The following is a 283,698-nucleotide window of genomic DNA, read 5'->3' as shown; positions in this document are numbered from 1 at the left end:
GTCTTAAGAATCAGATCTTACCTTACTGCAGAGGAGGGCAAAGTGCAGTGATTTCTGCCAGTTGTATGTGGGCACCAGTACTGGTTCAGCATGTTTGTTTTCCATTCTCTCTAGAAGGTTTTGAGTTTTAATTTTAGTGGGGATGAATGGAAAACAAATAAATAGAAATAGTGGGCAGAAGCCCAAGCCCATTCAGATGCAGCTGATACATTGAAATTAATAACTGGACAGCTGCCACGAGGAAGAGCTGTGCTCTATGTTAATTTTCTTAACAGAGCTGTGATGTGGAAGGCACTGAATTGGCTCTCAGTTCCTTTCTTGGAGAGTTAACTGGTGGAACAATCCATTAAGTATTTGCTAGGGCACTTGTATGTGTCTGTTGAGTTACATATTGTTCTGCACAGCCCTGCTGTTAGTTTCAGGCCGTGCCCATAACAAGAGAGGTGCCCTACAACCACGAGAGTGGAGGGGCTGGGGGGCAGTCACCAAGCGCTCCAGGGGATGGAAGCTACCGCCCAGCAGCTGCCAGGTTCTGGTGCTGGAAAAGGCCCAGTGTCTGTGGATGAATTGCTGCAAGCCAGCTGTTCCCTCGCAAATACATGAGTCCTCTGTGCACATCATAGTCCCCTCTGCCGTACAGCCACTGACCCAAACTATTTTGAGACAGCAGCCTCTGCTGTTATGTTTATCCCTAATCACCGTCATTATAACAGCTCTTTAGCACAGGGGGATGTTCACAAAGGTGCTTTGCTTAATGTAGTTTATGTAAAGAGATGAGCCCCCCGGCCAGTGTTAAATACCAAGTGCGTTATAGAGCCACCTTACCAAAAAGCCATTTATTGTAATGGCCTCTGCCACTCACTGCCATTGGAGTGGATAATGAACTCCCCCTTTGGAACATGCAATTTGCTGGATAATGGGGTTTTTTAAGTGAACAGAGAGCCTGGTGGAAGATGCAGTCTTGCTGGAGGAATTCAAGTTGCTGGGTTGTTTATTACCAGCTGTCGCAGAAACACCAGACAGATACTGATATATTTCAAAAGTCAATTTTCTTTAATGACATCAAAATATAACAGTCAAATTGAACAGGAATGTTATGTTGTGTTGAGATATGACAGCCAGATTGGACTGGAATATTAGGTCGTAGACGCTGTGACAAACACAACTTATTTACAGGTTCAGGATGTGAGCTGGGAACTATCACTACATGAAATATAACCAGATTTAAGCTTAGAATGATGACTCAAAATGCACACTTACTCACCAATAAGGCGAGACACTCAATCCCAGGGAGTTTCTTTAGATGGTGTCCCAATCTAACGGGAGAGCCTCTGACTGCAGACCCGCTGCTCCGAGGAAGACTGGCTCAAAGGGGTCTTCCGGTGGGCTCCATTTATACCCTAGGTCAGATCAGGGCTCGTGGTCATGTATGGTCAGCGGTCTGGAAACTTCTCTTAACCGAGGGGTTTCACTGGTTGAGGTGTCTCTGGTGGGCTCGGGTAGCTGGGGTACGTGACTTGGGGCACTCTGGATACCTGACCACAGTCACCATGTGGCTGGCCAGGTTGACCCCCAAACCATGGCTTCTTGTTTTAACTTTTTCCTTTCAGCAGTCGAGAAGTTTCAGTCTTTATCGAGGCGGGTACACCTGCCACACCAGCCCAGCAGCGCAAATTCCCCTGCCGCACCACTGCCCTGATAAGTAAAAATGCCTCTTCTTACTTTGTGCTTGTCACCAGGAGATCTCAGTCATCTCCATTTTACAGACCAGGGAAACGGAGGCAGGAGAGCCATGAGGGAACATGCCTATGGCCATATATAACCGTATAACCTGTCACTTGTTCCTGTTACTGTCCCAGGCAGAGCAAGCCAGAAAGGAGCCACTGCAGCATGCCGGGGCGGAGCTGGGAGATGCTCTCGGATGCCAGTTGCTGTGGCCAGCTTGGAGCCTGGGCCCAGCAAAAGAGATCCCCGAGCTCCCCTGCTGCCCCCCTTTGCTCACGGGTGGGAGGGATTTGGCATAGCTTGGCTCATCCTCTTTTCAGGTCCTCCTGTGCCACGTGCAGGACAAGTTGCTGGCGATTTGTTTCACTGCAGCTCCTTCAGGGATAAAATACTCCTGCCTGAATAATGGGAACAGACGTAGACAGCTGAACAGAAGCCACTTCCAGCCTGCTACCAGGTGAACAGTCCTGCCTGGGTTATACGATCACCCAAAAAAAGACTGTAGGAGAGGCCGTGAACTGAGATAGGTCCAGTCCTGCTCCCACTCGTCTGCTTGCCACAGACCACAGGCATGCCCAGAAAGCTGGGAGCTGTTACTGGGGCATAAAGGTGCAGCACAGGTGGTCCAGCCAGGTAGGAAAAGGGGCAGAATTTGGTTGTGCCCAGCAGGTCTGGGCTGTGCCACTTTGGATAGCAAGCAGGCCTGCCCTGGCAGCCTGGAGACAGACCCTGCTCACCCCAGAGGAAGCGTGGGGGTGCCCTCCCCCAGTGGTGGGGTGACAAACCTGGGGGGGCACGCTGTGACGTGAGGAGGGCCAGAGGTGAAGCCGGAGCTGCGAAGGCAGCGGTGCTCAGGTCATTAAATATTGACGCCGTCTAAGCTGGCCTGTGGGGGCGATTTAGCTGAATTGCAGGTTTCTGTTGCTGTGATAAATTGGACCAATTTGTCATGTGGTTTTGTTTCTTCCCTCCCTTTTAAGTAAAGCTATACAGGAGCGTTACTGCTACAGCTTCAGCAGCAGCAAACAATCTGGAAAACAAAATCCTCTGATGGATATGGATAAAAAAGAAGGGACAGCAACTGTTCTTCTGCCGAAGGTGCCACCAGAGGAAGAAGGCAGCAAAAGGAACAACAACAAAAAAATCAGCCCTTTCAGAGCCGGAGACAAAGCAGTGTCCTCTGCTGGCTCCTGCAATTGAGGAAAATTCCTGTTTATGCAGACAGATACTTTTTTTTTTTCAGCTTAGCTGTAACTGGACTCTGCAAACAACAGGATGCTCATCTCCAGCAGAGACACAGGCATGCGCTTCAGACTACACTGCTAAGTCCAAGGGTGTCTCCTGGGCTTTCAGACTGGCTGTAACAGGAGCTCTGAGCTGAGGACAGGAGAGAACCCTGATGCTGTTTCACCTCTCGCCTCCGAGTCCTCTACTGCTGATTTCCATGGGAGCAGAATCTGGTACAAACATCTGCTCTCCACTGCAGAGTATCAGCACGTACATCAAGTACAAGGAGAAATGAAAGCTTTCTCCAAGTAGCGGAATCGGGGCTATTTATACATTAGCATGCATCAGAAAAGGAGGCAGCTCTTTGCAGGGGGATCTGCAAAGGTCATTGCAATAAGTGTCCAAGTTCTCCTTATCATCCTTCTTTATAGCACAGTAACACTGGATCATCCTCCAGGCATCCTTGCGTACAGTGAAAAGCTGTAATAAAGAGATTGTTTACTAAATGAGCGATATACGGGCCCAGATTTACCACGGGGAACTAAAGGATGGGTGCCTCCCATCCCCTCTCCCCTGCCCTCCCAGCTCACTCTGGCTGCCTTCTTAGGACAGAAGGGCAAAGTCTGGCAGGTGAGGACCAAGGTCAGGACACCGCTCTGGCAATTCTGCCCAGCTGTGCCGGAGAACTCCTCTGTGACCTTGAGCACGTTCTCTCTCTGCCTCTGTCTTTTCCTCTCTCAGATGAGGCTTACTGAGGAGGTTTCGTAATGTTGCATTTGTAATTTAAGAGCCTTCAGTGGAGGATGCTGTGGGAGCCCAGTGCCACTGAAATCCCTTTCTACTAAGGTGAAATGGGAGTTTGACAGGCCTCAGAAAGAAAAAAAAATTGTATAATCAGATGTTGAACACACAGAGCTCAGGGTTGCCATGCTATTTATTTCTCTCCAAATTCAGCTTTTCTCTGCAGGATTTAGTTCTTCTCTATTTAATTACATCCTCAAACAGAAACAATGTCTTTACCTATGCTTGATCACTTAATAAAACCCATGAAAGCAAGCAATTCTGATCAGGGAAACTTCATTTAACACATCTCACCTCATCCAGAACCTGCCTGTTCGGAACAAGAGGAACATACACACATACAAGATGGATAATAAGACCCAGCTCAATCTAGCATTACATGATAGAGCCAGTGAACTGCAACACTTAATCCTAGAAACAATCAAAGCAACCATTAAGTTTGCCAAGTCCTTACTGTCTGAAAGGGAAGAGGCGTTCAAGCTGGCACTGCTACCCCTAAAATGAACAGCGAATTAAAATCGCTGCAAATGCAGGATACAACTCATTTCTATGCTCAGGAACAGGCTAAAACGCAGGCGTTACCATTGCCTTGGCTTTATTCTCTGAGCAGCTCCACTGGTTCCAGCGAGACTGCCCATCACGTGTAAAAGCCCGTGAAGGCTGATACAGAAGACAGTCACGAAAGTCACCAGAGCCATGCTTGCTTTAGGACAAAAGGACGTGCAATCTGTGACCAGATACTAGGGACTTCCGAGGTGGTCAATCTCGAGAAAAGCTACTGGATATGGAAAACGAGGGATCCCAAGCACCGTAAGAGGAAGCCGAGAGCTAACCCAAGCCCAGCTCGCAAACTGCCAGGCACGCTAGGCAAGGAGGGGAGCAGGGCAGGGGAGAGGGGCGGGCGACTGCCGAGCCGAGCCGCCTCCTGCTCTCCGTCCTGGCCGTGGCGGGTCGGGGCGGTGCCGCCGGGTCCGGCGAGGCTGCCACCCTCTCCCCTTCCAGCAGCGCAAGCGCTCCCCAAGCCCTCACCAAAGTCAAGCGCCCATAAAGCCGAGGCTGCGGGGCCGCCTCCTCCCGGTCACCCGCCTCACGCCCCGCGGGGACACCCAGCTCTCTTCCCCTCAGCCGCCGCCCGCCTCCCCTCACCGCCCCCCCGCCCCTTCTCCCCCCCGGGCGCGCGGCGGGCGGGGCCCCGCGGCCGTTACCCCACCCGCGCCGCACGCGCCGCCGCGCGCCCGCCGTTGCCGTGGCGACGGGCTAAGCCGGGGCCTGGCTGCGGCTCGGCGGGCGCAGAGGGGGCGGACGGGCGGCGGCGGCGGGCCGGCGGCTCGGCGCTGCCGGGGCATGCACAACAAAGGCGGGAGGCGACGCGTCCCGGGCGGGCTCCGCAGGTAGGTAGGTGCGGGCGGGCGCGGGCAGGTCGCTCTCGGCAGCCGCTCCTACAGGACGTCTCCCCTCCGCCGCGCTGCGAGGGCCGTTCTCCTCAGGGGAGAGCGACCCGGGGCGCGGGCTCCAGCCTCAGCCCCGGCCCGGCGCCGCACCGTGCGGGCGCGGGGCTGCAACAAAGGCAAATGGCTGCGCGCTGGGGAGGGCTGCGGGGCTCGCGGTGGCCTCCCCGCCTCTGCCTGGCTTCTGCCCCTCTCTCGGGGCGGCACACGGAGCGGAACCGGGGGCAGCCTTTTATGCATTTATCTGTTCTTTGGGTCTCGCTCCCCAGGTCCTTCTGCCTGCCCCGGCGGGGCCCTTCGGGTACAACCGCTAGCTCCGCGCCCAGCCCGGGGAGCGCTGCGGGAGCGGGGGGGGGGACACACGACACACACAGGCTTCCCAAACCCTTCCACGCCTTTCCCGGCTGACACCTGCTCGTTGCCCGCATGCCCCCCAGCCCCTGCATTTGCTAGCTCCTCGCTCGCAGCTCTTCGCGATGGCTCCTGTTGGCGCAGAAGAGCGGGCTGAAACGCTCTGCTCCGCGCAAATTGTTCGCCCAGGCTGCAGGCTGCTGCCCTCGCTGCGTAGGGCTTCGGATGAGCCCCCCGGCTTTTTCTCTCCGGGCCCTGAAACAGCAGCCGCAGAGGCAACTTTGCGAATGGGCAGGTTGGAGCCTTTTAGATGCCTGGGGGCTTTTGTCCTATGCAAGGTGGAATATTGTGTGCTGGTATGGTATTAGCCTGAGTTTAATTATTGTAACGGGGGGCTGAGCAGCATCTAGCTCTTTAAATCTGCGGGGTGCAAGTGAGTCATTTCTTAATTTGTTTCCATGTGATTCATAACGTTTTCAACTCCAGGATGCATTTTCCCAAATTCATAATAGGTTTTGATACCTGAGCAAGGGCATCTGTTTGAATCCATACAGGTAGAAGTTTTACTGCATTATTGAAAATAGTAGCTATGACAGAATTCCCCGGAGGGAAATCCATAAAACCTGCTCCTACCATTTTTATTTACACTGCAGCAAAGCAGCGCTGGGTGCATCTACACTTTTGCCTTCCCTCATTTCCTAGTCATTGTGGCACTGAAAAGCATTATAAACAACTCTGCATTGTTTGTTGGTGTTATAGTAAAGCCTGAGGGCTTGGTAATGGTGTCTTTCAGTCATGGCTCTCAAAATGCTTCACAGACATCAATTAAGACTGGGAGCCCTGCTGCAAGTCGGGTAGGTTTTATTGATCCCATTTTACAGATGGAGGAGCAGATCAGAGACCTAGAAAGATTTAAATCAAATCCAGAATCTAAGCCATCATTTCACAGATCCTAAATCTTTAGAGTTTAGAGTGCTCTTCCCCACCTCCTCTAACAAAATTCTCTCTTAATTTCACTGGCTGCTCCAGGAGCTGTTTTGGGCACTGACAGGCCAAGTATGCTTTGGGATTTTGAGATGCTGCTCTTGCATATTGCCAAAAATTATGTGCCTTTAGTGCCATACTGTTGAGAAGAATGGTTTCTGATTAAAACAAGTCTCTGATTGTTCTTTGGTTTGTACTGGGGTAGAACTCAAGAGCTCCATCATGGATGAGGCTGCATTAGGCAAGGCATTGTACAGCCAGACAGCAAAGCATGCACAGAGCTGACGAACCACATACAGAAAGCCTAGATATCTGCTATGACTTCTTTGACAGCCTCCCTCACAAAAGAGAGAGGGTCTCGCCTCACTAAGACTCTCTTTGAAGGGCATATTTTCAAAAGCAAAATAAGTGGTTCCTATTGTGGCTGTAACCCAGAAGACTCCTGATCCTAGCCTGTTTTTGAGTCTGTCCACTTGCTTTCATGGCCCAGACAGGAGATGGGCTGTGTTTGAGATCTGGTTCCCATCCTTGGACATTGCTTATGTTAATCTCCTTTAAGGCCTTTAACCAGAGAACCCCAGCTGCAGTCTCAGATTTAAGTCTTGCTGCCCTGTCTGTAGAGCACTGCACAAGACAACAGTAGCCCCAAAGCATTTACAAAGTTTTAAGCTTCTTAAGCTTCATCTGTGTAAGAAAAGCCTACTGCGGACTAGGTGACGATGTACAGCTCCCAGTAGTCACAGAGGGAAGGGGAAGGAGCAGACTGAATGCGTTTATAGCTTTTCTGGGTTTAATATCCATTGGATGCTTGCCGAGTCTGATCTAGTCTTACAAGGTGTTCTGGAAATCCTGATTTCTTAATATTTAAGTTTGTAGGAGATCAAGTTCCACTTTAAATACACTACCCCCCAAAACAAACAATCCCCCCAACCCCAAACACCTTCGTGCTGCAGTTGCAAGAAGCGTTGTTCATTGCTGGCAGGCAAGATACGGTATCACAGTTTGTTTCCTTTCCAGTGTTTCAGAGGACAGTTCTCGTAGAGAAGAGAGAGCAAGCGTAGCTCCAGGGCCTCCATGGCTGGGCATCAGCCAATTACTGTCATATCAGATTAGCTCTATGGCACGTTAGCACTCATTTATGTTAATACAAATGCAGCATGACTGTTCCATAGTATTGATGGAATTATTGTATTTACAGCCCTGTAATATGACTAATTGAAAGGGAGGTTCTGGTTGCAAAACCATGGACTTCCAAGGTGATTCCTTCTGCGGCTTCTGTATGGGCCAGTTTTGAACCATGAAGAAATGAACTACTAGAAGACATAATCCAGTTTTTATTTACCATTGACGCAGCTACCCTTTTGGCAAACTCTAGGGAAAAAAATCTGTATCACAAAAGAAACAGGAAGAACTCGGAGGTTTTTTCCACCTTGCCATGATCCTGACTCAGTAACCTGTGCTACTGTAGCTACTTCTTGGCCTCTGAGAAGAGCTCTTACCTGCCTATGCTCTGCAGGAATCTAGCCCTTGAAACTAGCATTAAGATTTCCTCAGCTGCTACTGCAGCTCATGAGCACATTCTCCTTGTCCAGAGCAGCTTGGCAGCAGCAGTCGTGAGTGTTTTTGAGATGAGGAGGCATCACATGCAGCACTCCAAAGCCAGGATCATAAACCTGTCCACAGCTTGGTGACTTTCCGGCTCACGTCACCTGCTAACATTCAAAGGATGCGCCCATTTGTCTCTGGGAATACACTAGGCACCTCTGGCCAGAATCTCCACAAGTTTCGCAGTCCCTGCTTTATAATTAGCTCAGCCTCAGCTTCCAGCTGCTGTTGCGGTTCGCAGGCAGCCCTAACAGCTGGTTCCTGGCAGCCATTATCACCTTCCAGCACAGGAACAGCTTTAGCTCTGAGTCTTGGGAGGATGGACAGGGCTGGCAGGCTCAGTGATATTAGGAAAAAGAATGAAGGAGCAGAAAACAGGTGCATGGGCACAGGGAGGGAAGGTAGACTGAGAACGTACGTGACAATGAGGGGAAAATGAAGCGACAAGTGCGAGGCACTGCAAATCCCTGGACTTCGTGGGAGTCGCAGATGAGGTATGACACAGAAGGAGGCAGGGAGCTCCGCGGCTTGTAGGAACAGGGTGAGGGATCTGTGCTGCCAGAAATGGATCGTGTTACTGCTGCCAGCCTGCTAGCCCGCTACCCAGGCTTCAGAGCTGTTCAGCCAGCCCTGAGCCACTGCAGAGTGCCATGCAGCATTTGTTTTTCAGAACACCCGGGTGTCAGTTACAGCAACAAAGGGTGAGTAGCTCTAGGAACTGCACAGGAGTGCTGGGGTCAGTAGCTTTGTCCACAGTGCCATTCCTGCTCAGGGAGGGCCCTGGGAAAACCTGTCACCATAGCAGACACTGCATCAGTTATATGAGGAGCAGCAATTTGCTGCTCAAGGACAGCAAGGACAGTGGAAAGTCTGTGATTTCAGGAATTAGTTATGGAAAGCTGGGACCCTCAGGCTGAGGTAATAAGAATAGCTGGAGAATTAGGCAATTCCCATATTCATGAGATGACAGACTTCAGTCCCTTTGCCAAGGCTGTATTAAATACACTGAGGGGCAGAGGAGTTTTCTGGCTTTGCTAACAGCTGCTTCAAGGTGAAGCACAAGGGGAAAAAGAAAAAAAAAAAATTCTCCACTGTGTGCTGATACTCATTTTGCCATGTAACAACCTAGGGCCTGGAACAACTCGGGGCCCTCTGCAGACCTTCTGGAACCTGGGTTTGAGACAGTCCCCTCATCTTCTAGAAATAACCTGATCGGGAATTAAACAGTACCTGTCGTAAAGACTTCTTTCCAGGAAGAAACTAAAGCTTTTGAAATCCTTCTCCATCTCCTGTCCTAGACAGGAAGTCAAGGAGCAGCAGTAAATTTTTTCTTATAAAGAAAAAACATGGCTTTGTGTTTTTAGCTAGAGAGACTGTCTATGCCCTTGCCTTCTCTGCTGCTGAAATGCTTAAAGATACATGTAAGCAAAAATCCATTTTTCCTTTGGGATACGAAGCTTCAGCAGATGCTAGTGGGAGTTTACAGGCTTGGTTCTTTGTCAGTGCTTGCAGAAGCAGCCAGACACTGCACTAGCTATGGATGCAGTGCTAGAGCTGCTCCAGTCAGACACTGTGCAGCCCATCTTGTGGCTTCCCCGGCGTCTGGGAGCAGTGCTGGCAGTATCCTGTCAAAACTCATTTGTTTGCAACACAGCAATCTGACTGTTTCTGCAGGCATGTTTAGGAAGCCAGTTAGTGACTGAAAGATGACAGTGGCTTTGACCACAAGCGAGTGATTCACCAGACTTGGAGTACATACAGCTGAACTTTTCATGCAAGGTTCTTCCCCCAGGAAGAAGAGCATTAAAGACCCTCAGACACTGAGGAGAGACAGCTCCATTCAGGCCTAGCACAGAAGTGATACACATTCGTTCCTAGTGTCACAGCCAGTCAGAGCTGCTGTGACAGATTTATCTGCTGGCTTCGTAGCTTGTCTCAAGGACAACTCACCTACCATTCCCTCTAATCAAGTCCTTGCTGATCTTAAGGATCTTTGCATCTCGGGCACCTTACTCAATAAACCCACCCTGCAGAGAGGTCTAGATGCAAAGCAGTGGTTCAGAGTTTGACTGGAGCAGAATTAGCACCAGCCATGGCTGGTACTGGATTGAAGCTGAGCCTTCTGGACTAACACAACATCAGTGCCTGGGGATATCGATCAGCTCTGTGCTGAAGTGCTCCTGTCACTCATGGTGGTGTGGTTGATCCTTCCAGCCTGCTTCTAGGAGTAGACAGAAGCAACCCCTTTCAAGAGGAGGTCCGTCTTGAAAGACCCCTTTCAGGAAGGGAGGTAACTGCTTCTCATAAAGGATCAATACAGTTTCACTGCTCATCCGTGCTGTGGTAGTTTAACCTGGAAAAACCTCAGGCCTCAACTGAACTGAGACCTCTCAATTACAAGAAGATCTGAGAACACTCCCTCAGGAGTCTTGGTTTGCGGTACTTAACTGTTTTGCACTGATGTGCCCCATTTTTTACCACAGCTGTTGCAACAGCTCTGTTCTCTGTGGACAGTCAGGGTTCAGGTTTCCGCAACACAAGATAAGCTGTCTGTGAGCCCCAATGCAGCAGGCCCCTTCCTAGTTTCAGGGCGAGATGTGGTTTTGGAAATTGGTGCTTTATGCTTGCAGAAGCCATATCTGCAGTGGAGAGATCTCACAAGGCAGTAGTTCAGCTTCTCTGAAAGCTCAGTATTGAGAACAAACATCAGCCAAAGTCACAGGAGGAAAAAGAAAATCTGTTTTTGAAAGAGGAAGGAGTAGACCATGGAAGCCTTCCTTACTGATAAGCAGCCCCTGAGCTGATCAGCTTTTTAAGATTAAGGTGCATAGCTTGCTTGTTTGATCTGCCACTTGAGTCTCAGGACACCTTCCAGCAGGTATGGGAAGAGCTGACATCCCGTTCCTGGCTCTGAGAACCAGGTCTGCTAGTACAAAAGTGCCTCCACAGCCAGTAGTGTGTTTCAGGGAGGATCTTCTGCCCTTTATTCCATGTTCTGTCCAACCTGGTTGCCACATAGCCACGTCCCCAAGGGACAGTCATTGCTTGTCTACACAGCGCTGCACTATTTCTGGTCACATGCAAACAGTAGAGCAGTAACTCTGCAACACTTTTTGTTCTGGCTCTCAGCACGTTCCTCAGGCTTTTCTTCATTACAGCAGTAGCATGAAGTAAATCCATATGTCCTAGTTTCAGCTGGGATAGAGTTAATTTTCTTCCTAGTAGCTGGTATAGTGTTATGTTTTGGATTTAGTATGAGAATAATGTTGATAACACACTGATGTTTTCAGTTGTTGCTAAGTAGTGTTTATACTAAGTCAAGGATTTTTCAGCTTCTCATGCCCAGCTAGCAGTAGGCTGGAGGGGCACAAGAAGCTGGCAGGGGACACAGCCAGGACAGCTGACCCAAACTGGTCAAAGGGATATTCCATACCATATGATGTCATGCCCCCATGCTCCATGGGGGAGCTGGCTGGGAGGGGCAGATCGCTGCTCGGTAACTGACTGGGCATTGGTGGGCGAGTGGTGAGCAATTGCATTGTGCATCACTTGTTTTGTATATTCTAATTCTTTTAGTAGTATTATTGTCATTTTATTATTATTATTTTTCTTCCTTTCTGTCCTATTAAACTGTCTTTATCTCAACCCATGAGGTTTTTTTTTTTTTTCCAATTCTCTCCCCCATCCCACTGTGTGGGGAGGAGTGAGCGAGTGGCTGCGTGGTACTTAGTTGCTGGCTAGGGTTAAACGATGACACCATAAAACAGAGCTAGCCCAGCACAGAAGCCACTGCAGGCACTAGCATAGCCCACAGCCACGTCAGCCATCCCCTCCATGCTTACGACAGTGCAGTATGCATTAGTGCATAGCTTGGATTTTTTTGTACAGGATGGCTTTTGACCTTCATGGGAAGAAGCTCCCTACTCCCTCTGGCCTGTCCAGAGGGATGAGAGTCAGCAACTTTATTTCCTTATTGCATTAGGAGCCATGCTTTTACCTATATCTTCACCTTGTATAAAGACTGTGTCAAAACACAGTCCTTTTTGAGTAAAGTCGTATTCAGAACAAAACTCCAGTTATGCCTCAAGCTGACGCTACCATAAAGAGTAATCCCTTTGTGAATGTCTAAATGTTATACAAATCAAGTCAAAGTTGTTGTAATAGGAAAGGCAAATGATATGTATATGCTAAGTAGTACATCATTAAAAATAATGTTCCTAGCCCACCATAAAGAGAAAAATTTAGACATACTTTCCCTTCTTAGGATCTGTGGAAGAAAAACTTCCCTTTACCTGGTCATGCCTTCTGCTTTCCTCCCAGAACAAGACCCAGCCTTTCCCTCCCACAGTAGACAAGGTGAATGCACCTGCTTGCATGACACAGCAGAAGCCCATGCTGCTCATTTTCAGTGAGCTAGCTAAGAAGGTGTCCTAGTGGAGAAGTACTGGCTTTCTGGACCAGGAGAGATGGTTTGCTATTTTCAGATCGAGATTAGAGAAATGAGGGAGGTTGGCCCCTAGATAGGCACTTATTTAAGGGGCAGATTTCCAGAGGGTCTCTGCAGTCCCTGCTGAATTGTTTTGAAAGATGCGAGCACTTATTTTTGGTGAAATGATGTAGCACATTCTATGATAATATGGCTATGAATATAGGTGCTGAACACTTTTAAGAATGAGGCTTTTTTGCTGTTCATTGGTGGATCTGAACGTGGTTACAGAGGTAGATATGTGTTAGTAGAGTGACTGAACTGTTGAAAGGCATACTGAGGCAAAGCTCAGTCAAGTGAGATGTCCACCTTTGCAGACAGTGAACAAGAGCATGGTATTTCTGGAAATACAACTCTCAGTCCATGGTTCCACCTGCAGGACCATACTACATCAATTTATAAAATAGCATTAACAATCCACTTTGGATTATCTCTGTAGATTATCATAATTATTGCATAGTAAATGTGTCCATGTGTAAAAGTCCTCAGCAGTAACGTCCATGTGCAGACTGGATTTTGCCACACATGGTATTTAGTAGCTGCATAATCCTGCTGATGTCAGCATAGCTTCCACAGGTGGAAGCCATGCACAGGGTGTGGTAACAGGAGATAAGAGGTTCATAAACTTGAAGGCTGGACAAGAATGCTGAGATTTAATCTTTTGCTAGACACGGGTATAGGACTTCCCCAAACTGATTACTTCTGTCTTGTGCCTCTCTCCTTTAATGGCTGTTTCCAACCCCTGAGCCCTGTGATCCAAACTTTGGCATTCACATCCCCAGTCCCACTGGCTGTCAGCAGCTGGTGTCACCATCAGCTGCCTCTCTGGGTGCCTGTGCGGTGGCTGCGCTCTCACCTTGTGCTGCAGTGCTGATTAGTTGGACACAGTGCTGTGTGCGGTGATGAGGGATGTGCTTTCTGTGCCCCAAACATTCTCCTTCCACTCAATGGGAATCAGCCACTGGACTGAGCTGAGACAGAGCCACGTGGGACAGTGGGGGCTCACAGAGGGGCAGGGTACCGAGGTGTGGGCAGCGGATGCTGCTTCAAGTTGAATCCCTGCTTCTTAGCACAGCTTCAGCTCGTAATTCATGCAGGGCTTGACCAAAGCTGTAATGGGAGGGCAAGTGGCTATGGCTTTCGGGGCAGGTGATAGTCCTCCTTCAGCTGCTTCTTCAGGGACATGGGAGGGCCAAAGGACAAGGAGTTTATAGGAAAGCACAGAAAAATGGGTTGAGAGCCTCTTCAGGCAACAGGATAGCAGAGGGTGCTCTGTGGCAGGGAAAGGAATTCCTGTAGCAAAGAAGACAGTGTAGCAGGGGTGGCTGTGCTGAGGAGTGGGGAGGAGAGAGGAGCTCGGAGGGAGCAGGGTAAGGCAGGGGAGCAGGGAAGAGGCAGGACAGGGGTGTTAGCCAGGGCTGATGAATGGCAGTTGTGTATTGGCTTGGGAAGGCCTTGTAATCGGAGCAGGAGCCCCACATACAAATGCCTGGAGCTTTTGAGATTCAGCCCCATCAAGCACCAAAGCTGCAGGCAGGCAGCTTGACTGCAGGTGAGGAAGAGCAAGCAGCAGAATGCCTGGCTCCTAAATACGTTCCCCTCTTACCCTGCCCTATCCTCTCTGCCCATTTTGCCATTCCTACTGCTGTTTGAAACACATAGCATCTGGAAAAAGCAATGCCCTTGTACAGTGCCTCTGGCTTCAGGAGAGTTCTTCCAGCATTGAATTTGGCCCATAGATTTTAATTACTCTCCACTGTGATAGTAATGAGAGCCAGTGGAATTGTACTGATTTTATTTCCTTTTAATTTGTTATGATGCTCTGGATGCAGATTAACTTTGCCAGCTCGATACATATTATTGATTCATCCTGCCTCATGATGTGGTAAATGGCTCGAAGAGATGGCTGATTTCACTGTAGCTTCCCTTGGTAGCTCTGTACCCCATGCAGTGTCCTCCTCACTCTGGCAGTAGTCAAAATCAGGTACCTTTGCTTGCATCTGATCAGGTTATTTACATCCATGTAACTGAGGATAAACTCAAGCCTATGGTACTGTTTCTTTATATGCAATAGTCCAGGTCTCCCAGCTTCCTTTCTGTTCGATGTACTGAGTGTGAGGACAGGTTTGTGGTCATTTGAGGGAGATGAACCTGCTTCTAGGCCCAGCACACAGGGGTGGTCCTCACTGAGGGGAATTGTCCTGCAAGGAGGGAGGAAAGCTGCAGTCAGAGGTGTCTTCTAGCAGTGTTCCTGCAAGCACACGCCTGTCCAGGAAGCCCCTTCGCAAGGCAGTGGCCAGCCTCTTGCCCCTGTCCCCATGTGCTGAGCTTGGCTGATGGGCACATGGTAGACTGACCACTGCGTAGTTGTCCATGGTGGTGGAGCAGCAGGGAGACTCTTAGCCTCAGGGCCTCCCTCCCACTGAGGGACCCTGACAGCAAAGCTTGTGGTGCGAGACTACACCCTACTGAGGGATCCTCCTCCACTTTCTGTAGTGAAAGACCCTGTACTCCTTGATGCAGAGTAATTCATGTCTTTTTTCCTCTGTTTTTACGTCATTGAAGCTGTAATGGGGGTGGGGGACAGAGCCTGCATTCTCTCAATACAAAGCCCTACCAGAGGTTGAGACAAGGAGGCTGAGACAATGTCTTGCTGGTAGTAACAGGGGTAACTGCAAGATAACCTGCAGCCACATTAGCAGGAATTTGCTCCACAGGCTCAGAGACACCCCAGTGGAGTCAGGCTGGGTGTGTCAGTATATTGGTGCAAGTGCATGGCCAGCCCTAGCCTGGAATCACATGCTGGCTCTGCACCACACAGCCTGCTGCTCCTGGCTGCTGGTGGCTTGCTGGGCCTGGCTGCAAACCTGGTGTTCCACCTAATCAAATTAGCTCACGGAGCAGTGCAGGGCTCAGAAACAGTGGGGGTGTTTTCTGTCCCCCATGGTGTTCCTATCCTACGTCATCTTGGATAGCAAAGAGCCAAAGGAGAAAGGGAGGACGAAGGCAGCAGTTGGACTCAGGAGCCCTGCATCCCTCCGCATGACAGCCCCTTGGCACAGACTGCAGCAGGAAACCCAGTGTGCCAGCACCCATCTTAGAAAGCTACCTTGTCCTCAGCCATGTTCGTAACCTCCCAGCTCAAAACACTGCTTTATGGCAACTGATCCTCTAGCTCCGTGTGTTGTTACAGCACGAGACCAGTGTGTCCCTCAGCAAGTCCAGAGGGACACTGACTGCATTGCATGAGTGATGCAAGTGTCACATCGTCAGAGGCCATCGGGTATCCAAGTGCAGTCATTGCACTGCTGATGAGCAGCCCTGCAGCTCAGTGATTATTATCTGGTTGCTGATGATGGTTATGGGTGCCCTGGAGGCATTCCCTGGAGCAGAAACTGAACTTAGGCTAGAGTAGCTTTGCCTCAACTCAGAGTCCGAACAGTCACTTCAGATGTAAAATGTTACTTGTTCCTCTTGCAAAAACATCCATCAGCTCTGTGGACAGTTCTAATGCATGGGAACATATGTACTGACCATGCAGCACTGGGCAAGCCAAGATAAAGGAGAAAAGAGGTAAGTATCAGTCTGTCTTGTCACGCAGCTGACTTTAGGACTTAGAAGCCTATATCCAATTAAAGCAGCCAGGCAATTAACATCAAAACAGTTGAGCCTGATCTTCATCTAGTGCATGTTAACATAGCTGCTGTAGCTGCAAGGAAGCCTCAGATTTATCTAAGTGGGTTTGCCCCTCCCCCCCTTATCTCCATCTCACAGAAGTTTTGTTTCCAAACCTTGCCGTGTGTGACTTGTCCGTAGCATCATGGTGGCAGCAATCTTCTGTCCATCTCTGTCTTCCTTCACCTCCAAAGCTATCCTGTGCATCTACCTGCCAACATCCTGCTCATGCTGGCCCCTGAACAGTGAGGAACTGCTGTCACCTGCTTCCTGAGAGATACTGGGCAACAGATTGGGAAAATGCTTTTTGGAAGATTAGAAAATAGCACTAGACAGAAAAACTGAGGTAAATTGGGGCACAGTGAAAAGTCAGATACTGGGGATTAGATCCCAAACGTCATCATCCTAGGGAGCTTGGAGCAGAATCCTGCAGACACTCAGCTACGGACACCCATCATGCATTAGCCCAGCAGTGTCACAGTGTCCTTGTACCTGGCAGCATTTCCCCAGGATACTTGGCATTCATTTAGGAGGAGCAAAAGCTTTGGGGACTTAGTGATTCACCAGAGAAGGTGCTTATGCTGCCTTAGGCGAAGCAATACAAATACACACTTTTGGCTTAGTTCCACCATATCCTTAGAGAAAATAAAATAGCATTTAACTTCCCCCCCCCCCCCCGTTTAGACTAAGCCAAGTTTAACAGTTGGCTGGGCTCCCCTGTCAGCGGCACTCAGTGTGCCTTCAGCACACCACCACTGAGGGCAGAACTGGGAGAACCGGGAGAAGGGCCCTTCTGTTCCTTCACCGTTGCACCCTGGGGAAACAAGTGTGTCTCTTCAAGCAACTTACAGACTTTTTTGTGAGCCCAGCCCAGCCACACCAGTGTCCCCAAAGTCCTAGCCAGCTCAGTTACATCCATTTTATGTCTTTTAGGTTAAAAACAAGCCCCAACAAACTTACCAGAAGCATCTAAATTGTGCTACTCTTGATTTACACAAAGTTTGCCTTCCTTTCTGCCTGGAATAAGAACTAGGCTGCTCTGTGCCCTTCTCTAACTTTTTTTCGCTGTTTAGGCTGAGAAAGTGGAAACCAGGTGAATGTTTGAACAGGCTCCAGCCTCCACCCTTCCCCAAAATGGTTTGCATTGAAATGGACTTTTAATATCTTCCTGAAAAAAAAGAGATTGTAATGGAACTGGTAAAACTCTTGCTTCCCTACTTCTCTTACAGTCCCTACTTCACAGAATCACTTGGAAGGAAACAGCATTTCCTCCAGGATTTCTTTGGGGTTTTGTGGGTTTTTTTGTGGTGTAGTGTTTTGTTTTTTTAATGATGAAATCCTTTGCTCTCACCTCCCAGCTGGAATTCCCTGAAGCACTCTCACGTAAGCATATCTCGGGGATGATGCCTTGCCTAGAGAAAATGCTGTAAATACCAGCTGGTCTCCTGAAGGAACAAAGCAAAGGAAGCCACATAGCAACTGCTGTTGTCTGGCAAGTCAGAGGGGCACCGTGCCTCCTAAACCAGCTCCCAGAGCGATTGTACGTCATCACTAGTCAGGTGCCCTTTCCAGAAGATAACAGATGACTGTTGAAAAAAAAAAAGAAAAGAGGGAGAAAGAGAAAGAAGGAAAAGGGGAAGAAACAATGGTGAAAGGCCAAAAGCAGCTGCAAAGACACAACCACACACGCGGTTACCCTGGTGGTGTACGAAGAGAGGCATGTATGCTTCATGGACTAGTCCTTTGATACCACAGTCCTGTCCTTGCCCACATACCTGCATTTACTTACAGCTTGAGAGGGGAAGGCACCCGTGTCCTTCAAGGTAGCTATGGCCATGCCAGCTTGTGCTCAGACAGTGGCTTGGAGCTGTTACACTTGAACACAGGTCCTAGAGTTCAGTTAGTTCCAAATAATTACACTTCAGTTTTAGGAAACCTTACCCAACTTGCCTTGGTGCTCAAAGACTGTAAGGAGAGGAAAGGTCGAGTTCTCGCAGATGCTGGAAGATAGTTTTATTATCTCCTTTTACAGCTATCAGAGCTGAATCACAGGAATTGGAGTGTCTTGTCTGGGAGGACCCCAGGAGATCAGGGACCAGACGTCAGTCTCACATGTTACCAGGTTACAGCCTGTTCACAGCATCTCCCACTCTGCAGCTGTGAGTTACAATATTTGCCTCATTCACACACTTCAGAGTGAGAAGTCATAACGTCAGTTTGTGGCTTCTCCAAACTATCTTAACCTATGTCCACAAAAAGCTCAGGAGCGTAAATCAATGTCCTGTGACCTGCCGCAGAGAGGCTGTTAACAGACAGCAAGAGGAGAAAGTGCTGCCTTCATTTCAAGGCAAGGGGAGTTGGCTTTAATTTTTAAAACACTCTCACAAGTGATTGATGAAGCAGTATTTTTGGAGAGGAGAGGAAACTGGCAGTCTCCTGGGGCTAGGTCAAATGTCTCGTGATGCCAATTGCCTACATCAGAGTACTTCTACCAAAATACTTCAGATGCTGAGGCCTGGCCAAAATCATCTGCTCTGGCTGAAGCAGGAATGGCATCTGGAAATAAAATCTGGCTTGAGGCAATCAGCAAGGCATCAGAATCTCTCCCTGTTCATCAGAATCTTGAGTCAAAGGCTATCTTGTCCAACTGGCTTAATACAATCCAGAGCTGCTGTACCACCAGGGCATCACAAATTCCTAGGTGCCTGGTGGGGGACAAAGGAAGGCAATGCAAACCAGAGCTGGAGCTGAGAACAGTACCATCACTGGGCACAGCGCTGCCCTGTGGGGCCAGTTCCCGTCATCACCAGCTGGAAAGAGAGAAAGTGATGGACTTCAGGGAGGGTCTTTAGCTGTTGCTAGTGGAGAGTTTTGTGATTGCATTAGGAGACCCTGTACCAGCAGCTGGGAGGCAGGAGGGTGTTCATTGCATTTCTCGTTTTTTCCTCTTTCTTTATTAACTACAATTCCTCTGACTGCTGCAGGAGGACGTACAGGAAGAGAATTAGCAGACATCTAATTACAGTGCCTGATTTTGCTGCTGCTTTTACACATTTATCAAAGGTTTTACCATTGACTTCAGCAGAGTTGAAAAAGAGCCCTTGTTTCATCAAGTGGCACCAGATTAAGTTAGCAAGATTCTGTTTCAGGGCTTCTGACACGCTTCCAAAATCCAGCCCTGACACTGCCCAGGCTGTGGGTAATTTGATTCTGCTGGCGCTGACGAAAGCCCTGAGCAGCAGCAGAGATTGCATCTTAAGATCTGCATACTCAGATGGTAGTGCCTACTTCTTTGCACATCCGGCTGATTTATTTTCATACATAATGATCAGAAAAGCAAGCCAGCACCCTCAGACATCCCTAGCTTATGGTAAATATCGAAATCTATACTTGATTTCAGTAAGAATCGTGAAAAATGGAGCCATTATATTCTGCAGAAGTTGATGGCTGAGGCAGAATGCTTCGTGCCCTGGCAAGAGTTGGTGATGTTAGCCAGCTGGCTTCCATTTGAGAGACCTCGTCAATTTTCACAGATGGCAGCTGGGTGACCTCAGCGACAGGAATCAGGGCCTCCCACTTCACATGGAGAAAGCCCTTCAATCTTTAACTAGCCAATCTTTGACTTCATTTTATTTAAAGATTTTAGGCACTGTGCAGTGCTAAAGAGGATCTTGCTGAGCTCCTGTTACCTCAGCAGCAGCTGATATGTAATGAATTATTCAAGACTAGCCAGTTCCTTCATTAATTTTAATAAATCAAGTTTTCCACCATGTTCTAGGCAGTGCTGCCAGCTGGGATATGATGAGGTAAGCCCATTATTTCCTGGGGCCTTTTTCATTTGGTCCAGGTTTACATACCTGAGGGCTTTTATAGTTAACAAGAGATTAGTAGCAGACAGTGCTAATTTGGGGTAGATCTACAGTGGGCAGAAGAGGCAACAGAACTCCCCTGTCTCTCAGGAGGTGGCAAAGCCCTGTCTTTACACAGGGAAGATGACTTTGCATGTACAGAAACGGACTCAGCTGCTACATGCTGACCTTCAAGGCGGAGTGTAACCCTTCAGACAGATGGCCTGGACGCCACAGCAGCTGAGAGAGGCACTTCCCATCTTTCACACAGACTCACTCTCATGAAATTGTTCATAGGTCTCTAATATTTCTCCAGAGCAGGCAGACTGTGGTGTTCATGAACCAATCCCATTTAGTAAGCATCTGTGTGGATCAATCTTATATGTAACACATGCACGCATTGCCATGCACAACTGTTAATACATATGCAAGCAGCGTCTCTTGGTACACTGCATACATCCTGTCCAGGCTGCTGATAAACTTCTTCACAGCGCAGTAACTGCCACAGCAAATGCAAAGTTGATGTGGTGACTCTTGTAATCTATCTTTCCCTCAGCTTCTGCTCAAACTCAACAACAGAAAATACTTTCTGACACTGAAACACTATTAGCACTTTCTGTACAAGTCTTGAGTAGGCAGGAACACACTTGGCTCTGTTCATTCGCTATCAACCTTAAAATTGCTCAGTCCGTTCTTTGCTTCCACTCTTCTGGCCAAATAAGAACCAATCTCATAATGGAGTCAAAGGCAAAAAGATTAATTTATTTTTACCATATTATGCTGTGGTGCATGGAGAAATCAGATTGACCTATTTCCTCCTTTCTCTCCTCCTCTGTAAACTGCAGGTTACTCAGGGTGGGGGATTTCTCCAGCTCAGGTCTTGTAGAGAGTTTAGTGCTTATAGCCCTTATCCTTCCTGTACATAGGATGTGCAGTTTTTACTGGAGAGAAGCAGAGTGTTCAGCCCAAACCCATTTCTACTGTGGCTGCATCCAGCCCCGACTGTCCCTATCTTCAGAGAGCTGAAATTGTCATAAGGACATGATCAGATATAACATAGCTGCACTTTACAGCACGTGCAAGGAAGGCAGAAATCTCTGTAGCTGCTTTTGTTATCATGTATTTTAGGAGAGGGAAGATGAACTGCTGAGGAGAAGAGAGGCTGGACGCCAGCAACTCTGAGCATGAATTGTTTACAGCTATGGTGATAAATGCAGTGCGCAGGTTAGCCCATGAGTATCTAACCTGCCAGCACCGATGTTGTGCATGCTCTCATGAACGTGCTGCTGGTAAGGCATCCAAGTACAGCAGCTTATCCACAGATCTGGCACCAAGGCTCGGTTTGATAGATGAAAGACAGACCTTGCTAAAGGAAGGTCACAGTTATAGGAGATTTAATGATTTGATCTTTGGGGATGGAATGTGAAAGAATAGCACCTAATTGTGAGAAATAAGAGTGTGGCTCCTCACAGTGTATTAAATAGCAATATCCATATATTTGTGTTTCAAGAAGTGGGAGGGACATTCGCAGATCCCTGCAACCATTTCACCTGCTGGCTCTTCTAGTCTGCCTCACACAGACGTAGGGCTGTTTCCCGTGCCCGAGCCATTCCCACTAATCATCACAGCCCCCAGAAAATTGTTCTAGAGGTTAAATATCTTCACTATGAAATCATGCACCTTTCTGTAGTCTGCTTTAGTTTAGCTTCTGTTCCCAACCAACAGGAATGTGCTGCTCTTACGAAATGTATTTTCCAAACTGACCTAAATCTAAGGTTACTCTTATCTCATGTTTTGGTATTCAAATGAAAAAAATTATATGAATCATCTCAGATTAATGTTGCAGCCAAGGGAACGGGCTTGGTGGAATCAGCGGGGAAAGAAGACCCTGTTGAGCTTGACTCCCAAGACAGTTATTGCTGAGCAGCTGACAGAGGTAGCTTTCTACTTACTCTACATTCATGGCACTGCTACTGACTGTAGTTCCACTTCAGTTTTGGAATGACAACTGTGCTGTTTTTAGCACCCAACGTATTTCAGCTCCTTCATGCCATCATTAATCCTGAAGCTCTTTAATTCTTCCTGTGTCTTTTTTCCCTTATCAGTTTTGTGCAATTCTTAGCTTGTCATTTTTATTTACTACTTTCTGTTTTGCCAGTGTTTATACACATAACATGCTTGCTTTCACTTTCTCAATAAACGAGAATCCTGTTTTTTTTCCAAAGCAATAGATTTACTTTCCTCAGCCACAGGATTGTGGCTATTTCAACATTTAGCAAAAAAAATAGTCTCCCAATTATCATTTGTATTTTTCTACTCAAATTTCCTTTATTACCTGGCTCACAGTTGTTTTCAGCTCTCTGAAACTGACAGTCATAATGATGGATAATTGGGTTGCACTGGGCTCTGTTTGCACACAGCGAATACAACTGTGTAGTGATCATTGGTAACTAAGCAACCAGTTATGTTTTTAATTCTGTGATCAATTCCTTGCTATCTGTCAAGATTAAGTCTAACACAGCATGTGCCCACAAGGGATACAACAATTTTTGGAGTTAAGAACCCATCATCTATAAGATCGGGAGTAATAGCAACATGAGGCCCCTGATTTACCACTCTGACTGCAGTCTCTTACAGGCATGTAGCCTTTTTCTCTTTCACTGGATGTGAATGGTCTTGTAGTCTTGATGGTTAAGGTAAGCATTATCCAGAAGTAGTTAATTGGCTGCCACATTTTTTTCTGTGATTTAGGCAGTGACAGCAAACACATTTTTACCCTTTGTCTGTTAAAGCAAATCGTTAACATTCAGAGGCTCTCATTTGGGTGGTTTGCCATTCAGAAGTCAGAAGGCGACTTGTGACAGGCTTGAGTTGCTTTGCTCGTACATCCTGGAAGGTCTCCTGGCAGTGGTTGCTGCAGGGGACATTTGAAAACTCTTGATTTTCTACTCTCTTGTTCCATGTGAACATTCTTTCTTCTGTTTAACCTGGGGAAGTAATACTCGCCAAATGCAAGGGCTCGGAAAACTCCTTGTCAAGGAGCAAGTAAGGGTGGATGTCTGTGGAAAGGAAGGTGAGGTGGAAGCCAGGCAGCAGGGCAGGTTGAGACAGCAACCTTGGACAAGGGGTACAGTCCCACTGCGCCCAATTGGGAAGAGCAGAGTAGGCCCCATGACTATATCTTGGTTCAGCCAACAGTCCAACAAGCCCCAGAGAAAGCCATAGTTCCAACACAGCTCTAATGTCACCCAAGAAGTCAAGTTGGCCGGGCCAGAATACATATACATACAGCCTAGCTCAGATAAGGACCAGGGCAAGGACTTAAATGCAGCTCCGAGGCCAACGGGTGGCAGGAGCAAGGATGGAAGTCCTAGATGAGGCTGGTCAAGGTAATTACAGGCTGTCGTACTAGGGGCTCTGACAGTCCTCAGCCTAGGCCTGGATCTGCTCTGCTACCGAACTTCTGTTCCAGAGGGATCACTAGTAGACACTTCATATAAAAGAAATCAATTTTAGCTTCATGCAAAAAAGAAAACATGGCCCATCTGGAGCAGGTCGTAACAACTCTTCCATCACTGTCTATCTGCAATAAGTGTTATGTGGTGCTTAGAAAGAAATCTTTACAAGCTCCATCTCCAGACTCTCTTTGCAACTCACCCTTCTTGCTGTTGCTGCTTGCTGAAAGGAGCCATATGGATTTTGTACTGAACGTTGAGTAAATGCTAATATGTAAGTATATTTAGAGGTGGCATATGGGCAATAGTAAATGGAAATGAGTGCTTTTTTTGTTCAGATTACACAGGCAAGTTCAGTGAAGCCAGATGCTGCAGTGGGTTAGTCAGGAAGCTTCATTCACCTGGAGTCCCAGGTTCAGATCTTGATTGGTGTTATTTCTGCACTTGGCTGTACTGGCTGACTTTTTGTCAACAATACTGATGTTTGCCAGCAGACGTAGAAAATCCTGAAGACGTCAGCCGTTGTAAAAAAACCCTACAACATACAGTCTGATCTGGGTGATACTGTAGACCAGTCAGAGACAGATCTCTGTCCTTTGGGGTACTATAGGCACAAAGATACATGTTAGAGTTATTTGTGTCAATTTAGAAAAGTCATGTTGTAGTCTAGTAGCTGACAGAACAGTCTGCTATAGCTAATAGATGAAGGAAATTATTTTACTTTTGAATCCTCACTAAGTACCAAAAAGTCCTGGCATATGTGGGAGTCTGCAGGCTTCAGTGCCCTCTCTGTTGGAGAGGGCAACGTGATTCATACTGGTACAGTGCATCACAGCCCCAGTTGTGCCTGCCCCGCTCAGGGAGCAGGAGTGTTCTCTGTGCTCCGGCAACAGGTATTTGAGCTGGATCTGAAAGCTCTGGACTGAGTCCCGTCTGGCATCAGGGGAGCTGATGTCCGCACAGTAACTGGCTGTGTTAAGAAATCTCCTGTGAAATGGACTTTACTCTTTTCTATTTTTCAGTGTTTGGGGAATTTACTTGTAGAGCCCCAAGCAAAAAAAAAAAAAAAAAAAAAATCCAACTTGAGCAGAGATGGAAAATTTTCATGAAACTATAGATAGAGCATCCCCTTTGATAATACCATAATTTTATCTGCTCTGATTAAAACGTTAATTAGATTTAGAGCATTTATACACAAAGAAAAAATGACAGTATCCCAACAGTTTTTTACAGCTCGCTCAGGGGTTGGCTTACAGCAAATCCACTGTGGTCACTACATTCCCCACTTCTGTCACAGCCTGATGCCTCTTGTTTACAGCCTCGCCTGCAACATTAAATAGCAGCCTGCAACATTAAATAGCAGCCATAAAGCATTTTGCCACTGGTCCTGCCAGCTGATGAGTCCATTTTAAAGCCTGCTCATTGCATTGCGTGCATTTCTCTTTGCATACGGAAGTAGTTAGTTGTGAATGTCACCCAGTCCTACAGAGGCATGTGGGAAGATGGATTATGCTGGCAGCAATCCATCCATCTGTTCATCTGCCAACACTAATGTTTAGCTTTTCAGGCTCCCAGTTGTCTTAAATAATGCTGACCTACAGGATCTGGGGTGGGAAAGGTCACGTAGCTCATTTTGTCTTCCATTTCTTAAGTGGTAATTAAACTTTCTGAGGTGTTATAGCTACATGCAGGAATTGTTGATGGGCAGTATTTATGAAGTTGAGGTTAAATCCTTTTCTGAGATGCTGTGTTGCATGAGAGTCTTACCATCACATTGGCTGCAGCATCCCCACTGTATCTTCTTAGAGTACTCCTTAAAAAAGGTGTTTACAAAGGATTCATGTTTCCCATGAGTGATTGGGTGTCTGCATAGACAATATTTCCTCTCTTTTGATTGATATTACCAAGTTGTATCTATACGGTGGTTTTGTGTCTCGTTGCTGTAGAGCGTTCAGCTTTGGGTAGGTGTGGGTACTTTGAGACAACCACAAAGGCTGCAGACTTTCAGTGCTGTGCAGGAGCCAAGTTATTAGAAGAAAGCTGGTTGTTTGCCTGCAGCTCAGCTGTGATGCTCTTGGTTCAGCTCTTAGCACTGCCTTGGTAATATAAATGTGCATGCAAGGGCTCTCATCAGCTATTATGATCTGTGTCTCATTTTTTCCCAGCTGCAAAAAAAATAAAGGTTAACAAGAATGTAGCAACCTTCAGGAGAGACTTCGCATGTTTTGCAAAATGGCATGAAAGTAATGATACCTAACTTTGATTGCGAGGGAAATATAGAGCCCAGAGCTGGTTGGGAGCAGCCAGCTTCAGACCCTGCAGCAAGTTAGTGGCGTAGGAAGGGGCATGGGGTATCTTGTGACTCTGGATCCTGGGTGGGTCTTCCTCACACTTAATGTCATGGGGACTATGTGATGTAGCTAATAACTGAGATCCAGAGCACAGGGAGAAGGGATCTGGTTTACTGTCCTCTTCTCCCTCACTCGCTTAGAAAGAGCTACAGAACTGCTGCATTTATTCTTACTTTTCTTCACAATCTTACATGTGCAATGGCTAACTGCACCGCAAGAAGATGCAGCTTACTTGCACAAAGTATCCAGTGCATTTCAGCAAACAAAACCATTTTCTTACAGGTGGCTCTCAACAGAGGGGCATATCCTGCCTCCTCCTCCATCACCGTTCACTATAGAGCAGGAACTGGGGGAGCACCAAAATGAAAGAGTCCCTTGGCAATATTGATAAGTTAACATATATAGACGTGGTTAGGAGCATCCCAAGAGCATATGCATTGGTATTAATCAGTCTTAGAATTTGTTTCTTAATGGCAACTTTAAAAACATTGCCAGTAAACCACGCATGACGTGATGGGTGTGGGGGCAGGTGAGGCCAGGTTTGTGTGTGGTGAGAAATCCCATGGATCTGTATTGCCTCCAGTCTGATCTCTCCAAATCCCATTCCTGTGGGGTCACCTGAGAGTTAATGCCCAGCTGGGGTCAAAGACAGCCCAGAGAGATTCTTCTATCTTAAATGCATCTGATATCTTTTTAAGTTAAATATCTTGATATAAGGGATCTACTTTGAGAAACCTTTGGTGACCAGCTGTTTAGGGCAGACCACACTTAGAAAGTTGCCCTCTGGAATATGTGCTCTTCCCAGTGTGCTGGGATTTGTGCCTTAAAGGCATTTACCCTGGTGTCTCCAAGTGGAGGAACCCAGAGCTCCAGCCCAGTCCAAACTGGCCACTTCTGCTCAGCCCTGAGCTGCTCTGGGCAGTCCACCACCTGCCATGTCTCTGCAGTCACAGAGTTGTTAGCAGAAAAATAATAGCTGCGTACGCAGTAGAACAACAGTTCCCCACAGGCAGAGATCCAATTTCAAGAAGCTATTATGTTCCTATAGCCGCCTCTGTGTCCCAGTGCAATCAACCAGTTCCTCCCTGTCTGGCCCCACCTGTTTGTGGTGATACCTCCTTTCTTCCACCCATAGCACTCACAGCCCCCACGTCCCGTCGCTCCTAGCTGGGGGAAAGGCAGGACACTGCGGCTGGTTCTGTGCTCTCCACCCTGGCCAGCAGCAGGTCAAGCAGAGCAATTAGGCGTGCTAATTGCAAGCGGTAACACTTCCTACAGGGAAGACACCAACTGGAGTCTTCTCCAGCCACGGGTATTCCTAAAGCTTGTAATACAGACAGGCAGGCAAAAGGAGCTAGGAAAAAAAACCAACCCAAATAATTTCCATAGCTAATTGAAACGGAGGGGAAGGGAAGATGTGCAAATCCAACTTGAAAGAGCAGCCTTTGCCTCTGATAGTCAACTGGGAAAAATAACTTACTGGAGCATTCAAGAACATGAAACACAAGCAAATAAATGATGCTGACAGTTTGATCAAAGGGTTGCTATACAAGAGAGAGCCTCTGTCAGTGCTGGTCCGGCCTCCACGTGCTTAGGAACCTTGCCCAATAAATTTGATGAACAGCTACATGTAACGTAGGCGAAACTAACTAAATTTTGCTCTTGGGATCTGTTCCTGATGTAGAGTGCTTTCAGACTCCATAGTCCATTAAAACTACATTTATCAAGAGATGCAAAAGAGAGGGACAGGGCAATTTTGTCTCCAGTTCCTGAGTTCACATGGAGGCGAAGGATCTGAACACAAAAGTAGATGGAAAAGCTGACACATTGGATCTGATCTACACCGGGGCATTTACTGGCAAAACTGTCTGCGTAATGATAGTGTATAGATACTGCTCCCCTGTGGATGTACTTCTTCCGTAATAACAGATCCAAACCAGTAACAACTTTCTGGAGTAAGAGTGCCCATCAGGTGATGGAGTAATACATGCCTGGAGCGGTACCACTGTTCAGAGTAAAAACTTGTCTAGTAAGTTTCTATGTGTGTAGGGCAACTCCTAGACATAAAACACAGCAGAATAGATAAGAGTCTTTGCTAGGACAAAAAGCATACTGTGAAATTTACTAATTGTACTAAAATCCCCCCCAAAACAAGGCATCTTGCAGTTTGTACACCCCTTGGTGGGTTTAGATAAATAGCATGTGCAGAGGAAGAGGAAGTTCCACTGGGACTGTATCACTTCTTCAGTAATATGTCACCAACCTGAATTAGGAATGTTTTTCCCAGAGAAAGCAAGGCCAAAGAGAGAACTGGTATTTTAGGAAGGCAGTTCCTGTGCCCCAAATCCCTAGAACACTTGTGCAGGTGAGAGGGCCCAGTTGTGACTGGAGCACAGCCTGTCCTTGCCAGCAGTAATTACTCAGGTAGGATGAAGGGTAAAAGATTACTCTAAACTGCATATTGCAGAGTAGGAAGCTGTGAGAGAGCCCACACCACCACCTTTGGAGAGTGCACAGCACTGAGCCTCAGGAAAATAGAGCAAAAAAACTATGCAACAGCGGCTTTTCCACGCTTGAAACAGCTCTGGAGAGGCAGGGGGTTCCCAGTGGCTATCGTGGCAGCTGAATGAAATTGTCACTTGTGATAAGGCATCCTGAGAGCTGGGGAAAATCCTGGCTCTGTGCCTACTGGCACAGGTCCAAGGGATTTCACTGAAGCCAAGATTTTTACTCTGTATGTGAAATGAATTGCCAGGGTGAAGCTGCAAAAATAACGCCTGGTAATGAAATCTGCTTGCAGCAGTGTGCCTATGCGCCAGAGCCCTGCTGCGAGCAGGAGTGTTTGCACTGGCTCTGAAGAACACCATGATGTTCTTGTAAGAGGGAGGATGAGTCAGGAAGTGTGAAGTGCCACTGAATTAGTCTAGGATGTCACACAACTGCCCATTTGTAGGCAAACTCACATTTTCCTGGGGGATTTTTTTGACCCACTTTTTTTTTTTTCTAGCTTTCCCTGAATTCCCACCAACCCCAGGGACTATCCATCGATATCACCATAGCAACAAGAAGTCATTAATAGTATCCTGCCTATTGACAGTCAGAATCTACACAGCGCTGAGCTGGGTGGTGAGCCATCACCATCAGCTTCAAGGAGAAAGGCGAGAGGTCAGGGTCTTTGTGGGATCACTCCTCTTGTTCTCCCTCCCCTAGTCCTCCCCAGAGAGGTCCTGCATTGCGTAGTGGCAGTAAGGGACATATTTCTTCCTTTAGCAAGTCATGTGCAGTGTGTATTGTAGGGAACTGCTGCCAGGAAAAGATGGGGCTGGATTTGCTGCACAAGTAAGGATAAATGTGCCTCTCTTGGGTTTCTTTGCACGGGGCTGTGGCACTGAGAGACACTTTACATTGCAAATAAGCAACTTATCCTGCAAACCTACAGGGAGTTCAGAGCAAAGCAGGAGGCTCAGGGGCCAGGAGAGGGGAACGGCAAGCTAAACTGTGAGGAGAGATAAAAGACATGTCATATAATTCTGCTAAATGGTGAAGGAAGGGAAATTCTCAGCGGGTGTAAATTAGCATTGACAAGCTATGCTGATTTACACCCAGCTCATGGTCTGGCCCATAGTCTAATCAGCTGAAAAGCATCAGCATCTGAAAGGGAGGGGGTTGTTCAGAGAGGCTTGTGGGAGGAGTTGGGGATTGAGGAGTTGAAAATCTGCAAAAAAGAAGAAAAGAAATTCTCCTAGGTAGGGAAAAGCTTGTGATGTTCCCCAGGGCTGATGCAGAGGCAGAGCCTGGCCAGCTGCAGTTCTCTGTCAGGACTCTCACTGCCTGGTAGCAGGCAACATGCAGCGCTGGACCTTCTGAGGACAAATCCCTCAACTGAGACAGCTGATGGGTACAGTCCTCCCAGGTTTTCTGTAGAAGCATTGCTAAGTACTTCCACACTCAGAGGAATGGGAAGTGTGACTGCCTGTGGCCATCGCGCCCCGGCCAGGACTGCTGACACTACTGCCATCCACATTTCCTCACGCTAACCTGCCTCGGCCAGCAATATGCCAAAGTGCCTGACAGCTTTGGGATGTGACCAAACAAGGCGTAGGATGAGATCATCCATCTCCTTCACCCTCCTGAACACCTCCTTCCTCCCCCAGGCCTCTCTCTGAGCTCACAGATGAGGTGTGCGTTGCTGGCTTGGAAGGACTCTGCTCATCCACCTTCCATCAGCTTTGGGGGGTGCTGGACTAGGTTCCAGTGTAAAGTTAATGAACTGAGATTAGTAGAGTTAGGTTGGGGGATTTTTTTCCCCACTAGTGAGATGAGAGTCAGAGTTCATATTGCCTTGCTGGAAAGACCAATGCAGTAAGCCACTAGTGCATTCCAAGTTTGAGGTTTATGGCTGTGCTGCAAAATACATCTTTCTGGTTGCAAGGAAGGGAGCAGAAACTTTGGACGTACAGCTTATTCTTAGAATTAATGTGTGATTTCTTTCCTCTGCCCTGTGCATTTTAAGGATTGGGCTGAGACTCTTGGGGCAGTCTTAGAACAAGGAATTAGGAGTCCCTTCAGCAACCCTGATGGATCCAACTGTATAGGACTGGTTTTCTGTTGTTTTCCTGGGACTGGTGGAGGCAATGTAACAGGACATGGGAAAAGCTGTGTTTCTGTGTTCACTGTTGGTCATGTATTGCTAGTCCAGCCAGGAGTATTTCCACCTTGAAAAAATCCAGCATCATGATTCAGGCCCTGCACATCATGAGATTAAATCATAGGTTAAATAATGATGTTAAAAAAAGACTGATCCCCCCCCCCCCTTTAGTGTGACTTGGCTTTTTACCTCTTTCTTGCCAGGGAGTGAGTGAAACTTGTGAGTTGAAAAGCCAGTCTTCAGTGCACACAAGAAGAAAACACTCAGCTGAGTGCTTAGGTGAAGGCTCTGTTGATCCTCATCACATGCTGCAAGGGGAAGGGAGTGGCCAGCTACTGGCTTGATTTACTTCTCTCAGTTCTCCTGTTCACCTTACCCAACATGTCCCCTGCATTTTTTGCACTGTTCCCTCTGCCTTCATAAAACACATGCAGACGATCAAGATGGTTTTAGATGATCTGAGATACAGTTCCCCACCTCATCAGCTACCTGCTGCAGATATGCTCTATCTGTGTCTGCTCTTTCCAAAATTATCTGCCGCTGATCACTGCTGGAGACAGGCCTCTAGGCTGGCAGTACTGGGCTGGCTCACAAAGGCATGTCTAGCAATCGACTGAGCGTTGGTGGGGTTGTGCTGGGGGTGCACCTCTATCAGCTGGAAGCCAGAGGAGAACGGTCTGGAGCTGGCACTGGGAAGTTATAATTGATGTTGGACCCTTTGCTGGGGCTGAGCTTCAAGTCACAGCCTTGACCTTTTCTGCCTGCCCCCCCACCCCCCGAGGAATAATAAATTCTCTTGTAGCCATATTGTAACCATTTTCTGCAGTTAGTGCTGATGTTATATCTATGCAGAGTAGGAATTTGAAGGAGGAGTGGATGTGCCAGGCTGTAAAGTGGGCTGACATTTGGCTTTGTACTTCCCAGATCTCACAGGCGGCTAGATAGGTTTTCCTGGCTCAGGTTTGCCTCCGAGAAGTGCATGTGTCTGAGCCAGGGAGCTTGGAGCCAGATACGGAGCAGGGTTGGAGGCTATGCTCAGCTCATGTCTGTTCCTTGCGAGGCTAATAGTGAAGACCAAGGTGGATGGTGGGCAAGATCTGCTCTGCATGGCCAAAAGGCATGGGAATGCTTGGTTCATGGTGCGTACACAGGACAGGGGAAACCACCTGGGTCCTGAACATCAGCTAACTCAAGCCTAAGCATTGGCTCTGCTTGGTTATAACCCCATGGGCTCTTTCTCCAGTTGTAAGAGGGGAGCAGAGTGGCTCATGGTGTTACAGACAAGTGCAGGATCCATTGATCGGATGCACCCTGCAGGTTGATACGTGCTGTGGGTGACCTGTCCCAGGAGAGGACTTTATTGCAAATAGGACTTTCTTCCTCCTGAGAAGGAGTCATCCAAAGAAGCTTTGTGGCCAGCCAGGGTGTTGATTCACTGAAAGCTTGGTAGATGATGGGTGATGCCATCTCCTGGGGTGCTTCATAGCCAATGCTGCCAAGCAGCTCCAGCGGGGGGTGTCACACTGGTGTCTCCAGGAGCATTTGTTACAGTAACCAACATACTCAGCCTTCCTTTGCTGCAAGGTGAATGCTGATCCTCTCAAGCTCCATTCCCTCTGCTGCATTGTCAGCAGGACTGTTGGAGCAATAATGTCCAAGAGATTGAATGGTGCATTGGTGAAACAAAATGGGGTACCCTTTCCCAAAGCAAGGAATCAAGAGGGAACGCAGGTCACCTTGAAAGTATGCAGCCTGAAATCAGTGTGCTAGAATACCTGCCCTTAGAGGTAGGCTGGAAGTATCATGTCATCACAGCCTTTCTGAAGAAGGAACACAAGGAGAAAACCATGCTGTGACATGAGAAGGAGAAGCTGCTCAGACTTAGAGAGCAGCCAGAAAAATTCATCAAAGGCACTGCTGCCAAGTGCACAGATGTGTGGAGCAGTAGAGCTTCTCAGGTGAAATCTTTCATGTCAATAAAGCAAAGTTCCCAAACAGCTTAAAAACCCCACAGAAAGGGAGCCGAGAATGCTTAAGACCTTACGTGATTCCATAAAATTTTGAGATTAGCTTTTCCACTGCCTTGAGATGATTTAGGAGCCAATCTGACCAAAATAGAAGTTCACATGAAGTTATGGTGATTCCTACACTCTCCCTGGTGGAACTGTGTATACCATAGCAGGATGTTCCCATGATGATCAACAGATAATGTGAACAGATTCTTCTCTGGCATATCTGGCTGGCACGTGTATACCTTTGGGCTGCTCTGATCAGCCAGCCCTGACCGTGGCCAAGACCAGTTCTTTTTCTCGAGGCGATGGTAATGGTGGTGATGCTTCAGAAGTGGTACCTATTGAGCAGCAGCCACAGATGGGCTGTGTAAACTTGTGTTGAATGCGGTGGGATGGAGGAAGAGTTGGGGAAGCAGGAAAAAAAATCCAAAAAGAATGAGGAGAAGAGATGTGAAAGGAGGAAAATGGTTAGACAGTATCATGTGACAAGGTAAGCAGCTCAATGCACAGCAGAAAGTTAGTGCTGTTGCCTGTGCTCTCAGCAACCCCCTAGACCCTGGGCTGCACTGGATCTTCAGAGGTTCAAGAGAGACTTTGTTCCTCATGCCAAGCTGCCTCTGAGATGACATGGTCCATGCTTATGATTAAGCTGAGAATACAAGGACTATAAATACAGTGAGCAGACCATAGAGGTCATGGTTTTCGCTATGTTACCTAGTTTTGAAACCAGATGGCAGTTGTTCCTCTTGTTAGCAACCCTGATTTGTGTCATGGAACAGACAATGAAAGCAGTGATAATACTGTAAACTCAAGGAAAGTTACACTCAGCTGTTTACCCTAGGAAGGAAAAGAAACCCAGGAAATTGTACTGGTTTAGATAACTACTGTGGCTGTACCTCTCCTGCTGCAGTTAACAGACACTACATAAGCCCTGTTCCTGTTTCAGCAGCTAGAACAGACAAAAAACCCCAAGAAATATAACTGCAGTCACCTAATCATCCTACTGCGTCAACTAGTTCCTGCAGCACAGCTCTGGTTAAGTGAACAGTTAAGAAAGCAAATACAGCCAAGGCACCTTTATTTTTCTTGTTAACCTTTAATTTGAAAAAAAATAGATGTATCTGGCATTCTTTCCCTTGAGATTGCTGGTGTTCTGCTAAGCAGCTGAAGTGATGTGCATGACACGGCAGTAGACAGATCATGCTGTGTCCATGAGGTTTGCTGTATCAGATAGCAAAAAAACTCACAGCAGTATCATAGCTTGCTAAAATCCTTTGTACGGCTCTTTGAAATGTGCCTTTTGCACCCCTCTAGGTGGTTAGATCTCTGAAATAAAAGGGAGACTGTACTCCAGAATAAACCAATCTCTGTTCGGTGGTGCAATTTGCAAAACTCAATGCAGAGAAATTAGAATAAGACCTGAAGGTTAGTTTAATCTCTTATTTCAAGGTGGAGTAAGGTGACTCCGGTTACTCCCCTCCCCTGGAAACAGGAGTTTGACTCAGAAGTTAATTTGCTTGTGACTGAGATGTTGTAAATGTGGAAAGTGGAACATGTACCAGACTCACTTGATGTCTCTGATCAAGGCAGGAGAGGCCAGACAACAGCAAACTGCTCTCCACCATCTTATGGAACAAGCTTCCCTGTTTGACAAGTTTATCGAGCAAATCTTGCTGCAATGAACTCTGCAAAGCAGCACTGGCAAACCTACTCAGCCCTGCCAGATTTGGTGGCCTCTTTTCCTGAGGCCTTGTGAGGCTCTGTGGTCCCCTGTCCTGATGTCCCTGGAGTCCTTGGACATGACTGGTCTGCTCCACAGTGCTTTTCACCAGCACTGAACAACTTACCCTGTGCCTGCCTGCTTCATCCTCCTGACACTTTGTCTGGTGCTTTGCTGGGAAGGTCAGGCAGGCAGAACAGTTCTTATGTGTATGGGAAGGAATAATTTATCCTTTAAGCTTTAATCCTTGAGAAATAAGTTCTTTGGGGGGATTTTGCAGGAAAACGAAGGTTAGTGGCAAGTCTCCAAGCAGGCACTTATCAGAGTAGTGGAGGAGAAGTTGATTAAACAGAATCACATGGCAGAAAATAAGCTGACCACACGATGCCTTTAGTCTTACGCTTACTTAAGGCATGAGGCTCATAACCACCAGGAGCTTTTCAGTCCCTGAGCCAGGGAACAGGCAAATGTTGCACAGACAACGTGATCAAAGAGCAATGATGTGCCATTCCCACAGCGGCAGCCAACACTAAGCTCCTTTTTGGTATTTGGCCTGGAATAAGTCAGCATTGGCCTGGAGGATCGCTGGACTAGAATAAAGCCCTGGCTTTGGGGAAGTGTGGACAGGACTGCCTGGAAGTACCCAGGTGGGTAGACGAAGGAGTGCAGCACCAACCCACAGTGCTCTCGTACAGCAGGGAGCAACAAAGAACTGGCAAGTCACTGCTTGGTTTAACTGGAAGAGAACACAGGATGCATTAGGACTGCTGTGTACCTTTAGAAGAGGGTGAATTAGGACCCAGAGTTGAGTCACCATGTGAGAGATCAGCATTTACTTCTCTCCATTGCCTCACACTTATGTGGTATTTGCTAGTTTCCATACCTAGGATTACCTGCTGTAGCTATAGACTGTAGTTATAGCTGTGAGGTGGTGGGAGAACAAACTCTTTCATGTTGCTGTAGTTCCCAGTGTTTCTTCGATGGTGACTGTGTAAGACTGCAGCTAAATATTCTGTATGTACAGTGAGCCTGCAAGGATGTGCTGAAAGATCATCTTTAGCATATCACCCATAAGCATATTAACTCAGATGGGTTTTTTTCTGTCTCCATCTCGTGCTCTCCTCCAGCAGAGTGCCTAGACCATGCTTGTGGTCATGTTAGTTTAGAGCTGAGTGTGTAGACACATGCTTTATATTATAGCAGTGTCACTGACCTGACAAATGCAGGCATCTGAGCTGAAACTGTGATGCTGTTGCTGTGTGCCATGAGGAATGGAGCACAAGAACAGGGGAAGGAGGGAGAAGGGCTCAGTGTTTCCTGGTTACAGGCCAGGTCAGAATTATCTGGTGTTTTAGAGACCTCTGCTTTCTTCCTGCTCCAAGCATCCCTGGGCAGCGGGGGAAGCAGGCTGTGCCTCAGCACAGCCGATCGCCCTTCACAAGTCCTGAGTCGGGCAGCAGTTGGCCTGGGTGCTCAGTGAAATTAAGCTTGGCTACCTGACGTGCTGTGTACAGCCCTCAGGGTAGTGACATGGGGGGAATGGGCAAGATTAGAAGAGTTCAGTAGGAAAGAGATGGTCCTTTCAAGGATGGAGTGACAGGGAAGAAAGGTACTCCTGTCCGAGCTGGCTGTTACGAGATCTCCACAGCTACCTTGCAGGTGTGAGGCAAAACAGAGCTCACCGGTTTCTGAGGCTCCCTCTCACTCCAGCCAGGGCACCAAACCCCCTTGCACGCCCACCTGTGAGCTACATCCATGTGCACCTTTGCTCTGAGCTCTCCTGAAAGTATCAAAGGGACTTCCCATGTCTGAAGTGTTTTCTTAGAGCAAAAAGTCACTTTTTAGAGAAAGGAAAATGAGCTCTGATAGGTGACAAAGATTAAAGTAAATTATTTGGAAACAAAATTCCCCTCTTCCTCCACTTAATCCAGTAATTTTTGGTGCCTACCTATGTGTCAGCAAACTCTGCACAGCCTCCTCTGGAAAGTCTCTGTCTCTTGCCATCTCTCACAGCCGGCTCTGGCTGTTCTCTGTCTTCTCTGGGTCCTCCATTCTGCAAACCTGCCTCTGGCTCCCCCTCTCTGTCCCTCACTCTCTGCCTGCCCCACTCTGCCCGCAGGCGGTTTCTCCCAGCTGCTCCTTCCCTGAAAGCAACTTTTGCTGCCCCATGCATATCTTCTGGAAAATCCTGCCCTGGCAAAGCAGCAGCAGGTCCCTGCTGCCTGGCAGTGCTCATGAGCACTGGCACCTTCCACACCCGCTGGGGTAATGGGCCTCTGCTCTCCTGCGGGGCAAAGGGGTACCCTCTCCAGCCGGTGGGTTTGAGGCATTCGCCCGTGTAATGGAGGGACGCAAACCCCCGCCGCGTGGTCTGTGCCATGCCCTGAGCAGGCAGGGGCAGAGTGGCACCCATGCCTGGTGTCACTGCAGCTGTCCTGCAGCCCAAAGAGGGGTCAGCACTACGGGCCCCAGCAGTGAACCTCCACCTGAAGAGGGGCCATGAGGACACAAGTCAATTTTGTTTTCAGTGCTGCCCCATCTGTTGGTGAAGGGAGCAGCCACAGACAGATCCCACCCCATCGTTTCTGTGCCTCTGTTTCCTTGCTCTTCTTGTGACTGCTTCTCCCCCTGCCTATGCACTTTCTTCCTCAGCTCCCTTGCTCTCATGTGTACACGCAGAGCTTGCCGAGCAAGCATGTAACCCAGGAACCTGCTTCACATGGGCCTTGATTTCTCTTCAGGCCTTACTGTGTGTAGCTCCCTGCCTTGGGCAAGGACTGCTTTGCTTTCAGCTCTCACTACAGTAAGGATTGTTTTCTCTTTCTACTTGGTCTGAAAGCAGAGTGCAGAAAGTACACAGTGGCTTTTAGTCCCGTGGCTGTGACCTGATCACAGACCAACCTGACAGGCCATGGCATCTCTCATTAACAGCACTTTCTCACAGGAGCCCTTCAGCACTACCAGGAGCCCTGTTCCCTACTCAGTGACTGGCTCTCACATCGTCTCATTCTCTCTTTCTTGACAGATCATGTTATAACCTATGATCACAGAAAGTCCTGATCCTCACGTTTCTCTGCTGTCACCTGTGGGCTCCTCCAGAGCCGTGAAGAAGGGGGAACTCCAGCCCCACCATGAGAAGACTGGGTGAGAAGTGCCTGTGACATCTTGGGGAACAGCCACACTTTGAGAGCTAGTTTTAATTTTTATTTTTAGCAATTATAAAGGACAGAAATAATGTTCTCCATTCAGCGGTGATCCACAGGAGCCACTCTGCCTTCCCTCTCTGGGATTAGATTAGAGATAGTTTCATTAATGCAGGGAAAATATGCTAATTTGAACCACGCTAAGGAAGGGGTGAATCAAGCTACCAGCGAGTTACCGAGATTGGCTTCCAGGCAATACGCTGCCTCAGACTTCTCCTCAGATGGAAGATGTCTGTTGGTGCCTCACATGGTTAGATGCCTGAGGTGTCTTAGCCTTCAGGGAGTAACAAGCCTCTTCATTCCCCTCCTGGTCAAGGTGGCTGTGCTGCCTGAATGGTTGGCAGCATGTGGAGAATCCAGCTGCACTACAAAGCAAACAGTCTGGGCTCTAACTTGCATGGTCCTGTCTTGCTTTACCAAGACCTCTTCCTGGGTGTTCAACCTGGTTGGTTCTTGCCTGGCTTATTACTAGAGACCGATGCCCCACTATCCCAGCTCTATGTTGCCCTCGTGAATCTCAGGCTAACCACATATCCCCTGCCCAATCTTATTCTCCTTTACGTATGGCACTCATTCCCTTTCCCTCTGGTTGCCAAGGGAGGGAGTGGACAGGGCTGTCGGAGACACTGATGTCTTTCTTGTGTGACTGCTGCCAAGTCCGTGAGGCCTAAATCCTTGAGAGAAATTTGGAGTCTCTTCATTCAAGGTAAGGAGGCTCCTTACACTTCCAAGGATGACTTAGACACTTAGCCTTCATCCTGCTGGCCCAAACTGAGGTTTTGGGATTTAATTCTCTGCATTGCTCTGAACATGTGATTTAGTCACTTAGATTCCCTGGGCCTTACAATGCTGAACACAGATCATAGGAACAGCCTTGAAAATCACAGCTTCTCTTTCTGGGCCTCCGCTGAGCTGTCATGGGGGGTGATCATTTGGGCCTGTTGCTAAGGGGTCAGGAGGGTGCATTTGTGAAAGTCTGTGAGGTACCTTTGCTTCTGCGCTGGAAAGGCCTTGGAAATGCTTGGCTAGCAGTCACTAAACCATATGCATCTTCCCTGTGAAGGGTAAATCAGAGCATTAAGGGGCTGCAGTGTGACTCTCAGGGACAAAACCACCACCAGTCAGCCTTCTTCTTCCTCCTTGCTACTTGAGGCTTCCAGGAGACCACACTGTCATGTCATCCTTTCCCACCCCCAGCCTCCTCCTTAACCCACACACTCTTGTCTCCACCCCATTTGAGGGAAAGAACCTCACTGTCTCTTGTAAACTTCCCATCTCCTTAGTGCTGCTGTGTGAGTAAGCTGAGCCTGCAGTAAGCACTTCTGAGCATTCGTCACTAGAGTTGAGCAGTGTTATTGTGAGGGAATTGCTGAGGGTAGGTAGGATAAACTTCTCCTAATTCAGATGGGTAGTGTAAGGCCACTGTTGGCTTGGCTAGAGATGGAAAAGATTCCCTGCCCCAAGCCCCGTGGCTCATCTCCTAGTTATGCTGCTCTGTTTCTGCCCAAGCTGTTGGTGTTTGGCTTCTGCACTCCCTGGAAGCAGACCTGCTGTTGCATCCTGCAAGTCATCACCAGGCTGCTTCAGTAACTCATCTTTCCTTCCATTCACAGGTCTTCTACGCATGGCGACTCAACCCATGTGAGAGCTCTCTTATGTGAGTACCCAGCAGCACACTTTGCTGTCTGTGGTCTGTGGACATTGACTGGCATCTAAGCGACACCCCAGCTCCCTCCTCTCCCCCTAGACGCCACTGTCTTAGAGCCTCCATGTGCATTTGCTATGACATACATCAGTGTTGATGAGAGACAGGAACACTGCCGGGTGATCTTGAGCTGCCAAAATAATCAGCTCTATGCACAACATGGCTTAAAGGATTTTTCGGTTAGCAGCATGCATCCACTAAAGAACCTAGACACTCATATTTTTTCTGGGGACTTCCACACTCTAGACTACTGCCACACAGGCAAGGCACCTTTGGCCAGTCCTGTGGAAAACCGGATGTTTCGGAGCGTGGAGAACCTTCACTGGGCAACAGTTGCTGACTCTGGGCTGTATTCTCACTGCCGGAGCCTGGATAACGAGATCATCTTTCGCTATAGTGGCACCAGTCAGTGGACAGAAGGCTGTGTGGATGTGGCCCCAGTACAGAGCACATCGAACTCTCTGAGAAACCCTTCTCTCCGTGCTAAACAGATGTCTCGATCGGCACAGAATGTGCTCCTCCCTCCCTTTGCCAAAGTGCCTCAGTGGCTTTTCCCTTCTGCAGAGGAAAGAGCCCTACACGGGGATGCCAAAAAAGAGCTGAAGGAGAAGCTGAGGCTGCACAGCAGTAAGGTGACAGAGCCCTGTAAGCCAGTGCGTCCACAAGTGGCCCTGCCTGACCTGATGGCCCGGGAGTTTTTTGAATGCCAGATGTGCCGGCAGTACAAGAACGGTTGTGCTGTCAACTGCTGCACGGTTTTGGTGGAACACACTGCTCTCAGGCACAGCCCCACAGGGAGGCAGAGACTGTGTTTTGCGCACAGGATCATCAGTCCAGAAGACATCAAGCAGGAGGCTCAGAGGAGGCTTCAGCTCCGAAGGCAGAATAGCTCCCCCAATTTGCCCCTTCAGCATGCCGGGGAAAGCCGTGAGATGGCCAAATCCAGAACAGCAGAAACCCTGGAACAATATAGTGGGGAAACAGATGTCAAAGCCACATTGGGACAGAGCAAGAAAGGCAAAGGGAGGCTCTACATACCCACCTTTGAGGAATTCAAGCAAATGAGATGTAAGGAGGCAAATTCATCTGCCAGCAGCAGTGGGCCAACAGATTGCTTGAATAAGGGTCTGCCTGCAAACCAGACCCTGGAGGAGGAGAACAATAAGAACGTCTGTCCAGAAGCTCTGGGGACCAAAGCTGTGAGTGAAGCCGCTGTCACAGCGGAGGATGACGATGATGTATTCCATGAAAACCACACCTCTGCTGGCTTTTCCCAATATCCAGCCACATGGGATGGTTTCAGGATGAACAGCCCTGAGGTGAAGGACAGAACCTTCCAGATCTCCAGCCCAGATAGATCGCCGGTCCCCATTTGCTCTAGCCCTATTCCACGATCACCTTTACAGGCAGTAGCAATACACAGAGCTGGGCAGGAGATCTTCAGTGGTGAGCAGCAGAAAGGAGAGACAAGACAATTAAATGATGTCCTCCACCTTGCAGGGCAGTCGCTGGCTTCTGAAGCCCAGTCCTCTTGCTGTTCATCGCTGCTGTTAGAAGCCACAGACTTATCCAGCTATGGAGCTAAGCTACAAAAAATGAAGGATGAATTCATAGGTTCAGCCCTGGAACTTATTAAGAAAAGGTAACATGCTCTGTGGGGTCACCTGAAAGCAGTTCCCTTGTTAATGATCTGATCTCTCTCCTGATTTGTACATTTAACTCCCGTAGCATAAATACGCTGTTGGCAGAGCTTTTCATCTTAGGGTCTCTGATAGCCACATGGACGTGTCTTTAAGCTGTTGAGCTTAAACTCCATCTTTGCGTGGGATTAAACATCAAAAAGCATTTTCATCTAGACTTTGCCTTTTTGTACACCTTAATTCTGTCAAGACAGCAGCCATTAGTAGTCCTGACACCCAATTTCCCACCCATTTTATTTCTGTAATAAAACGTTGAAATGTCTCTTTTTTTTTTTTTAACATCTATTAAAAGTAGAGGACAGCTGAGAGACACAAAGTACTAATATGGTTCCTTTGAAAAAAGATGTAGAGTCTGTCCCACCAGTGAAGGACATGAATATAGGTAGTGTGACATGCAGCAACAAGTGCTTTCACTTGCTGCCTGTATGTAGTGAACTGGCAAACAAATAAGAGCAAGATGGCTGCTACGAGTCTTTAATCACCCTCTGGAGACCAGCACAGGCAGCAAGTGAAAGTACTTGCAAATACTGTCCTTCTGCCAACTCAGCGTAAGCAGTGAGAGAAAATACTTGTGGAAAGCCTTCCTCCCTCTTCTCCAGCCAGGGTTTTCCCCTTCTCTGGGTAAGATGTTCACAAGGACTGCTTTCTCTATCCTGGTTTTAGACACTGCAGTCCTGTTACCTGCCTCCTGCCAAAGAAATGAGGATCCCTTTCTATGCAGGCAGGTGGCCCAACAGGAATCAGCAAAGTTCTGGAAGCTAGGAATTTGGGGCAGTTATCGCTGTCTTATCACTAGATAAGGCTGATGGGAAAAGGAGAGTAAATATTGGTGGAGTGGTTTGTTTCCATATGCCTGGCTTTCAGGACTGGCTTTGCCAAGAATTACATTTGACTTGGTTCCTGGCTGCTTCCGACATCCACAGATGTGGCGTGTGCAATGCCAGGGCATCAACCTTGTGCACTGGCTTGGTATTTCTGGAATGCTAGAGCTCTGAGACTGCACTCAGGTTTTAGAGGAGATGATAGTGACTTCTGCACAGGAATGAGAGTCGTCTGAAAGAACTTCGTGGAGCTGAAGCTCCCCATGTAGACAGAGCCACAGTGACAAGCAGAAACACTTCTGCAACTTTATAATCCAAAGGGAAGTAGGTGGTGTCAGAGCCCTAAATGCTTCCTTCAGCTGTCCAGCCCAGCCTTTGTGCTTTTGTTCTGGAGTATGAAAACCCAATGAAGAAACAGATGAGAAAGTTACGATATGCAGCCATTTTCACTGAGTAGGCTATTTTTATCGTTGATGTGAAATTAAATACACAGAATGGCACAAGCCATGAGTAAGAGCATAAGAACAGCTGTCTCTGGGCAGATCAAAGGTTTGACTAGTATCTGGAGCCCAAGGTGCATGCATAGCAAAGTATACAGAAATGGGTAGTGCATATGATCTTTCTTCCCACTATTCTCCCAGCCTCCAAACACTTTCTGCCCAGGGCCTTTATGGTTTCAGTGTGGTTTCTGTGCTTTTAATATCCACAGTGGTTTTTGTTTCTGTGAATGTGTTCAGTCTCCCTAGTTGGATTTGTTGAAATATATGAGGTGATTTTATTAACACCAAAATGATAATTGATCTAAAAATGTGAATGACAGTGGTTCCAGTATTAGAGAGGTTGTTTCATGTGAAGGAACCACCCTGGCCTGTTTTATTTTCCATAGTAATAACAATTAATGGTAAAGATTGTCATTTCTTCAGGATAGCAGGAGGAAAACAAATCTGTTGGCAGTGCCAAAGTACTGGTTAGTGGGAAACTCCAGTTTCCTTTGTCTGGAAATTTCTCAGTTTTCCATCATTTTCACCTGAGACTGTAATGTGACTGAATATTCATTTATAACTCAAGCTGAATCTCACTGCAGAGGTGGGAGACTTTTTGTCTGGATGTTTTGTGTCCTAAATTATGATCACTGACATCCAGGCCACATTTTTTCTAAGTCTCAAATGAAATGAGCCGAAAGCTGGGGATTTGGTCCCATTTCCACAGATACTGAGCTCAGCAAGCCTTTGATAGAGATGTTGTGATGGACCATCACAGAATAAGATAGCTGAAATTGTCTTCTCTTTCTAGTGGTTCTGTGTAAGTGTTACAGTTTTACAAAGCAGTTTTGTCTGGTAAGTTAATTGCCTCCCCAGTGATTGATAGTTAATTACTTAAAACTCATTCAAATGGCTTAATATTTCATCAGTGAAGATTTGCTTTTCAGCTTCATAATTATGGCAGCTTTAGCCCCCTCATAGGTCACCAGATACCTTTGACTTAGGTTGTAGTCCTGGCTGGGAATGGGTGCTGAGATCTAGGTGGAAATCCTGTAGGCATTTCAATATATAGTCCACTTTCTGAGATTGTTTAAGCAGCGAATTGCTCAGGATAAGGACATGCAAGAACCTGGGGTTCCTGCCTATGAAGTGGGGGACAAGGTGACAACAAAAACCTGCACAAGGAAGCAAAGGACATGACTAAGAAAGAAGGCTTCCTGAAAAGAGTGATGGGGTGTATTTGGGATGACACCAGGATGGTGGGTACAATAACAGCTTCCCATAGCAGAGGAGTCCAACTCTGGAAGGCAGGTGCCAGCAGGGAAGGAGTGGACAAAAATGTTTCCATTAGTCAGAAGGAGCCAGGAACATGTGGAAAGGGCTGAGAACTGCTGGCCTGGACAATGATACAACCATGAAGAGGCCCATAGAGACCGTGAAGGAAAGCAGGTGCATTTCCAGTTGTACACCACACACCCAGTGCCTCTGCTTCCATGAGATTCAGAGATGATGGCCCAGAGGTTTAAAAGGACATTCAGAAAGAACCTGTCCTCCCTGTGCTGGGCGAAGCACATCATCTGTCTTGGGGAGAACAGGGAAAGCTGACACCAACCCCAGGCACAAAACTCCTATCCCAGTAAGTGATTTGATCCCACAGAAGGAAACACGCCAGAGTCCTCCCTTCTGCTGCTCTGTGTGAGAGCAGAGGGGACTGCTTGAGCAGGCATTGGTGTGGACCTGTTGGCAGCCCAGATCTCTGCCAGGGGGAGGGTACTGGAGGAAGGGGCAATATCACATTTTCTTGGCAATGTCCCCTCTTCCTCCTAAGCCAGGGGCAAAGGTTAAAGGAGCAGCCCTAAGATATGGTTCTACAAAACTGCTTGTATCCTCCCTGTTTTGCCTACATCCCTCTGATCACACTGGTGGTGTGGTACACAGCAACTGCTCTGTGGAGCAGCACTTGCCCCAACACCGCATGGCCAGTACATCATGCAGGAGGGATCTAATCACAACTAGAAGTAGAGCAGTCAAACCAGGGGTGAAGAAATCTCCTTTCACACAGTGTGGGCTCTGCATCATTGCCTTTCTTACCTCTAGGTGACCAACCATGGGGTGGGTTGAATTTCTCAGTCTCCAGTCACACTTCCTTAGCTCAGCTCTCTGGGTAGTACCACTGCAGGTCACATCTGGAGGTTTTTTAGAAATATCCCTATTGGGTTGTGGAAACCACAATAAGCGGTGGCATCTGGTCCGCAGACCTTATCAGCAGAGAGCTGCTGTCAGCTCCACTTAGAGGAGCAGTAATACTCTGGAGTACTTTCCATGTTTAAGTGGATGATCTTGAAGTACTGTAAAAATGGCAAATGAAAGCTCAGCTTCTCTCTGAGAGTATGGTCTGTATGGTGGGAGGTGGTGTGATCAAGAAGAGAAGATAATATTCCAGTTCTGAGCTCTGCTGTTGACCTTGGACACATCCCGTTGCCTCTCTGTGCCTCAGCATGGTCCCTTCTTTCTGCATGTTTCAACCAGATGCTGTTTGAGCTGGAGCAGCTTTTGGAAATGGTGGTTTTCCGGCAGTGGCAGATCCTCTTCAAGAGCTTTCTTGCTCCTTAACCTCTGCCTTCCCTCCCACAGGTGTGCCCCCAGCTGAACTGTTCATACTTTACCCAACTCAAGGAAACATTGATGAAATGATCTGGCTGGGAATACATGAGGGAGGATATTTTTTTATACCCAGGTCATTTCAAGACTGATTTTAGATCGTGGCCACACAGACAGTTACACTGGACCGGCTGAAGGAGTGATACCCCAAATGTGGCTGGGGACAGAAGGGAGGAAGGAGACAGGAACCTCTTAAGCCGGACCAAGCCAGGCCAGTACCATGGTGGGACCACAGCCTTGCTGTGTGCCTGCACTGCTCTTACTGCAAGCCTGTAAGGGGGCTAATGCAGTCTGTACTACAGGCTGCTCCGTGGCAGCAGTGATGTTGGTATCCCCTTTCTACAGGCTGGGGAGAAGAGGCCTGGAAGGGTGAAGTGACACTTCCAAATCCATGTGACAGGGCGTTAGGACAGCAAACAGTAAAAGCCAGGAGCCTGCTCTTAGCACTGTGCTGTTGCTGCGCAGCCGCAGCTAAACCCTTTTTAAGTTGGTAAATCCTCTGGTAGTGTCAGCTGGGACCTGGAAGCATAAATGGATGAAGATGAAAAAGCATCAGCTGGAAAGTTGCAAACCAACTTTTCTGGCCTGATAACGGAGCCAGTGTGTGTTCTGGGAGATTTGTTCGCTCTTCAGCAATTTCAGTATTGGCCGATGGTTTGTTATTGGAGCTAGCTGTCATTCATTGTAAGGAAAATGTCCATCTGTCTCATGTGTTTTCTTGTAGTTGGCAGTGTTGGAGTTGCACATTAGCAGTATGACCTACCAGCATAAGTTCACAAGTGAAGCCTTTAAGAAGAAGCAGATTTTTGTCATAGAAGACTTTAGTTAAGCATAAAATACATGTATAACCTGAAATATGTTCTAGACACTGGCTTCCTGTACGTACAAGCATCCATATCCAGTCCTCACAACCTTTCTTTTTAAAGGAATCCAAGTCCATCAAAATTATGTAAACCCAAAATGAAAAAAATAATATTCTTTCAAGCAGGCTTCATTATGCATGGAAATAAGGTGTCTTAGAGAGTCTGTTAAAAAAAATGTATCACAAGTAGTATCACAAACTACAGCCTGTCAACTACTCTGTCAAGTCAGTGGTTTTGCACCAGACTGTGACTGTCTAGAGAGGTGGTGGTGTCTACAGAGAGGGGAAGGTGGGGTTGGAACAGGCTGCCTGTATCAGGCAGGCCAGGCGCTTGTTAGCACCAGACAGCCATGAATAAGAGCATCCCAGAATTGCCAAGTGAGAACAACAGACTCTACCAATCTTTTCAGGACTCTTAAGTGCACCAAAAGGCCTGATCTGGAGTTCACTGAAAGCAGAGGGAATCTTTCCAGTGGTTTCAGCGGGCTTGGGATCATATGAGATGAAAAACAGAGGGAAAGCTCCTTTAATCCTCTAATCTCTTCAAAGTATTATGGTTTTTAGCAGGTGATTTTCTTCCAGATGAGCAATATGGTTCCTGTGTTGACAACATCTCTTTAAATAGCAGCAAATATGGATATGGCCTACTTAGAAAGAGGTTTTTCTGGTCCCTGTGGGAGAACCTCATGTTTTATATGAGGTTAGTTGCTTAGTTGCTGGCTGGGGTTAAACCACGACAGACACAAAAATGCCTTGTGAGCACTCGAGACTTGATATCCCAGACTGATGCTGGCATGAGTGCAGTTACCCAATTTGCACTGCTATAATTGAGCTGTGTTTAGAGCCCCTGAAACACACATACAGCCATCCATGCTGACCAGTCTAGATTCCTGCCTGCACTTTCCCTGAACTGTTGCGGCTGGTTGTTCAAACCTGGGCTTGCTGCTTAGTCTCATTTGTGTCAGGAATGGCAAGTGAACTGCATACGTGATGTTCATCAGAGTCTGCTTCTTCCCCTGCAGCTGCAATGCTGAGACTGCTGCCAAATCCCCCTCCAAGGGACAGTGTGATCTGAGGGAAGCTGATCTCCCACCTCCGGAGGACAGCCAGCAGCCCACAGCGATGTCCATGGCAACAGAGACCTGGGAGGACAAGCCAAACAATGAGACATCCAGCGACACTCCACCTGCAGGGAATGTAAGGGAGAGGAATTCCCCTCTCATCTTGAGCGTGTGTTTAGGACTTTTTTCTTCTCAGAAGCTCTAAAGGATCCCTTTGTTGTAGGAACTGGGCAGACTGGGAGCCTGGGATCTGAAATCACACCAACTCCCACAAGCGATTAAACTGTTAGAAGCATTTCTAGTGCCTTTTTTGTTACAGTTAATGAAACAGGAGTCAGTTTTGTGCCTCTGCCTATCTGCCGCTGCGTCTCTTGCAGGGAGTTCAGCAATAACTCCTTTATGGCTTTTGCTGTGCCACCAGCCCCTCATTGCTGGACTGCCTGGGAGATCAGACAGACTCAATCCTAGTCCCCACTTGGTCAAACCGCTAATGTAGGTAAGGCATAGAGGCTGGCATTCCTGACCCTGCAGCGCTGAAACATTCACAGAACAGAGTCGAGCTAGCTCAGATCCCTGGAGGACAGGCTTAGCCCCCCCTTTAGGCCCTTAGCCAGGACTATGCTGTTTGACATGGTTATTTGACAGCCATGATCCAGCCACCACGAAGCCACTGTACTCAGAGCTACACAACAGCAGAGGGAGAGAGGTCCTTGCTGTTAGGACTAAGCAAGACAGAGGGACCGCGGGGGACAGATTTCCTAATGATCATGTAGCAGAGCTGCATTTACAATTCCACCACTGATGAGTTGCCTTTTCCCTCCTTTGGCAACTGAAGTCCAATGGCTGCAAACCAGGCGCTGCTTTGACCACCTCCCTGCTCCAAACCCACTTGCTTTTCTTGCAGACCCCCAGTCCCGGCTGCCGCCGATCCAGCTCTGACATTGTCCATGAGAGCGCGGATGGTGCCAAGGCCCAGCGGGAGTGCCGGCTGCGGCCGCACTTCAGTGACCCTATGCCGACAGACTCGGTGAAGAGGAAGCAGCTGGAGCTGAAGATTGCAGCTGCAGCACGGCAGCACGCACAGAAGCGCCGGCAGGAGCGAGACTATGGTACCCACATTCTGCACACTCAGAGGGGGTTGATGGGCCAGATGCTGAGCCCTGCTACGCTGGTGTAAATATAGAGTAGCTCTACTGACCTGGGGGAGGGAAGCATTCTGGGTTTAACCCAGGCGTGCGAGAAATGAGGATCTACTCTGCTGTGTCTCTGTCTCTGCCTGGCAGATGGCAGGGGAAGAGAGAGCCCAAATGAGTTCACAGGTAGGGGCAGTGCAGGGATGACAGGCCCCAGGCTTCACCTGGGAGCCATTTACTTCTGACCCCTGCCCTTCCCAGCAGCAAAACAGGAGGGGAGGAGGGCTAACAGCCCTGCTTTCACCAGATCTCCCCCCCTACAGAGCTCCTACCACTCATGGCTGTGCCAGCTTGAGCTCCCCAGGTGCGCTCTGTGCAGCTGGCAGTGCCTGTAATGATTTGTGTCTGTTCTCAGGTCCAGTGGTAGCAAAAGCCAACCTTGGCCATGGTGGCAGCTTCGATGAGACCCACCGTGCCCCACGTGGCTCCTTCCGCTCCAGACATCATTGGAGCAATGTCAGCAGCCTGAGCACGGACAGCGGGATTGTTGGTGTGAATGATGTCCGGGATGACCTGGATCCCAGCGAGGCCACACGGACCAAGTCAGCGGATGTGGAGAGGGCAGATAGTGGCATTGGCCAGATGCCAGCCAGAAAGTGGAGGAACAGGGCATCTGAAACGGGGCTGAGCTCCCTGCAGGCCTGGGAAGCCCACCGTCCCTGCACTGACTGTGGAGAACGGGACCTCCCGGTGGAGACAGACGTGCAGAACTGCAATCAGAGGCGGGCTGACCTCTGTGAGAAGTGCCGCAAGCGCAGGACAGAGCGCAAGGAGTCTGTGCTGGAGTTTGTCAACACAGAGGCCAGCTATGGAGAGGACCTGCGCATCATCAAAGAGGAGTTCTACCTCCCCATGCAGGCGGCTGGGCTGCTGAGCCAGGAGCAACTCCTGGGCATCTTCAGCAACATCCAGGAGCTCATCGACCTCAACGAGAACTTCCTGGAGATACTCCAGGAAGAGATTGATCAGGCCTTTGACCAGGTATGATGCTGTGTGCTCTAAAGGGGCCAGACCAGACTAGGCAGACAGGAATAGGTTCTGTATTAGTGAGACAGCATAGGTGGAGCAGGGGATCAGGAGGTAAGACTCCTGGGTTCTGGTCATCTACCTAGTCCTTTGCTCCCTCAGCTATTGTAAACCAGTGATTTCAGTAGGCATGTGCCAGGTCACAGCTGCTTGGGTGTATTTGCCTTGGGTTGCAGTTTATTGCAGCTTGCCTCTAGGCTGGCTGCGGGGCCAGGCAGCGCAGGCTGCTCCCCGCTCTGGTGACAATTGTCCCTTACAGTTCTGTGCACCAGTTGCTTCTACTGATGGACCCTGCCTTGCACAAGGAACTTTCCTGCCCCACCACCATGGTGGTCAGAGGGCAGAGAAATAGAAATAAGACTCTAGAGCAGCAGACAATCACTGCAAAGGACATATAAACAGCTCCACACCCTCCTTTCTTCAAGAAACCAAAACCCACTTGTTGCTTTATCAGTTTCACCAGAATGTTTTGTTCTCTAGGAAACTCATCCCTCCTTTCCCTCTCTGAAACCCTGCGTGTCAGACTGAGCGACACGTCTCAAAAACTGGCAACTTTGACAACCACTCTCATGCACCTGGCACAGTGCAGACAGATGTGCACTGCGGGTGTGATGTCCCCTGTGAATAATTTATTGAGACAATGGCTTCTACAAACAGCCGTGGGTTTCCTTATCTTTGCCTCCATGTTGCCCTTTGCAGTCAGAGCTCAGTACTGCACCAAAAAGCTGCCAGCAGCCAGAGAACTGCTCCCTCTCTTGCTGCTCGAATGAGTAGTGATTGCAGAGCATGTCAGCATACACCTAGACAAAGCTAAGAGCATTATGTGGCACCAGGTTCTTACTATTCCCTTATTTTATTACACATCCAGAAATCAGAGAACAATTTACCATGAAATTTATTTTTCATTTAGGCATCAAAGTAGCCAGTGAGAGCGCAACTGAAGGAGACTGCTTCCCAGCCAGGCCAGTTGTTGAGACCAACTGCAGAAGTTGTTAAGTGCCATGTTTGTTACTTGAGTTACACGCCTCTCCTGCCCATTTGCTCCTAAACACTCACTGTTAATTTATACGCTGTTGCATTAGCCTTAGGGCAGACCTGCCGGCAAGAAGGGCCCCAGTACACCCTCCTGACTAGCAGGCTCTGGCCTCTGGCTTTTGAGCCCCTGCTCTGGTAAGCTGGCCGAGCCCTCAGAAGCAGAGAAGACATCTCTGTATGTGTAGAAAAGCAAGCAGTTAGACCAGCTTTCCTTCCTCTCCCCACGCACTGCTTCCCGCCGGACCTGCAGGGACTGCCTTTCCACCAGGAAGGGTGAGCCCAGTTCCACCTTTGGTCTGGTGTTCACCAGATCCTACAGCAGGTTCATGCTGATAGGACTGAACGCAGGCCCCGTGCTTGTGCCTCTCCTGAGCTAACCCGGCAGGGGCTGTATTGCATGCTTGCAGGGTGATGATGACCTGATGACCGTGTGCATCGGCGAAATATTTCTAGAGTTCGTCAACATGCTGCCAGCCTTTCAGACCTACTGTCTTCAGCAGTCCTCCTCTGTGAATATGCTCAACGCACTGGAGAAGGAGAAAGAGTTGCTCAGGTGAGAAAAGGGCTGAGCGTATTCTTCCAGGCTTTGGGGACAGGAAGGTACCAGGCTGAGGGTGAAGCCTCTGTCAGCTCAACTAGATCAAAGTTTTGATGCTAATGTTCTTCAGCAATGCGCTGCTCTCTCTTGGGGTGAGGAGAGTGATTTATTCTCCAAAAGATATTCAGTCCTTGATATTGCCACTGAGGCAGCCAGTTGGTCCCCAGCTGTATACTGTATTTTGTGGTAGCAGTGTTTGCCCACTGACCACTGTGCTGAACTGTCACCAAGTAACGCTCAGCTGAGAACAGCTCTCAGTCCCTGTGCCAGAACACAGTTTGGATTTCTACTGGGGAAAGCCACTGTGTGAAGCATGCATGACTTGAATTTGTTTCCCATTCCTAGCCCTGGCCTATTGGGCAACGTCAGGCGAGTCACTTCTCTTTCCACTGCAACAGCTTAAAATGATGACGGTACCAAATTCTTGTTTGGAGTGCTTTGTAATCTAATGATGAAAGGAGCTACAAATTAATCTGATACAAGCTGATGTATCTGCCTCAGGCCTACATCACTGTGTACCAGAGAAAGATCACACCCTTGTTGTTTTACAGCGATTTAATAGAAGACTGCTAGGGTGTTACGTGCTAGTGTCCCAGGCACCTCATCGCTGTTCTGCAGCTGAGCACAGCTGCAGAAATTGTTGTTAGTTTTTGAGAGGACAGAATTCACAAGGCTGTTAAAACCAGAGGGGGGGCTGCAGCGCCTAGCAGCTGTCAGCACCACACTGTTCATTTGCATTTAGGATTGCAGCATCTGCTGGCAGAACAGCCACCATTTCATTCTCTCTTCTTAAATCCCTGCAGAATATTCCTCAACGTCTCCCAGAATGACAACACAGCGCTGCGGCGGATGAACTTGAGGTCCTTCCTGATGGCCCCTTTGCAAAGAGTCACCAAGTACCCACTGCTGCTCAGCAGAATCATCAAGGCCACCACCGAGTACCACCCAGATCATGGCAGCCTGCGGGAGGCCAAGAGCCGCATCGAGTCCCACCTGGAGCACATCAACATGAAAACCAAGCAGGAGGGGAACACGTGGACCCTCCGATCCTTTCGCCAGGACAGCAAGAAGAAGAGGGAAGTCATCAACATCGAGATGAGAGAAACTGCTCTCAAAACTGTAGGTTGGCTGCGGGAGGAAACGCGATTTGTGATGGAGGGGTCTCTGCAGCTGGCCCAGCCCCCTGACGGCCAGTGGGTGAAGAAAGGCAGCAAGACCCTGAAGTTCCAGAACATGCAGGTCCTCCTCCTGGTGAACATGAAGCGTGTGTCCGAGTCCAGCCTGGAGTCAGCTGAGCCAGGGCCCGTGAAGGACGCCGTGCTGGTGCTCATCAGGGACAAAAATAACGGGAAGTTCCATTTGCTCAGGGAGCCCTTGAGGCTGAGTAATTGCATCGTCTCCACTGATCCCGACTGCGACGACACTTTTGAACTCATTGAGATCAGGCGGGAGGCGTTTGTGTTCCGGGACAGCGACCGGGCACGGACTCACCACTGGTTCAGGCAGATCAGGCGGTACTCGAGGGAGCTGGGCTCCTGGAAGAAGCGGCGGAACGCGCTGCCCAACATCATGATCAGCACCCCTCACACCAGGCCCTGAGTCCTGCACGGGCAGCACGCAGGGAGACTTGGCTTGACCAGTGCCACCTGCAAAGGACCATCAAGAGCCTCAGTGGCTTGAACTTGCTCTGCTCCATGGACAACACAGGGAGGAGCCTGGCCCACGAAGACTCTTTGCAGCACTGGAGCGAGCATCACAGCCTAATTCTGGTCTCCAGCCTCAGGACTCACAACTTGTTTGTGGCTGATGTACATACAGAGATGGGCTTCCCTCGAGGAGCAGATCTCTGGAGGAAAATACTGAGTTTAACTTGTTAATATTGCACTGCAGGAGAATGATGTATGATGCTTGCCATTGCATGGATTGTGTTGAAAGCCAGTCTTGACAACATGAGAGAGGTTTCCACCATTGATTATATTTCATCAGCATTAGGTAAAGTCAGGGTCAAACTTAGGTGCAGTATTATGCAACAGAGGATGAAAATTGGAGAAAATTATGTTTTCCACCGCTACTCCTAAGGACTGTATTCCATTATTCACCTCTGTGTATTCAGTCAAATACTTCTTCAAAAAGAAGGGTCTTTCATCTTTAATCCAAATCAAGTAGGTATCAATTTGCTCAGATTCAGCTGCATGCACACAGCAAAAAAAAAAAAGCAAACAAGAATAAAAGGAGTTCTTGCTCTCTGACACATACACCCCAAATATGTGTAGAACCTGTGGAAGTGCAGTATATCCCCACTGAAAGTCTGTTATTTAACTGACTTGGGGACTGGAACATAACACTGCATCTGAAATATCTCAGAAGTGTATGTAAATATAGCTCCGCTACCACTAATAGTGAACTTAAAAGTTTGCGATTATTTAAATGATGTAATCTAGTGTATTTCAAAATTTAATTGAAAGGAACAATTTACATTGTACTGTAGAGTAACATAAAAGGTTTTAATAATTATGTTTCAATGACTTTAGGTGGGTATTTTTTAAAATACTTGTATTCTGGAGTAGATATTTCATTTAGCGTGGGTGGCATTCAGGTGAACAATGTGCCTACGTCTGTTCTTTGGATCCCCTGAACAGAATTCAGGGGCTACTCCTAATGAGACTGGGAGAAAGGTACAAGCCTGCTACCCTAATTCTCACTAGACAACAACAGACTGGCACAAAATCTTACGCTTTGGCCGCAGTCCTGCCTGGGCAGGTCAGGCCCTCAGCGCGCCAGACGTGAGAGCCGAAACTGAGGCCACAAAGCACTCCCCCATAAGGTCCGGCCTCTCTCAGTTCCTCAGCAGGGAAATGACTCGAAGCTGAACAATGGTAAAAAAGCAAACAGGGTTTAACCTTTTCAGCCTGACATTACCACTGACGGCAGCCTTGCGATTACAAGATCAGCAAAATGTCACGCTGTGACTTACACAGCAAAGGCCAGATTACAGCCCTAGAGGCTAAATTAAAGGAGCCTGAATGTTGGTTGGTGGATCTCAGAGGACAGCCTGTAAATGTTCTTTCAGCCCCCCCAGGGTAAAGACAAAGCCAGTCAGTATTATATTCACTACCAACAAAATATTTCTCTTACAGGCATTTATTTTACAGGAGGATTCACACAAGCATATTTGTGTATTCCTCCAGAGATCAACCAGCATCAGTGAGTGCACATATGAAGACGGACAGAGGCTACCTTCACGCAGGTAGCCTTAGTCTTGTAAAGTCACCACTGACCCAACGCCAGAGCAGGCCTCCAAACCGTACCCAGTGCGGTACAGTGCCGGGGCTGCTACACTGCTCCGGGCACTGAGGCAGACACCAGCAGTGAGACGTGTGCGTACTGGCTGTATTTTCTCTTCGTCTGCACCATCCAGCGTTTTAGTGCTTCATTTTGTCCTTGAGGAAATGGGAGGTTTTGCATCATCTGGAGGCTTTACAAACACGTACCCAAGACATGAGGGTGGCAGCACACAGCCGAGCGCTGTAGCGAGCGATAGCTGGCAAAACGGTTGTCGGGGCAGCAGCCTGACTCCCTCAGGTGAGTTGGAGTTCCCTCCAGCTGTTTCTAGTCATTAGACAATAAATTGCTTGTTCCCCCAAAATACGCACTGAACAGCCAGTGAAGAGCACAAGGCATTGCTTTTAGTTTGTTTTTTGTTTTTCAAATAGATGGATGCCTAAGCAGAGCAGCTGCTGGAGGAAGATTTCTCTTACGCTGTCGGGACAGATCTGCATCTATGAGCCTTCAAGCCCCATTCACCTCACATGCAAAAAGCAACAGCTTGTAGCACGTTTCTTTTCTCTCCCAAGATCAAAATGGCGCAGCTACCTTCTCTTCATTACCTCCAGTGGCAGTTTTGATAAGGGAAGGCATAAGTACAGTAAGCCTAATAGCTTTATTTATCCAAACAGCGAGTGGCTTTCACAGCCACAGAAAGCTGCTGCTTTCTGGAAAGTTTTCAATTACTTTGCAGCACAGTGATTTTCTCCACATCGATTCATGCTCAAAACCAGCCGTGGACTGTTTGTACAGTCATATCTTTAAATCAAGATACCTTCAGTCACCCTGGCTGTTCAAAAAGGTTAGAGAACAATAAGTATATGTAACAGGTCTGATATTTAGCATCAATCTTGCATTTGGGTGATTGTTCAATTTGTCGGATTCAGGGTTTTTCTGGGTATCACAGGAAACACCTGCTTGCCAGGCTCCTAGTAATCATGGCCTGTTTCCTCTGAACCAGGCAAACTCTCCCCAAAAGAAGGTCCATAAATAATCGCTGGGTGTTGAGTTACGAGCGGGACGTGTACTTGGTGCTGTAGCCCTGTCCTAGAAAACCTGCGGCCAGGGAACAGTACAAGCTCTTTGATCTGGGACAGCCTGCTACGGGAAGCGACAGCCTGATGGTTGAACCTGTCAGACTAGACAGAGGTTGTGCTTCCAATGTTATTTATCTTTTTTGTATCCGGTGTGTACTCAGCTGCTCACCTGCCTTTAAATTACAGGTGTTGAAAGGGAACACGAGCACAGACCAAGCTCTGTGGCCCCGCGAGCACTCACGCTGCAAGGTGAGCCTGCACAGGAAGGGCGTGGAGTGTCAGCACACTGACAAGGCAGTAGGTTTCCATAATCCTCAGGCACCTTTCTGAACTGGATGATCCCTCCTGGGAAGTTCCAGGTCTTTCAGTATCACATGTGCACATCTTGGCAGCCCTGGAGATTAGCTGTGCTGTATTTTTCCATTTCTGATTAACAAACCTGACAAAATGCTATTATAACCCAGGGTACTTGGGAACAGGGCTGTCTGCAAGCCAAGAAAGCAATTATTTGTTCCAAACAGCCGTCCTAGGGCTCCGTAATATTTTTATGCCTCTCATTGTCATGGCAGACAATACTAAGATTACTTTTCAACACTCCTGCCCACTGAACTTACCCAGCTAGTACAAGCAGACCTCTCTGGAAGTACCATGTTGGGGGGAAAAAAAGAGAAAGTCGATCACTCCCTTGATTTATCAGAACTCATAAATGACCTTTAACAAGAATTTAGGATGAGTCTTACTGGTCATTTACCGGGAAAACAGCAACAAAAGGCAGTCTTTATCATAGAGTCCATGTAGTTTTGAGCTCAGAAGGCAGACACACAAGAAGACAAAACCCTAGATTAAGGGTTTTGAGAGATCAGGTCCCAAGGAAAGAAGGAATAGCTACTGTAAGAGTTAGCAGGCTGGGTGGGAAAGCCTGAAAAAAACACGGGGAGATGAAGAGCAGATACTTAAGAGGGCAGAGACTTCTGCTTTAGTGAACAGCGATCTTCTCTTTTATGGTGTTCTTGTACATTCCTGGTTGTCCCTGAGGATGGGGAAGGGGGGTTCAGTGTGGGTCTCTACTGTATGATCAAGAACACATCTGAAAGGGGGCACTAGCTTTGGTCTGGCAGGAAGAAGCTATTGTAGCTGTCATTGGAGACTGAGAGATTGACCTCAGCATATCCCAAATCCTGAAAAAAAGCTCCGAGATCATCTCAGATCTCCTGCCTTGGGGAACTTCAGTCATTCAATGCACGTTATGCACTATTATGGAGCTAAAGTCCCAGGAAGGCAGATCTCCAGCAGGAGATTCTGGTGAATCCTGCACTCTCTTGCTTGTCCCTGACATCCTCGAAGGGAAGATAATTCAAATCTTCTAGCACCACGTCAAAGATATCCCTTCAGGGCTCATGGATGAGGCAGCTGTAGTAACTCTCGTTTCATCATGTCAGCCGTGTCTCCGCTTAAATGTATGCTGGGGAACCAGGTGAGATTCAGCTGGAATTAGTCTGACATTCTCTGACTTGAAATTGGAAAAACCTGGAACCAAAAGCAATGGGGGGAACTGTCCTCCTACCGGAGATCAGGTAAATATTCAAAGATCTCGCTGTCATCATTGAGTGACCTTCTGTCACTACAGTGGAATATGACGGAGCAAAAAGTCTTACTGATCAGGCAGACAAAGGAACTGCCTTGTTTCTCACAGAGGCTGCTGCAGAATATCAATATGACTGGACACAGGTACAAGCAATTAAAAAAAAAAAATCAAAGTTTTGACACCACCACACAGTCCAAAAACTCCAAGCAAGTCCCAAGGACACACATTAGAAAAGACAACATCTCCCTCAGGAAGCTGAAGGTGGTCCCCTAAGGGAAACCTTTCTACAATGTGGATGGAAAAGTTGAGCGATAGGAACATAGAGGGTCCTCTTCAACAGAGAGTGAAGAACCCTAACGAGGAATCGGAACACAGGCAGAGCATCCTCCAGCACTGGTCTCTGCCCAGGCTTGACTGGGAGCAGTTACACAGCTGGAAAAAATTGAAAAGCTGGCAGTAGGCTCTCGGTCCATTAGCAGGGATGGATGTAACGATAATTTACAACTCTCCAGCTCAAGCCCTGCCCCAGTGTGATCTCCACTAGCACAGGTTTTGCATCCCTGAGAAACAATCTCAGCTGCGGGTGAGAAGACACAGACTGCAAACAGCCCTCCCAGGGAAGGTGCCCTGCATAGGAGCAGGCAAAGGAACCCTTTCTTTCAGTGGCGGTGGAGCACCAGGGGGTTCTGAACCCTTCCCTCCTAGTGCGGGAACCTCGCTTGTGGTGCCAGAGTCGCATCCTTGGGAGCACCCACCTCAAATGTCTCTGGGTGTTGTGGGGAGGGCTGGCAGATGAGAGTGGGAAGCCTGGAGGTCACAAGAAAGTCACAAAGCAGATCCCAAGACTGATGCCTGGGGTAACTGAAACATGCAAAGAGCACAAGGCCTTTATAGCCCTGGACCCTTTCACAGGGGCTGAAATCTCAGGGTTTTTCTTCCCTTTAGGCTTTCTGCAATCCCTGTTGAGTCTCCAACAGGCTGTGGTGGTCATCAGACCTCACAAAAGTCTGAGAGCGCTGCACAGGGCCCCGGTGCAGACCCAGAGGCAGCCAGACAGCTCTCTCTACTGGGATGGGAGCCAGCAGGCTTCCTGGGGAGCAGGCAGCACCCTTGCAGGGCTCCAGCTCTTACATTTTCCCCAACAGAAGCAGGTTAGACATTTGTACACCCAGAGCGTGAACGTGCAGATGAACAAGCATTCAGACAAGGAGTGCATTCCCCCTTCTTTCAAGAAAGGGCTGGTTTTCGGACAGCCATTTTCCCCTTGGGCAGGGCAATCCTCCAGTGATGGCTCACCAGCGCGAGCCAGAAGTGCCACAGTTTGAAGTGACAATAAACAGGCAGAGAAACCTGCAAGGAGATACCCATCTTCAAGTAATTCATGCCTGACCCGCAGCACGTGTACGGGAGATACATACCGTAAAGGACTATTCCTTTCAAAATCAAACATTTGTTTAATGACACTCCATGAATTCAGCAGGCCGGAGGCTCTCTGAACAGCCCCTACACACACTTCAGTACAGCTGCACCGCAGCATCCAGCAACAGACAGTACTTTAACAAGGGAAGATGGACTGCTGATGAGCCGGGTCAATATCCACACGCAGACCCCAGGAGTCATCCGTGTTCACTTTCTGCTCTCCTTAATTGCCTTGGCGTGTAATGACCTCACCAGCTGAAAAATGCGAGTGAGGCTCTATAGCACCCAAGTCATCACTTTGCAGTAAAGTGAAGGCAAATTATTTACCCAAAGAGAAAATCCTTGGCAATCCTAACAAAATGGGAAGCAGTTAAATTACTGCAGGAAAAAATCAGACAGTTTACCACATAGCATTACAGCTCAGTGAACACTTAAAAGCTGGCACTGCAGGGAGAGGAAGAAGCCTGCCTCCACACACTGGCATAGCATGTGCGGGACTGTGCAGTGAACGGAATTGGAAGCAAACACTGCTGAAAAATAAAGACTGTTTCAACTAGATCAGTTCCTGGATCCAGTTCCCTGCGCAAAGACGCGTGCTGGCACCAGAAAAGGGCAGTCTGGAGGTGATAACATGTCCTTTAACAAGTGCCAGTTTAAAGAGGTGGCTGGACTCCGGCTGCAGTTAATCAATTCCAGCAGACAAAGCCCAGTTCAACAGCCAGCGCCAAGGTCTACTCCGCATCCTGTGCCACCGAGTGCTGTTCACCCCTGTTTCCCCAACGGTTTCAGGTCAGCACTTTCATTGATCTGCAGGGGTTGAACAGGCAGTGCTATAAATAAAGAGTAGTTAATCAACTGTTTAAGTGCCCTTTTTACTGAAATAAAGAAAACCCACAGAAATGACGTCAAGATGGGGGGAAAAAACCTAAACCAGTGAGTGAATACAAAGATGATCCAAGAGAGCGCTCCCTGGAACACACTTCAGGCTGAAGTGGCTCAGAGAATAGCCGTGCTGCCTGTTGAGTCAGACTCTCCAGTGCTTCTGCGCTGACTCACTCCCCTCCCAGCTGTGAGCACACGCTGCGCAGTCCATTTAGTACCAACAGGAGTTACTTGCTCAGAGCTCAAGTACATCTGATTCATCATGAGCCATCAAGCTTCTGCAGTCCTCAGAGCTCCGTCTCTCACTGCCATTCCCTCCTGGCTAACCTGCTCCCGTTACCCCAGGGAAAGGGAAGGGTCAGAGAAGAGACACCCCCCTACTCAAGTCCTTCTGGGTCTTCCCTTCTTCCCTCTGCTCCCAGCTCTGGGACAGAAACACAGCTTATCATTTAGGACAAGAGTAATGTGCAGATTCACAATCAAGGCCACAAGGTCCTACAGGCTACCTCTGCACAGGGGAAGCTACAAAAAGCATGTCCCCGCCTTTCGCTGCTGCAGCCTAGGGAGAAAGTTTGCAGTTTTCTTTTCCCTTCCCCAGACCTGGCTTGGGAACGCATTATGCAGCCCGGCTCTCGCAAATGATGCTTTTCCAGAGGAAGATGCTAGGCTGTCCAAAACCTAGGAACAGGAAAGAACGAGGCGTTTGCTAAACGCCCTCCAGAAACACAGCACTGGAGGGTCTCTTTCTCAGGCACTTGCTCTTCACAGAGCCTCAGACAGAAGGATCCCACACCTTGCAGACGTTGTAAGCCCTAAGTAAGCAACTTGCTCTTCTAGTTGTCCCTCCCACAGTACGTGCACCTGTGGCGTAGCACTGTTGTATCTCCACCAGCTCTTGGAAACAGTGTAAGATGCAAGAGCTGGCAGATCTAGGATTGACTGAAAAGCTGCGTTCGGCACATAGGACCCCATGTCAGGAAGCAGACCTGTTGCGTGATCAAATGCAACCGGAGCACCTGGGACACAAGCCAGTGCAAAGCCTTAACGCACACCTGCCCTGCAACCAGAGACCTGCCCCGGCACGTGGCCTCACATCCCGGTCCCGCGTGCCAGGAAGTCCTCCAACCTGAGAGACACCAGACTGATGCTCAGGAAACCTTTCTCTAATTCCCCTGCTCCCACACATTTCCTGCGAGACCTTGGTCTGCACAGCTGTGTCTCGGAGCCTTAGGGTGTTGTTTCATGAGTCTCGAGTCTCCAGTTTTGGCAGTAGAACTGGCTTAAGCTCCTTCCTTCCTCCCGCCTCCACAGGGTTAAAGTGAGAAAGAAGCAAAGAGTGGCACAGGGCAAGAACAAAGAACTACTTTGAAAGCCGGTCTCATTGCTATGGGGCTCAGGAAGTTACACCCTCATTTTCTTCAGCTGTGAAAGAGGGATATTACCATCTCCCTATGTCAGGTGATACAAAGGATGAGGATAAACATGAAAGATTATGAGATGCTCTGAAGATGAACCTTGCCACATCTTGGATTTGGTAATGATCAACTCCTCCATACCTCTCCTGTTTACTAGGTCAAAATTAAAAATAAAAAAAAGCGCCTATGAAATCTGTTTGCAGCTTGACTTCGGCTCCACTCGCCAGCAGGTAAGAGTGCGCCATTGAACAGCGTACAGCCAAAGGGAGGAATTCTCTTATTGTCCAAGTACAGCTGAAGGCTGAACTTAAATTACGGTATTTCAGAGTAGGCTCCCAGGAAGGGAAGCAAGTAACAACAGATAATCAGACATCAGGCAGAGTTACCAAATGGCCAAAATCAAAGAACAGCTTTTATTGGCCAAAATAACCAAGAAACCATTTTCTTCCAATAAACAAAACAAAAACCTAACTGAAACAGCAGGAAATCTTTGCTAACAAAATGAAACACTAACAAACCCCACATAAACTTGACTGTTCGTATTCTTCCTCTGGAAATATTCCTCCTCCTCAGTAACTTAGCTTTTCTCCTTAACCCTACTGCACCACCAGAAGTAGGAGAACTCAGAAAACTCAAAGTCATTTAGGACAAGAGAACACACACACTGGGAGGTATGAGTCTGTCCATTTACACAAATGAAAGAGGCTGTTGGTATTTGCAAACATCTTACATGCAAAGTACCTGAAACTAGTAGTTTCCCCTTTTCTGATGATACAAACACTTTACTACATGAACTATAGTTTTGGTGTGGTTTTTTTTTTTTTAATCCCAGAACACAGGTACAGTTGTGGCCTATGTAGGTTGTTAAAACTCAGACGCTACCTGCAGTTTATCAGTTAACACTTCTCTATTCGGAAACCTTGGTAGTTAATAAAAATAGGTTACACCGAGTTCTCAAGGCAAATGATCATATTAAAACTCAACATTTACTCATGTCAGTAAAACAAATACTGGCCAGTGAAAGCAGATGTTTGAGAAAACCTTGCTCTCCCTGGCAACAGAAATCTTGGAGGAAAGGAAAAAACAAGAGAGAGAGATGTGCCCGGGTGCAATACGCCAGTTCCAATGGAGAAATTCTCAGCAATAGTTTCACTAATTTCTCAATTAAGGGGGATACATTAACAGAAGCCATTTAAAAAGATCTGATTAATAAACAGTTATGCAAATCTGTTCAACTTACTGACGTAGGTGAAAATTTTAAGAAACAAAAAGGCCAACAAAAATCAGTGTCTTAAAAAAATGTATAGCTATTTACACACTGTATTTTCTAAAACATCACATGTATCTGCACTGAGCTGCGTGCTGTGCACACGTCTTTAAAGCTGTGTGAGCAGAGACAGCCGAAGCACATCACTGCCAGAGCAGTGAAGCAACACTACAGAACTAACGAGAATTTCAGCTCATGGGAGTTACTGACTACTATTGCTGCTGTGCACAGAACGGCACCGTGTGTTTTGACAGAGGAATTCCACTGGAAACAGGGAGCCTCCTGCCCTAATCTAGACATGATTTTACAAAACATTTTGAGATCTAACACCCGTACTACACCTTTTGTAAGAAAATAGAGAGCAGCTTTCAGCTGCAGTTCTTCTAAACTACTGTAGGAAGGCTTTGCTAGCATGCTTCCTAAATTGGCAACCATCTGAGGTAATCAATGATGCTGTTAAAATAAGCATCCTTCATTTCTCTCCGCCCGCACCAACTGTTGCCTCCTTATTGAGTCCTCTGATCGACAAGTCGTAAACCACTTCCTCAATTTTCTTGACATCGTATTTCAGGCCATCGTAACGTTTCCTCAGGGAGTCATTCTTCAGGTTGAGGAGACGGAAGCCAGAATCCAGCTCGTTGATAAAAGTTGAGATGCGGAGAGGGCGAGAATAGTCACCAGCCGTGACGCTGTTCACTGCCAGTCTGGCCTACGAGAGGAAGACACACAGGAGCACACCAGCAGAGGAACCCACCCACATCGCGTCACTATTCCCACCAGTTACTTTACCAAAAGAAGCAGTTTTGTTCCAGGCAGTCAGATTATTTATACTTGTATCTACTTTTTTGTTGACAACAATCCTGGATTTTCAATCAAGTGACTAGTTTAAATCTTAAAATATCAATGAGGAACAACTCTGGCATACAGAGAGGCAGTTTGCTGGAAGTTCAGATCATGGTGTTGCGTACCATAACTTCCAGGAACAACTTGGGAAAGTCAGAAAACACAGTACTTCTTTTTAGGTCAGTTTCAATCCAAATATACGCATGAATATCTTCCTTACCAGCTCACTGGCGAGAGTTAATACACCAGAAAGATAGTCTTCAATGTCCAGGTGAAAGCCTCGCTCTCGATCGGCTTCAACTAAGATGAAAAACGGAGCAGTAATCAGGTGGTACTGAACATGAGCAAAACCAGGGAGTTGAAATTGCATTTGTTTACTGGAGCTAATTTGAAATATCAAATTTATGAAATATTATTACAAAATGAAAGTCAGCCTTTTCCTGTATGTGATGTAATTACTGCCTCTTCTCAGCGTTTTGATTTAGCAACTCGTACATCCCTAACTGGACGTGCAACAGGTTATAATTGATCCAACAGAATAACCGAATTTACATTAATATATAGGAGAGGGATCTGTAGTCATTTTTTAGAAAAATATTTTCCTGGTTTTTTTCAAATCCTTTGCTCTGGGACGACACAATTCTCTTACAGCATAAGAATTTAATCTTTTTCCCACAGTTTTTAAACACCGAAAGCAAAAAGTGAGAAAAATAAGCTCTCATCTTTGTATTATTCTTTTGGTAGATTTACACAATTTGAATGAATAATCTTCATTGATGAAGAACTTATTAATGAATAAATACTTTTGTTTGCATTAGGTTTGCTGATTGCCACCTTCTAAAAGAATTTGTTGTTTATATAATGAAATCAAATACCAGATAAATTTTGGAACCTATTTCTTGGGAAGAAATGAAGTCCCGCTGTTTCCCTGTACCTCTGAAAGCTACAACGTCTAAAAACATCACAAGCCTTTTCTCTTCAGTTACATTAACTTACTCCCAAGTATTTCTGCAACAGCTTCTCGGGTCACTAACATTTCTGACTCCAAGTAGACTACAAATGCTGCCAGAAACACCAACCGCTGAAGCACAAACCTCCAGTGCTCATGAAATCTGTTAAAGAAAACACCAAGTCAAGGTATAAATAAGTAACATCTATTACTGGAGAGTTAGGCACCAAGCATACGTTATGCATATGTTATGTTTTCCACCTTTACACACAACACTTTGCAATATTTTTGGTGTATCAAAATGACACCAGCTTAAAGTCATCTCCTTGGTACTCCAGAACTTCACCCCCAGGACACTACGCTGGCCACTAGCATTGATCGCACCTCTCACACACCTACTCAGTTCGCGGATTTTTTCAGTGCCCACAAGACAACCAGGGCTTTCCCTCCCATCTTCCCTCAGCAGATTTGAGCTGACAAGATTCTTGTTCTTTGAAATGTTCTTGCTAGTCACTGTCCCCTTCTGGCAGCAACAAAACACAAAGGTGACAACTTCATTTAGTATCTGCAGTATCAAACAGCCATTTCATGACAGATTTAGAGCTCTGTTTTCAGAAATGCCCCAAAGCTAACAACTTAACTGGAATTAATGGAGCAACAAATACTCTGCTCCCAGAAACAAGGACAGCTCCAACAGAACATCAGTTTCTTAAACTTTCCTTTTTCTTTTTTAAAAAAGTTTCCAGAAAAAGAATACTGGATATTTTTATATCCAGACTGTTTGAGCAAAAGCATTTTTTTATCTATGCTGATAAAAAACCTCACACTTCTCTACTATGATTTACTTTTCAAACAGAAAGAAGCATTCACCCCATAAACCTTTAAATCATTCTTCCAAAGTAACGATGCCATATATGCCCAGGCAATTCCCATATCCATGTCTAGCTGTGTGTGATCCCGCACACCTGTAATACTGATCAGCAGGAAACTTGGTCTTCAGAGATTCCAGCTGTGTTCTCACTGTACCAAAGTGTTCGCGAGCCTTCTGACATTTCTTTGGTACTGAAAAAGAAACAGCACAACATTCAGTTCTTGACAGAGGACAGGGTTTTGCGAACAGAGAGTTTTCTAGGGCAGACAGCGCTGTTTATGCTCCTTTGTTGTCCAAGATAGTCTACTGACATTCGAATTAATCTGAGAAATATTCATTGCCGCACCATGAGTCACACAGGTAGAGGAGAAATACTCCTGAGTTTTGGGCTGTCTAATCTGCTCTAGTCCTTAGTTTCGAACTTGAGCCAAGATGCCCCAGTGATATTTAAGAATCACTGCTAATCATGAATAATTACTGTTGCTATAAAACTCATGTCATGGATGAAGAACCCATTCTGTAATGGGCACTGACAGAAGAACACACTGGAAAGGTCACACAGCCTACAGACCAAGAGGTAACGGGGGATACAAACTGACGGAGGCAGGAATGGAGCAACACAGAGTCAGTGTGGTTTTTGTCTGTGGAATGAGCCAACTGACAAAGGAGCCTGGTGACACGCTGAGCAGGGCGACAAACAAGCCATGCTGAAGGAGAGACGACAAGTAGAGAGGGAGAAAGGCTGAAAAAGGCATCGAGTGTAAGACCTCATCTGAGGTAGCAGAGGGGCAATTTCGTTCGAGGGTCTGTAAAGAAGAAGAGCTGAGGCTATGGCAACAGATACTGGGGGGCAAGGGAGGGAGCCAGCAAGAGCAGTGACACGCTTAAAGCCCCATGCTACAAGCCCACCCACGCAGCAGCGCTCTGGAGTGGCAGGGCTACGGGTGACACTGCAGGAGGAAGGTCGCAGCAGAGATCCGGCGTGAGCTGATAACGGGACGTTTTTAGTTTTAGCTGTGTGGACGGAGTAAGAGAAAGGGGCGGCTAGTTGGGTTGTACGGGCGTTATAAAGAGAGAAACAAGATGTTCTGGAGAGCACCCTAATGCAGTGGTTTAGAAAAAACAGCAACAACCAGATCACAAGCAACAGCACAGCACTGCACACAGTCGGCCCCAAAGAAAGCACACACACCAAGCGGTGCCGCCAAACGACTCGTCCAGTCAAAGGAAAAGCAATTTTTCTTTCTCCATTTTAGAATCTTATAATATTTTTTTCTTATCGATCAGAGTTAGGTTAGATGAGGTGGAACATCCCTTCAGGAAACTGCATTTCCTGCTTTCAAGCGATGTATTTGAAGAAACTGGGTTTCAGCCTGTCCAATGTATGTTATACCGCTGCAGAGAAATGGTCTCTTGTTTACATACCACCCACTGCCACCTCCTGTTTATTGATACAGGTTACAGCCACACTGCACCCGCAGTACCAAGGCCCGACAGAACCAATCAAACCAGTCCTTCTTAACTGCAGCCTTCTCAGAAATCCTGGTCATGACCCAACAAAGGCAGAAGATCAACCTGACAGGCTCTCCTGCATCTTGACGTATAGAAGCTAGGATTATTAAAACAAGATCCATAGAAGCTAAATCTGAAAGCTGTGATGAATGATTTTTATCAAACAAGCCCTGCTAGGAGTCACTTCAGTGTGTTTAAAAACTTCTTTCAATTAATAAAACATCAATTCCATGTAAAAAAAAAAAGGAGCACTTAAAAATAAAAGCTTCAGGAAGCAGAAGGTGAAAGTGCTCTGTGTGGCAGCCAGAATGAAGGAAACGTGTGAAGCTCACTGATAGCTGCCCTTTGAACGCCATCCTCAAACTATGGTCTCTGCCTCAGTTGTGTAAGCTGTCACGTGGCAGCTAGGGACAGAGTAAGGCATAAATTTGCATTTTGGCTTCTGCCAAAGGAACCTGTGACAAAAATAAACAATCTTTACTGTAAAGTTTCAGACAACAGTGCCCAATGATACACACATAACCTTCCAACTTCAAACTATCCTCATGCATCCTTGCATATCACCACTGATGTTTTGACAAACTTAACACGACGTGTTTCATGAGCAAAGACATACTAAGTTGACTTTCAGCCTCTGAAGACCCTACCTGTCGCTCAGACTCGTGTCAGCTAACAGCAGGCTGCAGCACGCGCTGGCCTGAACAGCCTTCTGAGCAGTTCTCAAACTCCATTTTGGACAGGGAGCAGAGGGAGCTGAAAGAGAGATCCTCTAATCCTGTTCCAGAGGCTGCCGGCCTGAGGCTCTGCTGTTTTCCTTCCCTTCCCCACAGCTGCATAAAGGCTACGACTGAAAGTGCTTATCCCACAGCTAAACACAGTCTCATGCTCGGTGCAGGGAGAGACCACAGAGAAGCCGGCACCGTGAAACAGCTGTTGTGCGGCAGCCACCTACCCACACACAGTAAAAGAGGTTAGATGAAAAACTCAATGAAAACAGGTTTAGCCAAGAGGTATTTTAAGTCTCTGGAGAACAGAGGAAAGGCATTGTGCACGATAACGTTTTAAATACCACTGACTGGTACAGGAAACTGCCCTCCATCAAACTTCCAACTATCCCGTAGTTCCATTAACAGAGCTCATGCCACCCCTTATCCTTCTCTTTGGTAGGACAGATTCCTCAGCCTGGTGCAAATCCTTTCCCTGTTTTCACTAGCTCTCTGTTGTCTCCTTGAGTTTTCATCACTTCACCTCAATTGATGATGCAAGAATAATTACAAAGGATCAACCAGCAGGCTGTGGGAGAAAGAAAGTCATCTCCCACTTACACTGGCACAAGGGAGGTGGCACAACAAGCAATACAGCTTCTGTTGGCAGCACCACCAGCTTAAACCATCCATAGCAATACAGCTGCGGTCAAAGATCATTAGTTACTCTCTCACCTGTGAAACTGTAGTAATTAATAGTATTTTTGCTTTTTTATTAATTAGTTATTAGTTTATATAGTTTATCTATCATTTAATATTTTTATAGTTCAATAGAGTTTGTTAATAGTTTTTATTTATTCCAAGATGTAACAAATACAAGGCTAAAAATCTTGATGCTACAAAGCCTAGCCAGAACTACATTGCAATGAATAATCCTCTCTTTCATAGTTACAAGAGTCATCATTTATCCCTTTTTAGTCTACTAAGGATCATTCTAGTTCCTTAGTAAAAACGTGGCACTGACTCAACAAAAGAGATGCTGTAGTAAGCCTAACAGCCGTTTAAGCACACAACACTGCGTAACTACAACCATTATCAAATAAAACTGTAGTCTAAATGTGTGACATCTGACAAGTGCTATTTATCCCCCTAACAATCCTTCTGTTAATTGGCATTCTATTTTTCTGCTGTAAACCTTTATTAACTTTCTTTATTATGCCTGGAATTGATGACAAACTGACAGGTCTATTATCATGAGTTAACTCCTAACCTATTAAGCATGCATTCATTATCTTTGATATTACAAGAGTTATAAGCTGAGCTTCCCCCCCCCCCTTTTTTTTTTTTAACTTTAACAATTCCAAATCTCTTCTCAGACTCTGCAAGTTCCGACAAGCTCTCTCCCACAATTAAAAATCAAGTGAAAATACACTGAGGCAGACACAGGTCTCTACTATTAAATGCTGGAAAGCAACACCTGAAGTTGATACCCATGCAAAACAACTGTCACAACATCCACAGGTTTACTCAGCTTAGAAAAATGAGTGTATGCTTGTGTAAATTAACCAATTAGCAGTTCTAATTTTTAGCACTGCCAGATTTCCTAAGTAGGTGGAAGTTGCACTTGCCAGCAGAGGTCAAACCTCAGGTGTTGCACGTTGCTGAACACGTACCCCCTCAGAGGCCAGAGAAATCCCCGGCCTCCAGCTCCAGCACAAGTGTGCTGGTGAACGTCATCAGGCTGGTAACGGTCAGCTCTGCAGGTGAATAAAACAGCACCTGGTGAGGTTTCTTCTCCTATTCACCTTCAGAGGGTGGCCTGCCAGATTTCTCCCCTTCCCAAATTCCTCTCAAGAGTTTCCAGGAAAGTCAGAATGGTTGCTTCTTCTCAAGAGATATTCATTGACTTGAAAAAAAAAGCTTTTAGGTCACATATTTAAGGGAAAAATCTGTTTATCCCAATAGTTTCACCAGTAAGTTGAAAAATGGGGATGGGGGAAGGGAAAGTTCACGTCTGACATCTAGGTCTGTAGTGCTGTTCTCATGCCCTGGAGGAAACAGGTCGGCCCAGAAACATTATGTTAAACGTTTTAAACAAATTCGGATTGAAAGCAAGGAATCAGGCTAGCTACAACCCAAACCTCAAAAATAGCAGAACAATTCCATTTGCCACTCAAACATACATCAAGGACAGCTCCTGCTTTATCAGCCTTTGCAAATTCCCTTTATATTTTGCAATGTTAAGCAGATTTTATATAAACACACACAGAGTCAGTCTTGTACAAAGCAGACTAGTCCCCCCTTCCCACACCATCCTGAACACCCCCCAGAGCGTTCAGGATCACAGCTTTTTGGGTGGTGGGATGAAGAGCTGAGGAAGGGGATACAGATATAAAAGCCCAACAGGTGATGGTCAAATTAGCAGAATATAAAAATCTACGTGCGAGGGAAACCTATGAGCCAATTCAACAACCCAGAAAGTGAACACCTGTGAAAAGAACACACTTCTGCACTGAGACAGTGAAACACCAAGCTAGGGAGGGGAGAAAGGGAAAGAACGGTGTTTCCAGAGGATGAATAGCAGCTTTTCTACTTATCTGGCTTGAAACCTCCCAGCCGCTCCCCCCCCGCCCCCAGCAGCCTCTGAGAAGCCCACGCAGGACACCCCAGGAGCTCCCACGTGCGACTTAAACCTGGAAAAGGGGCGCCCGTGACAGAGGGAGCCGCGTACCCCGGGGGGCACTTCCCCTTCCCCCCAGAGGGCTTTTCCCCGCTCGCCCGGGGAAGGCGGAGCGCGGTGCTACCGCCGGCTGCAGGCGGCCGGGCGGGACTCACTGTCCTGGAAGCCGGCTCCCTGGTGCACGCCCTGCAGCAGCGTGAGGATCTCCCGGGCCGTCTGCTCCAGCGCCTGCACCACCTTCCGGATCTCCTGCGGACACAGGGCGCCGTCAGGCGAAGCGGCGAGGCACCGAGGCGCCGCGCCGCGCCCCCCCGCCCGGCCCCGGCCCCGGCCCCGGCCCCGCGCCCACCTCGCGGATGTCCTGGTCGGCGGTGAGGACGCCCTGCAGCGCGATGAACATGTCGCTCACCGACATGGTGCCCGCCGCCGCCTCCCGCCTCTGGGGCCTCCCGCGCCCACAGAGGGCCTTCTGTGCCGCCGGCGCGGCGGTTGCCCCGCGCACTGCCTGACCGCGCCGCGCCGGCCTGCCCCGCGCACTGCCTGAGCGGCCGGAGGAGCCAGGAGACGGCGGAGGGGGCGGCGCGGGCGGGTGCCCGCGGGGAGCTGCTCGCCCCGGGGCCGGGGGGGTGTCCGTGTTTCAGGGCCCCCCTCCCGGTGCGGCGGGGCTGGGCCCAGGGAGGCCGCCGGGCCGCGCGAGGGCCCCGCTGCCTGGTGACGGCGCCGCGTTGCTACGCGACGTCGTGCGGGTGGGGGATCGGTCGGCGGCGCCGTGCCCCGTTGCTAGGAGACAGCGCCCCGCTGCTCTGCGCCTGCGCGCCTTTGGCCGCCGCGCGACACCGCGTGCGAGGGCAGTGACGCGCTTCCGGCGGCGGCGGCGGCGGGGAGCGCAGCATGGCGGCGGGAGCTGAGGCCGTGTCGGCGGCCGTGCCCGCACCGGCGGCGGCGTCGTTCCTGGCCTTGGAGCCGCGGCTGCAGCGCGAGTTCCAGCAGAAGGTGCAGCGGGTCCGCAACAACCGGGCGGCCAAGGTGAGCGGGGCCCTGTCGCGGGGCGGGGGCGGCCTGGCCTGGCCTGGCCTTTCCTTTCCTTTCCGTTCCGTTCCGTTCCTGACGCGGCTGCCTTGTGCCCCGCAGGAGGAGCTGACGCCGGGCGTGGTGTACGTGGGGCACCTCCCGCGGGGGCTCTGCGAGCCGCAGATCTACCAGTACTTTGAGCAGTTCGGGACGGTGACGCGGCTCCGGCTGTCGAGGAGTAAGAAGGTAAATCCCCGCGCCGGCCCGGCCGCTTGGTCTGCGCCCCTGGCTGAGAGACCCGGACGCTTCTGAAGTTGCCGGTGTGCCTTCCTGCTGCTGCTGCTGCTCGTCAAGTGCCTGAGAGGCAGCGGTGCGTTCGCAACCGACTGCCGTAGGCTGGGCCGTGCAGTCCGTGTGTGTCTCAGAGAGACTTCTCCCTTGCACGAGCTGCCGGTTTGGGGAACGAACGGAGTTAACTCCTTTCGGAGGTGTCTTCAGCAGCCCCCTGTGTCCTGGAGCTCTGCCCTCGGTGCGCACCACGTGGAAAACTTTGTTGCAGTTTCATGAGTGGGCAGAGGGGGGCACCGTGCTTGATTGCTTGTCTTAAAAATAATACTTCCAAAACGAGTGTTAGGCTGATAGACAGCATAGGAGGCATTGCCTCTGGACTGCAAATAGGCGGTTTCAGCGACAGTTAATGTAGCCCCTTTTTTGCATAAGTAAATACACTTATGTGAGTAGTGTTGCCAGAATGCACTAATTCAAGGTAGAATGTGAAATGTTATAGAAAAGACTCTGGTTTAGCTTTCTTGCTGCTTTGTGCTCAATAAATTTAACTTTTTCTCATTTCTGGATTTATCATCGCATTATAATATTGCTATATAAGCTTGGTAACAACAACAGAACAACAGCAATGCAGGGCAGCTTTTTTTTAACAAATAGGTATTGGTGAGCAGTTTGTTTCATATGCAAATATATGTTTTGGAATAATGTCATACCAATTTAGGACTAAATCTGGTGCTTTTCATGATTTCACTGAACTTTATAAAATTACTCGTGTTTAGCTGAGAATGGGCTATGACTTCGGAAGCATAACATAATTTTAATATAGTTCTTCATGTATCGAAGCATTGTTTCAGTTTTCTTTGTGTCATTGCTTGCAGACTGGAGCTAGCAAAGGCTACGGATTTGTAGAGTTTGCGTCCGATGACGTGGCTAAGATTGTTGCAGACACAATGAACAACTACCTGTTTTCTGAAAGACTGCTAAAGTGTAAGTATAAGTTGAAGTGTAAGTCCACTAACGTGCAAAGGAAATTCGTAGTTATTTGTGTCATTTTTTTGGACTGTTTGGAGAATCTTGGGTTTTTTTTTTTTTTTCTAAATGAAGTTTTGTCCCAAAAGGATTTTCTGTGGGGCTGAGCTTTTCTTGCTTTTTTTCACATGTGAAGAACATCCCCAACACCCTTGTGTTCACTACTACTTTTTTTTTTGCTTTAGGCTGATAATGCTCGTTGTGTAATCGCGTAACATGAAATCTCAGGGAGCGGTGGGGTTTGCTGTGGAGACGGTTCCTTTAATGTGGAAATTCTTTGTCATTTGTAACTGTTGCAGCTGCTTTCTGTGTAGTTAGACGTAACGGGGTTTTTTAATTAAAAGATTAATGAAATTAGCAAGTTTCTCAGACATGGTGATAGCAACACTTGCTTTGTAAAGGATTAGGAGCTATATATGCATCAACTTTTGAAAAACAAATTTCTCTGACTGTTTTCTGGGTGAAACTGAAAAACTGTTCTTTTCTTCCATCCATCCATCCATTAACAGTTCTCTTACTAATGAGTATTTCGTTGCTTTCCATTTTCTCTGTTCATAAAATGCTGTACTAGTGCTCTGCCGTAGCAGTGGATAATGTTACAATGAGAACTGAATAGCGTTATGTGAGTACATTTCGGTGAGAAGAGTAGCTCTGCTATAACTTGATGTCATGTGTTTATGCTACAGGTCAGTTTCTACCTCCTGAAAGGGTCCATGAAAACCTTTTCAAAAACAGTAACAAAATATTTCGGAAGCCTTCCCAGCCAGCGGTCAGGCGGTACAATAAGATACGTTCACTCGTTCAGAAGGCAAAGATGACAAAGCGACTGCTACGAAAGGAGAAGCTTTTACGGAAGAGGCTGGCTGAAAAGGGGCTCGATTATGACTTCCCAGGATTTGTAAGTTTGGGATCATTTCAATGAGTGTTTTATGTAAAGCATGTTTCTAAGGTTGTGCTAAATACAAGAAAATAATTTGTTTTGTGTGGAACTGGAGCACCAGGGAGACTTACTAGCGTTAAGAACTGTATAGAAGCTCCTGGAAATTAGTGTAGTGCTGTTGCTGGGTTGTACTGTATGGACGTGTGGGTTTGCTTTTAGACAAGTAAATAAATAACAGCAAAGTGAAGATGTTCCTTTTCTTCCATTAGTATAAATAGTTGGATATTCTGTGGTTTTCATATTTGTCTGCAGATCGCAGAAGAGCGACAGGGCTTTCCCCAAGCCCTGTGGGAGGCTTTGGCAGGGTAGGTATTTGAAGGCAGGTCTCAAGACTAGAGCTTCCGTCCCTAGACCTTGCCTAAGCTAACCAAGCGTATTGCTCGTTTGCAGAGTGCTTGGGTGAAGTACTTGAATTTTAAGCAATACTGTTCAACATGGTATTTTTTTGGAAATGCACAGTAGCAGCTTTTCTTACGTTGCTTTGGGTGTTTTTATTCAAACCAGATCACCTCTGTGGCACCGTAAGTAATTTTATTAATTCAAACCTAATTGCTGTAGCAAAGATTTTGTAGTTATGAAGCAAAGAAACCTATAGACTGTTAAGTGACTGTTTGCATCTTCACACAAGGAAGTTTGTAGTGATCCACCTCATCTGTCTTGCTTCCTAGGCTGCACAGGAGCTTTCCATGAAGAGAAAAAAAGTTAAAACATCCAAGAAGTCAAAACTGAACCTTTCTTTGAGCAGCCAGGTAAGACCGAACAGTCCTGGTGGTGCCCAGCACCATGCCCCGCCGTTCACACTGGGGCAGATGTTTCAGGTCTGCAGCTGGTTTCTTCATATTAATTTCAACACCTGGAAACTTGGATAGTATTTGCTTGAGAGATTTTTGTGCCAAAAGTAGCTCCTTTAAGATGGATTAACACTCTCGAACGGGGGAGGGTGGTTGGATCCTCTCAGTTCTTTCTCCTGTGGGAGTATTTAGCAGCAAAGGCTTCTGCTCGGCATGTAACTAGCAGTGCTTGTCCCAAGGTGCGTCCAGGTGGCCATGTGTCTGCTGTCAGCCTCTGCTATTCAGCACTCACTTGAGGCTGGAGAAACACAGGGTGCTGGGGACAGTCACCTGTACACCACCTACATCTGTGCTTTAAACTGGTACAAAATGATCTCCTTGCTGGCATCCTTCTGTTGGTCTGCGCTACATGATAATACCAGCCTCTTTTGACAAAAAGGAAGTTGAACCGTTAATACAGTCTAGTGCTGTCTGTCCCCATTTACGTACTATACTGTCCCACGTGCTCTCCAGGCATGGTATTCCAATTTTTTGAAAAATAATCCCAGCTAAGAGTAGCAGGAGGATGAAAGGAAAGCTCAGGTCATCAGGACTGAGATCTGGGATACTGACAGTCTAAAAAGTCTGTAAGGTATTAACATTTCTGTTTTGTTTCATCACTGTTGTGAGTTTGGTTTTGTTTTGTTTTGTTTTTTTAATGTTACTGGATTTACGTGTGATAATTGGGACAGGGCTGGTTGTGAGGAAGACAGGATAACTCATACATTCAGTCAACTGAGTTCTGAGAACGTACTGAGATAATGAAGCTGGGATGTTTCAGCTCTGCTGTGGGCTTGAATGTGGCATTTCTGTATGCCAGTCTCAAATATACTTTTTTTTTTTTTCCCCCCTTGATTCTTTTCCTCTTGGCTTTCTTGGTGCTTTGAGTCAGGAAATATAATTTAGAAAGCAAATGTGCATAATGATGTGTTAGAAAATGTGAATTAATGTACATTTGCCTTTCACATACATTTTTGAAGATGACGCTTTTGTCTGAAGAAATACTGTCTGCAAAAATAGCTAGTTATAAAAAGAAAACAATTTTCCCTAATGTGTGGAAGTTCTGAAGGAGAGCTGGGCTGAGGTGCCTTGTACCACAGAGGCAGTGACAACTTTCTCTGGCAGATGCTTTGCAATGAATCGTGTTTTTCTGATCTCTTCAGGATCCTACTCCAGTCTGTACTCCAACAGTGCTCGAGCGCCGGAAAGCTTCCCAGGCGGATGATGACGCAGAGGACAATGAAATAACTCTCAGATTGCCCCCTGCAAGTGTTAAGAATGCTGTGCAGAGACCAAAGAAGCAGCCAAGAAAAAGACCAAACCTGAAGAAACAGAAATAGACTTAAAATTTTGATGGCTGTAGCCATGTTTTTCCTCAACTCAAAAACTGGCGAGGTGGAGCTTCTAGTGGTTCTGCTGCCCTGGCTCGGTTCATCTTGACTAGACTGTTTCAGTCTTTCCTAGGCAAGGAATCTTTTCACAAATCCTCCCCCTCCTGTTTAGCCATTAGGGGACCTACAGTCTTCTCTGCCTTTGAAGATATTCTTGACTTTGTGCTCACAACTGCCCGTGCTGTGACACACCTACAGTCGTGCCAGAACCTTCAGTTAATTCTGTAACTTGTCTCTAGTTCTCACTGTTTTGAAAGAAAATGTGAGGCTGTCCATTCAGAACTTGCTGATGCGGGCTGTATCTTACCTTTATAATTAATGATGGGTTATAAAAAAAAAAATTAACCATTTTTCAACTATGTTGGCTCTTGATAGTGGTTCTTCTGTTTAACTGAACGACTGTGTTTCCTGCAAGTTCTCACATAGTTACACAAGTAGAGGGTGAGGGATTTTTTCCCTGAGGAAGACATACCTTGAACTTCATTTCCTGTTTGTGATCAGCCAAGATCTGCCTGTACTGTCCAGGGCAGAGGCAGAATAGCACGCTGCCTGAGCAAGCCAGTGCCTGGGAAACTCAGCCTTTGCCAGGATGTGGAGTGGTTGCAGAGGGCTTGGAAAGGACTGGGATTAGGAAGGTGATGAGAAGAGACAGAGGAAGATGGCTGAAGTGACTCGCATTCAAGATTCCCATTCCTTTCCCTATGTAGGCAAAAGATTTGTGTTTGAGAGTGTACCCTGCTGTGGAGGACATAGGGTGACTGTTCTGTTGGCTGGTGGCTTAGCCAGAGTCACAGCTACGCTTTCCTTCCTCGCACACTTGTGTAAAAGGCATTTCATGCTGCGGAGGTCCCAGGCGTACACGTACTGACGTACTGTTTTACCTCTGGGCTGACCAGGCAAAGGTAGCTTGCTAATTCTCTGGGGTTTTGTGTGCCGTAAACGTGCTGTTGCCTGGTTCAGAAAATGTTCAAGGACCTGCAAAGTGTGGCTGCTTTTAGAGGGACTTCTTGCTGAACTGTGGAGAGGAGCACGTGGTGACAACTAGCTTATGTCTTTTTGAGAAGATGCATCAGTAATCAGAGCGGTCTGGGTTATATTAGGAGTTCTGTTGTCCTTTGGGCCCTGCAGCATCTTGTCACTGTATTTTAGTTTCACTGCCTGCGTGAAACAAGGATGTCTTCTGCTTCAGGAGATGATAAGCAGATCACAACATTGTAGTAAGCCTCTGGGTGGGCGAACCAGGAATGGGAAGGCAGGGTTTTGTCACCAGTAGTATGAGTTCAGAGAATTGAGTAGCTTTTTGTTGTGCATCAAGATTTATTCTTGTTCCAACATAACCTGTCATAGCTGATTGCAGATACCCAGTCCTGTTTGAAGATGCAGTTTGACTGTGCAATTAGAATTTGGATTTTATTGCAAATCTGAGACCTGCGGAAATTCCAGTTTGGGTTTTGTGGCACGTATTTAGCCTTGATCTTTTATTGTCTGAGATGAAACACTCTCTACTGCTGTTGGCTGTAGGTCAGGCTTGGCAGAAGATTTCAGAGGAAAGCCCAGGTGATAATAACCGGCTGCTCAGGTAGGTGGCTGGCACTAATTCCTCGGCTATTTTAAGACTCGGACTCCTGGCAGAGGAGAAGAAATCTGAACCATTGGCCTGGCTAATTCTGTCCTGTCTGGCCTGATCACTTGAATAATCATGTGATCGTAATGACATTCTCTTAGTGACTCAAATTAGATCATTCTCCTTTGTCGCTCTAAAGTGTTGGGGAAGCCACTTGGATGAATGTGTCTTTATATCAAATGCTTGTCATCTTAGGCATGCTAGGGAAATCTGTTGACCAGCCCGGTGGTCACTGACAGTCCTTGCCTTTTAGTAGCAGTGTTGCTGCGTACTTCTGCAGGCTTTCTTCTCTGTGCATTGTTTGATGTGAAACAGGTAGTGTGTACGCCTGAAAGCCGTGGAAAATACATCCTCAGCTAAGGTTTGAGATAAACGTGATCAGAGTGGTTGGCAGAAATTGCTTATCTGCTAGTAACTGACGCGCAGCTCTGAAAAAACTTTTCTATCTCAACTTCATACAGCAGAGAGCAGCAGAAGAAAAGCAAAATGCATCTGCCCAGAGTGGACAGTTTTCTTTCAAAGTCCGTATTCCTAACTTTGTGTTGTGCAAATAAAGATGCTTGTTGGGTCAAGATGAACTAGAAATGTGGCTGCACTTTCTCCTGTCTGGAGCTGAGTCTCTTGGGCGCAGTCTGACACCGGGGGGCAGCAGGCTTCAGTGGTGCGGGGACACGCTGCCCTCTGACAAAGGCAGCACAAAGTTGCTGGGAAATGACCTCCCGGATTTTTAAAGAAACCTGTCTAGTCCAGGCAGTTTGGAGTGACTGGCTGCATTGGTGTGACTAACGCATCTCTAACACAATTTAAGAATACGGGAGAAACCTGGCATGGATCTTAATCAAATATGCCCATTTATTTGATGCTGCCACAAATACTCCTTCCAATGCTGATGAGTTAAAGCTGCTCTTAAGAAAATGTAGTTTATCTAGAGTAACCTCTCCAGTACAGTTCCACGTTCGCTGAAGCCTGAGCAGCTCCCTTCCTGTGCTTCCCATTCCAGCCCCTTGGCCTGCATTTTGAACCTGGTATTGCTTTCTTCCTACTCTGCTTCTGTTACCGTGCTCCTCCGTGTGCCCGGTGTTCTGCCCCTGCCTGGAAGCCTGTGTCTGCTTGCTGCTTTCTTCTGTGTTTGACTCTGTGGCTTCTCTTCATGCTGCTTTCCGCGCCTGGGCTATCCTGTCGAGCTGCATGAGCTTCCAGGGACTTATGTTTCTGCAGACCTCTTGAAGAGGTTTGTGCCTTTACGCTTGCTGCTCTGTCTCTCTGCGTGGCAGTGCAAGCCTTGATGCGAAGATGTTCAAGAAAGCTGTGCTTAAAATAAGGTTTGCTTCCTGCTGTAATTTTCCTTTCCCTTCCTTTTGTTTATTAGTCTTCCTTCAATTGAGATCAGCTTAGATGGCAAATCTGAAAAGCAAGGAAACAAAATTCTGTGCTGTTTGAGTAAAGCACAACAATACCCAGGCTACAGCAAGGAACTCTCAGCAGAAGGGTAGCTTTTCTTGGTGATGGTTTCTGTTTTTAGGCTGCCTGTGTTATTAATATACTGCTGTCCTGGGAGATGTACATAAGCAGAAATTCAGACACCTGATACTTGCCAAACATAGTTTCCGTAGCAAATGGACAGACGTGCTGTGTCATGCGTTATGCCTCAGTCCTTGCACTGATTTTTATTTCTCAGCTCTCCAGTCGTTTGTGCATTATTCTTGGGCAAACACAAACCTCTTGGCCACTGATTTGAGGGCAGGCTGTAAGTTGTTTTTACTGGGATGCTAGGAGTGTTGGGGCTTTGGTTTCAAGGCATAACTTGCAAGTTCTCTGTCTTTCTGTAATGAGTGACTTTGTGGAGCAGGTTTGCTGAACACTTATGTATGTAGTACTGTTTTCAAGCTTCAGAAACACTTAGGTGCAAGCAAAGTCTCCTAATTTACACTCGTTTATTCTGATTTCTCTGTTTTGCAGGAAGGGGAGCTGGGCTTAGGAATGCACAGCATTTCCCAGCACACGAAGCCCTGGAAGTAAAAGAGGAATGGGATAGGGGGCGAGGCAGGGAGGAGAAAGGCAGAATTGGCTGCAAAATAGAGGGGAGAAAGGAATGATGAAGCCAATGCTCACCTCTAGAGAAAAAGGCGCTGGTGAATTTGTCAGTGTTAGACTGCTTGAAATTAAAGATGCAGTTTGATGTTTTTCTTATGTGTTTTGCCTGCTAGATTTGCTGTGGGATGCCCAGGCTGCACAGTGTGTCGGGAGTGTGCTGCAGACTGTGGTCCAAGTGTCAGTGCTTGCTCCTGAGCCCTGAGTGGAGGAGGAGAGCAGGCTGGGCGAGTGACACTTGCTCTTGCCAGTAACAAGCCTGTTTGCTTGCATACCTGGCTTTTAAAATGGCTGCAGCCCCAAGGAACAAGGCTAAAACCTGTCTGCAAATAGCTCATGGTGCAAGGGAGGATTTGTGCATGGCTCTGAGGGGTGACATCCTCTCCTCCAAGTAAAGCACCGGAGAGGTAGAGGGTAGCTCTAGCAAATTCCTCCTCTCCCAACTTTCCTTTCAGAGTGCTGGGGTGTTTGGTTCTCACTTTGCCTGTGCCACGCAGCCGGCCAGGGTAGGGCTGTGTTGCCTGAGGTGCTGTGCACGTCCCTGCTCTGGGCAGGGTGTTGCAGGTGAAAGCCAGGCAAGCGGGTAACAGGAGTGCGGTGGATGTGATCACTGTTAGGTGTTTTCCAGAAATACCCACAAGTCCTCCTCTTGAACCAGACTCCTTCATTGTCCAAGATGCTGTTCAAACACATCCTGTTTTCCAGAGTTTACAATCTAACCCACAAAGCCTTGAAATGTCCAACTCGAGGCAGCAATAATCTGCACCTTCTTGGCCAGGGATACACGGGAGATGGTGGGGAGGGCTGTTCTGTGCGTCAGGCTGCTGCCTGGCACCGCTAATCCAGGCACATTCCTCCCTGCCCAAGGCCAGCAGCTGTCAGAGCAAGCTGAGGAAATGGTTAACTGCATGAGTGAGAATTGCTAAAGTGAAACATTTTCTCCCATGCAGGGTACAGCGAGGCCTCTCATCGCTTCTCCCACCCAGCATTAATTAAGCATATGGCAGGGACAGAGATGCTGGCTGCCGTCGGAGGCTTGGACTAGTTACACACCTGAGTGTCTGTGGCCAATAACTATGTGGATCTCCTGTGCTGGGAAAGGATAATCGGAGGCAGGATTGTGAGGATGAATGCTGCAGGACTTTGAGACATCAAGATGGGTCTGCAGTGGGCCGCAGGCACTGGGGTCACCTCCTTTCTGTGGCTGCACATTCAGCCCTGCGCTTGACCCATCACGTGGAGTCTAGGGCCTGGCCTGGATTTGAAACTTGTTGTTTTACAGAACAGGGAGGAGAAAACCAAACAAAACTGGTTGTTAGGATAGTGATTCTGGAAAGTCCTAGTTTTTTTCAGTGCATTTTTCCAGTGCTGACTGAGAGGAGGGCTTGGTGAGCAGGTACAGACCTGGAAATCAGGCTGCTTGCTCCACAGGGTGGCATTGCTGCCAGTTTCCCACGAGTGCTTGCACAAACCCCCAGCTTGCATGTCTTGGTTTCTTTAAAATGAGTGGGGAAGTAGAGTTACTTCTGTCAGGGTGGCTTCGCAAGGCTGAAAGTGTTGCACCATTTTGAGAGTGAAGGCAGTACCTCGCCTCTCCGTCTTGCTTGCTGGGTGTACTCAGAGTGACTGTTTCTCGCCAGCATGCCCTGCAGAAGGCAGTCGCGCGGTGGGGAGCAAGCAGGGGTCTGTGCCAGTTGCGCAGCAGCAGCACAGCTGCTTTGTCGCCTGCGGGATTTTTATTTCTGTTGATGTGAGAGCCGGAAGGGATCCGGTATGACTTTCAGGTGCTGGGCTGCATTTGCAGGTCTGCCTGTTAGAAGGGCTGGGTTCATCTGCCCAGAAGCGATGGGCAGAGGAAATGTAAGACAAATCTGTAAGGCTTTTCCCTCAGCTATCCCACACAAAGACAGGATGTTTGTGGTGTATTAGCTGGGCAATGCTTAAAGTGCATTCTGTTGAATTGTGTCCTGAAAAAGAAACCATCTAGGTTTGGAGCTGCTGGAGCTGCCAGAGCTTTGTGACTGGGCTGGCGGGAGCTATGCAAGTGCAAAGGACTAGTTTCAGAGGCAGTATGGATTCTCCTAAGGCAAACCTGTCTGTTGGTGTAACATCAATGCAGCCACATCAGATGAATCACAGCCCAAGTTTTTATCCTGAGAACTACTAGCTCAGCTTTTTTTCTCCATCAGCTCATAATTTTACAAGATGAAATCCTGCCATGTTAATACGTAGTATAGATTCAATCAGTCGATTGTTAAGAACCATTTGGAGTCTGTGATTTGGACAATCGGTTTTGAGTGGGCTGCCGGTATATGTTTGCTGTGTTGCTGTTCAGTGTCAGCCCTCCTGTTGCATTTTGTAAGAGCTTCCATTAATTTCAGTAGAAATCTGCATTTGGGGTGAAGCGTGACCTAATCTTTAAAAAGGATCTTAATCCACTTAGCCTCTCTTGCAAAGCTCAGCGTTTTTTCCTTGTCAGGAGCAGACTGCATTCCTAACCTTGATGTGTCACTTTCCAGTTGGCTTAGTATTTGGGTGAGGATAAAAAGGAAATGTTTTTCAAAGATTAAAAGAATCCATGCTGCTAAGGTATGTGCATGTGTGATGTGCAAGTATAAAAAAAAAAAAAAGAGATGTGAGCATAGTTGTAAGTGTTTGGGTGGTGGAAAAAAAGATAAAATAACACAGATAACTATGTAAAATAACAGCATATGACTATGGAGAACAAGCACAGGAAGAGGTAAATCCATTTGGAAGAGTGTAAATGGGGAATTATGAGGGAAGAGGAAATGGGGCTGAAATGTTGTTTCATGTAAATTTAAGTGCAAGACAAAAATAGGACTTCTGTTAGTTTGACCTGTAAATGCCTCTTCCCAGAGGCCTGGGGGCAGCCAGGAAAAAATATGGTCTCTGATGCAAATACAAGACCTAGTTCCCATGCCTTGTTAAGACTAGAGATCTTCTAGGCTACTGCATTAAACCTAGCTTGGGTCAGAAAGGGTGGAAAGCTGTTGCCAGTAGCCTGTGTTCAGGGTTGGGGGATTTCTGCTCAGGCTCCAGTCACAAAACAAAGAACACCACAATTAACACTAATTGGTACCTTCCTTGGTACCTTGTTTTGGCCAGGGAGAATGAACCGTCCCTGCCACCCTGGAGGCAGTCGCTCCAGGTCAGAGGAAGAGGCCCGTGGGGATGTCGCGTGGCTCACAGGACCTTCATGCCAACCGGAAATCTTGAATCGAACCCAGTTCACGCTGCATGAGGGCTACCTGCTTTGTATGGGACGTTTCTCCCTGGGTGGCCACATTTCTGCAAGGAGTGAATGCAGGCAGACGTGCCCATGTGCACACGATGAGCCTTGAAGCCATTTGCTCACTTCCCTTTAATCAAAACCTTCTGCTCTCACATTTTCTTTTCTGTTTGGTGACCGAAGCGAAGCTTCATGTGCCTTCACGTGGGATTTAAGTGGGTCAGCGGGCTGCTTTGTTTGTGGCAGCTCTCACGTGGAAAAAGCCCGCTGCAAAACGCTGCGGCTTGGCAGGAAAGTGCCAATTAAAGATAGCAGTGCAGGAGCATATTGTCTGAGCTGAAAGTGCTCGAATCTGGGGCCGTGACAACTGTCATGTGCAAAGGAAAAAACGAGGAATTATTAAATTTAATGTTGATCTGAAGTAGCTAGTGCTTTCCCTGTTTCAAGTGTGTGTTCTCACACAGTATGGACAAGGAGTTCGTTCCCTGTTTCACAGGTAAGGTAAGTGAGGGGTAGAGGAGGTGAGTCACACAGGGAGCCTGTGCCAGAGCGGGATCAACAGCACTCAGAAGCTGGGTACTTGGGCTTCACCCCGTGTTGGCCCATGTTGTTTATCTTTGGGCCAGCAGCAATCCAGCCTTCTCCTTAGCACTGCACAAGTCTGTTGAGGTGATGTGTGCGGGAGATGTAAGTGCCAGGAGACGGCAAAGGGAGAGATGCAGTGCTACATCAAGTCACGTGAAGTTGTTCTCCCCCTTAGCCATGCAAGTAGTCAAGTTGGGATAGCACATAAAGGACATGTGGCTTTCTAAGTCTGCATGGCAGTGTGCTCAACTCTAGGGAAGCAACCCAGGGACAGCCAGGCTTTGAAGCTGTTACTTCTGCTGTCATGGGCAGCTACATCATCATGCTGTCATTCATAAATGAATACATTTCTCCTTGGAGCACTCGGCCATCGGATTCCTGAGCAGACGTTGTGCAAAAGGGCCCTGAAGGAAAGAGGAAGAGCAGGTCGCTCTGGTATAGTCAGTGTTTCTACAGAAATAGAGCCTCTCTCTCTCCCAATCCATCCCTCTGCTTCCCACTAGTTCTGTTTTATTGATGTGTTTTTGTTTGAAACAGCAGTGTTGGTAAATGAAAGCTAGAACATCCATACGTTCCTTTATTTTAAAAAAGCTTTCTGGCTTTACTTTGCCCTTCCTTACAGCTTTCTGTGCCCTCACTGTAGATGACGATAAGCTGATCTCCTGTTTCTGATCTCCTGTTTCATCTTGCAAATGGACTGTGCTTTATTTTGCACGTGTATAGGCACACACCTCCTACTCATGACAAGCCAGACCTTTCTCAACGAGCAGGGAACAGTGTACTTTGCAGGTGGACTGATTAGAGAGATAACGTGCTGCTTCACTGGGAACAGTATCCTCTCAGGAGACAGATGTTCCTGCGTTTCTGCTGCACTGGTCCTGCCTGTGCTGGAGATCCACGTGTGAGATACGTAAGTAAACGCAGATCTTTCAGAAATGAGAGCATAGTAAGAAGTACCTTTATTTAGGTACTTTATTTATAAGGGTAATGCGAAATGCCTGCTGTTAAACGACTGGTAGTGAAGTCCTTGTCAAGCACTCGTGTGTGATGGTAGCAGCTCCTCCCGTTTCCTTCATTTAGAGAGTCCTTTCTGCACCCCAGGATGAATCCCTAAGGACTAGTTAGAAGTAGCGTGGTCGTTACCTAACAATAACTTTGGAGAAGCTGAGGTATCCCTGCAGATTAGATTCCATCTGGAAACTTAGATCTGGTTGCCCTTGGGGTATCCCGACATGCCTTCGGGTTTGTGGTGGGTTTCCATTGTGAACTGTCACAGGCAATGGACGCACCGGTCTGTCGTAGACGCTGCTAGATGTCCCTGTGAAAGCTGATGGACTGCGCAATGATGTGAGACTCTAAAAGAAAGTTAAAAAATAAAAAATCCATGAAAGGACAGTGTTCTATTAGAGAAAGCAGGATGAAGTGTGCAATATAGTGATAATAGTGCAATACTATATGCAGTAGCGATTAATTTTAAGAAACCTAAAGGGCAAGAATCAGAACAGTGCCTTCACTGCCTACTTTTAAAAAGTTTGAAGAAAACCCGCAGGTTACAATGTATTTTAGACTGCTGTTCCTAATGAAAATGAGGCTTATGTGATCAGTCTGTCTGTCTGCGTCTATTCAGCTGTCAGGCTAGCCCCCTCCTTTTCTCCTTCCCAACATTGAGGCAGGAGGAAAGAATCTCAAGTTTCCTGAGGACTGGAGGAGAGAAATAATCATTGCCAGCCTCAGGGAAAGGCAGGAGGGAGCTCGGGCATGCTGTGGTTCCTTTGGCAGCAGCCTGCCAGTCGATCTGCACATGTATACAGCCTTGGACTAACCACACCTCGTGCTGCCTGTGTCTCCTTAGAGGGGAGTGTCACAGGACACACAAAGGAAGGTAGGGCTGCTGAGAGAGCAGGGCGGATTAGAGGGACAAAGAACACGGATCTGTAGGAAACCAGGCATCATTAGTGCTGCTTGCTCATGGAGCCATTTGGTTATCTTAAAAATATAGGCATAAACTGTTCTGAAAGTCTCTGCAGGGAGCCAAGGAAATGGTCATGTAATAACAGACACCCCCCCCCCCCCCAAACATTAGAGCTGATTAAATGACAGAGAAATGTATTTCTGTGCAGAGACTCTACATGTTTTATAATAAAAATGTGAAGAAGACACATAGAGAAAGACCGTGTCCACGGTCTATCTGTTAATTTCACAGTGAGGGAGCTTCTGGGTTTTGTGCAGTTGTCACCTGAAGTCTTGCAACAAAAGAGAAAATAAAAAATTTTATTTTCTGTGCAAGTTTTATCTAGGAGGGGGGGAAAAAGTACCTAAACCCCAAGCCAACTGCATCTCCCAGCATTTCTTTATGAAGCTTTAGACTGCCAAAGAGTGACCCTAAAATCATCAGAAGTAAGAATCTATGAAAAAAAGGGCAAACACCCAATTATATCAGAAGGCAGTATTGAGACATTTCCAAGGTAAATGCCTCTTTATTGTAACACTGAAGAGAATGAATTCACAGCAAATGTGTGATACACAATTATTGATTTCTTAGTAAAGCTAAATGAAATATTCCTTATCTAATTCAGCTAACTTAGAACTATTTGTTCAATTTTTATCTCATTTTCTTGCTCAAAATGGAATGTGATGGTATTTTAGGTAGCGGAGAGGGAACTATCTAGACTCTGAGAAAACTTTGCTTATAGTTCTAACAGATTCAGCTGAAGTGGAACGATCGGTGCTTTATTAATGTACTGATGATCCTACCCTGTCATCAGCTGCTGTTAGGAGACTGCAAAATGAGAGGAGGGTGAACGACTGGAGTCCTGGTTGCAGAACTGCCCAACTAGGGAGGGAGAGCACTCAGCGCAGGGGCTGTCCCTCCTCTGAGCGCACACGGATGGTAACGTGGGGACTGGAAGGCCACAGTAGGTGAAGCAGAGCTGTTGTGTCTCTACCGTGGGTAGTACTTAGCCAGTTAGGGCTCTCAGGAGATTAGCTACTGCCTGGGGGGTGAGAACCACAGTAATTTCTAAAGCTGGTTTGTAATCACCTGCTTTCAGTTTACACAGAGCTGGCATCCTTTTAAGCACTAATATCCCCAGCTTTCTCTTGACATCTGTGCAGCCTGTTCCACTTTTTATGTTCGACCTATGCTGATTTCTTCATGCAAAGCAGCAGTTAGAATTGCTCTGGAACCTGATGGTGGAAAAGAACAAATTAGCAAATTTAGTGTTATTTGGAGGGGGCTTGCCAATTCCTGTGCCAAACCTGTGAGCCACAAAGAAGGGCATTATTCTTTCAAGAAGTTATGACTGAAAAGGAACCATTTCTTCCACATACAGTTCTTCCAAATGAACTGTTGTGATGGCTCAGACTACTTACTTGTTGGAAACTGCAATGTTACACCACCTTATGGGGGTCAGCTGCTTTCTGCAGCGCAGAGGATGAGGACAGCTGGGGGTGCTTGAGGTGAAATGAAGGTTCCCTACAACCAACATGAGAGAAGCAGTCATAAGCCTAGGGAAGATGGTCAAACATGTCTTGGTAAAGAGCCTATGCACAGGGAGTTTGTTTCCTGTTTTCACCTCGGTCATATAGTAGGAGGGCTGCAACTCATTCCGTTTAGGAGAAAGAATTAGTTGCTTTTAAATGCAGCTTTTTAACTAAGGCTGCACAAAACAGTTTCCCTCAATAGGAGGGGCTGTGCACTGACACGCAGCTTCAGGCTTCTTCCCACGCGGCAGCTTGGCCCCCAAGCTCTCCTTGCCCAGTACCAGGAATTCCTCTCAAAACATTTAGGCTTCTCACGAGTTGGGCCCACCTGCCAGGAGCACTGTACTCCCGGAAGCCCTTCTGTGGAGGCAAATCAATCGGGACTCGGTTTTGAGCCTCCCCTTGCCCCCGCTATGCCTGGAAAAACGTTTGTCTGCCTTCTCACAGCAAACCGCCCGGCGGCCCTGTCAGCCCCAACGACTCCCGCCGCGCGGGCGGCGTCGCCATGGCGACCGAGCCCGCCCGTAACGGCCGCGGCGGGGCGGTGCCGCCCTTGCGCATGCGCACCGCGCACACTGACCTCACCGCCGCCGTGCTGGGGGGCTTACACCACCTACCATAGAGAACCGCAGGAGGCGTGTTTTCTCTAGCCTTCGCCTCACACTCTATGGTCGGGGGGGGGGGGGGTGTATGCGCACCCCTGCGCGCATGCGTCCTGCTGGCCCGGGAGCTTTCTAGAGGCGCGGGGCGGTGACGCGCCGGCGCGCAGGGGGTGCGGGTGGCGCATGCGCGCTGGCTCCCATTCTTCCCGTGGCAGCGGGGCGGGCGCAGCCATGCAGCGCAGCGGGCGCCGCCGCCGGCACTGAGCGCCGTCCGGCCCCCGCCCCGCCGCCGCCTCCCGCGCCGTGCCCGGCAGGTAACGCCTGCGCCGGCACCGCGCCGGGCGGGGAGGGCCGCCGCGCCGGGGGGTGGGGGGGCGTTGGTTGGGGGGGGGGGGGGGGGGGAAGCGCGGCCGGGGGCTTTGTGTGGTGCCGCCGCTGGGTGACGGCGGGGAGCAGCGCGGCCGTGAGGGGGGCGGGGCGGGGTGGGCGGCACCGGGCGGGAGCGCGGCCCCGGGTCGCCCAGCGGTGTGGTTTGTTGGAGAGGAGTGGGAGGGCGGTCCGGCGGCGTAACGGCCGCAGCGGGAGCCGGGGGGTGCGGGGGCTGCCGGGGCCTAACGGCTGGCGCGGAGGCGCCCCTCGGCCTCCCCCGTCCCTGGGGGCCGCTGGGCGCGGGCAGCCCGCTGGGGCTGCGGGGGTCAGCGAGCGGCGGGGGCGGCCGGCCTCGGCTCCCCTCGGGTGCAGCAGCGGTGCGGGCTTCTCTGCGGGCACGGCTTGGGGCCGTGCCGCCCGGTGAGAGCGGGGCCGCCGAGCACCGCCCGTGCGGGAGCAGCAGCAGCAGCAGCGCGGGGCCAGCCCTGCGGCGGGAGAGGCGGCGGTGCTCGGGCCGTCGCAGGGCAGGGGCCCCTTGCGAGGGTCTCTAGTACTAGCGAACTAGTACGAACGCTTGCTTAGTGTAGGGAGATGAAGTGCAGCCGTGTTGCGTTCACTCAGCAGTGCAGGATTATGATAATGTCTTGAGGCTGCTGTATTTTTAAAACCATCTTGTGACTTGGGTGGATCCAGCTCGTGCGTTTGGCCCTTTTGTGCATGTGTTGTGCTTTACTTCGTTTATTTCTATCAAAATTTTTAATGCAAGTTGGATGAGGACTGGAAGTTTGTGCCTGTACAAAGAAGTGGATTGATCATTAGACAAGTCCTGCAAAAATACTTCAGAGAGATGCTGAGTCTGAGTAAATAAAATGTAGTTATTTGTCAGTGTGTTTATACAGGCCTGTGTGGGCTACACTTAAGGTATTTTCAATGTATGTGTCTTCAGATGTCTGTGAGGAAGGGAAAAGCTGCCCCCTTCCCTGCCCCCTTCCCTACCCCCCTGCACAGCTTCTTGAGAAAGAGGTGGGAAACTGAGGCAGGGTGACAAGCTCAAGGTTGTATGGTAAGCCTGTGCTGGAGTAGAGCAGAGACTTCCCAGGTGTGAGGGTTGTTCTGACCAGTAGATCTCTGTCCCTTGCAGACTTATTTCATAAGTCAGTGTTTAGTAAAGGAGACAAGGGTTAAGCAAAGAAGCATGTGCCAAGCCGGTGTTGGTAGGGCAGAGATGTGGTCTCCACCCCAGTGCTTGTGCCAGCATCTCTGGCAAATACATTGGAGTCCATTTTGCTGCTGAGCAGTGCAGACTGTTTCTCTACATCTTTTGAGCAGATGCATCTCCATCACGTGCTCCTCTTGATGCCACCTGGGTGCTGTTGAAGACAAACCAAAGTATTGTTGCTTGATACCTGATGACACGAATCCACCATTCACATCAGTAGTTCTCAAATTAGATCTTGCAAAGGCATTAGAATTGCAAGTGTTTGCTTCTGTGTGGGATTCTGAACTGGATTTAAAAGGGGTTTGCAACTGGAGAGGGGGCTGCAGCTGGATATGTTTGAGAACTTCCAATGGTGGTGAGCTTTCGCTAAAGCAAAGGACTACACTAAGTGCAGCATGAAACCACAGTACTGTCGTATTCAGGATCTTCTTTACCGTGGCAGCGTAGCTCGCTGTGTGGAACAAGCCTTTGTGCTGCAGTCCTGGGCTTGGCAAGGTCCAGCTTTTGCTTGTTTCTCTGTTGAACTCTGTCAGTGGGACTGAAGCCTGGAAGTTGCGAGAGGGACAGAGTAATGACTAACTGTGTCACCATGGGTGGTTCTCTCTGTATTTCATAGTCACGCTTGTTTCATTTTTTAAAAAAAGTTGCTGCCAACATAAATGGATTTTTTTTTTCACACTGATGCCTGCAACATTCCTGTGAAGTCCTTGGAATTGATCAGACAGCTTCAAAAGTTTCTGTTTCAAGAAGAAAAATGCCATGAAGTTAAACACTTTGGCCTTGCTTCACTTGGCTGATAGCGTACAGTGCTAAAAGTGAGACAGCAGCATGTTTGTGAGATGGAAATGTTTCTCTAGTTCATGTGACGTTCCCTAGAGGGCAAATTGCAGAGAGCACCTACGATCAAATGAGCTAGTCCTGCAGTCATCTTTGAAGTTCTGGAGGAATCTTGAATCTGAGCTGCAACTTAAGTGTTACGAAAACCAGATATTTAAAGAGCAAAACTCAGACTGAAATTATTTATCTGTTTCTCCCATATGTTAGTCAATCCTTCCCTATCCATCAGGCAATTTGATCAGGGCTGGTGGTTGTTAGAGGATGAGAGCTGACAGCAAGTCTGGCCGCTTCTGTAATGATTTACAACATGAGGAGCTAGATCTTGCCCTCAACAACCTTTGTATTAGGGGCAGGTCATGCTGTGTTAGAAGAAGTGTGAAAGAGGCTGGATATGAAATGTTCAGATGGATAAAGTAATGACCTCCCCTGCCTGTACCTCCCCATTTCAACATACATGCAGATTTTTGTGAGAGTAATGTGGCTTTGAAGCTTGTGGACTGCCATTATGGGTACCCTTCTGGCCTCAGATGACTTTGGATCAGGCTCATGTGTCACCCTGAGTCTCTCATTATCTCCAGCCTTGCCTAGGCTAGGGCTGGAAATCTTGTTGGCGTGCCTCTGGACCGGGCTTGCTGCTGTTAACGCCTCCTCGGCTGGCAGTTGTAATTGAAGCTTCCTCCTGCATTCTGACAGTGCCAGTGCACCTTCGAACAGCGCTTGCCAGTGCATTAAAAAAAAATGCTGGCAAGTATATAAAGGTCTCTCAACTGTTATTGAATAAAATGTTTATGAATAAAGTAGACTGTTTTTGTCTATTAATTTCTTCAGACTGTGACTTCAGTAAATTGTAAGCAGTCTGACTATGTGGAAAGGGGTTTGCTTCTTTCCGTGATGAAGGGTTGATGTTTGTGGCAGTCTTGTGTGGAACAGCCTTAGCTTTACCCTGCTGTTTAATGGCGTACACTTCATGTTGCTCTTTGCTCAGTTTCTTCATTTTCATCAACCTATACAGCGTTGAAGTTTGTATTGTCTGTTTCTTTAGAGCTCACTCGGTGTTTTGGATATTGTCAATTGGACCAACCTGTTATCAGTCCTCAGAACTGTCTGAAAGCCTGATGTGAGCTAGTTAAGAGCTTTGCGCAGCAGGATACTGAAGAGCTAAACATACACAAGTTCCTTGGCATTCTGTGCTGCACTAGTGTCTGGCTCTGTCATAAACATGAGAGATCACTTCTCCCTTTGGCAGCACTAGCACTCTTGCACAAAAAACCCCAAAACCCAAACAAACTGGATGGAGTTGTAACTGTTCAGGTTATAGGAGGCCAACAAATGGATTTTGTGGTCTGAGAGGCTGCAGGTGCTCTCCAAGAGGTTTGATCTCAATTCATGGTTAGTGTTTGAGTTCATCTGTTTTCCTGTTCTGTCACTTAATCAAATCCCTCCATGTCTGGCACCGCAAGGAGGGAGTTGTCCATTCTGCATCTAGAAACGGTATGCCAAGTGAGAGCAGCAAAATTAATTGTTAGAAAAGCATCATCGTTAGTTTATTGGGAGTGGGCAAATTTAAAAAACTAATTTGTTTCCCCCACCAGCAAAATAATAGGCTAAACAGCCTAACCAGGCCAGTCCCTGGTGCAGTGTTTCTGTGTTTCAGGTTTAAGCTGGGGCCCTCTCTTTGCACTTTGCTTTAGGTGTAGGTGCTTTAGATTCCAAGATATTTCAGAAAGCCAAATTGAACCAACAGTGATTTGCTGGGGCAAAGATTGATCAAAATGGAGTCAGATTCTGACCTGTGTTTCAAAGTGATGCTGAGCAGAAGGGAGGAATTGCAGGTATGTCTCTCTGCCTGTTACATTGCAGGTGGTTTCTTAGCCCAGCGGTTTCTTAACTGCTACTAGAGTTCAGCCCAATTCATGGCATTGTCAAAACCCCTTTCTGCTCCTCATTGTCCTGTGCTCCTTCCACCCACTGTTTTATAAATCTTAAGCGTAGTGGTGGCTTTCTGCAGTCCCTTGCTGCCTGTGTTGGGGGATTTCTTCAGCCATCCACTTATGTGTGGTTGCAAATGCCAGGCTGAATAGAATCTGCTTATGCCTGAGCATAGAGGGTAACCCTCCTTCCCCTCCCTGGAGCTGAACTGGTCCTGGGTGCCGGTTTCTGCTGGCCCCTGTCAGCAGTTGCAATCTAGCTGCTGCTGAGAGTTCTCCTGTCCTTAGCTAACAGGTTCCATGAGGGCTGGCAGCCCTGGAAAACAGGGGTAGGCAAAGAGCCCTATTTTGTCATGCGGACAAGTTTGTATTTAGAGTCACAGGGGAAGAGATGGGCATCAGCTGGGAAGCCTGAAGAGAGACCAAGAAAAACTTTTTCCAAAACTGTTGACTTACAAACTGCTGCTGTTGCATCCCACAGCCAGTCTGTTATAGGCTCCTATCTGAGTTCTTGTCTTGTTCGGTTTTGGGTGTCTGATTGGTTTTCATATCAGCAGCATCTTGGCATGACTTCTTGTCACAAGTATGCATGTAAGTCATTGTCTTAGAATTGGAGGTGCTTTTGTCTGTGGCTGTAGTATCTGCTTACCTGCCTGAGGTTCTTCTGTGAGGGAGCTTATTTGAGGTGTAGACTGCATGGAGTGGTTTTTTTTTTTCTCCTTCTTTACTCCTACATCGCACACATTAAGATTGTCTAAAATACACAAATATGTTTTGAGAAAATGATGTGGGGTGCAGAGGGAAGAAATCTTACTGAAAGGTACTTAGTTGGACACTCAGTGTCCCTTGAGGGCTTTTACCCAAGGTATGATCTTGTGTATTATTTTTCCATTCCAACCTGTCATTTTACTACTAGCACTTGTCTCTCAAGTACTTCCTTCCAGGGTAGTTCTGGCTTGGACTTGTACACAAAAAACTTACCTACTACTTCTGTGTCACTAGCCAGTTATACATCAGTAGGGATAACAAGGTCCTGGAGGATTTGTCTATGGAATTTATATCAAACCCACTGATCTCTTTAAAACTAGATTATCCTGATCTTGTACCAGCATGTGGTGGTATGGGTTCTTTCTTTCCCCAAGGTGTTATCTTGCCCTCAGTTCCCACTGCCACTGGAGACTTGCTTTGCAGTGGCTCTGGGAAAAGCCCTGAATTTCTACCCTATTCCTGCCTGTACAATAGGAGGTTCTTGGTATTCTCCCACCTTTTTCTTCAACTGATGTACAGTAAAAGGTACTTTCCATCTTCAGGACCAGCTAAATTAGTGATCTTAGCCTAAGGGACTTCATCTATTGCAATATCAATAGAGATTACAAGATTCAGATGTGTGCTGTGAAGCCGCTCATCCTGCTAGCAGTCTGGCAAGTAATGGGCCACCCTGCTCTAATTCTCAGTAGTAATCTACTTCCAAAGTTTGCGAAGCATTTTACCCACATGAGGTTACAGGTGAAAGTCTCTTCCTTTTCTTCCTGTTTTCCCAGATGATCCAGTATTGCTGCTGGATTGTGGAGGAGAGGGTTAGGATGTGACTCTGGAAAATTTTGTCCTGCGCTCATAGTTGCAATAGGAAGGGGGCTGGATGCCACCTCTCTTCTTCTGGGATGCATCATCACAGCCCATCGGGGGACCTTGTGCACCCTTGGCTCTGACACCTTGCAGAGGTGGAAGTCATAGAGAGCCAGTGCTGTATGGTTTGTTGGCCAGGGTCCCACAGGTGTCAGAGCTGGAGTCTGTAGGCTCTAAGGTAAGGTTAGATCTCTAGAATGAGGGAGAGAAAGGGTATTTTTGTACACACGAGCCTACAACTGAGGTACTATTCACGAAGTATCATGAGGATAGCTTTTTGTTTTTGGTGTGTCCGTGTCCCCCCGCTGTGGTCCAGTAGGCCCCTAATAAGTTGCTTGTAGTGTGATACCTTGGAACCAGGAACTGAGATGCCTACAAGAGGGAATCACACAGAGCAGCTCCTAAAATTATAGGATTTTGATCTGCATCTCAGCGCTCCAACTGTTAAAAAGGAAGGGGACCTTGAAAGCTTATTCTAGACTTGTCCTTGGTCTCAGACAAAGTTAAAACCAAACTAATTTCAGAGAGGGGTTGTATTAGGAAAACAAAGGGTGTTAAAGCTCATCTAATTTTCTACCCTACTCTTGAAGGGTTACTCCCACTCTGCAAAGTGGTTCCATTAGTGTAGGGTATTGGGGTCATGTTGAGGTGACCTGTAAGTTGTCTTGATTTGCTGCAGCTTCATTACTGTGGAGATTTTTTTGAAGATTGATGCCTTGCTGAAATCAGTGGCTCTGTATGAGGTGTTCAGTTACCGAGGCAGCAATGCAAACCTTTAGCGGAGGCATAAGAATTCCTGTTATCTGAAGCTTATCTCTCATCTTACCCAGGGTAGGGTAATGCAACTTTCACAGCTAGCATCTGTCCTAGAAGGATTGTGTGGGGGCCAAAAGGCCTTAGTTAGCTTAAGCCCTGGAAATCTTTCAGCCATCTTCATTCTGGAAATCTGCCTCAGTTTTTCTCATGGCAGTGAAGTTGTGTGCTGGTGTAGGTTGGTTACTGTCTGTACTTTAAACATGAACCCCTTAATAGACTCCAAGCAAATTTGAAGAACAGCTAGTATTTAGCAGAGTCCAAGCAAGCCTTCGGCCAGACGTGGTTCTTCTGAACTGCCCGTAACAGTAGGGAGTTTTACAAAGGCTTCCTTAGTGTGGCCGGTGCTGTGGGAGGAGGAAGAAACCTCTGATGAAGACCTAATCACACTTCCAGCAAGGAAGCTGCATCCACATGGGTGGTGCTTTGCTTATCAGTAAGGCTGTACTGGCGAGTACTAGAGGTGTGGTGGCTACTCTGTCTGAAGACAGTTAAACTTAGTGTACAGGGGGTGTGGAAGGAGTCTCTGCATGAAGTGCAGTCAGAGACACTTAGTACATTGAGATAAGCACGAGGCTGTCCCATCAGTTAATTAGAAAAGCATGAGTTGTCAGGCTGGAAATCTAAGATACCATCTTTGGATTAGGGGGAGGCTCAGCTACAAGGCAACACTAATTACTGATTTAAAACAATCACAGTGATTGTGCAATATTCCCGGGCACTGAAGAAACATTATTGCCTACTTATGGAGACAGGTGAACAAAAGGGAGAGCCCATCTGTCGGTTGCTGGGTGGGTGTCTCCTGCAAACTGCCCTTGACTCCAGAAAAAAGTTACTTTCTTTCTTCAAGTAGGACACTTGATGTTTCACTTGCTACCTCATTCTCTCAGAGGGTTTGAACAACTAAGAATACTTTGAGCTTGGAGACTGTCAGTACAGCTGCTTTGTCCACTGCTACTTGCACATCGAGGGAAGAGTAGGTTTGAGTGCTTAGTGAGTGTCATACTTTGTAAAGGCCTGATACCAAGGCACGTTTATCCTTATATATGTATAAGATAAGGTGATATATGTGGTATCTCTGGGCAGGGGATAGCTGTACTGGTTGAAGCAAAAATAGAGGAGAACAAGTGGACAGAGGGCTGAGAGCTTCCACCCTTCGTGCAGGGCTGCAGTTTGACACTGCCTACTGATGAGATCTGTTTAGTCTTTGCAGTACATGATGTGATTTCTAGGTGCTGTTCTAATTGCTCTGAACTTCTTGCCCCAAGGGAGCTTGGCTGGCAAACCCAATAGTTAAGTATTTACACTGCCCACCTTCCACTAGCGGTGAGCTACTGCAGGTTTGATGCCTGGTGACTTTTATACTTGAAAAATTGCTGCATTTGGCTAGGGTGGAGATCTGAAGGAGGAGAGGAGTTCTTTGTTGTGGAAAATCAAGGTTCAAGGAAATGTCTGTCTAATGTACCTTGAACTAATTTGAAACTGGTTTTGTATGCAGTTGGGTCCTGAGACCTGTGAAGAAGGAGGCTTGTTGGTACAACTGTGTTGCTGTGTTATTTCTACAACTGCTGGGATACAGCTAACCAAGTACCAAAAAAAAAAAAAAAAAAAAGACACCAAAGAAGTGTTGTCATGTTTACAAGTTAAGCTTACTGGCTGGAAGTAGGTACAGAGATACCTCCAGGACAGTGACTAGAAAGGCCTGATTATTGAGTGGCACTGGTTCTTGCCTACAGATCGTGAGTGGCAGCAATATTTTGTTTCTCTGCAAGCTTGTGTCTTGAGTTAGCTGTGTTAGAGCAGTTGACTGGGGAGGTTGTGGACTGCACTTTTTTGTTGGCATATGAAGATGACGGTGAAACGTGAAAAAGATGATAACCTGATGACTGGAGCAGAAGAGAGTGGGGCATAATTTTTAAAGTTGAATAGCTATGTTGGAAGAGCTCCCAAGTATAGACAAGCCCCCAGGAGAATAGTATTGCATTCTTTACATGCTTCAGGTTTCCTTATTGCAAGAGGAAGAAGACTTAAAATTTCCTGTAAAGTTATCCTAAGATAAAGTCTTACTTGAGAACTGCAAATAATGCAGTTTCACTTAGTCTGGGGTCAGTGGAGTTCTCCTAAGCACTGAAAAAATTCATTGGCTTACGTACGCAGTTTAATGTTGCCAAGCATCTTAGGTAACAAGTATTTCCTTTTTAGTATTTGGATTGACTTATTCTACGTGCTGAGCCAGTTGCTTTGTTGTGAATTGTACCAGCTTTTAGGGTGTTATGGTGGTAGTATCTAGGCTGAGTAACTTTGGGCTGTTCAGTCTTTGTCAACTTTCTCCTTTAAATTCATCACTTTGAGCTCCAAGCTGGCATTAAACTTAAACCTCTCTAGTGGCTTTCTGCTGGATAGCTCTTGATGGAAAATTTGGGTGTTACTGGCAGAGGCTTTGACTAAGCACATAGTTTTGATGGCTTATTAGTGAAAGAGGGAACTTTATTTTTGCAGTGACAGAGTTGGGCTGGTGGGAAGAATAGTTTTTTTTCTTGGATTATCTTGTCTACATGTTGACATTATGTCAGACGTAACCTAGCTTGTCTCCCTGAGTGCAAACTGCAAGCCTAGTAGGAGGATTGGAGAAAACCCTTGATTTGGAGCCTATATTTGCAACCCTCCTCAAAACTTGGAGGAGCTCCAAACACAGGACCTGTGCCACTGAGTTGTTAGTTTTGACTTCTTTATGACTGTGCTTCTGTGGGAGGAGGTCGTACTCAAAATCCCAGTCCTAAATTGTTTGTATCTTGTAACATTGGCTACCTGAAAACTATGGCATTTAAATTCTGTAGGAACAGAAGTGGACCACTGGGGTTGAGACTGTGGCTTTGTGTTTTCCCAAGCTTGTTATGTGGGGAGCATCTGCCCAATTGATGTCAAACTTGATGGGATATAGCAGCCATATGCTTCATTGCCTCGCAGGTTCATTTTTTTTGTCAGCTTGGGTCTTGGTTTTCTCAGGTGGTATTTTTTCCACTTCCTCCTGTGAGGAAGAGGGGGAGTCAACACACTTCCGAACATGTGTGGAAAAGCTGCCTTTTTTTTTTTTTTTTTTTTAGTTAAAAAAAGTGCAATTTAAACACCTGTTGGCTGGTAGATACAAGCCAGCTTGAGCCTTTCCTCTTGGTTTACTATGACTGTTTTCCCCAGGATTCAAAGGTATTTCTGGCTTTTCTCCCCTGTATTCATTTGATGGTGTTGCCATAATGTATAGTGGATCTTCTCTAGACTACAGTCCTTCAAGATTATGGCACAAATCTGTTCTATAGCGCACCATAATTTTTATCCTATGCCTTCCTTCATGTGTTTAAAAAATGAGGAGCTCTGAGAGAAATTTGTTTATATTCGTTTGCTTAAAAGATTGTTTCTGTGCTTCTAGGCAGAGACTTACAAACTCTTAAATGAAAACCACATAGAAGAAAGACTTGAAACTTTGAATGTTCCTTTCTCATGGCAGTATGGCCAGCTAATGGTTTCTTGGATGTGTTGGGACTTGTCTGTGTGTGTAGTTAATAAAAAATGGCTATTCTGTGGTAGCTAACAGTCATTCACACCCTCCTGTAATCTGAATTTTCAAGTTTAAGCAAGTTCCACATTTCCATTTTAAAAGCAATTAGGGGACTTTCTTCATCGCGTTCTATCCAGTTTAACAGAAGAGTCCCCTTTTGAACATGTGGGCAGCTTCTGGAGTCCAGAAGCAAACCACACAGCTAACTTGAAACGTTTCAGCTAGAACATAGTAGCTGCTAAATACCACTTACTTGCCCCTTCTCCAGTAGCTCTCTGCTAGCGAGGTATCCAGTGAAATGCTGCCCTACTGTGTGAAAACCCTTCTGTTAGGTGCTTTGAGACCCCTGTGTGTAATACTGTCTTGCATAACCGGGGTGCCTGCAGCAAGGAGCAAGACCAGCCCATGCTAGAGGGTAGGGCAGGGGCCAATATTCAAAGGTACAGACAGGGAGACTCAGAGGAAAACGTCTGCTGCACTTTTACGATTGCTTGAAGTGGCCCTGGTTTTTTTGCCTGTGCTGCCGTGGGTAGTCGGAGCCACGTCGTCAACCATTTTGGTTGAGGATGGGAAAGCTCAGAGCACTGCTTTCTGAGTTGGTGCTAAACTGACACAAGTGAGAAACTGTAGCTTCAGCAGTAAGAAAAGGCATGGCTTTCCTCTAGTTTGGAACCAATGTCTCTTTTAGGAAGAAAAAAGGCATTGCTCTAAGAGTATTGATTGGGGTGTTGTTGACAATTTTAGAATTTGAAGTCAAATCACTCTTAAAGTGACTTGAGGCCAAATGGTGAGAGTTTGGTATGTTCTTTGGACAGTTCAGGTAGTGGTCACAAGCAGTAAGCTGTCGTGGCACTAACTTAAAACCCTAGGTGCTGTGTGTGCAGTTGCAGCTAATGCTTCCTTGCTGCTCTGGGGGATGAGGTTTTGCTGGTGAGGAGGGAGTTTAGTCTGCAGGCACAAACAATCCCTTCTGGCTGATGGTAGGATTTGCCAGGCAGTTGGCTGAGGTGAGTCTCTGGATGTACAGAACCAGTTTTGATCGCTGTCAGCCGGCGGGGATTTGAACTGGCTGCCTGGTACAGAGGTTGCTGCTCTCTGGTGACTCCTCCTGCCTGATGAATAAGCAGTGCAGCCAGTGCGGGCAGCTGGGACATGGCTGGCAACACTTGTAGGGTTAGGGAAGCTCAAGACCACAAGCCTCTGTGCTGCATCTAGATGCTGTGCTTGGTGTTGGTAAGATGTGACAGTTTGTAAGTCTGGCCAAGGAGGATGGCGGTGAGATAATGAACTGAAATAGTCTGCTGTGCAAGGTGTGCTTTCGTTTCCAGGCTAGGGTTCTTGTGTGCATCTCATCTGCTGTCAGATCCCCTTTGTTTTATTAAGACTTTAGTGAAGGCCTTATTTGCTCAAACAGAAGGTATTTAGATTTGCTGCCCCAGTGCTTCCAATTAGTGAACTTGTGCCTCCAGCTTCCTTCCAGTTGTTTATTGAACCAGGTGTCTGCTCCACAGCCTCTTCCCTTGCTCTGAGCTTGACCTGCTTTCCTCATGCTGGTGGAAAAAGTAGGGCAGATTTCTAGCTTTGGGTATTATTAGATGGGAAACAAAAAGACACTCTGGATTTTTATCACCCCCTCCTAAAAGAGCTAACCTGTGATGAGAGAGTGCTTCAGGAATCAGTATGGTGATGCTGGGAGCCCTGGTCTGTGGGAGGATGGAGGACAGGCCTGGGGTCTGTTCCCTGGCTGCCTGGAGGGATTTGTTTGGCTGAGATGGAGGGACAAAAAAAAAAAGCTGCAGCTGGGTCCCTAATGAAGTCCTTGGACAGGACAGTTTCTAGGGTTAAGGAACATAACCAAACCCCAGACATATAGCCTTTTTTTTTTTTTTTTTTTTTTTTACACATGAGCCAAAAGCTTACTTCAGAGATGATGCTGTGCCTCTGAGTGGCAGCAAAGTTTGGCCTGGCCTTTCTTGTGTATGGCCTTGGTTCTCGGGACACCATGGACACTGTTGGTTGAACTGCATTTAGACTGTGCCAGTGCTGTTTCCTGGACATGTGTAGTTGGGATGTAACAGAATTCAGCCTGGAAACAGCTTGAGCACCTAGTTTTTGAAAACTGCTCGTTTTACATTCTGGGAGCCCAGTGTTAGTGCTATATCTCGCCGACCAGCTGATGGCATTGATTGCTGAAGGCCAACAGTCAAAACAGGATCCAGACCTCTTCCTGCTTTCACTTCTTAAAGCAGATGTGTTTTCCTGGTGACCTGCTTAAGGATTTTGTCTCCACCTTTGTGGGTGGATGGTCATGGTGGTAGTTGAAATAATATTGATTACTAATCAGCTGTTACTTAAGCCCCAGATTTACTGTCTGTCAGTAAAACTTCTAGGGAACTGATGGGTAACTGCTGTTGTAAAGAATAACCAAAGGTTTTTGTCCTGACCTACCTTGTCTGATTCCTTAAAATAGAACAATGCCGCTCGTATCCAGCTTATCACAGCTTCGCAGCTGTATATGAATAACCTATTTTGTGACATGCTTTCGATCTTTTTTTGCTCCAGTCTTAATTTAACCTATAATACTGTTCTTTTTCATTTCTTTCAGAATGGACTGCTGAATTGGGAATTATTGCAGACTCAACAGTACAGCACTGCTCGTTGCTTTGTCTATTACTAGTTATTTAAATTGGACTTTTAATATCCTGCCAGCTGCTGTTCACACACACATGGTGCATTGTTGCCATTCTCAGAATTGCATCTTTGAAACCCAGACCCTCAGTAACCTTCATCGAACAAAGAGGCGACCTCCTGCGTACGTTTATAGAGGGATTTTTCGAACCTACTGCCCTCTAGCTTTCTTGCTGGTGCTGTATTTCTAAGACACTATGGAGCCCAGTATGGAGTACTGCTTAGCGCAGGTGCTGCAGAAGGATGTTGGAAAGAGACTTCAGGTTGGCCAGGAATTGATAGATTACTTCTCAGATAAACAGAAGTCAGCTGATCTTGAACATGATCAGACTATGCTGGATAAAATGGTTGATGGACTGGCCACTTCTTGGGTAAATTCCAGCAATTATAAGGTAAGACTTGTCAGATGGAATGTGATTACAGTCAGTTTCAATGTCAAGTGCTAATTGATGTAAGTGAAAGTTATATAGTAGACTTTCTAATATACTGTTCTGTAAGCTGATAATTGTGTTGAATCAACCATTCTTGTCCCATTTCTTGGTGTTTGATAGCCGATATGATATTGAGGACTCAAGGCAGTAAGAATTCAGTAAATGGGGTTTTAATAAATGGATTTACATTTGATTTTCATACTTTGTGATATCCTGGTTTCTTTGTGTACCTCGTTAGCTGGTGGCATGCTTTGATCATCCCAGTAGTTAGCAATGTTGATGATTTCCTGCCATATTAAAAAAGTTTATAAAACTGCGAAAAGCATGTATAAACAGCAGTATTTTTCACTGTCATTAAATCTTGCAAGACACTCTTTCCTGTTTTCTGTGGGCAACTGAAGTACAATTGATCTACTGCACTTACCTCAGGAAAGGTTGCGTGTGTGTATATATGTTCTGTTGAATTTGACAGTGTTGCAATGAGTTGGTAGGTCGTGGAACTTCACTGCTTTGTTATCCCTGTCATGTTGCTTCATCTCCATACAGGCCTTAGTGAGGAAGTCCTACCGCTCCCATGTGCTTCGGGAGTGGGGAGGGGTTCTCAGCTGTGGCTTGGTAAACTTCTGTCCTGGTCCCTTCATGAGGCACTCTGACAAGTCTAATAGGGTACTTAAGCTGTTGTATGGGATGTAATACGAGACTTTGTTCCTTTCTGATAAGTCCAGAAAAATCTGAGATTTAAAGTTCCTACAGAGCTGAGCCTGAAGATAATTAACTGAGAGTTGTACTGGAATTCTTTCCTGTAGAAGTGAAGGAGAGACTAGCCATATAGGTTGCAAATGCTCTGGAGCTCAACATGCTCAGATTAATTTGAACTGTTTTAACAGAAATTTTGGTTGAGAAGTGGTTGTGAGATTGCAGTGTATTGGTCAATGTGTTCTGCACAGCTGCATTTTTTTTCTCTTCATTTTTGTCAACAAGCAGCTGTGGTAGAAGCTGTTTGGCATGTAAGAACAAAAAAACCCCAACCAACCAACAAATCACCAAAGCCAATACAGTCTCAATAGAGGATCCATTCTGGCAGAGCACATGAAGAAATCTTAGTTTGCTGTCATGAACAAGCAGTGTACATATAATTTTCTGAGATCATTGCGTGTTCTTATTCCCCCTTTTTTTGCTAACTGGCTTTCTCTTACAGACTTCCATGAGTCTCAGTGGAAAGGTAACCCAAGCACAGTAAACTTGGAAATTGTTAAAAATGTGCTGTTTGCATGGATTTTATGAAGTAATGTGGATCACAGAGCTATGCAGTACTTTGCAATTCTAGCATCACACTTAGCTTGCAGAATTTCTTTTAGGATAACTTGTTCTCTCTCTCCTCCACCCCCCTTTCTCAGTCGTTAGTCTGTTGAACTGCACACTTACAATGTTCACTGTGGTATTCATTCTCCAGAAACAAACTGGTGGCACTTCTGTACTGCAGTGACTCTGTTCCAGAACTCATGCTGCTGAGCTGGCTGTTCATTAACGTGCATGTTCTATAGATAGCATTTGCTGTGTTTAATAAGTTCTGGTAAGCATAACAGAGACACGTTTTGGATGTCTGGAGGGTGTTTTCTCAGTGAATGAGCATAATAGAGGATGTGAAACCTTTGAGTGGGGCAGGCCGACTACCTGGAGGTTGGCGATGTAGTGAGGTCTGCTTCAGTATCCAGCGAAGGCTTAGTGCATCATCATATACCAATCTCTTCCTTTTGTTTTACTGACTGCATCTGCATTATTGTCACCTTTCTTCTTGACTGCTTGTGGGGTGAGGATTTGGAAGCTCAGCTCTGTCTGGTGTGAGAGAAAATAAGGTAGCTGGTGTCATCTGATCCAGTTCATGGATTAGTGTAACAACCTTGAGAGTGAAAGGCCAAGCATCACTGCCCTAGAATAGCCATCTGGAGAGCTAAACTGCAGTCGTTTGGTCAGGGTTGAAAAAGCCATTGTATTTGCAGTCTGTTTCTCTGCTCACCTCACTCCCTTCATTTGAAAAAATATCAGCTTAAAACAAAGATTGAGATCATCTGCATGATCTGAAATTTCCTAACACTTCAGTGGTAAAGTGTGTGCTCTCAGAATTAGACTGGGTTTGGATAACACCCATTATCTTGGGACAGCATCCAGTTGATTCATGGCTCCTGCCTGTCTAAGAACTCTTCTAACTAAACACTTGTGCTTATATGTTATCACTGAGGAAACATCAGCGAACCAGAGAAGTGACATTTCTGAGGCAATCCAGTTCAGTTTGGATTAAGAGGAGCATCAACTGATGATGAAATTACTATGCCTTTACAGGGAGGGCTCAAGCTGTCTCCCTTATTGGCATACAAGTCTGAGCTATGTAAGTCATGACCATCATTGACATTTTTAGGCTTTGGTGGTTTTTTGTACATTGTTTCTATTTTAACCTGACACTATTTTGCGAAGTCCTTGACCTCAGCACCGCGACTGGAGACAATGCAATCTTCTCTTTCAAGTGATGCAGCAAAAAAGCAGTGATGGAGGGGGAAGAGGTGCTTCTCTTTCCTTGGTGCTGTCCAAGTCTGTAAAAGCACCGTGTGTGAAACAGTGAGACCTAACACGCTTCTGATAGCACTCAGCACTCTGAAACTCTTCTAACAAATGGCCTTGTGACCTGTTCACTGATCCCTGCTTCGTAACAGGCAGCTGCCTTAGGTGCAGAAAGCACTTGGATAGTTCAGGATGCTTTTCAAGTCAAGGAAACATGAGGGTTGTTATATGAAGCAAGGCACTGAGGTCCAGTGCAAGGCCATTTGCGTACCTATGCCTGTCAGGATTGTGCTTGAACTGTACCCAACAGGCATTGCCTGGCCTGCATTTTCCCAGTGGTTCTTATAGGTAGGTGGAAGGCAGATGAATGGTACAGAGGGAAAAGATGAATTCTCTGAGAGCTCTTACTCTTCTCTGGAGCTCAGTTACTTAGAGCAGACAGCCTGTGTTTGCATGGGCACTAGGAGTTGTGGGGTATACTAGCGAGGCTGGGCTGGGGAGGGTATTGCAGGATGCTGCAGACCAAAGAGGGACCCTGCCTCTGTTCCGTTTCTTCACATGCTTTGTTTGGTCTGGGCTGTTTCGGATGGTGGTTCTGCTTGGCTCCATTTCTTCCCCTGCTAAGCAAAAAAAGAGGGAGTTATTTTGCAGAGCTTTGAGTCCCTGAACAATAACTAAGGCCTGCACTGAGCTGTCTGTCTTGAGACATGAAGCAAAACAATGCAGCAGTGTCAGGGGCTTCAGCATGTCCTCTCAGCTTCACAATCCTATAGCAAGGGGAGAGAGCTGAAATCGTCAGTAATTCCTTGGTGAACAATCTCACTTTGAGCTGCTTGTGGCAGTATTTAGTAATGCTGTTGTTAAGTATGCAGGGTCTCCTGACTCATCTGTGGCCGATGTGCCTTTCTCAGTACCCAGACTATGATGTGCCAATGATGTTTCATTTTTAGTTGTAGCGTAAAGGAATATGTCCAGGATCTTAAAGTAGTTTTCCACTGGCCTGATATTCCCAGAGGTGAACTCAGGGTGTTTGGCAGTGACCTTCTCTTGCCTGCTTCTCCACAACAGGTGAGTATTGTATGGTTGCCCCATCTAGCAATGGGGATGAGGTTTCTTGCACCTTTCTCTTCCCTGTGATGTGGCCTGTGCTGTTGGAGTTGAGGTTTACACTGCAAGTAGCCCTTGGTATTTCTGGTTTGTTTTTGAATAGCAACACCCAAGGCTGAACTCAGCTTAGAGATTTGGTGGTGACAGAGCCTTCAAGCAGGTCAGGGTCCATCAAATTGAAGAGAGGTTCTACTCATTTTCTCATATTGCGGAGTGGTAGGAGAGGCCAGTTTGAAGTGAAACTGGGTGGGGGAACTGCAGTAAGGAGCTGGATGAAACTTTTTGGTGTTTTCCTGCGCTTTGGCAAGTAATGATTTTTTTTGATGCTGCACTACTCTCACTGCACAGGCTATGCTTGCCAAGGAGAATATCTCACCCTTGCATGGGATGATCCCTTTGCCCCAGTGAAGCTTGATCTGTGTGAGGTTCTGTGCCCAGCAGCTCGCAGGACTGGGCTTTGCCTGTGAAAGGGGCTTTAGGAACTGACATGGTTAACAGGCCCTGGTGGCTGAGAGGACACTTCCACTTGTGAAGGTCTCCTGGCTGAACAAGCAACGGCTGTGCTGGTAGACCCAGTCTGTCAGGGTGAAAGCTGTGCAGGGCTGTGTTGTGAGCTTCGTTTGTGTTCATGTATGCAGGACTTCAGATTTGATTTGTTTAGCTCCTAGCTGATTTTGTTACTTACAGAGACATCACACTCTTTAAAGTAAAATGTATGGTGAGATGTTAGAGAATTTTTTTTATATGGTGAAATATTGCAGGGAAATTTTATTTCCCCTGACAAAACTCCTAATAGTGTTAGAGAAGGCAGCCTTCCATTCTGATCTGTTTCTGAATATCAAGCTTTACAAGAGCATGCTTCACTGGGCTGAAGAGAAATAAAACTTACATACATAAATTAGCTGGCTTTCTTAAACTGTGTATTGAATAATTTTTTTTGGCTTTGCTAATTGAGGGGTAGAACAGATGGTGCAGGCTTAGTTTAAAGTGGCATCCATTAGAGTTACTTAAGCTGATGAATGGTTGTTCACTGTAAGCATACATTTGTTCTCTATACCATGTTTATTTTGGTTGAAATTCGGTGGAAGAAATCCCGATTTAAGAAATAATTATCATGCATGGTTATGGGTTGATATGATAATTTGGTAAGTGTGTTTTGTTGAGTATTTAATGCACATGGGAAACAAGACTTCACCATCTGCAGAAGAAAGAGAGACTTGTAAAGGGTTTCCAAGCAGCTGCTGTTAGCTGGTGAGTATTGGGATGCTAGGGGTACATGAGGATCAGTAATATATACATTTATTTAGCAGTTTCATCCCTGAAAACCTCTTTACCATGAAGCTGTAATTGCTAATAAAAATGAATTAGTTTTGGTGCCCAAAAGATATGAGAAATGAACTATGGAGGAAGAGTGATCTTGAGATCTGGATTAGCAAGTAGAGCCTATACCTTGCACATGCCCATAGTGCAAAAGATACCATGGCAAAAACTGCTTCTGACAACTCCTCTCATGGGAAGGAGAGCTATCTTAGGAAGGGCTAAAGACTCATTGGGCTTGAACTGCATTTGCAGAGTGTGCCTAGTCCTTGATTTTTAGGCTCCTGTGCTGGCATGCTCCTAATAGGTGGGTTTTTCTGCCTTAAACTTCTGAAAGAGCAGAGTTTTGGCTCCGGGATGTCCAGTTTCCTGTAGGCACTGATGTTCATTCCCAGTCCAGCTGATCAGTTGTTTTTTCTCTGGCTCTTGTAGCTGGGCCTGCCTTTCCAACACTTACTGCTCTGTGTGGTGATTTGATCGGATTATGATGCAGCTTTTACCTGTCTGGTGTCAGCAGTATGAGGAGTGCCATAGAGGGTGCAATGCAGACTAGGAGATTTGTAGCAGCTGGGCTAGATCAAATTTAATGCTAGCTTCAGTCCGTTGTATTCAGGACAGGAAAAAAATTAACTGCTGTAGCAAGTCGGCATTTAGAGTTTTTCTGTGGCTTTTTCTTAACACTTAAAAGGTAATAATGACTGGTTGTAGCAGGAAGGGTTGTCCTTTTTCCAGCTGGGGTGGGAAGAAGTGTAGTGGAGTAGTAATACTTTCTGGTTGTTTTATATGCAATGTGGATGTGCTACTGGTTGCATAAAACAAAAAGTTTGTGAGCCTGAGTGTACCAGACAACAGTATCTTTCAGTTGTTTACCAAGGTATTACGAAATCAAATATAAATAATGAGAACCTGCAGGATCCCAAGGGAGCGTGATGAGCGGAGACCCAATGTTGAATTAAATAGGACAGAAGTTTGTTTCCGTAGTGGCACACGCAAGGTCTGTCTAACTTGGTATCGTGTCTCTTGGTGGCCAGTAGCGGATGGTGGAGATGAGTAGAAAAATGGGATACAAAGTAAATGTCTCCCTTGTATATCCTTCTGGCTTGTAGAGATTTGAGCCCCTGATTTTGCTTTCTGACCAAATTTATATTACATTCCTATAGGATTTTAGTGCTGGGACTGCCTCAGGGCAAGAGTATTGTTTATGGCTTTTTTTTTAGAGCCATTTTCTCTTGGGTGCTTGGTAGTGTGGCTGCCTCAGCATTGGCAAGGCCAAACAGGCTCTCGTCTGGGACGTCTGGTCAACGCACAACAGACTGAACCGTTGTGGTTACTAAATTGAGAGAGTAAAGCTATTCCTTTAATGCTGGTGTAGTGTTTCAGTTGCAGCACTTTAGTGCTTGTCACTAGGGTTTATTGAGAGGTCTAACACAGTTCTCTGGCTCTTGGGAAACATTGGGTGTATTGCTTGACTGCAGGCTGAGGGTCACAGCTGATGCATTGGTGGAAAAGGTAGATTATTGGGGATTTATTTCCGTGGGGATAAGGGTGTACTAATGCTATTGTACAGTGCCTTGTTGGGACCTTCTGTGGCACGTATTGTACAGTTCTAGTCGCCCGTCTGTAAGGAAGGAATTCAAGCTGGAACAGGTGCAGGGAAGCGCTAGTGTGGTGTTTAGGGGATTGGAGAGCCAGCCTAACCAGAGGAGACTAAAAGTTTGGCTTGTTTAGTTTACAGTATGAAGGCTGAGAGGGAATATGACTGCTGTCTGCTGTCTATAAATACATCAGAAGAGTGAACACCAGGGAGGGGAAAGAACTATTAGATCTAAAGGGCAAGGTTAGCACAAGAACGAATGGGTATAAACTGGCTGTGAGTAAATTTAGGCTGGATGTGAGATGAAAGTTGTCTGCAGCAAGAACATTGGAAAACTCTTGGAGAGGAATAGATAAGGACAAGACATCTATTTGGTTTTAGGGTAGATCTTGTGATGATTTTGAATAGTTTATATACAGTATAGAATAACAGGAGTATGCACAGGGATAGGAAAAGCTCATTTCAGTCCTTCGTCTGTATGGTAGAACAGGTATGATACTGTGCCTGAAACTGCTCTAACACCGTGAGTGAACACAAATATTTTAAAAAGTGTACTTGTTTTGGTCTTCAGAAATCCCGAAGTGACTTATAGAGACTGTTCATGCTGTGCCTGAGGGTTATGTGCCTGTTACCTCTGGATTAGAATTAGCAGTCGGTCATATGCATGTGTGATCCAGCTCCCCTTGTGTTTAGTAGGTAGCAGGGTGAGTAGGGCAGAATCCTCATTTTCCCTGACATGGTAGCTCCTGCCTGAGGATCGTTGTCTGAACTGGAGGTTAGTTGCAGTGGTGGGTTTACAGGCATCTTGATTTTTTGCTAGTCTCTAAATAGCTCAGTGGAGTTCTGTTGTCCTCTTGATGCTGAAAGAAATACTCATCAGCCTCCAGGGTTGCCTCACCAACACCAGCCTGTTAGCTTCTCAGCTAAAAGTCTGCACACTCTTCCCTGTCTTCTTTGTGGGATACTCCTTGAAGTTGTCTTGAAAGCTGTTCTTGTCTCACCCTTTGAACTTCAGCATGAAAAATCACTTACTGACAATCCCACTGGCAGTGGGGTCTAGTTGCCTCTGACTTTGTCTAGTTTTAATTAAGTAATTTTGTAAACAGAAAAGTTTTATGAAGCTTCATTTCCTTTGACTTTTTCTATGTAGATTTGCTGGTGTCTAATGCTGTGGTTTTCCTCATGCTGAAGTCTGTCTTTTAATGGAACCTCGTTTGCTTGGTTACTATATTTGCAAGAGCATAATATCTTTGAGATCTTTGTTTTCTCTACCACGTTAGGTTGAAGTTTGCTAAGATTGGTTAAAGAATTCAGAAGTTAAGGGGAGAGGGAAGAATATATGAATGACAGATGAACAATTTAACAATCTCATCCTTAAAAATAAAACTGAAAAATACCTGATATATAGTAATAAAAATACATAGGTTTTTTTTAACCTTCCAGTGTGTTCTTAGCATTAAGTGCACCTGTTTTTGGAGGACCAGCCCACTAGACTAGGCAGTCTGGTGCAGGGATGCTTTTTGCTTCACGTCTGTGATTCTGGCCCTGGTAGCCCTCCTTTTGCAGGAGTTGCATTTTGAGGCTGAAAGGTGAGATTTCCTGTATGGTAGTAGGATCAGCTCATAGGATCACAGGGTAGTTCAGGTTGCAGGGGCCCTTGGGCTCATCTAGTTCCATCCACCATATCATTGTTCACAGTCAAGGCCTTAAAACTTGTTTCTTATTTGTTTTCTAACAAAATTCATTAGAATGTAAGGGGTAAGTGTCCCAGTGTCAGAAGCGCCTGTGAGAATCAACTCCCATATAAATGCTTTTGGGATGCCAGTGGCGGTTTGGGTTTGTCTTAAAGATGTGAGCTGACTCTAAGATGAGCCACCCAAGGTACCAGTGACAATCTAGTTGAGGCTCAATGCAGTTGCATTTGTCCTGCTGCTTGGCTTGCTCAGAGCTCCAGGTTTCTGATGGCTGGACTGTGCTATGTGTGAGTTTGTATAAAGCTACCTCATATTTGTATCCCATGTGTTGTCTGCTCTGTTGCCATATCATTAAATGCAGGAGAGAAGGTGTGGAACACAGTGGAGACATGTAGTCTCTGATTTTCTCCAAGTGAATGTTACCTCCCACAAATTGTTCATTACTTTCTTCCTAGATCAGATCTCTTTTTTTTTTTTTTTTTTTTTAACTAGACAAAACCTGCTGTGTTCCTCATTTGGTATTGCTTTTGTGCCAAATATGAAACTTTAAAACAAAGCAACATTTGAGTATTCAAGAATCAGAGCAAAGAGTCCCAGTTATCAGAGCGTGGAAAGCAAGACAATTTTTTATAGCATGTCTGGGAGTTTAACCAGAGGAAAGAATGTGTAGGATTGGGCCCTGCATTAAGTATGAGAGAGAAAATTTTCATGCCTAGTAATGTTTTTTCATCTCTAGAAGTAGCTTTCTGTAGAGAAGTTTGTGGAAACAATGAAAAATTAGGTAGTAGAGCCCCATCCTGCCATACCCTTCTTGTGGCTGGCTCTGCTCATACAGGCAGGACACGCGCACAAGTGCGAGGGCTGGCAGGATCTCTCTTGGGACGTGGAAGCATTGCAAGGTTAACTGTGGTGTTACCACCTTGCCAGGGTAAGAGTGTTCGTGCCAGTCAGCTGGTGGTGGAGAACCTAATAATAGCAGATGGAAAACCTAAAGTTGCTTCTACTCAGTGTATTTTGAAATTATACTGTTTGAGTAATATCTGCATTTACTGTGTATTTTATGTTAGAAATCAGCTCTTTCTGCTGATTGTCTTAGTTCTTTCTGTGTCTGTTAGAACTATATTCCATTAAAAGACAATATTTTTGCCTTATTGCCATGACTCTCCTTTTGACTAATACCAAATGACATAGTCATGTTGGGTCTAATTGGAAATCTTCCCGCAAATGGAGGCATCACTGCTTATGCAGTGACGTGGAACAAATGTCTGTTTTTAACAGTTTAGAAGGACTTAATGTCTCACTAATGGGAGCTTAAATAAAGGGGATGCCACTTGTTCAGTACTGTTTAAAGCTGAATGTTACAGGCTTTTATTGACGTACGCCCATCACCAGAGTTGTCTGATGGAGCCAGACCTGTTAAGAACCCAATTTCTGTAATACCTGTATAAATATAGACAACTCTAGCTTTCACATTGGAATAAAAAAGTGTACCTGAGTTTTGGAGGGAATCCCGTTTGCTCATAGCTGATGGAGTCAGTCCTGCTGCACCAAGTTACTTAAACCGATACTCCTCAATAGACAATGTATCTGTGCTTGTTCTTATCTATTTAATTAGAGTGCTCTGGACAGAATGATTCTTGGGCAGATGCTGGGGTACACTCATAGCTTTTTTAAATTAAGACCCTGGAGAAGATAGTTTTGTACCTTGTTTAACTGAGACATTCAGAGGAGCACTGCAGTGTTGTGTCCTGAGGAATGAAGGGTGCCATGGACGTGCTGCTGTTACGTGCATGGCTGAACTGCTTGACCTCCAAAAGGAATTTCTCTTGCAATGATTGGATGTTGTATGGAAAGCTGAAACTGCACACAGATTTTAGGAGGTACCTGCTCTTACAGATTGGAATATTTGTTTTTCTTTTGTCTGTCTGGCTAAAGCTTTTCTTCCAGGCCTGCATAGGTGGCTTTCCTGGTAGTCTACTGTCTGCCTCTTCTACCTTCTGTCCCTTTAGGTCTTTGGAAGGTTGTTACCTGTATAATGTTGCTGGACTGTGAATAAGTTACGTGAATAAGTCTGCTTGTGAAAGACTCCACCGGTTCCAGTCCCCGTCAAGATCTGAGCTTTCTTGTTGCCTTTGAAGAGCTCTGCTTCTTTCTTCATGTTGCTCGGGTCCCATTCTCTCCATGCAATTCCATCTGTTTCTTCTGGAATTTCCTGTTCTAGTAAGCTAGCTTACAATTAATGAGAAGTTTTTCCCAAGCAGGAGAGCATGTGTGGAGAAAAGTGCAGTGGTTCTTGTTTAAAAACTTGCACCTAGAGGTGGTGTGATGGGAACTGGCACTACAGATGAATGGGAAGGCAGGAGCTGACATCTCAGGCCAAATGACAATGCTTTGAAGGTAGAGAGATGAAAACTTCAATGTGCAGAACTGCTAGAGAGGGATGGGGGTGTAAAAAGAAGGACCATCCTAGCCAAGGTACCAGGGTAAGCCAATTCCCTCTACAGCAGTGGTGATATAAATGGGGCAGAGCTGGAATATTTGGGAAAGCTGGAAGGGAAAGGATATGTAATAGCAGAAAGGTTGAGCTACTGAGAACCATGTGAGAACTTCTAGCTGTTTAGGACAAATAGGAAAGGCTGGATTTTAGGTCTGCATGAAATAGTGCAAGGTTAGAGACTTAATAAACTTGAAAAGTATTCGTCAAGTTCCTAGGCAGGGAGAGGTTTTAATTGAGTATTAGGTACTAACATGGTCTTTTCTTAGCTGTTTACCCTTCATTGTGCTATCACTGAGGTATCTGGGGCAGATGGTAATTGATGGCTATCTTACAGGCATCTTTCAGAGAGTTTTCTGGTGGCCATTTTCAAGAGGAAGTAGTGCATGGGAATTGTAGCAGAAGAGTGTGCTGTAGCTGGACAAACACTTAAGAAGGGGAGTTGGTTACTTTTCTAGGTGGTAGCTCTGTTACATAGCTAAGTCACGTGAAAGGTGGTGTGAGAGTGGTTTGCTGACTTTTTCATCTATGGAAAGCAGGTTTCTCATGACGTAGTAGTGAAGTCATCTAGGTCGTGTGGGTCTCCTGGGTTCCCCAGTCCTTTCAGCTAACATGAAGGAGGGAAATGAGATGAAGGAGAAGTTGATTTAGAGAGGAGAGCCAGGATGAATTGCTGGAATATGTACTAGATACTCTGTGTGGGTACTCCAGACTTCCATATGTTATGTGTTTTCTGTTTTTAACTAGAATCCAAATTTATCACAGTTGTTTTGCAGGAGTGCGTTTTATGATGATCCCAAGATTGTTGGTCCAACATCAATACAATTCTGTTGGACTAGGCATGAAGGGGTGGCTGGGGTGGTCCTGGTGTTCTCATGCTCCCAGCCAAAGGTGCTCATTTGGTGCAGCTGCAGCCCTCAGACATGACTGAGCACAGGCTGTGCTTTGGATGTTTGAGATGTTTACTGAGAAAGCATGGGGAGCTGTGTAAGTGGCTGTGTCTCAAAGAACTATTGATGTGCAGACGGGGTAATGCTGGCAGTTCAAGAGGCCTGGATAAAGCCCTCTGGGGAATCTGAGCAGGTGTGCATGAGCCAGGAGCTTGGAGGAGAAGGGAGCTGCTGATCTGAGGAAAGATGGGACTGCGGGAAACGATGAGGGTGGGATAGAGTCTGCTTTCCCTGTGAGGAAATATCCAGTGGTGACTGTCATGTTACAATCTGAGAGGAAGAGAGCAGGAGGACAGGTTCTGGTGTACCTTATTAAATTGGGGTGAGGTAAGCACAGGCAAAAAGAAGAGGCTGAGGGCAGGGCTTTGAGATGGTGTTCATCAGGGTGGGAGGTGAGCCAGGAAGAACTTCTGGGAGGTCAAGGAGATGACTTGAGCCTGTTTACCTTCCTTCTGTTTGCATCACGGCTATCAGCAGTTGTAGGTGACTGGCATCTTCAAGCTGGGAGGATGGAAATGAAATGTGTTATTGGGGGTTGCTTTCTGGGGATCAGAAAGGCACTTGTGGTAAGTGAGAGCAGCAGTTCTGATAAGTGAATGTATGCCAGAAAACGGCTCTGTAGCCAAACTTGGCTGAGCATCAACTAAAAAAAAAATGCTCTAAAAGCTGCCTTTTTTTAATCAGGAAAGGTGTGGTAGGGTTGGGACAATGGGAAATCTGGTACTTAATTAACAGCCAGATCCTGCTGCCATTAAAATCAGACAAACTCAAATTGACCCCACCTGCTGCAATGTGCTGCTGAAAGCATGCCCATGTGCAGGCTCTCTAGAGATGGGATGTAATTTTGGATGAACACCACAGCTAATGTGGGAAAGATCTGTCTTATTTTTTTAGTTTTAACTCTTTAAATGCTTTTAATAACATCTATGCCCGTGTTACTTGTGTGCATGCTAATAAGGATTGATTTACATTTGAATTTTGTTTCTTATGGAAATTTTTTTCTGGGAGACATTCCTTTGAGGCTCACCTTTAATAATAGGTAATTGGGGGGTAACTAATCTTGTTTACTCTTTTGTTACAGAAGTCAGAGTATGTGATTGAAATTTATGATTTTCCCACTCCCCCTATTTGAAGCTTTTGAATCTGTATTTCCTTGTGATAGTTTTGGTGGTTTTAAAGTAAAAACACATTAATAGTCTTTTGTAGTCGATTAAACGTGAATTTATATCAGAAACTTTGGCTTCCATGCCAGTTACTGTGGCATTGTGTGAATGTGGCATCTTTGAAAGATGCTGTTTTGTATAAAGCTTTTACAAAATAGAAAATGGAAAAAAAAAAATCTTGGGCTATTACTGTTTTTTGTACTGACATAGGAATTGATACGAGAACAACCCAAGCCTTCTCTCGTTGTTTGCACTCTGGCCGGAGTGCACCAGTTTCCAACCTGTGATCTCTGTCCCATGTGGAGCTGGGGTTATTGTTTAGGGAGCTATAAAAGGTAACTCAAAGGCAGTGAGGCTGTTGCCTGTGGGCTTACATTTGCTCTCTAGAGATCCACATCCTTACTAGAAAACATGTAGATCCCTGTACATTTCAGAAGCTTGAAAACTATTGCATGTGAATCTTGGGGTGGGAGGGTCCTTTTTTGGCAGCTGAGAAAAATGCTTATGCCTTTCTGCGTTTTACTGTGGTATATGCAATGTTTGTATCTGTAACAAAAAATAAATCGTTGGTCAGAATTCTTAGTTCTGATCTTCTTCCTTTATTCGATTTGAAGATCTTAAATCAGATTAAGCCCTAATGCTGTTCCAGAAGAAATGCTTTATTCATAGAAAGTAATTGGTTTCAGTGCAGGAGGAACTGGTTGGGATTTCATGAACTGTATTACACAGGATATCAGATTAACTGACCTAATGAGCCCCTTCTGCCTCTAAAAATCTGTTATTGGTGCAAATAATGTAGGGTAAAGAGATCGTGATCTTTGCTGGCTGTGTTCTTTAAAATAATGCAGCCTGATGGTAGACAGAGAATGCTGTTTTCAAGCAGTTTTTTCTTCTCTTCTCCTTGCTGTTTCCTTTGCCCTTCCCAGATCAGTGGTGTGAGAAGGATGTTCCCTCTGCTTCCAGCTAATGCTTGTTTTGACATCCTGTATTCTGCTCTTGGTTATTTTGGAGGAAATTTGGAGTCTCATTTGACTTGAATAGAATCATTATAGGTATCAATGTCTCTGAGGAGAGCAGCTGACTAACCAACATTACAAGCTGGATTGTGATTTGGAATTAAGGCTTCAGTCATGAAGGGGTGTCCTTGTGCAGAACGTTATTTGCTTGGGTTGATGCTGGGTGATCAGTCAGCGGGGTTGTGTCATCATATTTGAAAGGGTTACTGTTCTGTAGCAAATAGAAGAGCTGAGAATGAGGTGTTTGGAAGAGGCCGTTGGCAGATACTTGGTTGTCCCAGGACCTGCAGTAGGGTTCAGATTCTTGCAAGAACTTGAGGTGCATCCTATTCCCTTGAATTGAGGGTTGAGGCTTGGCAGGAAGGGAGATAAGGTTTGAACCCAGGTAAGGCTGAGAGGTGTCCTTTGCCATGAGATCATCTTCTCTTTCTTGCTGAGAGGTTCAGTGTTTGTGGATGACACACTTAAGCTGCATACGGATATTGTTTTCATCTTTGTGCCTGTCTGTTTTGAATCTCTGCTGTTCAGTGCTCGTTTTGGGAATGGTTGCATACCTGTGAGATGGGTCTTACTTTTTCCTTTTATCTGGCATCAAAAGATTAAAAGGAAACTTGAAAAGAAGCATACGCTCTTCATTTGACTTGCACAGCTAATTTTCTCCTTAATGCAGTGAGCTCCAATTTTCTGCTGAAAGCAAGTTTGTGCACATGCACCAGGAGTCTGCAAGGGGAGAGTCAGGGGGAGATAAATGTTCTGTTCCAAGCGAGCTGTAGATCTTCTATTTTTTGATGCTCTTTTGTTAGTAAAGAGCAATAAGTGATCTGTCTGCACTACGGATAGTTGAGCCTCACATGTTAGTCTTTATGTGGTTTTCTAGGCCTGGTGGGTCTTGGACTGTGGTAATGGCCCATGCCTTGTGTAGTGTCTTCTTTCAGTAGGGGCCATATTTGTCCAGAATGTTTGGGTTGGAGTGTTTAATGGACTCCTTCAATGCAGATAATGCTATTTGATGCCTGATGTCTACAGCCTTCACTAGAACTACTCTGTGTATAAAACTTCCTGCAAGTCCTGCTTGTTAGGAGGAACCCCCTGCTTTCCCCTTGATCTTGCAAGATCTGATTTAGAAATAAATGCACGTTTTTCCATACATATGCTGTAAATAGTTGGTTTGGAGATTCACTGCTCTTCTGATTGGCATAGTTAATGATACACATATCCTGAAAGTCTTTGATGCTAGATCAAAAGAAAATAAAATTATTTTGGAAGGATGAGATTAATATAAATTTTTAAATTCTGTAGCACTTTTCATCCAAAAGGATCTGGAATTACTTTTCAGACCAACAAAATGGCTAAACCCATCATTGAAGCATGCTGCTTTTACTGGCTTGAACGATAAACTTGGCACAAATGTGTTGCTTTCTGTCAAGGGAATTGGATTGCTTTAAATATTGATGCTATGTTCTTTAGTTATCAGGCATTAAGGCAGAGGTTGTATTTAGTTCCTACTTCACAGATAAAGTAGCAAGCCAATCCTACAGGGAAAATTTGGCAATGGGCTAGTGAATTTTAGTACTCTTTGGGCTCTGAACTAGTTACTGGGCTGCCAGTGAAGTGCAGAGCAGGTCTGGAAGCTCAGTTCACACCACATTGAATGGAGCTTCCAGAAGAGGAGTGGGAGAATGGCTTTCGTCTTTGACAGCTCTTACCTCATGGCTGTGCTGAGGGTAGGTCCTGCTGCACCGTATGCCCTGTTGAGCCCTACTGAGCCGTGTCCCTGTTTCAGTAGTGCTGGTCCTGATGGCCATGTGTTCCTGTGGCAGGCAGGTGCCACAAGCCCATGGGAGCTAGGTTCCTGCCTGATGTCCTTCCTCCCTTTACAAACAGGAGCTTGTTCTGATTCTTGCTGGTAGCCAGAAGAGTCCTTTGCTCTCAGATACGATGTTCTCCAAACTGTGTTAGCAGAAGGTCTCTTCTTTAAATAAAAAAAACCCCACAACCCAAAAAACCCAAAACCCAAGGCTAGACAGGAGGTAAGACTATGCCCCTCTCCTGCTTCCTTTGACTTGACTTTATAAGTTTTCTTTCCCACTCGGTATTTCTGGAGCTACAGAAATCAGACCTTGTGAGACTTGGATAGAAATTGGTACAGGGTACTTGCAGTGTACCCTGCCTCCCTTCTGCCCTCTGAATGGAAAAGAAACTGCCCTGAAGATATGAGTATTTGCCAGAACAGTAGCAGAGGTTCTTTCTCACTGTCTCCTACTTCATGTGGAGAAGCTCTTCCTTCTTTTTTTCTCCCCTGTTTGTTTCACCAGCAGTTGCATTAGGTAGCTTGGCTCCTGGGGCACGTTGCTGTTGCTCTGCCTGCAGTCTCTGCCCACCACAGCTCTGGCAGCCTGAAGCTTTCGCTTACCAGGCTGGTTTGGAGCTTCCTTGGCCTGCTGTGATGTGACTGAGCACAAGAGGCTGGTCTGCAGTATTGTCACCTCTGTTTGGAAGGAGAAGTACAGAACCAGTGTTAGGAAAACGCTTGTACCAGACATAGTGGGAGGGAGCCCTCCTCTGTCTGTGTGACTGAAGTAGGCTGGCAGGCAAGATGACTCTGTAGTAGAGAGGAAATCCCTAGTTATTTTTCACGGTCTTCATTTTCTGCCTTATGTTTCTGTGAAGCTGTAAGTCACTCCTAAAAGAATGAAGGCTGCTCCACAAATTCCTGTTGAGAAGGATTCCTTACTGTGTGGAAAAGAGGCTGGGTGGGTTGCTTGCTAGCCTTGCTCCTTTAGGTATAAGAATGTGATCAAACTACTGCAGGTGGGTTTTGTGTGTGTCTGAAGATTACAAGTTAGAGACCATCTGTCTGGGTTGCTGAACTGTGAGCAACTGAGTGGGAACTGGGTTTCTGCTGGTGTAAAGGTTTGCTGGGAAAGCAGGTGCCCTTGCTGGGAAAGCAGGTGCCCTTGCAGGGATTAGCTCCAGGGGAAAAGGTGTTTTCTCTCTTGCTTGTATATGCAGGTGCTCTAGCTGATGCCACATGCAGATGCTTCTTGTTCTAGGTTAATAATGCCTTGTTCCCCCAGGTCTCAAGGAGGATGTTTAAAGAAGGGAGAAGTGTATTGGCAGGATTCAGTTGCTGGGTCTGGTCTGTTTGCCCAGTGCCTAAAACCACCATAGTGAATTCACTCAGGAGCCATGGGAAGGGCTTAGTTGCTGCGGAGCTGGTGGCCTTAGCAGCAGTTAATTGCAATTATGCCTCCAGTATTTTGGGCTCTTGGGAAATGACTAGAGGGCAGAGCCTTGCCATTTCCCCCTTCCCAAATGTATTGCGTAGTCTAGGTTTGAAAGAAGAAAACTTCTCTTGCAGATCCCTGTTAGCCAACTAGTACTGCTCCCAGCCTGGCCTCTGAAGGAGCTGTGTGGATTTTATTTCATGCGAATAAGACGAGAGCGATAGCGAAGAGTGGTTAATGCTGAAGAGCCTGCCATTGACTCTTAGCTTGCAGCAAACCCTTCTCCCTCCTTTGGTTGCTGAGGCTGTAAAACAGAGGCGGTAGTGACAAAATCCAGGATTGTAAACCACAGGTCTGCACTACAAGCTTTTCTGTGTGGGTAGTCAGAATAGCAGTCCAGCGTATTTGCAGGGTGGCGCATGGTATGAAGTTTTAGATGCCTTGCAGACACCAGCAGACTTTTTTTGATTGTTTCTGTCCTGCTTGCGGTGTTTGCAGGCAAAAAGGAGATGCAGCCCCTGCCTGTAGGAGGCTGTGCTCTGCATTAAAGGATGCAAGAGGAGACATAGTTCTAGCAGCAGTGCAGAGTGGCCCGCCTGGAAGTTTCTTGCCCATTTTGTTCATCTGTGTTCAGGGGAAAGCTCTGGAGAAAATCTGTTGGAGTGTTCAGAGACTGCATATGACTTTTTAGGAAACCTTAACCACGAGCAAGGGCTGGGAGCACAGGTTATGAACCTCACAGCCTGAGTCAGCAGAGATACAAGGCTTGTGCTTCATGGAGGAACTGGGCTGTTACAGACTCAGGTTCAGCTGGCAGCTCTGCCACTGACAGTAAATATTTAAATACTTACTCTGCCACACTGACAGTATACAGTGTCCCAGTGTATAATGTCTTTCCCTCCTCCTGAGTCTCTTCTCTGTTCTTTTGGGAAAATATTGTGCTTATTAAATTGAGGATACTGGTTGTGTAAGCCCATTGTAGTGATTTGAAACTGGGGGCTGATGTCAAGACCTCTGTAGTAGGGGGAGGATGTCTAACTTAAGATCAGCTTGTTTCTTGCTCCCTCCAGAGCCAGCAGCTAAGCATGATGTGTGCTTCTTAGCATAGACCTCACCTTGGGGTTTCATTCAATGGTGAATCTTAACTACATAGAGGGAAGACACTTTCCATATTGTAAAGTTTGGGAAATTGTGCAAAGTCCTTTTTTTGACACACTTTCATACAATTTAATTTAAACTTGTCCCTAATGAGCTAAAACACTACAAGCCTAAAGTGAATTTTATATTGATTTGAGTGGCCTGGGGACTTTTTTACAAGGTTTAGCTCACTTAGTGTTGCATAAATGGGTTCAATTTAATCGGGAAAGGGCTGGTCTGTGTGTTATTCTGGCTTTAGTAGCAGGTCTTGTGTGGCAAAGCAGCACAACTGAGTCACACTGAGATGGAAACCAGGACAGAGCATGCTGAATATGCTAACGTTAATTCTCTTTCATGCGGTGTCCAGCATGTGTGGTCTGTGAAGTTAGATGTATGGGTGATTAGAAAGCTGTTCTGAATAGCCAAAAGTTTATTAAGACCTATTGTTTGCTGTTGAATAACGAATGTCACAAGTATGAGGAATTTTATTGGGTCTAGGAGCAGCTCAGCATGATAGAATCCAAATGCCTCCTTGCATCTTGCTTGCAGCAAGGAGGAAGCTCTTTCATGTTGTCTGTAAGCGAGCGCTTCCCTAGTTTGTTCTTCCAAGAAATCTCATGATGTGCATGCTTCATACTTCTCAAAGCTGGGCCCAAAATAAGTTTTGTCAAGAAGAAAATTCTGTTTGTGTTTGTTGGGGCCATTGGTGTAGAGTTAGTTAAAGATCCTGCAGGGAAAGAAAGTATGGATGTGGTTTGGGTTTCAGACACGGGAGAGGGAGCCTAAGGTTCACCTTAGCTTTTATATACTTCATGGTTGTACATTAATCTTGAGTTAAGCCAGTGTTGGAAAATTTTGTTAACCAGGGTGTCAACCTTATCCTGGGGAGTAACTTCTATTTGCCAGTGTAATTTATGTCTACAGTGGATTGCTAATAAAAGCCTATTGTCACTTTGCCTTCTATTGTTCATAAAGGATGTTTACCAACTAGTAATGTAACTTATTTTGCTAATACTGTATTTCTAATGGCAAGGAGGAATTTTGAGGCTTTGTAGGTATCGTAATGTAAGGGACTTCAGGAAATAGTCAAATCCAGTTTCTTCTTCACAGAAGACAACCAAATGTACCCGCATGTCTTCTGACAGACGTTTATCCAACCTATGCTTAAAATACATCCTTTGAAGATTTCAAAGCCTCCTGAGTTAGTCTGTTCCAGTGCCCCTCTGCTCTTCATGCTTAATTTCCTTTCTAGCTAATCTAAGAGGATTTCTCTTTATCCTTCTCCTGGAGGATATGGGAAAAGTTGATCACCACCCTTGTTCAAGTCCATGCTAGCAAAATCTCTTCAATGTAGTTTCCACTACAACTGTTCATCTGTCTGCCAAATGAGGCTAGTAGTTTGTGCTTTGTTCTGCAGTGTATTGGCAGAACTTTGTCTGTGCTAAGGCATCCTCTAATTGCTAGATCTGGCGTGATTCCGGGATAACGGCACACCGCTCTTTTCATCCCAGAAAGGTGATAAGTAATTGAAGGGCAGAGAAGAACTTCACCGGCCTGTAGATAGATCTGCTCAAAGGCAGAGGCCTTGCTTATGCCTCCCTTTGACTGAGGGATCATGTGCCCTTGGAGATGTAACATCTTCATTATTTAATGAAGATCTCCTAAAGGAATCTTTAGCAATTTTATGCTAGCTGCTCTGGTTTCCAGCTCCAGTTCTGTAGCAGTGTCATTAACAAAGAGGAGGTGGGGGGAGATGTGGGATGAAGCTTTAAAGGCATTGTCGTGGGCAGAGATACTTTTTGTAATCTCTAGAAAGGCACAGCATGTGGCAGGGAAAAGAGCATGCTGGCAGATGGGGTGAGACAGTGTTGTGAAGCTTTCATGCTGTGGCAGACAAGTGGGTCACAATGTTGATTTGTCACCCTGGGTAGGAACTTCTGCTGCAATCAAGAATGTGGTGATATGAATTAAAGGCATTTCTGGGGAGGGGACCAGTAGAAGATGGTAGGATTGATCTGTGTGCACAGACAGTTTTGCCCTTGGAGACAGAGGGCTCAAGTCAGTCTTCTCTGGGTGAACTTCTTGCATGTACAGCCTGGAAAACAACAGTGGAGAAGAGAAATGGTCTTGGAGGCTTGTTCTCTTGGCTGCAGCAGAAGTGTCCTGGACAAGTCAGCTGGGCTGTAGTTTCCCTTGGTGGTCATTGTGCTTATAAAGTGTCCTAGTCATCTGAGATACATGGTAGAAGTGACGGGTGGTGTTAATGGTGCTTTGGTGTTTGACTGTGTCTGTTTAGTGGTCATAGTCTTTCCTATCCATTCCTTGATGGAGCTACCTTTTTGGTATTCCTGGTTGGCTTTGCAGCCGAGGAAGAGTACACCTTGCATGTGCAGTGAGGCTGAACTGCAGCATGCTGCTATATTGAGAGAGGCCAAATGAATACAGTGAGAGCTTGAAAGGAGTGAGCGATGGCTTTTAGGTCTGCCTCAAAAGAAGTTCCTGAACTGCAATTATATGAGCAGAAGACTGGTTTGACTTGTGCTCTTCTGCTTTATCTTGGTGGGGAAGGAGAGCTGCAGCATGTCTGTCAGCTCCCTCCTGAGCATCGCATGTGCTGGGCTTGCTCTCTGCCTAGCATGGTTGTAGGGGCAGCTATGTCCAGGGAGCAGGGGCTGCGGAGGTTTGAGGTTCAAAATCCTCCAGCCACGGTCTGTCAGTTAATTTCCACCAGGCTCTTCTGTGGGACGTTTATCACATAAACCTACCTTTCCTTAGACTTAACCAAAACCCAGAAGACTGAAGGTGTGGGAGGCACTGTTCTGATAGGACCCCGATGGGAGATGCAAATATTGGATCCACTTGAACTGACCTTCAGGCTTTTACTGGGTGGACACAGTGGTAAAATCATTCACTCAAGGCTGGTTAGGCAGGACATAATTTGTAGCAAAAATGAGCTACTGTTTATATTGTAACAGTTTCTGTCTGTCAATCAGTTTTATGTGGGGTAGGTCATGGGTTCCCCACCCCAGAGGGCTGAATTAAGATCTGTTCTGATGTTGCTGTTTGACCCCTCCCAGGCTTAGTGCAGTTTGCCCACTGCTGTTGGCTGAAGTTGCAGGAGCTCTGGGTAGAGATGGTTCAGACCCACATCTCCTGTGCAGGGGATGAAGACCTGACCAAAGGCTTGGGAGGCAGACCTGGGAGCCTAATTCTGGCTCTGCTGCAAGTGTGTTTTGTGGTGCCCAGAGTCAGGTAGGAGCGCACCGGTTCCTGTCTGTAAAGTCAGAAACAAAATTACTTCATGTCCTTGCACAGACAGTGTAGGCTGGAAGAGTGCTATTTGCCTGCATGCCGCTTTACACAGACGAAAGGAACAATAAAATCAGTGCTGGTGTTGATTAGTGTTACATCCCTTCTCAAACCTTCCTAAGAAGGGATTTTAGACTAAGCTTTGAGGAGCAGGGAGCAAGATTGCTTTCCATGGGTATTTTGCCTGGGACCTTGTGTGTTTTGCTGGGGACAAGTGATAAAAGGGAGATGTTGATGCTGCCATACCCTGAATTCTAGTCCTAACTGTCTATGTAGGGTCAGCATATAATTGAGCAACTCTTTAAAGAGCATACGATCTACCTAGTAGACTGAAGTAGCTTAGTAGCTAAAAATCTGTTTCTGGAATTGTTTTTTCCCTACCTAATTTAGGTGATCTTTAAGGTCTGAATTAAGTCATCAAAAGGTAAGAACTGTGCAGTGACTGCTGATTCCCCTCTTCTGTTTCTGGGGAGAATGTGAGTGCAGACAGCTGGCTTCAGATTCTGGGTTTATGCTAGTCTGATGGGTCAGAATCTGGCCTGTAGCAGCAAATCTTGAATTCCTTAATTTGGTTGATTAAAAAGTCAAGATACATCAAAAAACAGTGCAGGGCCTGCACATCTCTTGCAGTTCTTTTCTTTAAAGAAAGAGTTAATGAAGAATCTGTGCTTTGCTTCCATGTTGCTTTCTGTTTGTGGCATCTTTTTTGATGTATGAATTCGAAGACAAGGAACAGAATGTATGTGTGTGCACGCTCAAAAAATTTCAAGTCCTTTGAAGGAGGGAGGAGAAATCTCTTTAAATGGTGATGTGAGTGTACGAGTAGCTCTGCGTGGATTTTTTTTTTTTCCTGCATGTATAGATCTTAGGCTGAACTTTGTTTGTAACTGGACTGCATGCTGGCACAGTCCCAACACTGCAGGCAGATGTATATGAAGTAGCCAAATAATACTTCTTTCCAACATACAGACAGTACTGCTAGACCTCAGTGTGACAAGTTTATGGTATTAATAATGCTCTGTAGTTCCAGATTAGGATATGAAGCCTCTTGAAAAACACTAGTTTATATTTCCTATCTTGCTAGGGTGCAGGAAAGTGCTATTAACCTACAGGGGGAAAAAGATGAAGGGCAAGAAGAGATGTAACTGTAGCTGGATCCCCTTCCTAATCAGTTGGTGGTGTTTGTTTTGTGGAAGATTTAGCAACTGCTCTGCTTGACTTTTCTTACAATGTCTGTGCTGAAGAAAAAGCAGCCACTTGAGCTCTAACCTGCACCACAAGCGGTGTTATCAGGAAAGCATGTTATGTTTCTTGGTGTTATCCTTGGGCATTGCCATATCTTAACTCCTCTTTCTCTAAATGATGTTTTCTATTCTGACATAGTTACTATCTGTGAAACTCAATCTCCAGTTCTTCTGAAATAGTCTCTGTGCCATAGACTGAAAGAGACTTGCCAGCAGCAATCCCTCCTCCTTCCTGAACAAAGTTGCTGTTGACACAGACTGATAGAGGAATAGTAATTGGAGCCTATCACTGTGTGTGACTTTGAACTTTTTAGTTTTATCAGATGATGTCAAGTTAAACAAAACCTCCTAGATAAATAAACCAAAAGCCCAATACCATTTCTTTGCTGAAAAGAATGTACCGATTCCTACCATGGCTGGCAATATCTGAACTTGACATGTGTGTGCTGATCTTGCTGCCTGATCCATGTCGCAGATCCTTTATACCTGCATGAAACCCTGTTGAAGTCCAAGATTGTCATGGGTCAGATCACGTACTGGAGTCTTTGGGGGCTACAAATTGTTGCCTGGCTTATACTAGAGAAGAATTAAAAAAATAAAATCAGTTTTGCTGTTTCACAGTCTGCCAGCAAGGTCTTATTGGTGGTGACACAGAAGCTCATTAAATCAATACATGAATTGACAGGGCTGCTTCTAACTAGAATATATAAAACTGTTTCAAGTTTTAATGAACGTTTGAAGTCAATGACAGCTGAAGGCCTGTATGTTAAGAATCAAGTAAAACAAAATACTTCGTAGAAATGTGACCAACTTGATTTAACTTTGAGCAGTGGGGTGGGGATGGTGTTGAACTAGTTGGCCTTTGGAGAACCCTTCTAACCTGATTTTATTGGTGAGCCCTATTCTTATGCTAAAGGTTAAAGAGCTATTGTGTCGTTTAACTCCATATGGAATGTGCAGTTGGGCTGAATGGGATGGGAGGAAATAATCTGGCATCCTTTTCATGTCAGGTTAACAATGGCACACTATCATGTCCAGCACTGTGTTCTATCTTGTTTCAGAATTCACAAGACATTGGGTTTTGGTTCTGGGAGTTCTCAGAATGACCATGATTTTCCCTTCTGTGTGAAAGGTGTTGCTTTATTTAAGACAAAAACTAATACTAATGGGGCACTTCAGTTTGGAATAGGTGTCTCAAAGTCAAGAAACCACTTTGAAGTTACAGGAGCAGGAAGGCCTGCGTAACTTCCAACCTGTATGAATAAAAAGAGATGAGATGGTGTAGAATGAAGAGGTTTCAAAGATGTGAAGGGCACGTTTTTAGAGGTATCGGTGCCTCTGGGTGCTGCATGTTTCAGTTTAAGCTGGCACCTAATTTATGCTTTAGTAAATTCCACCAAGCCTCCCTTACAATCTCTTGGAGACAAAAATAAATAAATAAATCCACCTTTGGACCTGCCTGTGATGACAGGGGACAGCTGAGTCTCTTGAGTCTCTTCCTTGGCAAATTACAAATATTTCTATGTTTCTTTAACAAAACCTGTTGATTTTAACTAGAAGGAATAATTTGGAAAAATTTGGAAAATTGTTGTTCCCTTTCTCCTCTGAGGTGAAATGTAACTCAAATTCAGCAGGCTGCATTTATTCTTCTTCAAAGTTGCTTTTCAGTGTTGCTTCAAGTTTCTGCAGTGTTGGGGCAAAAAACCCCTCCCTTCCCCTGAAGCATGACACAGCCTCTTTTACTAAGCTATATTCAGATTCTTAAGTTTTTGCATTTTTATAAAGGTATGCTGTGCTATTAACTGCTTGCATAAATAATAGTATATGCTGTTCAGCAGAAAGTTAGGAGGCTGTTCTTGTTAACAAGCGTCCAGTGAGAACAGACCTCTTTGAGAAAGTAACAGAATTAGAAAACAAGACATCCGATCTTCTAAAATCACAGTCAAAATGGTTATTTAAACACTTAATTCGGCTTACCCTTTGTTGCATTGAAAATAATGATGGGAGTTGTGAAGGAGAGAAAAATGCAGTAAAAACATTGCGAAAGGTGAGTAGAGTCTGTCCAGGAGGTACCTGCTTCATCGGGCTGTGCTTTCCCAGGGTGTCAGCTGTTTGTGTACCCTGCGTTGAACTGAGTGGCTTCTTGTATTACATTTATAGCTTCTGTTGCTCTGATGTATTTCAGTGTCTTAAGAGTTCCATTTAAGATAATCCAAGAGCTAATGATTTGGTTGAACATTTAATTAATTCCTTTCTTGTATTAATCCGCAAAAATTTGTGGAAGCCTCTAATGTGAGGGATGCTTGTTTGTGTAGGTGTGGCGTTAGAGCATTGATAGGAATTATTTGCCTAACTTGTTTAAATGTGTTCTTAGAGCCGGATGTAGAAGCCAAAATGTGTGTGGTTTGTCCCTGTAATTTTCCAATTGGTTTTCCAGTTGTGCTATCAGCTGCTCAGAAGGCTTGTTCTTTTCCCTTAAGAAAATGCTGGCTCCTTCAAGCAATGCAGGATGAAGAATTCCCTTCTCTTCCCTTGAGGTGTTTGTGTTGTTTTCTGTTTTGTTTTTTTTTTTCTCTTTGTTCCCCCCCCCGCCCCCCTTGTAAAGTGTCTCACCAGTTTAACTGCCCTGGAGACTGGAGTGCTTCAGCCACAGGAACAGATAGGGCATGGGTACTGATTAGCTGAGTCTTACCAGTGTCAGCCCACCCTTGTGTCTCAAGTTGGATCTTGAGCCAGCTATTGCCAGGCAGCTCGCCTAGGTCTGCCTGTGGCTGGGCTTCCACGGGTGCCAATTGCGTGAGTTTTTTTTGTAGCAGTGGGTTTCCAACAGGACTACAATAGCCAGTATAACTCTTTCCAGGCAGATTTTGTTGAACAGCTGTCCCGTGGTGATGACTGTCACCCGTTTCAGACCTGGAATATCAGGTGAGTAGGATGATGTGGGGTGTTATATCTGTAGAATTGGGTTTTCCAGACAGCTTGTTAGAAAAGCCACAAGTGCACAGCTGAATTGTAGCGCAAGTGCGTAGCGCTTGGTGCATGTGTTGTTCTGCTCTGGAGCAGTTCTGCAGGCATCTGCAGCCTCTAAGTGCCAAGGCAAGAAATCGACCATTGCCTGTGTGGGGGTCTCTCAGACCCTCGATACTTGTCGATAGGTAGCTTGCCCGAGATTGCAAAACCTTTTCGGGTTTCTGACCTCATGCCATGCACCAATGTGGCCCAAGGGTGTGTCCTAATTTAGATGCATTGTGCTTCACTATGCTGTCATATAATTGAGTATCTGTTGGAAACAACTAAAAAGGCGTCTGTTTTCAGTCTGAGGGAGGAAAACAGATGTTTAATTCTCTTGTGAGAGCTCAGTAGAGCGATGCTTCAGCTGTTGCTCCAGATCTCGATGACAGCCAAAAAGGCAAAGGGACAGACGCATAGGTCAAAAGGAGTTGAGGAGAGGAGCATATTTGGGAAGGAGAAGAATGCTTATTTCCTGTGTGTTAAGTGGCATGTGGGGTTTAGTTCTGGAGCATGTGGAAAGCATGACCCTCAAAGTTAGCATTAGCTTTTAAATGGGCAGGGACAGAATCTTTTTCTCATTATGATTGCTGTTTCCTAGACCAGATAGATAGATGAAATTCTTGGAAGATATCTACTTGCTAGAAGTTAAAAGATATTAAAAGTGATGCCTGAATTGATCAAGAACTGTGCTAAGAGCTGGGTGTAAGAGAGCCATAGTTGTGAGAGGCTTGCATGGGTTACAGACTGGTTGGAGCTCTGAGCTGGTTGGAGCTGCTGAGCCAGAAGCTGTGTAAAGAGGTCTGCAGGGTGCTAGGCCTGGGCCAGTTGGTTCCCTTCTCAGTCGAATGTCCTTGGCCCCTTGCAGGATGACACAGTGGCTCAAGCAGAGTGCATGGTGACAGCTGCCCAGCTTGCAGATGGGCAGTGGTGCATATCTGTTGATGTGAGGTCTGGTTCTACCTGCATGGGCACATTCAGGTGAGCAAGTCAGGACTGGCACTGTCCCCTTCTGTGTTCTTGCAGCACTTGGCTTTCTGGGGTTCTGGTTTCAGCTGGAGTCACTGATACAGCACTGACAGTATACCTCTGGAAGCTTTCCCTTTAAGTTGTTTGGCACGCATTGAAAAACAGTGTTTAACTGTACCTTTGGGGGGACTAAGAATGAGAATGATAAAAGAAGAAACTGATAGATCAACAGCTTAAACCAGTAGCTCTCAGTCTTCACTGATCTGTCTTGACAGTCCTGAACAGTAAGCTGTGGGAAGCATCCCATTTGCTCTATGGGCTGTGCTAGATCTTGTGGCTGCTGTAGATGCTGAGTTAGATCTAGCTCAGGTGCACCTCTCACCGGTGTCGGAGAGACTGAGAAGTATTTTAACCCATGCCTCGAAGGGTCATCCTCTGGGCTTTCCTCAGTGGGTCAGAAAGGTGTTTGAAATGCACTGTCCCCTCTCCAAGGCTCACCTGTGAAGAAGACCTTGTGACGTACTGCTGAAGACTTCCCTTGAGGGTAGTGCTTGCCAATACCGCATGGGTCACTGCAGCTTCACCAGCCCTAAGGGGATGGGAGCAGAAGGTGTAGGTCCAGCAGAGAAGGGCAGCATGTGTTGAGAGATCCTCTATACTTGAAAATGATGCTGCTTAGTCCCAGAGGCTGGTTTCTTTGTGCTTCTCAGCACATTTGGCTCTTTCCTTCATGTATCAGGGTCCCACTTGGTTCTGAAATCTCTTAACTCTGAATTTTAGTTTTGTCACACAAGGTTTTGAAATCATCTCTTCTTGTGATGCTGGGCACTGGAAGAGCTGTTCTTGACTTATGAACAGCACTTGTTGGGCCTGTCATATGTAAAACTTGCCTGAAGATCTGCAGGACATGCTGCAAGAGCATGTTTGGTGGTTTGGTTTTTGTTTTGGGTTGTTTGGTTTTTTTTTTAAAATGGAAAGCTTTGCTGGGATTCTCTTGTTTCTCAGCTGCTGTTTGCTGCTGGGACAGCCAGCTCTGTCCTAGCCTCATGCTATGGGTTGTGTCTGTCTGCATTGAGAGGTGATTTTCTTTGGCTGCAAATTTATATTGTCTTATGGTTGCAGGTGAGAAGAACACAAGGAGCTTCTCTCTTTCACTTTCTGTGGTTAAGTGTAGTTTGACTTTCACCTTTTCTTCCAACTGCACTCTCCAGCTTAGTGCTGTTCTTTCTAAATAGTTGAACCTTTTGGGCTCTTTGGGAGCTATAAAATCAGTTGCTTATTTACTTGGCTGTTAGAGCACTACAGTGCTAGCAGCACTTTTCAGCATTTCTTAGCAATGGAAAGTGAAGAAAGGACTCTTCAGGCAGAAATGGAGGGGGAATTTCGGGTAGGGATTTTGTAATTACCGAAGCTGGAATTTAGGAAAGATGTAGAAGCCATTGCCCTTGTGTTAAGAGGTTGTTAAAGGCTTTTGATGTGGCTAGTTGGTCAGAGCTTCAGCTTTTACAGTCTCCTCTGGGTGAAAAGATTTCAGTGGGCTAAAGAAGCAGCTTTGCAGGAGTAGGATTCCTGCTGAAGTGATGGCTTCCTCTGGAGGAAGCATTCCCTCCTGCCACCTGTGGCCCCTTTCTCTACCTAGCATCCATCTCTTCACTTACTTGGGCTATTGTCTTTCTTCCTGCAGCTAACAAAGGCATCTTGAACCTTTCTTCTCCTTTTCTCAGTGGAGTTTTTCATTGTTGTACTATGGCTGTTGTGGATTATGTCTGGAGACTCTTCTCAAGGGTGTAGGAGCGTATGGTAGATGCTGAGCAGGCAGTCTGACTGCGCAGGGCTGGGAGCTGCTGTGGAAGCTTCAGGTCTTAGGGTGTTTCCAGAGTTTTGCAAGGGCTGTGGCTGCTGAAAATGCTATTGCACTCTTAATTGCATGTGTTCTTTTCCCAAACAAGGCAAGAAAAAAGCTTCATTAGCTGTGAGCTAGCAAGAGATGTCAGCATCTGGTAACTACCCTCTACCTTACTCAAGTCAGCTTCTGTCGATTCCTCACCACAGTGACTGCTCGGCCTCCCTGAGAGATCCCCAGATTTTTTTCACATTACCAGCAGCTGGTGGGTCTTGGCTGTGTTTGGACCTATTTGGTGCCCTCCTCATGAGGCTGTCCGTGTGGCCTGTCATCACTGCTTCACAAGATTGCTGTTCCTTGTAAAAGCTCATATTGAGTGGTGTATTCTGGAAGTGCAGATGTTCAGAAGTGTGGGAACTAGTGGTCAAGGGGGGTGGCTGGATTATTTGAGCATCCTCACAATTCTCACGGCTCTTCTTGAGCCCTAAGGAAGCAGAGAGGACTGTTGGTGATTATCTGCCAGGTTGTGTGTTTGCCTTGTTCTTTTCCAGATGCTGTCTAAACCCTCAGAAGCACTTCTGTTTCAATTTTAAAATGTGCTGAGCACTTTCTATTCCTGTAGGTGTTAGAGATGGAGTCAGGGTCAGTGCTTCTGTGCTAGGAGCTTTGAGGTGCTCCAGCTAATATGGTTCTACCTAAAGGCGGATTACCAGTGTGATTTCTCACTTTCTCCATGCACTGTAGCAGGCTTTTGCCTCTAATGGAGGGGAAAACACTTTTATTAGGTAAACCAACCTGGTCTGTTAATAAGGCACATTGCTACACTAGCAATTTACTAGTTGCCATAATAAAGGCGTTCAGTTTTCCCATGAAAAACAAAGCAGGGCATTGCAATGGCTTTTTTCCTTTCCCTGACGTATTCTTGCTTTTCTGTAAGAGAGATCCTAGCACTCATTGTATGATGCTTCATTTTGCCTTGAGCTCCTGAGATGCAACTTGTCACCAAAGCTACAAGCTCATTCAAGGATGTGGTGGGCCTGATCCCCAGCTGACGCACACAGGCGTGATCTCATTGGTGCTCACAGAGCTACATCCATTTTTTTCCTTACTGGCTGAGGACCTGGCTGTAAGTGTAAGTGCTCAGCTGGGGGCAGTGGAAATGTACAGAATAACGGCAGTGTTTGTGGCTAAGATATTTAACTGCTTTGTGGTGAGGAACCAAAGGCAATAGCAGTCGGTAGTGCAGGTGATTCATTTTGATGTTGTTTTATGTGAAGACGCTAAGCATTGAGTACTGCCATGCAGATATCCATACCTGTAAGATGCTGCAAAAACAGGACTGCCTTTCTGAAACAATGTTTGCTGCTGCTGGTTTTCAGCAGTGTTTGGGGTAATTGAGGCAGGAGAGTGTGATTTAAATTGGGACTCTGCCTTCAACTGCAAAGTCTCCTGATGTATTACCGTGAGTGCTGCTTCCCTGGAGACTGAGCATGGACTGTAATTTGTGTCAGTAGTGATTTACCTGCTGTGCTGTCTGGAGCTTTGACCTTGCTCAGGCTAGAAAAGCCACCTGTGCTCCACAGCAGTGACTCTGCAACTTGTGATTCCCTCTGTGTCCTTGGGACAGAGCCCAGTGGTTACATGCTGCTCCTTCTCATCATGGTTGTGTGCAACCACTTAAGGACCAATGCAGAATCTTTGCAAAAGAGGGTGAATTTGTTATTCTTTGGAACTTCAATTCCAGTGAGCAGAGGCAGGGCAGGGAGCAGCGCGGATGGGGGTTGACTCGCTCCAGCTCTTTCACCTAGAACATACTTATCAGCTCTCCTGGAAGCAGATGTGCACATTTCAGAATGATCATGTTTTTAAGCATCCCCCATTTTTCTTTGTGGAATTTCTGTAGTGATAACTTAGTGCTCTGTGGTGCATTTCCTTGAATTGCTTTGAATTTCTCATGTGTTCTACCAAGTCTCTAGCTCCTACATCAGGAGACAGCTGGTTTTTTGTTGGCTTTTTTTACTGGATCCAGAAAATAGTTCTTGTGGTTTTTTGCGTTTGCATAAGAAAAGTGCCCTTGTGTCCTAACAGTAGGTGTAAAAATACATCCCTATAGTGATCATTTCTGACTTTTTATTAATACCTCTCAACATTTAAATGATCTTAGTCCTTCTGGGATTTATTTCACTCTAGAGCTATGCATTATTTACTGAGTTGCTCATCTGTTCCCAGGTCTGTAAATGAAGGAGAACTTTCAATAACCAGGTTTTTGCTTATTTTACATGTGCTGGTGGTTTCATTGGGTGTTTTGGTTCAACCATTCCCATCAGTCCAGCAGTGAGCCCTGGCAGGCTGTCGCTTGTCACATGGGCTTTACTGTCCTTGCTCACTGTCCCATAGTGCTGCACCATTGTAGGTTGGGTGAGTTGGCATCAAATAAGCTGGTCCCCTGAATTTTGGGGTGAGCAGTGGTCCTTAATTCATAGATGCTGCTTCTTGATAGTTTTTTTACAAACAGTAGTTTAAAAGTGCTGAGATGTGCTCTGAGCTCTATGTTATGTTGGAGCAGCGGGGGGATTAAGGAGATGGGCTGATTGCAGTTCCCCCTGCTCCTCAGTCCCAGAAGACCTGTGGGAAGTTATGTTCCTCCTTGTGTTGTACAAGTGAGGTGTTTGCCAGAGGCTCAGATGGTTGGGACTGTAGTGTGGGGACTCTGCGATAGTACTGGCTGTCATCACAGTGAGAAAGCAGACTCAATTGACTTGCAAGGGTCAGTACGGTCACAGGAGCACAGGGTGGTGTTGGCATGGAGCTGCAGGGAAGGTAAACTTGCAGGATGGTGTTGAACAGAGCCTAGGATTGCGGGGGGACAACAAGTAGTGGAGATTTGGGAACCTGTCTGGGTGGAGATGCACAGGGCGGTCAGTACCTCCTGGATTTTCCTTTGAGATAGTGGCATGGCAGAGGCAGCATGAGCAGCCTGGGCTTTGCTGCCTTTAGAGAGGGCTGTTGTCATGGGCCATCTTCATGGACCAATGTACAGCAGGGGATGGATTCACGGTGGGGAAGGAAGAGCAAGGCATCTCTGGATGTACTGCCAGGAGAAGAGAAAAGGTCTTCAAGCATGAGGTAGGAGAGACCGGGAAAAGGGATATAGAGATGAAAGCTGTTGTGTGGTTTAAATCCTGTCAGGTCTGTTAAGTGTGCTGCTAGTCTAATTTGCTGAACAGTTGCATGCTGTGCTGTAAGGAGCCCCTCACTGCTGATATTCTCCAGTGTACAGGATCTGGCCTCCCTGCTGGGGAAGGACAGACTGCCAGGGATGTTCCTGGCCCACTGTGACTGTTCTCGACCATAGGTACTGTCTGTGTTTGATCTGGTATTGCTTAGTGTAATTCCTTGTTCTGGGCAGAGTTGCTCTGATCAGCTGTATAGGAGGGCAGAAAAACCCTCTGAAAGGTTTCTGTAGCTCTTTCTCCCGTTCTTCTGAAACCAAAACAGATGTCTGTCCTCTCATCAGTATCTTAACACAGAAGAAAAGCCACTATAAGATTGCTCTGTTTGTAAATTTAAATTCCCACATTAATTGGTTAAATTTTCTGAATCTCACAGATCTAGAAATCTGATGATGAGAAATAAAAGGGGCATTTTTCCTCCAGGAAGCTACTCCAAGAGATTGTGGTCCGTGTTCCAATGGAAAAACTTATATAACCAAACCAAGCAGCCACTCTCTTGAGGCATTGCTGTATTGAATGGCAAATCAATGGCCCAGCATACAGAATTGTTTGTGGGTTTTGAAGGTGGTGTCTGTGACAGAATGGATGGTATCTCATGGATCTAGAGAAACAACCCAGGAATAACTATTTCAAGTCTTCCCCCAGTTCAGCTCTTTTGACTACAGCTTGTAGGCATGCCAGTAAAACCAGTTGTGCTACTGTTGCTGCCTTCTTGTTTGCTGGTGTTGGTTTTGCAAATTGTGTTGTATAGAATAGCTCATACGACCTGCGTCTGTACTAGGATCTTTGGGCTGGGGCGATGCACTCATGTTGCCAGCGCAGGTGTGATCCTGCCTTGGAACATGAAATGTTAACTGCTGGAACGGCAGAAGGAGATGGACTCTTCCAGGGTGGAGGTGGACTCTCTTCCAGGGTGGATGTGGTTATACTCGTGGGCAGGTGGAATACAGCAGTCAGCATTTCATAAGCTAACTTTGTGTTTCTCTGTCTGCCAGGAGTTTTATTATTGCTGTGCTGACCCAAAATATGTACCTGACTTCAAAAGTAAATTTGCAGCTGTCAGTTAACTTTAGCTCTTGCTTGGTCTGGGTGCCCAGTTCAGTTGTGGCGGACGTTTCATGTCGTGAGGAATTAGAACTGCTCCCTGTCTGACCGGTTAGCACTAGTCATCAGGCAGACAGTGATGTGGGGCATCGGTGCTCGTCTCAGGCTTGTGAGAATGTGTAATCTGAAGTGTTCTCCTTTTTCACAAATATATTCAGTTTACTTAAAGTATGCAAGTGCGTCTCCATGTCTTTGTTCATCAATCAAAAAAATTATCTAAGCAAGTGTTCAAAAAAAGCCTGGTTGAATTCTCTTACAATTTTTTTGCACGTTGAGATTTAGAAGTCTGTCTTCCAGCTCCCTTCCCTCCTCCAAGAAAAACCTCACAGACAGACTCCGAAGTGAAATAGCCAAGCCATGTCACCACAGTGTTGGAGATGAGGAAACTGAGCATGAAGCAAGCTGGGGACACAGCTGTGGTAGAAACTGTATCTCCAGCATTCCATTTGGGTCCCAAGCTGCCAGGTGGGGAAGGTCCAGCAGGAAGGCAGCAGAGTGAAACCAGCCCATGGGGATGTGCTGCTCAGCCCATCCCTGATTCCCTGCAAGAGACATGGGATACAGGTTTGTGCAGCAGCCACCACATCTCTGCCGCATGTGGCACGGTGCGGAGAGTGGAGGAAAGGGCTCGTCTCTTCCCCACTACAGTCCGGAGCTGCCATGTTAGTGCAGGCTGTTGGGGTAGCCTGAGGCTGTGATTCACTCCGGTCACTTTGTGCTGGACCAGCTGGTGCTGGGTTGTGCAGCTTGCTTTCTTGCCCTTTTATGGGAGTGCATTTAGGTGTGTCTTGTTTTAAGCTGTGTTGGATGCGTTTATTTGTCTGCCATGCTTGGTGAGCATTTACTGTTAGAGCAGATGATGGTAGGCTGTCTGCTCTCTGATACGTGGAGCTGCCTGCAGGCCTTTCAGCACCACCCAGGTATTAAAGGACAGATGCTTTGAGTTCTTTGAAGTAAGTTTTTGATGACCTCTTAAAAAAAGAAATATGTATTTTCTGTATTGGGAAAGGCTGTGTTGCATCCCAGGAACTAAGAGCAGCCTTCTTTATTGGGAATGACGGTACCTTGAGACCTGGCAGTTGGAGGGAGGCAGGAGAAGGGCTTGCTGACAGCCCTTAGTGCCTACGGAAAGTGCGCTGAGACATTACAAAGCAGCAGCAGATGCCAATTGAGCTGAATACTGGATGGCACAAATTGCTTTATTGACTGTCTTGGGGAACCTCAGGAGTCAAATAAGCAAAGCGGCAGAGCTGCAGACCTAGGGCTGTGTCACTGTGCTTCTGCAGTGGGTTTGGGAGACCTGAGGTCACTCTTTTTGGGGCCTGTATAAAGTAGAGGGCTAAAAGCAGTGGCTGTTGACCTGTTTTTTTCTCAGTTGAGGGCTGGGGGCCTCTGTACTGCTAGAGATACTGTTGAGTCCTACCTTGCTTGGAGCATGAAGCAAGACCTGTGCTGATGTAAAGGCCTGGAATAGCTCCGTAGTTATCGGCACTGCAGCGTTATCTGGAATTTCGGATGGAGAGCTGCCCTTCCTGTGCCTTGGTGTGGAGCGGTGCCTGCTGGCTGGCTTCCCCGGGGCGGGGTGTGCTGCAAGATCACAGCAACGGGGTGGCTGCTGACAGGGCCCATCGCTGCTCTGGCCCTGCGTGACAGTCTCCCCGCTCCTGAGGTTCCTCCTGGTCATCGGTGTGTGTTAATTCAGGCAGAGCTTGAGTAACTGCTTCAGTGGTAAACTGGGGTGGGCTCTTTGGTGCAGTCAATCCAATGCAGCAAGGGCTGGAATTCAATTCATTCTTCCTTCATTTGCCAATTGTGCCCCAGGTTTTCTGTTATCTGTCTCTAATGGATCAGTTGGATCTCTCAATCCATACATGATTTCAACTTTCTACCTCTGACCTTCAGCAGTTTGAGGCAGGTGGCACATCAGGGTTGATAAATGAATCGGGCATGGTAGGGAGTAACACCTGGTCACCCCCAGTGGTTCTTTCCTCAATAGCTGTCCAAGCCACTACTGTAATCATTGTGCTCATTAGCTGTGCATTTCTATAAGCACAACAGCAAAAAGTCTTGGGAGGCTTAGCTCATCCTCTCCATCTGATCCTGGGGGTGAACCGCAGGGTAACTGGCTATGTTTGCAGTGTGCGTGTGTTTCCTTTAACATTTGAGTGATGAGTTCCCCTTGCTCTTTCCGGCTTGCAGGCAGTTTGAAGAAGAGATGGATCCCTTCCTCTCCTGGGATCAGATTTATCCACGGGGCACACCTCTGTAATTGCAGGCAGCACACTTAGTTCTCTGTGCAGGATGCTGCTGTGATGGGACTCTGATCAGAGAGCTGTGAATGATGACCGGCATTCAGAGTCCCAGTGACTTCCCTTAAAGACATCTCTCAGCTAATGAGGATCTAAAGCCCATCCTCTTGCTGGGGCTCCGCTGCTGCACCCCAGCCAGGAGGAGCTGAGTGAGCTGGCAGACGAGTGGGCAGTGGTAGGGCTTAAGGCAGCTGGCTCTGGAGCTGGCTGAGCATTTGTCAATGGTAGATTAAATCCAGTGTGCAAGATGAATGTGAAAATGAAACACGGCTTATAAAAGCATGAGGAAGATTCTCCTTTGGCGTATGAATAGATTCTAGATCTTGTTGGCATGCTGCAAATGATGTTGCATAGAAAAAATGACACGGTTGAATGCTCTGTTACTGTGATGGGAGAAAACCGCAGGAGCTGTTTGGAGCAGGTCAAGTGGTATGTTGGGAGAAGTTAGGATGCGGGTGCTTGTATTTAGGAAGTTTCTTTTTAGGAGATTTGACTTGAGTAGGCCGTTTCCTCTGCACACTGCTCATAGCTCCCTTGCTGCTATAGAGCTGAATTTGGAGTGAATCCATACGACAAGCTGAGGGTGGAAAGCTTGGGTTATGGACCGACTGACCGCTGGTGTGCTAGGCAGGCTCAGCAGCCATGGTAACTCCAGCAGAAGGGTGAGACCAGGCTAGTTGAGTGATGCGATGTGAGGGTTTTAGTGTAGACAGTAGCATAACGGACACTGTGGTAATGCTGCGTGTCAACATATGTCAGCTAACATACTTCCTTCACGCATTTGTTTTTGTTTGTGTCGAGTATTATTCCTGGTCGAGAAAAACACGGTAGCTGGAGCAGCGGGAGGTGGGGGCTGGCGCAACCGGGCTGCCTTGGGACCAGCTACTGCATAACCCCGCCGGCCCGCGTCTGCACCGGCGGGAGCGCACCCCGCTGTGTGACCGGCGTGGGTGGGACAGGGGTAGCCCTGGGAGCGGCCGCGGGGACGAACGCGCCGGGCACGCGGTTCCAAAAATTGCGCCGCGCGCGAGGCGGGCGCTGCTGTGTTGCTTCAGGCGTTAGCAGTGCTGCCCTCACCACGCGTTCATCGAGCAGCCGCGCAACCCCGAGATAAGGACGGTTAAAAGGGCCGGTGTGGCGCGCCTCCGCTAGGGGAAAGCTAACCGCGCCCAAGGTCCGGGCGAGGGGCGGCGCGCAGCCGGACCCGCTCCCCCGCCGCTCGGTTCAGGGGCGTGCTCCGCTGGGGCGCGGCATGGAGACCGGCGTTTCTCTCTCGGCTCGGGCTCCGGTTTAAGCCTTTTTGTCGACTGTGGCGGCGCTACCCAGAGTGCTCTGCGCCAGCCGGGCGGTGATTTGCATAGGGGGCTGGCCAGCCGGGCGGCAGCGGCGACGGAGTGCGCCCCCTGCCGCCCGCCCGCGGCGCTGCCCGCCACGGCCGCCCCGGCAGTAGCTGTGTCCGTGGATATGCATACGTATAGATAGATATACGTATGTACGGGGGAGTTCACCGTCCGCGGGGAGCGGGGCTGCGCTCTGACAGCCCTGGTGACACCGCCTCAGAAGCCTGGCTGTCTGTAATACTTCCAGGGGTTACTAACCTCAGTGCTTCACTAAAAACTTATGGAGAGCTGTGTCATACCAGAACTATCGTGATCTATAGGGTCTTGCCAAGTATTTAGTATACAAGCTACACAGTATATTCAGTATATGATGTATTTTTGTAATTATTAGATGGGGTTGGTCAGAGTGGGTTTTCTGATCTGCAGCCCGTCCTGAAGCTTCTCTCAAACAAGGTGCCTTTCCCCGGGTTTCAGTTATGTCATAAAAGTGTTGGGTTTAATTTCTGCAAGTGAATAATTAAGCTGCTGTTAGTGCGCACCATTTTCTGATTATAAGTGTAATAATTACAATTAATTAGAAATGTTAATTACAGCAAATACGGAAATTGTTATGCATATGGTATGCATATTGTTATGCACATATATATGTATGACTTTAGCATTGAGTGGCAATTACAGTTGTTGGCTTTGTCAAGTTCTTGGCAGTCAACTTTGGCTTGTAAATGTCACAGGGAGCAATAATTTGGGGGCTTTTCTGTTTGTCAACCACCCAGCTTGCCTGTCAGAAGCCATGCAAGGAAGAGTTGTGTGTATCTGTGCAACCCTGTTACCGGAGCGGTGCTGACGGTGTGGGTGGGAAGGGGCCCTTCTCCCAGGCGAGCGTGTGCCAGCGCTCCCGTCTCTCGGGTGCATTGGCCGAGGCCGAGGGCAAAGGGCTGCACGCTAAAACACCATCTGCCCTGTGCTTGCAGGTGGTTCTCCTGGGGATTGACATCCTTTCCGCGCTAGTGTCCCGCTTGCAAGATCGCTTCAAGGCCCAGATTGGCACAGGTAAGGGGTCTGTGTGTGAGTGGGGGAGATGTCACCGTTGCTCTGTTGGGGTCTGCTCTGACTGCTGTATGCAAAGCCTTCTTTCTCCCCAGGAGAGCACTTGGGAGGCTCTTGGTGGTTTCAGGCTCTGCCGAATGGCAGGAGGGCTGGTCCCTCCATCAGGCGGGGGGAGAGCAGAGGGGCTATGCCACTGTGACAGTTTTCTTAGGGATTTGGATGTTTGTGTTTTCTTTCATCAGTGCTGCCAAGTTTACTTGATAGGCTGGGAGACTCTAAGGACTCGGTGAGGGAGCAGGATCAGACCTTGCTGCTAAAAATCATGGAACAAGCTGCTAATCCTCAGGTATGCTTGTCAGCCCTTTGCAGCCTGAGTCACTGGCTGCTTAAAAAGGGAGAACTTTTTTCTGTCAGAGGGTTTTCTCCTGTGGCTCTGTCTGAAATGGCTTCATCTCCCTATGCCTTGTTATGAGATATTTGCTTCACTTGAGAATGCTGTTGCATGTCAGGATACACATGGGAGCGTGTCAGTGGAATTCCCAAGGATGGGATGGGATGGGTGGATGTCAGAGTAGTTGTTCTTGGTCTTTGGAAGGTACTTGCTTTCTGTAAGTAAAGGTATTGTTTTAGCTAGCGGGGTTACTGTGAAGTCAGCACAGAACAAAGAATTAGTCAGATCTAAAAGTGTCTTTCTACTTCTTGTCCCGTTCTGCTTGGATGGATGTGAAATTATATTTAAGCTCCAGAGATGTTAGAGTGTATGTCTGCTGGAAGAAAGAATCTGTCTCTTCCCCCGCCTCCTTTTTTCCTGTCTCACCTTCTTTTCTGTCTTCCACAGTATGTGTGGGACAGGATGCTAGGAGGATTCAAACACAAGAATTTCCGGACAAGAGAAGGGATTTGCCTCTGCCTTATTGCAACACTCAATGCGTAAGTCAGAACCTCCTGCAAGCCTACGTTATGTGGTAGGTATATGCTCTGCGATTCACACCAGTGCTCTTTTGTTCTTTATTCCCAGATCTGGAGCTCAGAGTTTAACGCTGAGTAAGATAGTGCCACATATATGTAACTTACTTGGAGATCCAAACAGCCAGGTAAGCTTTTACTGCGAGTCATGTGTAAAGGTTGTGCTGATTGCCTTGTTGGTAAGTGGGGCTCTGCGTTCTGGCTGGTAAATTAGCTAGTTGTGCTGCTGGTGGTGAACTCTGAACAACGCTGTTCAGGAAGAGCCCTTGGCTGGTTTTGAAGAGGTATGATTGAAGTATGCCTAAACCAGCCTATCAATTACTCAAGAGTTCAACAGAACAACATGAGTCTGCAAGTGAGATGAACAGAGCAGGAAACCTTTGTGGGAAGGGAACTCCTGTGCCTTACAGCCCGAATGCAGGGGAGGCTGCAGGGATCCCTCTGGGCTCCATGCAGCACCAGTCACCTTCAGAGAGGAACCATTCTGGGCAGGGAGGGCAAATGGGACCAGTTGGACAGCACGGCCATGTGCACTGCCAGAAGTTGTACAGGGAGATCCTGAATAAGGGGTGGAGGGAAGGCAAGCCGTACAGGAACCTTAAATCAGCGATGCAAGCCAAATGAAAATCCATGCTGAAAACATCTGTCACTTCTACGTGCTTTTTGTCCTGCCCTGGACAGGACCTAACCTGGAATTAGATGCGAGCATGTGAGGTTAGTGAGAAGAGGGGAGTGGGGAAGCAGGGTTCAAACTCATGTTATGTAACATGTGTACTAGCAGTTTTTGAATATTGCTGTTGCCCTCCCAGCATGGGTGACACGTATGTGATCCAGGTCTGGAGTGGGTGTTTAGCTGGAAGGAAGTGTGAGGCAGCCAACTGGGGAACGGGTTTACATTGGCTCTGGGGAGTTGGCCATATTCCCATGGCTGTCAGGGCCTCCTCTTCCTGAAGAGTAGGACTGAGTGTGAAGCAGCCTTCCCTTTCTGGTTGTGTCAGTGCAGGAGGATAAACCTGTTACCCCAAGAAGTTTCTAATGAAGTTTAATGTTCAGAGTCCTCTGTAGTTCTGAGCTGTGACTGAGCAAGCTGTTACTCTTCAAGGGGATACTGGGTTTAGGACTTGGACTTGTTGCACAGACAGACACCTTGGTCCTGCCATTGGTGAGCTGTTGAATGAATCAGAAATTTGGTGAGGCCGCTGAGACGTTTTCCTTCTGCACTAACTCTTCCATGTGCCTGGCACAGCTCATTATCCCAGTACCCAGCTGCAGGGGGAAATGAGGCTGATATCTTGCTCCTTCTCCTGGGTCTGGTTCCTCATCCCCAGAACGCCCATGCCCGATCTGATCAGACACAAATCCCTGTCAAAGTGGCTCCTGTCCTGGGGCAGGGGCTGGTCCTGGGCTCCCCTAGGGCTGCTTCTGTGCCGCTAGTGCCTTTGCCTGAGCTCTGGGAGACCTGATGCTCGGTCAATGCTGCCCTCTCTTGGTGAAAGATGGTGGAGAAACAGTGGAGAAACACAGATCGAGGTCAAATGCAGTGTTTTTCCCTTTTGTTGTGGAGGTGGAAGCTGTTCTGTTACTGCCCTTTTCAGAAGGAGTGGTTTTGTGGTTTTCAACTAATGCAATTGCGTAACCCAGTGAGCATCTGGTATGACAACAGTATTTAAACTACGACTATTTAATTTTATTTTTGAGAAAGCATTAAAGCTTTGTTATTGCTGTGGTAGACTAAACCAAGTATGATAATAGGGGCTCCTTGCCTTACCCAATATGGGGTTTACCTAGTCCTGCAACCATACTTCTGATTAACTTTACACACAGAGGCAATCCTTCTAGCTCACGCTGTGAGGACCTCCACGGTCGGCCGCACTGCATGCTGCGGCAGGCTGGGGGTATGGCAGAGCTTGTCGGCGTGCCCTGGCTGCTGTGCCCCTTGCTGCCGGTGTGTGGGCCCGGGGCGGGCAGACTCGCTGCAGGCGTGTGAGATGCAGGCGCTGCCACCTCTCTTCCCTGGCTGTTGGAGGCAGAGAGCGAGGCTGGGTTAGGGTCTGCATACCCAGAAACTGGGGACACCAAAGAGTGCCTCCTGAGCTGTGCCCTGAAGTCCTGCCTGGTGGTGTACAGGGCTGATGGGCCGAGAGAAGAGAGGCAAGACTGCTGAGTAAGGGCTGGCATGAGTGAAGACAGGGGTTTGGAAACTGGCAATGACCCGCTGAATGGGAAGGCTGCGGAGCAGGAGAATGGGGCGAGATGAGCATGAGTCAAGTGTTAGGTTCTTTTTTTTGGCTAGTAAGTAGGGCATGTGTATCTGCCCTTTGACTCCTACCTATAGGTGATTCTAGCTTGTGCCCACAAAATATCCTGTGTCTAGTCCTGATGTGTGCGGGTGCTTGGGTAGCTGCCAGGCCGTCTTCTGAGAAGCAGAAGTGCACGGCTCTGCAGGTATTTCTGTAGGCAGAGCAGATAGTTTACCTTCTCTGCCTGCTGTGTCTGATGGAGGAAGGGGGTTCAGTACAGAAAGGTGACACTTCAATCAGATTTGTGGCTCTTCTGTTGGGTGGAGGGAAGGATGTGCTCAGCAATTTCTTGCAAATCAGTTTGGAAAACATGCAAAATTCATGGTGACTCAGGTGATTGATTACTCCTCCCTCCCTCCATATTTTGTTATCAACACAGAAACATAAGTTTGTAAGATGGCATTAAAAATCAGTTTGTTTTATAATGTACTAGCAATATAAGGTATATTTGTGTGTCTCCTTGCTTTTTTTGATCCAGTAAATGTACCTGTTGCCCACAATGGTGGAGTTTGGCAAAGGCAGCCGAGCTCCCTGGGTGTGTCCCTGTGTACGAAACCTTTCATCTTATGTCTTGACTGCCTTTTCAATTAAATTAGACCTACTGATACTGCTAATATCTGAAATGCAAGGATGGAAGCTCCTTCATGAGCTCTGTGGTAACGTGTGTAGTGGCAACTGTTGTTGCTGAGAAATATGCAAATTTCTTTCTCCAAGGTAGGGCAGGGATTTATATGAATTATAAAGATGATTGATTTCTCTCATATCTCATGTTCAGGTTCGAGATGCAGCAATAAACAGCCTTGTGGAAATTTACAGACATGTTGGTGAACGTGTAAGGGCTGATCTCAGTAAAAAAGGATTACCCCAATCTCGGTAAGTTGAGAATGTCCTTACGTCTTCACTATTTTTGGGCCGCTTTTTATTCCTTTCCTTCCTTTAGAAGGCTTCAGGAACTGCATGAGTGAACCTTTTCCTGGGATCAGGGTTTGGTTTTTTTTCATCCTACAGACACTTACTCAGGTTTCACTTAATGTGGATCCTGTACCTGCCGAAGTATGCCAAAGCATCTTTGGAAAAACAATAAAATTATTACAGATGTGTGGTTAACTGATTTAAGATTTAATGTGGTGTTTTTCCTGTATGTTCTGCATGTGTAGAGAGGACACTTCAGAGTAGCCTGTGTCTATGCAACTTAGAAGGCTGTCATAAAGAAAAAAAGCCCCACAGTCAGTATCATCAGTTCCAAAGCTTTATTAAAAAAAACCCACACCAAAACCAAAGCCCTGTCCCTCTGCTGCTGCCACTTCAGCTGCGGTAAGAAAGCTGCTCTGCATCTTGCCGCAACCTCCGGTGTGCAGGGTGGAGCATGGTCAGACCTGAGGATGGAGTAGATGGCAGGGTGTCAATGCACAGCGGGAGGAGGGAAGAGGTTGTTTCAGGGGTGGGGTGCACACAGGGGAAGGCAAGTACTGTTGCCTCTTGTTCTCCAGTGAAAACATCTGCTGCCACAATGTGGCTTAAAGTAATAAACTCTCTGGGAAAGAATAATGAGATGTGATAAGGATCTGCTGCTGCACCAGGCCTGTGACGTGAATGGGAAAGAAGTGTCGGGGCCAAAGGCAAATGTTGTGTGAAGTTGTTTTTTTAGGGGTGTTTTTTGTGGTATTTCTGCAAATAGTTGAGATAGGCAAAGTGGTAATGAACTGGAAAAGCATCTACAATTAGACATGTCACATCCTCAGTAATGTAGTATTTCCAATTATATCTCTTACACCTCTGTAGTATCAGTTGTCTCTCAGTTTTTCTTATCAGCAGTTGCATGTTGTGATTTTTTCAATTTTAAAATAACTTCCCTCTACACTGACACTTTTGACAGTGCTCCCAATGACCTGAGTGAAGCAAAATTTGTCCTATAACATCTTAGATTAGAAGATTCCTAAAAATTAAATTCAGCTGTTCATTGTGTATTTCTTTAACTTTCAAACAGGTTGAATGTAATTTTTACAAAATTTGATGAGGTCCAAAAATCTGGAAACATGATCCAGAGTTCAGGTGGTGAGTAGAAGTACTTGTATTCTCTTTTTGGTGTTTTTAGCAATTTTCGTTCGGTGAGGCATTCAAATGAACACAGAGCAAGCATTCTGTTAGGGAAAACAAGCATGGGTGATTGTTCAGAAATATACACGTAGCTTTTGCAGCAAATAACTGATGTTTAGTTAATCTGCTCTGTTTTCCTAGTGGTATCAGAAGGACAATGAAGCACAAGTTTCAAGAACAGAAGGTGGTGTTAGAGCTGTCCTTTTCCTCTTGAGTTTCATTAGGGAAATACATCTTCTGTTCTCAAGTCCATGTACATCTTTGTTTGAATTGTTCATAAGGTAAATTAAATAGTAATTTAAGAGAAGAAACCTTTTCAGTTTAACGCCCCAAATAGCACAGAAAGTGTACGTATTGATGTAGTAGTGTTCCATTTAAAGCTTATATTGTTTAGGGATTGTATTTTGCAGTTCCTAAGTTTGTGTACTTTGTATGTTTATGACCGATAGTCAAAGACCCTTATCAGAGCCTTAATTCTGTCTTTGTCTGAGACTAGTATTTTGCTTACTTTAAAAACAAGTGTTTATTCCTGCTTTTCTTATAGATAAGCTTATGAGTGATACTTTCTAGCTCATGTTTTTAGGAATAGATTTTTGAGAGAATTCTTGGTGAGGGAATTCAACTTTCTGCCAACAGCCGAGTAGAGCAGAGATGAAGAACATGGGTTCAGTGCTGCGGGTTCCTATCAAGCTCACACCCTCTGCAAGGCCCAGAGCAGGAGAGGTGATATCCCCAATCTTTCCCACCATGCTCTCAGAAGCCAAGAGAGCAGAGAGGTCTCTGCTCTTTTAAATTGGAAAAAAATCTTTTTCACTTCTAGGCACTATTCTTCTTGCCATATCCATTTTAAAATACAGTAAACTTCATCCTTGCAGGAAATAATAACACTGACTTGAACATTCTGAAGCTATATTTTGGATTATTCAGAAATGTGATGTGATATTTTCTTGTACGTTTGGGAACGATGTAGACTTAGTGCAGGTTCCTTTGTGATGGAATGGGTTAAAATTATGCTTTTGCATAATGTGAGAAAATATTGGCTGTATAGATAGATGAGGCTTACAGTGGCAAAAAAAGTGCAGTTGAGAAACAAATGTCCTTGTACTTTTTTAAAAGGGAGGGAAGTAAATATTTAATCCATTAGCAAACATCTTAAGGTTTACAACCTCCAGGTATTTGTTCTGAAATCCTAACTCAAAATGAAACAAAGCTCACTGCTAATCCAACTTCTCTGCTTTCCACTTTGCTAGGCTAAGGTAGAATTTTTGTTTTGCTAGTAGTGGAATAGAATGGGCTTTCAAAAAAGAAAAAGTTAATTTAATGTATCATTGTACCATGTAGATTGCTGTTGTCTGGAGTTTGAGGAGGCAGGCTTGTGCTCTGTGATGAGATGTATTGCTACATGGTCTTTTTAAACAAATGCTGTGGTGGGATGATGACTGTGGGTGGGATTTCTGTTGGGTTCATTCTCTAGGGAGAGAGAGAAAGATTTTGGAGCTTAATGTGCCCCTAGCCAAATTTAAACTAAGTTTACAGAGTTTTTCTAGTCCAAACGAAGGTGATCTTAGTAGAAAATCAGGTATGTCACAACTGATTAGAAGAGTATTTAGTATGAAATAGGTGAGATACATGTAAGAATAAACTTCAATGAAGAGCAAGAAACTAGAGTTAATTTATTTGCAATGTAAGTTTTAGCTGTGCAATCATTTTAGCATCTACACATCCAAGACCAGCACCGGAGATGTCGCTTGCTAATCCTTGGCTTTTGAGAGGTGGTTCTAGTCTCTAGTCTGAACATCCTAGTGCATGCTGTGATGTGTTTCAAGGCTGCTGGCACCATGGAAAACATCAAAAGCAAGATGGGACAGTGGGGGTGACCTCTTCTGGGCAGACAATTCTTAGTGCCATCTCTTTCCAAGAAAGCAAACCGTCTGTTTTAAAATTGCCAAGGAAGGATTCCACAGGAACAATTTTTTTTTTTTTCCCCCATCAGTGCAAGTAAAGCATCTGTGTGTATTAGATCAGCTAGTTTTGGGCTTCATTGAGAATTATTTTTTTCTTTTAATACCCCTTCCTCTGTCACTGCTTTGATGAATTTGAAGATTTAACTTTCTTGCACATACGGTGCCTGAGACCTTATACACCCTGTCTCATGTCCTTGACTCCATTGACAGGCTTTTTGTGCTTCCAGACACAAGTACTCCTGTCTTCCTCACCCAGCTTAACCTGATCTGCTGATGTCTTGCTGTTCTTGCTCGTGCCGTGGCTGGATGCAATCCCTGGAGACAGAGTGTGTGTGTGTTAGCATTTCTCCTCCATTGAATCTCCCGTGTGGGTACTGAGACCAAAAATTAGCCTGGGGGAAAAGGAGTTGGGGAGAGTGGAGGAGTGTTAAGGTGTCAAAGAGAGCAGGACGTGGAAAGGATAGGATCTCCCATTGCTCTGCCAGAACCTTTTCATCTTCCCTAACAATAAAAAAAGTCTGTAGTTGCATGAGTTAATTTTAAAGTAGTTCTCATTTGTGAAACTAATGATGAGAACATTAGTTATTAATATCTTGTGTGTATGTGTTTGGGAAACAACCCTCCCCTCATAGTGCTATAGGCTGGTTTGTTGCTTCTTCCTCACCCTCCAAGCAGAGCAAATACAGCATACATGCTCACCATATCTAATGTGTCAACAGCTCTGTGCAACTTTCAGTTTATCTCTTTGAGGTTGTGTAAGCCAGTGGAGGAGGCTTATCTTCACCCATGGTCACAAGTTTATTATGGCCTAAAGACTAAAGCTAAGTTTGTCAGGTTTCCTGTGTCCCTGACGCCTCCTGCAGCTTTTGAACAAAGGTGACACTTTCAGCGGTTGTCAGAGTCACCAGGGAAGATGGTGATAAATATTGCATATCCAAAAGATTTGCCTTTCTTAGGAAATAGTTGTCCCAGTCTTGTTAATCCTTTGAGTCTGGCAGAATACGGTATTGATTATGAGGGTGTCTATCTGTTATCATTAATACCACTCCTTTTAGATTGTAACTGCACCAGGTGAACGCACCACTAATGCTTTAACCTTCATGTTATATGGCCTGGATCAGATGACTTCAGGCAATATGGTGCAGTTGTACCTTGTCTTAGAAGCTCGTGTTAGTCCCTCTCTGAGGCTAGCAAGTACTATTTCTAGCTCTACGCAGGCTGCATGAGTGTCCAAGAGGTTTTGGGAGGCAGACTGGCAAATGTTCGTGCAGAGTGCAGTCTGTAAGCCCTTGTCAGTGTAAAATGGCACTGCAGAAGGAGCAGTGTCAGCTCCCTTGTGCTGGGTTTTCTGCCCTGAGCTGCTCCCTGTGTTGGATGCGTACTGGCTGCAGGACGAACCTGGCTGAAAAGTAACACGCTTAGCCCCTTGGGGAAGGGCTTTCTGTTCTTTAGGGTTAATGCATGCCTCTGAAATGGGAAGGTTAACTGAAGCTATATCACAACTTCCCAGCTCACTAGCAAAGATCAAGTCTAACTTTTTTTAATGTGGTCTTATGGGTGAATATGGTGAATCTATACTTCTTTGGGTATCTCAGGTGGGTAACCAAGAGCAAGCTGTTGGCTGAAGTGTCACTCATAACTGAGCCCTGGCCCAGGAGCATTGGAGTTGTGCTAATTACAGTAAGACTTGAAAGTGATTGTCAGACCTGACTTATTGCAGAACATAGCAGTACTGGACATGTGAGAAAGCAACTGTGGATTCTGAAATGATGAAATATGGCAAAAGAATGGGTCAAAGAAACACGATGACTAAAACTAGTCTCTTAGTTGTGAGACTACTGTTTGGGATAACAGTTTCTCTACCAGCTCACTGAGAAGTCAAGTGAGAAAAAAGTGAAAAGAAAGCAACTGCAGTAGCATTATTTGTATATCAGGAGTAATTTGAAGATTAGCGAGTATGCTGTAAGTTGTTAAAGATTTCTTAACTAATGGTTCCCAAGACAAACAAATGGAAATCTTACTCAGTCTACTAGAAAAGGTGCTTAAAATAATAGGGCATTTTCTGATCCTGTGAATAAATCTAATGAATCAACTCTAATCAGAATGTGAATTTTAAGTCTATGAAAATAATTCATGGTTTGTATGTACTTATCTTTCTATGGTGTGGTCCACTAGTGCTTCTTTGAGTTTATCTTGAATTGCTTGATTATTTTTTTGGCTAGGCTTTTTGTTGTTCAGTAATACAAGAGTCAAACCATAGTGGGGTGGGGGAGGTTTGCATAGTAATCTGAGGTGTTTCATTAAGTCAGAGGGAGGTTTTGGCATGCTGAAGTATGCTGCTTGTTGCTAGGCTACCAGCAGCAGCCCTTATAGCTAGAATATGAAGTTAAAATCCACGTTGGATTTCTCGATGATTCTCAATGCATCTCTGTTTTGTTATTTGGCATATAATTAGTCAGCCTCTTGAAGCAAAAATTATAGTTTTTCCCCCTTTGGGCTTTCAGCAAGCTAATTATTTTTTGTGTAACTGCTTTTGCGAATTATGCAGATGCCTTATTCCCCTGGGATAAATACATTTTCAGCATGAAAGAGCCAATAATTGCCAGCTAGTCAGCTGCTGTCTTCATGTGGCATTGTGTGATGATCTTTAGTTGGATGTGATACAGCGAGAGGCTATTGGACATAAATAGAGACTCCAGGAAATTCATGCTGCACAGGTTTCCTTGGTATTATGTCTGGAAGGACCTGAACATAAAGCATACAGTTTTTCCATGGATTTGAATTGACTTCGGATCAGACCTGGACTCCAGAAGACTTTATAATCAAGTTTCAGGACAGATTAAGAATGAAATAAGTGATCTACTGAGAGATACAGGCTGATAGGAAACAATGACCCAAACCAAAGCTATTAGTAACCAAAATGTTTTGGTATGTTTTTTATACTTTTGATCATTGCAATATCATAATATGACATTCTTTGATGTAAACCCTCATTTTTTTACATAAGTCACATAATTTTTGGGAGATGCTTCTGCATTGGTGCATGCAGGGATGCTGCGGTGGTGTGCCACTATGGTACCTGTGGGTAGGGAGAGGATTGAACTTGTCTACGCTGAATTTTGCCTTTGCTCGGGAGAGCAAGATTTAGGGACAGTGGAGGTGGCGGTGGTCTTGGGTTGCAAGGAAATCAAAGCAGGAGATCTTAAAGCCAGAAGTCTGGAGCTGAGATCTCTCCCCCATGGATACTTGCACAGAGTAAGGTGAGGGGAGGATGCAATTTCAGTAGTTGCCTGCGTTAGTGTTCTAAGAGTAAGCAGGTTAATTAAAACAATGCTAAAATAGCAGATGTGATAATTCCGGTTACTGAAAGCCTGTGAAGAAGGAGCAATGTTACTCTTGAGTAGAACTACTTCTATATTTTAGATATTATTTAAGATAAATAAGCTATTTGCTGAATGAATTCTGTTTATGAAGTTGACAACTTGGAGGCAATTAGATGGACACTAGAACTATTCTAGATTCCTGTGCTTTGCTGAGTCACTGAATGCTATTTTAGTATTTATTATAAGGAGGAAAAATCACCCATATGTGCCAAGCATTGCCATGCATCTGTGGGTGGAATATTGTTTGTTTGTCAACACACGTCCAAGCAGCAGAATTACAGACTGGAAGGAGGGGCAACTGTCTGTGATAAGAGAGAGGTTTTGAACCAACAAATGCTGCACTGTGCTGTTCTGCATTCATACCTCCTTGTGCAATTTAATTTCCATTATGGCTTGTTCTCTTTGAATACGGTTTTCAAGATGAAATAGAAAATGACACAGAAAATTCATTTCATTGACTCGGCATTCCTGTGGCATAAAAAAAGCAAGGAAATACCCCTTCACCTGCATGGGGGCTGAGGGAGCAGTAACGTCTGAGTGATATTTGAATGGGTACTATTAACTGATAGTACATCCTTGTGGAATGTATAAATGGACAAGACGAGCTCTGCTCCCTCTCTGTTATACAACTTTGTAAATAAGCCTATTACTGCCTCCTGGATTTTAAACTCTCAAATTTAGGAGGGAGGGATGTGAGCAAGCAGGCACAGGAGGACACATGGTGCTCCGCTGAATGCTGAGCCGGCTTTTATTTTGGAGGAGAGGTGGCAATCGTCTGCTAGGTCACACAGAGAAGTCGTTTAGGAGGGTGGAGAGTTTGCTGGTGGTGAAGTTGCTGAGAGACATGTACTGTAGGGCTGCTCCCGGAGCACAGTGCTCTTCCCCAGCATCTCGCAGGCACTGCAGATAATGACTACAGGGAAAGGTAGGTGCTAATGAATGTGCCACAGGGGTGGAGGGTTTTATTTGTTAGTGTCTGAATATTTGCCTGTTAAATTTCTTTTCAGCGGTGTGAAGAGACTGAAGCAGTCTTGCAGTGAAAGTGGAACTTCAAAAAATAGCCTGTAAGCATCTGTAGCCTGGTGGCATCAAGCTCAGTTTAAGCTTCTATAAAATATGGTAAATGATCTGTTTGACAGGGTGAAGGAAGAGGATGTGTACATATAAGGGAACAGAACAGGTTGCGAGAGGTGAAGGACGGGTATTTTTCAGATACCCTTCCTGGTCTGTGGTGTTTTTGAGAGATCACTGAGGCTTTCATTTCCAAACTGTTTCCTTTTGCAGCATCAGTTGGGAAGATTATTTAAATTGGTTGCAAGTACTTTTGAATTAACATTGAATCACAGTTCCAAGAACGTGCCGAATGGAGACATCACTGGCTTTTCTGAATTTTTGTGTTTTAACTGCATTTCTGTAACAGAAGGGATATCTGTGGAAGTCAGAGAGGCTGGGGACGTGGTGAAATGGAAAGGCAGAGGAGCTCTGTATCTATTCACCTGTGAAGAATTAATTTACAGGATGGAAGCATGTATTGCATTTATTTTTGGTACATCAGAAGCCTGTGCCTTTTCTCTTAGCTTTCAGAGGAAATGATTTGTTAGTCATCTTTGCAAAAGCTGCATCTTTTTTCTTTTTTCTTCCCTCTCTTCTCTCCATTCAGTGTACCTGTTGTCCTGTTGAAATCCTTATTACACTCTGGATGTAGCAGACTAAATTTAGGAAGTCTGAGATTGTTGGTATCTGAGTTGTATAGACCTTGGTTTTTGTTGATATTTACTGCCTCAAGGTGCAAGTTAATTGGCAGCTCTTTTTGTAATGGATTAGGGGGTGGAAATCACCTGGGCAAAGTGAATGCTGTGGAATTGATACTACATGTGACAGTACGTGCCATTTTTATGGGCAGTTCTTCATTTTAGGGGCTTGGATCCTTTTGGAATATTATGGTTTCACAATGCTCTTCCAAGGCAATTATTACATGTATTTTCAGAGGAGGCAGGGGATGCATGCGTGTGGTGTTACTTGTGAACAGTCAGTAAATGCCTCCCAGCTCCAGGAACGAAACACCAAAACACGTCTAGGCTCGTTCTCCTTATTGTGAACTACATCACCTGTCACTGGACAGTGTCACCATCTACAGCTGAGAAACCTTTTCACTCTGGCTCCTCCTGTCCAGGTCAAAAGAGGAGTTGAGAATAATAGATTATTTTTCCCAAGTTGGAATTGTCTTGAATAATTAATGTACTTAACTGCTTATTAAAGAAAATAAGCACGTATTTGTTGTTGTTAATGAAGCATGATGATTTTGTCATGCTGGGAACTTCTCAGGTTTGAAAGATCAGCTGGTGGAATGAAGAGCTTGGGGCCATAGTCCAGCTGGTCTTATCTGTTGGGAAATGTCTGACCTCCAGGTCACCATTGGTTGTCTGAACTGTGGTAGTAGCAAATGTCAGAAGAAAAATAAGTGCGTAAGTTGTTAGTGCTATTGTGTCTTCTGGATTGAATCCAAAGCACCTTGACCCTAGGGTTCCCTTGCAAAGAAGCAGTAGACCAGAGTTACTTTGGTTGTGTGTGTATGATCACTTCCCTAACCCCTGATGGTTTTATATGAACACAGAAATGCTCTTTTGGCAAAGCTTTGGTGTAACCAAGCAGAACCACTCTGCCACTAAATTTCATGGTATTTCCAACAGATGGTGTGTAAGATGTAGGCTAAAGGAGCGGGCAGCTAAATGATGAGATGCTGCTGTTTAGTGTGGACCTCATGAGCAAAAGATTAGCATGCACAATTCCATTAACACTGATGGAGGTTAAATGCATGAATGTCCTGCACATCTGGAGATGAGCTGCTTTATGCAGGGCCTGTTCTCCTCTTCCCCTTTGGTAAAAGTACCGTGTGGATCTGAGGGACCCCAATGGTTGTCTTAGAGAACACATGCAACTTGGAACACGTTGCAAGGATGAATCTACAGTCCAGTGTCCATAACAAGAATTAGAATGAATTAGAAAAGATCCTACAACCTTCCCATGGAAACTGCAGTAACATCTGGTAAAGCTGTGGAGGTGATCAGGTTTCAGTAATACTTAGTAGTGTTGCTGTTTTCTCTGCTGTGGTCTTTTCCTCCAATTTCTTTCATGTCTTTCAGTGTCAGATTGGTTTAATCTGTAAAATAAAGCCTCAAATCTGCAGTGGTCATTTGTCTTTAAAATCTCTGGACCAGTTTCCTGGTATCTTCTCTGCTACTTTGCCCAGCTGGCTCTCCTTCATAGATCTTTTGTCAGAAAGAGTTTAGGGGTCAAGGCTGGAGCAATATTAACTCCAGTGACGTTTTCACATGAAAGGACTAACTCTAAATCTCATGTTTTTGATCTATTGGCTTTGTCATTTATTGTACACAGCATCTTCCGGGGCAAATTTATCACTAGGATGGTTCATACACATGCGTGCGCACACACACATAGCGATCATTGTGAACGTAGCAGTGATTTTAAGTCAACCTTTTAATTCTCGGCAATTCTCTGAGACATGGGAGTACAAATTACTCAAAGGAATGCTGGCACACTAAGGGCAACCTGGTGTGAGAAAAAAGTATCCCATATTTGTATATTCTGCAGATTCGTGAAGCTTATTTGTCGTGTTTGTTTACGTATTTCACAAACTCTGGCTTCAACACTTGTTAGGGAAGCACAGTAAAGTACTTCAGTGAGCACGAGGGAAGGTATCACATGCTTTCTGCTGCTATGGAAAGAATTACAAAAGTGTTCTTGATGTAGGAAACCTTGCCTGAGGCTCACAAATAGTTCAGTTTCCACAAAAAGCAGTGGAGGGGTGGGGGTCTTCCTTCCCCCTCTTTGTATGTTGGCTGGGTGCTGGGTTCTTGAGAGTAATCTCCTGATACTTCTTATAAGCGAATGCCGTGGGCTGTTTGTATATAGAATCACTGTCCCAGTTAGGATTAAATTGCTGTCCTTAATCAGCAGCCTCAGCAATGGTCAAAAACTGCTTGGGGGAGAGATGAAATTTCTTGCCCCTCTTGTGGAGCACTTTGATGAATTCCTATGCTGCTGCTGGTCATTTATTTGATGAGATTTGTTTTCAGGTTGAGCATGTAACAAGTGAACTGAGTTTAGCTGCTGTAATTAGCAGCCTCCTAGGACAACACTCACTCTAAGGTCATCGGTGAACTACAGGATAGGCTTTTAGGGGCAATAAAAGTACGAGACATGCGTGTTTCTCCTGTTGGTGACACAGAGCATCCCTGCCCTTGCAGAACAGTATATGTATAGCGTAACCACTGAAGTGTCTAGACTGAAGAGCACCTGGTCAATTTCTAAAGAACCTGAGAGCAAATGCTTGCAGGCTTGAAGGCCGCCTCATATCTAGTCACTAGTCATATTCAAATCATTGACCTTAGGCTGGATGAGATTAGACTACCAAGTCCATTTCTGAGAAACACCATCTGTATTAGGATGTCTATCCAGTTTTAACATACAGTGGTAGAACAATAACGGCAGTAACAGCCATGTGAGATGGGGGCATGAAGAGGACCTTTTTTCTAAACGCAGGAGTGGACAAGTGCTGATTTGTTACTCCAGTGGGAAGTACAGTTAATGCATTGTCCGTACTTGGCCCTGGTCTGGCATTACGTTGCCCTTCTTCATTATGTTTGGCTGAAGTATTTTGTTTGTAGCGCAGATATAGTGATGTGAAATAGAACAAAACCAAGCTATAATAAGTAAAAGTGTCCTATTTTTGTAGTATTAAGACAGCAAATACTGTATAATGACTGGGTTTCTTCTGCCTGCTGAAGGAATTAATTCTGCCCTGCTGCTCTGTCAAAGGAATTCTTTTGTTGCATTGTGCAGAGCAGTTTGAGTCTCTTTCTTGTTTATTCCCCTGAAGTCCAAAACTGCAGACAGCCCTGAATAATCCTGGCTTGGTTTACACTCTACATGTAGCCTGCAGGGAGCTCACTGCAGCTGGATCGTCATGAGGAAAACTGCTAATGGCTGCTGCTTCGCAGTTGGCCTTCAGAGTCAAGCCAGGTGAATTTTAGCACAAACAATGCACTATAGAGGAAGAGAAATACCTTCATTCATTGTATAGTGTCACCTGAACTGCTCTTCTCAAGAATGGCAAAACCTATAGCAACTACATTTCCAGATCTGCTCCTTTTCCTGTGGCAAACCTGGCCTGCCTTCCTTCAGAGCTCGTCAGGGCACCACAAAAGTCCTTTAGATGCTTGGCATGGAAGTTTCTGGTATTAGATGCAGATGCTAATGTCCAATGAATATGAAACATATCTGGACTTCATTGGAGACCAGGATGGATAGTGGTTTGGTAGAGTTTTAGATGCTTATATGCAGGTAGGAAAGATAAATGTACATTATTTTTTTAGTTTAAATCTGCTCCCTTTGATGTTAATGGACTCTAATGATTTCAGTGGGAAATGAACAGTGCCCTTTGTAAACTGCTGGTTGACCATGTTGTAGTAGCCTTGTATAGGTGTGTTAGGCATGATTGCTCCTAGTCTTTCAGAAGGAGGGAGGAAATTCTGTTTTATGTATGAAACGGTGTTGGCACTGCTTCTCCCAGTGTTTTCTTTATGCAATTGGCATTGGCTCTTATAGTGTTGGTGCTGCCTCCACCCCCACGTAATGAGACTGTTCCCTTTGGGTGTGATGTGAGTAGAGGAAAGATGTGTATGTCTTTAAGAAACGATGCATGTCTTCCACATATATCTCTCCTGAGTAATGGGACTCCTATCTAGTGGAGCTCTGGCTCATAATGAGACCTGACATTTCTAATTAGGTCTGCTTTAGGAAGAATGGGTCTAACTTTGTTCTTGATCATTTATATTTCTCCCCCTGACCCCCCCAGCTCCTGCTTGTGAGCAGGAGGGAGCATGGGCAGTCCTGGAGCCAGCCCTGGAGAGGCAGGGCTGGGCATGCTTCTTTCCTGCTGCAGCTCTGCCAGTGCACTTCAACTCTGATTTACGCTCCTGCTGTTTGAGCTCTGTGCTGGGCAGGAGCTGAATCTGCAGAGACTTCTAATCACATGGAGCTTCTATGATGTGGAGAGACAATCACGCTCCTTTTCACTGGAGACTTAAATAAGATCTGATCCCAAGCTTCCACAGGCAAAATGTTTATGCACCAGCTCACTGAAACTTATGCTTTGTCCCCTCCCCCTTAAGAAGCTCCATACTTGTCTCTAGTGCTTTCCTCAGTTGTCTGTCTGTTTTTTTTTTTTTTTTTTTTTTTTTTTTTTTTTTTTTTTTGTGTGTGTGTGTGATGTGCTGGATCTTGGCCCTCTACAGTGGGCTTTCTGCAAGGATCCGAGTCTGGGCTGGGTCTTGAATATGCACGTTGTGCTCCTTGCTTGCTGCTCCCCTTCGTGTTGCTCCCTGAAGCCTATTTGTTATCATGGGCACTAAAGCAGTCTTCTCCCTGTTTTTGTCCAAACTATTTCTTGTTTATAGCAGTGTGGTATAAACAGCTCTGTGCATTCTGTCTGAGAGTGTAGGAGATGCGGTAGGACACTGGGGCACTGGGGAGTTTTGTGACAGAGGTGGACTGTGCAAGGTACTGTGGAGTAGTTTGAGGTAAAGGTGAAGCCTTTATTTTGTCTAGCTAGCCAGCATTAAAAATAGGATTAAAAACTTTGTATTTTGTTTGAAACTCTTGTGGGGAAAGGTGATTGACAACTGTGGGGAACAATGTCTTTGGTATAAACCAGGCAGGGCTCTCTGTCGGCTGCAGCAGGACGTTCCCTGCTGGGCCTCCAGTGTGTGTGCGAGGAAATGGTTTGGTCCTTTCTACCAGCTTCCTCCTGGGAAGACTGGATCACAGAGCCGTCTAAACCAGCACATTTTACATGCCCTAGAAAATGCTGTATGCTACCAGTTTGAGGTGAGAATATACCTGAGCAATGTTTGATAGTGCTCTGCACCCTTGGCCAGTGATGACCCTACCAGCTGCTTTTGAAAGCAGGTGATATCTGCTCCCTTACGGCATGGAAGTGATTTCTGTAAAGCAACACACAGTACAAACGCCAATAAAAGACTGTGATGAGGAGCTCATCTTTTAATTTTTGGGCTAGAATCTTGACTTTACTGTACCTATAATGCATAGACCACTAATTCCAGAAAACCTCTGAATTGGAAATAAGACCTTTTCCAGCAAGAGATTTTCAGTTGGTTTTATGCAAGTTCCAGTAGTTCATGTACTACAGGGACTGAAGAGATAGCCCTATGCTCATTTTTTCCATGAGCTGATAGTTTTTTCACTTTGAGGATGGTGGGTGAAACACTGGAACAAGTTGCCCAGAGGATCTCCGTCCATGGAGACGTTTAAACCTTGGCTGGATGAGGCCCTGAGCAATACAACTTTGTCAGCTCTGCTTTCGGAAGGACGTTGGATCACTTGATGTCCAGAGATCCCTTCCAACCTAAATTATTCTATGGTTTTATTTTTCCTTCAATAGGAGGCAGTAGTTATCCAAGATCTCCAAATTCATCAAATTTTTTTTTTACTCAGTACTTTTATAGCTGTGCGTGTTAGTAAGCTAAAGCCAAAGATTGCCAGTGTCATTTGAGATGGTGTGTTTGTCTGTTACTGAACACTTCAGTTTATCAAGAGTGGTAACAGGGCTGACGGCAGAAGAAAATGCGACCTCAGCTAACAACAGAACCTGATGTCAGCATGAAATAGCTGCAAGCCATAACAGAGGCACCTCTATAAATGGCAGTGTGTATGATTTTATGTACATCCTCTGCTGATCTGGTGTTATACTAGAATTGATGAGAATACTGTATTCTAGTTTTATTGGTCTGTCATTAGTGTGACTGTCAAGTTGCACATGGGCATATTTAGTGAAGAATTAAGATGCAGATTATTCTTTGATTTTAATATTAAGAACTTAAAGCTTGATATTTAAATATGGATATAGTCTAATTGTTCATCTGAGGAGCAGCTTGCTACAAATTAGTAGATGAGACTATATTTTGTTCCACTTAATCTTCATGCCATTCTTCAAAATACTCTTTTTAGAAGTCTTCTGAACCTTTACTTGTCATGGTAAGCTTTATTTTGCTGGCTGAGCTCTGTGTTCCAGTTCCCCATGTAGAAAAACTAAACGTTTCTTTTAACTCATGATGTTTGAATGCATTTTTTTATCTCTGTGACAAGGTAAAGTTTTTGACCATCTTCCCTCATAACATTTGCAAAAGGAAGCTAAGTAAGCCTGGTTTAAGTGTAATCTAGGTGACTAAGAACCACCCCCCACCCCAACAAACCCACCCATGTTCCAGGCAGTAATTATCAGTGGTTCTTTGTGTCAGTGCGAGGGGGTTTCCAGATGCTAGCAGAAATTAGTAGGATCCCGGTTCTAATATTTAAACTAAACACAAAACTACTATAAAACAAAGAGGAAATTCAAGTTCTCTGGCCCATCTCCTCTGTTCTGCTTTTCAGTGGAGGCTTCATCAATTCAGTCTCCAGGTTGTAAAGTGGAGGGAGTGCAATAGCAGGGACTCATGAAGCTTTGCATGGGAAAGAAGGCAAGGCAAACAGTTCATAATGATGCTAATTGGAGCATTGACTACTTATGAATGCCAGTATGTAAAGGTGGCATTGAAATTCATGTTTCCCAGTTAAAACACCTGATCTTACTTGCTTTCAATCTCTGGAGCAAAGCTGAAAGTGAATCTATAGTTGTCTGTCACGTGCTGTGCTTCACGTGCGCCAATTCCTCTGTTTGCTAATTCTTCTTTAAGTGAAGGCAAGCACAGATGGTTGCTAAAGAGAACCAGATGATTTGCCAGCATGGTGGTGTGTTTGCAGGAGTGAGACTTGGACAGGCTTGAAGCTGCTTTGTTGTCATTACTTTTAGTTCAAAATTTTCATTTAGAATGTTGAAATTCCTCAGTTTTGTCCCCTTTTTTGGTTTGTGGTGGGATTAATTTATGGGTTTTTCCATTCTAGCAAGGTGCTTGTTGACCTTTCAGTCATTTATTAAGGAGCCATTCTCATTAGGTGTGGAGCCTAAACGAGAACAGGACATGTATGGAGAAATTCAAATGTAGGACATGCCTTAATTCCATAAGAGACTTGTGGATTCCTCTCTCCGTAGTGCCAGGAGGCAAAGGTCTCATCCCTTCACAGACCCTTTCCTTCAAACTAAATAATGCCAAGAAGAGACCCTCACCAGAGGGGCAGCATGAGTGTAGTTTCATCTTTTTAGCTGAACTGAGTTAGCTTAGCTGGACTGAAAGCCCCCCAGGTGCTGGTTAATAGGCAAGCTAATGTTTCAAAGCTTGCTTCCCTGGCTGGCTTGTGGCTCCTAAGCATGGATTCAATATTTGGCAGCATCTAGGGAACTGGTGGGCTGTGCACAATATCCAGTGAACTAGGATGCTGCTGGTCACTGATCGCTTCAGGCTGCCACAGCAGTACAAATAGTAAATAGCCATTGTATAACTGAGCCATTCAGTTCCAGTCTGGACAAAATAATTATTGCTACTTGGAAATAAAGTAAATGCTCTGTAACGGAGGTGGGTGATTCAGGTGGCTCAAGTGACCTAAGTGGTTGACTTGTGAGCCTCAGATGAACCAGGCTAATCCTGCTCTTGTGTTCTGGGATGCCTCAAAACTTTTTCTCTCTGAATAGACTGATAGCTGGTAAAGCAGTTGGCCACATATGAAGAATAATTATCCCTAGATAGAAATCTCTTACTTCTGGGGTACCTGCAAGTATACAGGACTTCAGTGCTCATGCTTGCAAAAGGAACAAAGCGGGTCGGGTACCCAGCCGCAGCTAGCACCACGCAGCCGCTTGCTCACTGCCCCCACCCTGGATGGGGAGAGAATCAGGAAAAAATCGTGAGTTGAGATAAAGAAAAAAAAAAAAAAAAAAAAAAAAAAAAAAATGACAAAGCAAAAAAAAAAAAATAAAAAAGTTGCACAATGCAATGCTCACCACTCGTGACCGATGCCAGTAGTTCCCGAGCCCGATCCCCCTCCCAGTTAACTCCCCCAGTTTATATACTGGGCATGATTCATATGGTATGAATAGCTTTGCAATTGGGTCAGCTGTCTGATGTGTCCCTCCCACTTCTTTGCCCTCCAGCTTCTTGCTGCTGGCACAGAAGCGAAAAAAATAAAAAACAAAAAAAAAAAATCGGTGTTATCAACATCTTCCTACTAAAAAAACAACAATAACACAAAAAAAAACTCTAGCGAAACAGACAGCGGTCCAGCAGACCCCTCAAGCTGTAACTGGTGCTTGCCTTCTTCAGAAATCCTGAAGGTTTATCTACACATTGTGCATAGAATTTGGGTTTAGGGATTTGATAAGATGTTATTTTCCACAAATTTTATTCCTATTTCTTCTGAGTTTTGGCTGCTTCTGGCGGCAGGGTGCTGCTAACTGCTAGCTTGCCCCCCGTGTTCGGTTTTCAGTAATAGCTGTTGACAGACGGCAGTGACCTATGAGGGCTCCCTGTTATTTGTGGTTAAACAACAAGGTACCAGCAGCCTGTATTGCATGCTAAAAGTTACTGAATTGGGTGGAGAAAGATTTATGTGGCTTTTTCTTCTGCAACCCAGTCTGCTGACATTTTCTGATATGCTACTACTGATACGCTTTCCTGTTTTCCTTCAGTTCACATCTTTATAGACTATAGTCAATTGTTCATGCTAATTTTTTTAATGTTAGTTCTTCATACTGATTCTGCATATAGTCTAAGCAATGCCTGGAAACAGCTGCTAATAATAAAAACTTGCTAATTTGGTACTCATATCCGCCTCCACTTTCACACCTCCTCTGTGCTATTACCACTTCCATACCTGATAGTGTTTGAGTCATGGAGTTTGTGAGCATTTTTTCATGTGCCAACAGATAGTAATCCTACCTGTCAAAGTGAGTATTAACACTTAGTTACATGTAGCATAACACTGACATGGTCACTCCTTCTGCTTCTGATTTGTGAAAATGTAAAGCAAATGCACAACAGTCCGGAATCTGACTGTTGCTCCTAAGCAGTATTATAATTTAAAAAGAAATTACTTGCTTGTCAAGCTCCTTTTACTCAGTGAATGAGTACATGGAAACAGTGAGTCTCTGGATGATGCAAACCTGAGGAAGCAGCGTACTCCTGCCTTGGATTTCAAAGGTGCTTGAAAGAGCTTTCCTTCCCTCAGCTCTCGCCTGTCCTCTCGGTGGCCTGATGGCTGCAGATACTTACCTTGGGGTGATTATCTTCATAGCGAACTTGGAAACCAAATTTCTTCTTCCCAGTCATCACTTAAGGTAAACTTGGGTTCTGGGAAAGATTTCATCAGTTGGATTTCATCAGCGCTACTGCACTGGAAAAGGCCCAGTAAGTAGTTGAAGACCATGATCTCAACCTGGGAACCTGTTAGGGAGTTTCCAAGATAGAAGCGTCTCAGACTTCAGCCTTATTTATTTGCTGAACAACTTTGAAAGAAACCTGTTTAGGATTAAAGCAATCTATTAGTTTTTATTGTCACTCCTGATTAGGACTTACGCTCAAATGTTGTGCTGCTTGGTTTTGCAGTTGGTTGCTCATGTGCTCTCTTCTATTCGTAACTGGTAGGATATTACAATATTATGAATCCACTTTATCTTGATTTCTCTGCCTGTTCTCTCATGCCCCCCCAAAAACAAAGGTGTTTCTGGCTTGTAAGTCCCAGAGAGCAGATGGGCCTAAAGTTTTGGAGGCCTGTCCAGAAGGTCTTTGTGTTAAAGTACATGCCATAACATGTCTGAACAGGAGGAAGGTTTAAATTGGTCATCCTTGATTCATCCTAGATCGTTATCCTAGGATTTGAACTTGTGTCTAGCAACTTACAAAATATCAGTGAAGAAGGCATTCTTAGTGGGATTATTAGACATTTGAATTCTCTTGGATATGATATTGTTTTAGTCATTTTTTACTTTTAACATCAAATTGTATGAAGTGACTTTACAATAATGGAGGATAAGGAATCATGACATCAGTCACTAGGAAGTATTTAATTGAATTGCTGGACTGAAAGGGATGCCTGTCTCTTCCTTTTTGAGCATGATATGAGTTGATCTGACAAATAAGGACACACACATATGTGCCAGTTCCCAGGGTGGCTCACAAAGCACACAGCTCATGAGGTCCCGTTACATGTTTTGCAATGATTTCTGTCTTCCCTTCTCTGCTCCCTATCCCGGCTTCCCTGTGTTGTAGAAACTTAATCTCTTTGCCTCTCCTTGGTACTTTCCAGAGCCTGTTTCCATCTCCCAAAACTTAAACTCGGGCAATGTACATCAAGTATCATATTAAGCTCTGTGCTGGTTACCTAGTTATGTGCATTGCTTGACCGCAGCGAGACCAAAAATAACTGCTGTGCTGGCAGTAAAAGTCACTTAGTTGAGTGTCCTGCCTTTCTCTGATCGCTGTTTTCCCCCCTTCTCAAAAAAATATCCTACCCCACTCCAAATTAGCCAGCAAATTTAGAATATGGATCAATGGTGCCTGGTGGCAGCCAAATGGAGAGAATAACCTTCTAAGCTTAATTTCCTGGTAGACTCCTCACAGCTGGCAGGTAAAGTTGGCAGGGTGTGGGGTCTGCGTAGGTGATGCTGGAACAAGTTGGCACGTGAAAAGAAAGATTTCACTGTGTTGGATAATCTATGTGTTTCACGCAAGTAGTAAAAATCCATGTAAGTTAAGGTTTATGAGTTTAAGCTTTAGGGTGAATTGTACATCCTAGAACTGAAATGAAGGTAGGAACTGTTCATCTTAACACGTATATTTATGATTTTCTTTACTATTTGACAGTATTTAACAAAGCAGAAACACAGTAATGTAATGGAGTCTGTGGTTCTCCTGCTGACTTCTGCTTACAGCATGAGCAGCCTGCTGAAAAGGGGACAGCTTGTTTCTAGGAACTGAGTCTTTATATGGATTACACTTTACAGCTTGCAATTTAGGAATAAAGTGTAAATGTCATGTGTGAAGGGAAGTAGCTCTCTACAGAGCAGACAAATCAGTGCAAGGGGGAAGAAGCTGCTAATTTGTCCGTTTGAATTATCAATGCAGTTATCTTTCAGGGTCACAGATGTACAAAATGGCTGTGCCAGCCAGACTTGCCTTACGGAGAGGAGAGATCTCAAGCTGTTTAGAAAATGATTCCTTATATTAATGAAGTGTTGTTTTCTTTTTGGTTTTGACTTGTTGACTCCTTTCAAGCCTCGCATGGAGGCAAAGCGTGCCTGTGGGAAACCAGAAGTCTATGTAGATGGAAATCAGTTGTGTTTAGTTAACCTGTGAGACTGGGATGGAGGTTTTCTTTGCATCTGCATAGATTTGAGATTCGTTACGGCTGTTCAGATCTGGGGTGTTTAGTTTCGTAAATGCCAACATTTGCTGTTGATGTTGTCTCACTTAATGATTTCAGTGTCTTTTCTGAATGAGGAAGGATGGTAGGACTTAAACCAGCAGTGCTCATTGCCTTGTCTGAATCTTGTTCTACATCAGCTACTCTAAGCTGGCAGAATCACCTGTGAGAAGGTGTCACTGCTAAGGAAAGATGAGTGATTTTGATTTCCCCCCCCAGCAGTGGTGAAAATGGCTAAGGCAGGCTTTCTCTGCAATCAGTGTTCCCAGCTTTTGCATTGGAACCTCTTTGTGTTTTAGCGTCTCCAATTCCATTTAGGTCAGTATTTGTTTTGTGAAGTCTGTAATGGCTATATCCAGAGTAAGACGTTTAACTGGGTTGTGATTCATGTTTGTATTATTTGTGGTAAATGTGAATGATTCTGCTTGGCTTAACTTTCTTTAGGGCTCAGTTAAATTATATTACCTTGCATTTGCTGTAGCTTAAGAGCAGCACAAGGGCTGTTACTGTGGCTCAGCTGGTGTCTTATAACTTGTTAAGCAGCAATAATTTGATCGTGAGTCTGAGTCCTGAGGCAAATTCATCCTTCGTTTTTACTTGACAGACTTTACCCTTGAACCAGAGGAGATCTTCTGCCTGCTTGTAAATATGTATATTCATAGCTTCCACCACCTCTTACCAAGTTCCAAACTTTGATTTAAACCAAGCGACTTAAGGTCAAAATTAGCCTGCCCTTAGTCCCTTTGTTTAGCTGCTCTTGTGGGTAAGGTGGTCTCGGGGTTAGAGTCAAGTGGTATAGGAGATAGAGTAGAGGAACTGGTAGAATTCAGGTCAGATGAATTGAGATTTTACTGGTCTGTCACACCACATTTTTCCAATTCTGATTTCCTAATTGATCCTGACGGATCTTTTTGTTTGATGCAGTAAGTAGCTTTACGTGGGGAAACTGATTTCTTTCATCATTCTTTCATGGATATAACAGCTGTGGAAGTCTTCTACTGTGCAGACAATATATGGGAGGAAAACAGGATGGTTAATAAAACTGAAATGACAAGCTGTGGCATCGAAGTCAATTGAGTCCCATTTGGGACCAGCTTTCAGTCATGGCAGAAAACTTCGGATGGCTGGTCGACAGGCTTAAGTTTTACCTAGGTGCAGAGACTTGAGGATGGTTGAAAGAGGATGCTGAAGCATGGGGAGAAAGTGAATAGCACCATTGATGGAGGCCAAGTAAGAATGGGTTAGGCAGGATTATGTTAAATGGACTGATTAGGACACATTTTACACACACATAGGACACAAGTACTTGCATTTCTTTAACTGCCCCTTTTCTTTTAAAAGAAAGGGAGGAGGATCTTTGTGCTTATTTTTCCTATATATAAAGTCTGAATAACAGTAATTATTTTTAGCTATGCTCTGACTGCATTATTTATATTGTAAGCTCTTTGGGAAAGATGCTTTTTTCTTTGTAGCACATCAGAGTCCCCCTGCTTGCTCAGGGTTTCACATTGCCTTTGAAATAAGAATATCATCTTTAGTAGTCTAAAGTCATTAATGACAAAAGGAATAAAAGTTTCAGCAATGTCTTGACTCCACCTTTGTATTTCCTTTTTTCCCCCCGAATATGACTGCTTTATTTGCTGTACCTAATTATGATGTTCGTTTGTGGGGGAGGAATGCAGATGAAGGAGCTTAGATCTATCTTTTGTTTTGAAGGAGTGGGGGGGGGGGGGGTGGGGGAAACAAGCTTTGGGAAAACAGAAGCCATGCTGACTTAATATTTTATAAACTGTGACACATTTTTGGCTTTGGAGCCTTTTTCCCATGACTTTTTTCCTTGAGGCAATGGTTTGCTTAAAATGCAGCTTTGAAGGGCGGGTGAAGAAGGCCCGAGAAACTGATGTGTCTCAGGAATTGGAGCTTTCCACTTGTAGATCAGGAATTCAGACTGTGCTTACATTTGAAGCCATATTAAATATGAATTTGATTCCTTTAGATTATGTTATCCAGCCACATGGAAACCATATACTATACTGAAGTGTCTGTTGAATAGGCCACTACTTAGTGTACTAAAACCTCTCCATGCTTATCTGAAATCGCATCGAAGGAAATCTGAGATATTAGCATCTAAAAAAATAATCGGGTCAAGTTCTGCACTCTCTTGCATTCACCTCCATCCCCAATGTATAGAGCTGGAAGCATAATTTAGCCTAGTGTGATGGTGATTAAATAAAGGAAATCCTATACTCGGATACATCTTCTGGCATTTGCTCTGATTCTGACTTTTCTGCATGACCTGGAGTCAGCTTCCTCATGTGTATTTTGCCTCTGTTTCCACTGTGTCAAAAAAATGAAACTAATCCTATCTAGATCATACACAAAGAAGTCTGTGCAAAGTATTATTAGAAGTAATCATTATTGAAAATCCATTCTAAAAGTTACTGAACAGGCATTTTTTCACTAAAAGTAAAACATGTCTTACTGCTCTGAGGTTGGGTGCTTTTTTCAAACCAGTCATTAGAGTCCAAAATGTTTTCATAATCTGTTATCTACTGGTTTCTGCTTTTCTTTCTAAAAGAATGTTTTCAAAGTTACAATTGAAGTCACTGATCTTGAGTGTGGTTTCGCTGCTTTTTCTACAATGATCCTGGGAAATGTAAAATGCTAGTTATTCAGTTATTGGGGTTTTATCCCCAGTGTCTCAAAAGAGAATAAACAAAGTGGGCTTGATTGTTGGCAAAGCATTGCTTCTCTCTGCCAATATCTACCAAAATGAGTGTGATTTGGGTAGGGAATAGGTATTTCTCACCAGCTTTAATGGGATGCTGATCTAAGCTCTGTTTGTAGTTGAATATATTTGCGTAGACATTATGAAAGCTGCCGCAGGCTGCAAACTTTGGCACTGGCATAATGGTGCTGAAGTATGGTTTGTAAGATCCTCTGTGCACACAGCTTGTCAAAACCAGGCTCTGCTTGTGCACATAGAGTTGAATTGAGGTGGTGGTGGGGCAAGAATCCTCCTCCTCCTCTGAGTGCTAGTTTTATTAGTTAGTAGGAGGCAGAAACTTTTGCTTTTTAGTGCATGAGGAGAGTGCTGATGCAGCCGGTCAGTACTACTAAATACTCCAGAGCAAGAGTCAGCATCAAGTCAGGTTCCCCATCCCTTTTCCTTGCTAACAGCTGCAGTGGATGCTCTGGAGAACTGTCGTGGTTTAACCCCAGCCAGGAACTAAACACCACGCAGCCACTTCCCCTTCCCAGTGGGGTGGGGAGGAGGAAGAAAAAAGTAAAACTCGTGGGTTGAGATAAGAACAGTTTAATAACTAAAGTAAAATAAAATATAATACTAACTAATAATAATAATAATATAATGATAATTGTAATGAAAAGGAATATAACAAAAAAAAAGAAGAAATAACAGCTGAGAAAAGACAAGTGATGCACAATGCAATTGCTCACCACCTGCTGACTGATGCCCAAGCAGCGATCCACCCCTCCTGGCCAACTCCACCCTGTTTATATACTGGGCATGACGTTCCATGGTATGGAATATCCCCTTGGCTAGTTCAGGTCAGCTGTCCTGGCCCTGCTCCCTCCCAGCTTCTTGCACACCTGCTTGCTGGCAGAGCATGGGAAACTGAAAAGTCCTTGGCTTAAGATAAGTGCTACTTAGCAACAACTAAAACATCAGCATGTTATCAACAGTATTCTCACACTAAATCCAACACCCAGCACTGTACCAGCTACTAAGAAGAAAATTAACTGTATTGCAGCCGAAACCAGGACAAGAACATAAGCCAACTCGTTAACCTAGTAGCAATTGTCCCAGGAGCTCCTGAAGCCATTGCCAGACATGTTTTCTGTTAGAAGTGTCTCAAACCACTGTTTGGGTAACCATTTGTAGATATAGAGCATAGCCTTGGTCATAAAATCCAACTTTGAATTATTTTTAAATAAACAAAACTTGTCTGTACACTTTGCTTGTGTATGTGCCTTCACAGTCTGTAGTAATATACATCTTTATATAAAGATGAAGCATTTATTTATGGTAGAAATTCCTGGTCATCATGCTGGTCATACCTGTTGTATTAGTTGATAATCTTTCTCAAGATGCACGTAGGCTATGGAGTCACTGCCCGTTGCTCCCTAGTTTTCCTTTCATGATTGTTCTTTTGTCTCAACCACCTGCAGTTTTAGACATTCTTATCTCATGGTTATTGCCCCACTGAGCATTTTACAGTATTTTAAATGGTTATCTAATTAAAGTATATTAATTATGCATCAGGCCAGGCATTCTAGGTGGAAGTCATTGATGTGTAATGTGCATAACACCATACAGTTTCTGCAGATGTAGTACCTATGTTCTTGCATTAGCCTTTAACCAGCTAGATGAATGCCTCAGGACAGAAGCCCTGGCTCCTGTTTTCTGTGGCTGTATAGGAGACGTAGGCTGACAGCCTTCTTTTTTCCTTCATTGTTCAGGAATAACTGCATACGTTGTGTTTCTTGGCTCGGAGGGGGCTGCTTGGAAAGTTTAGGATGCCCCACCATCTCATAGGAGGGTCATCCCCTGGCAAATGCGAAGTGCTGGGAAACATGTTGCCCCTGTTACTGATTGTAAATACACCTAAACAAAGGTCTCGGGCAGGGCTGGTGCTACAGCTTCCCCAGGTCCCTCCAACACATCTTACTGGCTTAACTTCACTGACCCAGCTATCCTCTGAGAACTGTCTTGAAAGGAAACAAGGCTGCAGTTTGGCATTTTTATCTCCTTGTAGGTATTTCTAGAAAGCTTTCTGCTGCAGAACTTGTGTGCAGTAGCAGGCTTTGCACCAGGGAGGCTGTTCTGTGGTGGCTGGAAGTGGGATCTCCTGCAGCATTTCTTCCCCCGCTAAATGTGCTCTGGGTAACTTGAGGCAGTAAGATACTTTTGGCCTTTTTGTAAGAGTGCTTTGTCCTAAAAATGTCAGGATGCTCTTTCCTAGTACAGCTCTGCGTGCCAGTTGTCAATGCTTTACACCTCGGTGTGCTGCATGTACAGAAAATGAGCAGCCCTTCAGGAAGCAATAAGTGATAGCAATATAAAATGCAATTTCCTTTTGTTGACAATGATGCGTGTTAGGGCAGTCAGCATCTAGGTGAGCTACACTTGTGATAATTACCCGAGCAGGCAGAGGGATTTGGGCAGGGAATGCCAGTTGGGGAGTGCAGGCTGGAGAAGATGCCTCTTCCTATGATGTCATGGCAACAGATGGTGCTGATAGCTGGAAACCCAGACCTGGTCTGGGGGGCTGGAGGCACCTGATCGGTCTCCACACAGTGCTCCTGTCCTTTGCGGGTGAAAAGCATCTGTCCATTTAAAGGCTTCAGATTCCTGGTGTGCCTCTTAATTCGCTTTATTTATATAGGGTATAGGCAGTCCAGGTAAGACAAAACTTCACCTATCAATTCCCCAGGTATCTGCTTTTTCGTACGGGTTTTGGCAAATAAAACCCAGGCTGTCGCCAGCAGATGTCCCCCTGGGAGCTCGGTTTAGCACTGTCTTTGGTAGCTGTTTTCCTGTAGCATTACCGGGTACCAACCCTGTGAAATACAGAGAACTCAATTTCAAGTGTGGCTAAGCGTCAAGCCAACCTGTCAAGAACAACTAAATTAAAACATTTTTTTCTAATACCTTGTGATGTGATTTCTAGTTTTTCCGAGCCATTTGCAAATGTCCTTTTTTGAATATGCATAAACCAGTTTTGAAGATAATATTGGGAAAATAAAATATTTGGGAAACTACTCACACCTTTAGTAGGAGGGAGAAAAAATGATTTAGAAAAAAAACATACGTTTAGGAATGGAGCTTAATCCAGATTCTGGCAATGCCCTGAAGTCTTCATGCGCTTGAGAATGTCCCTCAGCAACTCTGTCTCAGTTTACTCACATGTTAAAATAATAACAAATATTTCTTGCTGATGTTGAATGGCTGTGTCTTTTAATCACATTTATATCATTTTTAGAACAAACACTGTGCATGCTTGACCACAGACCCAGGCAAAGGAAGCTGTTGCATGGGGTAGTGGGTGTAGTGTGGATGACCAGTAGCTGGATGATGCCGCTGCCTGTATTTCTGACAGAGCAGAGGCTCGCTGCAAGCACAGGCAGTCCAGGCTGTTGCTGTAAGTTTTCTGGCAAGTGCAGAGAGCTGGCTAAAACCTGGAGGTGAGGGCGAGGAGGGGAAAGGTTCATTGCTTGTTCTGCAACCTAACGCATCCCTGCCACATGTGCGTATGGAGATGGTGCCTGAGGGAGCTCCTGTGCTTCTGCAGAATTGAATTTTGCTGTCTTGTGAACAAAGGCAGAAGAATTCACTTTCTTTTTACAGAATTATTTGCCTAAATAATTAAACTTTAGGAAGGGTGACGAGAAACCTTAACATTGGCACTGTGCAGCACACAGGATTAATATTAAAAGGGAAAACAGTGTGCTTTATTTGCTGTTCAGGAATGAAGGAATACTTTCCTGCAGCTATACCAGTCCTGCAATAAGGCCACAAATTCCTGTAGTTCTGGAAAAAGGTATTTTCGGACTCTAAAAGATCCCCATAGTCCATCCTGTATAAATAGCCTTTCTCATTGATTGGTATCTCTAGGGCTCAGGGTATACGACCCACTTTGTGTTTTTATCTGTGAAGATTATGCTAATGAGAGCACTGTGAGGAGAGAGTAATGTCTGTGCTCGGGGCTGCTGCCAGCATCTTTCTACCCGGTGCAATGTAAAGGGTATTTTCAAGGGTCCAGAACAAAAAAGGGACAGCACCCCCAAGTGCAGTCAGCAGGGAAAGCTGCGGCAGTGAAACACAGAAATTACACCCTGTTGTGGAGTGTTTAATAGACTCTGAAATGGTGTGTTTGTGGAAGGCTGCGGTCAGAGATAATCGTATCTCTGTAGGGACAGCCTGGCTATGAACGGCAGGCGGGCGCCCTGTAAGGCCTAATAACGAACCTCTGGGTGACAGGAGGGGTAAGTGCAGGGTAGGGAAAAGCTGGTTTTGCTCTTAAAATGAAACTTGATGTAAACATGTGGGCTTTTGGGGTGGGTGTGTTTTTCCAAGGTATGCATTGTGGATTTCCTGATGCTCTTGAGGTCTGGAGAAAAGCTGTGTGGCTGGCTGGAAAGGGCACTGTGGGAATATTGTATTTCCAAGGATGACTTTGAGGAAAACAGATCCTTATCTTTTTCTCTTCTCACTTTTTTTGCCTTGTGTGCATGTCTGTGTCTGTCTTTTTTTTTTTTTTTTTTATCATCAGTATGGGGCGAAGGCTGTGTCTGTGCAGCTCCTAGCACATGAGTTTGTGATTCGTATTTAGGTGTCTGTATGAACTGTACTAAAGTAATTAGTGAAACTAATAAATCCTGGCTATTTTTATGGATTTATCTCACCTTTCGGTGCTGTCGTGATTTGACCCCAGCCAGCAGCTAAGCATCACGCAGCCGCTCCCCCCTCCCAGTGGGATGGGGAGGAAGATCGGGGCGGGGGGGGGGGGGGGGGGGAAGTAAAACTCGTGGGTTGAGATAAGAACAGTTTAATAACTAAAGTAAAATAAAATATAATACTAATAAAGATATAGTAATAGTAAAGACAAGGAATATAACAAAAAAAGAGAGAAATAAACCCCCCAAAAGACAAGTGATGCACAATGCAATTGCTCACCACCCGCTGACCGATGCCCAAGCAGCGATCCGTGCCTCCCGGCCAACTCCCCCCTGTTTATACACTGAGCATGATGTTCTATGGTATGGAATATCCCCTTGGCTAGTTCAGGTCAGCTGCCCTGGCCATGCTCCCTCCCAGCTTCTTGCACACCTGCTTGCTGGCAGAGCATGGGAAACTGAAAAGTCCTTGGCTGAAGATAAGCGCTACTTAGCAACAACTAAAACATCAGTGTGTTATCAACATTATTCTCACACTAAATCCAACACCCAGCACTGTACCAGCTACTAAGAAGAAAAGTAACTCTGTCGCAGCCGAAACCAGGACAGGTGCTTTTGTGAATTCTTTTGGCTGTTTGAGCTGTTGCTCCTTCACTCAGTATCATAGCTATTTTGTTGTCTCCTATTGCTACTTAATTTTACAAAGCTTGTAGGAATGTGAAACCTTTGTACCACCTCTCTTCTAAATCTACTTAAAGCTAATGGAAACTTTCATATTGCTGAAAACTGTCTGAATGACAGTTTCACTAACTCTTAAAAATTCCCATTTCCAGGTGTGTTAGTTTCATAAACAGAAGTTTCTGAAAAGCACTTTGTCTACTGTGTTCTTGGTTGCGTTAATGCTCATACGCTATTAGAGAGTTCATGCTGTGGCTTGTTAACATGATGACATTAATATTGTCAACCTTATGGTTTTAAAAATTGTGTTTTGAAGCAAACACGCTCATAAATATTGAATCCTTTTTATTTGTCTCTTGTTTTCAAGTCTTTAAGGCTCTTTTTCTCAAGCTTCTCTGCAGCCATCATGGATACAATTTAAATTGGAGCTATCTGATTCCAGGATTGAAAATTATACTGTCCCTCAGAAACGTAACTTGAATCAGTCATGAGTTGCGTGATTTCAGATTAGTCTTCTGCCGGAAGATTTTTGTCTGACTTACCAGGCCGGTCCTTGAGAGCAGATTTTGAATGTTGCCAGGGCTATTGCTTATTCTTTCAGGTAGAAGTTGGAATTTACTTTCCACATGCAGATTGTGTCTGCCTAGTGTGGTGTTGGATGTGGTCAGGTCAGGGTGTACATCAATTTCCTCAGTTAACTTTATCATCCTGGAATTGGTTTAATAAACGTAGGATTCCTCACTAACAGAATTGTGCTTTGTTTATTATTGCTACTACTGCCCAATTATTTTTCCTGCTTACAGAGGGATGGCAGACATCAATACTCTGAAATTGCCATAGCCATGTGCTTGGGACTGATCAGGATGTGTTTCAGAACAACTGCCTGTGTAAATATGATGTATTTGGAGCAGAAACCTATTCCAAGTGCTGCTACTTTCAGGAATCTTCTTTCCCTTTGTGATAGCAGTTGAAGACTTGTTAGGTTATGAGCACCTTCATTAGCTTGTAATTAGACAGAATGAGGTAGCAGCCAAGATGATGAGTGTCACCTTTCCTAGCTAAGGAAGGAAAATTGAAACAGTGTGGATTAAAGAAAAGCATGTTGGTGTTGAAAGGATTATTAAAATACAAAGCATTTGTCCACTTACCTGGCATGACATTCCTGTCTTGGGTCTCTAAGTACCACCTTACCTGTGGCTGATGGCAGCCGTATTGGTTATTGTATTTATTATGGTCATAAATATATTGTCTAGATTTACACTGTAGAAACCTTATTCAGAAGGCAAACTCCCACCCATAATTAGGCATATTCTAGTTTAAATAGGGCAATGTATGTGAGATAAGAGAAAGAAGCCAAGGTAATGGTGATATGCATATCCTTGCAGACACGATCATTGCTGTGGCTGGCTCAGTCCTGGTGAGCCCTTGGAAGGATCCCCGCTGAGGTCGGGTTTTTGGGAATCCACTTCAAAGCCAGTTGTGAAGGACGATTAGGAGGTGGTTCATTGAATAGTGCCAGAAGGCGGCAGCAGGGGTGGGCTGGGACTGGAGCTGGTGGCTGGGTTAACCTGAGAGGACTGGACCTGAGGGGAGAGGGGTAGCGGGTGGCACTGGGGGGCTGAGTAGGGTCACTGAGCCCAAGTGGGCAGTGTTTTAAAGGCTCAAAACACTGTGCCTGGTGTGGAGGGTTGGGAAGGAGGGGCTGGGGCTGGGAGAGAGCAGCTGGGAAATTGTGGGAAATCACTGAGTGAGAAACACTAATGACGTGCTATGCCTGTGTACTTCTGCTTGTGACTGTGACTCCTTTGTTTTTAAGCATTTAATCCTGCTGAGGAGCATATACGTGTCCCTTTATCTTTAGTGGGTTCATAAACTAATTTTCCTGGAGAAACCTATACAGTACCTATGTTGGAGTTGGGCAGGCTTGCAGCTAAGCTGTGCATGGGTTTGGTGTGTGCTAATGGAAAGAGGCATTTAACCTTGGCTGAAGCTGTCTCGCTTGGAGGCTGGTGGGACACCTGCAGAGAGGAGTGAACTGTGCCTCATGTCCTATGGGAGTCACGGCTGGAGATGGGGGTGCCAGATGCTGGCCTTGGGGGAGGCCGTGAGCTGAGGTGTCCAGGGGTGTCTGTCTCAAAAACATTGACCAATGCACGTGGGGTCGTGTCTGGCACAAAGGAGTAAGGAGGAACATACCCTGTTTTGTTCGGCATTGGTGGGTTTGCCTGTGCATGTTCTCAGCTTTTACAGGGGGCTCTCAGATCTTCAGGGAGTTGGGCTTTGCCCACCTAGTAGGGGTTGAGCATGGGGTTTTGATGCGCTGAGATGTATGTCAGCTTTAGCAGTTGTGTGTCTGCGCCTGGTGCAGGACACTGTGGTGGGTGGGAAGGCAGGTTTCTCAGTGCCATCCGCCTTCATCTGCACCTGAAAGGGAGATTCTCATGAGAGAGATGCAGGTGATACTTGGAAGTTGTAATCATCTTGCATACTTCAGCTGCACTGACACTTGGAGATCAGACATATGATAAATGGCCACAGCAGGGCCAGAGCAAGTTCAGTACCTTGCAAAGTCAGACCTGAAGACCATAGCAGGGTATCTTTGTTAGGAACAGACATGATTGTAAGCTTTTTTCCCAATCTGTAGCCACTACAGAGCAGCTATCTTCTCTAAAGCTTATAGACAAATAACTAAAAGATTTGAATCTGACATTTTAAAGTTTTTAAAAGCCAGAAAGCGCACGTCCTTTCATTGGAAAGGAAATTTGAGACTCAATTACTTTGCTTTAAAAGGTTCCAGGCTGGTGGTTCAGGCAGGGGAAACACTGGCCCTTGTTTACCATGGTTCCTGAACAACTAGCACGGTCTCCTCTCCCCATTTTACACCTTGCCCAGACCTGAAGGGGTTACGTTTTAAAATGAATAATGACTAAATTTATTCGTCATGGACAAATGATGACAGCTGTTGAGATGCTCCTGTTAGCGCTTCCCAGGGGATAAAGTCAGGCTGGCTCCTAGTGCAAGCCAGCCCAGCCAGGCAGACTCAGCTCGTCTTCATCCTGGATTATTTGTCCCAGGTTCCCCTCGCTAGCGGGGAATTTCCTTCCTAGAAGTGAACTGAAGTTTTCTGGGCTGAAATGGGTGTTGATAAGAATCCCACAGAGCTGCAATTGTAAAGAGAGGACTGAAGCCATAGCTGTTTAAATCCACGTGTGAAGACAGCGCGCTTAATGAATACGAGGGGCAATGATTGATTATGTTCTGGACTGAAAGCTGCGGCGCTCTGTGAAGCACTGTTACATCTGGGCACGCTATGGAAAATATGAAGGAATGTTGAGGAAGCTCATTTGCAGAAGGATATGTACTTGTAAGCAATTTTTTTTCTTCTTAAATAATGTAAAGGAATTGAAAAATGTAAAGCAGATTGTGCTCACTGTTTCTCTGAGACAGCAGAGTGGTGAGCAGACAAAGGCCTCTTTTATAAGGGCATGTCTCTGATGGAGAGTACTATATGGCCATTATAAATGAGCACTGGGAGGGTCTTGGGATGGGAGAACATCAATGGTTATTTAATGTTAGAACGTGGCACCGATTCCGCTTCAGTGCACCTCTGCTGGAGTCATGAGAGTTACACCCATGCTGAATTTACCACCTTGTGATTTGCAGATAGGCTGCAAAAAATATGATCCTAGTTCAAATGATTATTGTGAACAGGAGTCAACAAATGGGGAAAAAAAAAGCTTTTTAATGATAATGGGTAGTAGCTTGTTTTTCTCTTATTTTCTGTACTCCCATGTTCGGGTTTCTTTCTGTTCTTTGTTTCTCTTTCTGTCCTGCACACGTGCTGCTGAAAGACTTGATGTGCAGTTCTGAATGTGGCGCTGTCATTCCGCACTGCTCAGATGGGAAAATGATGTTGGGTTATTGAAGGGATATTCTGATTTGATAAATATGTAATGCTTAGTTTGTAGACTTAATGAACAGGAAGATGTGATTATAATCTGAACATCCCCAAAACTGCGGGCTGCCTGGTTGGTTTTTTGGAGTGTTGTTTCTTCTTTTCCTTTTTTTTTTTTTTTTTGCTAATGCTCAGAAAAGCCTGTTTTAAGTGAAAATGATAGTTTGCTTAATTGCTAAAATGCTACAGGATTGCAATCCTCTTAATATCTGTTTTTCTGAATTTTTATTTATTATATGAAATAGCAAACCACACCCTCTTCTCCTTTCAGAGGGGTGAGGCTTTAAAAATGCAGATACAAGAGGAAGTGAGTTAAGTAAGACTGCATCTAGATAGCCTGAAATGCAGCTGATAGAGAATTTTATTACCAGATGAAAGTGGTTTTGAAGTAGTAAAGTTTCTTTTGTTTTGAATATGACTGACTTTCTCTTGGCTGGTAATATATATATATGACAAATAATCATTTGCTTAATATCTATATAGGAGCTTTTGAAGTAAATGCAATTGGGACAAATTTTGCTCAGACGTTTTTGTATTCAATGTCTGTGCAAGTCTTTCTGCATCACTTAAACCCCTTCCTAGAGCCTTCAGAGATTACACGTTTTAAAGTCTATTTTGATCTGCCATGACCTTCCGTGCAACTCTCACCAAATAATGTTTTTGAAATAATTCCTGTTTGAACTAGACTGTATATTTCAGGAAAAAAAAATTCAATCTTGCTTTTTAAGAACTGCCTGTGGTAGAATTTGCTGAGTGACACACCTCCTAACCTCGCAGAGAGTCAGTCCTGTGATTATTGCAAAAAATGGAGGGGGAAGAAAAAAAGGGAGGGAGAAAAAAGGCAATTCAGAGTTGACTTTGGTTTTTAACCTCTAGCCAGTGGCCTTGTTGTATATTTTTTTTTCTATTAGGTGAGAAACAATATTAATAAATCACACTGGAAAACTACGTTAATAAATCTTGAGTTGCTGTGTAAACACAGAATATAATCAAGCAACTTGTTAAGAATCTGGCCAGGCTAAACAGTGTCCTGCGGTGAATTTTCATTTAATTGAATTAAGAACATATTTTCCAATCCTTTAATCATTCTCATGGTTCTTCCCTGAGCTCTCTTCAAATTATTTTTGAATTATATATGTCAGAACATGACCAGTGTCAGTATGGAGGTAGCACAGTCTCCATGGCTGCCTTAGGGCACTGTGTTAGAGAGAGTTTACATCCTAAATGTGGCTTATGTTCTTCTCCTTAGCTGTGTGACCTTAAATTTCTTGATGTTAAAGTTCATACGTTCACTTCTGTCTTGCTTACTTTTGCCTGAACAACAGTCCAAGTACCTGTTATTATATTAGCCCTTTCCTTTAGATGTTACCTTTTTTTTTCCCTAGCCCTTTTCCTTATTCCAAGACTTCTTGAACATCAGAATTAAGGGGAGAGACGTCCTTGGCCACCTTTCTTAACTTGTTGGATGCTGCTGTCTACCTACCATTTCAGTGTTGTGCTGTAATTGGAGTATGGCATCGTGTGCAAGGGTGCATATAAAAAATGTGGGGTTTAGGTTTTTAGATGATCTGTGATGATTCTCTTGTGTCCAGCTGCTAATAAGCCAATACCACTTTGGGCAGGGAAAACTCCTTAAGGCTGTTGGGCTGAGGACAATACAGGCTTTTCTTTCTGTTCTTTTGCCTCCCCTAGGATATGTCTACACTGTTATCAATTTATTTTCTTACTTTCAGAAAGCTCAACCTGTATTGAATTTCACTCATTAGTGTCTAACTAGGAGCCTGTATTTGTTAGTAGATGTTCCCAGGTGCTTTCCTGAATAGGGATGGATTAAAGCACCTGCTTGAGTTTTTGCCAGGTGAAATTTTGCAAAGGAAATGTTCCTGAACCGGTGAAGAGCGGGTGCGTACCTTGGACTGTTGGAGAGGGATGGACATGAAGCAGGTCTCAAATCTTGAATGAAGTGTTAGTGTGGAGAAGCTAAGTGATGGGGACTGAGGTGGCTGTCTGGCCTCAATAAATAATGCGCGCTGTCTGTATCAGCTGTCCAAACACTTTGTCACCTTTCAACCTAAGGCCGGTTTTTAAAGTGGATTAACTAATCTGTGTAAAACTGCAATATAAGCACTCCTTTGGAATTGAAGTGACCTTCACTGAGAATCAAAGTGACTGTAATTCATTTTAAGTTAATTTATGTTCATGTTTGGAGGTAGAGGCTGCAGTTCCCTTTGGATGTACGCAGAAGGTTCAGTAAGTTTTAATACACTTTATATTTAAGGTTTTTATGAATTTGAGGTAACTTTTTCTATTTCCTTGTAAAGAATCTCTGGTGATCATTTAAAAAGTTAAAGTGGATTTTTAGCTCTGCATGGGTCTGTGATTAATGGTCTGTGGTTTATCAACAGCATGGGTGTTGCCATGTGAACTTTCTTGGGTTACCCTGTTTATTCTTGGTCTGGTGCAGGCAGTTAGCAGGGTGTGACAGGGCAGGCTGTGCTGCCTGATCCCCTCCACACTTGGATCTTGGATTTGCTCATGGTCTTAGTTTCACTACAGCCCATGGCAAAATAGCTCTTGGAGGCATAAACATCAGAGATACAGACTGTAGACACCCCAAGTATTATCTGTGGCTGCATCTTTCTGCTGTAGATATGAAGTTTATTCTTTTTATCTGAATGCATTCATTGAAAGAGTTTATAACATAGTGGCTGCAATAGCAAAGGAATGGGTTCAGTGGCCTGGTGGTCATTTGTAAATGCATTTCTAGCATGAAGACACTGCTGAGATGAGAGCTGGCAGAGCAGACCTGAACGTGCAGCATGTTTACCATCGCGTGGGCATGTTCCTTGGGACATCCCTTTGCTTCATCGGACTTACAGCTGAGTGTGGTTTTTTTGGCAGATAAAATTTTTGACGATGAAGACTCCGTGGATGGGAACAGACCTTCCTCAGCTAGCTCCTCTACATCTTCAAAGGCCCCTGCAAACTCACGCAGAGTTGGGATGGGGACTACACGCAGACTTGGGTCTGCAGCTCTGGGCTCCAAGTCTTCAAGTAAGACGATGGCATATATGAATTGACCTTTATGTGAAGTATTTATAGTGTTCATGCTTGAGCTTATTGCAAGGACTTCCAGACTGGCCCCCAGGATCCAGTAACAAATTTTTCCCTGTGAAATCATTGCGTGTACATTGTCTGCATGTCACAACCAAACTTTGGTAGGATGAATCTTCAAGCAGTCCCCATATCCCTATAATGTGTTTTGCATTTGTGAAAGGTTGGACCTGTGCAGTTGTGCACTGAGGACTGGGAGTAAATCATGTCAGTGTTGCAGTATGTAGATTTTTGCCTTTATAGCTGCAATGCTTTAGCTGAATTGAGGCAGGCTGCTACAGCTACGTGCTAAACTTCAGCCCATGCAGTCTAAAACTGATGCATTGTCTGTGTTCTAAGACCTTTGGGCATTGCTGGTAGTGAAGGTGCAGAAAGAAAACTGAGCAGTAATTCTGAATGTGAGCAATAATTCTACGTGTGATTATAATTATACATGTGACCTAGAGAAATGGAGAAAGTTCCCTATATCGGACAGTCTCTAATTTGATTAGTATTCCAGAGACTATTTATCTTCCTTATCATTTGTATGTTTGTACACCTGTCAGATCTGCACCTTCATCTATTATAGATAGGATTAAATCCTTTAAAATAAAATCTCCCATGTAATTAAATATTCCCTTTCATCTTTCAGACTGTGTCCCCTAACTGTTGAGTGACTACTTAATGACTTCCCTAATGTGCCCTCTGTGCCTAGGAGTTGAAGGATGCTGTGAATGTCTAGTCTGTGCCTGGCATTGAATTTCCCTGTCTCTGCTTTCATTACATCTGTAGCACTCTGAGGCTGCATGGATAGTGAACTTTCTCCTGATTAGGTGCCTTGATAGCTGGTGGTTTCTTAATTGATTCTCTTGTTGATAAGATTGAAAAGGCTTTTTCATTTGTATGTTAGCAGCCAAAGAGGGAGCAGGTGCTGTGGATGAAGAAGACTTCATTAAGGCATTTGAAGATGTCCCAACGGTTCAGGTAAGTAGAATTACATGTTAAAACACACAGTACTAAAAAGTAGAAGATGGATATAGGATCTAGTCCTAATCACTGGCAAATTGTGCTTCATTGTGATGTTGACAAATCTTCTTTAAGGGGAAGGAAAGTTAAAAGTTGGAGGGAGGCAAGTTTTAAATGGTGGTATCTGCCACCAGGTTTGTGTGAAACCCTTAGAAGTGGAGGGAATGGGGGTGGGAGGGTTGTGATAGAGCTATCACAGGAGTGGACATGGAGCTGGAACTGGACACGCATACTGCACAGTGCAGTGTGGTTGAACAAAAACTTAAGTCAGCAGGAGCCTCTCTACATTTCTTCTGTCCCATCTGGGAACTGAAAGCAATAAAGGTGACTTGTGTCTCCGGGGCTGCTGCTGTTGTGAGTGTGACAGCTGGACAGTGCATGTTTGCTGATAGATTTAGCTGGATAGCTGAGATGTGGCACGTAGCCCTTCTCCTTCACCAGAGCTTTATTTTTGGGCAGCTGAACAGCACATGTATCCACTCATGGTATTCTGTAGGTTTTGACTAATGTAGTTACTAGTAGCTGCAGGAATGCTGCTTAAAATTGTGAAAATATAGTAAAATAACAAAAGATGACCCTTTAATCATCTTGTGGTCATTTAGTAATTTTTGATTGCAGGAAAAGGGGATGAATTCTTTGCATTATGCAAAGCCAGCTGTGTCCAATGCTAGCACATGACATTTAAGCATTGAGGAGCAAAGGACATAAGAATGTAGTTGGGAAGTGATCTGATTTTCTGGAGTAAATCTTGCATTATGGTGCTGCTCTGTATTTAAATTTGCAGATTTATTCCAGCCGGGATCTTGAGGAATCCATAAACAAAATAAGAGAGATACTATCAGATGATAAGCACGACTGGGAGCAGAGAGTTTCTGCGGTAAGTAGTGAACTTAGATATGAACTCTATTAATATAAGGGTTTTGTGCACTGAGCTTAATCCCATGACGAGGGTACTGGGAGAACCTCAGAGTAAGGCTAGAATGTAGTTTAAGTGGTGAGCACCTGTTATGTTCCCCCAAGCTTGGGGGAAAAGTTTCCTTATGAGATTGAGTTTAAACCACATCTGTGAAGGAAAATGCTATGTGATATACAGGAATCTGTTGAGACAGCATCAGGTTGAACTGGAAGTTATGCAGCAAATCCAGATGTAAAGCTAGAAATTTGCTAGGAGATGCTGAAATCAAAATGTCAAAAGTGGTATTCAGAATATCTTAAAACTTCCTGATGAGACAGAAAGTCACTTTGGTTATAGAGAACTTATACTTTTGCAAAAGGAGGTGTAAAATAATTCAGAAAGAATTTACCCACTTAGGTTTTGAATAAATAAATAAATATGACTATGGGAGATGTGAAAGTGGAAAATCAGATGTATTGTATGCATGCCCAGATTGAGTTTTATTTACTGATTTGAGCTGTGTTTTCATGATATAAATAGATATGTGATCTTGTCTACACTGTAGACTTTCATCGCTGGCGTAGCAACTTTGACATGTCTGTCAAATCCTGTATTACAGATCTGAGTGGCAAACTGCTGATTCGGCTTACTTCAGGCTTTTTTTGTTTGCGGTACTGAATAAGTGAGCTTACATCAAGGCACTGTACAGATGCATCAGTATACATGAGGGCCTGTGAAGGTGTCCAAAAGAATATCTATAGGATGAAATGGTGGTTCCCTGTAATATTAAAAGAAAATTTCCCATTTTGATGGGGTCAGGGTTCCACTTCTAGTAAAGCCAGGTAATTATTTTAATGAAGTCAATGGACATATTGTAAATATAAGTCAGTATTACTCAGATCTGAGTATGAGCCATGCCCTTTAAGTCTAGTCATCTTTTTAATACAATATAGTCAGCTGTGAGAGGATCTAAGCTTTAGAAGCTGTTGTAAATAGGGGGTTTCTAAAGGGAACAGAGGAGAACTGTTAAGATACCTTTTGGCTTAAAAAGTAACGTTTGGGTTATTAACAATACAGTTTGAGTAGCTGTATGCCACACTTCTGGATTTCTATAACGGTTAGCTAGCGTGTTTATATTATTGTACTTAGTATATTAACCTATGAGTTGAATATAAGATCTGAAATAATAAAATTGCTTGGACTTTAAGAACAGAGTTCCTCAACGCATGTTGAGGAACAGTTGTACAAGGACCCTGGAAACCAAGTATCAGCCCTGAACATAACTGTCCTTGTATTTATTGCTCATTAACAGTCATTGCTTTCTTTTACGGTGCTAACAGTTGAAAAAGATCCGCTCCTTACTTTTGGCTGGAGCTGCAGAATATGATAACTTCTTCCAACACTTAAGACTTTTGGATGGAGCGTTTAAATTATCCGCTAAAGACCTGCGGTCTCAAGTAGTACGAGAGGCTTGTATCACATTGGGGTAAGTTTACTTTCTAAATATGCTTGAAATGTGATGTAGAAAAAAGGAACAGACACTGGTTAAAACATATTTAGGATGTAACTCATGCTGCTACTCCTACATAGTTATAGGTAGAACGTGATTTTGCTACAGCTGTTTAAAACCATGTCCACGTAGACCACTTATTGTAGTTCTGCCAGACTGTGTTCCTGGGTTTCAGACGATCCTGATTTGAGATATGCTGAATGAATGAGCAAGCCATGCATTCGTGCACTGAGTAGGGAAGGATTGAACAATAAAGCTGAAAAAGTATATGTTTTGTTCTGGTTCGAATTGAGCTAGTTGTTATTTTTGATGGTTTATCCTTTGTGAAATGCTTCAAGAAAAAGGGTGCTGCAGTGTTTCAACAGCTTTTTTGAAATTTGTGCATATTAAGGCAAAATAGGCAGTTTCAGAGAAACGGTAATATAAACTAACAAGTTCAGAAAAATACATTCTTTCAGCATGATCCCATTTGATAAGTTTTTAGCTGTGCTAGTTATTTTATGCTGAACTTACTGTTTCTCAGAGTTCAAATGAATATAGAACACAAGTTTGAAACGAAAGTAAAGGAACTATTTTTTGAAACATGGTGTTCTCTGTCCTTTGGAGTTGGAGAGGAGGTGACAGTTGTGACGATTGAGATGTCAGATGTTCTGTAGAAGTCTGACTTGCTTAATCCTCAGCACACTTACCAGCATGACTTCATTCTGTTTTTCAGACATTTGTCATCAGTTCTGGGAAACAAGTTTGACCATGGGGCAGAAGCCATCATGCCAACAATTTTTAATCTAATTCCGAATAGTGCCAAAGTCATGGCCACTTCTGGTGTTGTAGCAGTTAGATTAATCATTCGAGTAAGTATACATCAAAAGAGAACAATGTTATCACTTCCAAATACTGTGGTGTTTCTGAGGAAATACGAAGGTCGCTGCAATGAAAATTAGATTAAGTGTCTAATCTGCTTTTCTGATTGTGCTGGGCTTGGCTGTCTCAGATGTCATGCAGTCTTGTGTAGATGATGATAGTTAAGCCCTGCCAAAATAGTAGGAAAAATGTTTCTTTGCAGAGTAAGGTATTTCCATCCCTTTAAGAGCTGAGCAAACTTTTTTCTTTAAATGAGTTTTAAACCTGCCTTGCAGGACAGACTCATCCTCTTAATTATGCTCTAAAACTCCTCACAGACAGTGCACGTTTCCTAAAACCATTAGGTCACAGAGGTGACTTTTGCCTAGTGATTCACCGGGGAAGCTGTAGATAGCCTGATATCTCTCAAGTTGTCACCACTGACAGTTTAGATCCTCTTGCAGTGACTTCAGCTCCTTGATTCACAGGAGCCTGTCATCATAGAAGAAAATAAAATATCTGTTGAAGATATTTTAACAGATAAAATATAAAATATTTTTCATAATAAAAATATCTGTCTCTGTCTGTTAGTGTTCCTTTATTTAGCAGTTCTGTTTTTAAGAATTGAACAAAAATAAATAACTGCATGCTGGGCTCAGGTGACTGAAAGAGATGGCCTTTCATTCCATGGAACTGTGGTGTAAAGATTTCTTCCTTGTTTTGTTGTTTGTTTTCTTCTAGCATACGCACATCCCTCGATTAATACCCATCATAACCAGTAATTGTACCTCCAAGTCTGTTGCAGTCAGAAGGTGAGCATTTAGTTTGAATTTACTCTCTTTTTTACCAGTAAATAGGTTTCACATGTACTTTCTGATAACGTTCCTGTATTTGTTTTTATTCATGAAAAGGGTTGATATACACACTTGCTAAAGAATGCATCTCATTCTCCCCCATAAGTTGGGATCAAATTCAAAGCCAGTTATCTTGTATAAGCTGCAGCACTGCAGAGAAGAAAAGGCACTTTTCTGCAAAGAGAAATGTTTTTTAAACTGATCTTTGTGCTTACATGTTGTTATCATATTATTTTGGCTTCTTTACAGACACATTCCTATTCCCCACTACTAGCCATTCTAGTGACACATTTTCTTTGAGCCAGTCAGCAGCAGTAGTGTTCTGTGATAGCATCATCTGGAAGTTGGACTGGATGTACCTCTCTGCACTTAAAATCTAAGGGTACTTCAGTCCATTACCTCACTGGCAGACTGTTGCCTGGTCCATGTAGATTAGCTAGTTCTCTTCTAGTTAGACAAAAAGAAGGGCTTTGTGGTTGTTGAATTTGGTGACAAACCTTGAACAAATAACAGCACACTTGTGCCTTAGTTTCTTGAAATGTGGAAGGGAGATTAAAGTTGAAAAGATCTGTCTCCACGTGAAACTAAACGTGAAGTTTCTGTGTGAAGCCTGAACTAACAGGTACAAAGTATCATTAGCATGGGTCTTCTGGGCCTGTATCCTGTTTAATGAAAAAGGGGGCTTTCTGGATTGTTTTATGTCAAGCCCTCTCTTCAGACTTCTCTGTAGCGAGCTGCCTCCAGTTACTACTTCAGACTGTTTATTGATGGCATTTGTAGAGATGTTGATGTTTTTATTGGGGTCGTTACTGAATTCTAATGTTCCAAAAAGCTTCATAACAAAAGATGGCTGTTGTTCAGAGGCAGGTACGGCAAAGTCAATGTGCCCCTGTTAACTTAGAGAACTCAGCATTTCTTATCTTCCTTCTCTCAGGCGCTGTTTTGAATTTTTAGACTTGCTGTTGCAAGAGTGGCAAACACACTCCCTAGAAAGGTAAGCTCGGAAAACAAGTGGGTTAATTCTCTCCTACTTACATCTGGGGAGGTTAATTCTGGAGAAAGGATAATCTAGGAGGTGAGATTATATCAGGTAGCTCTAGCAGAGATACTTTTGCCACAAAAAAAGCACGTATATATGTGCACGCACACTATTCATCCCTGTAGTTCTGGCAGTCAGAGTTCGGTGAGTCTGTCTCCTATGCCAGCCTTGGAAAACCTGGCTGAGTGAATCCCTAAACTCAACAGATTTATTTGTTTATTTATTTTTCCTTTTGCACCCTAAAGTGTGATGATGAGGTGAAGGCTACTACATGTCTATCAGGAGCTTCTGAGGCTTCTACAGTACTTCAAACTATTGAAGAGCGAAAGTAATTGTGGGAGAAGAGACTGGGACACAGTTTCCTAGGCCCTAGACTGTGCAAGACTATTTAAGGGTTAAGAGAGTGTTTTTGCACCCAGGCAGTTCCAATAGCTAACTAAAGACTGACCTATGAAGAATGCTGCTTGCCTTTTCCTACTCAGCAGTGTGGGTGAAATGAAACTGACTTGTAAGAGTAAATAAAGACTCCAAAGGATCTTACATGGAAATGGGAGGATGTGATGAACTATTTGTTCTTGGAGACCAAGGCAAATTCAAATTAGTCGTTTGTTTATAAGTGTGGCTCGTCTTTCTGGACTGCTAGATAATGTTTTCCTTCTTATTTCAGACACATATCAGTGTTAGCTGAAACGATAAAGAAGGGAATTCATGATGCAGACTCTGAAGCCAGAATAGAGGCAAGAAAGTAAGTGGAAGTTGTTGTTGGTGTCTTTCCTTCCTCCCCTTCTTTGCCCCTATTGTGTTGTGAGTCAGTGGTATTGCATGTTGGAGACTGAAGTCCAGACAAGTTACGTTCTCCTGGCAGTTGATGCCAACTTTCCCTTGGCTTCAATGGGAGTGTGTACTTCAGCATATGTCATACGAGGTGATCACGTGGGGCGGAGTATATGTATCGCATCTTCTAATGGTGCTTGTTTCACTTTGTTCTTGTAATATTTTATTGTCCTTTTATCTGTCTGAGCAGGTAAAATGCTTACCTGAGTTGTTCAAGAGTCTAGAGTTGAGAACTAGTAACCTCATCTTTTTGATGTTTGAGTTGCTTGCAGTTAACTGAGATTTCTTCTGTTTAGTACAAAAATACTATTATTTCTAGTATATTTTTGCTATTCTTTTTGGCCTGTATGCAAGACCTAGGACAGAGTAATGCTGGGCACAAGTACAAATTGGGAGAGGAGTGGCTGGAGAGCAGCCCTGCAGAAAGGCATCTGGGGGTGCTGATTGACAGCAAGCTCAATATGAGTCGTCAGTGTGCCCTGGCAGCCAAGAGGGCAAACTGCATCCTGGGGTACATCAAACATAGTATAACCAGCTGGTCAAGAGAGGTGATTATCCTGCTGTATTCAGCGTTGGTGCGACCTCACCTTGAATACTGTGTGCAGTTCTGGGCCCCACAATTTAAGAAGGATGTGAAGGTCCTTGAATGTGTCCAGAGGAGGGCAGCAAAGCTGGTGAAAGGGCTCGAAGGAATGTCCTCTGAGGAGCAGCTAAGGACTTTGGGCTTGTCTAGTTTGGAAAAAAGGAGGCTGAGGAGTGACCTCATTGCGCTCTACAGCTTCTTGAGGAGGCGAAGTGGAGAGGGAGGTGCTGATCTCTTCTCCCTGGTAACCAGTAATAGGTTGTGTGGGAATGCTTCAAAGCTGCACCAGGGGAGGTTTAGACTGGACGTTAGGAAGCATTTCTTTACCGAGAGGGTGGTCAAACACTGGAACAGGCTTCCTAGAGAGGTGGTCGATGCCCCAAGCCTCTCAGTGTTTTAAGAGGCATTTGGACAATGCCCTTGACAACATGCTTTCGCTTTTGGTCAGCCCTGAATTGGTCAGGCAGCTGGACTAGGTGATCGTTGTAGGTCCCTTCCAACTGAAATAGTCTATTCTGTTCTATTGTTATTTCCGACTCTTGTAATACAAGTCTTTGTGCTAGTACACTGCTAAATGGTATTCTAAATTAAGGAAATATTTTATGATACTGAAATAATATCTTTGTGCGTATCTATAGGAAACTTTAATATTTGCAGTTTTCTTCTGTTGAAGATCTCTTGCATTTCCATTAATGTGATTGTACTTATGATAGTGTGCTGATACACTAGGATCATGCTCTTCTGAACAGAACATTACAGGAACGTTTTTCTTCAGAAAGAGGGTGCTGTAAAATATGAAATCAATGAACAATAGATTTTATTAATCTAAATGCTATGTTAGAAGCAGAGGTGTTTCACAGTAGGACTGTTTAAATCCTTTTGAAAGGGAACGCGTCCATCACTGAAAAATACAGCAGGCACTGAGACTTCACAGCAGTTAAGCTGAATAGACAGCAAGGAGAATGGCATGAGACTTCAGAAAGCATGCTTAATTCTCTCTTCCCATGTTTCTTAATTAACAGCGTGGCTGATTCTGAGACAAATTTGTTTCCTTCTGGTGATATGAGAATGCATGTGACTTCTCTGAGGCTCTGAGGACTGGCTGTCACACACAAACAATTCTTGATTCATTTGAGCTGACTATCTTACTCTTAAACTGCCCGTTAGTTGCCCCCTGAAAAGTGCTGAGAGTCTTCATCTCCTTTGTGACGAGAGTGAATGGTGTTTAGCCATCAGCCAGGAGATTTGGACCAGAGAGGAATTCTTTCCTCATCTTAAAATGCTCTTTTATTTTCAGCATGGCACTGATTGGAAGTCTATAGGAGCATCTCTTTCCTTTTCCTTGTTATTTCTTCCCAAAAAGACAGTCAATAGCCTCAACTCAGTACAGAAGATTTGTGTCTGCAGCATTGTAGGCGAGCTGTTTGTTAAACTTAAGGAGGAAAACACCACCAGCTGGTGCTTTCCTGAATCAGGCCCATGCATGTGTGTTCTGCTTTTGGCATGTTTTTGAAGTACTATTGAGTGCCCAGTCCCAAACTAGTATCCATCTAGTGGGTCTACCATCTCCCGTGTACAGTAGATAGCCGGAGGGATGAGGGTTTCTTCTGTAATAAAGCTTTGTTGGCTACTTGTTTTTACAACGCACCAAATGGTGTGTTCTTCTCTTCTTATTTTCATTTGGTTTGTCTTCTGTGCGGCTGTTTGAGCAATGCAATGGGCTGAGGAAAGTGATATGTCTTAAGTGTGTCATGGGGGCAGTAGATCGTTGAAACGACTGGGCTAATGAGCCCACTAATGCCAGTAGTGAAAAGGGCTCTGACTGTACCTGTGCTCCACTGCCCGCTAAAACATGACAAGGCAATGTTCACGGTAGTGTGCCTTGTTTCCAGGTGTTACTGGGGTTTCCACAGTCACTTCAGCCGAGAGGCAGAGCATTTGTACCACACCTTGGAGTCTTCCTACCAGAAGGCCCTGCAGTCGCATTTGAAGAACTCTGACAGCATCGTGTCCTTGCCACAGTCGGATCGCTCCTCCTCCAGCTCCCAGGAGAGTCTCAAGTAAGTCCTTCGATGTCACTACCTCTCGATTTAAACAACTGCAGATGGCTCCATTGAATTGGAGGGAGCCATCACATTGCTTTGTCTCATCTGGTCATTGTTTGGCCTCAACACTTGGTTACTCCAAAATGTTTTTTTTAGCTAACATTGTATTAAAATAAAAAGCCAGCAAAACCCATTACTGGCTTTTAAAAAAAAAAAAAAAAAAAAATTATCTTGACTCCATAAATAATTTTCTAGGAAGCTTTTTGTGCTCAGCAGATGCTGTTAGTCATTCCTTCCAGGTGTGCTTAAAACAGTACTTGGATTAAAATTCTGTGTTTAGCATTAATCCTAGCGGTGTAAGTCTGCCTCTTTCCGTATAAGAGGAAAAAAAAGTGGCTAAACTAAATTTGAGTTGTAACTGCAAAATCAATATGTAACTCTTCTGTTGAATGTATGTATTTTAGCTTCTCTTAGAGATACAGTCAACTTAGGCTCCAAATGTCTGCAATTTAAGTGTAAGACCTTGAAAGTGTAAGACCTATGAAAAATATCCATAACTTGTTGGTGTAACTTTTTAAGTCTACAAAAAGTGTTCTTAAGAATTTCTTCTTACTCAAATAATGTGCATACTGATTTTTTTCTTAGTGCTTTTGTAAAGAATTTCATAGTGGTGCTGTATTTATTCTTAAACAATAAGCTTTGTTAGTCTATTCCTGTATATAAATAACTTCCTATTAACTCAATTGTGTACTGAGGGAACAGAGTAGCACTGTTACTGATGACTATGAAATGCTAGTTTTGTTTTAATAACTATTTATATTAACTTTTAGCCGTCCATTGTCTGCCAAAAGAAGTCCTACTGGAAGTACTACATCTAGAGGTGAGAACAGGAGCTGAAAAATGTGCTCAGGTGTCGCTGAGGAAGTGTGATGAATGAGAATTTCAGACACTATGATATGCAAAGGACAACTTTGATCACTGTTTATGCTCCTTAAAATGGCAACCTAGTATGTAAAATTTTTAATTAGTTTTGGGTTGTACACCACGTTCTGTGCATCAACTGCTGATATAATGTTTTTGAAAGTTAGTAAATCTATTATTGCTTGCACCTGAAGGGAAGGCTAAAAAGCCTTGAAAATTGTAGCCAAGGTACATTTAGCTGTGCAATATCTCAGTAAACTACTGCTGATGCTAAGACATACAGCTACATAGTCTAATGGTCCATTCAGCTTTACAATTTTCTGTCATTTATTCTCTCTGGTTTCAGCACTTACTGGAGGCATCATCGGCACACAGGTCCTGCAGTGTTAAATTCCATCTCGTTGCTAAGCTGTTTTTACTGTCAGATGGAATATTTAGGTGCAGCTTTCCTGTCCTAAGTAAATGCATACAATAATCTAAATAATAAATTTTAATACAGAATATAATAGATAAAACTTTGTTGGTAGAAGATAAGCTGCCTTCTACACCTGACCAAGATTGGATTCTGACTGGTTTGTGTATACAGCACACCCTACTGAGCCCTTTGATTCAAGGAGATGTTATTGTGTAACCTACTTGATTGTGCACACAAATGCATGTTTGCTTGCAGCTGAATAGTCAAGCTTCATGCTTAAGAGGGTAAGCATCAACAAGTGATGGGAACAGCAGTCCTCATGAGAAGATGAGGTGATGGGAAGGAAGTTAGTAGAACCTGGACTGAAGGACCTGCAGGTCTGTTTTGGCCAGCAACTCACAGGCTGGTGATGGGTACTGTGGTTGAACTTTCCCATCTAGGTTCTGTTAGAAATTTCTTTGTTACTGGCCTGGCAGCCTTTTTGATCTCAGCATTTAGGTTAGTGTCTGATAAAGTTCTTGGAGATGGCATCAGGTCAGCATTGAAATATCTTTGCAGGCCATGTGGGGAAGCCCACATTGCCCTGATAAAGCATTCTTAGTTGAGGTATTTCAGTGCCAGCAGGGAGTGTTAAAAATAGTACATTAAACTGCTTGTCAGGCTCTTTGAAGCACACAGCTCAAAAAATTAATCTTCTTTATTCTGGATCTCCCACTCCCATCTGCAGCATCTACAGTAAGTACAAAATCTGTGTCAACACCAGGATCTCTGCAGCGATCCCGCAGTGACGTCGATGTGAATGCAGCAGCTAGTGCCAAGTCAAAAGTGACGTCTTCTGGAGCATCCACCCCCTTCAGTTCTGCTGCAGCCTTGCCCCCAGGCTCATACGCATCACTAGGTAAATCTACATGTTCTTCTACTCTTGCAGTTAGCTTTCTTTACTAGCAGAAAGTGCCTCATAGTTTTATTTAAATATTAAACTCTAACTAGAAGAACATATCTCTGAGATAGCTACCAGCTCTCCAGGATCTGTATGTGATCTCTTGCCCTTTGGGATTAAGGAAAAAATTTGCAACAGAACTGACTTGAAGCAACTTCTTAGTTTTTGAATTGTATAATAGTCTGTGTCTCGCTCTTCGTTCTGGGGGAAAGCAGATCTTACTACGATTCTGGGACATTGTTGAGGAAAATACTTACTGCTCAATTCCTTTTGACATGTCCCCCTGTCTCTCTTCCTTCTCTTCCTTCCCTTCTTTCCTGAAACTGGTTTTCCATTAATTGTTTTATGCTTTTAATAGTACATCTTAGTTGAGTTTGATTGCTTTCTGTTTTACAAAAGAGAAAGATGTAGAAGCAAAGAGGAGAAGTTGGTCTTCCCATTTCACCACACAGGATATAAGTATCTGTTCCTTATGCTGACTCTTTTTGGATTATAACCATGTCACATTATTCTCTCAAAGCATCGTATACCACTTTCAGGTGCCTCAGGGTTTCTTACAACAAAGTTTGCATTTGATCTTTCTCTCCTGGAGATGCTGTTGAAGGAGGCATGGAGGAGGAAATGCAAGGTGGTAGTTGACACTGTATTTGCAAAGCTTCAACTCGGTTATGAGCAGAGCTGATCATCTGAGCTAGTTTCTCATTCTGCTGGTTTCATACCAGTCTAATTCCAGACTTTTCATCGATTTACCTTTGCAAGAGGGAGAAAAATCAGAAATCGGTGATCTTGATTTAAGCTGTGTAGATTGTCTTCGCTGAGTCAGTTGAGAAGTTGCTTCTCCTTCGTGTAGGGCATTTGGTCCTTAGTCTGATAAAACATGCTTGGTGAATTATGTAGGGATGGTTTCTGTAGATTCCTTTTGTAGACAGGTTTCTTTCATATCTGAAATGTTTTACCTTGGCTTAAATGTGTTGGTTGTATTTGGTTCAGAAGTTGAATTCTTATTCTGATTTAAGTTGTTCGTACTTGGTTCAAGATTTAGGTAGATACATTGCAGTGAAAACATAATACAGAATATGAAGTTGATCGCATAATAGCATGCTTTCAAGCTTACAGATGCAACCATTTTTCAGTTGCACTGTGTACTGGCTTCAGTGGCAAAACTGCTTTTGAACAATCTTATGTCATGAGGAAGAACGGAAGAGGAGGGGAAGTATCTACTAAAGTTGGCTTTGTCCTTAAAGCTGGGAGACTGAATACAGTGTTAGTCTTGCTTTTAAAACAGACTGCAGGAGAAAAGCAGCAAAAGCACTCTAAGTGATGTGAACATGGCTGCTCCTGAAGGAGCCTGCTTCCTTTTGAGCTAGCAGGGACATTTGTCACCTGCCTATTCCCATGACAGAAATGGTGAGGCAAACAACAAAAATGGCGTTTGGCAAAGGTTGATTATTGCAGGAGGGAAAACCTGCAAGCATGTTCTTCAGATACATCAAACTTTGATTTGCTGCTCAGTGAAACTTTTTTCATTTCTTTAATTGTGTTAATTTTTTTGCATATTTCTGTAGCTAATATATAGTGCCCACTTCTGTTGATGTTACTAATTTTCCCTATTAACCCTTTCCTTATTTTTTTAATTTGCCTAAAGATGGTACTACCACTAAAGCCGAGGGTAAGCAGTCTCTCTGTGTAACTGAGGTGTGTCCACAGTTGTGCCACCCTACCTGGTCTCTGTTCTCAAAGTGTTATCTGGTTCTCATCCATGTTCACTGGTGACCTGCATGAAGTGTTGCATGGTTGTCCTGCTCATTTTGATGCCATGGGGTATTCTTCACTTTCTCTTCGAGCTCCTCCCTACTAATAGGCACTAGTCTGCTTTTATGACTTCTGATCACAAAGCTGTATGTGAGTTTCCATATTTGAAGGACTGCTTTTGGTTGAAGGTGACCTGCGCACAGATTAAAAAAAAAAAAAAACAAACCCAAAAAACCAACACAGGGCTTGTGTTTTCTTGCTCCATGATGTGTAAAAGTTTGCTGTGTTTTTCCATCCAAAGCTCGGGTCGCAACTGCCAAATGCTTTCGGGAAGAGACTGGGCAGCGAGAGAATTAAATGAGATGATCACATGGCAGAAAAATGAGGACAGTAAACAATGATCTCTAGGGAAGGAATATTTAGTCAACCTCTTTTAAACCTGAGCTCTCTCTTTTTGTTGTTAACTGCCTGAGTGAGATGGCTCACATCTAAGACAGTTGGAGGAAAGGCTTTTTTTTCAAGAACACTGAGCCTGCTAGTTTGGGAGGGCTCCCAGTCTGTTTCTCTGGCTCGTTGTCAAAGCTTGTTCTTTATTTCTTATTTCTCAAGCAAAAAAGATCATTGGGAAATCACTTTTTCTGAGGTAGACAGGAGTTGAAAACAAGAATGTCTTCTACACAGAATGAAGACACAACTCCCCCAACAAACCCATTTTTTCCTGATGCAAGTCTCTTTTCAAGGGATCTATTACTGTCTTGTGGGACTGTGCTCGTATCCTTGATGGCTGCTTGTATTTGGATGTGGTGGTCTGAGAAGTGCCACTGTGCCGTTGTGACGTGTGTTTTTTTCCTTACTATTATTGATGCATTGATTTATTATTTAGAGGGAAAGGTCTCTACTGTTTTCAGAACTGGTACTTGATCTTAGTGTTGAGAGATAAACTGGCTGTGCATCATGGACAAGTGTTGGTGCTTTGTGATCTGTCTGTGATAAGGAGTATGAAGTTGGCCTAAACACCTGTCTTTCTAAATCAATAGTGAATTAGATAGAAGTTGCAAATTGTTGTAATGCTGAGCTTTTTTTATTCATTGTTGACCCTTCTTTTTTCTCTTCTTCCTTTCTTCCGAGTTCTCAAACCTTTCTATTTTTGGCCTAACTTTGAAATGTTGGATGTTTAAGGTTGATTTATAAAATACCCTATGCAGCTTTCAATCCTCTCCTAGGCTCTAATAATGTTTGTGGAGGCCTGTTACAACAGCTGTCCTCTGGAATACCTTTATTTTTAGTTTATTAAATGCTTTATTGTCATAATGCAAAAGGGTGGGGTTTTTATTTGATTAGTTTTTTTTTTCAATTCAGCTACATTGGAAGCAGATTGGATTTGGTAAAAATCTGTAATAGAAACCAGCAAGTCACTTGGGGGGAAAGATTGTGAGATGAACTTTCAGAAATGGAGTTTGCCATCCCCTTAGTGTTTAATACCAGATCTCATCTCTTCTTTTTGCTGTAGGATTCTCTTTTTTTGGGAGAGTGAGGATCAGGGATAATTACAACAACATGGCACACTACAGCCAGAGCACTTTAAGGATGAGTTTAATCACTGTTTGAAACTCTTCATCTTTGTTTTCCTTTGAGACAGTTGAGGGAAAACCAGCCTTTGTTCAGGATTCAGAGTGTCCTACAGGTGAGGGCTGAGAAAGGTCTTCTGCCAACTCTCTGATCTTGCAGAATTTGTCAGGAACTACAGGGAAGGCAAAACTTCATATTCTTGACATAAATGTAAAAATTAAGGGGGTGGGGGCAGGGGAAGAGAATAACATCCCCTTGCTCTGGAAATACCTGTGTGTGCAAGAGACGCTCTTGGAACATAAAGCAGAAATTCCATCCACACTCATGCCCCTGTGGTTGTGTGGTGGTTTTGGGTTTTTTTTTTTTTTTTTTTTTTTTTTTTTTTTTTGTTTTGTTTTTTTTTTTTGTTGTTGTTGTTTGTTTGGGGTTTTTTAGGTCACCAGTAAGTAATTTAAGAGCAAATCCCCCTGTATTTTTGTGTGGTTCAGCTTGACATTAAATCTGCAGTCTTGTTCCCATCGTGGCTTTCTGTAGCTACAGTGTAGAAGTTCTGCACCTTCCCCTCAGCCAGGAGCCAGCATTGTGCAAACTTGGCAGTTCCCATCTGCTTTGCCCTCAGTTCTCCTCAGTGTTTTGTTTTTGAGCCAGACATCTCAAAACAGGAGCAAGGTAGAGTGGGTTATGCCAGTGGCAAGAATACAAGTTAAGAGCCGAGTATCAGTCCTTTGGTTTTAAGTAGTGTCATCCCAATTGACAAATGCTGTTGAAATGCACTTCCTTATGGAAAGGTAGTGTGAGTCTATACACCACTTAAATCTGTGCAGATCTTCTGCTGTCTCTGGGCTGTGAGGCTGTGTCTTCATGCAGTGCACAGTTATGTCTTGATTGCCCAGACCCTTCATGTATCATCTCTTGAACTTCAGTAAGAGCTTTGCAGGCAGAAAGCTTGTAAGATCTAAACCTTTATAGTCTTGATCGGGACTTCACAGCTAGCGCTATGCAGGTAGCAGTTGTGCAATGTTTGTTATACCTGATTAAAAGGAAACCTTAGAAAAGTTTCTGCTTGTTTTATCATGAAACGGCTTTTCAAGGAATATTTAAAAAAGGTGCATAATGCTGACTTTCAGTACAGACTAATGCTTCAGAGTGTTTCTGTTATTTGGCTGCCTTTTTTCAAAGTGAGCATAAAGACAAGCCCTTCAGACAAGCCTTTCCCAAAAGGGGGAAGCATAAATGCTGGTCTATTCTGAAACTGGCAAGTTTAAAACAAAATCAGCAGTTTCCAGAGTCAGTGGCACAATTTTTAATAGTTTTTATTATTCACCAGAAAGGAAATAATATCTAGTTTATTATAGTTGTCAGATAATTTGGGCTCAAAAAGAGTGATCTGCTCAGTTGGACATCTTAAGCGCCTTACCAAAGGCTTTGGGAGTAACACAAGTTTTAAGAAATGACCATTCCTGTTTTCTTCTCTGCCTTAAAGCTCTCCCTTGTCCTCAAGGACAAGGCTTGATTCAAAGGTATGACTGAACGTGGTATCTTAAATGGAAATGCTCAGGGTAGTAGGTTTCTTTGTTCTCTTGGTCCATCCCTTTGCAAGTGCTGACTTGATTTGCCTGTGCTTGTTGGTGTAGGGCAAAGTGGTGCCACTATTGTTCCCTCTGCTTTGAAGGGAGTTCTTGTAAAAGACCCAGAGGCGGCATATGCTTATGGTTTCCAGTAAGGGTCAAGTGCTTCTCAGGGGAAATTATGGTGCAGAGTCAGGTCTTATACTAGTATAATGTCGGACACGTGCTAAATACGCATGGAAGCCATTCCAATAGTAGTTGTAAAAAGTTGTTTACGGATTTGTATGTAAAGTATGTTTTTATTTGATGCGTGCGTGTCTCAGATGTCCATGTGTCATTTAGCAGCGACACAGCTAGGGGGGTCCTAAAGGCTTTTTCAGCAATGTTTTCCTCCAAGCAGGGGAAAAACCCGGTGCTGAGTAACCTCAATGCATTAACCTGATCTATGGAGAGACGATTACCGTCCCAGTACTTCCATATATAACTTGTGTGGTTGTAGGTATCATTATTCACAGCATGGAACAGATTCAGCTGAGTTGTGGAGCTGTTATATACCATTTCTAGACTATTTGAAAACCATTTTCTTCAGTGTAATATACAGGCTGAGTCCCATAAAGCCTATATCTGTTATGAGCACTGGGGATGGAGATGCTGCAGTATCCACCCAGAGGAGCTCAGAACAATGCTGCCGGATGAAGCCTCTTGTAATGCAAAAACGTTATCATAGAATCTTCCTTCACTTTTTCCTTTTTAAAAAAACAAAACAACCTTCCTAGGTTTAGACATATGTTAGATATTTCAGGGTTGATTCTGATCCATTGATTGTTGTAAAAATGACAGTAACTTTAAAAAATAAAACCAAAACCTCCTAAAAAACCCACAAGTGGTTTCTTAACACAAAGCATTTAGATGGAGTCTTTCAAAATACTTTCTGTACCAACAGCCATGTGTCATATGTCAAATATAGATCAAGGGCTTTTTTATGGAAATACTTTTATGGTTTTTGGAAACTAGCTGGGGCAGTCTTTATCTGTTCCTTTGCTGTGCTGCTGTTGTCAGGATGCAGCAATTCTTTTAAAAGCAGCAGAAAAATAATGGTTATGAAATATGAATTGCTACATCTGCAGTTTGAGCTAGATATGGAAACAAACCCACTTGAAAGCGAAGAAGTTTTGGGAGGGGAGGTGTTTGCTTGAGTTTAACAACAAAAAAAAGTCTGAATAACTTGATATATTATTTCCAGTCCTGCTTGAAATTAGTTTTTCTGTCTGGGATAGAATGATAGAGAGAAAGCCACACAAATAGTCCTATGTGCAAATAACTCTTGGATGTGAGTGCAGACTCTTGTTTGCAGATGAAATTCTTAAGGGAATGTAGTAGTGACATTTGTATTGTATAGATGAACTTCTATATATACATGCTGTACTTGATATAATATGAATTAAAAATACCGATATTTTCAAGCCAGACAAATATTGATTGATCTTACACTACTATAAAGCAAGTAGGTTTTGGATATCATAAGAAATTCAGAAGTTGTGCATGTATGTGAAGATAAGTTAACATATGAAACATCCCAGATCTCTCTCCAGGTTTTCTGCCTCATACAGATTTGCCTAAAGCTATTTTGAGTTCCAATTGGTCCATTTGGAGTTCCAGTTTTTTGTTTTACAGCTAAAAACTGTACTTGGATAGGAAAAACTTAGAATCTTAACTTTTTTCTTGACAATTAGCTTTGAGTCACTTATTTTGAACCATTTGTATGTTGCAAGTAAGATTAATTACCTGCATGAACAAATAAATACATAGTTTTTAAAGTTCAGAAAATAAAACTTCGGAAAGTACACTAACAATTCATGCTTCAAGGAATACATGTGATTGATATCAGATGACACTTTTTCCTTGTAACTGTGTGAAGAATTTGACCTTGAATTTGAGAGGCATTTTTTCCCGCCTCATGTTTTACTTTATCCCATGGACTTTAAAGAATAAAGTACTCCTACGATGAGCTGTTACTGTGCTATCGCAGTATTTGTACCATTACATCATTTCTGCATCATGAATTTCTAGTTTGTGCTTTTCCTGTTATCGTTTGCACAATTCAAGTCCAGTGCAGTGTTAGTTCAAACGCTTGTCAGGCTTTTTAGAAGGATGAGAAAACCAGTATCAGTGTTGGGACTCTGTTCCTCCTGTGCAAGAGCAACTCTTCATCTCACATTGTTCTCTCTGACACCCATTAGGCCAAAATCAGTGTGCAAATCTACCAGGCCAAATGGAAGCAGAATTTTGTTCCTGGGCATTCATTCATTCAGAAACTGCTGGTTGGTAGGAGTCTGTCTACTGACTCTCAGGGGTTTCAAAATAGGACTGAGCTCTCTGTTTCTAATCCTGCTGATAATCACATATTAATTAAGTTTGACCCTTTGGTTCAGTTTTCTTTCTTAAAACCCCCAGAATTGGTATTAGAAGCTAATGTTGGTTTCTCTATATAATATTAGGCTTTGTATTTCCTAAGGTGGGAGAGTCACTTATTACATATTATCCCAGTTTTCTCCTTCTCAGTCACCTGCTGATAAAGTGGGGGGGGGGAAAATTGTAGATGCAGAAAGAGAACAGAAAATGTTGAGGATCTTGAGTGGCCTGTGCATAAGAGGAGGAGACATAAGTCGCTTCTCACCCATTCTTGGCCCATACACATCACTGAATGTGTTTTCCAGTACTGTCTGTTACTGCGCGTAGTGTGGAATTTCAGCTTGTTACCCTCTGGGACTTTCTGTAATGCCAAGGCCTTCTGTTGGCGTTCTGGAAGGATGGAAGTTAATTCCATTATTGGTTCCTAAGACTGGTCAGGTTTAACTTCTTGTCTTACTGTTTTGTACTCCTGCTGCCACCAGTGATGCCCTCCTGATGTGAGAAATGAAAGGAAGCCTTGAGGCTTCTGACAAGAGCATGAGGTCCTTCTGCCTCCTTCCCCATACATGCCTGCTTTGAAGCCTGCAGTGGGGTTTGGGGTACATACCTTGTGGCAAGTCGCACGGTGTCTCTGCTCATCTGCATGTAGCTGTGCAAGTGCCAAACTTGAAAGGGATGGGAATGGGCCGGCAAAGAGCTCTAGAGCTGCCTCTGGTTGTGTATCAGGCTGACCATTTGTAAGGGGCAGATAATGTCCTAGAGCAGAGGAGATCTACAGCCTTGCTGGTGGTAAGAAGACCTTAGCAGCCAGTTTTGTGACTGTTGGACCCACATGGATGTGCTCAGAGCTCGTTTAGTTGAACCAGTGGTTAAAAAGTGGTTTGTTTATATTTTCCCAGTTTTATGCTAATGATTTCTTCTATGTCTTATCTACAAACAGTTGTTTGAATGTAGATACCTGTATCTTGCCTACTGAGCTATTTTAAAACTAAATGCTGGTGGAGAGGTTTGAAGTACAGCTGTCTTCTAGGCTTTTTTGCCCTGCAAACAAGTCTAGGCTTTCTTCTCAAAGTTAAACATCTCCTTGTCACTTTGTGTCTATCAGAAACTTGCAGACCATGTTATGAATATTTTGAGAGCTCAGAGAAGAACAGAACTCTCAATCTGTTCGGCCTGGGCTGCTTGTCATTGTCTTGTCCTGCATGTGTATCTTAAGTGAAGTGGTTTTTTTGGTTTGTTTTTTTTTTTTTTTTTTTTTTGGGTGGGAAGTGTGTATCTCCCTGTTCATAGTTCTCTGTATGCTTATGGTGGAGGCAAAGGGCAGGAGATGAATATCTATAACCGCTGGGTGCAGTTGTCTAGACTCTTCTCTTACCTGTTGTGGTGTTTTTTCCTTTTATTACTGTGCCTGAAACTTGAAGTCATCCTCTGAATGCAGGATAGCACTGGCATGAGTCCTGAGAAACAGCTTCAGATTTGGCTGAGAACTGAGTTGTTGAAAAGTACTGATGGAGGCTTTCTTTGTGTTGCCCTTGATTATCATTTCTTTCCCATTAACTAGAGACAGATAATTGAAGCTTAGCGCTGGAAAGAACTTTCTGTAGGAAACAGCCGTGCCCCAGGAAGGGGATGAACTGATGACCCTGTAAGCTTTTCTAGCTCAAATTTCTGTGGCTTTTTCATGAGGAAAGGACAGAAAAAGGACCAAGAACACTTTGAGACTTTATATCCATTCTTCACTTAAATAAAGAGCAGACACACAGAATCATTTTTCCACAACATTGATTGTGTTAAATGGGACTCTCCATTACAAGTAAAGTTACACTGATCTCAGGATAAATAGGAGGGATCTGTAAACAGGGAAAATTCAATGAGCCTGAAATAAAAGTGTAGTCAGGCTGCGTTGACAGACTCTCGCAGGAGTGCATGCCAGCCTGCGCATGTAAAGCAGGATATAAAGCACCAAACTGCTAATTGGAAATCCCAGTGATGGAATTTGTGGGGGCATCTGTCACGCCTGTCTCTGAAAGGGTGATCGCCTTGTCAGAAAGTAATAATTTGATATAGGAAGCAGCATTTAGGAGACTGAAATTTTTGTTGTTGATCCTTTGTAAAGAAGCTACTATAGAACAGAAGCAAAGGCTATAGAGAGGTAATATTTTTTAATTAAACTGGCTGATAGCATTACAGAAAGCAAAGAAGTTTTCGGACTCATGGACTGTGACTGTTTCCACTCCCTCCCCTGCGTCTCAGCCAGTCTAATAAAAAATGGTGCCTCTCCCTGTAAAATTCTTTTGTACCCTGGTTAAATGTGTGTATAGCAACCCTGAAAGCATAGAACAGCATGTTAGACGCTGCTGCTGCCTTTGGAAGAAACCTATTAACAGTCTGATTGTCTTTGCATTCTTCCAGGTCGGATTCGTACAAGGAGACAGAGCTCTGGCAGTGCCACAAGTGTCACCTCAACGCCTGCTGATACCCGAGGCCGCAGCCGGGCTAAAGTAGTTTCCCAGTCCCAGCGTAAGAAGTGTTTTATTTCTGGGGGTGCATAACAAATAGTTATTACTATGTTTCTCTTGAATTGTAGTAGCATCAGCTGAGGATTGAGCTCACTTTCTGGTAATAACGTTTGGACATGTAACAAAACGAATCCCAACTCAGCCAGTGTGTGCTCTTGCTGACAAATAGGGCCCCAAATCTGAGTGCTTAGTTGCTGCCTTTTTTTACCAGTTGTGCAGCAGAATTTCATGTTGCTGTGATGTGTAGGACTAAATAACTTGCACTGGGTCCCACTGAGACACCCTCTGTGTCTGTAGCTTACTGCTGTCCTGGGTTCTTGCCCTACCAAGCTTCTCCTGCTTATGTGACTGTATTTCTGTATGTGTAACATGTAAGCTGTCTAAAGTTAATGGGATTTGGCATCAATTTAAAATAGGACATTACGTATTTTGTGTATATATGGGGGAGATGGTTCTGCTCTCTGATTCACATGACACATCTGTGCTCTCTGGCTTCCTGGCAAGGCATGGTTTTCCCCTAGGAGCCATACATATGGTGCTGCTGCGTATTTGTCATGTGTATCTAAGGAGAATTTTGTCACCAAACTTTAAAAAGAACTGGGGGGAGGGAGAAGGCCACTCATGTTTTGAAGACCTTCAAGCTTGTGGGTAAGAAGAGATGGGGTTTGTGGAAAGACCTGTTTGTTCTGAGGACTTGTCTTACTTTGTACCCCTGTTTAAAAGCCCTTCTCTGTTCATGCTCTCATTGCTTTGCTCTATCATGCTGGAGGGATGGAGAAGCAGTTTATAGCATTGTGTTAGGCTGGGAGAGCTGGAGAGAGAAGTATTATATTCAGGATGGGGCCAAATGGAGATCTTTACATTGAGGTCATGAAGGAATTTGGACTTTGGTATGCTGATCTAAATTGATTTCTACGGTTTTGAACCTAAAGCTGATCCAAAGCCAGAAATGACCTTTTTTCCCTAAGCTTAGTTTGGTGAAAAATGGTCAGACCAGATGAGACAAGTCTCAGAAGTATTTAAAGAATAGTTGAGTATCCAAAAGTGTCAAAGATTATGGGCTTAATTTTTTTTATAGAATGTCTTATGAAGCTTTAGGATGGTCGTATCTGCTGTGTAATTTGCTGAATCCTGTTTCCAGCCTAGCCCAACCAGATGCGATCTTTATCCTTAAGCCAAACATTGCATGAAGTAACTTATGAATTCAAATATAATACGGTCACAGGACCAAATTCTCCATGCCCACACAGTGGATAACCCTGTTGCAATTTTGCAGACTGGGCTGGGGTGTAATTTAGAGCAGAACTTGGGTCTTGGTGTGTTGGTTCACGTTTAGGTAAGAAGCTGATCAACCTTGGGAAATTGTTAGTCGCATCTGCACATTAACTCACTGCATTCTGCAGAGGCTTTAGGAGTGACATGTTTGTAAATAAATCTGTCTGTATTGTGTATAGCATAAACCGCATGCTGAACGCTGTATTGCCTTGCTGTCTTTTAATCCACTTTTTGCCTGTCCTTTGGTCTGCCCTCATAATCAAGGATCCAGATCAGCTAATCCTGCTGGTGGTAAGAAATGTTTTCCCTTTCTTGCTTTCTCACGTTATTTCCTTCACGTTTTTTAACTGCTAAGCTTTTAGCTTCCCTCACTCTCTCCTAACTATGAGACTTAAAAAGCATTTTCTTAAAGTCATAAATCCAAATGTGTATGGCAGGTGATTTTGCTTTTTCATAATAATCAAACATGGTAAGCGTACATTCTGCATATTGAAGCTGGCTCATTGCTGCAGCTTAAATCCCAGGTGCTAAATTCTTCTTCCAGTTACTTCAGTGCAACCCTACTGACATCAGTGAGATTGCAGCAGCGTAACTGAGAGGAGTCTTGGCTTTTAGGGTGTGGATGCTGTGTGTGAGACTGGCATCCGTCACAAGTATTCTCACTTTTGGGGGGAGGGGGGGGGGGGGGGCAGGCACGGAGCCAGCACCACATACAGTATTGGAGTATATGATTTGATTGATTCAGAAAGGCTTTGGCCAAGAAATTGGAGGGGGCAAGTAAGTTAAAATAATACATGTGTTATGGTATTGTCCATGAGACTAATAGAATTGCCTATCGTCTTAAATTAAGACAGGAGAACAATCTTTAACTCTTGCTAGTCATAATAGTATCTGAAACTGAAATTTTTGTGAGATGTGTAGATACTTTTCAGAAAGAAACCAACATGAATATTGGTTCAGAATGTGAGCTTGCCCAAGTATGTTCTTGCAACCTTTTCAAATATACTTTGCCTGGCTGTTTTACCAAACAAATTGCATGTCAGGAATGGTAATATAAGCAGCAAATTTTCAGTGAGTTTTATATACCTGAAGAAGCAAAAAAGAGTCTTGAATCTATTACTCTCACAGTTCTTTATAATTACCTTTAAGCTAGCATTACTTAATTTTTGAACAACTTAGTAAATGAAGATCCACAGCAAAAAATCCCCCAGTATTATTTAGCTCATTGAGTTAGACAGCAAGACTATTTCAGATAGATATATCTACTGCAGCTGGAATGTAAATATGTAAATAAATCTTGGTTAGTAGACTGTCTTGCAGACAACATGGCTTAGAAGAAATGTAAACTTGCCACGGACTATTCAGACAAGGAAAAATAAAACAGGCCAATTACTCAACTTGCTAAAAATTTTCTCCAGCTGAAAAATAACTAAACAGCTTAGGTTTGACCGATCAGACCTAAGTAACCCAGCATCTCTACAGATGTGACAGGCTCACTTGGTTTACCCTTTATCGTGCTGATATGCTGCTGTTGAGATGGTATTTTTTTAAATTTTCCTTCACTGAATTATTGCAGGAAAGTAATGCCACCACTGCAGTGTAGCATGAAGATGCCTGAGCTATTTTGCGGCAGGTTAGCTGTGCCAGAAGCCGGCATGCTGCAGCACAGCTCTGCACACAGGCTAATTTGTGTTGCTTCAAGGAGGTGAAGCAGCCTGTGAATTCCGTGCTGCTGCAGCAAGGCTGCTCCTGGCACCTCCGCAAGCTCACATAAAGCCAGCTGGGGTATTCATACACTGCAGTGTCTGCTTTGGTCTCGATCCCAACTGGGCAGCGTGGTTCATACAGGCAGGGTTGCTGATGTCAGTGTTTATTGACCATGGGCTTTCCTTGGTCTTCCTCAACGAAGTTTCCCATGGGGAACACTCCCATTAGACTTCTGAGTGATTTGGATCAAATTCTTAGATAGACTTGACTGTGTTCCAGTTTTGCTGTCAGAGTATTTAAAATCTTGGGGGTTTTTAATTGTTTTTTTTCTTATTTCTGGTTCTCTTCTAGCTGGTAGCCGGTCTAGTTCTCCGGGTAAGCTGTTAGGAAGCGCCTATGGTGGCCTGAGCGGTGGAACATCCAGAGTCCAGCCGGTGCCATCATCTTCAGAGAAGCGCAGCAAGATCCCTCGGAGCCAGGGATGCAGTCGAGAGACGAGTCCCAGCAGAATAGGACTAGGTAAGAATAGTCACTGCAGTGACGTGCTGACCAGCGTGCTCGAAGGAGGGACTTTCCTGTTGACTAGGAAATTGTTTGTGTTACTGTTGTTGTTCTGAGTTTTTCAGCTGGCAAGTTAATGTGATTAGTTTGTAGGAGAGTAATTTTAATTTTCCAGGTTGAGCTATAGTTTCAAAGTAGGCCTAAACGTGTCATGAGATGTCTTCTGTTTGAAATTCAACATGAGCGATGTTATTAGATCAGCAGCAAAAACAGTTGTCGTGAATAACCATCACAGCAAAAATACCTCATTTGGCATCAATAGCTTAGTCCTAAAATGAGTTGAGCAATCTTTACAGTCAGTTGGAATCAAGGGCAAAAAGCACCTTCTTGGATTATTTTAGAAATTTTGCAGCTTAAATGGTTTGCTTCTCTCATATTTAATATCTTGGAGCCACTTTCTTAGACGGCGTTTTAGACTTATGCTTTAATTGTTCTGCTTCCAATATTCTTGTCTCAGTGACTGTTATGTAAATATTCTATAATAGTTTTTATTTTCAAATTTATCAGCAGACTCATTTTTTTTAAGTCAGGTGAGTAAGCATCATTATATATAAACTTTTGTGTATCTGAATTGAGGTGAAAAGGTATTCAATGTGCTGTCTGAATAAGTAAATATTGTTTTCATTTTTTAAATGGAAATGTTTTCATAAGTTTGAAGCTTACGTAGAGGAAGAACACTTTAAATTATGTTATTATTTTATATCTCCGAATAATTTACTGGTAGGTTGAAATTGATGGAAATTATAGCCCTACTGTTGTCAATTAAATTTTTAACTATTGCCTTAGCAATTGTATTTTGCATTTAAGCTACCTTTCTACTTAGAGTATGTTGTTAATAGAGAAGTACTCATTCTTCAAGTATATTGAAATGAATTTAAAGCACCTGAGTGCATATACTGTTATGATTAAAAAAAAAATATTGCATGTTCATTGTGATTATTTTTCCAAATTAATGTTCTTATGTCTGATCTATTTTATGGCATCTGTATGAATACATTGTGCTTTTCTGTTCATTGCTTTTAAAATATAAAGTGCCTCCCAAATATTAGAGGTAATTGTTCTGCTATCACTCTGCAGAAGAACATTGTTTTTTAGAAGGAAACAAAGAATGATGGATAGTACCATCATACACGCTTAAGCTGATAATCACATTATGTGGTCTGATTTGAAACAGTCTCAAACATCTGAAGGGAAATTGCCTTGCGTAAAATCCTCACTCTTGGGTTGCCTGCTTTCAGGTGTATTACAGGAGCCTTGAATTCTTTTGAAAGTGTAATTTATATCTCATTGCTCTGATGTGCTCCCTGTGAACAGAGTCAGTGCTTGTTCTTTGGGAGTGGGAGAGAGCTCTGACAGATCTATCAGATGTGTGGCTTCCACCTGCCCTCCCCGGGTTGATGGCCACAGCCTGTTCTTTTGGGCTGTTACGGGAACAGGAGAGTCTGACACTTGTGTTGCCTTTACTACTCAGTTGCTGAAATTCTCTCTATTGGATCTTGAAAATGGTAATATTGGCTTGGATGGAGATAGCTTTTGAGCTGTCATCTTTATACCATTATTCCATTATATTTATTACTTTATAACATAGTAGCTAACAGTATGTTATGCTTTCTTACTGTGTTGCTTCAGTCCCTATCTTTCCTTGACTTTTTTTCATTTGTTCATTTCATTAAATAGACTCCCACTCACCTTGGTCCTAAATATGTTGATTTTCAGTCTGATTCAAGAAGGTGCTTGAGCACATATGACATCAAATGTATATGCAATACTTGAGGCTTTGTGGGATTATTTATGTATTTGATACACATGTGCTTATCCCATGGGCCGAAACATCTCTTAAGTCTGTGGTCACATTGCAGTGCAGTGGGTGTTGAACCGTTGTGCAGATCAGGCTGTTAGAAATGGGTAATTCCTGGATCCTGTTCATAACTCATCTATTGACTTGTGTAGTTTTTGCAGGGGTGACTGGGAGTTGCAGCTGGACCAATGCTGCATGTGCAGGATTAAGCACACAGAGTGTGGGTCCCTGTGTGCAGTTGGGCTTTATACGGGAACCATCCACTGGAGTTTTTCAGGCCCTTCTGGTGCAGTAGCAAGCTAGTAGAGCCTCTGCATGTGGATGCCCGTTAGCATCAGTACCTTGCTGCTAGCTTAGATTTCCATGATGACCACAGGTATCCATGAAGTACGTTCCTTCTATATGCTGGAAACCTTAAAGAAGTACGTTGTTTCCCAAGAGGCAGCACAACGAAACGTATCTGGCATGCTGAGGTCCTGCGTGGTCACCTATATGGCCCTGCTCTGTGGTGCTTTTCAGTTTTAAGCTTGCCTTTGCTGTCTGCTCCGTGGAGGTTTACTAGCGGTGGTACCCTGTTGGGGAAGGAAGAGCATAGTCCACTTAATCTCAAGCTTTTCTTTGGGCCCCTTGAAGGAGATCTCCTCAATAAAGGTGATGTCCATTTCCCATGGATTCAAAGTTTATCTGCTTGAAGTTAATTCCGTTGGATGCTCAGCAGATCGTGTGACACAGTTGGATCTGAAAGGAGTGAGAGATTAGAGATTGTCTCATTCTCCAAAAAGTGGAGCAGGCACAGCTGGCTATCAGTTTCATGCAGCAGCACTCTTTCTGCTGAGGTTATGCTGCGTGTGTTTATTGGAAAGCTGAGGGCAGTTCTTGACTTGCCTCTGCTGGGTGTACCCCACTGCAGAGCTTTCCTTTGGCTGTTTTGGCAGCATTTACAGGCTTTTTAAAATGCTTGTATTGGTGTAAAGGAAGCGTCTGCTGATTTTTAGTCTCCACTTAAGAATCATTAAAAATCACACCCTGATGAAAGACAGGTTTCTTCCAAGTGGTAGATCGGTAAATAGGGGTGCTATCGAGTTCTGCTGGCGGTGTTTGCATCTGTTGGGTTCCACTGGTACAAGACAGCCTAATAGTGTGTTTTAATAATGGTGTGAACCGTATCCAACTGCTCTGACTTTCCAGATGAAATTGGTAAAACTTAGGCGTACAGGACACATCTAGAAAGTTGGGATTTTGTTGAAAACAACCTACCCTTGTCCTGTCCTAGGCTCTCAGTCCAGAGCTGGCTGTGGGCACACTGTCTACTTTCATCCTGCCTACTCCTTTTAATCAATTTTGCCACTCATTTACTTAATTTCTGTCCAGCTTTTGGGGGCTGGGAAGTCTGAAATTGAGACTTACGTCTGTCTTATCTGCCTGCACTGCAAAGACAGGCTGTGACAGTACAAGAGTCTTGTCTAAATGACAACACTGCTGGCCCTTACTGCTGGCAGTGCCCAAAGAAAATACTTTGAGCAGCTGATATCTGATCTTCCCTACACAACACAGCAGTAAAAATGTGAGGCAGGTGCCTGGGAGTCCACAACAGACTCATCATTCAGTTCTTTTCAATTCATTCTTTTTTTTCCTTGCTTTTGTATTTGTATCCAGTAACATGCAAATCTTTTTGTTTGACCATTAGTCATGAAGTACCCAGTGTTTGGTTTTGGGTGCTCTGTTTGTGCAGTCGGTATTGTGCTTCATCCGTGGCATTGTCCTACTAGTCTGTTTTCATGCAGTTAAAGTGCATTTTCTTCATACTTCATGCTGCTGCTGTTAGCTGTTATGGAAGGAGAATGTACTGTGTGCATCCATTAATTTTTTTAGTCATTCACATCTCTCCCTCTCTAAAGAGCCTTTGCTGGTTTTAGTAGGGTTGTATTATAGAAAAGATTAGACAGATCTTCTCTACTTAAGAGAAATGACTGCTTGTGCAAACCTGATGTGAAGGCTGCCATTATTTACATAGAAGCATGAGACCCAAGAATGAGAAGTTTGCTTCTAGAGAGTCCTCAATTTCAAGCAAGTATTTGTGTGGAAGACTTCAGAGTGTTACTTTCACCTGTAGTTCACCTGTCAGCTTTTTTCTTTGTACATCTGAGGTAGGATTACTGTACTCATGGACCCTAATTTCATCCAGTTCGTATAATTTAGTCTGTCTTATTTATTGTAAGACCATTTAACTCAGAAGTTTTAGACATTATGGTGATCTAATCAACTTGGTCAATAGCTCATCTTGTATTGTCTGACATCAAAGGTCAACCATCAGAACCATTAATTCATCTGAGAGATATGAGCTGGGTTTTGCAAAACTGGGAGGGATTTGACAAACCAAGAATCTGGCAGTAGTCTATATTTGAATTTTAAAGCCTAAATATGAAGGTTTCTATTTTGTTCTGTACTGTTTTGCTTGAAAGGATACTGATATACCCAGTGTATATGAGCCCACAGAAGCACTGTAGGGGAACTTATTTAGCTTGAGTCTGGGCATTTAAATCCTGTATACAAACTAACAGAGATTTATAAGAGTAAATATATTCTGAAGCATGCAAATGGCACTATTTTTATAAATATGAGGATACTGTTAAAGTATTAGTATAAAGCAGTTCATGTTATGTGTGTGTGCCTCTGCTACATTGTCATCAAAGCTGGTAGGTTAGATTTTACTCTGTGCATGAGAAAATTCCTTAAAGGCTTTTCCTGAACACTTAAAATATGCTACTGACTTTTCAAAACAGCAAAGGAAATCCCTCTTTAGTCATTAAATTCTTCAACGTAAACTGATGATGATTAACTGCTATTCTTTTACCTAAGAAAACATTGTATTCTCTACTGGGCATAAAGCTTATTAAATAACTTTCTGCAAACATTTTTCATATCAAAATGACACAGAATTTGCAGAGGAGTAATCTAGTTTTAAATACCTAAAATGCTCATTTCATAAAGTCATAAAATTCAAATCCTTGATGTTAAGCAACCTTCTAAGGTTGCTTTAGCTCTGTTTTTCCTACTTGGACGAAACTTCAGCTAAAGTCAGTGGGATTGCTTTTTACTATGAAAGCAGCTCAGTCTTCTATCTTCTACTTTGCATTTGGCCAAATGAAGAGTGCATATGATGAGTTCCCGTGACACAGCTGATAGGCAGAAGCCTTATTAGGCTGTGGGAAATTGAACACTTGATAGCTGCCAGACCAAAGATAAGAGTCTTGTTGATGTAGGGTTTTGTCAAAGTAAAGAATATAGTGTAAAGCTCCCTTTAAGTGCGCATATGTCTCGATCTGTGTGCATATAAAACCATAAATATAAGGTTTTAGAAATGTTTGAGGAGCAGAAGTTAGACAGCTTCTGTTAAAGATCTGAAGTTGCTGCTGTCTTAAAATTCAAACCACTTTTTAACCCGTCTTTCAGGTATTCAGGTTCTAAATGCTTTTTTCCCAGTATCTTTCATTGGAGAAAAATATCTCTGCAAGTCTGTACAGTACACCTTTTTTCCTTAGGGTACTTGTTCATGGCAAAACTATCCTTGTGAAAGGCAAATCTGTGTAAAAATAGCATATTGGTGTTGTGACTACTTATAAAAATTTTGATCTGCTGTTTTGTTCCAGAAGGGTGTTTACCTTATAATTAAGGAAAAAATATTCCAGAAGGGTTGGTTTCAGCCTCGTCTGTTTTGCATGTTTTGTAACAGTAGAGCTCCCCTAAATGATTGAAGATTCCTGCTCTACTTGAATAACAAAACTTGGATTGCTTAAGAAAAAAGCAGACTGTCAACCAGACATTTAATGCTGCTGAAGTTTCACATCACAAACACAGCTCAGCATGTAAGGTAGTTGGTTTGTAAAGAGTCTGAGCAGGCTGCTGCAAATTATAATTACTAATGTAATAATTACCGTAACTAACAGAAATGTGACTTGACTTTGAGCTTTCTGTCCTCATTAAACTTGTTCACCTTCTCTGAAACTCTCCATGCTGCATGCTAGCACGGAGCAGTCGTATCCCCCGACCCAGCATGAGTCAGGGGTGCAGCCGTGATACCAGCCGTGAGAGCAGTCGAGATACAAGCCCTGCTCGGGGCTTTCCTCCACTTGGTGAGTACATGTAGGCATTGGAGCTTTAAGGGTCAATATTTTTTTCCTTTTTCCCTTGTTCTGATTGCCCTTTCAAGACACTGCCAGGTGGAATGAGCTCGTTTCCTGTCCTCTGTTGGATTCCTCACACACTCCCCGTTTCCAACCCTGTTTCCCTTCTGTTTTCTTCTGCATGCTTCAATTCCGGTTCTCAGCATTTCACTGTTAGCAGGAAAATAGCTTAGTTTGAACTTTTGTAATTTTTAGGTTCATTAAATCAGCTTGTATGGGGCTGCTGTACTTCACTTTACAGCACTGATGGAAATCTACGGGAGAGCAAGCCTCTGTTTTCTAGGTCACAGTGAAGTAGTCGGTAGCATTGTAGCCTGTTGTTGAGTGACTCTAATTATTCATGATCTGATTTTCTTACAGCTAGGTACAGGAACAGTGTATCATTTCTATACTAAATCCTCCAATAGAGATAGAAGCTCTTTTTTTGTAGAGGTTTTACATGACATTGTCAATCATCAATTAACAATGCACATGCCATTTTGTAGGAAACTTTTTCAAGCAGCCTAAAATCATGGAAAGGCTGAGATTTTAAAGGAGCATCATTAACGTGCAGCTTAAGTGTACAGTACAAATAGAAAATCTCATTACACTTACCACATGCAGAAGTTTTTCTGCACAATGCTGAAAACAGCGGGACAGTTAATGTTTCTGATCAAATACCATATCATATATTCAACCAAATACATTACTTGTTGTATGAAAGACTTGTTTGTCATCTCAGACATGAAATATAGTTGATCTCCAGGCCCTCTTCATTTATGTAGTAATTTCATAGCTGTGCATGTGGTCTTAAAATGAGAAAGAAGCTCTTACAAATTTCATCAAGGCTGAAGAATGGTATTACAGGATCTATTTTGCACATAGTGACAAAATACAGGTATATGATGGAGTGTGTAAGCGGAACATAGCACTTTGGGCTTAATTCTGCAACTTTAATCCAATAGTGAGAAAAGGTTATGAAAAATATAGGCAGGTGGGCAAAATTTTCCAATTTGGTTCTCATACTTGATTAATATGCTGTACTTTAATCTTTTAAACTTACATAGATGTCATTATTGATTTGGCTATCAGTGCAGAGGCTGTTTGTCTTCATCCATATGAAATCATTGGCAGAAGTCCCATTGATTTCAATGGTGTAGAGTGGAATCTTCAAGTTAATATTAGAGAGGCTTTTGGGTTCAAAACTTCATTATTTTGAGCTATAAAATAATCTATTTGCATTATCTGTAATATCTCAATTTTTGGTGAAAAATGGGAGGAGTTCAGCTCAGCATTCAGAACTTGGTTTGTAGCTCGTTAAGATAAATAGAGGAACTTCTTATTGATTAAATGAAGCTGATTTGATACCAGTGCCATGAAAGGGTGGTAGATATGCAACTGTAGCTCGTTGTTATAGTTACCTGCCTAGCTTCAATTTCAGATGAAGCTTTTTTCTCCAGCCAAAGGGTATAAGCAGGCTGGATTTCAGGGTTAACTCATCAGTGTTCTATGTCATTGTGGTGTGTTTTGTTTATTTTATTGAAAATACATTAATTGAAATACTATCTTGAGCCCTTGTTCTGAAAAATAAATGCAGTGTACCAGAATCACAGTTGGTGTGTTTTGTACACTACCACCGCTACTAAGTCTGACTTGTACACTGACTATAAAATTTCAGTTACAGGTGTCTGTTACACTGTTTGTAACAAACTTAGTGGGGAGAGGGTCATTTCATTTTAGCTCACAATTAATTACCTGAAGATTAATGCATTTCTAGAAATACATTGTTATTAAGTCATTAAGGTAACACGGGGAGGCAGTATTAACGTGATAGTAACCCAATATAATTGTTATCCTATTGTCATTTTTTCTTGTTTTTTCATTAAAATGCTTTAAGTTTGAACATGTTCATGAACTTGTTAATCATGTAGTGTGTAATTAATCTGAAAGAAATTTATATATGTCAATTTAAGCCAAAACAATACCATTCTATTACAGTATTTCTAGAACCCAGTTAATCTTACATTAATGCTAAGATAATATAATCCTACTGTGCATGGTCTATTTTTGCTCATAAAGATTAAATTGCGTGTTAGTGAATTATACTTAAGCTAGTTATATGTAAACGACAGGATTCTTGCATTTAACGGTATTATGGTCAATGTCAACACTGACATCCTGACCTTGCAAATTGCTCTGCTTTGTTTTGGGGCTGCTGTGCAGTTATGCATGTCTGTGCACCAAATGTCTTGCTTCCTAAGTTAGGAAACGCCAGTGAAGAGTTACTCTACACTCAGCCTACTTGCAGAGATGTGATTTTTTTGTTTGTTTGTTTTGTTTTGTTATTCCTATTTCTTCATGGGCCTTGATCTTGCAGTGACGTCCACAGGGTCACAGCGGATGGCTTGGGAGAAAGCAATTGTGAGCTCAGAATCTTTGAGGTTCAGTCCATAATCCTGCACTGATCCTGCAAATCTTTCATGAGTTACTTATGGTGTCAGTGGGATTGTTCTCTTGAATAAATGCATGTGTTCTCCATAGTTAAAGACCACATTGCATATTCTGTATAGCTTTTAGTCAAGCTCTCACAGCTGGGAGAAAACTTAAATTTTATTTTTCTCACTTTGTTGATTTCTATTTTATAATATTAGTATTTGTGTTTATGAATGCTTTGCCTTAAACAGAAGACTTACGATTTTTCTACTGCACATGTATATGAATAATTGACAAATCCTGTTTGTATTAGAAGGTGATTCTGCTTTATTTTTTCAGTTTCTTGACAGTACTAGTAATGATGTTAAAGCAACAAGGCCTTCAGTGAGTCTCTGGTGATGAATTGTTCAAATGGCACTCAGTTTCTTGGGTCAGTTGCTTTGATCTAGGTGAGCATGTCATTGCTAGACACAGGGAAAACCTCTTTAGAAAAACTAAATTTCTGTAATTTGGAAATGACTGGACCAGCTTTCCATTTACTGTCGTCAAGAACTCACCTTTATGCTGAATCCAAGAACTGAAAACCTCTCAAGGCATTTTGTGATTGATGTGCTGCTGACAACTGGGAATTGAAGTGGGACCTATATTGGTCCCAGTGGCTTCAGCTCTTCTGCTACTGTGTGTGCTCCATTGCTATTAACAATTTGTATACATGTGGTATAATTCTAGATAAGTGTATGAGGTGCATATTCAGATTATTTGTGCATGTACGTACTTAGATTCAAGAAACATGTATGCAAAATTTGTTAAAAGCAAGAGGCTTTTGGTAGTAGCAACAGCTATGATATGTGTGTGCGTGTGTTTACTTGGAAAAGAAGCCCAACCCAGAGACCTATATGCAGTGGTTGGCTGACCTCCCTGTATGACTCTTTCTACTTATGTGGTTACTCATTCTCTTTGTTAATGTTTTTTTTTATGCATAGGCTAGAATGTTGTGAAAAAATACCTGCAAGCACAATTCCTAACCATTCATCATGGCTTCACTTTGGGGTTTAGATCAGACACATCTAAATCCTGCTCTGTAGTTATGTGCTCCACGTTCTCATGATGGCTGTCTTCCAGATCTATGGGTCTGGAACGTGATTGATGTGCACTGGGTTTTTTTGCTGAACTGCACCGGGTTTGGGACTGTTACAAATGAGTTTTGTCGTGCATCGTGTTTATGGATATAGGGGAAAGGGGGGGAAGCTACAGACGGAGGCGTCACTGTGGGGCTTGCACTGTATCTGTTATGCATTCATATACAGCGTCATTTCCCTGTCACTATGAAACACCTTTACTGGTAGCGGTCACACGCATCCCCTTTGGATTGTGGCATTTTCTGTCTCGGGTTAAATGTGTGTTAATCCTGTGGGTGTTGCCATTCCTTCTACTTGCAGCTTCTCGACGTCATTCCAGGTCCACTAGTGCTCTCTCCACTGCTGATTCTGTTGGGCAGTCAGGTGAACAAGCGTTAACTGCATGAATCCGCTTCTTATACGTAGTCTTGTTTTACACCATCTTAACATTTGCTGTCATGTGCATCAGCCAGCACTTGGCATGTGCTTCTCACCGCTGTGGGGCTTTCTGTTCTGTTTTTGTTCAACGTGGCTTTTTGTTTTGAATTTCATTTATTGGATGTTTTTAGTTTTTTGTATTTCAGGAACATTGTGAACAGTGTTTAAACAAAGGGTGATCCAGGGCTTTCTCAATTCTCCTGTAAATTGGATCAGTTGTGCAGCATGGGCTAAATCCTGACTAATGCAGAGTACTTGCAACTTCTGTTTATATTTCCTCTTTAGCAGAGTAGCAGTTCCCAATGCCTAGGACAGGATCCTAGTGGGTTTCATCCCATCTGTTACTAAATATTCTGGACTCCTGTCCCTCTTAATCAAAGTTCTTTGTGGGATCCTCTCCAAAATACTCAAGAGCAGCAAGGATTAAGCACCTGATGAGCTTTCAAAATGAACTTTGGAGCACAACACATGCTGCTCCATCCTTCATATAATTCTGAAGGCCTTGTCCAAAGTACATGGAAGTTGTTGAAAAAATGATTCCTTTTAATTTCACTGGGTTTTGCATCAGGAGACTAATGCTTATATATAATGAGAAAAATCTGCAGATTCCAGTTGCTTCTTCCCCACCCCTGTGCTGGATTCGCAGTTGTGGAGAACCTGTAACTCCCTTTGAAATCAGGATATTTCAACGGGAGTCTTAAAAAGAAATGAATGAGGGCTGCTAGCTTTGGGACAATAGAGACTTAATTGTGGGGACAAAGATGATGTAGAAGATGAGGGCTTCAGTGTTTTCTTAGAGGCTAAAATTGTGTAAGGAATTAGTGATGCTGAAATTTATTTAATTAACCCCCTTCAGGTAGGGAGTGAAAAATATTCTGTTTCTCCTAAGTCTAGTTAAATGGCTGTCACTTAACTAAAACTATCAAAACATTTCCCTTATCAGGTTACTTAGCAGAAATGATGCAAGCTGATTTGACTGGCATTTTTCAAAGTAACAATTTGAATTTGTGTTTAACAAAAATAATTGAAAAGATTTAAAATACCTCGATTGTAATACAGATTTAAGCTTTTTTTGCGTTCAGTTTCCTGTGATAGTCACTTCATGCTTGGCTCCTGTGGTTTGGTACAAAGCATAATCAAATTCTGTATGGTTACGTGTGTCCTAAAGAAGGCCAAAATCTCCCTAAAAATGGCAAAATTGGGCCAAAAATGGTGGTTGAGAATTATCACCAAGTTTGTAACAAGTATAATGAATCTAGACAGGGAGACAAAGGAATGTGGCCAGAGCATACTCTGCTTATTTTTTTGCCCAGTAACATTGGGCTTGCCTGTACTGTTTATTCCTGGAGCCAAACGTGTTCCCAGCCCCATGTTAAAGATATGCCGAGGACTCTCCTAAGGTCTAACTTCTGCACTCAGGTATGGCATCAGTGTCTTGGAGAAGCCCAGAGTGACTTGGGTGTTATGAATTTAAAGATGAAAGAAGTATTTCAGAAAATTCCTGATAGCCATGGAGACAGATAAAAGCCAGCATGCCACACTGTACTTAATTTGTTAAAAAAAGCTCAATTTTGTTTCTTTATGCTGGGTATTTAAACTGATCTACAACTGAATTAATTTATCATTCTGTTCTTCATTTTTAAAAAAAAACAAACTATCTTCCCTTTTCTAATGTAATACTAAATTTACATGACAACAAATGATAGTGGTATTTTTTGATGCTATGTTATTTCAAAAGTTAAAGCCAAATTCTGATCTCGGTAACACTTGGGTAACGTCATTGAGTTGGGTTTAAATATAAAACTGAGTCCAGAACTTGCCTCAACTTTTACAGCCCTTGTACTGTGTCAGATATCATTTACACTTAGGAAAATACTTGTCTTCTGTACATCTTTCTAGTGTATATCTCTGTAGTAGTGACTTTAGTTTCAATCAGACCTAATGCATTATCATCTTCTCTGTACTTCTATTAAGAGTGTACAGATCTTTCCATTTTGCAGATGAAGTACTGTTTCACCTAAATATTTGAAATGATTCTGCAACCCAAGTGCATTAAAAAAGGGGATAGTAATAACACATACAACTTTTATTTCTTTGTGAAATGTCATGATTTGATTACTTTTTGGCAGTAGTTCTAAGAAGTTTGTTTATTTTTTTTTCCCTTTGTAATGTGTTTTGTAGAAAATGTGCTTTTGTTGTAAGTCAGAAATGTCTTGTCTGGGTACATAACTGAGAAACAGTAAATTTTGATAGATAACACTTGTATTTGAAATAAATACTAGTCTTCAGGGTGTCTTTTTTTCTCAAAACACTTCAGATTTAAAAAAATCTTTCCTATTTCCCCTCAGTAGCTTAATCTCTGACACACTCAGGTAAAGTTTTGGAATTAGGACAGTAGACTGGCAAACTTCAGTCTCTGATTTAAATTATGCATGTCAGTGTGAGCTAATTCCTTAAAAGATATTTCAGTGCAGTAGGCGCAGTGTTTTTACTGAAAAATACAGTAAGCTGCTGAATATCATATTTGACCTCAGTTTTGTGGAAATCCACAATATAGTTACGCATTTTGATAAACAGTATTTTTCCTTTGTTAAATTAAATATAGATGAACTAATAAAAGACCTGTGTGACTTGATCCCTCTCTCTTGCTGCTTGATGACTGCCTCCAACGTGGACTGGCTGAAGTTCTGTTAAGTGGGTTCATGCAGCTTGATGCGTGCACCACTGAATTTGCTGGCAAAACTTATTGGCATGTGTGGGTGCAGGGGACAGAGGTGTAAGATATGTCCCAGGAGGGATATTCCCAGTCCTTCTTGAGCATAGACAAGCCCACGTGGAAACAAAAACTTGGAATGCCAAAACCAATCTCTTTCTGCTTATAGACTGGAGCCAGGATCCCAGTAATATGGTATCTGATCTGTCCCCATCTAGAAGGACTGTGCTGCCAGAGCCTGGCCCGTGATATTCAAGTCACTGATTCTGTCATACCCCTGCTAGTATGCCTTTTTGAATTTGGCATTTGCCCAGAGAAACTAATTTCAGTAACTACTTTGGTAGACTGGGCAAATGATAAAGTAAACTAATTAGTATTAGGAGTGTAAATGGCATTTTAGACCCAATCCGGTTGCTTTGGATGCCATTGAGAGCTTTGCCATCAAATTCAAAGGGAGAAAGATGATGTTGTTTGATCAAAAAAAAAAAATTCAATTTTGATATATCGTAGAGCTTTTAAATGGCATTTAAACTGCTTCTCAAGAACAGTAATAAAGCAAAAATTGGAGTCACTTCACAAGCAAATAATAAACTTTATTTTTATACTGTGGGGCGTAGGAGGATGTTCTACTGGTTAATCAAGCCTTGAGACATAGAATAGGCTAATCTGGTGCTGCTAGTCTCGCATCCTTGCCTGAGAAAAAGCTGCAGGATGGATGAGTGCTCGGGTATTAACATGTTCTGACACTGGGCACGATTCTGTCTCTCTGAAGTAGATGAGAAGCTTTCTCTTGATTTCTGAGTGCCAGACTGGGACCAGCATGTCTGCCTCTGACATTAAAATAAAGCTTTGAAACAGCTTGTGTGTAAAAAGAAACACAAAATAGATACCCTGCTTCCCAGCTTTAAAAAAAAAAAAAAAATAAAATGCTGCCCTGAGGATCCAAAATTGTCTTTGGGGCCCAACAAACAATAGTTTATTTCTTACTCTAATGGCAAACTCTCTAGAGCTGTGGATAAAAGAGTGTTTAATGGAAAAGCACTGCAAGTTCCCAGAGCCTGTGGGGAGAGCTGCTCAGGCACCTGATTAGGATTCCAAGTGAATGTGAATTCATTTAACAATCCCTTTCAATGTTGTGTTTTGTGCAGACCGGTTTGGACTCGGACAGCCAGGCAGGATGCCTGCTTCTGTGAATGCCATGCGAGTCCTGAGCACAAGCACAGATCTGGAGGCTGCTGTGGCGGATGCACTGGTAAGAGGAAATATACAAAATGCTTCCGACACCAGAAAGTGGCTTAAAGTTACCTGTACGTACATTCTCCTCTTTCTAAATAGCTTTGTTCTGATTGTGCCAGTGTCTGATGCTGTAGAGTTAGTTACCTTTTGCTGTTTTGTCTTTGGGTGTATTGGCAGCAGTATTTACTTCCTTATTCCATGTTAGTTCTCCACAGTTGTTATCAAACAGACCACTGTGGCTCAGTGCTAGAGCTGCAGGATGGGTTGAATCAGCTGTTTGTCTTTCACTCGGCTGTCAGAAGATGTACATGGCACTGTGGGGGTGCTCGGCACCCGTGGGGTCAGGGATTTCCATCAGTCCTATTACCTGCATGCAGACTTTGTCAGAAAAAGTGTTCTCTGTTAGTGTCAATTCCTGATCAGGTTTCAACAAGAACTGAGAATTTCACAAGTTCCTGCCTTGTGTTATTTGCACCTGGCTAGATGCTCGGATCAGTTCATAACTTGACTTGCCTGTAATCGGTACCATCTCATGCAGTTAAATTGAAGTGTATTTGTCTAGTTTGCTGCTAGTACTTTCAAACATTCAGTGCATTTCCAAGTAAATTTATTGTCATTTTAAAAAATGTGATGGTCCTGTATAATCTTACTGTACCGTAATATCTCTTGGCTAGAAACCAGAAAGTGTTTTCTGCTCTTCAGAAGACAAGTGTCAAGATAAGCCTTTGGATTTACCTTGAGTATTTGGGGGAGAGAGGATGTGTAGAGGCAGGAGCAATTATTGTACAGCATTAGCTGGGTACCAGTGTACCTTGGGTCTTCTCTAGCTCTAGACCTGAGCTGAGGGGAGGATTTCCTGATGTATCTTGAGACAGATATCTTGGATCTCTCTTTATGGAGAATGAACCATGTTCCCAGAGTTCGTGATAGATGTCCTTTCTCCATTTCCTAGTTCACTTTCCCTAAGGGATGGCTAACATTTTCCTTTTTAGATTTGATTATCACTCAGCTCATGTCACCTCCATTTCTAGATGATTATTAGAGTACTCCTAGAGAAATGTCACTTTTTACAAAATCTACCTTTCCATTAAAAAAAAAAGTATTTGTGAATAATATAAAAGTAGGACAGTATATAATAGATGGCACTGTTGCATTTAGTGGGCTGAATCATTAGTGGGCATTTTCATTACCAAATACAACAGCTTGTGAGCCAATTTCTGCTCTCAGCACCTCAAATTTGCCACCAGAGCAGTTCAGGGCATAATTATACGTGATGGTTTGCCTGCGTGAATGAAATCAGGCTGTATCCCTGAATGTGAGCAGTTGCTGAAGACAGGTTTCTTGAGGGAGGAGAGAGTCACAGTGTTTCAACTCACTGCTGATCACTGAGATCTCTTTGGGTGTGACTTAATCTTTAGCTAGACTTACAGAGTTCTCTTTTAAATAGTCCACTCTTTTAAACTAAATAACATTATACTGGAATGTTAAAATCTTAAAGGGTTGAACACTTAAAAGGGAAATCCTTAAGTCTAGCTGGAAACTAAGTGGTGCTGCTGACTTGGTTGATCAATCTGAATTTGTATGACTTTAGGGGATGCAATGTGATCTTGTTGTCCTCTTCTTTCCCACCACCCCAATTTGCTCTTTTTCTTGGTTGTCTTCTCACAACAGGCAACTTACAAACTCTGTTCAGGCTCCTTTTGAGAGAGTAATGTAATGTCAGGTTTTACACAGCAGCCTTGTTTTCAGAGGAGTATTCTTTTCCCTGTAGTAGGAAATGAAAAGAACTTCTCCAAAGATGGCTTCAGCCAAATACTCAGTTTAAACAAAACACAGTGGGTCATTTTTTGACCTCTACTCCCTGTGTACAATTCCCGTTGCATCCCCTGCTTCTGTTTGAGAGCTGGACTTGGCCTAAACCCATAGTGTCTGTACCGGGAATCAGTGCTTGGATCTGTCAGAAGAGCTCAAAGGGTGATGGAAACTTTGGCATTAAACAAGGCCTTTAAGCCGGGGTGCCAGCCAGGGGGTCTTAAAAGAAGCTAAGCTTCAAAAAAGGGTGGTGTAAGAACTGCGGGTTGAAAGAGAACTTGGTTAAGTGAAGTTGATTAAATGTGCTGTACTGTAGATAGTGGTTTCCTGACATCAGAATTTCTTTCCAAGACTCCAAAATCAAATGCTACTAATAATATGTGGGAAATAAATCATTACCAAAACCTCTGGTATCTTCTGGAGCAGCATTTCTGAAAAGTAAGCAAAGGTGCTGTGTATAGATCTGTCATTAAAAAAACATATTAACAGATAATCTCACTTCCAAGCTCTCTAATGGAAATTGTAGGCTATGCGAGTAGTGCAACAGTTAGGAGATAGTCAGGCGTCATTATACCCACTTTTATTTTGCGTAAACTGTATTTTTTTTTAATTTGCTAAGACACATTTGCTATACGTTTTTGTTGCAAAAACAAACCCTACATAAGCTTCTGACATAATTCTCTATGCTTTTTCCCACCCTTCAATATTTTCCTGCCTACAGCTCTTAGGAGACTCCAGGAGCAAGGTACTAGTGCTTTCTTGACTTTTTATTTCTATTTTCCAACTTTCCCCGCCCTGTTGCTAACGCCCATGATACTGCACTTGAGTTAATTTCTACGCTTCAATCCTGCAGTCCTAGTGGAAGCAAAACTCTGCTGGCTTCACAAGTCCAAGAACTGCAGGACTGGACACTGGAATGAATTCTGTAGCGAACACTTTAGAATATAGACAGTCTTTTTCTGATACATTGTCTTATCAATCCTGTTCTGTTAAGGTTCATTTAAGAGTTTGTTTTGTAGTATAGTACACAATTTATTTTGCTACCATAATTATTCTAATATCCCTTCTGTAAGGATTGAGGTTGTCAGAGATGTACCTAAGGGAATCGGGTCCTCTAATGCCATTCTATGGAAATGAGTGGAATTTGGGTACTCAACTCCCTTAGCATCCTCTGGAAAAATCCTAGCCCAAACTAATGGAGAAATTCTCATCTATATCTCAGTGCATTTCTAGAGTCACTTCATTATCAATATCAAAGTGACTGTGCATGCCAGCACAGATTCCTTCAGCTCTTTCTTCCTTATCTTTTTTTTTTTTTCTTGAAGTAGAGGTTGTATCATCATAGAATCTGTAACAATGGAACTGACCATTATTGACAATAAAACAACATATGATTTCATTACCAGTAGCTAATTCCACTGGGCATAAATACCTTGCTTTCATGCTGGAGAAGGCAGGCCCTGCTCCCCTTAGTCACTCAAATAGTCTCATTGAAAGCAATGGGATCTGTCTTGCTCTACTGTGAGAGGTAAGCAGGCAGTGCTTGGTGACGTCTTTAAAACACTTATGTCACTAAAAAAGGAAGACTGATGCTGTTGATAGTGATTACGGATAGAATGTTTTTCTTTTGGTATTGATGTAACTATATATAACTTACTAAGTCTGAGTTTCCCCTTTTCCAGAAAAAGCCAGTGAGAAGAAGATATGAACCCTATGGGATGTACTCCGATGACGATGCTAACAGCGATGCATCAAGCGCTTGCTCGGAGCGCTCCTATGGTTCCAGGAACGGGGGCATTCCACACTACCTGCGGCAGACTGAAGACGTGGCCGAGGTCCTGAACCACTGTGCCAGCTCCAACTGGTCTGAAAGGAAGGAGGGGCTCATAGGTCTACAGAACTTACTGAAAAGCCAGCGGACACTGAGGTGACCTTGATAGTTTTATAGTGTCAGTCATTCATGAGAGATGGCTATAGTCGCAAGCCTGTAATATGTACTTGCCTTATGGAGACCGATAGTGTCTTTCACAGCTGTGAAGGCTTTGTCTCCACAATGTGGGACTTTTGTTACTCTTGGAAAAATTTCTGCTATGTCGTCAGTATAATTGGTGTTAAATTTGTAGTGGTAACATAGAAAGGACTCAGGTAAGCATGCTATCTTCTCTTAGTCTTCCTCTGTCTCGTGAGGACCTCCAATGGTAGGTGCTTGTTGCAGCACAGTGAGATTTCCCACAGTGATGGTATCGTAAATGCACTCAAAGGGTGGTACTCTTTTTACATTAGTCTGTTTGAGCCTTCAATATTTTTTTTTTTTTCCCCAGCAACTTAGTTGGTGAAGCAAACACTCACTGCACTTATTCTAAAATGACTCAGGGTGTGTGTGTTTCAAAGATGAGATCAGACAGTACTCTCAGTATGTTGGGTATACTTTGACTCTTTATGAAGGCTGTGTTAGGCGTAATTATAAATACTATTAGTAACTCTTGAAAAATCTTATATTAGGAACTTGAGTCTCCTATAAATGCTGTAGTTTATAATGTAGAGGGAAGTTGCTTAGGGCAATGAAGTAGGTGTATCAACTCTGAAACTTTGCTTATGGTAGGAGAGGCCGACATTTTTCCCCTGTTGAAAGCCACATAGACCCTTCAAACACCTTTGGCATGTCACACATTAAAACAGATCTTAGAATTACCCAATAGTCATGTGGAAACTTCATACGGCCACAGGTCACGTTAACTAAAGTCAACTGCCTCTCAGGCCATAGGCTTTTCAACCTTAGTTTATGGTGAAAGTATTTGGAAACAAGCTGTTTATCTCTTGGCTCCTTTGAAGATAACATTCATGAATAGCTGCGATGTTTTTATTTTCCTGTTATGAATATTATGTACTTAAATTATGACCAAGTTTATAAGTGATTGTTGTATGGTTTATAGCCTACCTATTTGGATTTGCGCAGTTGTTTCCATTTTAAAAGGCCTTCATACTGGCTGAAAATATTTGATGGTTCATGTTAACAGCCTGAATGAAAATGTACTGAGAGCAGGCCTGGAAAGGTTATTCTCTTGCCATCATAAAAATATTCTAGCACTTCACATGATGTGGTACAGTCCTTAAGTGGGAAGTGCTACAGGTTTTTAATATGGGTAGTTAGAGTCTTTACATCAGAGATGCTTTTTGATGTGGTCTATTTACAAGTCTTTTAAAAGATACTTCCCACATGTATGCTGTCTTTTTTCTTTTTCTTTACTTTAATGAACTGTCTGGAAAAACTGGCACCTCATATACTTGTATGAAAAAGTTGCGTGAGACTTTGATTTTGCCACAAAGGTGTGTGAGGATTATAACCAAAGTTTTGAGTGCTGTTGGGGATAGTTCCAAGGGAGGAAATGCTGAGAAGGTTGGGTGATGGGCTATTTATCCAGAGCAGTAGCTCTTAGTAGAAATGCTGGTAGAATTAAACTATTGTTTTCAACCCTACTGGCTGCAGTGTTCAAACTGTATTGCTGTCACTAATCCCTCAAGCTAGCAAGTTTTCTTAGCTTTGATCGTGAATAATTTATAAACCTGTCGCAGAAACTACACCCCTGCAGAGTTATTTTTTAATTTGATACTGGTTTTAGTTCTCTAGATTATATTTCATTTTGGTTTGCTTTTGGTCTTCTTCCTCCTTGGTTCAGGGTTGATCTGGTGCCTGTTCTAATGATTAGATTTTATCATCCTGTTTATTCCCACGGCATCTTGCAGAACATCATCAAGGTCATTAGTCCAAGGGGCAAGTCTGTCTGTCTGTCTTCTAATTAAACCTGATATCTTCTGTTGTGGTATAACAAGTTTAATAAAAGGCAGTGATGTGGCTAGGTTTTCTTTACTGTGAACTGAAAGATGGCTGATCCTGTATTAGCCAGGATTTGCATATCCAGAAAGATGTGCGTGCAAAGTGGTATGGCGCTTACCTATACTCTTTGTTCCATACAGCTTCATGTGGCCTAGTTCTCTAAGGGCTCCCCATAAGGTCTTCTAAATAAAACAAGGCCAGCAAGTCCCTTAAGGAAATGTTCTTCCACTGCCTGTTTCAGTTTAGTACTTGCATTGTTACCTTGGGTCCATGAGCTTTTAGAAGGAGACACGCTTATCCTTGCTGTCTTCATGTAACCTTTGTCCAGAAAGAAAATTCATTACAGTAATAAATAAGGGTTCATTGAGAGAGCTGCAATCTGCATGAAGTCAGGAGAGCGTTGTAGAGTAATCATTTTGAGACTGTGCAATCTCATCCTAAATGAAGCTGACAGCTTGCTGTGGCGTCGTTACAAAGACTTTTTCCTCTACACCAAACTCTTAAAACCATTGTTTTTGTGCCCTTTTAAAACTTGATCAGCCTTTCATGCATAGGTTTATTTGAAAAAATGTCCTATGTTACTTATAAACAAGCTAACATAAAATACGTGTAGACTACTAGCATATTCTGGCCTGTTCTTTGAAGCTTAGAGAGAGAGAGAGAGAGATGTTGGTGGACTGTAGAATTAATGTCTTTCTGGAAAGAGAGTACCTGTAGTCAAAACCTGAAAGGCTGTTCTCTGACCAATCCACGTGCATTTCACTAGTTGCTCTGGTTTCATAGTAATTGTGAAAAATAGCTAATTGCATCCATGGTATGCAGGAAATGTTACCTAACTGTCTTGCTCTGTTTTTGTTTGCACAGTAAACAAGCAGAACTTCTGCATTCTTTGGCAGTTTGCCTTGCAGGAAAACTAAGAGTTTTATTTTCAATACATTGCAAATAAGAGCTTTGGCACCAAACAGTTCTGCATTTGACTCAAACTCAATATTTTATGAAAGGGACCCATACATCATTCTTTTTTCCCCGGCATAAAAAGAGCATTACTGAGAAGCTAATAATCTCTTACTAATAGGAACTTAGATTGTGCCTTGATTTAATTATCTTCTGACTTACTGGGTTGCCCACTTGTTAATCTGTCTTTCATTTCTATATATTTGTCTTCTCAATGTGCCTGCTCTCAGACTTTGGAGTTAGTTCTGGTATCTGTTAATACTGTGTGATTCTGGACTGATTTTACTGAAGCAACTGAGAATTTAGACCGAAATATTTATGATTAGTATATACCCAAACCCCATGAAAGTTCTGATTTTACTTGAAAATTTGAATTCCCTGACACAAAGGAGACTTGAGAAACCTATTCCTAGGCTGCAAAAGACCCGTGTTTCAGTGAGTCAGCAACCTTGACTCAGGCAGAAAGTAAATACCTCCCAAATGTGCACATTTCAAGTTGTCTTCTGCAATCCAGAATATAGAAGAAAATAGAAGCAGCAGAAAATACAAGTGTCTGGCTTATGATTTTAAAAAAAAGTTTATTAGATTTCTTAATGTAAGACTGGTGATCCTAGCAGTTAAACTGGAATGCCAGTTAAGGCTTTGCCTAGATACAGAGCTTTCAGAAGTGTGACTTAAGTAACATTTAAATAAAGAAGGTTAGATCTTTCAACTGTTAATATTTATTAGCTTTTTTGCAGCAAATAAAGCTTGAGCATTAATATCACGTTTTATTTATGTATTTTAGCCGAGTCGAATTAAAAAGGCTATGTGAAATATTTACTCGCATGTTTGCTGACCCTCACAGCAAGGTAAGATCACAAAGACTTGGCTCGCTGTCTTACATTACCATGTGTGCACATCTGACACTGTTCCAAGATGAATGTTTTGTATTTCTACCCCTGCCATCTGCCGGGGGAAACTGGCATTTATAAATCTCCTTGATTTTTATCTGTTTTACAATGAAGGGATGTGTCTCAGTCTCTCTTATGTTGCTAAGAACTGGTTACTCCGTGCTTCCCAAGGAGCAGCCTAATGCCTTTCAGATGTCAGCTCCTGGAGCGAGAAGTTCAGTTTTATCTGTACTTCTCTAGGGAGTGTCTTGGTGATACACGGTAGAATGAGGTCCATGAAGGGTAATGAGCCGTAGTTCAGCATCACGGTCACTGGGGTTTGTGTATCGTATACACCTGGGAGCAGTATGGGGTCTCACCAAGACACTGTTCTGGATCTCATAATTAAAGTATTTAATATAGCCACTTTGCCTTCTTTATAACACTGACCTCTGAAGTTAAAGGCTGTGGCATGAATTTACAGACATCTCTTAAAAAGAAGCAGGCTAGGGAGTGGGGAGGTTGGGCCCATAGGCACGTTCAGACCCAGTGGTCTTCTGTCGATAGGTAAGCGGGACCAGGGAGAGGGGAAAAGGGAGTTCCATGCCCTTTCCTGAGGAGGTTTGCTGGTTGAGGGCAACCAGTAGTGGCTGGGTAAAAACATCTGCTGTTGTGTTAAATAACAGTTTGAGAAAGAATGAGTTCTATAAATATTTGTACTTCAGACCACTTGGTAAACCAGTTTTAATAAACGGTTGTCAGGTGGAAATCCCCTGGGCAGGCATAGTCACCTGTCACAGGTCTTGCTCGAAGTGTGCATTTTTGGCTGTAATTATAGTCTGGACCAGCTGTCTCACAGGCCTTGCCAAGTGTGGCGGTTCCTACCTGCAAGGTCTTAATGTTTTGGTTCTCAAAGGTACAGTATGTGTTGTGGAAAGGGTGAAGGTGTAGCTATTTGTTTGCAAACTGTTTCCAATTTCTGAGTAAATTGAGGGTTTATTGCACGCTGGACTCAAGTATGTCCTCTGTGGCAGCAGTGATCTGTCATCTGCACTGCTTTTATAGAATTACTGCTACAAACTCATTAGTTGTGGTGTTAAACATATGTAAACTTTGTTACATATAAACATATGTTACTTTCATGACTGAGGAGACTGGATCTGATCCAAGGTATATAATGTTTTAAGTAATTCCACTGAGAAGAGATTGTGTTTTAAGAAAATGTAAACTTTCAATGAATGCATCTTTTATCTGTTGACAAACTGCATCTGAACAACGAGCCTTGATCCCTATGTGTGCTAACGAGTGGTTTGTTTTGTTGCATGGCCTGCTTTGCTGTGGAATTCACAACAGAGAGTAAGTGTATTCTACCCCCTTCCTTCATTCGTTTCATGTGGTATTTTAATACGACACATTTTAGATGTGTCTTGTCTGATTTTTTTTCTTTTTCAGAGCAATATAGTCACTAAAATCATTCATTCATGAAACTGTCTATAATGAAATCATCCTGATACTCAGATTGTAAACTCCCCTGCCCTCCCTTGGTTATTTTTATTTAAAGCACCGTATTCCTTTTTGTGACACTTGTTTTCTTTATAGGTCTTCAGCATGTTTCTGGAAACCCTGGTTGATTTTATCATCATTCATAAAGATGACTTGCAGGATTGGCTTTTTGTTCTCCTCACCCAGTTGCTAAAGAAAATGGGAGCAGATTTGCTGGGGTCTGTGCAGGCGAAAGTTCAGAAAGCTCTGGATGTCACCAGGTAGAGTACTCAGATGGCAAATGTTATGGAGGTTTTTGCAGGATTACAGGAAGGCACGTGATGAACATTTTAGAAACCCAGCAGTGCCGTATATTTTGAGGGCTCAATCTTGATGAATACCAGAATAAAGGAGAACAAAGTTATGTCACAGTATTTCAAGCATTGAATTAAAAAGGCCTGTCTCTTTTCTAAATAGATAACTTTAAAGCATAACATTTCAAATGTGTAATTGATAATTTTGTTAATTTGTTTTTTTGGTGTGCATGTGCATAGACATAAATTTTCTTTTTGATTGCAAATATTTTTTTTTTCCATCAGTATTCAGAATATGAATGGTGCTTTACCACAAAGTTCAGAGTATCTTTCATGTTGTCCAAACAGCAAATAACAGTAATGTCAGGATAAGACCTTGAATGCTACTGCGATGTGCACACCAATTCTGTAGTCCATGTCCTTTTCCAAGGATGTCCAGCACAGGACACTGTTACAATAAAGTTCAGCTCATCCTGGAAATAGGATAATTAAAAAATGTAGTAGTAATCCAGAAGAAAATAGGGTAGAGTAGGGAAAAAGAGGAGAGAAATTAAAACTACGTATGAACTCTGAGGACAAGATAAACCAGGCTGCTACTAGAGATACGGGAACAAAGCACAGCCTGAAATGAAGGAGGAATGGACAGGTGTGCCATAAAGTTGGATAAGCGTCCAGAGAGCAGATAGATTAACAGTGTATAAAGGTATTGATTTAGCAGTTTTCTCCAGTATTAAATCAATAATGAGCTAATCCTTAGACTTGGAGTTTCTCTGGTTGATGGTAAAGTTAATAAGAAAAGCATGATAGGTGTTGAAATCTGTTGTGTAAGCTCTAATGTATCGAGTTAATTTAGTCCTGAAAATTTATGTTGCATTACATTTTTGCCTTTTTTTTCTTTGGACAGGGATTCTTTTCCATTTGATCAACAATTTAACATTTTGATGAGGTTTATTGTAGATCAGACCCAAACACCAAACCTGAAGGTCAGTATCAAAAGCCTTTTCACTAAAGCATCAACATGATTGTCTTAGCTTGCCATGTCAGGCATACCATAAGGCATAGAACTCATAATAAAATAACTAATTGTGCGTACCTGCATGATATAGAAATGATATCGGCAACTTCGATTAACTCTCTCATTCTCCATTTTAATAAATCTAAATATCTTTAAAATAGGGCCCTATAACTTACCACAGGTCAGTTAGAGTTGGGCTTTGAGCACACTGGAACGTATTAAAGTTTAGACATGGAAAATTCCTCTTCGCCCTGGTCTTGGTGGAAAGAAAACCTGGTTGTGCAGGACAGAAGGGACCAGACCCTGTCTGAACAGCTGGGAAGTTGGGACCCTAGGCACGCCTTAACAACTGGTTGTTGCACAGATCGGACCTAGCACTTGTAGGATTTGGAGAAAAAAAACCATCAGAGCTTTCTGTTACTGAATCCTCCCAAAGGGATACTGTTGTGCAGACTGTTTTTCAGGAGGTTACTGTTTCAAGGCTATAGGAACACCGTAAACTCTGGAAGCCATACACATTTATCTTCGAGACAGGAATATACAGGATGCCAAATGGCTCAAGTGTTCTTTCTTCAGTCTCCCAAATTTTGGATCTTTTGACACTCCAGCGTCAGGCGTTTGGTTTGAGACCAAAAGCTGTGGTTTGGCATCTGGAACAATAACTGCTGGTGGAAACAATGTGGTGGAGTACTGATTTGCTTATGCAAACGCACAAGCAGACATACTTATTTCAAGCCGGTTCTGATATACCATTCTGGACTCAGTGCACAAAATTTATCCTGGGTAGAAAGGATCCTCTTGATTTTTGAAACATGACATAGAGACATGTCACAAGGCTATTCTCCCCCCCCCCCCCCCCCCCCCCCCCCCCCCCCCCCCCCCCCCCCCCCCCCCCCCCCCCCCCCCCCCCCCATGTGACATAAGTCTTGTCAATCTGTAGTGGTATCTGTTTATTATGGGATAAATCCATCTTTGCCAGCTCATGAGCTTAACAAATCCCTTTTTACTTCTCAGGTGAAAGTTGCTATCCTGAAGTATATTGAGTCCTTGGCAAGACAGATGGATCCAACAGACTTTGTGAACTCCAGTGAGACAAGACTTGCTGTATCTAGAATTATAACTTGGACAACAGAACCAAAGAGCTCAGATGTGAGAAAGGTAAGCCAGGATGATGAAGTATTTGCAGTAACTATTGTTCTTCCAAAAACAAACAAACAAACAAAACCCCAAAAAACCCCAAACCCAACAAAAACAGTCATAAAGGTAACGAAAAATTCAGTGATTATTAGAATTTTAAAAACCAGATTTTTACATGCCTTACTGTCCAAACCAAATTGCCACTTCAGTAAAGACACATTTCTGAAGCATGTCTTCATAGTTTTGGGTTTTTTTTCCCCCTACTAGGTACTTAGCCGTGTGACTTTAACTACTATTACTGTGCAAAAAGAGATCATAGTTTGGAAATGTGCTTTTTCTTGAGCGGTCTGGAAATATCTCTAGGTTTTTGTTTATTTAGGTGAAGACTCTGTGCTTTGTAGACTCGAATGAAATCTAGCGCAACTTCTGTGTTATAATATTGTTAAAGAAGGTAAACAAATCAGTAAGCTTCAGGAGCTCTCAACTCTTTTAAGAGCTGTGTGTTTATCTCAACCTGGAAAAAATTGACATTTAGGTCAGGCCTGGGTAATACAGTTACCTTGTTCTTTATCTTGCTCTAGATGCAAGTGTCAGGCAAGCTAAAATGGGGCAGATAGTGATACTCATCTCTCCCAAGAGAAAAGTGAGACTTAGTTTTATGTACCTGGCATCTGTAACACAATTTAAAATTACCTTCTATTCCCAGCCCAGATGTAGAAATAGATTCCAGTAGGAGTTAAAGGCTTGGAGATGTACTTGGATTTAAAAAAAAACAAAACCAAAACTTTAAGCATTTCAGAATGTAAAAATTGTATGAGATTTTTACACTCTACATGCACTTAAAATGTTGAATTAATACTAGAATAACATTTTATAACTTTGGAAATAAGAAAATTATTTTTGTTATTAGTCATTATTTGATACCCAGTGATCTTTTCATCAGAATCAAAAGTGCTGCAACTGCAGCACTATCTGAAAGCTGACATAAGGCTTCAAAGAAGCTTTTTGGGTGCATGCTGTTTGCTTTCTGGCATACAGCTGATTGGTTCTAGAGCAAAACATCTCATCCTCTTTTCTGAAGACTTTCTGCAGGGATTATTCACACCAGTGTGACTGAAATTTGCTTCTGCAAGATAGTCTGCCTCAGAAAAAAAAAAAAGTGACTTTAAATCCTGGACTTAGATCTGGAATATGGGTTTGCATTTTGGTGCTTCCATGTACAAAGTCAGAAAGAATTAAACAGGCAAAGAAGCTGCTTCTCTGTTACAGTTCAAGTAAACCACAAGCAGTTTACTCTGCTGGTGGTCTGCGAGAGGGAGTTGTAATTAATTTAAGTAGAAATATACATTGAAAAGCAAAATCTCTGCATATTGCTCAGCAGAAGAAATATTCCACCATTAGGGGTCATCATTGCTGCATGCAAAATTGAGTGAAGAGTATCTGCAGCAGCTGAAAAAATTGGCTGTTCGCTGTGAAGCTGTGGGATCTGGGGAGCGGGTGTTTACACTGTGGTGTCCGTCCTTCTGTCTGTTTCAAAGACTTGCAGACCTCTGGCAAAACTTCCAGCAGACTCCACCTGAGCAGTACCTGGGCAAGTGCCTTGGGGCTGACAAGAGATTACGGAATCTAAATTTTTTTTATTAAACCTGCATGTAACTTGGATTTGCCTCTGTAGGCTGCAGCTTTCAAATAAATTATTACACAGTTAAGCTAATTTAGGCTCCTAAAAATGAATGCCCAGGTGATCTTTATTTCATCGTACCGTTGCTGTACTATGATATTATTAAGAACATAGTACAAACCATGGGCTTTAGAAGAAACACTGCAGCAAAGGATTTGTAAGCAATCATTGGCCATTATCTCTGTCAGGTCTGTAGTTAACAGACTAATAAATTCATTGTGCACTAATGAACTGGATTATCAAGGGCCAACCCAGACAAGTGAAATGTTCTGAAGAACACAATTAAAAAATTGTTCTCCTTTTTTTGGAGACTGTAACGTGGAAAAAAAGTACCTTTTTTTTATATCCAGATGATTCATTTAAGCATCAGAAGATTCTGCCCTCATGGAAGGTATTACAGTGGCTTTCAAGATCTGAGGTTTTCTAAGTGCAAAGCAGACCATGCATTGTAAACATTGTCGCAACCTGAAAATTGAGACAGCAGTTGAGATGATGGGGGAGAGGGAGGAGAACCAGTTCAGTCTTCAAGTGATCAAAGTACTACAAGAGGCCTGTAAAAGTGTAAAATAAGGTAATTTTTCAATAGAATCTGGATTTGAGACCACCAGTGCAATCAACTCAGCTCCTGCAAGCTGACAAGAGCACACTTTGGTACTGAGGAGTCTTGGCTGGCGTAGTCCAGTCCACGTATGCTACTGCAGCTGACTTGGTAGAACAGCGATGCCGGTGCTCAACTACTTGCGGAGGCAGGGACTCTTTCCCCCAAGAAGTGTAGTCCTGCAGCCAATGTGGTTCTCACCCAGATTTGAGTTACTGAATGCTATCCTTAATGCAAGTAGCATCTGTGTGTGTGATGGCCATGCTGTTCTGTCTGGATTTTGCCTTTGAGCAGATGCAGGTAAAACAAGCTTGCTCATGCTGGTGGTGAAGTAATAAATGACCTCTGTCAGTGGGGAAAGCATGTGGCTGCTCTGTGCACATGGCAATTAGTTGTGCAGATCTGATCCTATGGTAGCAATCCAGGGGTCTATTCAAGAAATGGATTATATTTTCAGTTGATAGTGAGATTATCCTTTTATTAGTGATCATCTGTCCATTACTGCTATTCACTATGTGTGATGGTCATGGAGGTCCCACCCCCGTAGTGTTAAGGCACTGGAGAAAAATAGAAACCGAAGTGGCATTTAGTCCAAAAACCTTTTTCAAACTGAATGATACAGCTTTATTAACAAACTTCGCATATTCTTATGGTAACTACTTATGCACTCTTAATGAGCACACTTAACCTGTCTGACACCTGACTTGAACTACAGATCATGTTTTATAGCTAGTGAAATCAGAAAGAAAGTTAGTCAAAGGAAATGCTGTTGTGCATAGAACAGTTTATGGTCTCATATGGAATGATACCTGTAGCTAAACATAAGCTCTGTTATCATAAGAAAAACATGATGTACTTTGAGGAGCATATAGTTGATATTACAGAATGTCATTGACAAAATGTCGTGATTCCCTCTCAGGGCAGAAACCATTGAAGCTGCTGATAGTAGCCATGAACTATGTACGGTCAAAATTATTATCAAGCTTTATGTTTAAAATAAGGTGATCTGCAGTGTGTTATGGGTAAATATTTGTCTTGTTTTAAAGATGGCTAATACTTATGGGTGTTTACCCTGCGTTCAAGTTAAGATTTGCTTCCTGCAAGCAGTGCCAGAAGAAAGGTGAAAGGCATTTGTCCTCCGTACTGAACAAAAGCCATTGGGTAGAAGCAGGTCACGCAGCACTGCGTGGAGACCTGGATGGGATGCGGTTCCAGTGCAAGGAGAGCGCCTGTTGGTAATTTCCGCACATGCAGCCAGCTCGCTGCTTTTTCCCCAAGCAGAACATATCAATGAGCAGGGCACAGATCAGGATTTCAGATAACTGAGCTCTAATTTTGATTGCAGTAGTGTCTAACCTTGTGCGATGCACTTGACTGTTCTCTGCCTTGGTTTATTCCTCTCTGTAACAGGGCGTTAATTCTGATTTTTTTTTTTTCCTCTGGAAAGTGTTTAAGATTTGATGAAATAATTTTACAAAAGCCAGTCAATTACCACACAGAAGAGTAACACAATGGCAATGCAAATGCTGTGACTGGTCTGAGGACATTAAGTCAGTAACTTCACCATGTTATCACTAATATTGCCAGCAAAGTTATTGTGCAATCCTTACGTAGGTAAAGTGCTTATTGAATTTGGATGACAGGCTTGGGCTCTGTGTGGGAAAATACTTCGATCTTGGAAAAGAGCCATCAGTTTGAGAATGGAAATGAGAATGAGGCTTCTGATTTGACTCTGGCCAAAGCTTCAAGAAGCCTCCTGTCCAAGGCTCGGGTGAATGCAAACTGTTATTAAATGTGAGTGCTCAGCATTTGAGGGGATGTACTTGGAGTTATCTGTGAGGGCACACAGGATGTTAGCGTTTAGGAGGAGCTTGTACAGGCTGAAGGGGAACAAGGCCTTCTGAGGTGAAGGGCCAGTGACATTGCCTACTGTCTTTAATCAGCCAAGCTCTGGTCTTAAAGATAAATAACAATTTGGACTACTAATCTCAGGGAAGAAGAAATTTTTCCTTTGTGCCAGATATCCTGACTGGCTTCTCTGTTGATGAAACATTACTACAGTAGTTTTATTTTACAAGCCTGAATGCATTTTTACACATTATGGGCAGCCTCCTGTCACGTGTACATCGTGTTCTGCCTTCCACTTACGTAACTGGGAAAACTTTTTCTTTCAACTGTCCCACTCGTTACTGAGTTTGGCCAAGCTGCCCTTGAATACAGACAGTGGATGGGACTTGGTAAGAAACTAGAACCATTGCAATGAATCAAAAAGCCCAGGAGAGTGCTTGTGTTACTGTGATTTGCATGAAGATGAAGTCCCCCTCAGACTACCTAGGAGTAGGGCCCTCCTTGGATTGGCACCACTGGTTTGCAGGTGAAGTCTAGAGGTGTCCAAAGAAAACAAGTTTGGGATCAGATTTTTTCCTAAAACCGATTAATTGAGAAACTGTTTCTGAATTATACCAGAAGATGAGGAAGATTTCAGAGAGAAAGCTGCAGGTCAACAAATTCTTCATATGCTCAAACAGCCAATGAAGATGTATTTACTACTTTAACTAGTAGTCCTAGATGTCATTTCTTGAGAGATATTGATGTTGTCACTTTGATAAGGAAATCATATCTATCAATAAAGCCCAGAGCAAGCTTGGATAAAATATTGCTGTGATGTCTGTAGGAGGACCAGTGATAGACAGGAAAGCAAACATTGCTAAGGAAATGAAATTGGGCTCCTTTGCAACATGATGCCATGAGACCTCTAACATCTTTCCTGGAGCTTTAATTTTCCATCTAGCATCAGGCTGATTTGAGCAGCTCTGGGGCAGAAGCTTCACTGTAAAAGCACTCCCAAAGACACTTTAGTGAGCTGAAATGGCATCGTTCATCTTTACTGGTGTTGAGCAATAAACACTGCTGGTCATGGCCTGTTACAGTAGTAGTGGCAAAGAGGATGTTTGCAGAAATGCTTTTGAATGGCAGATTGTTTTAATATTCCCCAGTCGCAGGCCCTTGCCTTTCTGGGTCAGAGGTTTCTGTAGCACTCTTGCAATATTCCTACACCAGATTTGTGCATCTCATGGACTCCATGAGGAGCCAAGTTACCAGAGAACCAGACCTTACGATTTCATTTCAGGCTTATGGAGTCTTAAATAGGACTATGTCCATACTGCTGAGGTCCACCTTTTAGCCAAAGGATATTCCTAAAGAAGTCAAACTCAGCCTAAACGCACAGAGGAACTCCTTTCAAGCATTTAAACATAGTCAGTGTTAGAAAAAATAGTGTAATACATTAAAAAAGGCACCTGGTAGACTTCAGTGTTTACTTGATTTAATGCTATTAGAACAAAAAGGATCTCTGTGTCCTAGCTGTGTTTCCAAAATAGTAGCCGTCACTTTCTGTTTGTTTTGAATTTGATGCTAGAGAGCTATGAGAGCCCAAATGTGTTTAGTGTATGCAGTGTAAGAAAAATGGCTTTTCCCAACGTTAGTGGCCAGAAAATCATCACGTGCTTGTTGGAAACATGGTGCTGGAGTAGATTTCCTTAAAATGAATCTCTTCGCTTTATACAGCCTTCTAGTATCCTTTGAGTTGAAAGCAGTTTGTAATATAAGCACATTTCTCAGTTTGTTTAAAACAGTAAGAGCCAGTGCATGATAATACGAGATAAGAAGAAATTGCTTCACAGAATGCGTATACTCATGCTTATATTATGTGTCTGTGCATAATATGTTTGTGTGTATGTGCCATTTATATAAATACACACGCCTACATAGGTATAGATGATGTATCTATTTTGAAAATCGAGATTAGAGGTGGTATTTACATGATGCATTGTAGAGCCATCCAGTAAATAGACCATAGACTGTTTTCTCTGCACTGTGATGGATACGTCTGCCATACTTATTCTAGCATTTTGAAACTCCGTGCAGATTAAAGTGCATGTTTTCATTACAAACCATCTTGCTTCAGTAGCTTTTCTTCTTTCTTAGCTTATATGTGGGAACCTCCCCCTCAGAATTCAGACTTACATCATGCCAGGTTTATAATAAAAGTTTCTCAGTTGTTAATGAAATGTACCTTTGCTTCTAGTCCTGAAACCTGTTTTTGCAACAAATGTCACTTTGTAAGGAGCAAAGTTACTCAGAGTAGCCTTCATTAGCTTGACTTCTGGAGTAACATCTGGCTCTCCAGAAATAATGAACATTTTTGCCATGGTCTTTGCTGTGCCAAGGTCACAAAACAACAGCACGCATAAGGAGTCATAATCCATTATAGAACAGTAATCCAAATATGTGATGATTCAGTGCTGCATAGTTTTTGCTGGCACTTGTTTGAGATGCCTTTGACACATGTAATGCAACCATCTATGACTTGTAAAAGCCTTTCATGATGTGTTAAGTGTATGCTGTATAAAACACAATAGCAATGTGGATTTAATCTGTATGTGAATTCTGTATTTAAGTCTGTAAAACAAATTCTTCCTTTTTGGGATGTGGATGTAAACAGCATATTCTAATAGAAGTCTTTTGGGAAAACTGTGTGTTTAAAAACTTGTGCTCAAGCTAACATCCTTGGATTATGTGTGAACTGATGAAGCCATTGTGCTTCATATTACCGTATCAGTAGTGTGGATGTCCATACTCATCTGATTCTAGACCTGAAAAAGGAACAAGCAGCAGGTTTGGTTTTGTACATAGTTTGTTAGCTTAGTGCTAGCTAACACTGAATTGTCTGCTGGAAAATACACTTAAATAACATTTGTTTAGAGCCTGCAAACACTCTCAGTAGATGTGAATTAAATCACTTAACATCAGCTATGCTCATTGGAGAATCAAAGCGTTGCCCTATGCCAATGTGTGCTAATACAAGCTGCCTAATGTGTCACTGCTGCCTCTCAATCTCAGTGGATCTGTATTTGATCTGCAGTTTAGTATAATCCAAAGTGACATGAGAGAGAGAGAGCTTCTCTGTTCCAGTGTGCCTTAAGTTATTAAAACCAGATTTGCCTTAGACTGGATGGTGAAATGAATGATGCATACAGAGTATGATTATGTTTGTCAAAAGTGAGTAGATGTTAGTGTGGATCTTTCCCAGACCGATCACATGATAAAAGGCATTTGTAGACAGTGTTGGTCTATCAGACTGATGCCCGGACTGGAGTCAGGAGTTTGCAAGTTCTTAACTACTTCTTCCTCTGAACTTAGAGACGTCTGTGAGGATAGGTGCAGGCAGATGCAAGCACCTATTCCCCTACTCCTGAGTGGCCGGATGCAAGTGCCATCTCAATAGAGCACTGCCTAGGCTCTGCACCTCAGCAGAGGTTTTCAAGTGGTTATGGAGGCCATCAGGAGGTTGCCAAAGCAAAGCCTTGTCGGAGAACTAAGGGATGACCTGTAAGCCTGAGTTGTGGCTGAATTTAATTTTGAGCCAGTGCTGCCCTCTGCTGAAAGGAATGCTCTTCTGGTTAAATCAAATATTAATGCTTTTTGTTACTTGAAATTGAGCAAGCAACTGATTAAAACTCTTCTGCAAAAAGAGAGCATGTGTACTGTTTAGATGATTTAGTTGAAATCTATGCTTTCTCTAAATAATATCAACTTTCCTGTTTGTCAAACCCAGACTATGCATAGTTGGGTGGGTGAGGATTTGCCAGCTAGGACAACTACAGCTTCCTCAGGGCCCGGTGAAGGAAACTTGGAAGAGAAATGTAAACAGGTAGACTAAAAGCCGTGTGCACTAATCACACTAATCGTGTTTGCAGTCTCAACTCAACTGTCTAGCTGTGTAAAGAGACCTTGACCGGGAGCCTGAAAAAAGCGTGTCTGCCTGTGAAGCAAGTTTTGGCTTTGGTGTGCTTTTCTGTTAACTCTCTCGTTGTAGTCCCTCATAAGCAATCAGAGTATGAGGTCCTCTCCTTTTATGGGGCTGCCAGTGTTGTGAGCCCATTGCCAATAGAAGTTTGAGTAACTTGAAAACTGCTTTCATATAGCTCAGGCAACTAGCTGCTTATTCTGCTTGGTCTATTGGACCAGCGACAGCAGCAATCATAAGGCACTTGTATTAAGCTTAGGTCACTGACCACATTTCCTTTCTAAAATCAATGGATTTTTCCAGTTAGCCTTGATCTTTTTGCTTAATGAGCCCAAACCATTTCAAAGAGACTTTATTATAATTCAACCAAGTTGCAGAGGTTACAGATTTTGATAAATCTGACCAACACCCACTGTCTAGGTGGTGAAAACAAAAAAAAAGTTGCTAAAGCATTTGTGTCCCTTTAGCAGCTGACACTGTTGGACAGCATGAATTACATTGATCTAAGTGTGAAACTTTGGGAGCTGCTACCAGCTTGTGGAACCTGATCCCTCACTGCATTGTTGTAAGGAAAATAATGAAGTTATATAAGCGATCCTTTGCAAATGATTCAAGAACCTGACGTGGAGCCAGACCCCCTCACTAGCATAGTCAGGCTCTGAAAGCACTGGAGTTTCTCCAGCTCAAGCCAGCAGAGAACTGCTTCATTAAGATTAGATAATCTGTAGGGTCTATGTTATATGTCACTGAAAGGAGATGGATTAGTGTTCCACACTAATGGTACAGGGACACAAAGGCAAGGGAGAACTCAGATATTACTCTTTCTTGAAACTCTGTATCATCAAGCACGAGTGTTGCATGGAGAATGTTTGTACACTGTGTACAGAAATAAGTTTGTTGTTACTTGTTTTAAATTTATCTACTCTGTGAGTAATCTAATGAAACAAGGGCCAAGATTTTCGGAAATGGCCAGTGATTCTGAGATTATGAAAATGTCCTCTGGTTTGTGACAAGCTGAAAATCCACAGATTTAAGACTCTTAGAAGCATTATCTGTAAAAGATGTCCTTTGACTACATAAATGTATGCTAGATAAGTGAAACTTAGAGGATTATCAAGTGTGTCCAGACCTAACTATTAAGACAGGTGTAGAAATGCTGCTCCTGATGCTCTTCATTACTGAAATAAAATTAACTGTGTTAGAACTGGGAGGTATTGCAAGAGTGAAACTTGGAGCATGTTATAAATGTGATTTCAAGCTAGCATGGACCTTCTGGCTGTTGAGGTCAGTGGTAACAGTGTTCTTGATTTTATGGTAGCAAGGACCAAGACCTTTGTGTGTTAAAAGTAGGAAATCATGGCTGAACTTTCAAATAATGGCTTTTGTCTGAAACGAACCTAGAAGTGCAGTTGGATGGCTGAGGACTGTTTAAAAAGAACACAGCCAAGGTTAACCCACGTAACTCCAGTGTTGCTTTTGAGAGCTTTACTGGAGCACCACTCCCAGGCTGTAGTAGTACTTGGCTTTATTTCAAAAAGCATAGACTATAGGTCTGCTTTCTTTCAGGCCACAAGATTGTGAGCGACTGTTCAGCACTTCATTCAAAGCCCAATGACCTATTTGCAGGCAACAGCAAAGCTACTTAACAGCACTGGGTACACAGAATACTGGCAGACACTCCTAAAGACAAGCTGTATTTTGTGCAAAGAGTGAGGGTGGACACAGTCCTGTTTTCATTAAGGCCAAGACAAAGAAGTGGAACAAAATTGAAGTGACTTCTGGGAGCTGAAACTTCCCTCAGATGCTCCTGTAGCACGTCGTCTGTGCTATTAGTGTTTGTGTGTTAGGGTTAAACTGTACCAATTAGATAACTCTGTGCTTCAAAGTGAAGCCACAGGATCATAAAGTCCCTGGTGGAGCTTTGGTGAAGATTTTGCTCAGATCTGAGATGCATCTTAGATATCTCTGGCACACAAGAAAAGTACCTCCAGAATGTCACATCGTAGAGTGCGTGTGCTCTTGCACCTGTTTTGCTCTGTTTACTTAGGAGGTCTCCAAGGATGACCTTATTTCTAACTCATCAATGGGAGATACGTGGGACAAAGATATCTGAAATCCTTTCCCACCTCACTGTACCTTGGGCAGCTCCTGACCTACCAGTTGATATCTCTAGATAGTCTAGTCTCTGAGCAATCTCTCAACCTGGGAACCTTGTTGATCAATTTTCCTGGTTTTTTTTAATCTCAATAAATATGAGATCTGCTTGTTCTGACACAGATGATCTGCATGTCCACTTCCTAACCATCCAGGATATGCATGTCATTCACAAACGGGAATGTACTTTGGCATGACTTGTCACTTTGCATTCAGTTCAACATGCTGATTGTTTTTCTGAGATCTCTTCTTTGCAGTAATATTTTTATTACAGAAAATATTATGCTGGTGAAAACTTAAAAGTTCTTGAATCAAAATGGACAGAAATACAGGTCCTTGTTGGATACCAGGCAGGCTTCATGGCAGAGTTGCCCAAAACTTCAGGTCAGAGGAGGGTAGAGTAAGGAGTTAAGAAAGCCACAGAGAAAATTATCTCCCCACTTCTTTCATCCATAGCTCTTTAGTGTGAAATGAATAATGACATACTGTGTTTCTGTTCAAGTCAGTGAGTGTTTTGGCAGGAGGCAGCATGATCCATCTGGAATGAAGAATCTGAAGACCTGTTGTTTGCTGCAGTCTGTGGACGCCCGTTGAGTGTTGTGTGCCTCAGTTTCTTTGTGGGCCATATGAAAAGGATGTTACTTACCAAACTTTTATGGATGGGAAATGTTTTTATATACAAAGCTGTGTTACTGCAAATTGGGGCTGATAGCACAAGGAACAGTATAGCTTGAATTGCAATTTGCATGCCGAAACAATAAGGTACTTTGATTCCCCTCTACTATGAAAGGGGTTTTGTGTACCCAAGTTCATCATCTGCTAAAGGATTCCACTTCACAGGGAACTGCAGATACGCTTAATTATTGCAACTTTACAAACACGTTACTTACTAAAAATTCCTTCTTTGAATTGATGAGAACAATGAATGTACAGTTATCACCACAGCAGTGAATTATATTTTTACCCTTTTTAAAGTTCTTTTTAATTTTTAGGAAGTTTTAGAAAGTTCCCGAAAGGGTCAGACACAAACGCGTGCTCTTCCTAAGCCTGTATGTATGCTGTTCCAAAATAAGAGCATACATAGCTTTGCTTCTTACTTTGTGAGCCTAAACCACTACTTTGTATCCAGATACATATTCTGGAGGTTGATGTGTCAGTGACTACACCCCTGTTGGAGAAGGTGGAGCTGCAGACCATCAGAGCAGCACCTTCATCATTGCTTCGTTTTTATTGTTCTTTTAATCAATTTTTATATTTTTGTATATTTTCAAGGCAAAGGCAGGGGGAAAAAAACAGAATTGGTGCAATCCGCATGGGTTGTATGCTTCTGGGGAAGTCTAGTTAGGAACATGTGATATTAATTACTCTTGCAGATCTGTACTCTGTGACTTATTCTGCTTCCATTCCCATTTGATTCCATTGTCTTAGTTCAGGATATGCAGAGCTGTATGTTTGCTAATGGAGTTAGTGGAGATCCTGTTCTGGCAGCTATTCTTCCAGGCAGATAGGACAAACCCTGTCCAATGAAATTAATGGTAAAATTCTCAATTAATTCAATGGTACCCTCGTTTCACTTACTAAATTTAGAGAATCTGGTGGGGTTTAGCCTGTCCATGGATGAGAGAAAGGTGGTTCTCACCATCCCAGTATATCTTCCACTTGAGATGGAGTCTTCTGTTGCTGAAACACCCTCAATGGTGAGACTTCGAAGGAGAGGTGGGAAACAGAAGCAGGGATTGTCTGTTTGATGAAACAAACTTGTCAGATCCTTAGGAAGAGGAGAGGTTGGGTGGGAAGAGAACTAGTCCCATTCGCACTTAAAATAGAAAGCATGGGAATGGCAAATTGCAGTCCTAGATTCTTCATACTTATCTGAGCTTCTGGTTTTATTTGTTTCCTACAAATTTTTGCAGTAACTTGTTCAATTGAAGTATGTGCTGGACAGGACAATGGTAAGATTTCCTCACTAGCTGTGAATAGCTGTGCACTTCACATCTGAGAAGTTAATGATATAAATGCAAAAGTATATTGCAAGCTCTAAGAACTAAAATGTTAACTATAGCACTTAGCAATTCCTTATTGACACATCACAAGGAACATGGCAAAAATTTGTCTAGTATGGGAGTTGTCTTTTTGAATGAAACACACATCGTTTACTGTAAGGATTGTTACCAACAGAATGCGTACTCTTTTCAAAGAGTAAAAACTGATGGTCTTTTCTTTCTTCTTCTTTTCAGGCAGCACAAATAGTCCTGATTTCTCTCTTTGAACTGAATACTCCTGAGTTTACCATGTTACTTGGTGCCTTGCCAAAAACATTCCAGGATGGTGCTACCAAGCTCCTGCACAACCACCTCAAGAACTCCAGTAACACCAGTGTGGTGAGAGGCCCTTGTCCTTGCAAACAGCAGAGTCCCAAAGACAGCAGCTCATTGATAAGCTGTTGCAGATGTTCAGTACCATAAATTATCTGTAACTGTTGTCTTGACGCAATATGGCAACAGAGGCTTCTGTTTGATGTTGCTTTTATAGGGACCATTAAAACAAACTTGGTTATTTTTAAATTTAATATAGTCATAACAAGTACAGATAAAAAAATATTACTGAGAAGTGCATGGAAGTTGGTGGGGTTTGTGCTTTCAAGTTGGTGGTGCTTTTGAAAATCCTGCCAGTAACGACCTTTTGGCTAAAACAGAGATCCTGATACCACAGATCTTCTGAGTTTACCACTATTTTTGAAATCAGTTTAATAACAGATATATTGTCTACTAAGAAGCTTGTAGGATCTTTGATGTGACCTACAAGGTCTCCTCAGTCTAGACGTGTTACCTTATGTTTTGGTTTAACATGAAGCTCTTACATATTTTTATTTCTCTGAAAGAATATGTTAGTAGAGGATTTAAGTGTGCTTTTAAACTTCTTTTTCCCGCAGAGCAGCAAGAATTAGGGTACTTCTTGCCTTTTTAGTGTGGAAATCTTGTAAAACTTGCTGGAATTTGAACCCTCCTATCTTTGCACTTCCATAGGGACAAGTAGGCCTTTGTGTAAGCTTAGAACTTCAGCATGAGGCTTCCAGGCAAATGGACTGGATTCTCTAGTACCTTCGACTTTGTGTGAAGAGAGTCAGAATTGGGAGCAATTTCTACTCATTTTGCTGTGGTATAAATGATTGTGCAGGCCAGTGGAAAAATGATAAGTTAGATTGCTTACTTATGCCCATAACAAGCACAATCAGAATGCTTTAGACAATGCAGAAAATAGCTGCATAATTAAATTGCTAAATTGCCAGGGTAATGGTCTGCATACTTTGGAGCCTGGCAAATTGTGTCTGAGAAGCTGGGTAGCCTGGTGGATTGATAAACCGTTTCTCTGGCAAAATTTGCAGGCCGTATGTGTTGCGTAGTTAAAATTGCAGGTATTGTGGATTGTAGAAAAGTGCACATGTGCTTTCTTTATCCTCAGAGCAGTACCTTCAGAACATATTAATGACTACATGAACCATGGCTGCAGATTTTTAGGTCAAGAGCCAGAACCAAAACTGCACTAAGCTTGTCTAGCGCAAACAAAGGCAATATTTGGACTGTTGTTGTTGTGTACTCCTGCCTGTGCATTGCAACACGTTGCTAATCCCTGTCTTCCTGCTTCTGTGCCAGGGTTCACCCAGCAATACCCTTGGTCGGACTCCTTCCCGGCACTCCAGCAGCAGAACCAGCCCCTTAACTTCACCTACCAACTGTTCCCATGGTGGACTGTCTCCAAGGTAATGCAGCAGGCTAATTAAACCACTTGCAAAATATTAAAGGATTTCAACACTGAGTGTGCATTTGCAGAATATGACTCACTTTGAAAGCAAAAACAAGACCAAAAATTTACAGTAGATTGCTCCAAAGAAACAGGATTTGAAGATGATGATACATGCTTGGTGATTGACTTCAGTGTTCCAGTCCTCAAGTTACCTGTGTAATCTTAATGTCTTTCCTTATAATATTAATTTTCTTTCATAACTAGGCCTTCTCCAGAATCATTTGTGGGTTCAATAAAGGTAATATTAAATGGCAGCATTAGAAATGAGGTCTTGAGGTTGCAAATATCGCAAAGTATATGATGACTTTGAGGTCAGGGGTTTCAGATTGTGTCTATTTTTTAGGTGTACCCTTGTGATCAGTAATTCATCTGACTGTAGTACAGTGCTTGTGCTGCGGAGAGAAGTACCGAATCTCCTGTTCCCCTCTTATGCTTTGTAAGGATGCAGAACAGCAGAGGTGGTGACTGTGTTTCAATGCTGAATACCTCTCAAATCACTCTCCTGGTTGCTCACCAGCAGAATAGTGGCCTGATCCTTTGGGCAGCAGGTCTATTGCAACCAGGTGTTTTGCTGAACCTGTAGATGCTACCCTAGAATATATTGGTCCACTGCAAAACCTTTTATTGAGCAAACATGGACTCTTGGAAATTGGGAATGTACATGTTTCGCACCATAAAAACTTAGAGTAGAGGAGATAGGAATTTAAACAGTATGCTCTGGGACCATAGAAATATTGGAGGAAAGTATTAGGTTGTTACCTGGACGAGCTTTGATTCATGCTGGGAAAGCGTAAAAGCTGCTGCTCTTTTCTTGCCTGCACCCTCCATGGGAGATCCCTTCCCTTTCTAATGGAAGAGACAGAAGGAAACATGTTGGGTGAAGACTGCAGTTCATAGTCCAGTGTAGTAATTTGCACCGAAATCTGTTGATCAGCCCTGTTGTGACTTGCTAAACCCTGTCTGGAGGGATGTTTAGACGTGCGAGTCAGGAAAAACACAGGCTTTTAGCCTTTAATGAGTAGTTATACTAATTCCAGCAGCACATGAAGAGCACATGGGGTTTCCTGAGAAAATTTTGGATATCTAAATACATCTTTGTGACCTCTAAATCTGCTGTAATCCAAAACTAGACTGAGAGGTTGCAAGCCAAGGTAGAGTTGCCTATTACAAGTTTTTTCAACAAAGGTCTCATTAAGAAATTAAGTGGTAGAGTTTCAGGGGAATGGTTCCAACTATGTTGCTTCCTTTTTGATTAGTTTGAGCATTGTTGCCCTGCTGATTTCTGTCATGGGAAATTATAAACTGAGATATGTCTCCCTGTGGTTACATTGTGGCTTTGCTGGCCACGTTTGCATGTGGCACTTACTTTATAAATCCATGACCTTTTACCATGCTTTTTGGGTTTTGCCATTGGGACACAACTGTGTTTTGCCACTTCACTCACTGCTTTTCAGTTTGTCTTTGCATTCTCACCTCTTGATGTCAGGATGCACGTATCAAAATATTGATTAAAGCATTCAGTGAACACTTAATACTTTGTTGTTGCTGTTGTTTTCTAGCATTTTGGGTTTAGGAACTGGAGGTTTTTTTCCCATGTGATATGTTCTCAAGGAATTGTTAGAGAGGGCATGTAATTCTAGAGCGTTCTGCCATTAAGTTGTCAAGACCAAAACTGCCACTGATGCAGTGGGCCAGGAATTCCCTTTAGAAAACAATCATTCCTTCAATTTTCTATGGAGTTCTTGGCGATGTTGATCCAAAAATTTAGGTGTCTTTTCAAGAAATGTGTCCTGCTTCCTCACTGGATTTAGTTATTCGAGTGATGTGTAAAAGTTACTCTTCAATGATAGGTGAAGGTGGAAGCTGCTGTAAAAACCCTTTAAAATATTCAGGGGAGAAGTTCTTCTTTTTTTGGTGAGTGACCTCTGAGCAGTAACAGTGGCTGCGTATTTTTACCTTTTGTAGAAAAGACGGTGGCAAGTACTGCAAATCAGTGGCAGTAGCTTCTGATGCTCTGCTGGACTGCATCCTTCTTGAAAATGTCTTGTGTAGCACAGTTTGAGCATGGTCCTGACTTAGAAGAACAAGGGAGAATTTAGCTCTGTTTCTGAAGGGTACGTGTGGTCGTCCTTCTTTAAGAAAAAAGGCTTTGGAAGATGTGCTAACAGATTACGGGAAGTAGGGTACACTGCAGTATTGCAGTTGTTGGTATAGATGCTTCTGTGTCATGTTTCCATTACAAATGCTTGTCATTTGCTATTCATCAGTGGTGTAAAATGTCACTTTTCTCTCTACAAACTTGGAAAATGAGCACACCCGAGTCGTTCTGATAGCAGCGTGAAAGGATAAAGATTCCCACAGTTTCTCTGTGTAGTCCTCCTCTGAAACTAGGCTTGGCTTTATGTTTTTATGGGACCCATTGCCAAAGGGTTGTACCGAGGTTGTGTATGCCCGTTGCTTCCTGGGGTGCTCCGTGTGCAGGCCCTGCTTACCTTGTCCATCCCTATGTCTTGTACAGGCAGCCTGAGTGCAGTCAGTTGAAGGATTATCTCCAGTTCTTAATGCCAGCTTTGGTTTTGAAGATTGTACTTTCTTTTGAATTTTTTCTTGATGCACAGATTGGAGGAGTCCTATCTAGAGACATATATGTCTTTGGGGCTGGGTATGTGTAGAAAGGATAGTTTGGGTCCCGTGGGAATATAAAAAAGCTGCTAAGCATAGCTGCTCTCCCATATTACTAATGGTTTGTGGACAATATCCTCAATATTAATCAGCAAGGCTTCATTGATACAGACTTTCTATAGTATGTGTGTATGCCATTGCTCTTAGGTCACATTGCTTCTCCCATATTATTGCAATCACAACTGAATTCAGATGACTTATTTTTTTACTTTTTGTGTGTGTATTTGTGTGTACATGTATTTGAGCTCTCTAGATAGATTTTGAATGTTTTGGTTGAACTGGACTTTGCAAACAGCTAATTTGCCTATCCAGATGATAACATCTGCTTAAGTATCCCCTGATGTTAGTGTCTTCAGAAGGGTAACGTGCTTTCAGGGCCTTGGGCAGAGTCCTTCCTTCTCCTGCTTTCATTTGCTCCATCCAGTTCTGCTTCATGATCACTAGAACATATCCTCTGCATCTGTGAGTTACTTCTGCATTGGTACCTGCTTTTTTTTTGTCTTGACAGTTTTAGTTTTTGGGGAGAGGAGTTATGGAGGAAAGAGGAGTTTTCTGAAGAAAAGCAGGGGAGGGTACTTGGGAAGACTGAAAATAATAGGAAAAAAGAACAGACTTCTGACTGAGAGGAAAGAATGTTTCCTGGGCAATGCTCAGATGAATGGCTTGAGTTTGTGCTAGACAGAAAAAAATCTTCTGAGATTTAGTAAATGATGTAGTATGAGAAAAAGGAAAATACTAAGTTGTGAAGTCCTCCAGTGTAAGAATGCCGTTCAGAATGGCAAATGAACTTCTGTAAACTCAAATGTTACATTCAGGTTGTGAATGTTCACCTAGATTCTGTAGGAATACTTGAAGGAATATCAAATGAATAGGTTTGCCCTACTGTTTCTGCCTGTATTAGTAGCCCAGAAACCTGTTTGTAGTTCCAGTTATTAAAAAAAAAAACAGTTTAGTCCTTCAAAGATCTCTAGAGGAAATGCATCAAAATAAAAGGCTAGCAATTTTATTTGGCTGTGTAAGTTTACATGCTCGTTTTTTCACTGACAATAGAAAATACTATTAAAAATAAAATTTGACAGTTTCAGTATTAAGTTGAGCAAGGCAAGGCATGGAAAAAGAATTAAAATAAGCCACCCACCTTATACAATAAGGACAAGCCTGCATTGTTTGGTGGCCCGTTTGCAGGTAGGTGAGACCTGAGCTGTGAGGCTTCTGGTCAGCAGTCTGGGTGTCTGGTGTAATTCCGTAATGGTTGCATGTAATAGCTATGTTTTTTGATTGCTGGTTAACGAGTGAATTTCTTGACACCAGTCTTCAGAGGAGTTTTCAACTGACTTTGCTGCTGTTTGCACTGAAGCAATTCTTGACTTCTTTGCAGCTTCTGATCTTGCAATATCTTTCACTTGCGTATATACAAATGTGTCTTCCCGAGACGTTGTGCTTAAACTTAATAGAAACAAAGTGGTGTCCTGAATACTCCACCAGCTCAAGCATCTATATTCTCATTTAGAAGATGATTTTGAAAATCCTTGTACCATAAAGGGAACAGGACCAAAGCAAAGGTTAGACAAATTGGCACAGGGATGGATGCCTTGGCCCAAAGGTGCAGGATCAAACAGTAACCAGAAGGGGCTTGTGGAAATTTGATGAGAGATCTGAATTGACTTAGAGGCTGGTTTCATCCTGTCTTTCCAGGTTTGTCTGCTGAGAGTTGGGCCAAGTCCCCAATTTACATGATATGTTTACACTCTAGACTGACTTTCACTTGCTGTGTATTTGGGATCAGTTTGAATCTGGTGAAATAGGATCAGGTCTTAAGCCCTGCAAAGGTTTGCTGATGATTGTATAGGGCCTGATTGCAGGCTCTTATAGAGGCACTAGGAGCCAAACTTTACAAGCTACCTTTGGGTGTCTGATGAAAAAATCAACTCCAACTTTCCTTTCTTCCAGGGAAATCCTGTTGCTCGCAAATACCCACTTAGAGTTTGAATACAGATGCGTGGTCAGGGATTGTTTACTTGGAGCATTTTAAGAGTTGTTTATAGAGGCTATATCATTTGTAAAATTTGCTGGTTAGTACAAGCAGGGACTATTTTTGTGTGAACCATATCATTATGTTAGGTATTGCATAAAAGTGGAAATGAATAATAAAGGCCAAAACAATGACTTATGAGGCTCAATGGAGTATTCTTGTTTAATTTTGTTTCTATTAATTTTCTTCTCTCTCTCCAAGGCAGCATGACAGCACTAAGCCACTCAGATTATAGTTTCTTTTTTTTTCTCCCTCTCCTTTCTCTGTTTTTTCTCTCTTTCGTTTCTCCTCTGATCACGGCAGTCGGTTCTGGGGTTGGAGTGCAGATGGGCTGTCGAAGCACCCCCCTCCCCTTTCTCAGCCTAACTCCATCCCCACTGCTCCTTCCCACAAGACTTTCAGACGCTCTTACTCTCCCAGGTAACAAGCTACCTGTTAAACTTGTCTGAGGTGTCACAGTATTATTTACCTTTCACACTGTGGGATTTGTCCAAATGTGGGAAATGATTTGCAGAGGCTTTGGTCAGAAAAGGAAAAGAAATGATGATAGCTTTCAGAGAGCAGAGGTGACAGACAGCTGCTTGCTCGCTGCTTGGGGAAGATGCAGCCATGGAAGTGCAAAAAAAAAAAAAGTGGATTTTTCCAGACTCTCCCTCCCTGCCAGGTTCCTGAACGGGTGTATATCTCACAGTTGGTTTCCAACGCAGAACACAGTTGCTGAGCACTTTCGGCAGGTGCTCGTTGCGTTATGATAGCACGGGCAAGGTCTTTCAACTTGGCTACACTGTGCAAGTGGAACACGAGTACTTTCAAACAGGCAGATACTGCTCCGTAGTGATTTCACATCTGTGGTAGTGAATATCCATAGGACAATGAGGATGAAGCTTGCATATATGATTTTACCAGCTGCTTGCACAGTGTGATTGTAGAACATCTTGGAAATTTGTAGTATTGAAATTAAAATTGTCCTTACCACAAGATTTAGAGTTATCGATCTCTAATTTTGACACCTCTTCCTCCTCCTGTGCCCTCACATTTTGTTCCAGTCTGCATACAGATCTTTAATCAGTATACTGGACTAAAGCTGTATACTGGTTTTTATCAAAAAAATCTTCTGAATACAAATTTAATTTGTCAGACCTCTATGTTAAATTCCTTGGATTTTTTTAAGTTTATACCCTGACAACAGGCTTTCTTCTCCTTACTTAAATATACCTGTTACCTGAGGAAGGACTATATATGGAATTTCTTGCTTCAAGGAAAGACTTAATGAAAAACTATTGAAAGAAAAGCAAACAAATTGTTCTTTGAGGGCTCAAAATCTGGGAATCTGTGACATCTGAGAGAGAAAATAAAATCCCATAGTCTATACCTCTGTGAGTACCTGCAGAATTAAAATTTTAAATCAGTGTTCTGACTCTTCTAGGACACTAAGATATCTGTGGAAGAGATCCATGTTGATTTTTGGAGTTAAACTAGTTGAGAATTTTTTTCCTTCTTTCATTAGCTGACATCAAGGTTTGGAATAATTTGACATATATTCCAGCCCAGAGCCTGAAAGTGCAAGGAAATGGGTTACTGTGTACTGCTTGAGGATGCTAAACTGTTGATTACTTACACATAGTTTGGATTGGAATCTGAATAATAGTTTATGGAAGTAAAATGTATTTCATGTCAGACTGGAAAACTGCCAAATTATATCTTGATTAACTTGTAGAGAGCTGCATTGTTTTAGTGCAGCAGAAGATGGAAAATAATGTTGTGACATCCCTAAACGCTGCTCATCTCTACTCACTTCTTATTCATCCTGTGACTTTCCTCTAGTTTTCTGCATGGGTCATAATTTTTTTTTTTCCTTTTGTGCCTTTTTTCTTTTCCTGAAAGGTGGGTGTAGTTCCATTTTATTTTTTATTCCCTGCATCGTGTTGTCTGTGAAGTATTCCAGCGCACATACTGTCAATAGACGTGTGTGTTCACATGTAGAGTTTTCGTTCATGTAGAATACAGCCATAATGTGATCTCCTACACAGGCTTACTCTTGACATATGAAATCACTGGATTCTTTAGATTTTTATTAAAATGTGGTTTTGTGCTTTGAAAAATGCATCAGATCGGTGGCTCTTTGTTGAGAAATTGCCTTAGTCCTTTAGCATTGCAGAGTCTGTACTTTGATCTATTCTTTGGTAGCAGTGTAGGGCAAAATTCATCCCTGAGGAAAGAAGCGATGATTTTAGCAGAAGATTTAGTGTCAGTATATCTGTGATTATTTCTCTTTTTTTGCCATGGATTTCATTGTGTAACCTTTGGTAAGTCATGTCATCTCTTGATGTGGGTACACGGGTACAGTCACATGTATACCTTCTCGAATGGCAGTTTCATTGCTCGCTTAAATATTGTATGAAGAACCCCTTAAGATCTATGAATTAAACATGCTTGAGCTCAAAATTAATATTTTCAAGATCGTATGAAACAAAGGTTTTCCTATCCCTGCCTGACACTTATGAAGAATCTAAAAACTGCCTTCACTTTTGTCTGGAAAGCCATCTCAGTGCATTAGTATCATTCAGCTGTCTGAAAAGCCCTAAATACTTTGACTTCTGTAGGTTTATAAACAGCTTTTGTTACCTGATCTTCGTCCGTTCTTTAAGTGGTTTCGCTTTCTTCCTGGCCTGACAGATGCTGTTTAAAGTTGGGGAGTTGTTCTTTGGTTTCTTTGCCAGAATACATGGTGCTGATGCTTGTGTGAGTGTAGTGCAAGCGCGTTGCTTGGGAGCCAGGGATTATGGCTATTTTCAGTGTGTTAATCCCGAAGGAATCGGGCAGCACCAATCTTATCCTATGTCTGAAGTTCCTGAGTTTCTTCCAGGAAAAAAAAACAGTGGTTCTAGATATCTAACATCCTACTTTTAGTTCTATTGAAAATAATAGCTGTGTACCCAGGATTCAGAAGGGATTTTCTTTTTTGATCCCCCCCCCCCCCCCCCCCCCCCCCCCCCCCCCCCCCCCCCCCCCCCCCCCCCCCCACCTCACAGGGAATCTTTCTTTTGTGGAAAAGTAACACAGCTCTTTGTTCAGCTGTCCTCCTCCAAGCCCATCCTGTCATCCTTCCCAAACTGTTAAGAAATAGTAATTCACCCCTGTAGGGAGCCACTTCTTTTTGTTTATTGACAAACAACTTGATGTAAATGTCTCAAATTCTTTTGGTTTATTTGCTTCTGGCTCTACTAAGATCTGAGACTCCCCCTGAGAAATTGTTCTCAGTTACTGGGTCTCTTCATTAAATCTCCCTTGGAAAACTGATTGTCGTGCAAACTCAACTTCTCCTCCTAGATAGAGCAAAGCCTTGCCAATAATGGCTTTTCATTTTCTCCAAGCTTGTAGGAGCTTCTCTTCTTAGCCACATCTTTTCATATCATCTGCCTTTGCATGCCAGGCATTTTTTCATGGAGCTTAATTTTGGATAACTCCTCAAGGAATCCCAAAACTTGTGTGGCTTTATGCTGCTGAGGAATTTCTGAGGAACAGACAGACTGCAAGAAAGCATCAGATTTAAGTGAGAGAATTCCCAAACTTAGGCTCAATACTGAAGCGCATCTTTTATTAAGGCATTGTGCAAGTGGTTTTGGTTTTACTACTCTATAAATGAAAATGGGACATGTTAGACTAAGGTTTAAGTCAAGATACATTTTCCTTTCCATTTAAATCTGTCGCATTTGAATCCATTGATCGAATATATTTGATATATTATGAAACTTAAATTTCATTTATTTCATTTCCACCAGCTGTCACAACCCTTTGAGTTCTCATAGTGATTGATTTTCTTTATTTTCCTTTTTAAATAATACCATTACCATGCTGGGGTTAGGTTTTTTTTTTTTGGTTTACAGAAGCTAGCACACTCACTGCTGTGGAACGTAACAAACAGTGGACCTGACTTCCCCTCCTTTACAGTGACGTAACACCACTGATTTCAGTGGAGCTTCTCCTAGATTTAGCCCCATTTGAGGGGAGACTCAGACCCAAAGTCTGCTTTGATTCCATCCATGTTTTGTTACAAGTCACTGTTAGAAAGGGTACGCCAAATCATCTGTCTCCGACTTGGCATTTTTTTTGTTAACAGTCAAAAGCGGATTCCGATTTCATATGTAACATTTCATATACGTTTGGTCTTTAGTATGCTGGATTATGACACGGAGAACCTAAATTCTGATGAAATCTACAGCTCTCTTCGTGGAGTCACAGAAGCGATTGAAAAATTTAGTTTCCGTAGTCAAGAGGACCTGAATGAGCCAATCAAACGTGACGGAAAGAAAGACTGTGACATTGTAAGTATTCGATTGATTCATGTCCCCAGATAGGTGAAATTTTAAAACATTGTGTTCAAACCTGGCTTGGGATTGTTAGCGTACAAAATCCAGTTATTCCTGCTGTATTCTTGGAATTTTCTTCGGCTTATTGGTTGCTAACTTCTTATACCTGAATTATGGGGTCCCACTAATGTAGTCCCTCGCTCTCTTTGAACTATAGTCTCCTGTGAAATGTGCTCACTGGGAGTCTCATGTACGAAGGAAACAGTGCTAGTGTTCCTCAGGCTCAGCATGGCTCAGTGATGGCTTTTTTGTGGAGTGTATATAGTCGGGTCTGTAATGGGAAATGTTAGTTCTGAAAATGCATGGGTGGTTTCCCTCACAGGCTTATTACTTGATATATAAGAAGGCCCCATAATCACTGAGCTGAGTGCACAGCTTGTATGGTACCTTATGCTGCATGAATGGTTACAGAATTATCTACCATGTGAGATGCCATTTGTTTTAATTAAGTACATGACTTCAAAATTTACAGGAATCTTAAGCGATGATCCCTGCAGGTCCCTTCCAACTTGAGATACTCTATGATTCTATGATAGTTTTGCTTCCTATCTGGACAAACAAGTTTACGTTAGTAGATTGTTAGCCTTCAAAGCTAAAAATTCTTGGCCCAAGATTTTTCTTTGGGACCCTTCTATTGTTCTTTTCATGTTAGCTTGCTGAGCATCATCCAGTCTCCTCTGTCAGTGGGTTGTGAAGTTTCATGAGCAGGATGTTGCTTTTGCTTCCTTTCCCTTTCTTGGCAAATTGGTCCTGTTCCAGAGCTTATGATCTTTGCCAGCTTGTGCAGTTTTAGCAATATTAACTTAGATTTAAGAATGTTGGCATAGCTTTTTGCCCTATGATTGTGAGATATTTTTAATACAGTTGTAGTTTATATAAGGGAAAGAGGTGGTAATCTAAGTTTTACTCAAGTATTATGTACGTGTAAACGATTCTATGCCTCGTCACATTGGTGGGTGAACTGCAAAAAAGCTACAGCTTCCACAGAATTTGAGTAGTCTCATGTCTTTTCTCTCTGTTTGATCCCCCAGGTGTCTCGAGATGGTGGCCTCGCTGTGCCTACTAGTGATGTCCGTGGAAGCAGTGACATTGTGGAAGGTGGAAGGATGGCTCTAGATAATAAAACCTCCCTACTTAACACCCAGCCTCCCCGCGCCTTTTCAGGGCCACGTGCTCGAGAATATAACCCCTATCCTTATGCTGACACAATTAACACTTATGACAAGACTGCCCTGAAGGAAGCAGTGTTTGATGATGACATGGATCAACTTCGGGATGGTTTGTATCAGTGTATCATAAAACTGCAGGCAGCTTGCTCTGTTTCTGGTGTATTTGTGTATGGGTAGTGCTCTCAGATACATGCCTGCCCATGCGTATGTGGTGTATTACTTTGCATCTGAGACGAGGCTTGGTATGAAATACTCTGTGTTCTCATGTACTAGCAGAACCTGATCTGTGGCTATTGAGAAAATGTTATACTGCAGGTTTCATTTTTGTTTGCCTAGAGTTTCCCCTCAAACTAGTCCCTTAAGCATCTAAATGCCTCTGTAGGGACACTATTTTGGGGACCTTCTGCTCTTTATGACTGAAACATCTCACTCAATAGCTTGTTGTTACTGAGTGTTTCACTTTAAGCGATGCTACACCTTAGCTTTATTCTTTTGCAGTACACTGATGAGTCACTGTACTTTGATCTGAAGGTCATACATGTGATCGCTGGTTTTGGGTGTGTGTGTGTCTGGGAAAAACTGCGGCAGTTCTCATCTTGTAGAAGTAATTGTTGGAACTGGATGAAATTCAATCGTCATCTCTTCCTGGTTCGTTAGAAGCCATGTGCAGATTCACGAGCTGTGTTATGAACTTGGGTGAAATTGTGGGCTAGTCAGATTCCCTTGCCTGCTTGACTGAGGCCACCTGGAATTTGCTGCATTTTTGGGGGGCCCCTTGTTACGTGCACTTTGTTCTGTAGAGGGTTAGTAATCTTGGCATCTTTGATCTTTTTCCCTATTTCCCCAAATGATTTGCTGCCATTTGTCCTAGAAGTACCCATTGACCATTCAGATTTGGTGGCTGATCTTCTGAAAGAGCTCTCCAACCACAATGAGCGGGTGGAGGAGCGGAAAGGAGCTCTCCTGGAACTGCTAAAGATCACAAGGGAAGATAATCTCGGAGTTTGGGAGGAACATTTCAAAACGATTCTGCTCTTGCTGCTGGAAACACTTGGAGACAAAGATGTGAGATGTAGATTTTTGTCTTAACTCTCCTGTACATTGCTTCATCTAGGGTGATAGTTCCTCCACACTACTTTAAATTAAACCTGCTGCATTTGTACATCATCTCATCAGTGATGCTGCACTGCTCATTTTTTCTTTCGAAGGTTGACAACTCTGCTTTCTTTTTCAGTTTGTTCAGTGATGAGTTTTAAGCTACTCTGAAGTGTCCCAGTTTTTCCCCCTCCCTCCAGAGTGTTAGTAACAACTAGGAAATTGAACTAGAATCAGAAAAGAAGTTTTTGTACTAGATTAGAAGATAACTATCAAGATTTCAAAAGTTGTTCCCTTCTGAGTTAGGATGAAGTTACAAGCCCTTAACTATATTATACCCATTCCCCAAAAAGGAGAATAAAGGCACCTTAGAATAGATTAATTTTTTTTTTTCCTCTGTGTGCTTTAAAGGTCCAGGCCATTAGATCTCATGGGATGGGTCTCTGTCTCTTGCAAAAATGTCATCAAGAACAAACTGCTTCTATAGGGGATCTTGTTTTGAAGTATTAAAAAAAAGTTGCGTTATTATCACAGCTTTATATTTGATAGTTGATCAAAGTGGTAATCTACAGGCTAGACTTCTACTTTTTCCACTTGAGGCTATTTGTTCAGCTTGCAGCACGATATGTGGTAAAGGCTCAGCACCCTGCTGTGCCTTCACATCAGAGCCATGCTCCATCTGAATGTTACAATATTTAGCCTTCAAAGCACCAAAGCACTCACAGTTCTTTTTTTGTTTCATCTAATTCAAAATCCATTGTATTTCTTATATTCCTTGTAAAGTGTATGGCACAGTCTCGGAAATTTTAATTCTGAAGCAGTGTAGATGGCTGACATTTTCTCAGGTTTTTTTCATAGTATAAGCATGAGCTGCTCTAGTCCTACATGTTTAATCATAGCATCGTCACACGTATCAGAAGATATGGTGGCTTTATCTAAGTACATGTGAATTGTGCTACTGCATGAATTTTGCAGATGAATAGCGAAGGACATGCTTTAAAGGCAGAGTATAAAGTAAGTATTCCTCTGCTGAAATGATAGAATCTATTTGGAGTGGCCACAGGCCAAAAACTTAATGTAACAGTTATGAAATTGAGGCAGGTGTTATAAATCCCTTCTCCTAATGATCTTTTGATATAAAGTATTAACACACAGGTCAGTGTTGACTACAATGACTTAACTGTTCTTGAAAGTAATTTCCATAGGAGTTACAGGAAAAGAGTCGATTTTGCTGCATTAGTACATGAGAAACAGCTTTGTTGCATGGATGGAGCCCAGTTTGAAATCCGCAAAGCTAAGCAAAAGAGGAGGGGCAAAACAAATATGATCTGAGCTTCTTTGTAGGTTCAGGTAATGCAGACATGCTGCTTTGGGTACAAATTTGTACTTCATTGCCAAAACAGTACAGAATTTAACAAAGTAGAGTCATTCTGATTCTTTCTTGTGTCTGTGACAACAGTCATTTTATGTGAATTTTTGTGCAAAAGCAAGCAAGGAGACCAATTATGAATTTTAGTTATATTGATTGCACTGCTCACTCCACTGGAGCTGGTAGGACGATATAAGATTTCTGGTGGCGTAGGGAGCCATAAGAATTTACTTCAAGCTACGATTTTGAGAAGTGACTTTTTCTAATGTGGATTTCTCTTGACACAGCATTCAATAAGAGCCCTGGCGCTGCGAGTCCTGAGAGAGATCTTACGGAACCAGCCAGCAAGGTTTAAGAACTATGCAGAGTTGACTATCATGAAAACACTGGAAGCACATAAGGATTCCCACAAGGAGGTGAGTGAGCCTTTCAGTGTTGCTACTGGGAAGGCAATATGGACCTGCTGAATAAATGTAGGACCTGTGAGACTTAACAGACTGTCCTGGTTTTGGCTGGGATAGAGTTAATTTTCTTCTTACTAACTGGTACAGTGCTGTGTTTCCGATTTAGTGTGAGAATACTGTTGATAACACACTGATGTTTTAGTTGTTGCTAAGTAGCGCTTATCTTAAGCCAAGGATTTTTCAGTTTCCCATGCTCTGCCAGCAAGCAGGTGTGCAAGAAGCTGGGAGGGAGCAGGGCCAGGACAGCTGACCTGAACTAGCCAAGGGGATATTCCATACCATAGAACGTCGTGCTCAATCCCTCCACCCTGCCCAAACATGTTGACCTGTCTTGACAGTAGAACAAATTGATATTAAGTCTCCCAAGTACGAAGAGACAGGATTTTTACCTGCTGAAGCAGGGAGGAAAAAAGTTGAGACTGACAGAGCTGTTTAAGTGGACTTGGAGCTATCTGGAATTGTAGGCCACTGTTTATCAACTTCCCAGGATTTTCTTGCTCATTCTGGGAGAGGCTGAGACCCTGTAGTAGAAAACTGCGTGTTTAATAATTTTGCAGAGCACACTGGGGGCACTGTGCTCCCTCCATCTGTACGGGTAAGGATAGGAAATGTACTGGAGAACACAGCCCATGTTCAAGCAGAATTGTGTGTGAAAACTGAATGGTGAAATTGGGCCATGCTGGAGAACTGGGAACTGGTGAGTAACAGAAGAAAATGGACAAAGAGGCCGTGCTGCTGAAAAGAAGCTGGGGCAGAGGAAGAAGCCAAGGGAAGGGTGAATTGCATTTTCCTTTTGTGAGAGAACTCGTATGTAAAACTGAAAGTATTCTTCGGGAGTAAAACAAAAATAAAGGGACATGATGAAAACATTTGAAGTAGATCAATTCAAATTACATTTAAAGTCAATCTTTGCAGATTGACTTCCAAGCAGGATCTTTTAATCTACCTTGTGCATGTTGCAAGTTTGAACTAAACCTTGGAAAATGCTACATGAATTTCTGTATACGTCTGTAATGGCTTTGTTACCAAAGTCCTTGCTTTGAAATCTAAGGCACTTATTCTTCTCTGCAACAGGCTTGTCCTAAACTAGCAATTTTAGGTATCTCTGTCTGGAGAGCTTTGGCCATGAAAAAGATCATTGTATAGATCAGACTGCTCCAGAGCATTGCGTAACTGGCACAAGGTTATGTTAGCTGTGCGTAGCAGAAACTGTACTATTTAAAAATCAAAACAACAAAACAAAAAACACCCTCAGGGAAAAAAAACTAACAGGCTGGATTTCGCTAAAATGCAAAAGTAGAAAATGTTTAATGCTTTAGTGAATGAGGACTGCTGTACTCTGCCTACCTTCCTCTCCTTGATTTAGAGTCTTTGCACTCCTGTCATTTTCAGTTCAGAGTAATAAGAAGCAGTTGTAAATTGATTTCCTGATAAAGCAGTCAGACAAAACATTATGTTCTGAAGGAGTGCCTTTTATTGGCAAGTTTTCCTGGTTGCATACTTCTCAGCTCACCTTGACTCAGTGCCCTTTGTATTTTTTTCTGAGTCCTCCAAAACTGCCATTTCTAGCAGGACCTTTCCAGATTGTCTCTGGCACTGTTTTTAATGCACCTCAGAATTCATTGTCCTCGTGGGGCTGGTGGGTTTTATAGAAATCAAGAACAATGTTGAAAACATGACACTTTATGCCTCTGTACTCCCCACACTATGATCGTCATGCTTGTGGTATGGAAAGGTTCTTCAGGATTTGCATGAGGTGCTTCCTAAGGAAAAGCAGAGAAGAGTAAGTCTGCTACAGAGAAAGCAAAGCTCAAGCCGGGAATGAAGAGATGTGAGTTCTGGCACTTCTTTATAGAAGAATAATTGAGCTGTATTGCTATCAGCAAGTAGCTGCTGTGCTGTACATAGCATGCCTTTGATTTACAATGGTTTTGCATAGCATCTTCATAATGAAAAACTATCATATTTGCAACTGCTGCAATGAGACCTTTGGGTGACAGCTGTCATAGCAGGATGTTGCAGGTATATTACTATTTTGCTATCTGTTGCTAAACAGTTGTGTGTGCACAGCTGTATCAAGTGGTGGCACTGGTGCTGGATTTTTCATTCTATGTATGTGTTTTTTCTGATCCCTGTGATCCTTGTGTAAATGGGGCTCTCAGAACCATGATGCAGTCCATGAAAGGCATCATCTGTCTGTCAGTAGTTTGAGAATATCAGCATTCATGAAGTTAATAAAGGTTTCCCAACTTGCACTTGGGTATCTACATGAGCCAGGCTAAAGATATACCTGGGAATATGCTTTAGGTGTTTTTACCTGTAGCTCGGGCTTGCTGATTCAGTTAAGTCTGTGAAAAATTAACTGAGAGTCCATTTGGGCATGGCTCAGTTGGCCAAACTCATAGCCCTGGGCCAGAAGGTCACAAATTCCCATCCCGTGGTGGCCCTCCAGCTTGCTCGCACTGCTGACTTTGCAGCGCTGCTCTCTCCAGGAGGGGTGGAGGAGCTGCCCTTTGACTTGATCCCACTGAGCAGGAGATTAAGTGAAGATTCACCAGTTTGTGATTGAAGGGCACTTTCAAAGGATAGCTGAAGAAGGAAAGGGAAGATCTGAGCGGTCTGTTCTACAGTTTTGTTTTTCACTAAATCAGAGCAATATTAAAGGCAGTGGTGTACCATCGTTAGACTACATAAAATCTTCCTCTAGACTGTAAAAACTATTTCAGGGAAAGGTCCTATATAATTTGGTTAGGAAAGTGTTAATCCTTGTGCCTGATAGGATGTCACTCCAGGGTTTGTTATGTTTCTGGACTGCTTCTGCTTTGTAGTAGAAGACAGGAGGGATCCTGGTTTATGGTTTGAGATCCTTTGGCGTGCAACAGACTGCGTAAGTTAGCAGAAAATGACTGTTTTGAGCAAGCTGTATCTGTTTCAGTCTTTCTTACCTGAGTTTCCTCTTCAGCACAGGGGCTGCTAATTGCCCCAAGTTATTGCTCACATTTTCTGTTATGTATGACCCACAGAGAATCAATCTAAAGTGACCAAGCAAAGAGAGTTTGAAGAGGAGCACAGTACAGAATTGTTAATCGCAGGTACTGTCTCCAAGAAGTCATCGTACTAAGAGGCACTTCTCTGGAAATCAAGAAAGTTCATTTGTCTACCCAGATTCCAATATTGCTGCTGTTCAGCATGGCCAGGAGGGATCAAATAACAAATTATAACCAACACATTCATGAACCAGCAAATATCACCCCCTCCTCCAATTGAGTGCCAATATCTAGTTAAAGATTGTTTGAAACAAAAAGGGTCTGTGGTTTTATTCCAGGTTATATAATTGGAAGTATCAAAGCAGTGTTAGCATAGTTAGATATTTAGGGATGCCTGGATAATTGGCTGTTTTTCCAAGTCCAAGCAGAAGTTTTTAGACAGTTGGATCTTTGCCATGGCTACAACTCTTCTACCTTCTGTTGCTGAAGGCAAGGTCTAGGATCAGTGGAGCAGCACAGCTAAGAGCACCACTTCTTTTCCCAGGGACACAGGAGAGGAAAACTTGGTACGTGGAGTTGGATGCTGAGTCGCACCTTGTTGTAAGCGCAAATGCAGGAGATTGGCAAAGCACAGACCTCAATAGGGGTTCAAAATTAATGTAACCCTAGGCTACAGACTAGAAGACTCTGGGTTGGGATACATGTTTAGTTTGCATTTTTTAACTTCAGCCTGTTTTTATACTATTTGTAGTATAACAGTCTATTCAATGCTGTTGATTTAATGGGGTGATGTGAAGAGTCAAGCCTGCTTCAGTCATAACTGTAAATATTTATGGGGGTTGACATGTAAATGCCTTTCACTTACTTTTGGAGCATTAGAACGTAATTGAAGTTGTGGACGATATTAAATCTTGTTGATTTTTATCACTCTTTGTTTGGAGTTATTTGGAAGAGAACCATCTTTCTGTTGCCAATTAGTTAATATTAACTCATTTGTTCCAGTGTAGTTACTCACCCATAACTAAGGAGAGATGCTGCCTGCTGACCCAATACCATTGATATGACATTGCTTCAGATTCATACCAGCAAAATGAATATAAGTTCTTATTATTGAGTATATTAAAACAGAAATAGTTCATTAGCTTGAGAAACGGTTACAAAGTGAAAATCATGGGATAGCTAATTCTCTGCTGCTGCCTCTGCCACTGTTTTTCTCTGCAACTAAGCCTGTATACCTAGCTGATGCGTATTTTCCTAGATATCTCATTTTGATCTTTTATTATCCAAAAGGTCCATAAGCATAATTGGGATGTAAAGTTCTTTGTTGTAACCCTCTAAAAGAGGGTGAAAAAGAAGAAATCACAGCTATCCATTAACTGTAGATAATTGTTACTATCTTGCTGAGGTGCATTCTAAAAACTGGCCTCTGACATTTATAAGATGATTTGCAACTGTCCTCTGATGATGGTATGATCTATATAGGTTTTTGCAAAATGTAGCTTACTAAAGAAGACAAGCACTAAGTGATCACAGTCTTTAAGGTTAATTGATATATAGTCCATGCTGGAAGCTGCCAAGCGCTGCAGCTTGGCAGTTATTGATGTTTCATAGTATATGTTTATGTGCTCTTTCTAATTCCCAACACGTTTCAAATATTTAGTGCACAGGAGAAGCAGTCTAATCTACTTCATCTCCTCTGAATACCTTATAAAAATCACATTGTTTTTTCATCTACTTAGCACTCCCCATTGCTGAGTCCACTTCCTGCTTTGAAACCAAGTTCTTAATTGTTTGCTCTTGTCTAGATCAGACTGTAAAGCTCTCAGCAATGGGAGTTTGCCTGGCTTAGGTATTGGTAAGCCTCCATCCCCTCCAGCTTAGATTATGCAGGCTTTAAGTAGCTACCTCTAGATGGCAAAAATTGGCTCAAAAACATAGCCGCGTGCCTTGTAAGCCCAAAAGCAAAACCTTGTTCTTACTGCTTAATAAACTTCTCTGGCGCTCCGCGTGTTTCACAATAGCGTACAAAGCCTCTGAGTTTTCAGTGCGTTTTTACCTACACTGCCTCATCTTCTATGACTTTCTGCAGAGACAGTGTAACTAGCAATCGTGGCAAGGTATTCCAGTTTACAGTCCTACATACAGCTCCCATCTAGGTGCATAGGTGCTGCTCTGCTGAGATCCCAGCGTGTTACACTGATGCCCTATGTAGCCTATGAACCTGGCATGTTCTGCCTTAGGTGAGTCAGGACATATATTTTTCTTTCCTTATTTGCCAGTAGTTTGTGTCACTTCAAAGCAGAAACGAAACCATCAAAACCCTTTAGAAAGCTGCTGCTGCATGTTGACCAAGAGGAGATTACCACAGACAAGTTGCTTGCTGTAGCCATCAGGCAGCAAGCAACATCTGTAATGCACTGAGAGTAATACCTGAGCAGAAGAAATTAAGTGGAAGAGATTGGAGTCTTGGTTCTGGCTGACTTAAGCTAACAGGATCCCATGGCTCCAGTGCATTGGGAACCAGGTAAACCAGTGGGAATTGCCATCTAAAGTTTGTCCAGCAAATTTTGTAGAATGTCGATGATGCCAATGTGCTTTTCTATTAAAAGACAGGGATCTGTGACAGGTGGCTGTCTTGGTCACACTGTTCCTAATACTGCACGTCAGCATATCCCCTCCCATTGAAATCAGAAAGCATTTCATGTGCATATTCCTGGGGCTACCTAACCTGTTACTTTAAAGCTTACTCCTTTATAGCATTAAGGAAGACATTGTTAGAGCTGAACAGCCTATCTGTGTGCTACACCGCTCTGGCTTCGTGCATGTGAGTATGGTTCCTTCCCTAAAGCAAACTGGGTGGAAGTATAACCATTTCTCTCTTTTGGGAGACTCACTGGAAAGGTCTTAATGCACCGCAGATGTCTTTCAAAGAACCCACCAGCAAACACAGCTTATGTTATGCCAGCAGAAGTCAGACTGAATCTAGTGTCTAGCGTGAACAGCATAAGGTAAGCATTTGGAAAGGAGAAAAACCTGCTTCTTTAAGGCACAGTGCTATCTTTTAGATCTGCATTCCTAGGCTACCTGCCCGGTGTTGAATGATATCGAACTATCCAGTTCAAGCCATGGTTTGCTCTAAGCTTTTACTGGGAGGCAAAATCATGTTTGTGACATACCTTACACACAGCTTAGTGTCTGTGTTTTTAAAACACTGCAGGCTCTCTCTAGTCTTGCACATCTTGGTTCATAGCCACCCTTTAGAATTTGCTGCTTCCAACTGCCATCATCATTTGACAGCTTTGCTAGTTTTCTTTCATATTTCTGAGATCACTGAGAATAATTGTATTAGGTCAGACAAAAAGTTTGCTTCACTTGATACCCTACCTGACAGTGACTAGCAAGAAGCAAGCATACAATGATGCTTCCCTGAGGATATCCTCCCTCCTTCCAGTGGTCTGAAGCTTACCATTAGCCTTCCCATGTTAATGGTTCTGCCGGCCTCTCTGTGTATTTTGGCCTTTGGTTTTTTTCAGTAAACATGTCTAATTTTTAATCCTCTTGTGACAATGGGCTACCCAGTCTGAGCATGTAGGGAACAGCACCCTTTCTTTTTTCTCAAATTTAAAGGATGCATTTCATAGCCACTACTTCTTGTGATGTCTGCTGTTAGTATGAGCCATTCCTGTCACTTCGTGGTGCATATCTGTTGATCTTGCCTCCAAAGACGGGAGAAGGACCTGTTGCTTGATGCTGTTTACTCATTACTCCCACTCCTTTTAAGGTTGTTTCACTCTGGTCAGGTTAAAGCCCTGATTAAAAAAGATGTTTGATTTTTTGATATTGTATGGTATGTATAATTTGCAAGACACAAGTGTTGTGCCTCATGGCAAAATGTCTTTGCTGAACTCTGCTATAACTGCATGTTCTTGTTGCCAAATGACCTGGCAGTTTGTATCTTTTGATAATGCACTTCTCTCTGTGTGGGAATGCTGCTGATTTCTCTGACGCTACCAGGTGAGCGGGACTTTGAGTGCACTGTGCAGGTATTCAGAGATGTGCTTTCCCTCGTGGGATGTGGAGTTGGTCTGGGTAGCTGAGTGTTTTAGTCTGCCAAAGCCAGAAGGAAAGACCTTTTGGACAGAGCTGATACTTGCGTTGCAGAATGGTGGCATTTGGCTTTCTGTGCCGGCAGGGATGAGCTTGTCCTTTTGGCTCACTCTCAGCTGGTATTGCCCTACCCCTTCCTACACCCTGTCCCCTGCTGGTCCTTTCCAAGGGAGCCAGGAGCCTGGCTACCTGCAGAGGCTCTGATTCGAGCAAGCATGTAAGCACATGCTTGAATCCCGTTGATGTCAGTGAGACTTCAGCATGTTATTGAAGTTAAACATACACTTAAGGCATTTGCTGAAGTGTGGCTTAGATGCAGACGCTGTCTGCCAGATGTACTCTCAGAAGACTTGGAAGTCTCCCTGGTGTTGTCACATTTACAAGCTAATATCAGCAGGAAGCCTACTGGACACGTGTAATATGTCCTCCTGTATTCAGAGGGAAGGCACTTCAGGCAGAAGTGATATGAAATACCCAACTGCTGTGTAAATGCGGCCAGATCCTTGCTAGAAATGGGCAGCTTTGCTGAAAGGAGGACTCGCAGGGGCATAAATAAATCCTACACCTTTACAACTTTTCTAGCTGACCTTATGATGTGCAAAATATGTATGACCTTTGTTGCTATTTGACCCTTGCTTGTTTTGTGAAAAATTACAGCTGTATTTTAGCCCCTTGTGCTCGGAATTGGTTAATAAGCTTTTAAAAAAAGGTTTTGTCTCATGCACTTGCCTCATACCTGCAACTTAATGTGCATGGTAAACTGCATGCAAACAGGATGTGGAGCTGAAACCCAGACAGAATTACTCATTGAAATTTTTACTTACTCCTGTACTGTTTGGAGTTTACAGTAGTGTATTTGAGATCAGAGTCTGTCCATAGGTGCATACTAAAATATTGTTGCTTTCTTATCAAGTAGGATACCAAGAGGATTTAAGGTTTAAAAAAAAAAAAAAGTAATTTTTTTAGTGAGTTGTGGTACATGTGCCAGCTTTTCTTTCTGAGGGTGTCTGAAAACATTTACTAACAGTATTTGGAGTTGTTGCAAAGCAAAATCCCAAGCGGTCTGTGTCCAAATAGTTATAGTTGGGGTTTTTTAGCTAGTGACTTGCTTGTGAATGTTGTTAAATTGATTACAAGATATCTGGGCTCTCTGTAAGTCCACTGCATTGTTTGTGGAAAGCTTGATGGTAGCAGTGTTTCAGCACTGGGAAAGCAGACGTCAAAAACTGCAGTGCCAAGAAGGGAATTCCTTTAAAGGAGACCTCCTGGGAGCTCCTGACTTCATCCACTCCAGCAATTCAACTCCGTGGTACCAAAGCATGGCATTAGGTTTCCCTTAAGTACTCGGGTGTTTCTCTCCTTTCCCAACAAAATCACATAGCGCTTGCTTTTAAGCTAGTACTAGCTTATGTGGAAAAATATTAGCTTTCATGCTTCTCACATGTGAAATTGAAGAGGAATTAGCAAAGAAATAGCTGGAAGAGGGAAAACTTGCTGGAAGTGGGAAAACAAGAATTCTGTTCTGCGTGGTTACTCATTCACAAATCTTTCACGATGAAATTTTTTTAATATTGACCACATTGTGGATTGCCATTCTTTTTGGAATATGTTTTAATATTATAATTAAATGCTGAATTAGAGGGAGCAGTTTGACAGCTTTTCTTCTGTAAATAGGGCACTGACACAGAAGCAGTCAAGGTCTCAGGTCTGCTTCACCATCCTGCCTGTACCTTGCCTGCATGCAATATTTGTACTATGTGAAGTATCTGAGATCACATTCACTGTTGGGTTTACTTTAGAGGATGCCAAAAGCCAAGTGGATGAGTTTTGTTAGTTCCTGGGTGTAAAAGTATGTTGTGGCCATTCCTGTTTCAGGGAGGTAGATGTCAGCATGAGTGGAAGATTAATGATAGCCGTGTGGCCGTGATGCTTAGACTGTGGGTGAAGCCTTGTAGATGGAGATGATCTCTTCTGGTCACTATTCATTGCTGCTGTCTTAAAAACCAATTAAACCTTTCTGGAAAATGTTTTGTAGTCTGGGCAGGGAGACATCCTAGTAAGGATGGAGATAAACTTCCAGATACTCCCGATTCATGCATTATCCACGGTAGTTACTTAAAAATAATGAAAACTCACCTGGTGAGGCTTTGATAGTGCTACATCTGTCCATGGGTTGCCTTAGTCAAATAGAAATCTCAGGGTTTGATACCGTGACAGTGTGGAAGAGGGGAATGAGGGGAATCCAGCAGCTATGGCTTTGGTCTAAGTGATGGGAGACCTGTGGTTTGATTTATTTGCTTTTTTGCGGATTGCCTGGGACAGATTTCCTAGTGTTGGTTTCAAAGTATCAACTTCAGACAACCCCAGGTAGTTCAGCTTAGGATGAGTTAGAGAACTGGTGCTAGGCATCTGAACTTCCCACACAATCAGGAAAGAGGGGGTGCCTTGAAAGGCTGTATTAATGCTCCTGGCCTCAGAGTTAGGGACTGCCTGGGGCTAGCTGGAAGATCATAAGCATGAGGATTTATGAATGCTTTTTTCTTCTTAGAGTTGAGGTGTTGTATTTAAGTCTGCCCACTGGGGCATCTCTGTCGACTCAGAATTTACCCTCCCTTAAAAGTAAGCCCTGAGAAGAGGGGAGTGAGGTAAGATGAGCAAAGGCATCCCCCATCTTTTGTACTGGAACAAGAACATGGGGAGCAAAGAGTGTGTGATTTGTGACCAGGAAGAGTGCAACCAAGGGGAAGCTTCATTTTGTTGCCTGGCAATTAGCACAGACACTTGAAAAAAGAAAACCTGTATTCCCATCCTGGTTTTTTTATCCAATTACTGCAGAATGTAAAATGAATAAACTCTCATGGGAGGAGAGACCAGAATCGGGTCTTTCCTCTTTCAGCTAGCTGTCCTGCCTGGAAGAGCATGAAAGTTGTGAATTTGCCTTCCCTCGGGGTAAGATTGGAATTGAATTTGGGATCTCCCTTGTTTTGCGTGACTGCTTTACAGTGTGGGCTAATTGCAAAAGGTGCGTGCTACTGCTATTTCCACTTGTTCTTCCTCCCATGTTTTATAGTGATTCCAGTGCTGCCTTAATAGGTTAGATGTGCTGAGAGCACAGCTGCCTGGTCAGGGACACCCTAAAGCCTATTGGTGTCTGTAGCCTGGGTTTGATTACAGCATAGTTTAGCTGGGAAACGGCAGGGCACATCTGTAGGCATGGGTGTCTCAGCTTGGGCACCCAAGCACTCGGCAGGTGAGATGCATACTAAAAGGTGCAATGGTGTCATTCATTTTCCCCAACACTGGACACTTTTAAGATTCAGCTGGACAGGGTACTGGGCCATCTTGTCTAGATCGTGCTTTTGCCAAGAAATATTGGACCCTTTGAGGTCCCTTCCAAGCTGGTATTCTATGATTATAATGTTTAAGGAGATAAATTTTGTATTAAGTCTAAGCTGGTGGGTTTAGGTTCTTTGACAGTGGCTGGAGAAATGTCGTCCTCTCGCTTCTCCTAGGATGGGGGTACCTGTCTATCTTGGGTGACAGATGACTCTTTCAAACTAGCCACAACTTTGACACAGTTACGTTAGGCAGGATGGACTTCTTACCACTGGCTGGAACAAAGATGTCACTGGAGGTGAAGGATGTGAATTCTTGGAGCCAATTGCCTCTCGATAGAGCCTCCTAATGAACATCCCCAAGCATTTCCTGGCAGACATTCCTAGTCCACAGCGGTGGTTTTGGCTGTGACATGTGACCTCATTAACATAAGGTTTTGCTCTGCTTTCATTCCAGGTCGTCAGAGCTGCTGAAGAAGCTGCTTCCACCCTGGCGAGTTCCATCCACCCCGAGCAATGCATCAAGGTGCTTTGCCCCATCATTCAGACTGCAGATTATCCAATTAACTTAGCTGCCATCAAAATGCAGACGAAAGTCATCGAGAGGATTTCCAAGGAATCGTTGCATCAGCTCCTTCCCGATATTATTCCTGGGTTGTTACAGGTACAGAATCCCATGTCACAAATGCTTCTGAGCACAAACCACCACTGAGTAATTTGTGAGGTCTGTGACCTAAGAGAGAACGATGGACCCTCTGGGGCCAGATTTTGGTAAATTAAAGTTTTAATCCCTCTAAGTTTTTATATTGGAGCTTTTGATGTTTTTAATCTTAAGGAAAAGAAAACTCAGATTCTTATGTCTATGTTCCACAATTAGACACATTGGCCTGACTCCTAAATAAGCTGGTAACAGCCACGTAATAAATTTGAGAGTAGGAGTTAGCCACATCTTATGCTGTCTCAGTACATCCCAAGCAATACATTTTGTAGTCGTCTTTAGTTCTGCTGAGCTGTTCTGTGCTTTGATTGTACTTTACACTTGAATTGGAATCCCAGCAGGCAGGCTAGTCCTTTCCTCTTTCCTGTCCGAAATCAGGACCAAACTACTTGCTGACTTCATTCAGCCTGTTTCATAACCCTCTCAGGCTGGGTGGGGAGCTGTGTTTTTGCCAGTGCTAAGACTCGATCTTACATTGTGAATTTAGCTTTCAGCGCTGGCTGTAGCCGTGTTGTCTTCTGTTCCCCTGCACAAGCAGCTGGCAGTGCCAGTGGCTGGGATGAGGCTGCAAGCAAGAAGGAACTAAGGGGAGGTAGCAGCGAGGGAGGAGAGAGAATGTGTGTGTGTTTACTGGGGAGGGATTGCAACAGGAACACATCAGTCAATGTGAAAGGGGAGACATGTTTGGGCGGGTAAGACTTCAGTGGAGAACTGGGATAAAGAAGCCTCCTCATTGTGAGCATAAAAAGTTGAAAGGACAAGAGCAAAACCAGAAATTCCCCTTGTGCATCCTAGCATTTGTCCCAACTCTGTAGTGTCAGCTCTTGCAATGCTTTTTCTAAATCTCAGCTTCTGGGAATCAGGCAATTCTGTATTGATCTAAACTTTTGTTGTAAAAAGTTTTTAGCCATAATTGTTGGAGACAACAATCTGAACAGTGGAGCTTCAATGCACCGGAAAAGTTTGGGAGCAGCATGCCTTTAAAAACGCAGTTATATTTGTTTTATTAAATTGCTTCCGTGTCTTAAAACGGATCTTGTTTTGGAGCCCAGTTTGCCATTTTTCATCTTGAAGCTGCCAGTGATATTTCCTCACCTTAGAAACTCATAGTGATTGAAGAAATCTACTCCTCATGTTTGGGAAGTATTTTGGGATCCTTCTGGCTGAAGGACTGTGTGTGGAGGGAGTCACCTGTGTGCTTGTTTACTGTGCTGAGGGTATCGGCAAAGTGGTGAAGAGGCGAGGAGCGTCAGACAGCAGCGGCGTGAGCACAAGTGTGTAGCACAGCAGCCCAGAGCGGGATCCCCGTGAGCAGATGAGGATCTCCGTGCAAGAACAGGGCTTGGTTGGGGAAATTCATGGTGCTTGCCCTGGTCCTGATGCGGAACCCTGGCTCCCTCAGAGCCGAGGGGATAGAGCTGGGCTGTGAGGTACTCTCCCATGCGCTGCATCCCGGTACCCTCAGGTCGAAGAGAGCTTTGAGCCCGTATTGTCTCCTGAGTGAATGCTCTAACCATTGGGCTGTGTTATTAAATGCTGGGAGAAGAAGCAGCTGCTGTCTTGCAAGCATGCTGGCAGATGGAGAGGTGGGGTGACAGTCCTGCTGGCACATACGGGGCAGGCTCTACCAACCCAGCACCCGCCGGGACACAGCCCCCTCAGGCCTCAACACCACACAGATCTGCCTGCCCCCACGGGGGCAATTCAGGATGCACACATAAGCAAAATGCTAGGCCCGTAAGGAAACTTGAGGTCGAGCAGAGGCATCTGATGAGTTCAGGAGCCTTTGGGTTGGGACCCGCAGAGAGCGCCCTGTGTCCCAGCTGTCCTCCCAGCAGTGGATTGTGTCTCCGTGGGTGTTCCTCTGCTGTGGGCCTGGGCTCAGCCTTTTTTCCACCTCGGTCCTCAATAGCTTGGTGTTTCTCTGAGCTCGCCTAGGTCTCCTGCTTTTCTAGTTCAGTGCTCTTTGGGATTGCAAACTGTCATTTCAGGCTGTATTTTGGCCCTGCAGCTAGAACAGCCCCAGCTGTGCTTGCATCCCTCCTCCTGGCTTTCCCAGCAGAGGTCACCCTGCATCCGGAGGAGCCGGGGTCCTGCAGGCTGGAGTGATGTCTGCATTTCTCATGGGATGGCTGCTTAGTGATGAGTCACTGCCCGAGTGTGGGACTGATGTCACCAGCTGCTGAGTGACCTGGTGGCTAGCTTGAGCTCTCCTGAAGCTGCCAGAGATCCAGCACACCTCCAGGGGTCTTTCAACATGTTCTTTTCTGTGGTATTTCCTACCTGATAGGTAAAAGCTCCAGGTTACAGAAGCAGTTCATCTAACAGACTAGCACATGTGTGTAGCACTGTTATACACAGTGTTTAAGCCCAGTGCTTTTAAAGAGTTGGAAAACATCCACAATGACTCTGATTTTTGCAGTTTCTAATACCTGGATAGAGCTATTCTGTCCAAAGAGATATTTGGGTAGAATATCTGTTCACAAGACAGGATTCTGGTTTTCATGTCCTGAGTGATATAACCGTCAGGCCATTTTGCTGCAAAATTCATCTCCATCTGTAACTTTGCTCTCAGGAGCAGAATTCGTTTCCTTTGGGTTAGATTTGGGTCAGGAGAGACTTTTCTGAAGGCAAGCTGGGAGCATGAGGGCTCCCCACCAAGAAGTCCTGACCATCCAGGATAACATACGGTCATCTGAACTGGACACAGGAGTGGGCATATTTGATAGAGTCCTAAGCTCATGTTGGGAAACTGTGTGTTGTTGCTTAATGCTATAAATAACAAGATATTAATAACTTATGACCATAATAACTAATAATACAAGGAACAAATAGGATGTACTGGGTGATTGTATTCTCTTGCTCTTTGAGTATTTAAGTTGCAAACTGTTATGTTAAGTAGGGCCTTTCTATTGATCTGTTAGGTCAGCCACATTAGCAAAACGTTCATCAGCTCTTTAGTATATTGCTCTGGAAGGATGTTAGCGAGTGCTGTTTGACTTCTGACCTTTTTTTCTTGTTTCCTAGGGTTATGATAATACAGAGAGCAGCGTCCGTAAAGCTAGTGTATTTTGCCTAGTGGCAATTTATTCAGTAATTGGAGAAGAACTGAAACCTCATCTCGCACAACTCACGGGAAGCAAGGTACAAGTGTAATGCGTCTCTGGTGTTTTCATAATAGCCAGCTGAATGGCTTGCACTACTAGCAGCAAGACCAGTGGCTTCACGGTAGCTCTGGGTCAAGTTCCCTGTACTCTGTTAAATCCTATCTCACCCTGCCAAACACCACTAGAACAGCACAGCAATGGCTCAGCAGTGTGAGCATTTGAAATCCCACTAAGCAAGTTTTGATGAGGTTCAGGGATCGGTTTCATGACGCATTTGATCCTGTGTAACTGCAAGCTGCCACCGGGCAGGTCCTTCCCACTACAGCCATGTTTACCTTGCCCCTTCGGCGTTGCGTCTGGGGGTAACTGCGCAGTGAGTTGGATCAGCTAGCTGCTCTGGCTGAAAACTAGATCTGCAATGCAAATTAATTAGCTTTCAGTCCACTCTCCGGCTGCACAGGTAATCTAGTGCAAAGAGAGGTGGGAACGCATGGCTGGGATGGGTGGGAGGGCAGGTCCTCTCAGCAGCAGGTTGTGATTAGGGCTTGTAGAAATGCAGGTAAAGCTTCGCTCTTAATAGCATGGCAGATGTGTCCCTTTCCTCCTGGGACACCAGCAAGCTCAAGTGACCCTTCAAAGGACTTTGTGCCCTGGAATCAGGTTAGCAGCAAAACTCAAATTCTCACCTGATGCTGCAAGTGAAACCAAGTCCTAATTCAAAGTCCTAATTCAGCTCTGTCCTTCAGACAAGAGCTGGCATTTTGTGTTGGAGTGAGTGGTGTTTGATTACTTTTCGGAGCTGCTCAGGAAGCCGTCACAAGATTTCTTCTCCTGTTTAAAGTCATCATACCCAAGATTTCTCTGCAATTTTAAGATGAATTCTGCATTTTTTTCTGAAATAGATCTCTGCATGTGAATAGCTACTTAGTTCAGAGGGCTTCATTCTGTTATTTTGAAGCAATAATTTCTTTTGTGCGTGGGAAGTGTGGTATAGACCAAAACACCCTGCGACTGAGGACACTTGGATTTTATTTCTGAATTGAGTTGCCTTGTCCTTAAACAAATTACTTGTGCGTCCAAATCACTCTGGAAAGAGACAGCTATGGGTGCTGAGGTTTACCTAATTATATTTGGACAGTTAGGAAATCCCCCTATAAAATATTGTAGAGACTTTATTATCCCAGTATCCTAGGTGCCACGGACTTACTCCACCACATAACTAACTATAAACATGTGAGTAATTCTTCTGGGCTTACGCAGACTGCCTGCGTGTTTAAAGTTAAACGTGTGTATGAGTCATTGCAGAATCTGGAGCTAAGGTGGTAAGGCAGAAACAAAACAAACCCATGCAAAGGAAGTATATAGTCATAACAGCTGCATTTTCACTAGATGTACCAAGTTAGTGAAGATACTCAAATGTCATTGAATATGAACATTTTATAAAGCATGGAGAGTTCAGGGTGTTTCCTAGGAGGGACTGTGGCTCTAAGATCGCCACTGTGCCTGCAGCCCCACTGAACTCCGTGGGAATCCTGCTTGCCCAGAGCAGGCTGCAGGATTGAGGTCTGTGAACTAATGGCTGCTGAAGTGAAATGCAAGAGGTTTTTCTAAATGCCATTAAATCTGTCTGTAACTTCAGTGGGACTAGGCATACCCTCCTGCCTCTGTCTGTTCTGAAATATGCTCAGCTTTGCTTCTGCTTTTCCTCCAGAGAGCCCAGTGTGAGCTCACTCAAAACAGTTTGCCGCAGAACGCGAGTTTTAAGATTTGCAGTCGACTTTTGTCTGCCTGTTTTTCCTGGCATCTTCTCCTAATGTTTGTTTGTTTCTTTCAGATGAAGCTACTAAACTTGTACATAAAGAGGGCCCAGACCACCAACAGCAACAGCAGTTCCTCTTCAGATGTTTCAACGCACAGTTAATGGAGATATGTGGACATATGTGTAGACTTAGAAGCAATCAACGGTGCCTCTGAGACCTTTCTGCTACTCTTCACTGGCACGCTCCATCAGCTCAAGGAGGCCATGCAGATATTTATTGCAATCAGTATTTTAGTCCCTTAAAAGCTTTTATGTAGAATCTTACTGGTATTGAATGTAAAGGAAGCAAGGTCTGTGTTGCAGTCTTCATTAAAAGTGAACAACAGAAAGCCATACTTAAACATATTTGTATAGCCTGCTGAAATCTCAGAAATATGTTTAGGTTAGCGTTCCAAAACTGAGTCTGAGAACCTGGACACGTATAAAGGTCAAACAAATCTTGTTGGTTTAGTTCATACCCAGTTTTGATTTCTGTGTGCTAGTTACCTGCTCTCTCCCTGCAGCCGTTCTGGCTAGGTTCTCTTCTTACAAGTCTTGTGGTCCTGTTTTGTATTCCCTGTTGCAGCTTGCCTAATGTGCAGGGCTCTCTGTGGGGAGATCTTTGCAGATGTGGCTGTGATTCCAGCCTCGGATGCTTTAATACTGAGAGATATCAAGTGAGTAATGAAAAAGTAAGTTCTTTTTAAACATCTGAGTTTTTGTACATAGTTCTTCTGACAGACCTCCAATAGGCTGATTCCTCTGTAACTGCTCTCCAGCGAGCTATGATGTGCAAAACAGCTGGGCTTTTGCTCCTTTCATTGACTGTGTAAATATTTCTCCCCTCCCAACCCATTCGGCTCTTTCATACGCTCAAAAGACTCTCCAGGTTACTCGTTACTCGCCAAAGGGAACCTGAGACCCAATTCTGGGACCGATGCCTGCAAATGGGACACTGGAGTTAGGTGGGCGGGTGTTGGATTAGGCTCTGAGTGTGTCCGTGGGGGGGCAGTGGGAGCTGGCAGGGCTGTATCTCAGTGCTGCCTTGTGAGGCTAGCTGCATTTTTCTTGAAGTCTGTAGCGTCAAAGGGCTGATCTGCTGCTCTGACCTGACCCACTGGTGTTGGGTGATGAATGGCTTTGTCCCCACAACTCCTTTGTGCTTTGGGCAAAATGGTCATCCCAGAGGACAGAAAGGGTGTCTGAACAAAAAGACCCCGTGGAAGCACCTGCTGGGACAGTGCTGGTTGCCTGCCACAGCTCCCCTCCTGTGCCTGAAGAGCCTGCAGTGCTGTTAGCTGCCTTTAGAAACCTCCTTCTTCCTGGCCAGCCCCACGCACAGCCCTGCTGAGTGCCCTGCATTTCGGAGGGGTGCAGAGGGCCCTCACTGGGCACTGCTGCCAGCAGGGTGCTGTGGGTGAGGGTGCAGCGGGGCAAATCCTTTTGCAGCCTGATGACACAGACCAAGTCAGAGCCACACCAGCAGCAGTCAAATACCCCACAGTACCACCCTTTCCCAAAGGGAGACCCTTCTGTTTGCAAAGGGCGAGCTCCCCCTGCCTCTGCCTGTAATCAGGGGAAGCAGGACGATGCTAGTGCTGTGTTTTGCCCTGGGCTGGATCCTGGCTGACGAGCATGCCCACCCCAAACCTGCAATGGATCATAACTGGGTTTTTGTCCCCCGTGCCAGTGATGCAAGAGGATGGTGGACCTGCAGCTTACAGTTGCAGCTGTGGTGATGGATGTGTGCTCCCTGGCTGCTCTCAGTGCCTCGGTCTCTCTTCAGCCCCTCCATTTCCCCTTTGGGGAGCTGAAGGGACACCTTGGTAGCGTACTGAGAACATGATAGTTTCCAGTACCGCAGCAGGGGAGCGCAGTGGGGAGGGTAAAGCCCTGTTGTCCTCCCTTTCCATCAGTTCATCGCTGTGTGTCTCAGCCCTGGCCCCAAGGAGCTATGCTGGGAGGTGATGCTTGGTGCCAGCTCCCCTCCCAATCCCCAGCTCAGGAGGGATTGGGGCTGGTGGGAACTATGCGGGATTGGGCTGCAAAGCTTGTCGGTCCCTTTCCCTGCTGACATGAGAGCAGAGGAGGTGACCTGCTCCTGAGCTCATCAGGATGCGTCTAGGCTTTTGCTGGCTGCAGGGCTAGTTCCCTCATCTTTCCCAATGAGTAATGCCATGGCAGGAGAAACCATGCGATCCTGGTGGGTGGGATTCCCCCAGGGTCTTTCCGCAGGCTCAGAAAAGCCATCCTCACTAGAGGGAGGATTGGCTGCTCCATGGTTGATGTCTCCCTTTCCGTGGACCATTTCTTTTCAACATCTTTCGGTATGCTTGTTAGAATATTCTTTTTTATTTTTTTGAATGATTCAAATTATTTTAGTTTAACACATTTATTTTCCCTTTTGAGGAAATATTCAGCCGACTTGTTGGCAGCAGTTAGCTGTCTTGTTTGAATTTTTAGTAGTGGGTTTGTTTTTTTGTTGGGGTTTTTTTGTTTCTTTTCTTTTTTTTTTTTAATTTGTACTCTAACTGCTTAGTATTTATGCCTCTCTCTCTCTCCCCATCTCAGTTCAGCATCTTTTGTTCCAGTTCTGGGGTTCAGAAGGTCAGCATAGCTGACCAGATGGCAATTAGTCCCTCCCAGCTGTGATGGAGCTTGGTCCATCACCGTTTGCTGTTTGTTTGTTTGTTTTTGAATGGCACACTGTAGCAAATCTCCAGGAATTGAATTCCTTCTCAAATGATTTTATATATTTTATAAAATCCTGTTAGTATGCACTGAGAGTGAACGCACTGTAACGTCCCTGAACTGACCCTGGCACGTGCGCTGACACTACAGTAGGAGTTAACAGCTCGCCCTTGAAAAGATGCCTGCAACGTGCTGCGACTCCAGCGACGAGCCTGTGTTTTCTGATGCTATTGGCACACTTGGGGCTGCAAATGGTAGAACCAGGCCTTACTTTCTGAATCAAATTTGGTTCTGTTTGTCAACAGATGCTCATTAACGTGCTACTTGATTTTGTTACGTGAGTCAGTTGAGGACTGTTCATCCTTTGAGTACTCTAGAAGTATGTTATACCTGTATACAGTAGAGAGCATTCTGCTTAGGTATTTATAAATCATTGCGTATAATGTACATAGTAAGGTTGTTTAGTATGTTGAACATGACCTGATTTATTTCTTTCGTATTTCCTTTGAAGTACTCAAAGGGCTAGCTCTGAATGTCACCTCTCTGATCTCCAGTGTTCTGACTTCAACAAGCTGTACAATCATTTTGTTCTCTTTTCAGCAAGCATAAAGGTCTCTCTGGCTACAAATCACAGTGTCCACACACGCTTGCAGAGAAAGATCTGCATGCTGGCAGTGCCTCACCGCACCGGTGAAGCTTGTGTTCACGTTCTCCCAGCAGTAGACACCTACTGCAGCTGCCTTTTTTTTTTTTTCTCGTGCTGCCCATTATGCAGGGCTTCAATTTTTCGTACCTTAAAAAAAAAGAAAAAAGAAAAAAAAAGTGTATTTTCTTTGCCCACCATGCTTTAAAAGTCTGAATGGGAGAAAACTCTCAGCAGACAGCGGCTCCTGGCTGCAAGGTTGCCGAAATCTCAGATGTGGATGTTTTTTCTGCCATTGGCTGCACCAGTGCTCCGTGGGCATGGGCAAATACTGGATCCATCTGCCCCACAGGTCTACGTACTGTAGTTCTCATGTAGTGCAGAAATATCGAGGCATGTGGCTTTCTTAAGGTACACTATGTGTGCTTGCCTGGATTACAATACAATACGAGACTGTCTTTTTTATTGCTTATTACTAGCTTACCAATAACCTGTATAAGTAATGTAACTTGCATCTTTGTCATCAAAACCTTTTCTCCCCACCCCTTTATTTATCAAGCATAATATTACATATTAAGGGACAGAAAAATAGACCTTTGTAGTATACAGCAGGACGTTGCTAACAATGTTTTAAATGGGAAGTAAATCCGCTCTGAAAAATGCCAGCCATGAGAAATTACTTTGTTGGCACCGTGTTCATGCGCATGTATTTTTTTCTATTTTTTCCGCTTTTGTCATGTTACATCCATATCTGTATTTATATCTTATTTGTTTCACTTTTGAGTGTATCATGGCAATTGTACAGATGTTTTTTGTTAACATTTACGTGATAGAATTTGCTAAAAAAAAAAATTAAAATAAAACCTTTTGAGTTTGCCCTAGAATAAGTGAAAGTTGGGTTTCTTTTTGGGTGAGAAATATTAAAGTAGGTTCATTATCCAACACAGCTCGTCGCTCCAGCAGCCTTTGCTTGTAAAGGATTTGCTCTTATTCCTGCCCTGGCTGCTGTGTTTTCATGTATTAATTAGAGAGTGCATGATGGGCTGGCTGTTTCCTACAGGTACCAGTCTGTGAGTGGCAGTGGGGCCAGCGGGCAGCTGATCTTTTGGGCTGCTGGTCTTTTGCTGTCAGCTTTTAAAAGCTTTTGGGAAGTCATGATTTTAGGGGATTCTTGTGACGTTACAAACTGGAGAGCCATATGCTGTTTGAAAGCTGATGGTCTTGTGCAAAGTCACATAACTCAAGGAGCGAGGGCTTCAAAAGATGCCTGTGTTTATGAGGCTCGTTAAGAGAATTGCAGAGTTTTTAAAATATGTGGCAGTAGAAATTGGGTGATGAAGTGTTTGGGGAGGTAAAAGGGTGCTGGGAACTGCACAGGTCTCTCTGCCTGGTACCAAAAGACAAAGAACTTGAATTGGAAGTGGCTGGGGAGCCTGAGCACTGAAGTGCTTGTGTGTTATCCTGGGGGAATAATAGCTCATCACAATTTAAAAACCTGTAGTGAAGCTGTGCTCTACACTAGGGAAACGGATCCCCTAAGGTATGACTTTTACCTTGACGTTCCTTTAGTATCAAGGTAAAAGGTCCTCAGATACCTTGTGGTGGGTGCAAGGGAGTCAGGAGAGCATGGAAGGCTCAGATTTCCTATGGGAGGCTTTTGGTGTGGCTACTCCCAGACAGAGGAGTACACGGAGAGTGTTACGGTGCGTGAGCACCAGCATTCAGGACACGGCGGTTCTGGTCATGCTGGATAAGGCACTGCTAGTTAAACTATCCTCTCTCTCTCCTCCTGCAAGAGGATTATTTTATCTGTCCTTTTTACTCTCCAGCTAGTTACTGAGCTAGAACAAGTTTGACAATTTTTTGGGGAAGTTTCAGACAAGCGATAGTTCTGCTTAGCTGCAGACCCTTCACAGCATCAGCAGCCCTCACTGGTGTCTCCTTTGCCCTGGCACTCCCGGCTGCCACCAAGCACTGCCCGTGCCAGCCCAGGGACCCTTCTGCATCAAGATTCAGGGGCCCAACTGGGAGTGAGGAGCAGCGATCGCTCTCCCTGCTGCAGATGGACCACCTCACCCCTGCGGTGGCAGGGCCTTCTTTGACTCCGCTGTGTGTCAGAGCAGTACGAGGGAAGGTCCACCCTTGCCCAATGACCCTGGCTTCTTCCCAGAGCACTTCCCGTGTGTTTTTTCTCGAGCAGTGCCAGGTACCTGTGGTTATAAGAAAGGGAAGAGAGAATGAATAGATCACTGTCTCATCTGTGCCTTGTAAAACTCCAGATGCTGGCCTTAAATTAGCCTTACAGCCCTGAGGGATTTGGAAAAGCTCTGAAGTCTGAGGCATTGCGAATGTGGTATTAGACAACCCGAGCTGGGGAGCTGGATTTCACTGACACGTGCTTAAAATGGTCAGCCCTTGCAAAACCCTTTGTGGGGGGCTGAGGTGAGGGACATCCCTCAGACGCAAAAATAGGTCATTCTGGCAGTTTGTGCAAGACTCATGCAGAGGGCTGTCTGCATGGCTGGAGGTCTCCTTTCCCTCCGGAGCACCAGGCAGCAAGGGCTGGACCAGAGGAGGCTGGGCGTTCGCCTGCTCCATCTCCAGAGAGCACCTCTCCGTACCCTGTGACTGGGTTTTACCAAACCCTCACGCCGTTGCTCAGGTTACAAGGAAGAAGGACGAGATGGAGCTGCAGCTGCTGGCTTATCACCAACCATCGTCAGATGCACAGAGCTCCTCTTGGGGAAGTTGTCTTCTCCCAGTAACGGCTTGTGCCTCCAGGCACTCGCTGCCCAGGTCTGACCCTCTGCTGAGCTCCTTGGAAGATACACAAATATGGGCCTTGGTGCCAAGACTTGCACCTTCGGGGGTGCCAGCACAGGCTGCCCCTCTTTGCTGCAGGAGCAGCATGGCAGAAGGCAAGAGTTTTGCAGGATGCAACTGCAGCAAGTGAAAAGCTCGGCAGGAGCATCACAGAGCAGTTACTCCAAATGAAATACAGGAGCAGAAGAAAATAATCCTCTTGCTCAGTCTTCTGGCTCCTTCTGTGCTGGATTTTGGCGTGTCCTTTAGGGCTGAGACTGCAGCGCCTTGACAAGGTTTGTTTATTGAACCATCTCAATGTATCTGTCCCTTGTAGCTCCTTTGTTACGAAGTCCCCTGTTGTCCTAAGCCACATGATTGCTTCACAGATGGAGAATGAGGAATGGCTGTAATTGCTGGCTTAGATGGTTTTGCTGGGCTCTCCCCTATGGTGGAGGACCAGAGTTGCTGCCAGCAATTAAAGGTAGTTAGCAGATTCCTGGCAAGCATGAAGTCTTGCTCTAAGCACTTGCAGCCTGTTACTCAATTCATTTCTCTGTCCTGGAGGGTCTGAACTGCTGCTGCTTTCTTCACAGCCCAACACTTTGCAATCGCCCTCAAATTATTTTGCGACCCCTTCCCTCCCACTGAGGGATGCGCTGAGGAGCAGCTCAGTGCATGTCAGCAGAGTTGCACTCCTGGACCAGGTGCCTTATCTTAATTTGCTCCGGTTAAAGAATAAGATGTTTTGACTTAAAACCCCTGAGAAAGTGCAGCTCAGCTGATCAGTGGTAACTTGTTAAGTTAAATAATTCCACTGCTTCTGATTGTGCAACCTAATTGCTTGCTTGTGCAACCCTCGTTTACCCTCCCCGAGCAAATATCGCACACCCCTCTCTTCCCTTTACCAACCCAATGCATTTTTCCTGCTTTGCCTTTTCATACACATCCATGAAATATGGAAAGGGCCCTCCCCAGTAACCACCCCCAGCCCTGGCAGGAGCCTGCTGGGAGGAGACTCAGTGCAGAAATGCTTGTAATACTGACCTCGGGGAGGAGAGGACAGACTATAAATCTCCATCCCCTGCTGTGATAGGAAAAAAAGGCTTGCAAGGCTTTTGGGAAGCTGCTGGGCCAACACGGGCATGGAAGTCAACGAAAGGGTTAGGCTGGGATGGACGGGGTCTCTTGCCAGCAGGCACTGGGTGGTTGTGTGTTTGTTTAGGTCCAGAGAAAGACCATTGCTTGTTGTGATCCCCAGTCACGGATCCATTCATGGGTAATACGGGGTTATAGCTAATATGTGCATGTAAAATGGGCTGGAGAAGGTTGTTTCAGTAACAGGGTCAGTATCTGAGTGCCCGCAGGCACACGGCTCTCCCCTGCTGGGGCAGTGCTCATGCGTGGATGGGAGGACGATTACACCATTGCAGCCGCTGTGCTCTGCTGGACTGCTGCAGCTGTAGCACAGGAGATGCTTACATGTTTCAGGTTCTCCCTGGGGATCTGACTGCAGCCAAAGGCTTGGGAAATACTGGCCCATTAAACCCAAGGCCCTTACGCAACATTACTCCGCTCTCCATGCTGCTTTGTCATGACTTGGCAGGTACCGAAACAGGCCAAGCAAAGCCATTGCTTTCCAAAAAAAGGCTATTTATATCCAAACTCCAGTGCCAACCCGTTAACCAGGAGCCAGCGACACTCCTTGCTGCCTGGTGCGGGGGCCAGCAGGAACAGGCGCTTCTCCCTTGGGGCAGGCACGATGCACGGGGACAGTGCTCGTGGGGCTTTGACCCACCAAGGGACTCAGGGCCGAGGCCGGAGGGCTCAGCAGGAAACAGCCACTTGGGCGGAATGAAAAGGCAAGAGCTCACTTGGGAGCAGAGGAGACGGGGAGCAGCCGAGCGGGCAGCGGAGGGGAAAGCAAAGGCAGCATAAACCAGACCGAGCTAACGCGGGGCCAGGGGGATTACAGGGTGCCGGGGAAGCTGCTCGCAAACACATCGGGGACAAAGCAGCCCTCCAGAGCTGAGGGGTAATGAGTAATTAATGAGGAGAGGGATGAAATTCATAATGACTCAAAAATGGCTGAGATAATGAACTCCTTCTCTTTAAATCCACCTTTAACAAGAAAGTGAAGGGAAAGGATTTAGATCAATTAAGAAGTAAAGAAAAGCAATTTTGTAAAAATAGCTATTGACACAAGCAAGTGGGAGAACAGCTGGAAAGTCTCTCCATGCAGAGGCAGCAAATGGCTGAGGCCTATAGCTGAGGGGGTTTGGCGGGGGAAGGTTTGGTTCTTAAAGGATGGAGAATTGCAGTGAAACCTGCCCAGACCCAGCCTCGCGTTTGTGCAGCCGTCCCTGTGCAAGGGCGATCCTGGACCAGCCGGCCTCGGGGAGCCACTCAGCCTCTGGAGCTGCAGGAGGTGAAATGGAGTAAAAAAATACTCCCCGCTGTCTGCGTGCTGGTGCCGGCGCCGGAGCTGCATTGCTGGTGACGTGGGACAGCTTGTGTGTGTCCAGCATGCAGCAGCTTCTGGCTTAGCCATCTCCATTAAGGGCAGCAGTTGCTGGCCAGGTACCAAACCCCAACTCTCAGCTAAGCAGCCATGACACCTTTTTTTTACAGAATCACAGAATGGTTTGGGTTGGAAGGGGCGGTTACAGATTGTCTAGCCCATCCCCCCTGCCGTGGGCAGGGACATCTTTCACTAAGTCATGTTGCTGAAAGCCCCATCCAGCCTGACCTTGAACACTTCCAGTGATGGGACATCCACAACCCTTCTGGGCAACCTGTTCCAGTGCCTTCCCACTCTCATTGTAAAAAATTTCTTCCTTATGTCCAATGTAAATCTACCTTCCTTCAGTGTTGCAGCCCTTTCTCTTCTCCTGCAGATAAACTGGGTTATACTGAAGTCTAACATAGCGTGGCACAGCTCAGCACCTCTTTTATTCTGTTTAGGGTGCCCCAAGGGCTAACATTGGGGTTTGGTTTTTTTTGTAATGAAGCTCACCCTCCCCAGATGTGTCTCTGCTTGCCACCACTTTTGGTGAAATTCAGACCTGGGAAAGCAGGAGACTGAGCAAACTGGCAATACCCAATTTCTATATTTAAAGACTGTGTCTGGCATAAAGACACTCATAAGTGGCAGCAGGTAGAGTAGTAGTCAAAGGGGAGCTTCGGGAAGATGGCACCAGTGTGCTCCTGGACCTGGGGATGTGCTGACGGCCTCTTGCCAGGACTCACCCTACACTCTGCTCGGCTCCTGGTCCCAGCCGTTGGACATACAGGGCACTTGCAATGTGAACTCTACGGTTTTTGACGTTTGCATGACCTCTCCTTGGAAACGCTAATAGATTTAACAAATCACTGTGAATTTGGCAGGGAGCTGGTGATGACATCTGGCTGTCCTCTTGCTGATGAGCTCTGGGGTGACCATGGTGGGGAGCAGGAGGGGGTAGGGGCAACTGTCCACTCCTGTGGGATGGAGCAGCCCTCTGCAAGCATCAGCAGCCGCTTGTGGGCAACAAATATGCAGCAGCCCTCAAAGCGACAGCCCCCGTTACCTTCAACCCTGCCAAAGCTCAGGGGTCACAAAAGAGGCTGGAAACATTGGAGTTGCCCCTAAAACCTGTTCATTACCTCCCTGTTAGAGGAAATATTTTTGGCTCGCTCTGGCTGCCGTGCAGCAGGACACTGGCATATTCTGTTCCTTGTCCCAGTGACCCAACTTCTTTACACCCCTAACACCTTCTCCCTCCCCATTGTCCTTGCTGAGGAACAGCCCCTGTAAGGTCCATTGTGCCTGGACCTGCCTCCTGCCCGCTCTGCCGGTGCCCCGTCACGGGGTCTCTCCTGCTTCCCCTGTGCCGAAATGCTCCCTCAGGCACAGGCTGGGGCTGGCTCAGCATCTCTGGGCAGGTTGGTGCTCGGGGCTGAAAGGGTTAAACGGATGGCCCTGTCACAGGGGCAGTTTCTTGACTGCCGGTCTAAAAATAGGAGCTGGATTTCTAATCTGCTTGCCACTCGTTTCCACTCCCTGCCAGTTTTTTCCTGCTTTTTCCTGCAAGGAGGTACCTGCAGCCCCGCAGACGCTGCTGGGAGAGGGAGGCGAGCGGCCGAGTCCTGCCCAGCGAGACTCGCCATCTGTCAGTCCTCCTGTAACCCATCCTGATTAAACCCCCCGCCAAAAAAAAGAACAAAAAGAGAGGGGAGAAACAAAGCCCTCCCCTGGCAGGGGATCCACAACCCTGGTCTGTGCTGCAAGTCCCCAGCCCAGTTTTACTCCCTGCCTTGCCCCTCCAGAGCCGTGTCGGAGCCATCCCCTGTTTTGGGACGGGTGAAACCCTGGTCCAAGCACTGCAAGCTGATGTTGAAGACCCAGCTCTGCTCCCTGTGTACAAACTCCCCACCCAGCAGCTGGAGAGGGAGTGGGGAGTGGGGGCTGGCAGCATTTTTGGGCTCCCGGCAAGTCTCCCATCTGCTGGCTCCCCCTGTGCCTGCATCCCCTGCCCTATCTCCTCCATCTCTCCAGCAGCGCTAATAACTCCATCCCTGCTGAGCGACAGTCAGGCCATAAATCCTTGTGAAGGGCGTGAGGACCTGCTGGAAGAAAGCGCTGGGGGTTTGCAGAGAAGGGCTGTGAAGAAAGGCCGGCTTCACGCTGGGATGGGGAAGACATGGGCAGGTTGGAGGGTGGCCAGAGATCAGTGAGGACATGATGACTCCCAGCAAGTTTGACCTGGATCGGATAACGGGCGACAGAAGGGGCTGGGGAGACATGAGAGCAGCCCTCAAATATGAGAGGCGAATGCAGAGAGGGGAGATGATCTCTTCTCTGTGGATGGGGCAAGAAGTTTTGGGCTTAGCAAGAAAAATTTAGATGAGGAAAACCTGTTAATAGTCAGAGTAATAAAGTTGACTTATTTCCAGGCCTAATTTTGACAAACTGATGATTTGATCAAGCATGTGAAGGGGAAAGTAACTCTTAAAGAGTGAAAGAGCCAGTGGGTGAATCCTTCTGTTGTCTCGACCTGATGCATGTCGGTCCACTTAACTTGAAAACTCAGCTTGGACGAGCACTTCTGTTGATGGACAAGGAATAAAATGGAGGGGAATTGGCCAAAAAGTGGAGCGGTGTGTTGCATGGCTCCTTCTGAGCACGGTGTCCATGCAGCCAGGTCAGGTGTGTGTCCTGGGGGCCTTTCCCTGTGCACCTGCCTCGAGCTTCACTGCTGTCGACAGACGCTTTCCAAGGCTGCTGACTCACCGAAATGGAAATGTTCTGCCAAAAAATGTTGAGTTTGATAAAATTGCTAATGGGATCCTGCTGGCTTCCCTGACAGCTTGGCTCCGTGCCCTATGTTTGGAGTAGCTGCTGGGAGGGAGGTTGGTCTTTGCAGCCAAAGGAGCATGATGCTCGGGGCTCCCAGGGCGATGGCTCCACTGAGGTTCTGGGTGGGCTGCACCAAGCCAGGGCACCCTGGTGGCATCTGCAGCCCCGCATCCCCCAGCATCCCACCTTGCAGCTGCCCCTAGTGCTTGTTGTGCCATGGGTTGGCTTCCAGGGAACATGTCTTGTTTCAGACACCAAACTAACCTTTTTTCCTCAAAATCTTGAGGGTTTTGGGTTTTTTTTAGGAGTGAAAATTCAGCCTCCTGGCCAGCTTCACCTCTGCCTTGCAGGACTGGCCTGAGCTAAGGATGCTGTGCTGGAGACAGTTAAAATAGGATGCCCCCATCTGCACCCCAGCTCCTCTTGCCCTGGGAGGACAGGGAGCACCTACCCAGAGTGACAGCGGCAGCAATTTAGTCCCTGTCTTGCAACAGGCTGGCTTTTCTGGCCAACAATAAGAAATAAATGGAGGTAGCTATTTGCCTTGTAAAGCTAACTGAGGTAAGCAGAAAGCCCCAGTTGGTTTTGCATCCCATTGACCCTGGAGAAGCAGCACCAGTCCAGCGCAGCCTGCGCTGTGCTCGTCTGAGCCCTCACAGGCGCCCCAGAGCTGGGGCTGAAAGTTTGGCCACCCTCTTCCTCGCTTGGCTGTGCCCTCTCAGCACTGTCATGGGTGCTCCGGGGACCATAAAGGGCTCCTGGTGCCTCTCCATATGTCCCTGGTCAGCCCCAGTGAAAAAAAACTAATTAGGCATCTAATTCTGCAGTGCTGCCTCCAACATCCCCATGAAAACCTCAAACCAGGCACCTGGCCTCTTCTGCGTGGCATAGTGCCTGGTTCTCTCTAACCAGCTGGGCCAGGCATCTTGTCGCAGCATGGAGGACCCACAAACTCAGTTTCTTCATCTGTGCTTGCCTGAGCTCCCTGGCACAGAGCAGCTCCTCCACGAGGAGACAGCAACGCGGCCCCTGAAGGCCCCAGCCCCACAAGCACTTGCCCTTTGCACCCCAAACCTCTTCTGAAAGCAGCAATTCCTCCTTTCTCCGGAGTCATTTTATTTGTGTTAACAAGTGAATAAATATTCTCATTTACTATTGAATGTGAGCAACACAGAGCAACACCTCCCCAAAATGCCACGTGTGAATGACGGGCTGCCCTGCTTGGAGGACGTGGACTTCGCAGTGTATAACTGCAAGGAGACCTGGTTCTCTCCTTCATGCATGGTTTAGCTTCGCAGCTGCCTATTCCCATTGAAATATAAACTGCAAAAACCATGTCTGTGCTTCCTTTACGTGTCTAGCTGATTTCCCGCAGCCAGCAAGCATCCATCTGCTCCCACAGGCTTGGAGGGAAGCACCACCCCACGGTCTGGACGGCAGGAGCTGTGGTGAAGGGTTGTCTGAGGCTTCAGGCTGTCCTTGCCTGGGACACTGTGCCACGGAGCAGGCTGTTTGATCACGGCTGGACCCAGGTCAGTGCCCAGCTCCACCGCTGCTCAGATTTTGGCATTGTCCCAAACCCCTTCTGACATCTTCAGCATCTGCTGCAATGGGGTCCCCTTTGCTCTGGGAGCACCTCTCCACTCAGGTGGGTGCTGCTGCTGCTGCAACAAGTTCAGGCTGTCAGCCTCTGCG

At 44.2% G+C, this 283,698-nt stretch overlaps 4 protein-coding genes and 1 non-coding gene across 13 annotated transcripts; 3 read left to right on the top strand and 2 right to left on the bottom strand.

The window, feature by feature from the left end:
* The first annotated feature begins 37,428 nt into the window (after positions 1–37,428).
* Positions 37,429–52,936, top strand: LOC127018437 (uncharacterized). Its single transcript, XM_050900046.1, has 8 exons — positions 37,429–37,480; positions 39,153–39,976; positions 40,040–40,886; positions 46,793–46,967; positions 47,736–47,940; positions 48,380–49,005; positions 50,493–50,638; positions 51,487–52,936. The coding sequence occupies exons 2-8, from the start codon at positions 39,322–39,324 to the stop codon at positions 52,280–52,282; spliced, it is 3,450 nt and encodes a 1,149-aa protein (XP_050756003.1). The 5' UTR covers positions 37,429–37,480; positions 39,153–39,321; the 3' UTR covers positions 52,283–52,936.
* Positions 52,937–60,727: 7,791 nt separating this feature from the next.
* On the bottom strand, positions 60,728–69,599 carry TSN (translin). Its single transcript, XM_050899696.1, has 6 exons — positions 69,521–69,599; positions 69,327–69,420; positions 64,370–64,466; positions 63,452–63,567; positions 62,676–62,755; positions 60,728–62,321 (listed from the first exon to the last, which is right to left on the bottom strand). The coding sequence occupies exons 1-6, from the start codon at positions 69,584–69,586 to the stop codon at positions 62,085–62,087; spliced, it is 690 nt and encodes a 229-aa protein (XP_050755653.1). The 5' UTR covers positions 69,587–69,599; the 3' UTR covers positions 60,728–62,084.
* Positions 69,600–70,062: 463 nt separating this feature from the next.
* On the top strand, positions 70,063–75,013 carry NIFK (nucleolar protein interacting with the FHA domain of MKI67). The gene is given in 7 exon segments (XM_050900045.1): positions 70,063–70,197; positions 70,303–70,428; positions 71,346–71,454; positions 72,183–72,394; positions 73,105–73,185; positions 74,430–74,580; positions 74,583–75,013. Coding segments are annotated over 7 exon segments (852 nt in total). The 3' UTR covers positions 74,621–75,013.
* Positions 75,014–99,273: 24,260 nt separating this feature from the next.
* On the top strand, positions 99,274–272,298 carry CLASP1 (cytoplasmic linker associated protein 1). Of its 9 annotated transcripts, XM_050899684.1 has the most exons (41): positions 99,274–99,717; positions 137,343–137,421; positions 137,661–137,764; positions 138,257–138,348; positions 138,437–138,512; positions 141,460–141,557; positions 142,672–142,739; positions 176,474–176,626; positions 177,576–177,649; positions 178,476–178,568; positions 179,927–180,072; positions 180,812–180,947; positions 181,678–181,748; positions 182,725–182,784; positions 183,497–183,574; positions 186,139–186,306; positions 187,122–187,171; positions 188,355–188,525; positions 190,213–190,236; positions 198,281–198,388; positions 199,927–199,953; positions 201,721–201,888; positions 207,754–207,861; positions 211,764–211,826; positions 212,741–212,743; positions 215,742–215,845; positions 218,363–218,386; positions 219,324–219,568; positions 223,218–223,281; positions 224,902–225,065; positions 226,003–226,081; positions 227,128–227,271; positions 239,730–239,873; positions 241,146–241,252; positions 250,185–250,335; positions 251,412–251,658; positions 252,421–252,614; positions 254,301–254,429; positions 265,364–265,570; positions 268,652–268,768; positions 270,566–272,298. In XM_050899684.1, the coding sequence occupies exons 1-41, from the start codon at positions 99,523–99,525 to the stop codon at positions 270,650–270,652; spliced, it is 4,620 nt and encodes a 1,539-aa protein (XP_050755641.1). In that variant the 5' UTR covers positions 99,274–99,522; the 3' UTR covers positions 270,653–272,298. The 9 variants fall into 9 exon arrangements, with proteins under 9 accessions (XP_050755641.1, XP_050755640.1, XP_050755642.1 ...); XM_050899683.1 differs by lacking the exons at positions 190,213–190,236; positions 212,741–212,743; positions 218,363–218,386 and adding exons at positions 224,656–224,658; positions 246,314–246,430 and having other exon boundaries at positions 252,424–252,614; XM_050899685.1 differs by lacking the exons at positions 190,213–190,236; positions 211,764–211,826; positions 212,741–212,743; positions 218,363–218,386 and adding exons at positions 224,656–224,658; positions 246,314–246,430 and having other exon boundaries at positions 252,424–252,614.
* Positions 136,036–136,152, bottom strand: LOC127018745 (U4atac minor spliceosomal RNA). Its single transcript, XR_007766833.1, has one exon. It is a non-coding gene; the product is annotated as a U4atac minor spliceosomal RNA (small nuclear RNA).
* Positions 272,299–283,698: the final 11,400 nt, after the last annotated feature.

The sequence above is a fragment of the Gymnogyps californianus genome, chromosome 7, assembly GCF_018139145.2.
Source record: "Gymnogyps californianus isolate 813 chromosome 7, ASM1813914v2, whole genome shotgun sequence".
Taxonomy (NCBI): Eukaryota; Metazoa; Chordata; class Aves; order Accipitriformes; family Cathartidae; genus Gymnogyps; species Gymnogyps californianus.
Note: the sequence above shows the minus strand (reverse complement) of the source record. Positions and strands in the feature narration are given on the sequence as shown.

Bases quoted from the DNA above. Each gene is read 5' to 3' on its own strand.
- LOC127018437 (XM_050900046.1), top strand. From the start codon at position 39,322: ATGACATACATCAGTGTTGATGAGAGACAGGAACACTGCCGGGTGATC. The intron at 46,968-47,735 runs GTAAGGGAGAGG...CTTTTCTTGCAG, and splicing joins ACACTCCACCTGCAGGGAAT to ACCCCCAGTCCCGGCTGCCG. The intron at 50,639-51,486 runs GTGAGAAAAGGG...AAATCCCTGCAG, and splicing joins AAGGAGAAAGAGTTGCTCAG to AATATTCCTCAACGTCTCCC.
- TSN (XM_050899696.1), bottom strand. From the start codon at position 69,586: ATGTCGGTGAGCGACATGTTCATCGCGCTGCAGGGCGTCCTCACCGCC. The intron at 62,756-63,451 runs GTAAGTTAATGT...TTTTCATCTTAG, and splicing joins TGTTGCAGAAATACTTGGGA to TTGAAGCCGATCGAGAGCGA. The intron at 62,322-62,675 runs GTAAGGAAGATA...TTCCTCTCGTAG, and splicing joins TAACTCTCGCCAGTGAGCTG to GCCAGACTGGCAGTGAACAG.
- CLASP1 (XM_050899683.1), top strand. From the start codon at position 99,523: ATGGAGCCCAGTATGGAGTACTGCTTAGCGCAGGTGCTGCAGAAGGAT. The intron at 183,575-186,138 runs GTAAGTGGAAGT...CCTTGTTTCCAG, and splicing joins GCCAGAATAGAGGCAAGAAA to GTGTTACTGGGGTTTCCACA. The intron at 239,874-241,145 runs GTGAGAGGCCCT...CTTCTGTGCCAG, and splicing joins ACTCCAGTAACACCAGTGTG to GGTTCACCCAGCAATACCCT.